The following is a 221,169-nucleotide window of genomic DNA, read 5'->3' on the forward strand; positions in this document are numbered from 1 at the left end:
ATTAAGGGGAAAACAACTCAGGAACTGATGTGTTTGATATATGGGATCAAATTAAGTTTTCTTCTTCAGTTTCTGTAATGTCATGCGTTAATAGAGTTCATATAGTAAAGCTGAAAGATCCCTAGCTACTTAGATATATGTAACTTAAATCCCCATAGCTGGTCCTGATACAAATCATGAGGGCCGAGGTTCACTAACTGTATTAACTATATAACTAGATAGATATGTAGTTTTCTTGCGAAATAAGGTAAGAAAATAGTGGTCACTGAAAATGCAGGCATGTACCACTTACTTTGTGGCCACTTACCATAGTGCTTGTAATCAATTTGTGACCACTTGCATTAATGCTTTGTGATCATGGCTCTTACATGGAATGGTACTTCAGACAATGTGTCTATTATGTTCACTTGAATTGAGTTGCATGTATGAGAAAACTATTTAGTGTATACAACCTTATTCTTGTCAAACAATATTCTTTTTCAAGAACAAGCATCAGTTGAATATGATGTGGTCCTCTGATAGTGATTGTGGTTTCAGGTAAACAATGTTCAGTTTAGATTGATTGAAAGTGAAATGGAACACATAAACTGAAGATAGCATTTTGTCAATATAAATGCTGATTATTGGTACATGTTCAGATCCTCTGCTTTCATATCTTTCCATGGAAAATTCAGTTCATGACCTTGAATGCTTGAAGATTCCATTTCATTCTTCTTTATTTTACACCTTTAAGTGTTGGCATCAGTTCCTTGTTTTGGGGCCATACTTTTCTTTTTTTTCTACTTTTTTTTTTGAAAAAAATCTGTTAATTATAATCCATATCATGAGAATTGCTTGCCTTGAAAGCTCCATGTCCTCAAAGAAAGCAACGCTTTGTGAATTAATGTATGTTAATTATTGGCATGTTCTTACTTGGATATATATGTTCTTCTTTTGATAATTTTATAGTAGTTGCCTTAACTGGTTATATGATTATTTTAAAAACAGTAGTTTGACTATTTCAATTCGCTTGGGTCTGAATATTTTTAGTCGATTGACAAATCTTTGTAGAGTCAACCTTCAACTGGATCAGGCTGTGGTTTCTTGTACCTTGTGGCCCAATACGGTAGTTAGCAATGCATGGATTTGATTTTGACTTTGGTAGATGTATGATCTAGCACAAGTTTTTTATCACGTGATTCAGATCAGACGGCTATAAATTTGGTCAAAATTGTTAAAGGACAAGCAAAGTTTAAGAATGACAAAGGAGATACTGATTCCAATTAACAAAATTATACGAGGACCAAAGCTCACAAACGGTGTTTCAATTTATATATCCTATGATTTCCCAAAGGACAAAGTAAAAAAAATAATCTAATGGAAAATCAAGATATAGAAAGCTAAAAGTCACAATTGGAGGAACAAATAATTTTAATCAATTAGCTATGAGCAGTGGCCTTCTTCTAAGTAGTTCCAACATCAATAAAAGACAGAAAAGGAATCACAGAATGTTATTTTGCAGAGAGAATTTAGTGAAGAAATTCCAACTATGATTGGATTCTTCATGGGCAACTTCTCAGTCTCTTTTGTCCTTCTCCTTCTATTGTTTATCCTCAGAGATCATATCTTCCTCGTGGCCCTACCATTTTTGGAGTCGAAGTCAATGTGTTAAAATGTTCAATCTATATGTAAGCTGTCAATGGAGACTAAGATACGAGGCAGAACTATTATTTAAATTTTGTTGTCCTCTGGCTTAATTATCAATAGAAAGTTAAGGCAGTTTTTATGACTTCATATGGTGAAAGTAGAATTTCACTGATGAAAAAATTTAGATTGTCTCAATGAACTAACCAACAGCGAACGATATTTTGAGTTGAAGAAAGAATCATTCATGGTTTCATCACATTGCAACAAGAACATATTTGGAGCTTAACATGAAGATATATCCAATTTACACATTTGTTGGGCATATACGTGAGAGATGCTTACTTCAACATATTGCATAACTATTATGAGGAAGACGAAATGTATCAAAATCTCTTTCTATTTCTGAATTTGCTAAAGTCAATCTGATGATCCAGTTTATTTTTGAACAGCAAAATGAACTGCATCAATGTTCTAGCAGTTATTTAATTTTATCTAGATAGAAAGTTGTTTATCATCCTAACCACCAGAAATGAAGTTGATGATCAACCTGATACATTGAAGAAAAATACTGTCAATCATAAATCCAAAATCGACAATAAGGATTTTGCAAAGCCACCTCATTATATAATTTTGTTATAATATACCTGAGTGATAATATGAGCAAGAGGAGGCAGATCAATGAGCCTTTTTTTTGTTTCATTTGCAAATTTTCATACTAATCAACAAAAGTAATTAAATTTTAGAGTATTTTTTCCCTGTTGGTGGCATGGTTACCAAATTTACCGCCATTGGTGTTCTTCTCACAAGGACCTTGTCCAGGGCCACATTGAGTGAGTTTTTGATTCTCTAACTGATGACTTTGTTGCACAATGTTGGATCCAAAAGCACATAGGTTCAACTCCTGCATTTGATTATGTCAGTTTTCTCTTACAAAAGATACAAAGTCAAGCAGTGTAAGGACTAAGAAACCGACCTGCGAACGAGGTTGAAGGTGATGAAAGCTGTGATACGAGGCCTGCAATTGTTGAGGATGGCCAGTTTGTATCAGGTTTCCCATATTTACTGCATGCATGGCTGGTGGATGGCCAAAGGCTGATTGGTTTGTGGCAGCAGGTGACCCTACAAATTGATGTTGAACTACTGGAAGAGTTGGCAGTTGAAATGGATGATGCATTGAAAGAACTGAAGCATGAGCCATTTCCATCCCCACGCCTGACATATATTGTTGAGCACCTGGAAACATCATCTGTGGCATTCCACTTCCCATCCACATCTTCTGTTGCATAGTAAGAAGTAGATTAGTCGATACAAGCATCAAGTATGAAATTAAAAGACACTCTATTGCCAGACCTGCACTTGCAGTTGAAGAGACTTCAAGTATTCAATTGCATCATCTAGCATTGATGCCTTGTCTGTCTGAGAAATGTGAATGATAAAGAAAAGAGCTTTCAGATCTTACATTCATAAGTATTTTAGAATATAGTTTTAATTTTGCACATTAATGATCATGGAAATAGGCTCATATACTTTATTGCTGTGAGGTATCAGTTCTTGAAGCGCCTTCATCCTCTCATTTATTCTATCTCTTCTTCTCTGCATGAAATCAAAACCTAATGCTGAGGAATGTATATGCAAAGCACAAAGTTAATACATTTCAGTGGTCCATCATCAATATTCAATGCTTACTCTCTCAGATAGGTTGTGGACTTCAGCTGCACGATTTCTGCGTTGCTTCTTCGCATCCAGCGAATCCTTTATATCCAGCAAACTTATAGTATTGGTTAGGTTGATATATAGTGCCAAACGTTTGAATTCCTCAGAAATCATGCAAGAAACTACAATGAAGGGTGAAATAAGAACGATCAAGCCAGTTAAGGTTTACCTTACATTGATCTTCCAAATAATCAACATATCGTTCCTTCCTCTTTTTACACTCGATCTTTTCATGCTGAACTTCTGTATCGCATTTAAGGCTAGAACCAGATGTTCCTGATGATGAAGGATAAGTAGTTTCATATGTATGTTTTTGCCCACTTTCTGATTGAAAACAACTCCTAGCAACATCCTTCGACCCCTCTGTAGAATCGACAACAACACTACTAAGACCGTCCTGTCTATGAATTTGACTACTTCCGTGTGTGTTGGATCCAATTCTCGTCATTGGAGTTGTAGACATCTGACTCCCTACCGTCGCCAGGCCAATGGATCCTTTCTCGCTCGACTTTTGTCTTACTAACTCTGGAAAATGGAAACAGTTTAGTCCACTATCATTTTTGCAACAGGACTGTTGTTTAGGAGGCAGCATTTTCCCCTCGTGCTGGGCGGAATGTTCAGGAGCAGATGATGCAAAAGCATTTCCCTCTCTAGCTGCTCCAAATTTTACACAACTAGCATCCCTGACAACCTCATTACTGTTTATCTTTTCCGGGCATACTGCGTTGGTATCTGCCATTTCAGAGAAAAACTCTGAACAGAATCCTTTTTCCGACAAATCTTCCATGGGATTTTGAAGCCATGACACAGTTTCTTCATCTTGAATCAAATTCATGGAGCCCTCATGTTCTTGTATTGGTTTAAACTCACTGCCACTCATGGAGATTTTGCGATTGTTATGGCTGTGCATGACCAAGTGCCCATCTTGCCATAGAAATTCTACAAGCTCGGTATTTTGCCTACGTGACCGCAATAGAAATACGAAGGGAAACTTATGGTTAATGCATGTCCACTATGCAACTTATAGCAGCATGAGAGAAGCATTAAGGAAAATAAACACTGACCCCAAAGGATTCTTTTGATTTGCTGTTGCGTGGATATCCAGATTATGTGTGAAGCCATCTTGTTCTAACTTCCATTCAGAAACAAATTGGCTCATTGCTTCCGGTTTATCTATATTTTCAAAGAAGAAATCAACAGAATTCTATAAGACACTGAAAAAAAATATAGTCATGTGAGAAGTCTGATAATTGAATCTGAATGGAGATTTCGACGAGCAGGAAGAGCGCATACTAGGAAGACACTCATCAAAGAAACATTAGAAACCAACAAAGTTGCACCAGCATGAAATGGAATTCAAACTATTTTTTTTTTCTCAGAGAACATCAATTTTATCACTCCAAAAGGCATCTCAGAGGAATCTATGAGAAGCAAATTAAGAATCTAAAAAGGGATTTTAAATGAAAACACTCACCTTGCTCTTTAAGTCTTCAAACTCTGAACAACACAACTGTTCTAGAAGAAGATTGTTGGGAAGCAACGATCCCTTTTATTGTGGTGATACTGTGGGGAAGAGCTGTGCATGTCTGTGATGGAGATGAGCAATGCGGCCATGTTACACTTATTGTGCTGTCATATGCAGAGCATGTGTCGTGTGTGAGTGGGTCTTACCTTTAAAACCAAGGGCGGACTACTGGACAAGATCCAAAATTATTATTTTGGGAGTTTAAACGTCAAAAACCTTTCAAAAAATGCCTACAACATATCAAGTTAATCGTCTAGAGATGACAATGGAGTGCGACAAAACCAAAGACAAGGTGGAGATTTAACTTTTCATCCTTTCCTCAAAGAATTTACTTTTTTATGGACTGATCACACTAATGAGTGAAGGTCTCCATATGAATTCATTTATGATGATTTATTCCTTTTCTAAACAAGAACAGAAGCCTTCTTCTGTAAAATAAAGAAAATGAAAACTTCTGACAGTTGAAGATGCTCTGCCTGCTAATCACAAACACGAAATCTGAAACAAGATTTAGGAAGAGTTTAAATCTATCAGCTTCAGTATCATAAATGTTTTTCATTGACTGAATTGCGTATCTTTTGATAGATTGAAAGGCATTTAAGATGGCAAGGTCAGATGCCTTGAATCATGTTTCATGATTACAAAACGTGTGCTTGTTATCAGATGAAGTAGACAAGAGCAAGTGAAAAGAAAAAAAATACAGAACGCATAAATAGATGGCTCCAAAATTTAATTGATGGATGGCAACTGGAAGATGTGTAGGTGTACGAAAACCAAAATAGAAGCCAAGACAAACAAATTTTTTATTAGATATTTCACTAAATTTTCTGCACTATTAATTTCGGACAAGTAAAGATGCACTCCCTCTTCCTTTATTCCTCTGAAGGCGTCGTTCATTTCACAAGTCCCAAAAATTTTGGCCTAACTATTAAAGCATAACAGTTTAGTACAGGTGCATAGTTCAACAGCTCCACAGTAGATGCATGTGTAAATGTACATATTCTTTGTTGCAATCTCTTGTTTTATCTCTAAATTAAATGTTTACCACAGTCAAGATTTTCTCAGTTTATTCACAAGAAAAATTATATTTTTATATTTCTTTTTTAAAAAATATTAATTTTTCTATATGTGATATATCGTTCTTAACTTATTCCTTCCAAACTAAAAAGATTTCACATTTCATTTGTACTCCACTCCAGTCAGTCATTGTCATTATTACTTAATTATGAATCCCACTGAATCAAAACTCAAAGAGAATTTGATTGCTCTTGGCCGACTAAAATGTCTTGACGTCGGCTATATCGACATATTAATTAAAAACATGCTGCTACATACCAAAACTCAAAGAGTTGACTAATTAAGTTGCATGCTTAGATTCAAAAAACTAAAATAAATTGCATGCTTAATTACGAACTCGATCGCTTGGTCAAAACGTACATGGATATAATTATTAAAGAGCTGGAAAATGGCAAACACATATCATTTATTTACCTGACTTCGAAATAATTAAGCAGCTGGAGCTACATAATTATCTTCGTCGTCATCCTCATCATCGTGGCGGACTCAATCAGCCGTATCACCAGCTAGCTGTCGTCACATCCTCCTAAAGCTCGCCGCCGGCGAAGTAGTACAGATCTTAAAAAAGAGCCTTTGCCGCCATGGAAGGAAGGAAGAAGAAGCACAGTTTGCAGGTGTTAGTATTGGTCGTACACGGAGCTACAAGTCAAAAAATCTAGTCAAAATTGAGTCCACGGTGGATTGACCGTTATGTATTCATCGTGTTCACTGGAAATACCTTTTTTAGCACAAAGTTGAGTGAGACTATCACATTTATCTCTCTCGTTTTCATTTTTTTTTCAGGTCTATAAGAGTAAACTATATGATTCCCCAAATTTGGCATATCCTTCTTTCAGAAATTATGAATTTTATTTTAAAACCATCTTGAATTAAACCTATATATAATTAATGGAGATGGAGTAATTAGGACTGAGTATTCGATTAAAATCAAATCAAATTAATCAAAATTAAATAGAACTAATTTTTTTTTTGAATTAACCGAACCGACTAAAATTTCAAATAAAAATCAAACAAATCGAACTGATAAAATATTAGTTAATTCAATTTTCAACCGAATTAATTGAAAATTAAAATTTTAAATATTATAAAAATTTTATTAATTATGTAGAGATTTATAAGTTTACTTACTTAAAAATTTATAAATTATTTTTTATTTTAATTAATTTGATTTATTTGATTTATTCGATTTAATCGAATAAATAATTTTAAAATTGAAATCGAACCGAATTAATTGAATTAACTGATTTTTTAAGAAAAAATAACTGAAATTCTGAAATAACTCAATTGAATCTTTAGTCGATTTATTCAGTTTAATCGAATTTTTGCTCACCCTTAAGAGCAACTTACAACCCGATAAATATTTGGGCCGGCCCAATTAATATATTCCTTTTAAAATTTTATGATGAAATATAAAGAGTTATAAATTTTTTTATACTTCTAATTCAGTCTATAATAAATATAATTAAAAATAAATATAACTTAATTAAGTTATTTAATTAAGCTACGTAGGAAACAATTGTTTAAATGGCTTCTCTTTCTTTCTATCCAAGTTACTTTCTATTTTCTTTATGAGTAATATATGAATATCTCAAGACAAGACTATCATTTTGATTTAAAAAAACCCAAAGTGAGTAATTGATTCATTCCATATTAGATCTTAGCAAAAAATTCATTTGATAACGCGAATTCACTTATATATGATATTTCACAATCGAAACAATTGTTTGAATTTTATTGTTTTGAAAAGGTCAATTCAAATTTTTTAATAAAATTATTTAATTTTATTAGAATGAATCATGCATGTTATTAATATATAAAAGAGTTATAATAGTTAATACAATTTTAATTTCATCATGATATTAAATCATCCTTAATTAATAAACAAATTTTTTATTTATAACTTTTTTTTAAAAAATATTTATTTAGAAAAAATCTTATTAAGATAATTAAAATTTTATTAGAAAGATCCGTTATTTTTTAAAGAATAGATTAACTAAAAATTCTATTAAAAAGATCAGTTATTTATGTAAACAAATAAATGAATTAAAAATTCTATTACAAAGATCCAATTTTTTTGGGTAAAGGATAGATTAATTAACAAACTCTATTAAAAAGATCCCGTTATTTTTGGTAACGAATAGATTAATTAAAAAAATCCATTAAAAAATCCCGTTATTTTTGTAAAGAATAGGTCATCCTGTAAACGGTTTAAAAGGATCCGGTGCCCTACTCCCTCTACCGCCCCCTTCTCTATTTCCCGGCCTTCTTTTCTCCGATCCCACTTCTGCTGCGCTTGCCTTCCCCTCGAAGCTGCTCCCGTTCCCCAATTCAATCGATTTCTGCCCTATTCCATCCGATCGCACCGTCTCCCTCCTCCGATTCGCCGTCCAGCCCCGCATGGCAGACGACGAGGACTACCTTTGGTCGAGCGATGTGGAGGATTGCGACCTCACCGATCAGGAAGACTCCATGGAGGAGAAAGTCCTCCAGGGCCTCGAAGACGAGAGCAAGGAAGAAGGCCACGAAGAAGGACACTGGTCCCGATCGTCGGTTATCACAAAAGAGTCCCTCCTGGCAGCGCAGAAAAAGGATTTGCGGAACGTGATGGAGCTGCTGGGGCTCAAAGAGCAGCATGCGAGGACCCTTCTCATTCATTACCGCTGGGATGCCGAGAGGATCTTTGAATTGCTCGATCAAAAGGGTATGGACCGATTGTTCTCAGAAGCGGGAGTGCCCACGGGTGGTGTCGATAACAAAGGTTTATCCACTGCAGCGAATCCACTCACCTGTAATGTCTGTTTTGAGACCATTCCCGCAGATGCAATCTTTGAGATGAACTGCGGGCATAGTTTCTGCAATGATTGTTGGACTGAGCATTTCATAGTGAAGATAAACGATGGGCAAAGCCGCCGCATCAGATGCATGGCACCCGAATGCAGCGCTGTATGCGACGAGGCAATCATACGGGATTTGGTCAGTGCAAGGTGCCCAGATATTGCCGATCGCTTCGACAGGTTCCTACTCGAATCATACATTGAAGACAATAATAAGGTTAAGTGGTGCCCTAGCGTTCCACACTGTGGGAATGCTATACGTGTTGATGGTGATATTTACTGCGAGGTTGAATGTGCATGTGGTCTACAGTTCTGTTTCAGTTGTTCGTCGGAAGCGCATTCACCTTGTTCATGCTCGATGTGGGAGCGATGGATCGAGAAATGCAGGGATGAATCAGAAACTGTTAATTGGATAACAGTAAACACAAAGCCTTGCCCAAAGTGTCACAAGCCCGTCGAAAAGAATGGCGGTTGCAATCTTGTTTCATGTATCTGCGGGCAGGCATTTTGTTGGTTGTGCGGTGGGGCTACGGGAAGAGAACATACGTGGTCTACCATCGCCGGCCACAGTTGTGGTCGCTTCGAAGAAGATCAGACGAAGAAGACTGAGCGTGCAAAGCATGACTTGCAGCGTTATGCGCACTATTATAGTAGGTACAAGACTCATACCGATTCTCTCAAGCAGGAGAGCAAACTCACGGAGACAATTCAGAGGAATATTTCCATTTTGGAGGAGAAGCAATCTAGAATCATAGACTTCAGTTGGTTGACGGATGGACTGAATAGGCTCTTCAGATCAAGACGGGTGCTTTCGTATTCGTATCCATTTGCATTCTACATGTTTGGGGATGAGCTCTTCAAGGATGAGATGACAACAGAGGAGCGAGAGCTGAAGCAGAATTTGTTCCAGGACCAGCAGCAACAGCTAGAATCGAATGTCGAGAAGCTATCTATGTTCCTGGAGAAGGATTTTCCAAGCTTTTCGAATGATGAGATCACGAGCATAATGCGGCACATGAAAAATCTTTCCAACGTCGTCGACAGACTTTGCAGACAAATGTACCAGTGCATTGAGAATGACTTGTTGTATTCCCTTCAGCGAGTAACTCACTGCATAGCTCCGTATAAACCCAATTTTTGATGTTAATGCAAAACATATGAAGATTGATTTTTGTTTTTTCTGAGAATTAACTCTTGTAGCGACTCATAAATATCAGTCTCTTTTATCTCTACGTAGAATTATTTTAATAGACTGACAATTAAATTTAGGGGGTGCTTGGTATAAATTCGGTAATGGGAATGGTAATGGGTTTATTGAGGGGTTAATGGTAATGGGAATGATTACTGGATTGATGGTGCTTATATCAAAATAAGTATAAGATTTTACGCCCTGGGAAACAGAGGAAGCGGCGCGTCGTTGATGGCGAAGGCAGCGATTCGATAGCATCCGTGGTCGCTGTACTCTCTGGCGATCATTCAGTTCAACGGAAGCGGCGGCTCCAAAAATGCCAAGGATCTCCGCGTCGACGTGGCGCTGAGCGCCCGCGCGACCTTCTTTGGCCAGCGTGGAAGAATGGGCCGCATCGCCGGGCGACAACGGAGGGAATCGCTGAGGAGACTGCTGCCGCCGCCGCCGAAGGAAGCCCCCTCCTCAGCGACTTTGGCTGGAACTTGCCCCCTCCGGAGCCGCACCCAGCCAACTGATTCCTCGTCGACTGGTCCCAATCCTCCCCAACGCGGCTTCTGGAGGACCTGCGCCTCTGCTCGCAGCGCAACTGCGGGTGGCCAGAGACCCGCCAACACGAATTCCGGCGGTGCTCGATCTGCGGCGTCGTCAGCTACTGCTCCGCGTGCCAGGCTCTCGATTGGCGGCTATCGCACAAGGCCGAGTGCGTGCCTCCTGCCATCTTTGTCACCGACGTCACCGCCGACACCGATTGAGAGAAGAAGAGGAGGAAGATGGGAGAGCTTAGATGAACGGGGGAGAAGACAAAGGGGGCGGCCAAGAGGGGGAGGGAAGAATCGCGGCGGGGCGCGGGGTATAATCGCAGTCCACGGGAACAAATGGGAATGAGTTTAGCGATAACCGGGGAGGGGTAGGTTATGAAATCATGGATATCATATTCTTATTTTGATTCCCATTCCCGTCTATCAAGCATTAAGAATGGAAATGAAATAAATTTTATTCTCATTCTCCTCTCCTAAACCCACCTACCAAGTGCCCCCTTAACATTCCAGATCTGTTGAATTTGTCAGAGAGTTAAAGAGAATTATCTTATGTGATTATGTGAACTTAAATTATTATTACTAGATTATTATGATCTACATAAAGTCCTAATTTATGGGAGAGAATGAAAAACCCTTGGCACACATGGAAAAACCTATTATACTTCAAAGTGCACACGTGGAAATCATACAATCGACTTCACGCATGTGAGAAGATAAAACGAGAATCTACAATTAACCACGATCAATTTGATTACAAATCTATAAAACCTATGTAACTGAGTACAAAATTGCACCTTCATCTTGATAAACTACTTATCTTTTTATTATAATTACACTTTTATATATCTACTAAACTAGTAAACTTAGTTAATACAGAACTGAACCAACAATCAGTCGAGAATTATTGCCTTATTAGTAGCATAGTCAATTTTAACATCACATGAAATATTCTTCCCTGACAAATTTTCAGATATTAAATTGGATAATAATACATGTGAAAAGAAAAACACAATCACTCTAGCAAATGCTCTTCTATCAGTGCCAAGTGCCAGACCAAAATAGATGTAAATACCTAAAAAGATCAATACTTTTCAAGCTGCTACAGAACTTCAGGTTGAAACCTATGAATAATTTGCTCAATCCAATTCAATACCCATCAAACTGTTCTACAGCTTCTTCTTACTCGATCTTTTTGAGGCATAATCTCTTAGCCTGCTAAGAATCAGCCTTTCACACTTCCGCAGCACAAGAGAATGGTACTCCTTCATCTCTTTCACCCGAAGGCATCTTTCAATCTTTTGGGTATCTTCCTCTACTGAGCTACTTCCATACAGACTTTCCCTCAGATCAGCAAGTGAACTTAGTGCAGAACAAACGTTGTCTGATACCAGTAGCTCCTTGATATCTCCAGGTGTTTTCTGATCCATTTTCATGCGTTTATTGCTTGTGGCCTTGACTAATTTGACAATGGCAGTGGACTCGTCAAGATTCACTAATGCATCGGATGTATATCCCAGTTTTTCATAATCCTCCTCTTGTAAAAAGATTATGTAAAGAAGGACGAGAAGCTCCAATTCTGGTTCTCCATCACATGAAATTTCAAAGTATTCACAGTGTTGGTTGGCAGAGCCTAAATAATTGAGCTTTCTCCAGCATGAAACCCTTGCTCTACAATAACGACTGGAGAAGGCCGAGGAGCACCATCTGACTACCAGTGCAAGATCAATGTTCACAATGTCATATTGGTTGTCGGGTTCGGTGAAACCATATCTGTAAAGAAGAGCTGCATTGCCAATGATGCCATAAGTGTTGAACACCTGAGGAAGACAGGTTATGCCAATTAGTTGGTCAATGAAATTGGTACATGTATTACCAACTAATTCTTAATAACAGGGGTTGAGACGAGAAAGACGGATGAAAAATCAAGGGTAAACTGAAGGTGTGGAAGACCTTATAACATATTCCAGCAATGATTGAACTGTTTTTTGTTTCCCTGCAAATTTTATTTTTGCATCTACACAGTATCCATGAACTAACAACATAGCCAACAAAATCTGCAGAACAATTTAAATTACCAAAGAAAATTCTCAAGCAGAAAGGGCAATTCCCATTTAGTATACAAGCATGAGCATAAAGCCATAGAAGCGGGGAATAAACAGATTCTAATTTTATCACTTAATTGGTTTATTTTCATATTGAAGGAATAAGCTGCAATGGTTTTTTTACTGTCAAAGAATGCAACTGTTTGCTCTTAAGTTGTATGGGCTAACTATTGAGGTGACATCTTCTTGACCAGAATCATAGGTAACAGAAAATCATAATAAAATAGATTCTGCCTAAATTGGCGGCATGCAGTGTTCAATTTCCACAACAGTAGCACTTAACTAAATCTAGCAGTCCATATGGTTGAAGGTACCAGAAACAAGAAATTTTTTTGTCAACAAAGTGATGGACACCAAATATGAATGAGGATGAAAACAGTGAAATATTGAAAGAAATCAGGGGTCCTATATCATGCCAACACTAGAACATTAAAATCGGAAATCTATATATTCACAATGTAATAACAAGTGAATTGGCTAATCTTGGATAAATGAGGATGAAAGTAATAAGGAAGTCATTGAATTAAAGTTGGAGATCTCATGGCGAAAAAATATTTTGAACAAAAAAAAATATGTAAATGATCAATTATAGGATACAGGACCACCTCTGATCCACCAATAAAGAACAAAATAACCTGGAATAACATCACAATGAATTTTACCAAGCTTCAAAATTGACCAAAGATAAATTGCTTTACCAAGCATAAGTTGCATGTATTCAGGAAAAAGAAAGAACAATTATAAACCAGAATGCCAACCTCACATCCTGCCTCAGCATATTTAACAATAATCATTTCGAGATTAGTATCATCTTCCCCTGAGCAAAAAAAAAAAAAAAACAATATCACTCAGTTAAATTCATAATAAAAAGGTTTCTTGTTTCATGTAAAAGCTGGAGTTAAAACTCATCAAAACCTGAAGATCTAGTATTTGAATTCGCGATTGATGATTCACCATCATGAGACTCATAACTGATATCACTATCTCCATCATCATCTGAGCTAGATGAAGAAGTTACTGAGGTAAAATGGACATGTTCAGCTCCTGTTTTGTGATTGAAGCTGAAATACATTTTAAAAACTCAGCCAAAGAATGATTTCAGGAAAATTGTATTTAAACAAAATGAAAATTGCTATTTGCATATACAGACAAAAGCATCAATTAAACATCTAGACACAATGAAAGTTACTCACAGATCAGCTAAAGGCACCATTCCAAATCCATAGCGACTATCAATTTGAAATGATCTTGATGAAACTAGACTCTTGGCTGAAAAATATTGCTCAACACCAAACCTATCTGGATCAATATTCCAAGTGCCAGATAAAACTAAGGGCTTAATAAATTCTCTCCAATCCTCATACACAAAACTCTTGTCTTCCTTTACTGTCTGCCTAGAAATTTACCAAAAGATAGCTAAACATTGAAAGATCACAATATAGAAGCAGTGACATATAATTCAAGTGCAGGGCATACAACATCTAAAACATTTAAGTGACGTGTGTAAAAAAAATAACACAATCTCCCAAAGTTTGTATGCACACATAGTGCACACTGAATGTGGAATACAACACCACCAGAATACAATACAATGTTCATGGACAATGAGACGGATAAACAAAATTTAAATTTCAGCGTAACTGGCCACCATCTTTTAAACATGATAGCGATAAAATTATAGCAAACCAACTGGTCTGACTTAAGAGACTGACAGGTATATAGGCCACAATGTAAAGGAGATCAAACATATTTGGTATTTCCATGAAATTGAAGAGAAGTTTTATTTTCCATGAGACTTGTATAGTGAAAAAATGACTTGAGTAATAAAACACAATAAGTTGGACTAACGAATCTTATATCAAGTGAAATAATATCAGATAGAAAAAGAAAGAGAGAACGGAGGCAACAGGAAAATAGGTGCCAATTTCTGAAACAGATCACTAAGGTATTGAAGACGGCAACTAAATGACTAGCTGATCGAGCCACTCTGGCTTTCTCAATCATTCTTTGCTTATCCTTTTTATCGGATATAAACTGATACACAAATTCTTGCTCAGTAGGGGCATTTTGACTTACTAACATTCAGCAGATTTCTGACGGAGTTTTCTCTCAATCTCAAGTTTCCCGCTTCCAATGAAGAATAATTGTTAGAGGAGAAAACAAATTATAGAGTTCTCACGCACAATAAATAATATATATCATAATCGTCCATAGCTTGATTTGACAAATTGCATCAAGGAAGTGATTCTTTTACCTTGTGGAGTTCCGTTCCTGAAAGAAATGCGTCGACTTCCTGCAAGCTCCATACGAGAGGCACGCATTCTCTATCCGGCAAAAGTTGAAGGTACCCATGCCACGGAGATGCGGGCCCTAAGCTCCTCTCGTACATTACGGCCACCGCCAAGCCAAGAGTTCCCGCCAAGTCAGCGCTTTCGATCATTTCGCGCGCACCCGAAGTCTGAATAGTGAGGCAAGCGCTCTTGGGAATGGTGGCTACAAGGTCCCCTTCCTTCAGGTCGCAAACAGCTCTAACTGATATGCCTTCTCCGAAACATCCATCGTCCACGATCTCCAGGGCATCGCTGCAGACGAGGCCGTGGGATTTCATCCATCGCTTGAAGGCTCTAATCCGCCTGCCGGAAAAGAGTAAGACAGGTCTACAAGTGTACGGTTTGTGAAAAGGAAGGCAAAGATTTGGTACCGAGTCATTGAGGAAAGCGTCGACGGTGACGAGCCCCGGTGGCGGAGTGGTGGTTGATGACGGAGGAGAAGAGCCCGCGCCTCCTCTCTGACTCACACGCAGGCAGAACTGGGGTAGGGTTTAGCTCCCGGGCGAAGTCATACACACCGGCCACCAGGCTCTAGGGCCACCTGTCAGGGCCGGCCCGACGTAAAGGAAAGTGTCTGGACCAAGAAGGGTACGGGTTGGGCCCGATCCACAGTCCGGCCCATGGGCCTGCCTACGACGTAAAAGATCTCTAACAGCGATGGATAATGTTTTTTATTTTTAATTAATAAAATTGGTCTATAACAAGTTGCGTCTGATCAATTAATTCATTAACAAGTCAATGAGGATATCAGATCTCATTAAATGTGAGGATATGATTTTTTTTCACTTTTATATATTTCTTCTTACGTTGTAATTGTCTTCTAAAATATAATGACTTTTGCTTCAAAATAATACTTTAAATTCCAAATTTTACAAAATCTCAAAGCCTTAACTCTTTAAAGAGAAGAAGAAGAGGAGACAACAAGAGTGAAAAAAAGTCACAACCTATGATTGAGTGATTTCATAGAGGAAATCTCTTTTATATAATGAATGATCGAATTAACATAATATTTTTATTAATGTGAGATAATTTTCTTCTCTCTCGACCAAGAAATATTTTCACAGAGTTTTCTTTGGCACAATTCTATAATTGAGCATCAAATTCCCACATAATTAAATATCAATTCAATTAATTGAGCAAACAAAACATCATGTTCCATGGATATAATATTTTTTCGGTTTAGAATGACAAAATTATATATCATTGAGCCATTTTTTTTGTACATAATTAAATATCATCTTAAAATTAATCTCTTGATTTTAAACTCATGCAAGCAAAACATTCACGCATTTGCATCGATCCATGGATCATATTTGTATATTCACACCCTCATTTGATCAAGTCAGACCAAACCGATAAGATGATCTAATCACAAAATATATAGTTGTTTATATCCCTATTTAAACTATAGCCATTGTTGGTTATGAAATTCCAACAATAAGTATCAAGTCAAGGAAGTTTGAAATCCATTCACTTCGACAGACTGTTAGTTTGAGATAAGTGACAGACTGTTAGTTTGAGATCATTCTCACTCTTTAAAAAAAAGGAAGACAAATCTCAGGTACATGGTCAAGATCAAATTAACTTGAACATGAAAGGTGTACAATCTCATCAACAATTATTAGATGGTAAATTAAGTCAAAGTCATGAACGATCGAGTGCTAGCTGTAAATCTTGTAAGATCAGAAGAAGATATGTATGAACTTGGAAATAGGACCTCTTATTTATGGTAGTGTACGACCTAATAATAAACTAAGCAGAAGTCATGAACGTGCATTGAAAATTTTGCTATGCCTATTAAAATCTAACATTTTTTTTCAACAATGGAGGACGAATATATCGTCTTTTCTATAGATCTATCCAAAAGTGGCCCTCACAATTCTTCTAATCTTCCACAAATCTATTTATCTTCCATACTGCCTTTGAATTTTTTATTCACATTTAATTTAGCATTTTAATTGTTCGACGACCCATGCAAGTCTTTCTCCAGTCAAGGCTTCTTTTTTTTCTATTAATTTCTTTAAATTTTATCCATTTCTTTATTAATTAATAAATATATTAATTGCCACTACTGTCTCTATAAATTCCCCACTTCCCCCGTGAATTCCCACAAGCTTGAGCATTGCGTACTCAGTCCGTTATGGCTGCTACATCAACCACGGCCGTGCTCTGTTTCTTCCTCTTCCTCCTCCCTCTCTCCATTAACGCCGCCACCTTCCAGATCGTCAACAGATGCTCCTTCACCGTCTGGGCCGCATGGGCCACCACCGGCCCCCGAGCAGGCGGCGGTAACCAGCTCAACTCCGGCCAGTCCTGGACCATCAACATCAACGCCGGCACCACCGGCGGCCGCATCTGGGCTCGCACTGGCTGCTCCTTCGACGGAAGCGGCCGCGGCAACTGCCAGACCGGCGACTGCGGCGGGGTGCTGCAGTGCCAGGGCTACGGCCGGCCGCCCAACACCCTCGCCGAATTCGCCCTCAACCAGTTCCAAAACCTCGACTTCTTCGACATCTCCAACGTGGACGGGTACAACGTGGGGATAGACTTCAGCCCCACCAGCGGCGGGTGCCGAGGGATCCGGTGCGCCGCCAACATCGTGGGGGAGTGCCCGGCGCAGCTGAGGGCGCCGGGGGGCTGCAACAACCCCTGCACCGTGTTCGGGACGCAGCAGTACTGCTGCACCAATGGACCGTGCCAGGCCACGGATTTTTCAAGGTTCTTCAAGACGCGGTGCCCCGACGCCTACAGCTACCCGCAGGACGACCAGACCAGCACGTTCACCTGCCCCGGCGGCACCAACTACAGAGTCACTTTCTGCCCTTGATCGACTTGAAGCATGAGATCGTATATATATAATTACTATAAGACAATAAGATTTGCAAGGATCTAATTCGACACGTTTCTATAATCATGGAGAATAAAACATGTGTGCTGAATTACTAGCGTGAGGTCTGCTGATCACGCCTGTATATATACAGATCGCCATCAATAAATATAATTATTAGATCGCCATCAATATGATAATAGCTTTTATCTTTATTTTCCTTCTCCTTTAATTTACTTTATTTTGTCTACTTCTGTTCATTTATTGATTTATGATGCTGTTTGTTTGCTGGGTTGAATCATGATATCAGGTTGATACTTCTGTTCTTGAAAGCTACTGCCATCCTAGTCCAAATTTAGTTTTCGCCAAAAGGTATAATTGTAGTTCATGTTTTTTTCTAGTGGATAAGGATTATGCATGTTGTCTTTGCATTTTTTAGTTGAGAGAACAAAAAAGAAAAGAAGAAAACGGAAAAGAAAGTTAAAAAAAAAGGGCGAGAGAGGAAATTAATTAATTTCTTGGCAGCTTTCAAGTCATCAATTTTTCCTCATCCATAGCATGCTAGACTTGAAAATTATGCCTTTTCACTTGGAATAAGACTTTTCCACTAATTTAAAATTCATTTTCGAAAGTAAACACAACATCAGGAGTTAAAGCCATGGGATATAGTTTCCCATGAATAAAGACTTTGAAAATGTCCCGAGCTAAAAACTCCAACAAAACAAACCCGTAAAATATTTGGCAACAAAAATAATTACTTCATAAGGTTTATTTATATAAATAGTCAAAGAAGTTAGGCATCCATTCACTTACACGTCCTCTTCATTTGGGATCCTAGCTATTACTCTAACTCTCAAAATAATCTTACTTATGGATGCCAATACCAATCTAAATCGAGCATAAAAGATATACTTTATAAACGATTCTTAGAATTAAAGGGCTTTTGATCAAAAAACAGATATTGCAATCCAATAGTAAATTTAGAAGATATGATAACTACTCTTTAATCTATATGTTATATTAATTAATAGGTAGTTTTTATACTTAACGTCTTGAAAATTACTATAGTCCTGGTTCAAAAATATATAGTCTTCGCTGAAAGGTCAATATTGTATAGCTCATGTACCTTTTTCGTGGATAAGGATTATGTGGCGTTTACTTTTATTTTATAGAGAGCAAAAAAATTAAATAAGTAAATTAAAGAAAGTAAAATAAAGGAGAGGAAATTCATTTCTTGTGTGGCTTTGTAGTCAGTAGTTTCTTCTGAGTTCCAGAAGCAGGAGAAGATAATTAGTATGAAAATCCTGCATGCTCTTTCATTTGGGATAAGACTTTGCCACTGATTTCAAATGCATCCACCGAAGTAAACACAACACAAAGAGTTAAGCCATTCGACATAGTTTTCCATAAATAAAGGCTTGAAAATATATATGCCCGAAATTAAAAACTCCAACAAATTAAAACAAAAATAAAACCGTAAAATATTTTATAACTAAAATAATTACATAATTAAGTATTCATATAATTAAATGTCGAAGAAGTTAGGCATCCATTCCCTTCCACATCCTCTTCACTTGGGTGATGGGTCCATTTATATAATTTCATTTGAGCATCGAAGATATAAAATTTAATTAACAATTGTCAAAACTAGAGGGCTTTCAACAAAAAATCATACATCGCAATCCAATAGTAAATTAAGTATAAAGTTTTTGCAGGAGAAAAAGTATAGAAGTTTGCATAGAATTGTCTTCATCCGCGAAAAATGTTATAAGTCCAAAATAAGATATATATTACGTGAAAGTCAAACTCTTGCCTCTTTTGGTTATTTTTCATGCATAGTTGAGTTGATGACGACGGAACAGATTTATAGAAGAGGGCAAAAGTTTAAATTTTAACAAAGCCGAGCAATACCTTTTCTCATCGTGACCAATTACAATTTCTCGATTTACCTTCTTACAAATGGTCGTTGGGCCGACGATCATGTAGAGCCCGCTAAGATGGCAGATGACGACCGTGTGGAGCCCGCTAAGATGGCAGATTTTTTTTTTTTTTTTTAAGATGAATATCTCATATCTTCCCATAAGTTTCTTCTAGGCTCTGGCCAGCTCTTGAAATCGGTTACATTTTCTACTATGTTTTTTTAATTATCCATTACTTGATTAATAAGTAATTAGATTAATTGCCTTTACCATCTCTATAAATTCCCTTGCTTCCCCCATGAATCCCCACAAGCTTGAATCATGGCTACATCAACCAACGCCGCGCTCTGTTTCTTCCTCTTCCTCCTCCCCCTCTCCATTAACGCCGCCACCTTCCAGATCGTCAACAGATGCTCCTTCACCGTCTGGGCCGCATGGGCCACCACCGGCCCCCGAGCAGGCGGCGGTAACCGGCTCAACTCCGACCAGTCCTGGACCATCAACATCAACGCCGGCACCACCGGCGGACGCATCTGGGCCCGCACCGGCTGCTCCTTCGACGGCAGCGGCCGCGGCAACTGCCAGACTGGAGACTGCGGCGGGGTACTGCAGTGTCAGGGCTACGGCCGGCCGCCCAACACCCTCGCCGAGTTCTCCCTCAACCAGTTTCAAAACCTCGACTTCTTCGACATCTCCAACGTGGACGGGTACAACGTGGGGATAGACTTCAGCCCCACCAGCGGCGGGTGCCGAGGGATCCGGTGCTCCGCCAACATCGTGGGGGAGTGCCCGGCGCAGCTGAGGGCGCCGGGGGGCTGCAACAACCCCTGCACAGTGTTCGGGACGCAGGAGTACTGCTGCACCAATGGACCCTGTGGGCCGACGCCTTTGTCAGAGTTCTTTAAGACGCGGTGCCCGGACGCCTATAGCTACCCGCAGGACGACGCGACCAGCACGTTCACCTGCCCCGGCGGCACCAACTACAGAGTCACCTTCTGCCCTTGATCGACGTGGTGCATGAGATCATATATATATTAAGTCCGTATATAATTACTATATATAAGACAATAAGATTTACAAGGATCTAATTCGATACGTACGTTTCTATAGTCATTGAGAATAAAACAAAGAGTGTGGTAAGATAATTTCACGCCTGTACCTGTTATCCATTAATAAATAATTATCAGATTTACATAAATATGATAAACACTTCTTCTGTTTCTCAAAACAATTAACGAGCTAGGGTTACGTTGGCAGTTAAACTATTATTTATTCCATTAATAGCACACAACAATTAGTCATTAACAATATATAGTCGCATAAATGTCTTTTTATCACCCCTGACCATTTTAATTAATTAATTTATTTTTAAATAGCCTTATCCAATCCTGGCCATTCAATCAACTTAATTTAACGACTCAACAAATTTCCTAGCTTTCATGCCTTGCAAGCAAGTAAGATCACTTATTTTAAAGCATCCGTATTGGTTTAAAAGTTAATATACATCATATCTTTAAAAATATATAAATCACGTGTCATATATCTATCATATTAAAAAAAATTTATTAATAGATACTTCTATTTATTTTAATATTGACATTCCTACAATTCACCCATTTATTTATTTTATATTAAATAAATTAATATATTCATCTATATTAACTGAGTTTAAAAAAAATCGAACACGTATCTACGTATAAGTGTTATAATACCTTTCAATATTTATTATAATGTTAACATATTAATATGTGGATGTCTGACTAACTTATTAATTTAGTTTAGTCTAGAAAATCAAAAAGTCGACAAACCATTGTTCATGGCGCTAAACTTCCCGTGTACGAAAATGTCTCAGTGAGGTCATAATGACATGCATTGAATGCATAGAAGAAAAAAGTCTTGCATGCGGATTAAGAGAACAAAATCACAAGAAAATTGCGATGAGGCTGATCTACATATGATGTGGCAATCCTATCATTTAACATTTGTTCACAGAGACAACAGGATGAATATTAATTATCTCTCCTTAGAAATTAAATTATATTGTATATATATCTTATCCCCGTGCATGTATTAAACAACGTTAGTGCGTATGGGATATATCCATGCAAGCCTTTCTTGACCAATTCAATTCTGATCCCTTGCTCGAATGGATTAATTCCCCACTTTACACAGATAATTAAGAGTACATATATACTCGCTGCATTAACCTTTCCACAATGCTCAATTTCTTCCTCTCCAATGCCACAAAAAAAAAAGATTTCTTTCATCCCAAATGGATAAGTATCGTCGACTCCATAATAAGATATAGACAGATACATTAGATACTGAACATACCTCTAAGTAAAAGGATATTTCATGACTATCAATCCATCATTAACCCTTCTTCCTCTTCAAGCTCTCCTTCTAGATGATCCATGCTTTCGCAATCGACTTTTTAAACTAAGAGATCCAATAGATATTGTAAATGAGTCAAGTGAAGATAATATTAAATATTGATCTTGTACCTATATATGCCACCACCGAGCTTAAAATGAATAAGTTAATGAAATATACATTATAAATTTAATTTAACTCTGACTTAAATTTAATTTATTCGAATAATATGGAAACTCTTAAATTAAATTTATTTAATTATTCAAAATTACCTTTATATTTTAAAATTTATTTAATTGGTTTAATTAACTTAATATCTTACGATTAAGCTTTTATTGATTTAATAAATGTTATTAATAAATATATTAAATAAATTTTGTTTATGAATAAATCATAATAATAAAATTTGAATATATATATATATATATATATATATATATATATATATATTCAATGAATTATATATTAATTGCTCACACAAATATTTGATTCATTTGAAATATAAATAATAAACAATCTGTTTTCAAAGTATATTATCATAAATTAAAATTTAAAATAAATAAACACTAATATTTGAAAACTATTTAAGTGATAGAAATTGTAATATTACGGGTTTGAACCGACATAATCGGACTCTGCATAAACTCATACATGAACATATCTTTTGCGGACAGAATATATGATACGCGGACACTAGCAAAACCTCTTGCTCCTCCTCTCCATGGCCCACCACCTTCCAGATCGTCAACAGCTAGTCCTTCACCGTCTGGCCCGCATGGACGACCACTACGGGACCCTGCGCAGGCGGTGGCATCCAGCTCTACCCGGGCCAGTCCAAGACAATCAACGTCAACGCCACTACTTCAACGTCAGTGGATCAGACAACTGTCAGACCGGCGACGACTGCGGCGTGGTGCAGCAATGCCATGACTACGACCGACCGTCCAACACCTCTCGCCGGATTCGCCCTCGACCAGTTCAACGACCTTGACTTCTTCGACATCTCCAACGTGGACGGCTACAAACGTGGGGATAGACTTCAGCCACGGCCCTCCATTGGCGGATGCCGTGGGATCCGGTGCTCCGCCAACATCGTGGGGGAGTGCCCGGTGGAATTGACAACACCGGGGGACTGCAACGACCCATGCACCGTGTTCGGGACGCCGCAGAACTATTTTCACTGTGGCTATTAAAAATATATCATTTGCTACAATAAAAGGATGAGTACTGTCATCCCTTATAAATATCTAGCCAAGCGTGGTCGTCACGGTTTCTCTTATTGTCCACAAATCTGTTTCTTTCCACAAGTCTCCAATCCATACGCCTTTGGAATTTCTATTTACACATTTAATTAAGCATTTTCGCAAGTAAATCTTGTTTGCCCGAGGTCTTTTCGTACTTTTTGTGTGTGAAGGTTATTGCATACTTATTTTTCTACACTAATTTCTTTAAATTTGATCCGTTACTTAATTAATAAATAATTAGATTAATTGACTGTATCATCCCAATTAAATTCCCACTTCCCCCATGATTTCCCACAAGCTTGAGCATTAATTAGAAAATTTAGTCCATCATGACTACATCGACCACCGCAGTGCTCTGTTTCTTCCTCTTCCTCCTCCCTCTCGCTATTAACGCCGCCATCTTCCAGATCGTCAACAACTGTTCCTTCACCGTCTGGGCCGCGTGGGCTTCCACCGGCCCCCGGACAGGCGGCGGTAACCAGCTCAACCCGAGCCAGTCCTGGACAATCAACGTCAACACAAGCACCACCAGCAGCCGCATCTGGGCCCGCACCGGCTGCTCCTTCGACGGCAGCGGCCGCGGCAACTGCCAGACCGGAGACTGCGGTGGGGTACTGCAGTGCCAGGGCTTCGGCCGGCCACCCAACACCCTCGCCGAGTTCTCCCTCAACCAGTTCCAAAACCTCGACTTCTTCGACATCTCCAACGTGGACGGGTACAACGTGGGGATAGACTTCAGCCCCTCCAGCGGCGGGTGCCGAGGGATCCGGTGCTCCGCCAACATCGTGGGGGAGTGCCCGGCGCAGCTGAGGGCGCCGGGGGGCTGCAACAACCCCTGCACCGTGTTCGAGACGGCGCAGTACTGCTGCACCACTACTGGGTCGTGCGGGCCCACGAATTATTCGAGGTTTTTTAAGACGCGGTGCGCGGACGCCTACAGCTACCCGCAGGACGACGCGACCAGCACGTTCACCTGCCCCGGCGGCACCAACTACAGAGTCACCTTCTGCCCTGGACTCGATCCTATAATCATGCATGGCAATGATAGCAATATTGGCAATGATGGCATCACTGCCAATATTGGCAATATTAAGCTCATAGTTACTATAAGATTAAGACGATAAGTTTTACAAGGATCTACTGGACACGTTTCTACAATCATGCATGGTGAATACAAAATAGTGTGCTGAATTCAACGTGAGGTCTCCTCACTCTTGTACGTGTTATGATCATTAATTAAATCACCATTGATATCATAGCTTCTCTTTATTTTCCTATTCTTCTCTCCTTTCTTTTTCCTACTCCTGTCCATTTATTCATAGATTAGCTAGGGGGTTTGTTTGTTGGGTTGACTTACTGGGGTGGGACCGAAAGACCGGTTTAATTGGACTGCCAAGTCAAGCATGACATTGTGATCATATACGACCTGTGATATCAGCTTTTGTGGCCTGGAATGTGCCCCGGCCTAATAGGCCATTAATGCCCAGGTCTAGTCCAGGTTTGGCCGGCCTTTTAATTTTTTTATAGTAAAAAGGGTCGACCTTTTAATTAAAAATAATAATAATAAAGTTTAAATAAATAGAAAAGAGATTATTTTTTAAAAATGTGATTCTTTTTAAAATTTTAGGAGAATTTGGAAAAAAATAAGAAATTTAAGGGTAAGACTGATCGAACAGGATAAACAGATAAATTATAACCTAGTAAAAGCATCTTTTTCACTTGATTTAAGTGTCCCAACTTCACCCTCTGATTTATCTACCAGATATAATTTATAAATACTTAGAAATTGATCTCTAAAATATTCATCCCATAAATAAACTCTAAACACATTCTTATTTCTATGACCGCTAGGGTAAAAGTTAGTGATTTTGATTCATGGAAATAATTGTTAGTTTCTTTTTTTTTCTGTGAATTTTGCATACTTTTATTTCATAGAAATAATAACTCTATTTCCTATAAATTTATATTTAATAATTATTCTAATTACGAAATTAATTACAAAATAATCATTAATTACTTGATAACTATTTATTATTTATTTCATTTACTAACAACACATTAAATTATTTTATCTTCGCTACTTAAATCAAGCATTTAAACAGGTCGATTAATCAGGTGACCCAACCAGTCCAACACAGGCCGACCAACAGATTGGATTGTAGTACTATTTGCATGGTTGGTCAAGTTGTTCTACTTGATTTAGATTATTTGGATCATCTAGGACAAATTAATTAGATAATGAATTAAAATAAATTAATTGTGCAATATTTTTTCTGTGAAAATTATTCCTTTTGTAAGGATATTAGGTCCCTACTTTCTTTTACAACTAGTGCTCGACTCAAAAGAGAGAAGAAAAGATCAAACCATGCATAAGAAGAAAGTCTAAGAAAAACCATAAATGATGATATTTGGATTATTTCTTGAGTGATCAATCTCTCGACCAACCAAACTCAATGCCAAGTACTTCTTAAGTACCTGTGACATACCCGAACACTAAACATGACAACATTCTCCTAGCACTGAAAGGGTCTAGTATCCTCAAGCACCAGATGAGGGTCAGCATCCCCAAGGACTAATTAAGTAAGATCCACAACTCCAAACACCTAATTTTCATGCAGATACAAGCCCCTTGGGCTTGAGAAAGTCATTAATTTGAATCTGTTCCTCGATCACTTAGTGCCTTTTAAGGACAACCCATCTGATCAGTTCGACAAACGCATCTTAGGTTTTCGCTCAAATCCATACTCAGCTTCAGCTCTAGACGATTAAGCAGATAAGCGCCATCCATGGAGATTTTTTTCAATGGCTATCACCTCTTCGTTCTCTTAATTATTTCTCCACAAATGGATAGTAGGTGAGTACATGGTAGTTAACTTGGAGATTCCCTCAATCTTTGTTTCCCATGCATTCATTGCCTTTTAAAAGGAGAGTAGACAGACGTGTGCTATCCCACAGGGGCATCCTCAAAGCTGCGGCTCCGAGGTTGTCGTCCCTCTGATGATATCCACGTGAAGATTCCTTTTTGATAGCAATATAACAATCGGCAAGGGTAAACAAGAGGTATGGTATTTTTCTTCTTGCACGCGAAGGCAACTCTTCTCCGTTAAGTTGTCTATTTGTTTTTGTCTTTTTTTCTCTCTCGTACTTCTGCTAGCTTTTCTTGCCTATATGTCTTGATTCTGATTTAAGTACCGGAGTGATCATAGTGACAGAGCCAGTCAACCCTATCATACTTTTTATCACAGGTAATCAGACTTCGGTTAACTAGCATTCCACTATAATCCTGATTTAAGGAGCGTTTAGAAGAGCCCGAACAAACTAAAAGGACACCATCGATGAGCAATTCAATTATAAATGTCTTTAATTTGTGCATGCGCATAAAAATATTAATGGTCGTCGGGAAGACTTGCGCATGCGCATACAAATAAGTCACACATTTTTCCACAAAGAGTGGACAAACTATTTCTCCTAGATATCTCATCATGCACATCACCATCCCTGATATATCCCTCTATAAATGCTCCCAACTCTTCCTCTTGAATCTCCACAACTAATTGAGTAAATATACTCATGGCTACATCAACCGGCTTAGTGCTCTGTTTCTTCCTCTTCTTCTTTCTCCTCCCTCTTTCCCTGAATGCTGCCACCTTCCAGATCGTCAACCGCTGCTCCTTCACTGTCTGGGCCGCGTGGGCCACCACCGGCCCCCGCGCCGGTGGCGGCAACCAGCTAAACCCTGGCCAGTCCTGGACCATCAACATCAACGGCGGTTCGACTGGCGGCCGCATCTGGGCCCGCACCGGCTGCTCCTTCGACGGCAGTGGCCGTGGCCGCTGCCAGACAGGCGACTGCGGCGGGGTGCTGCAGTGCCAGGGATACGGGTCGCCGCCCAACACGCTGGGTGAATTCTCGCTCAACCAATGGCAGAACCTCGACTTCTTCGACATCTCCAACATCGATGGTTACAACGTGGGGCTGGACTTCAGCCCCACCACCGGGGGGTGTGGGGGCGTCCGGTGCGCTGCCGACATCGTCGGGCAGTGCCCGGCGGAACTGAGGACGGCTGGGGGATGTAACAACGCATGCACCGTGTTCAGGACGGACCAGTACTGCTGCAACTCGGGCAACTGTGGGCCCACGGACTATTCGAGATTCTTTAAGGCACGTTGCCCGAAAGCGTATAGCTACCCGAAGGATGACACGACCAGCACTTTCACCTGCCCGGGGGGCTCCAACTACAGGGCTACCTTCTGCCCTTAATCATAGAAATATATATATAACTCTTTATTGAGGAAATTAAAAAAATGCGTATCAAATAATGAGCGAGCGTGAGGTCTTCTTACGCGCGTGCGTCTGTTATCTATCCCATATATGTATTAGATCCCCACTTAAAAATATCCCCACTTATATGATCTATATATAATAAATGATGTACGGCATCATCTTCTAGTCTCACTCCATTACAAAAATAAAGGGAAAAATTCTCGATCATATTGTTTGTTGGGGTAATAATGAAAGTTTTATATTGGAAATATATGAAAAAGATCATGATATTATAAGATGAAAAATATCTAATTGGTATGAAGCCTTTTAGGTATAATCCAAAAATAAAATCATGAAAGCGTGGACTCAAAGTGGACAATATCGTACCGTTGTGGAGATATATATGGATTCCATCGGACCTAACAGTGGTATCAGAACAGGTCCATATAGTGGGGGCTCCTAATAAGAGGTCAGTTGAGACCGTTAAGGGGTGGATCTGTACCAATAAGGGATCCGTTGGGACCGTAAAGGGGGCAGGTCCGTTGGAATCTATACCAATAATGGGTATGTTGAGACCGTTAAAGAGGGGCTCCCAGTGGTCCTTTGTTTGAGGAGTAGATTGTTGGGATAACAATTAAAGTCCCACATTGGAAATATATGGAAAAGATCCTGGGATTATAAGATGGAAAATATCTAATTGGTACGAGGCCTTTTTTGTATAACCCAAAAATAAAACCATAAGAGCGTGTGTCCAAAATGGACAATATCGTATTATTATGGAGATATATATGAATTTCATCGAATTTAACACATATATCATATAGATATCCCTGGTTAATTGGAAGGGGATCATGATGAGGAGGAGGATGTGGAGAAACTGAAGAAAATTCGCGATACCTCAGTCTCTTTGAAGAAAGTAATTATCTATCTAGATCTGTTGGATGCAGATGACAGATCAGGGGGAAAAAACATTAACCCAATTAAAACCAAAGTACAATTTAGACGAGTCGAAGCACAAGCTCGTAGAATTATTGGAGCTACCAGTATCTATATATCTACCTGTGCCCATTTTGAAGCAGTGCTTTATTTGCCTTTTGCTCACTGTTCTCCAAGAACCATAGTTTTTGTGAAGCAGCTGTAGATCTGATTAGGATTTGGATGGCAAATGAAATTATTGCGCCTCAAGAAAAATAGCAGGATGGATATAGGGAGACACTACCTCCATCAGTTAATCACTAGACCTTTCTTCCAACACATGCTGGTCTGTTATGAATGCCCTGATGTAACTTAATACGATAAAAATTATGAATCTATAAAAGGGGATGTAGCTCAGATGGTAGACCCACTTAGCATGCGAGAGGAAAGGAGATTGATACTTTGTATCTCCAATTTTTAAAAAATTATTTGTAATTAAATGGGCACACATATAGTCTTGGTCAAGAAATGAGGTGCACAAATAGATTGCATATTGAAATAATTAATTATTATATTTAATATATTATGTAATATGATTGATGTTAATTTTGTATTGTTATTTTATTATATTCAAGTATATTTCATATTCTGAGCACTTTCTTTGTCTGTTTGTAATCTACTCTATTAGTGATATTTTTAATTTTAAAGTTCAAATATCTTATTTAATTTAAGTGGTATTACGTTTTAAATAAGTTTATGTTATAATTATATATATTTATGTTTAGCTTTACACATTTAATAATATAATATTGTAATTTTTTTCTCATTAAGTTAATATGTATATGAATAAAACTTAGATGTACAATATATTAGAAAATAAATTTATTATTGAAGAATAGTTTGATGAAGTTGAAGAGTTTGTATAATTTATATATTAAGCATCATCCGAGTGTATGAATGGTGATTAATTACAGTATCCATATAATCATTATAAATGTAGAAATGTAGCTTTCTGTAATATATAAAGATACTGTGAAAGTGCATATATTTAAAAATGAATTTATTTCAAATTATTACAAGTAGTACTATTGTGGAGAACCTCATGTGTTTAAGTTAATTGGACATTCTAGTCATATTACTCATTTAAGGATAATACAATGCAATCAATTGTTTACGTTACAATGAAAACATTTAATCATAGAAATGTTGATAAAATATTAACACTTGAAATTCAAAAATTATATGTGAAAAAGAAGTGAAGGAAAACATTAATTCCTAGTCATTTCTAAATATAAGTTATTGCTATACTACTGAACATTAAAGTAGAATATCATTTCTTTAAATGATGTTACAATGACATTTAATTTGTTAATTAATGTCAGAATTGCTCCCTACGGATATACACAACGCCTGCTGGATCGCATGATTAATCAGCACTTAACGATGGTCAAATTAGTGATTAACAAATTAATTATCAGGCAATCATGGCATCCGGAGAGATTTGGATCGCCAGCTCTTTGCATTTGCAACACCTTCTGCTGAACAACAAAAAATAACTATTTAAACTCACAATGAAATTAATTATTTTTGGAGAAATTATCAACTCACCTTAACCATTGTTTGTAACACAACACGAGACAGAAGAAGAGAGAGTATATTGTTTCTAGATATTTTATTCTTATAGTCAAAAGATTTATTTATATAAGTCTAAATAATAAATGGAAAGATTAATCATTATAATAATAATACTAATGAATATGATAAATTTTAAAATATTATATTTTGTTATCGATTTATTTATGATGTTAAATATGATAAATCTTGATTAAAATCAATGCAAGAGTCTCTTTGCCATTATTAGTTTGTTCGTATGTAGTGTGGATCTAGATAACTGAAAGTATTTATATTGTGTATATTCAAGGTTAATTCAGTTTATGCTATCATAAAAGGAAAAGAAGAAACAATTTTAATCACACATGCCTCGAACAAATTAAACTCTTCGGAAAAGTAGTTTAATTTCAAGGAGCTTCAATCGCATACGATATGTTTGGCCGGCTATTTGACGGACACGATGGAAGACACGCGTGCGCGTTCACGTGCATGGCCCATGCAAGCGACAAACTAAGATACGCAAATAACGGAGGCAGACGATCCAATAGATCTCCACGACCGTTAAAAATTAAAGCATTTGTCTCGACGGCGCCTCGTCACGTCGCACCGGATTTACCGGAATCCGACACAAAAAAGACTTCATGTGCAGCACACGCAAGCCAAGGTTAAGTTACGCCCGTGATGCACAATAATTTTTTTAATTATATATATATATTTGTTATATATAAGATTATTTCTTCATTTTCAACGAGATAACAAAAAATATTAAAAATTTTAAGACGTGGACGGTGGAATGGATCGATGGGATGATTTCAGGTGATAAACACATCTATTTCAATGATTAGGTGTAATTAAAAATAACTAATTACCAATTATCGCTCGCCACGTAGTAGACAGCGCTTTCCACGTTTTTTTAATCGAATAACGCTGCATGTGGTGCTAATTTTCCGTACGTTTCCCACCACACCAAGCTGCCTACCACTTCGGTGGTTAGCGAGGCAGAGGGCCCACCACAGACTGAGAAAGCCTAACAAGTCCAGAAAAGTACCGTTCGGCTAATTCAGTGCCTGCCACTTAGTTTTTCGCTTTATTTTATTTTATTTTATATTTATTTGTTTTTGCAAAATAGTTTTTTTATATTTGAAATATTCGATTAATTCGGCTATAAATAAAGGTAGGACACGGGCGGAGTCGACGGGGCGTAGCGGTGGCCGATTCGAGCCGCGCGAGCCGCTGAGCGATCTGAACCGTCGAAGCGATACGATGAGGCCGTCGCTGTGGCGGCCGGCGCGGGTGGCCGACTTCTCCTCCTCCTCGAAGCAGTGCGAGGCGTCGGCGGGGGAAGAGGCGGCGGCGACGGAGGGGCACGTTCCGGTGTGCGTGGGGGAGGAGATGGAGCGGTTCGAGGTGCCGGCGGAGCTGCTGAGCCGCCCGGTCTTCGCGGCGCTGCTCCGCCGGTCGGCCAGGGAGTACGGCTACGAGCAGCGTGGCGTGCTCCGCATCCCCTGCCCCGTCCCGCTCTTCCGCCGCCTCCTCATAGCTGGCGGCGAGGCCGAGGCGGAGCTCCTCCGGGCCCTCCGCCACGAAGAGGAGTAAACCGTGAACGAATCGAATGGTCGCGTAGCGAAGTTTGTGAGCTTCCTTTTTTACCCCGCGTCGGCGTCCGACTTCTGGTGGGTTCGTCGTGTTAATTGCAGTGCGCAGTGAGGGACAGTGTGGAGTTTCAATCTTTTAAACTTTTAATTATTACAGCACGAGCAATAATCAGAATAAGAGTATTTTACTGAACTGCAGGAGGAGTATGTATCAATATTATTTATTCCGCGTACTTAACTTTTATAATTCAAAAAAAAATATATATATATATATATTATATTATTTCTTCTTTTCCGACATAATTATTTAATACATCTCTGAATTTTTATCCGATCCGTTCAAAAATTTATTACTTTCAAATTATAATATCGAATACGAAAGAAACGGGGACTTTTAGAAATATATTTATGTTAATTTAAATTAATTTAGAATAATTCATACACCTATATCATTTAAAAATTTAATTTTTTCAAAAAAGAAAGTCATAAAATATTATTATTCTAAATTTTATAATAAATTTGTAATAAAATTTTTTAAATTTAAAATATTTATTATTTTCAATTTATAGTATCACATCTAAAACATAAATATATAAAAAAATATATTAATTTAAATTTGAAATAATTTAGAATTCTCTATATCTATCCGTCAGTTTATAATATATTCAAATAAAATTGATTAATAGACTTAGCAAACTTTGAATCATTTTCAATCAAAATCAATGTATATTAATATTTTCATATTTGAATTCGATAGTATAAATTGAGAGTGATTAATTTTTAAATTTATATAGACTTGAGAAAATTTATCACAAACTCATTTAGGGCCTAAGAAAATGATACTTCCTAATCAATATCGAATTCTTAGGATCCTTTGATTCGAAAAATATCAAAATTTTGAATTTCCAAATAGTATAAATTCATCAGCTTATTTTGTCTAAAATTAAAATCAATATATTAATGCACACATATGAATTAGATAGTATAAATTAAAACAATAAATTTTTTAATTAAAAAAAAATAAAGACACGTGTAAATCTACAAAATAATTATATAGATAGAAGGGAAGGGTATAACAAAAATGTTATACATATTTTTGTTAATATTATGAAATTAAAAATAATTATATAGATAGAAGGGGAAGGGTATAACAAAAATGTGATACATATTTTTGTTAATATTATGAAATTAAACACGTGAAATAGATAACACTTAAAACTTTGGTTAAGTAAAATATATGCCGATGAAAATATCTAGACAAGAGTCATGTTTTGAGATGACATTTTAAGTGGGTAGAGGAAAAGGAAATTCCTGTCATAAATGCATTCGATAATAACTTTTTGTTTTGCGTCCTATTCTATTGGTAGTTTGTCATTGTCTTTGTCCATAATTTGTGCGTTTCTTTAAGGAAGCTCTCGTTGGCATCGCCATGCCGGTCTTATAACTGTCCCAAGGAAAGTGCAGGAAACATATGAGTGTGTTTAATTTTGTTGTTGTCCAAATTTGTTAGTGATTTTTTAATTGGATTTCCTTCATAGTTCTCTCTTATATTACAAAATTCCCCTTGTCATGATGCCTTCATTCTGAAGATCTTATTATGTACCAATTTAGTAAAATATTCTATGAACGAACGGTAAACTACAAGGCAGAGAATAGCTGCAAGAGAAGGCACAAAGATGACACCATCGCATAATGTAAACTTCTATCTGATGAAAAAGGAATGACCTACCTGTTTATGCTGACATTAGAACCACCTCCCTCAACATCATGTAATATAATTGATCAGACAGTTAGAAAAAAACTCAACTACGTCTATGTAGTAGGTAATACCCACCAGCAACTGTTGTTCCAGATGATTTAATCTCCCCGATTCTTAGTTTGTCAAGCCATGATGGCACAATCCTACGAGTTCACAAATCCTCTTCATCTTCTGGATTTTCGAGTGCGAGCAGATGCTTTCTGAAAGAAGATGCTGACTCTTCTCTCTCATCTAGTCTTCCAAGTTTGTCATATACGATGGCCATCAAATAGAAAGCCTCGGCAGCCATTTCGTGGTACTGCAAAACAATGCACTTGTAACAAGCACAAAATCAAATTTGAACTGGCAAAAGATAACATTTCTGAATTCTGACGTAGTGCAACAACGTGAGATATGATAGCAACTATACTAACATTAGTGAGATAGACATGCATCATACAACACACCTCCAGAATTTGCAGTTCTTCAGAAGCTTGGCTTAGAGGATCCAGCACTGAATCAGGGTCTTCCGAAACTGAATGAAGCAAAATGGAGAATATGAATGCGATCAGAAATCAGGACATAATTTCAAATTAGGTATGAAGGTTTAAATTTCAGAAGTCATGCATACAGGAAATCTGCCAATGATGCTGTCACAATATAACAATGCAGATGTATAGGATCATGCATACTCACTCGAGAAGCTTGGGTCAGACAGAAGACATTTTGCTAGTGCAATGTTGGCTCGTGCACGCAGCTCAAGCCCTCCATGACCTAGAATCATTGGAAGAGCAAGATGAACGAGGGACAATGCTTTCTTTGCATGACTTGATCCGAGAGCAAGCCATAATTCAGCAAGTATGATGGTGGCTGATGCTTTAAGTAGATCTAAATTAAATATTTTGCAGAATGATAAACTTGCTAATGCATAAGGCAGCCCAAGGACGGTGTCACCAGCTTTCTGACATAATCAAAAGGGGAGAAGATAAGTACACTATGGGGGAATTCAGAAAGAAATCAATTGGTCATGTGTCTTTTTACCTTATGAATTTCAGCAAGCAAAAGAAGAACAGTGGCATTCTCAACCTGCATGTTAAACTTGTAGCATGTGGAGAACAGATTGCTTGCAACTGCAGCTGCCTAATTAGAACTATTTATTAGATGTATATACATGGCGGATTTATTTATTTCAGCAATTCAAGCATAACTATCAAATGCGATTAAGTAAATTAATAACCAGAAATAATGATGGCACTATTTGTGTCCATGATCCACCAACAAACCTATAAGCCTATTAAATTGGACTAAACTAAATATGAATTGATTAACACATTTTCCTGTGTGTAAATATCTAAATATGAGCCTGTACTTCAGTATGGTATGCTAGTAAAGTAGAAAGTATCAATTGAAATTAATCCAAAGTTGCCTTGCGGCAATTAGAATTTGCACAAATTTCTTGCCTCAACCCTCAACCAAGAAACCAGATAAATATAAATAAAAGTAAAAATAGTGAGGATGAGATACTTGGCTAAACTGATTTGCTGCAAGTAAAGTTCGTGCATTTCGAAGACCAGCCTCTGTCTTAAGGTCCATATCCACTCCAGAAATAGATGAAGCTAGAACTCCAAACTTATCACAAATTTGCTGAGCAGCCTTCAAATTCCCCCTGGATCAGGTCCAATCAGAATGAGATATCTGGAATCTTACAGTACATGATCTTCCAATTAGCCAGCTGGAGGCAATGAAGAAAAATTCAACAACATACCTGTGTAAAGCTCGCTCATGAAGAAGCTGTAGCTTAAGAATCTGGATGTGTTGATTTGATGAAGAAGAAAATTTCTTTTCTGCAAGCTTCAGTGCATTAAATGCCTCTGAAAGGAAATGAGAGTAACTGATAAAATGTTTCATAATACAGAAATTAATGCAGATGAGGGAAAAAAATTGGTGCTGCATCAGAAATATCTCAAATACATCAATTTATCATATAATAGGAAGAAAGAAAATTAGTTCACTTAAAACATCTCAGTCAAGTAAATAAGAAAGACTGGAGAATACAGTCACATGACGTTTAGGGTGAGTAGATAATTACCAGTATATCCTTTGAATACACTCAAATGCTGTATAAGCTTTGCATACGCTAGTGATAACTCTGATGAACTAACAGCAAAATCAAGTATATAAGTTTAGATAATTCATCCGTTTACAATAAAAAAGATGTCACCAAGACATTCAGCCTAGTAAGATACCTTGCAGCATCAGCAAAGCACGTTGCATAAACCAAAGCATTCATCCGAACCAATGGAGAGCTTAAGAAAAAAAAAATAGAAATAAAATGAGCTACATAAAGTTAATGCTGCTATCAAGTTTAACTCCTAGTAGTAGTCATGTAGGATTACAGCTGCTAGATGACAGAAAATTCTCTTTAGTGTATAAATAAAGGTCGAGCATCATATTGCAGAAGATATATAGATTGACAATAGTGATAAGACTAACCAGAATTAAAAAGTTAATAGTACACCTCAATTGCAAAAAAGTAAGCAAACAACAACAGCAACAAAGTCTAATAGATTCACCATATTCGTGAGTCAATGACCAGCTAGCTCCATGGAAGGCTCAATTCTTTTTAATAGTAGATGGGGCCAGCAGTCAGCACAATGCTTTACACAATTTCCAATAATAGATTTTTTTTTATCATTATGACACATTAACTTAGTACAACCTTGATCACTATGGCCAGACCTTTTAAGATAAGTATTGCATTAACAAAATGCATATACGTTACTTGATTCATCAAGGTAAGAAACAGGCTTATTTGCTACATGACCATTCAACTGTTTAGAATTGGCTACATGGATCTTTGTGCATCCTTAAAAGAAAGTAATATTTGCAGCTAAATCATAAATAATGATAGTAAATCCTGGTCAAAAAACATGCAAAGGATGTACCGAAACACTCCATCTAAGTCCATTCATGAAGTACTAGAATTACCTGCCATAGTATTCCCATGCTGTGGACCTAAGCAAATAAGACGCACCAGCTAATTGCAAGACAGACCCAGGTATAGGACTGGGCTGTGCATGAAACTGAAACACATCAAAATCATTAGCTGATAAGCTCCTGGACATATGTGACTTAAGCCATGGAGTATCAACAGTTAGCAGGTTCTTAAGCCATGAAGTGCTAAAAGCACCAGTGTCATTTAGTTGCAAAATCCCATCTGCTCCAAATTCACTTAACACTTTGGAACTTAACCTTAGCTCCTGTAGAGATGACAGGCAGCAGGAATGTCAGTATCAGAGCTTCAATGGAGAAATCATATTTAAATTAGGAGAAAATAAGTGTAATGAATAAAGAATTGTTTCCTTACCTTGCAGACACTTATTGGGCATGTTTTAAGCTTCATAGAAGCTTTGGGACCAAAAGAGATCAATGGTTTCTTCACATGCTGAAAAAATAAAGATGCCAGAAATTTTCAGTCATTAGGGAACATACAGATTACAGACAAGATGATTCTTTTGTCCAGCATAAAGGACAAACATGGATAGTAACAACAAAATTCTGTATACTTGGCTGCTTGTACAACAATAAGAAGCCAAGTTAGTTCCAACTGTTTGCAGTCGGCTACATAAATCTTCCCTCCATTAACTTTATGCAAGGCTACTTCAAATTCCATGCCTCCCACAAGTGTTAATAGAGAAGAAAACAAATACAATTTATTCATGAACAAGATGAAGTTGCTGCAGTAAAGCTAGCTAAAGTTACTATATATTTGCATATAACAAATATAACCACATCATCTTCAGATACAGTGAGTTAAAGAACAAAACAAGTCAGTTAATGGAAGATATTGGGCTTCTTTACTCCCACCTCAACACTTGGGGTAAGTATGGGGATCCAAGTATTCCACACATGAAAGGTGGCCTAGGTGACTTCTTCACTTTATGGAAGACTATATAAATCTTTCCTCCAAGAACTTTATGCAAGGCTAGTTCAAATTCCATCTCTCACTAGTGTTAATAGAGAATAAAACAAAAGATGCTGCAGACAGCTAGTTAAAGTTACTATATATTCACATACGAACAGTATAACTACACCATCTTCAAATACAGCGTGTTAAGTAAATGCGATCCAAGTAATCCACCCATGAGAGATGGCCTAGGTGATTTCTACACTTTAACCATGAAGTCTTACTGGATACAGTGACATAATTAGAAGAGTTTAAGTTTAGCCTTTCTAAGGCAATTGTGATTAATTTTTAAATATTCAAAAAACATTTGGTCACGAACCCTCATCCTTAGCTGTTCTCAGATTTGATTTTGTTTTCTAAGCTTTCAGGAAACATAACATCTTCTGTAGAAATATGTATGCCCACAGTATTATCAACATTGATAGGATTTGTGGAATACAAAGAGGAAAATTAATAAAACTAACACTGACATAAATGCAGGCTGAACATCCATAAGGGCGTTCTTTATTTAATCTTAAACAGTATATCAAATCTAAAAGAAACTACCTTTTAATATTCTTTTGATAGCACATCCATAACACATTCCAGAAACACAAGAACAAGAAAGATCAGGAACAAAAATGGTTCTCAACATTGTTGGGGGTAGAACAAAATTTAAAAATCAGATTGCCATTCAATAAATGGAAATGGTTAAGAATGAACTCTCCAGGAATTCTAGGACCATTATGTTCTAAGAAGAAACATTCAATAATTGAAGAAATAAAAAAAATTTACAGTAACAAAGATTGACATTATTTTTAAAAATCGGGAGTGCAGAAATAACATGACTAAACTAACCTTAAGATCAAATTTTGCCATGGCGAGCCGATTGAAGGCTAACAGATTTGTGAGCTTTAGATGATTAGCCCTCCCAAGCGATCTCTTAAGAAGCACAAGCAATTGTTTCTGGGTGGATAATGGTGTAGCAAGACCAGTAGAAGTTCCCAGAAAATATGGGGAACCAATAATTCCAGTCATATTTGAAACTCCTACTTCAGATAATAGTTTGCATATAGCTGCCAATGTGTAAGCAAGGCATGCATCGTCATTGTTCTACAACATTTAGTACATTCAGAATCAGTTGAAATGTATAGGCACTCAAGCAAGGACTCACAAATAGACAGAAGGATAATATCTTATGAAAAGATTTTTTATAAGGATTTATTGCTAAAGGCTTGAAGCAGTGAAATCTTTTCAAACTATGCCACCATGGACCCCGTACAGTTGTTTTCATTTGTTATGCATATCAAACAGTCAACAAGTTTGCATCCAAACTCAGTGACAGATGCATGTCTCTGCAACAAGGGTTGTAGGCCAAATCATGATCTACACAATTATTACACAAATCTAGATTAATAATCATAAGGTGTGTCTACTTGAGTGAACAAAGCAGGGAAAGAAAGGAAAAGTGGCGGTGAAAAGAGGAGAAGGTTTGCCTACTTGAAAAAGGAAAGAAGAGAAAATGAGATAAAAATTGACAAAACAACCTCTTTCATTTTATCAACCCCAAGACGTGGAGAGTTAAATCCAGTGTTTTCAACTCTTTTCCACTCATCCTCCCTTCTTCCATCCACTTTTAGATGGAGCGAAAAGTGGGGAAAGAAGCTCCAAACGCTCCTTCCCTTGATTTTACTGTGTCTTCTTCTACCAGAGTAGATAAGATAACTGATGCTTTTCCCCTTTCCTTTCCCTCTACAGAGCTCCCTTCCCCTCAAGTAGACGTCTCCTTAAATATCACTACCAGTAATAACCCTTTTACCATTTTAACTCATTACAACAGTTTGGAATAGAAGCCAAGAAATCTAAAACGAATTCACCAAATCAACAATTTTTTAAGCTCACATACAAAATATATTTATCTTGAGCATAAAAAGAAGCTTATAGAGAAAAAAAAAATTGGATGCAAAATACCAATGTTGGGAAGTCGTTAAATAAACTGATCATTTGTTATAAGAAGAATGATGTCCAGTAAAAAAACAATGACATTAAGTTTAAATAAGATGTAACTCCTCAATTAAAGTAAATCAACCACAACATACCTGTTGTGAGACCCTTACTGCTTCAGTTAGAGCCTGACAAGAAGAGAAAACTAGAACTATTAGGAGTCAAACAAGCTGAACTAATTGCAGAATAGAGAACTTTTGAAGAATAGAGAACTTTTGAAATCACTATATGCTAAAGAAGGTACTATTAAGCCAAAATCACAGCGTAGCTAGTCAAATATGCCACATTGAACAGTTATCTGACATTTCGGAAACAATTTAAGACAAAAAATTGGGTGATTGAATATCCTTCCATACTCTAAAGTCCAAGAAAAAAAAGCTTCAATGCCATTAAATAGATGTAAAAATGAGACGACCAGCAGATACTCAGCAATGCTGCTCATGCATTATATCACAATTTAGTCAAACAATAGCTCAAAGAAAATAATCAATGGGGCTCTTCATGCAGCTGCAAAATATTAGAAAATATGTATCTAATGACAACAAACAATACTCAACCCATAAACTAATGGCGCCATCTAGAAATTTACAATCTCAATGGAGAGGAAAAAGAGAGAAGAAAAGGATGATGGTTTAAAAGAGATTACCTCCAAAGCTTTCTTAGGATGGCCAAAATGACTATGCAGCGAGCCCAGACATAGCAAAGCAGTTTCATATTTCCCAACCTCAAATTCAGAGGATGGAGCAGCTGATCTGTTAAAAAGTCCTTCCATCCCTGCACTTTAGGGGTTCAAGTATCCAGTCAGAAAACAGGGCCTCTTATTTTCAAAGTTACCATTGTAAAATATTGGTGAAGGGGAGCCTTGGCGCAACGGTAAGGTTGCTGCCATGTGACCTAGAGGTCACGGGTTCAAATCCTGGAAACAGCCTCTTGCCAAAGGCAAGGTAAGGCTGCGTACAATGGATCCTTTCCCCGGACCCCGCATGGCGGGAGCTTCGTGCACTGGGCTGCCCTTTTACCATTGTAAAATATTGGTTAATAGTAATACACATTAAGAATATAATTCATGAAACTTAACCAAAAGTGATTCCCATTACATGAAGAATTACTGAGAAGGAATTAATGAAGGGAAAATCTGTTGGACAAATTTGTAAAAACAGAATACACATGTTAAATTGATAAAATGAAGCATGCACATAAAGACAACATAAAATATTAAGAATACAAGGATGAGGGTTTAACAACTGCAAGAAAAATTGAGTTTAAAATATTATCTGTTTACTTAACTTTCAGAAGAAAATGGAAAATGAAAAATAAAAACTTGACAGTGGAAATAATTTGGCACTATGATGAGACAGTATCAATCAAAGATCCATTGTTAAGGGGAAATACTTCATTTGGTAAGAATAACTGAAACCAAGAAATAGCTTTTGATGGTTCTTGACTGTAGAAATATCTATATGGCACATTACACAAAAACAAAACAAAAATCAGGAGGCTTGAAAACGATATAATAATGTGCAGACGGTTAGTTTCTAAGTAAAAAAAAAATAGTATCTCATTCAATAGGACAAACAGGGATAGAGTTTGTCCCACTATTTAGCTATGCTATTCTTCTAGAAAACATGATACCAACAAAAGATCTGATCATGAACCTAATTCTTCAGTCGAATAAAACTTCAAAGATTTCCGACTTTCAGGTGGGAACAAATATCAAAATCTCAAATCTCTAAAGTGTATACGAAGCCTTTCCAGAGGAATGATAGAGCCTTGTGCACTATCCCGGCCTTTTCCATGCTTTCCTGTGTGCTAAGGTAAATCAACATCTACTCTCATGTAAACAAACATGAGGATGAATCATTAACATAATTTCAAATTATTATAACTACTCCATGAAGAATTTACTCCAACTCTAGATTCAACCAAAAGTCAAAACTCAAAAGGCACATATCCAATACAAATCTATACCTGTTGTCAAAGTAGCAGTGCAGGTTGTCTAAAGCAGCGACATAATCATCATGATAAAGAGCATTTAAGTATTGCAAGTAATGCACCTACAAATATTGAAGGGTTAAGAGTGTACTGATGCAAGAACCATCCAATCAATGCCTACTTACTATGAAAATTTGCATCCAATAGGCCCTCAACTTACACGATGAAGTTCTGGAGCAAGCTTTTGTAACTGCTTTAGAGTAGCCGCAAGTGAATTCAAGGGAAATGAGGTCGCATTCCTGGCAAGGAAAAGATGTAACAACAAACAACAGTTTTGCAAGACAAATTAATCAATACTCACTTCTCAAGCAAATCAGCTTGAACATTCAGGTAGCCTTCTATTTGCCACCTCGATCGAAGGATTCCTAAACTATCATCCCGTCTGAAATTATGCAACAAAGGAATAAGCCCACCACTTTGTGCAGTAACATCAACATGCTTCATCTTCAGATCAAAAGAAGTCTGGTTATCTGGAAATTACATTGATACGGTCTTTTACTGAGCCAAATTCAATTTAAATTGATGAGAGAAATCAGATCAAGACAGAAGTAACTTTTTATAAACAAACATAAGACATCATAAGTCAAATTATTATCCAAGAATAACTAGAAATAGCTTAAAAAGCTGACAAAACCCGAGAAAATAAGTCAAGATGGCACTGATAGGTTTAAAATGACCAATAGATTTTGTAGTTAGTCCAGTCAGCTAAAATGAGAAAGTTAGAATTTTGTTTAAACTACGAAAATAATATCCTCCCAGTTGCACATACCAAAATGCCGACTAAAAAATACCATAAAGGTGAAATGGAAATCAAAATGTGGCTATCCAGATGCAAATTACTCTTAGAATCAACCACCTTGTTAAAATTAAGTACTGCAAAATGTATGAAAACATCATACTGCTATATCACAGACCTTCAGGAAAACTAGAAAGTAACTTTGCCCTAACATTTAGCAAATTTTCTGAAGCTTGTGCAGTGTTTTCTAGGCTATATTCATCAAGCTCAGCAGGCTCACAATCAAGTTCTGGATACTCTTGCAGTTCATGGTTTTCTGATTCATCAAAATCGTTCTCTTCAGCCAATTCATCCATAGAACCATTTGAGTTACAGTATGCTGCTAAATTTGTCCAAAGATGGCAAACTCCCTAAAAACCATATAACAGAAGAACAATATGTGAGCATTTATTATATAACTTCCTATAATATAAATGAAGTAAATAAACTTTGACAAACAAGGAACTTCAGGGAAACAAGCTGAAAAATGGCAAGCATAACTTTGGGGTTGTAAAAAAGAAAGAAAAAAAACTGATCAATTTGTTAGGCATTTTCAGCCCACATCATCAGCTATGGTGGTGGAGGGATAAGTATAATGTAAATTGTATTCAAGATTCCTTGACAAGTTGATCCAGTAATTATTTAGTGACTCTTACTATATGACATTTTTGGCTTTGAAACTTGATAGCAGCCATACTTATTCAATGCAATTGAACTTATTACCCAATATTCTTAATATAGAAGTCTATTTAACTCTATTTTCCTTATTGTTTATCAATATTGTATGTACCTGTTTAGCATGCCCAAACACTCATTTTGCCCCACAATGTGAAGAATCAATATTGGTTGTTAGGATCAGTGGTGTAGCTAAAGGGCAGTGAATAGTGAGAAACTAGACACATCAAAATCAAATTTGTCACCTCAGTGTATGTTGAGCCACTACTAAACATGCAATTTGTCATCTCAATGTCTGTCGAACCATTACTAAACATGCAATTTTCTATCAAGTTACTACAACTGCTTAATTAAGAAACACATCGATATCATAAGATGACCTTTAAACTTTTTGTCACCCACATCAAAATAATCTGATTGGACTCGACCACTTGATGCAGATTGTGATACTGATAATTCATAGTGTGATGGTACCTTTACGATATTTGAGTTTCCATATAGACATGAGACATGCCAATTGTTAGGTTCATTGTGTGAACATGTGGCACACGCTGCAAGTGTATACACCACCCTGAGGGAGTGAGAGAATTTCTCCATAGGTCACTCAGTTATTGTGTATAAACCTGAACTCAACATGGGTCCTGAATATTAACGTAGGTTCTTTGAAGCTCTTGTTTGAGTAGGAGTGTCACTAGATAAAGCTATGAGATTGGTAGTATGGAATGCAGATTCAAGTGAATAATACCTCCAATGCGCATTCCTTATATTTTATGTAGTAATTTGCACTCTTATTTATACTATATACTGATCTTGATTCATTATGCACTTTCTCCCTTCAATATTTTTATGCCCCTTTAGTTGCTTCCTATACTCTTAAATTTGTGTCTATGCTTCGTCTTATTCTTGAGAAGATCCAGTTAGAATGTCACAAATATACTACAATTATTTACTTTTTAGCAAGAACTATTGTGAGAAGACCTATGCTCAACAAGTATTAGTGAAGCAACAAAGGATGCGAGAATTATAGATAGATAGATAGATAATTGATTTGACTTCTTTATTTGATGCAGAAAAGGGTTATGATGTAGCTCAAAATGATGAATTTTGTACAAATGATATGATTCTCATTGTTAGATTATATTGGGGCGTAACAAACACAACATAATGATAATGGCAATGATGCTCATCAGGTAAGATAGTAAGGAACAGCAGAAAGCCTCTATTCCTGCTTATTTAAACTTCACAAATCCTTGTAAAGAAAGTTGGAAAATGCTGACACAACAATAGGAGGGTTTATGCTGAATATAATTGGAATTCCTTCAGTTTCAGCTATTATTGCTAGGACTTACATAGACAGAAAATATATTCTTCTCACACACTAAAGAAAGCTCCAAAATACCAGCTTCAGAAGAAGGCAACTATACAACATGAATCCCAAAATAAATACAAAAAAGTTTGGCAGTAATTTTAACCAATCATTTTGTCATGTTACACACTAATCCATCAGGAAGACAATAAAAAAGGTTCATCCTCAATGAGCATGTTTAAAGGTTAAGTATATAGCAGAATAATAAAAATTTGAAGCACCTCAAAAGATAGCATATTAAAGGCCAGGATGCAACACCGCAGAAAGATCCCCAAGTGACCATTTGGATCCAAATAGATCTGTTCATCTTCCATGGAAGATCCTTCAGGACCGGAAAGTACACCTGATCAAATTTATAAGAGAAGTCATAATTTTTATTAGTATCCAACCTGAATACTCCAAGTCATGAATACAAACGTGAATAGATAAACCAGGTTATTTACCTCGCAGCTTATCAAAAAAATTAAATAGATCATCTGGTGAGGATAGTGCCGAAAGGTTGGCAATCAGATCCGTACTAAGCCAACCCATATGATCAACAGCCTTCAGCTGGTTCATAAATTCGTCCAGTGTAGGTTCAAAGAAACCCTCGCAAGACTTCAATAAAATAAGTACAGTATGAGTTAGCAGTCTATGGTTGCTAAGAACTAGAACTTCAGCATATCAAAGACGAGAGTAAAATAGCAGGCTAATCAAATGCTTCTGCAAGGTACTAGAAACAAGTAAATAGAGCATTACTACGTAAGAAAAGCATTGTTCAATATCAAATGCTTTGCTCATCCGCAAGAAGTGTGAAGGTGTAGAAATGCACCACAATGACAATAAAAGCGAGTACTTGGCAAAATTTAAATTCACTGGCGAACAAAAAAAAAACAGATTTTGGAAGTTCAACAAATATATGAAGTAAGAAAACAGCCCAACTGAAAGATTGATAAAACTAGGAGGGGCTTCGAACCAAAACCTATTGACTGAAAGGGTACCAGCAAAGATAAGTACCGCGCATTAAACGGAAGACACTGAAAAGAAGGGTGTTTGAGATCGAACCCTAGTGAGCGAAAAGAGGAAGAGACCGAGGCGCTGGTGTTCGGAGATGGACTGGCGAGTGCAGTGCAAAGGTGGCTGAGCGAAAAGTTGAACGAGGTGGCAGACGGCGATCTTATGGGGGGTGATGTCGAACACCTCGGAGCCGCCCTCCTTCGTGCTTCCTCCGCCACCCATAACCGGACTCATTTCCGGGAGACCTCAGAATCGCAGTGAGCGAACGGAGAAGCGACGAGGACCGAGGGTTTCTGCTGGCGGAAATTGCTCTCGTCGCCCTGCCGCACATCGAAATTCAACTTGAAAGCGCACCACTTTTCGCACCGATTAATATCTACCCGCATTTTGCACTCACCCATGCGCGCATATGTTGGTGGGCGCAGAAATAGTCCGTATAAATTTAAATTAATTAATATTTAATTATATATAATAATATTTTAATAAAAAATATAGAGCATAATGATAATAATAATAACATTCAACCATCCAATTAAAAAATTATAACAAAAATGTGCAAAATAATTTTTTAAACACCAATTGATTTCGTATAATAATAGAACATCCAAAAATTCATCGTTCTTGAAAAAAATAAATAATAAAATATTATTGATAAACAACTAAATAAATATTTAAATAGTCTCAAACTCTTAATCTTAACTTTGTAAAAGATAAAAAATAATTAAAAATCTTCCGGACCTCTAAAATGATTTTAAATGATATTTTTTTGAAAGTAATTAAGAGTAAATTTTATAACTAATTATAAATCAACGAGCTATTACATATATCATAGGTGGAAAAAGTGTCTTTTATGGGGTCAAACAAATGCCATGGTAATAATAAGAATCATCTTGGATTCTACTATCGTGCCTAGATGGTGGAAGGGAGGAGAGATCATATCCTTGTTACTATTGACTATCTTGAAGGGCCTAGTTGTGCCTTGGCATATGCTACGGGCAAGGTAGCAAACTTCTTCGCCTTCCCTACGTAGGCTCGTTTCGTGAAGTTGTTGTAGTCATTTGCTTCAATGGAATCAAGAATCTGACGATATAGCAACGACGAAGCCAAGACCTGAAAAAGGAAGAATATAACCATGATGCTATTGTTCAAAGACAGAGATTCTGTGATAATGTCCTAATGCGAAAAAACTGAAGTTATACCGGCCATCTACTAGCTGAATTCAACTCATAGATGCCCTTCTCAGCGACATCGAAGAACATTCTGGCTCTCTTAATTTGCCCCTTCATGAAGTTCCTCCATTTGTCGGTCACTTTTCCTTTGAAAATATCATCATCTGATAGACCAGCTCGAGCCAATTCGTCTTGCGGAAGGTACACTCTTCCCCTTCTGAAGCTGAATCAATGCAAGAACACAAAGTATGTGATTGATTAGCTAGAGAGTGCTCCTGTTAACTTTAGGAGATTGCAACTGGAAGGGAAACTTACTCCTCTCCGACATCCCTGAGTATGTTGGTTAACTGATTCGCGATGCCAAGAGCCAATGCTGCATTGTAGACACTCTCGGTTGAGGCTTTTGAATCTGGAGCAATTCCCATTACAGGAACACTCATTAGGCCCACGGTGCCAGCCACATAGTAGCAGTAGAGATAGAGCTCATCAAAGCTGTTGTATCTTGACTTCCGCAGATCCATTCTCATTCCTTCAATCATATCCTTGAATGGCTGTATCACCAAGAACGTAAGCAATCTAATTCAAACCTCAACATGGCACCTTTCATTTGTCAGTAGCTTAATTTAATTACCTGAATGTCTACTGGGTATTTTAATGCAGTGTCTGATAGAGCAGCATCATACATATCATAGGGACGACCATTGAATAGATCTTCCAATCGCTTCTGCCATCGATCCAGGGCAGCAGGTGTTATATGGGAAGCATTAGGACCGTCGACAAGTTCATCAGTTCTTCTGCACCATACTGAACATTAAAGCAAAAAAGAACCAAAATGATTACAGTCAAAAGAATAGTCATCTAAAATAAACGTAGATAATGAGCTTTTTTGAAGCTGTGAGGTTTCAAAAATGAAAAAGGTTAAAAGGCATACCGTAGATTGCCCAGATAGCCTTTCTCCTCTCTGGAGTCATGAGCAATGTTCCTGAAAACAATCGAAGTGCATTTAAAGGAGCATTCTTAACTGATATAATCGAACTTCTCGAGATATATAAAATTTTATCTTTGGCATTACATGTTCGAGAACAATTTGCGACGGGAGATCAGGATTTTCTTTTGGAATTTAGTCAAATATTTTGTTAACCTCTGAATTCTACAATCTGGGGTACTTATACGAGCAACAGCAACTCTATGGAAAATAACATACCAAGATCTGAACATTACCGAGATAAAAGGTTTTGGCATACTCGGCGCAGACCTCGCCGCAGCGCTCGTAGGCCTCGTCGAGTAAGTCCCCGCGTAGCGGGGCGGTAGGGACCTCGATGGCCGGTGGCGTCCTCCGCCGCGCCTCGCCCACCAACGCCGCCTGGCGGAGCACGACCCCGTAAACCAGCTGCTCGGAGCTGGGAGGCGGCACGGTGACCTGCAGGCTGGAGGACACGACCGAGCGACCGCTGCTTCTTCGGAAGCTCCTCCTCCTCCTCCCCATGAGGAAAGGCGATTCTTTGGGCGACACGACCCAGAGAAGTGAGCCAGAAGACATGAGAGAGCGAGAGAGAGAGAGAGAGAAAAGGGTCTATACTGCTGCTCCACCACGATATGCAGGATCGAGAGGACTCTCTGAATCTGTGGCGCCGCTGCTGACGGACGGTTTAAAGAAGGGATGTGGATTGAGGTGTACGTGGAGTCGAAGATACCGAGGCCGGGCGAGTGGAGGAACTGAGCTCTCTGCTCTTCTAACCACATGCTCTTGTCGTACCGCATGATGAAGGCTAGATCACTCGACGGTGATTCTCCACCGCAAATTCTTGTTATATTTTCGGGGTCTGAGTGCGCTGGCTCGGGCGCACACTAGCAACGAAGCGAGCAGCACAATCGAGTGAGGAGAGCCGCTGAGTCAACGAGTCAACTGACTGATGATGCAAATGTGAACCAGGAGTGTTGCATGCGCCGCGACAAATTGAATATAAAAAATGAACGAGTGAATTCCATCCTCTGATAGTGAAATCGACGTTACTCGAACAAGTAGAGGTTTTTTTTTTCATCAAATTGTAAATAGTATTATATGATAGAATCAGTAGAAGAAGATGCTCGTTGCATTGGCATGTCTTGTTGTGAGGGTATCAAAATTTCATTTTGTTTCTTTTTCTCTACGATTGATTCGATGTTTCAGTTTTTCCATCTCGAGCATATTCTAGAGTTCAAACTAAAATTATAATCATTTTTCAAAAACAAAAAATTATGATGGTATGGAAGGCCCAGTCATCTCAGACAAAAACTTGAGAGTTTTGGGGCACTTGTTGGAACAGAGACTCGAGGGGCAAATCAAAAAATAAACAAAACCTCGAAGAACAAGTTCTGTTGTCCACAAAAACTTTGGTAGCACGTCAAGTGCTCACATAGCCATTTTGCCATGAATCCTTTAAAGTAGAGGCTTCTTTCCTCAGATGCTTTTTCATTAAGCAAAATTTAACCAAATGAAAATCTGTATAGGCAGTAAGATGGTTGTGAGGATATTCACTTAAACTACTGTTCATGACCAACACCTGGTCTGCAAGTATCAAAAAATAGTATCATTCTGTTATTTGAATACACAGCTAGGCTCACTGTTCCAGCCAGTGTTTTCTTTGAAAAGTGGGTTCATAAATTGCAAAATTACAAAGAAGCTACATGTGCGTTACTACTTAGTACATACAACTTTTGGACCTTTCATCAGGGGCCCCAGGCAGGAAACCGCGAGGAAAAACCCTACTGCCTGGGTTTGGGTTTTCGGAGACCAGGATCATGGATAAAGATCAACTAGTACCACTTCTTGTTGAGAAGTTTAGCTACAGTTAAATCTGCTCCACCAAATGCATCCATGACGGCTTTTGCAGAGCGGAATTCTGCTCTCGCCGTCAAACTGAAAAAAAGAAATAATAGGCCAAGACCGTCTTATCAGGCACAAGGATGTAACTGAATGAGAACATCAAGATGATGATTTTCTATATAGTTCATAGATTTCATTCACAGAATGGGAATAGAGCTACAGAGGAATACTATAAGCTCTAAAAGCAAATAAAGTCTACATTGCATTTTCAAATAACTTATTTAGAAACCATCTATCGCTCCTCTGATCAAGATGACTCTATACTGATCTTACGGCAGCTAACACCAAATCTCTCTCATTCTCTCTAAACTTGTCGAAACCAGACTTAATTTGGACATAGATTCACATATTGAACAAAGTCCAGATGTTCAGAATAAAGAAAGATGGAAAACTTACCCGCTTCGCATAACAACGCATGGCATTCCTACTCGTTCAGAACCATAAACACCAGGTTGGCTTCCTGCTATAAGCACACAGTTTTGCACAGGTAAGCCTGCATATTCAGCTCCAGCTCGTAATGTAGCAATTATATTCTCAAAGCTGCATTGAGTTAACACATCACATTTAGCATTGCTAGTTTTTTTTAAAAAATACAAAAGAGCAATCAGTTAAAAGACCAAAGTAGCCATTGCCCTACATTTGCTCTAAATTTCTTATTTTAGAAACTGTAATGAGATGCAACAGATTGCAAGGCAGCACCGATCTGAACCATGTTTTAACTATTCTGGGGATTATAGTGACAATCAAACAATGAAAAAATGACCTATCAAGATCAGTTAAATCTGTTATTTCTATTTGGCGCAGGGGATTAGAAAGACTTAAAATCAAAATATTCTACTACTAACTATGCGTTCAAGTCCTACATTTCCGATTTCAGGTGGGCAAATTTAAATAGGACACATTCACGTACATATCTGGCTCTACTCAGCAATAAATAGAAATTTGGAAAGTTTTTATCCAATTCACTTTCAATGGTAAGCCAGCGCTTTGTTAGTGTAAAACAAATAACTAATGGCATGTTCCTCTAACGTGAAGAAAGGAGAAAAAATGAACATAATTTGCAAGGACAAAGGATTAAAAAAACTAGAATTCCAAGATACAAATTGAAATTGAAATATACACTTAATTCCATCATAAGATCTTTGAAATTGTGGAAAGAAAATGTCATTTAAATAGAAGATATGAAATTGCAGACCTTTCAGATGAACTGGTATCAATATCAACACTCAATTTCAAAATGGATGCAACATCGTGGGCAATCCTTTGCTTCTCCATTGAAGCTGCTTGATATAATAAGTGCAATTAGTATTTTTTTTTTCCTCCACAAAGACCTCCCGAAGTTCAAGATGAGCTTTTCACCTGCTTTTCGTACTTCTTTAGCAAGTAGCTCATCCAAGCTAGAGGATGCTCCTTTCCCCAATACAAGTTGTCCATATAAACTATTTTTTACTTCTTCCCTTCCAACTACTTTTACTTTTTGCAAACGTTCTTGACCCAGTTTGTCAATAGTAGACCTGAAATATAAACAAACATACAAAGTAATGCATACCACTTTATACATACCAGCGAAAGAAATTTAGAAGATAAAAAAACATATTTGTACAAAATGCGGAATCAATGATGTTAACCAACCAATACCAAGAAACCTTTGGATCATCATCATCGTCATGGTATGGTATAAGTCTGTCTACTGGTTGGCATATATTGTATCAGTACTTAACAATGGTTCGATCTAAGAGCACAACAAGTCGATACCATGGTACCTATTGATAAGCAGTAAATTAAAACTTCGATTTCATATACATCAATAGTGCAATATGACTGCGTGAGCAGGTTAGTTATTTAGTATACACTAGTAACATACTTGTTTGGTCGGAAGTTGACTCAAATTTTCATCAACATTTCATCCACAAACTGATTGGCAAGCTAAGGTGGTCAGTTCAAGTTTAGGAAAGAAATTTAGGTGCCTAATCGGTAGCATACCAAGAGTTTGATTGTTGAATTCACATATAACAATTTTATTAATAAATGTCCATTTGAAGTTGTTTATAGTTTTTGAAGCTATTCAGTTAATCTGTCAAACTGATTTGTTTTCCTTGCCTGTCTCTTTCCGTTAATTTGAGTTGGCTATGAGCTTTTCTCTGCATATACATATCGTTTTTTTAGGAGGAATATTGCACTAATTAACGAAAACTATAAAATACATGGTAATGTACATCCCAGATTATTGAGTAGAATATAGAAGATTGCCTTTACACAGATAGGCCCCGAGCACATCAGAATTCTTTTTCCAAGAATTCTATATCCATTACACTGTCCCATTTCGCAATGTGAGGAAAAAAATGCTAATTTGTTTTATTCCAACTAACTAAAACAAAAATCAATTTCCAATAAATTTGCTATCCTATCATCCACTGCTACATCTCCCCAAAGGATATCCCTTCATATAATTGTTTTGATTTGAAAGCCTATATAAAAGCTTTAATATATTATTTGATAAAATCTTCAAGTATCAAATAAACTTTTTCTGCTGCTTCCTCTTTCTCTTACAGCAAGATGGAGTATATGGCATGCGACCTTGTGCTATATCATCTCATCTTTCTAATGAACCTATGAGACACTATTTTAAATATGATAACATAACAAACATTTAATTCAGCTATCTAACAAATTCAAAAAGCAAGATTAAACAAAACAATAAAAAAAAGAACATTAATGCACTTGAGATTAACTACTAAATATAATATCCATTTAAGCTGAGGACCTGAAAGAATCACTAGGGAAATTCAAGCAAAATTTTAATTTTTTCAACTGATTTTGCATCTGAAATATTTGTATCATGTCATCTTGCAATCTCAAATGTCACAATAACAGATGAGCAAAAAACCTGCATGCTTTCTCCCCATATTTGCTGTAGGCTATTAGCAGCACAACAGGTACACCTTCATGAAGTGCATCATCAATAAAACTACCAGTCACAGCAACAGAAAATTAAGGTACATAACCAACGGTTAGACAATTACTGCAAGAATAGGCATGAAAAAGAAGAAATATTAATTCTTTTAAGTAACCAAATAAAGAAGCAATAGATCAAGAAACAAATAGCTCCATATGATTAGCAACAAGAATGTATTGAGGACAAAATACTAAGTTGTTAAAATGGCCTCCAAAATACTTGTTTCAGTGTCATTAGGATGTTATGTTCCATAGACATCTAAATTAAGAAGGATGAAATAGTAAATTCTCATGGATCCAATGTCAATTTCCCTTCCTAAAATAGAAGGAAAAAATGGTTCTGGAGATTGAAAATAAAGTTTTTATCTCTTATTTTTTATAGAAAGTCAACCAGGTGAATAGTTGACTAGATTCTCTGGTAGCCATCACCTAATCCATGCCAAGAAAAGAGCATGCTTGTGTATCCAACTATCCATGAAGAGTCTAGCAGTGTTATAGGTTGTTTAGAAAATCTCAAAGTCAGCATAAAAAGTTGGCATTCCTGGCCTGAAGGTACAGGTACGTTAGAACAAAAAACTGTATGAAAAAGACATCAGTGATCTAAAACCAAGCATGAGACCTATGATTGCACAGTGCCATCCCAGAAGAAAGACTAAAAAAATCACATAATTGTATGCCACCTAAAAATTATGTAATTTCCCAATATAAAAAAGCTCAAGAAATAATGCAAGACATGTTGCAGTTAAAATACTAACTAACAATGAACATAACTTACTTCCCAACACCAGGACGCAAAGTTAAGCTGCTTGAGGTAGCAAAATCTTCCAAAGCTTTTTTCTGCCAAAATATAGACATGGCCTATTAACAGGAAACATGGCATATCACAATAGTCAACCAAAATAGTTCAGAAATGGGTAACAATGATAATGAAGCCCAGATAGTAGCAACACTCTGGACTTTAAAAAGTTGTTACTTAGATGATACATAAAGAGGTTGAGTACAATATCATCTACAAAAAAAGCAAGTTCTTGACAATAACAATACAGGTATATTGAGATCTCCTCTTGAGAAATCCAACTACAATCAGCAGGTTTCTTTCCATTCTATAAGAGAATTACAATGGCATTCCATAAGAAGTAAAATTTGGGACTATAAAAAGAGGTTGTTAAATGATACATTAATACATTTTCAGTATCAACTGCAGAAAGTAAATTATTGACAATGAGAATCAAAGAATCATTTAGATCTCCTCCTGAGAAATCCAACTATAGATCAGCCGTTCTGCACCAATAAGAGCCAGTTTCTTGGTTTGGCATTGCAAGTAACTCCCAACTAAGTTAATAAATAAAAATCATAAAAGCTTTGTCCATTAAGACTAAAGACATTGAGACGCTTGTTTCTTGATTATATGTCTGTTTCAGGAATGGTTACTTATTCTAAAATGCTCACAGATAGAGAAAGTGCTGGTACAAACATTCACCTTTTCACGTAAAACATTTTTCATGAATATCTCTTTCTCATTTGTAGGCAATGAAGCAGGCCAGCCAATCTACAAAACAATAGGACATAGTGAGATAGAAGAACCACTGAGAATGCAAGTATATGAATTCATATGCTATCTTTGAAATTGGTTCATTCATATTTGGCATTGACAAACTCTATGCATATTGGTGTATCACTCTACACTCAAAAAAAAAAAAAAAAAGAAAGAAAAAAAAAAACACAAAAGGAACAAGCAAATGTTGATTAGGAGACTTGATGCATGGATCTTGGAAGACTTCATTTCTTGTTTACTTGGGAGCCAAGAAGGACAGGAGAGGAAGTAAAGCGAAAAGGCAAGATGGGAGGCAAGAATAGGAATGAAAGCCATACAATATTTTTCTCTAAATCATTAGGTTCAATATCAGTAAGACGAATCGAATTTTCAGCTTATTGACAATTGAGGATCAGTCAAGTGAATGATCATGCAATTATTCAAATATCTTCCTTAAGAGGATCAGTCAAGTGAATGATCATGTAATTATTCAAATCTCTTCCTTAACAGCCCATCTATATGGAAGGAAGGGGGATGAGAGGAAGGAGCCAAAGTTTATCTCCCTTCTGATGTTTACTTGGAAGGAATTGGTAAGGACTGATCCAGCAAGGGATCTGTGCGGATTTGATTTTGTCACAAATTTCTCTTCTACCAAATTTAGACAGAAAAGGAGAAGGATAATTTTTTATTGGCCAGATTACTATTTTATCTTTAGTGAGTTATCAAAATTACCCTAGTTATGAATACCGCTCAACCTACCTTTTGCCATTGCTCCTTTTTTGTCATCCATAATATGGAAGTCAAACCTGCCATCTTTCAGACAAACAAAGTCGTCAAAGCCTCCACTTCTTTGCAAGAACCTCACGTCATATAAGTTGCAAATATATGAATGGAGAAAACCATCTCTATGGCCAAACCTAAGTAAAATGAGCATTTTCCTTTCTTTCATTCCTCTCTATCCAAGAAGACAAAGGAATGGTTTAGATAGTGAGATTCTTTTCCTTCACATTTCTTCCTTCAAAATAGACATATTTTAGTACCACTTCTTTCCTCTCCCTTTCCCTCCAATTTCTACTCCTCATTTCCTCTCCTTCCTTTCCGTTTCCTTCCTTCCATCTAGATGGGTCCTAAAGTAAACAAAATAAAGAAATTTATTTCTCACTCCCCTCCCTCCCTCTAATTTCCTATCCTTCCTTCCATCTCTAGCCCTCCTCATATCTCCTATTGCAGATGTTAGTGAGATCATGGTGAGTGTTATTGCTGCACTTGCACTTGTCGAGATGTTTTTGTCTTGAGGATGTGTATATTAACACACATTGTTGCATTCATGACGGTTTGCAAATTGCAATTGTATGTGGATGACGCTAAGTTTTGGGGGTACATTTATATCTATAGTCGAACTTTTTAAATTCCTATCTAGTACATTTGTGCTTACTCCTTGCCTTGCCTCTAGCTTCAAGAATAGATGTCCAGTTGGTTGCGCAAGTTCTCAAGGGTTGTTTTGGTTTTTGAAAAGGTGGCAGAGGAATGGTTCATTTTGTTATGTACTGCTTGGCACTGCCAATGGTTAATTGTTCCATTTCAATGAAGTCTGTCTAGGAAATATCTATTTGGTAGATTGATCCTAGGCATGGAATAACATTAAAAAAAACATTGAAACAATGTGCTAAGTATGCAAGTCAAAGGCACCTCTCTTTATGGCTGGATATCTTGTCTATTGAAGTATAGCAACTTTAAAAACTTAGACGCTAATACATAAACCACAATGGCAACTAGCAAAATTTACCTTGTTAAAGAACAAGATCAACATCCGTTTTTCATCACCAGCAGCCTTCCTGGAAACAAAAGATGAATGAACTTCATGCCATTGACATGGATCGGTTATACACTACAAGTGTAATGAGACTCTAGAAAATACAACCAAAACAGGTATAAAAAAAAATACATGGTTTTACAGAGACCACATCAAAAAGTGGTTTTATAGAGACCACATCAAAAAGTCTGGAGAAAGAGAGACAATGAAAGAAAGTGCTACAAAGATCAAAATATCAAAAAGTTTTATCTTAAACTGTTATACAACCATGGATCAAGTTGTCATTACATACCTCATCAGATCAGTATATATTGGTTCTGTCCAATTGGCACAATCCAGCCCAAGTTTCTGAAATGCTGATTGTAATTAAAACAGAAGATTCATTGTTAACAACCTCAAATATTATGAGCATCACTAATATGTAGGCTGAATCTCAATCAGAGAAAGAATTCAATGACTAGCAATAAAAGAGTTATTTTTTCAAGAGAACATCGGTCAGAAGTAACAAGTTGAGTTAATAAGGGATGAGAATATTTGGGAAATATCACCTGTATTAAATGCTTGACGGTTGCCTAAACGAAATATGTCTGCAACAACACTGGGGCAAACAATAAAACATGTAGAGTCATTACAAATAATATAACATTTTTGTTAGATGTCAGCTTTTTTGATAACCTAAGCAGAATATGCCACCACAAAGAAGTCAAACTAAGAACTTTCTAATAGATGTTTATAACAATATGTCCTAACTTGAAGCAAGGAAGATGAAGCGCCAATATGGAGAAAATAATCAAAACATTGCATATCAAGAACACAAAGAAAAAGCAGATAGCGAACCCTGAACAAGCATTACTAGGATTGCAGCATTGCTCGGATACCAGTAGCTAGGCATGATGTACTTCTCTCACACTGGTTGGTAGAAACACAATAACCACATGAATAATTTGGAAGCAAGAATGATAGAAGAAAATAAAGATACATGAAAAAGATAAGTAACCAAAATTAACAAAAGATAGATTTAATGTGGTTTGAAAAGGTTGCCAGTACCCATTTGGAGAGAATTCCAACATTTCTCAAAACCTCACAAGACAACTTGAACATGGAACTGGGCATTCAATACTTGTGAGCATTTGACATCAATATGAAATGACAATGACACTGACAGAAATGTCACTTGAACGTAGAAGCTATACTGGTAGATGACTGTGGTTATGTTCATACCTTTTATACAGCACTTCCAGAAACATGAACTAACTAGCTAGGAAACATTTACTTCAGTTAAAGAATATGAGAACAGTTTGCTTTTCAAATAGGTCAAACAAGTACCACCACAAACATGATGAGACACAATCGGGAGAGTTAAATTTCAACAGAGAGAGCTAGCCTACGTAACCTTCATAGCTGGAAAATTTTACTATCTTCAGGCAAGTTAAGTTTTGACTCATAAGCTCCCTATCAAATAGTTTTCTGCCACCCTCTCAAGGAAGCATTTAAAGGGATTGTCAACACAAAAATCTCAACTATCAACTTAAACATTTCTATGCTTCAGTAGTATCTGATTCTACCATAAGTTAGTCTTATCCTAGCAGATAATAAGACCAATGTTTTCGAAATTCAAAGTAATGGGATTTACACTCTTGCATGTTATGCTTGGACAGGGTATTTCTGAACAAAATTAACAGCATGAAGTTAACGGAAGCGAAAACAATTTTGTAGAAAAAAAGGCGAGGCGTAGAGTCAAACCCTTCGACTTCGATAAGAAGAGCAAAACCCTGCCCAGGATTCGATTCATGGAGATCTGACGACGAACATCCAAGGGGAGCGTAGATTCCGGAATAGGTGAAGTTTTTGCAGGAGGGAAAACTGGAAGAATCAAAGAGGAACGACGCGGAGGCGTAGGTGGAGGGAAGCGGCGATGGGGCAGGATTCCTGGAGTTGTCGAGTCTAGGAACTAACGGCGAAAGGAGAGAGCGGCCGACGAGGAGGCATCGGGTGGAAGCCGCCGCCATCTTCCGGCGATTCGAGCCCGAAGAAGTGAGATAGCGAGAGAGAGACGGAGAAGCAATGCAGTTCATCCAACGATAAACCTAATTCGAATTATAGAGCTATGACAGAATCAAATCCGAATGAACAAAATGTTGAATTGAATCGTACCAGTCTATACTGGGGTTTATTACTCATTTTTGTACTTGCTGTTTTATTTTCCAATTATTTCTTCAATTGAGAGAAAGAGAATAGTAGGAATTCTCTTATCCCATTCGGAAAGATACCATCCTCATAATTATCAATGGCTGTTTTTGTCTATAGCATGACCATTTGAAAAAATGTGGAGGAAAGTAGGGGAAATGGCCGATACTACTGGAAGGATTCCTCTTTGGTTGGTGGGTACTGTAACTGGTATTCCTGTGATCGGTTTAATAGGTGTTTTCTTTTACGGTTCATATTCTGGGTTGGGTTCATCTCTCTAGTAATCGGATGAACCAGATTGTAGACATGAAAGAGTAAGAACTCAGCGGGACCTTACCACTCTAATCAGACAGACAAAGGAGGGTAAGGTCCCGCTGAGTTCTTACTCTTATAAGATATAAGAATATAAGAAGACTTTGATCTATTCCATAACATACAAATTCGGAAACATACAAATTCAAATTGGAAAGTTATACAGTCAACATAATAAAAATATTATATTTGTTTTGTAGAAAAAAAAAATGACAAAATGGATCTTTTGCTCTGATGTTTTAAACATTACTCTATTCTTTTGTTTCTTAATAATGTTTTTGAAGAATTGAAGCCATTGATTGATTCATAGTCTCTGTCCTTCCTCTAATTAACTCTTACGATACAAAGCAAGAAGAAAAGAGTAATCTCTGGATACTACAATATTCTATGGATTTCTACGCATGAGATATCATCCAAATTCTTTCTTTCTCTTTCTATAGTAAACTACTAATGGAACTTACTCTATAATATAATTTGAAATTTAAATTTGTTTGAATAATTTCTCTAAGTTATAAGTTTAAGTTAATAGAAGAAGTTCTATTTGCTCAATCAATTATTCCCCTATAATCTTTTCTCTCTTTTTGTTTGTCCACAACTTCCTATCAATCTAAACAAAAGAGTTCCGGTTTGCCATCCTTCCCTTGTATTCTCTTTGTTTGTATATCTATTACAAAGAATAGGATACAAGTAATGAATTCCAGGCATCCCGCAAAACGAAAAAAAAAGTATAAACAAAGCAACAAAAGGGGTTTGGAGATTTTTTGTTGATCCATATATATATATATGGATCAACAAAAATTTGGCACCTTTTACCAACTTGATGTTAAGAAATCCCCGCACCTAGAAATTCATTTCGTATAATTGAACCTTTTCAAACTGTTTCTTTTTAAGAACCAAAAAAACTTGTGCCAAAATAACAAATGCAAAGAAGAATAAAAGACCTTGGACCCGTAATGGGTCTTGAAGCACTACTTCTGCATCTCCCTGACCAAAGCCTCCCACATTGGGATTGCTTGTTAATGGTTGATCAAGCTTGATGGATTCACCCTCTGAAACAAGAAGTTCTGGTCCTGGAGGTACAATATCAACTACTTGATGTCCATCCGATGGATCAACAACGGTTATTTCATATCCACCCTTTTCTTTACGGACTATTCTACTTACTACACCTGCTGATGTAGCATTATAGACTGTATTGTTACTTTTGCTACCATCAGGATAAATCTGACCCCTTCCTCTGTTCCCACCTACATATATGGGATATTTTAAGAAATGAACATCTTTCTTCGTAGCAGGGTCGGGGGAAAGAATGGGAAAGATGATTTCACTATATTTCTGACCAGGAACAGGACCTATCACAATAATATTTCTTTTATTAGGACGATAACTCTGAAAAGACAAATTTCCAATCTTTTCTTTCAATTCGGGAGAAATACGATCAGGGGGGGCTAATTCGAATCCGTCGGGTAAAATGAGAACAGCCCCTACATTCAAACCCCCCTTTTTACCATTAGCAAGAACTTGTTTCAGTTGCTTATCATAAGGAATTCGGACAACTGCTTCAAATACAGTATCAGGGAGCACAGCTTGCGGAACTTCAATATCCACGGGTTTATTAGCTAAATGACAATTGGCACATACAATTCGTCCCGTTGCTTCTCGCGGGTTTTCATAACCCTGCTGCGCAAAAACGGGATATGCATTTGAAATGGATGACCGAGTTATTACATATATCATGATCGATACAGAAATGGATCGAGTCATCCCTTCCTTTACCCAAGAAAAAGCATTTTTTTTTTGCATGTCCAATCATTAATTTCGGAGTTTCTACAATAAATTAGATAGGTAACTAGTATAGTTACCTATACACGAGTCTGGCATTGTACTAGAATAATTGTACTGGAATATACGATGAATACCTTGAGCAGATGAAAGTATAAGGAATTAAGTAAAATTTTTAATTAAATGCTTCCTTTCTATTTATTTATAAAGGAAGAAGGATTCTAATTTTATTGATATGATGAGATCAAATGAGTTCTTTATTCATTCATTGAATGAAAAATTACTACAAGCGAAGGAGATACACGATTTAAATAATGAAAAATCCAATATTTAACAATTGCATCTAGAATAACTGGAAAAATGGAAACAAGACCAGATATAATCTGATTGTTATGATCCAATCCAAAATCGTTGTAAACCAAACCTATCATTAGTTCCCAACCACGGGTCGAGTGAAATCCGACCCATAAATCAGTAACTAAAAGAATCGAAAAAGCTTTTATTGTGTCACTTAAGTTATAGAGGAATTCCTGAACCCAAGAATTCAGAATAACGAGTTCTTCATTACTCAGAATAAAATAACCACTTAGAATAGTGAAACAGATTATATTTGTCGAGAAATGTAAAATGATACGGAGATCATATTCATTGCATGCTTTGACCAATTGTATTGTTTCCTTGTGTATTCCTATATGAAGTTTTTGTATATGTGTTTCCGGGTATTCCTTTATCATTTCATCCAATAGGAATAGTTCTTCTAATTCTATGAATCTTTTTAGAACGTTTTTCTCTTGAATATGATTTAAAAAAGTTTCGGATTGTCTGCTATTCCACCAATAAGTAACCCAAGGTTCCAGACATTTATTAAAAGAGAAAGAGACCCACCAGGGCAAAAATACCATAGATGCAAGATAGGGAAGGGAGGCCAATGCTTTCTTTTTTTTCATTTTGATCTGTGAATTTAATTTGAATTTTTAATGAACCTGCTTCATTCGTCGACTCTATCTGATATTTCTCTGAAGCACGAGTTGTATAACAAAGTAGTGACCTCTGGATCTATCCCTTTCCTTTTTATTTGTAATATATTTCAGATATCTCAATTGGGCAAATTCAAACCAATTTCATTTTCATTTGTTCCTTTCGATGAATACTCCAAAACCCACTTTAAGTAACGAATCAAGTTTCGAGACCAAAAAACTTACATTAATTCTTTCGAAACGAAATCTTTTACTGTATAATCAGAAAAAGGGTATCAATTAAAAATCATGGGCCTAAAAAGATGAATTATGTATTACGAAATATATGTTCGGATAGGTTTGATTAATTTATATCTATAAATTAATTATTAGATTAGTTAGTTAGATTAGACTTCTAGTATAAAAGAATCAGGAAACTTGCCTTTTATTAAAAAGGGGAATTAGCAAGTTCTTTTCCCCACCTTGAGAGGATATTTATTCTTTACTTTAGTTCGAGTTCGTTTTAAAGTACTTCCATTGGTATGCGCAAAAAATAGGCTAATTCAGCAGCTTTTTGTTCAATTTCTCGTGGAGTCAAATTCTCATCAGTACGAGTCAAGGGAATGGCTCCTTGGCCCCTGATTTCCATATAAAGGACACGACGAGTATAAAGACCCTCTTTAACCTCTATTCTGATTGATTGGATATCTCTCATAAGGAACCGAAGGAAGATGCGACGATTTATTCCAGGAAATCCCCAACGAAAAATACACACTCTTCCCTCTTTTCTATCGAATCGGTCATAACCGCTACCTACATTCCACGAAATAGTGCACCACAAATAGGAGCTAATGAACAGACCCGCGATCCCATAGAAAGACATCACAACCCCTTGAGGAAAAAAAACGATTTGCTGAGATGGAAATACAGAGATCAAATTCCTACCAAGATAACTGGAAGTTCCAACCACTAAGAATCCTAGTGAACCTAAAAAAAGGATACAGGCCCAGCAAAAATTACTCGTTTTTCGAGATTCCGTTATAAGTTCTATCCATATATGTTCTGATCGCCAATTCATACTATACTGCATTCAGTTACATTCGATTGGAATTGAGCGAATAACCCAAATAAATTTGACTTTACCTTTCTTGACCCCGAAGTCACTTTCACCAACTAGCACTATTGTTATGTGAAACATCGGGAGTAATTAGTTAGATACATTGACTTTCCTTTTTTTATATTCGCTAATTCATTTTGAACAAGCTATATCCACATATACATGCATTTATACAGATATTATATATCCGCATAAAAGTTCTTTCACTTGTGTGTTTGGCAAAAGCCACATATCATACCATATTACACGAAATAAATATCCGTATATATCATACAGTGTTGAAATCACTTGATAAGATTCATTACCATTGGGTCTAGACAATCTTATTTTTTTGGACATGAAGAAATAAAGAAACCATTGCAATTGCCGGAAATACTAGGCCCACTAAAGGTACAAAAATGGAGGGTAAGTTGAAATCTGTCATAGAATAGATGCCTCGATTTACTATTTCTATCTATTAATATTTCTATCTATTAATATTTCTATCTATTAAAAAGATATCCTCTTATGCTTATTTAGGATATATCTATCATAAGTAATATCAAGTTATTATTATATTGTAAATAATATTATTTTTAAGTGATAAATAATATCAACTATAATTCTATTAGCTATATGATTAGATAGAAACTATAATATTTAGAATATATATATATATTTAAATATTAAATAATAAGTAATATAATAATGAATATTATAATATAAGTTAAAATAATAATTAATATTATTTGAATTTTAATATATTAAATTAATATATTAAATAAATAATTATAAATAAAAAACAAAAGAAAAAATATAATTATCCGAAACCTCTGTCTATCTACAAGGAGAACTTATGTCAACAAGGAAAACAATATATATATTGTTTCTTTTAATTACGATTACGATGAATTAAATATTTATTTTTGTTCGCTACAAATAAAATAAACGAATCTAGTGCTATACTTTAATTTTTGGAACTGTGATTCAAAGGAAAGAAACCGTGGAGTTGAAATAACTCACTCAGAACACCTTTTAAAAGATTACGTGGTACTATTGGGTCGAATAAACCTTTTTCGAATAAATACTCAGATGTTTGTGAACCCTCGGGTACTGTCGTATTCAATGTTTGTTCAATTACTCTTTTACCCGCAAATGCAATGGTTGCATTAGGTTCAGCAATAATGATATCTCCTAACATAGCAAAACTGGCTGTTACTCCACCGGTTGTAGGATCTGTAAGAATTGCTACATAGAATAACTTTTTATCTAATTGATAATTATATAAAGCAGAAGAAATTTTAGCCATTTGCATCAAGCTCAAACTTCCTTCTTGCATGCGTGCTCCTCCAGAAGCACACACAATAATGACAGGTAGAGATCGATTAGTAGCATATTCGATCAAACGAGTAATTTTCTCGCCTACTACGGATCCCATACTACCCCCCATAAACTGAAAATCCATAACGCCAATAGCTACGGAAATACCATTTAGTTGACCTATGCCTGTTTGAACAGCTTCAGTTAAACCTGTCTTTCTTTGATAAGAATCGATACGATCTATATAAGAATCAGAATCCAGTTCTTCTTCTGAAAAATCGATATGATCTCTATCAGAATCCGGTTCTTCATCAAATTCAACGGGTGAATCAAATTCAATGGGGTCTACAGATACTATATCTTCATCCATGGGATCCCAAGTTCCGGGATCAATCGAAAGTTCAATTCTATCTGAACTACTCATTTTCAAATGATATCCACAAAATTCACAAATATACATTTTTACCAAAAAATTGTTTATAATGTGATTCATAACAATTTTCACATTGAACCCATAAATGTCTGAATTTATGGAAAGGATTATCATTATGATTGGATTCTACTCTAATATCCAAATCATCGATATTTTGACTAGTTCTTATACTAGAACGATCACTCTCACTACTATTTTTATTTTCAGTACAAATGAAATTATAAATGTAACTTTCACTGTAATTGTTGGTACTACTCGAAATAGAACTATTAATACTGACTTCAAAACGAAGATAACTATCAATGCTACTAATAATGTTCTTTTTCCAACTGGATTCAGTATCATTACATGTATGATTCTTTTTCTTAGACCCCCTATTCAAATAACTAGAAACAATAATTTCTAGTTCACTCATAAAGGAACTATCATTGTCAACCTCAAAAATATGATTTTCAATATCAAAAAATATAGAGTAACGATCACCATTACTATCCCTAACAAAAAAAGTGTCATCAGAGATCAAACTCCAAATATTCCTGATATCAAATAAATAATCAACATTATTGAAACTATAATTACTAATACGATTCCAACTAGGAACCTTTTTTTCCATATCGTTTAGAATAGGTTTTTACTTGGCCCACACCTATGTTCTACCTTCTCATTGGAAAATACAAAATTGCACCGCCATTTGAACATAGAAATACCTCCTATTTAATTAAAATACAAAAAATTTGATGAATAATCATTTGACCTTAACTATCAGAATTAAGCATACGAATCTAATCATTAGAATTGTTAACTAATGAGGAGTAAGTATTGAAAGAAAAAATTATCTTTTGTGGAAATTCGAAGTATTACTTCAATATATTCAAAACCTATGAGACACAATCGGGAGAGTTAAATTTCAACAGAGAGAGCTAGTCTACGTAACCTTCATAGCTGGAAAATTTTACTATCTTCAGGCAAGTTAAGTTTTGACTCATAAGCTCCCTATCAAATAGTTTTCTGCCACCCTCTCAAGGAAGCATTTAAAGGGGTTGTCAACACAAAAATCTCAACTATCAACTTAAACATTTCTATGCTTCAGTAGTATCTGATTCTACCATAAGTTAGTCTTATCCTAGCAGATAATAAGACCAATGTTTTTGAAATTCAAAGTAATGGGATTTACACTCTTGCATGTTATGCTTGGACAGGGTATTTCTGAACAAAATTAACAGCATGAAGTTAACGGAAGCGAAAACAATTTTGTAGAAAAAAAGGCGAGGCGTAGAGTCAAACCCTTCGACTTCGATAAGAAGAGCAAAACCCTGCCCAGGATTCGATTCATGGAGATCTGACGACGAACATCCAAGGGGAGCGTAGATTCCGGAATAGGTGAAGTTTTTGCAGGAGGGAAAACTGGAAGAATCAAAGAGGAACGACGCGGAGGCGTAGGTGGAGGGAAGCGGCGATGGGGCAGGATTCCTGGAGTTGTCGAGTCTAGGAACTAACGGCGAAAGGAGAGAGCGGCCGACGAGGAGGCATCGGGTGGAAGCCGCCGCCATCTTCCGGCGATTCGAGCCCGAAGAAGTGAGATAGCGAGAGAGAGACGGAGAAGCACCGGCAGCGCGCGTGGTGGAGCGACGCCGGCTTCTCGTCCCTTCACCTTGACCACCAATCCATCGCTCTTACACGACTTAAGATACGATACTTAAGATACGACTTGCCTGTCGTAACTAAATTTTGCTCTCGGATTTTTAAATAATTCAATGCGTGACGCAACACAATTTGAATATTAACTGGACATAAATCGAAAACGGAAAATCCAGTTGCTCTAATTTTCCGATAAAATAATATATCTTTGGAAAAAAAAAGGATTAAAAATTTAATAATTCTAAAAAAATATTAATTATGGAAAAACTCTTAAATGTTTCATTAATATCATAGTCTTATCTATTTTACTTTTCTACATAATTCTTTAAATCACTCATTTATTAAAAGAGAGACAGTATTTTAATAATAAAATGAAAAACTTAATGGGAGTATTTCAGTATTAATTAAACGTAGGACATTTTGAAATTATTATTAAATATTACAGAGTATTTTACAATTTTTTTTACTGTAAGATTCTTTAAATAAGTAAAACTTACATACAAATTCTTTCCTTTTCTTTCATTAGATGTTTTATCTAAATTTAAACTATAAATTAGATTTCTATTTGATGCCTTGTTCTCTTCTCATTATTCTTTTTTAAGTTTAATAAATTCATCAATTTAATTCTTCTAGAATAAGAGGATAAAGATAGGGAGCTGAAATTAAAAATAATATATTTATTGTAGACAAGGGTTCAACAACATCCATTGTCGTCTAGTCCGGTTAGGATACCTGGCTTTCACCCAGGCGACCCGGGTTCAAATCCCGGCAATGGAAAATTTTTTTATTGTGTTGGGAAAAATGCGGTCCTATTATTTTTCTTTAAATAAGAATCGTTGCTTTTATTACTGTCAATGTTTCCTTTTTGTTTATCGGCATAGGCTCCCAAACTGTGTGTGTATAAACATGCAATTAGACTTATCATTGAAATTATTTTTCCAAATAATACTGTAATTTATGAGTAGGAGTTTTTGGATAAAAGATGTTAACATGTCTTGTTCTCGAAAAAAAAAAAGTAGAATTCGCCACCTTATCGGTTTCACATGGTCGATCTTATGATCAACTGTGAAGAGATAAATCGAAAAATTACAGTTGATCACGATGCAAAAGGATATTATCTAATTTTATCAGGAATCGAATCCTTGTCCTTTTCTGTAAATTTGTTAAGTCGTAATCAACTCAGGCCCAAAGGCAACACGTCTAGAAACAAGAGGACAGCAGTCAAAACGCTGGATATCATTTGACTTTGACTTGATTTGACCCCCTAATAATTGATGGACATGGAAACCATCTGGTGTTCTTGCTCCCTATCCATTTTACACTTCAACGATTCACGTATTGCATCGTACACCATGAGCCTTACGCCGTCAACTTCTTGTTTAGATGTTTCACAGCTCCACCGTTCACGACCTCCTCCAGCATCTTCACCACCGTCCTCATCGACGGCCGCAGCGCCGGCAGCCTCGCCGTGCACAGCAGCGCCACCCGCAGGACCCTGACCGACTCTTCCTTAGCCCACTGCGGTCCTATTCTGCCGTCCACCACCGCCATCACGCTCTCCCTGCTGCGCATCTGCTGCGACACCCAGTGCACGATGTCTTTGCTCTCGCCGTACTCCGCCTCGATCGGCCGCCTTCCGGTCACCAACTCCAACAGCACCACCCCGAAGCTGTACACGTCGCTCTTCTCGTCCACCTTCCATGTGTACGCGTACTCTGCATTTCCAAACCACGTTAATTTAGAGGAACACGACCAATAACAAATCGATAAAACGGCGATGCCAATCGATGATTCTTTTCAACAACTTGAACAGGATGATTAATTAAATTTAATTACGACAAAGGTAAGAGATTTTGAGGAAACAGAGTGAAATACCTGGAGCGATGTAGCCGTGGGTGCCGGCGATAACAGGGGAAGAAGAAGCTTCCCGTGCACCACCTCCGGCTGCGGCGGCGCTGGTGGAATGCAGGATCTTGGCGAGGCCGAAGTCGGCTATACGAGGCTTGAGGCATTCATCAAGGAGGATGTTGCTGGACTTGACGTCCCGGTGAAGGATGGGGCGTTCACCGCCGTGGTGCAGGTACTCGAGACCTCTCGCCGCCCCTAGCGCCACTTGGTACCTCTCCTCCCAACTCAACTCCACCGCCTTCACCGGCGGCTCCTCCGCCGGACCGTGAAGCTTATCCCATAGGCTGCCGTTGGGAAGGTGCTCGTATACCAGGAGGCACCACTCCTCGCTCGTGATGCTGCAGTAGAGTTTCACCACGTTGACGTGGCGCACGGTGCTCAATGTTCCCACCTCTGCTTCGAACTGCCTCGTGGCCAGCCGCTTCGGCGGCCGCCTCTGCGCCGCTGCCAGAATCGCCGCAGTGCTCCGTTCCTTGGTTTCCTCCGCCGAATTGCGCCGTATCTGCTTCACCGCCACCACTTCTCCGTTCGCGAGATGCACCTGATACACCTCGCCGGAGCCGCCCTTTCCGATGAGATTTTCTGGTTTGATTCCTTCCACAATCTCCTGGTCGTCGAACGTCACGATCCTGAACGACTTCATGTCCCATGACGGATCTTTTGCGAAGGCCCCGACGTCGGCCTCAATCGATTCGTCGCGGCGCGTCTTTAGCACGATGTAAAGACCGAGACCGGCTAGGAAGACTGCTGCGCCGGCGAGAATGCATATGAGGAAGGTGCGCAACTTGAAGGTGGAACCCCTGCTGAAGACAAGGCATCGCTTGACGGAGCTAAGTTTGTCGGCGTCGCTGCCATCGACGCAGAGGTCAGGGTTCCCGGCGAAGCTACCACTGTAGGCCGAAATGGCAAGCCCCGACGGTATGGCTCCGGTGAGGCGGTTGTTGGAGAGATCAAGGAAGGAGAGCTTCAGTGCGGGGAAGCTTGCCGGGATCTCGCCGGAGAGCTTGTTATCCGACAAATCTAGCGAGTTGAGCCTCGTCAGCTGGCCGAGGCTTGCCGGGATGAAACCGGAGAGCAGGTTCTCCGCTAGGTTCATGGAGCTTAACTTGACGCACGAACCGATCTCTTCCGGGATCTCGCCGGAGAAGTCGTTGCTCTGCAGATAAAGGCTCACGAGGTTTTGTAAACGTCCGATGCTCGCCGGAATCTCACCTAAGAATTTGTTGTTATACATCTCTATGCCAGCAATACCTCCCGCGCCTCCAATCTCCTGCGGAATCTGACCGGAGAACAGGTTATCGGAAATAAAGAGCTGGTTCAAAGACCTGGCCCTCCCGATCCCAGCGCCAATGGAACCTTCAAATCGGTTGATGGCAAGATCAATAATGTTCAAGTTTGGCAAGCTCCACAGACCAGAGGGAACCTCGCCGGAGAGAGAGTTATTGCTGACCCTGAACCGAAGTAGCGAAGAGCAATTGGCGTAGTTCGCGGGGATCTCCCCGGTGAACTTGTTCTCCAGCATCAGAAGCTTTTTCATGGTACCCTTCGAGCACATATCCGGCGGGATCGGCCCCGTAAAGAAGTTAGTCGACACGTCGATGTAGTTGAACTCCGTCCAACTTCCGAGCTTCGCCGGCAACGTCCCGCTGAACCTATTTGAGTACAACGAGAGGTTGGTGAGGAATCGGAAATCCCCAAATTCCGGCGGCACCTCGCCGTAAAGGTCGTTCTGGAACAGCTGTAACGAAACGAGGTTCGTCAAGCTCCGGAGCTCCGATAGGTCGCCTTCTAAATTGTTCATCGACGCATCGAAGAAGGCCAATTTTGAAAGATTAGCGAACCCAGTTGGGATACGCCCGGTGAGCGAATTGTTGTAAAGCTCGAGCTGCCACAGATCGGAGAGCTTGGAGATCTCTGGGGGGATCACTCCGGTGAGAAAGCTGTTGGATATCTCAAGGTTGATGAGTTTTGTCAGGTTGCCGATTGCCGGCGGAATTTGTCCATGGATGTTGCAGTTGGAGAGGTAAAGCCAATTGAGCTCTGTCAAATTCGTCACCACATCAGGGAAAGGATTGGCATCGAAGGAGTTATCCCCGACGCTGAGCACCTCCATCGCAGTCTGCCCGGCGAGGGAGCTCCACGGGAAGGCGCCGGTGAAGTAATTGCTCGTCAAGTTGAGGATTTGTAGCTTGCCAAGAGGCGACAGGTCAGGGATTACCCCGCCGAGGGAGTTGGAGGCGAGGTCGAGCCGGCGAAGGCCGGTGCAGTTGTGGAGGTCATCGGAGATGTCACCAGAGAGATCATTAGATCCCAGGGAGAGCTCGGTCAGGGAAGATAGCCGACAGATAATATCAAAGCGGATTGCACCTGAGATGCCGGTGGCGGTGAGGTCGATTTCTGAAACAGAGCCACCAGAATCACACTTGACACCGGCGAAGCCGCCGCAAATTGGGTTGTCTGCGGTCCATGACTGGAAGGCGGTCGTATTTTCGGTCTCGAAGGACGCTTTGAGCTGGAGGAGGAGTTGTAGCTCCTCTGCTGGAGCTGCCTCGGCGGCGGCGGTGAAGCAGAGTAAGAGGAGGAGTAGAAGGTGGCGCATGGTCAGCGACCGTGATCGAGTTTGCAGGACGAGGAATTAAGAGAGCGATACGCGAGAATGCGAAGTGATGAGTTCGAGGGAGTTGAGAGACGACGATACCGTGCACGAGGGGACGTCCATTTCTCTTAAAGTTTCGCCGGGGTTTGTCGTCTGGCGACGCGTGGGCTTGTCACCCCCGTCGTCGCCGCTTTTGACTCCGGGGATTAACCGCCGCCGACGGCGGATTAGTCTGGACTCTGCTTTTATCCACTGACGAAACACCTGTGCTGCACGGGTTGATACCTAAAACCATACCCGGCTTCTCATTGGAGATAGAGTTGGTTCCGCCTGATACAACATTTAGTAAACGGCAAGTCAAGTGGAGGTTAGGAGATAAAGATTAGATCAAGTTGGCGGATTAGACGTGTAACCGGACGATATTAGCAAGCCAACAAACACAGGCAAACGTAATTTTAGATTTATTATGATGATCGGTTAGTTCTTTATGCTAAGGACTGGATAATTACGCCCTTAATTATGATTAATAACAAATATTCATTTAGGTCAACGTGAAATTGTCATCATCGTCGTTCTTATCATTTATGCTGATGTAAATCGTATCGCTCTGGTCAGATTCGGTTTATTTATTAAAAAAAAACAGATTGAAAATGGGTAGTTCCTGTTCTAGTGCAGTGAAACAGGCGCAAGTAACGGTGATAACCATTTTGTTGAATGCTGAAATTGACTTTGTGTTTGGAGAAGAAAGTTTAAGGGTTTTGTTTGTTTGCACAGAAGAGCCGGGTTCTTGTCTCGCTAGGCTTCTTTGTCATATTCAGCTTTAAGGTGGGACTATGTGTTCATGTTATTGCTTACAAGATCAGTCTGGATCGATCTGTCCAGTTGCTAAATGGATTGTATAAATCTACTCCAAGCTCAAAAGTATTGAATTCTTTTTCAAAGTATTAATAGTTAATACAAGTGCTTTCTACGTATGTATCCAGTAGGAAGAAAACTGAGTGCATATATCACAAGGACGGCAATAAGCCATACAGTGGAAGCATGCAATGCTTTTATTTGTTTTTTCTTCTTCTTGAGAACATGTAAAGACAATACTTTAATTTACACTTAATTGGTTCATGGAAAAGCAAAAGAGATGAAGGCTGATATATGCACCTAAAATCTCCCATATTTGTGGCTTTATTTCCTCTGTTTTTTTTTCTAAAGTAATTGCAAACAATTCAGTAAAATCTTGATATATTTTCCGTTACTAATAAATAATAATATGAATGATAAATTCCAAAGTGGAGATTGAAACTGAAGAATTTAAGATATCTGCTTTCTAGTGCTTGATGAAGAAAACACCAATTTGTTTTTAGAGAAAATCAATAAAATAAAAAGTGATACTAATGACCGTTTTAAATTATAGCAAAACAACGGAGCTGAACGTTACGAGTTGAGGCAAAGTTAAACGTAAAGATTAATATAGTTGAAAAATCTCTGTAAAATTTAACATTGCTGCCAAATTTATTAGATTTTTGTTCTGGTATGTTTAATGTGATTGTAATTTATGTTAAGTGTTGCAACGTCGTTATATATATATATTTTTTATGTTTTTTTTTTAATACTAGTTTTGTGTTGCCGTACGTCTCTTACCTTGAGCCTAAACCTCGGGAGTTAGGTCAAAACCGACATGGCCCGAGTCCATCCAACTGATTTTTATTATAATATATTTTTATAAAAAATAATATATATCTAATAAATTGACACGTGGATCCAAACTGAAAAAGGAAAAAAAAAACTTGCAAATTTTTGGCTCCAAATTCAAAAGAAACTGGAAACGCCGTGGCGGGGACTTTGCCGCGAAAACGAGCATAATTTTAGGGCCTCTCTCTTTCTATATATATCAGAAGCCGTGCCCCAGTTTCTCCACGTTTCCCCCTCCCATCCCTGTTCTCAAAGCCGTCTTCTACTTCGCATCAATGGCCTCCATCGCTGACTCCACCAACGGCGCATCAATGGCCTCCATCGCCGACTCCACCAACGGCGGCGACCTTCATGAGCCACATCCCAAGATCCCAAAGCTCTCCGAGAACGGCGGCGCCTTCGACGTTCATGAGCCACATCCCAAGATCCCAAAGCCATCCGAGAACGGCGGCCTCCACCGCGAGATCCATCTCCCTCTACTCCGTGTCAAGAAGCTTTCGGAAAAAGCCGTCCTGCCTTCGCGAGCCTCTCCTCTTGCTGCCGGCTACGATCTCTCCAGGTATTACCGGTTTCTCATATTTTTTTCTCCCATCATTTCGGTCGCCGAACGAATCATGCATCCGATCGCTTCACATTCTCGATGCAGTGCGGCGGGAGTGGTCGTTCCTGCACGAGGCAAAGCCCTAGTTCCAACCGATCTCGGCATCGCCATTCCCGACGGCACCTACGCCCGCATCGGTAATTTCATCCTTCCACACGTTCGATGAAATGCTAACGTGAAAGATTATTAAAACCCTACACTTGCAGCTCCGAGATCGGGCCTAACATGGAAGAACTCGATCGACGTGGGAGCCGGTGTGATCGATGCGGACTATCGGGGGCCGATCGGAGTCATCCTGTTCAACCACTCGGATTTAGACTTCGAGGTGAAAGCTGGTGACCGAATAGCACAGCTGATACTCGAGAGAATTGTGACGCCGGAGGTGATCGAAGTTGTGGATTTGGATGCGACTGCCAGGGGAGACGGTGGATTTGGATCCACAGGCATTTGACGCGTCACAAAATTTTGCTCCAACCTTCTCGGTCTGTGGAACTGGAGTGATTGAATTTAATGGTGGCTCGTGACTTCCTTGTTAAATCTTGTGATCTGCATTAATTGCTTTTTGTTGGCAAACTGATATTTTGTAGGCGAACTAGCAGTGCTCTTACTGCCTTCAGACATGGTTTCAGTTGCACATTCTGTCATGGTCAAAATTTAATTTTTTTTTGATGGGAATGAAAAAACTGATATCGATCCAACCTGACTTAGAGGTATCGAAGCTTAATTTGTCTTTGGATCTAATTAAATTAACCATTAAGAACTTGAATTTATGAAATTTAGAATAAATAAAGTTTGTAATGTGTGAAACGCTTGCTTGGCATTCTGATCACTGATCGAAGATTTCATGAGCTCATATCCTTCAGAGCTTATGAACATTAGAAAAGCTACTAAGATTCATTCAAAGTGGAATAATAAGACGACTAAGATCCAACAATCAACAAACCAAGGAGAGGAGATCCTTTCATGGATTAAATATCATGTTCCCGCACTTGCATTTCCACTTCAGAGGCTTGTAATTGGATCTTTCGTTCGCAGTCAGCTCATCAATGTCATCATGCATTGTAGTTGCAGGCATCTGAACTGCTTCGCAATGGCCTCTGCATCTCTTGCATCTCATTTCGCAGTTTGGTGGCCTTGATCCCATCAATGCTTCGCCCAACAACACCTCTCTTTCCTGCACCAAATGATCACGATCAGAGAATAATCAGAAGAAATTAATAATATTATCTCATTCACCAGCTGCATGCTGAATTGTCTGATCACCTTTTCATCGTAATTCTTCATCAGCTTGCCCACATGAACTTGCACGCAAGTGAAGAGGAGCAGCACTAACATGGAGAGGAGAGGAACTCTATGAATTTGACAGCGGCCGCGAAGCGGAGCGCTAGCCATTTCTCAAAAATGATCAAAAAGCTTCGCGGTTAAAATGAAACGAGGTGAGACGAAATATATAGCTGTCGTTTATTACTACTGTTGTAATTATTTGTTGAATTTAACCTGGCGATCGATGCAGTGATGATATGAAGAACGGCATGAATGGTAACGACACGAGGTAACGAGCAGGAGAAAAATTACAGCTGACACCATTAATGCTTGGTGTTTGAGGTCAGAAGGTACAGAGGAATATGACGGAAATGAGTTAATTGGGGGGTGCCCAGAGAGAAGGCCTGGGGAAGAAGAGCATGTGCAGGAGCTGGATCTTAGCTTCGCAGTTGTACTATTACCCTGCTCTTGTTTTTTACCTTTGTAAAAATGTTCACAAATCTTTTCAAATTCTCCTTGTCGTATCGCTGCAGAACTTCCTCTGGTAAGTGGTAAGAACCTTTGGATTCCTTTTGCTGTGTTTTATAGTCAAGAGAGCTCTACAATTTACTTTTGTCAAAGAATTCATTTAACGTTATTAACTCAAAAAAATAGGAGAATGAAAAAATATATATATATATTATGGCTGCTGTTTTTACGTAAAAAGATGGAATCTACTACATACGATCGTACGCGAGGAGATAAATCGAGAAACAACCAGGTAGAAAGAGAATATTGAACCCTGGCTGCTGTTCGATAGTTGATGTAAAAAGAGTCCGCATAGAAGTAATCCCCAAGCAGAGCCCATTTATTAGATTCGACGGCCTGCCTTCGCCAAAGGGCCGCTCCAACGGCTAGTTTTTTGTGACATGAAAAGCCGACCGCATTCCTTCTCTATCGTTCTTCGATCTCGCTCGATTGACCTCGATCTCGTTTGTTCGTCTCACGGTTACGATCTCAAGTTCTCTTGATCAACTCGTTCCGAGTTGGAATGGAGAAGCTCCGGTTGGATTTGGTTGAAGAATCAGAGGCCACGACCAGCGGAGTGGGCGACGAAGTGTACGAGGAGATCGAGGCCCCCAGATTCGTCGACTTCACCGTCCCAGACTGCTCTCGTCAGGACGACCGCTCCTGGTTCTGCTCCCGCGTTGGTGAGCTCTTGCCTCAACAATTTATATCAATAAGGGTTTTCGAGTTTGTTTACCTTGTCGAAAGATTCTTTTTTTTCCCGCTCGGATATCTTCCATTTCTCGTTGTAATTTTATTTAATTCTTACTTGTATTATGGTGATTGATGTTTAGGTTGTGATCAAACTCACGAAGAAGTAGATCCTGATGCTCTCCTCAGAAGCTTTCGGCTTAGGGTTTGACTGTGCCGTCCCCTTTCTGTCATTTTCCTCCTCTTTTATAGTTTTTGAGGTTATTACTTTTCAAATTTTTCGCTTAATAATGAATCGCAGGTCATGGCAGCAAGAACCCCCAATGCGCGTCGTGGAAAAGCATGGGATCGAGAAGCTCCAAGGTTTGGATTCTTCATATTTTGTGCTTGTTATAATACTTTTGTATGGAAAAATTATATTTAAAATTCTCAAGTGGGACCAAAATCTAAAGCGAACTAGAGGTTATAACAGTTTGATTCCAAAATGCCCAAAATCTGCTCCTGCAAAATCCTTAAAGTGTAGGATTGTGGGACTGAGCACTGTGACTTCATTGGCCAAAAATATGGCTAAAACCAAGCTAAAGGACCATCCCATCTTGAGATTGAGGTCAAACCCTGGTGAAGCTACGGCGAGAGCACATCATTCTGCGAGAAGAGGAACAATGACAACATCAAAAATCCAAAAACATTCGACCAATCAAGAGGGCTTTCGGAGCATGAGACATCCGGGGGAACCAGTTGGTGTAGTGATGAACAATTCCATGGCAAAGTCTTTGTTTGTTGAGACTGTTGCTGCTGCTTCAACTACTATTACTAACAAGGAAAAGCCGGAGAGTACTTCCACATCCAAATGTGAGACTTCTGTATCAGAGGTTTGTGTTACAATGAAGAATGTCAAAGTTGCCAAACACACGAAGAATGTGCCCAGCAGGTATCTCTGTATAACAAAAAATCCCAAGACCACAAAGAATGCTGGAGACTCTGCACAGAATTTGGTAAAGGCTCATGAAATTAAAAGGAAGATGAAGTTGAAAAGTGAAGCATCTTCAAAGTTATGCAATCCCTCGAATGAATCGGAAGTTGATAGAGAAATGGATTGTAATGTAGCTTCAAAGGTTGATAAGCAATTTCTTGCTATCAATGCAGATAAAGAGTGTCTGAAGTCAGGTGACATGCGCTCAGTAGGTGTAATAAAGTCAACAACAATGGGTAACTGTCAGAAAGATATAAAGCACAAAGCTTCTTGGATTCACTCTTCCTGCAAACCAGATAGTGGAGCTCAAAAAGTAGAAATGATGATTGAGGTAGATGATGATAAAGAAAATGCTCCTATCACCAACAAGGAAAGGTATTTGTAGTTTTGTTTTAACTGACTTTTACTTCTTTTCTCCTCAAATTGATTAAGGGAAGTTAACTTTATGTTGTTATTGACAGAGTTGTTAATTCAAACACCCGAAATCATGCAAGTAAGAGCATCATATCTGCAATTAGAGAAAATGTTCCCCAGAAGGCAGGTTACAGTTTTCGTCTGTATAAAATAGATATTTGTAATTTCAGTGAACAATTGTGTATTTGTACAGGCAGTTATACCTCAAATAAATTCCACCACTGAGACTTCTGATCGAGGGAAGCATAAAAGGACAATTACAAATCCAAGGCCTTTTAGACTAAGAGTTGATGTGAGTCCCTTTGTCATTGAAACTTTAAAATAAACTTTGATGGATATGGTTAGAATTTAGTCATTTTTTTGTCAGGAAAGGAGAATTCTTAAGGAAGCAAACCATGAAAGAAGGCTTCAGGTAGAAGTTATAGTTTTTGTCTGTATAAAATAGATATTTGTAATTTCAGTGAACAATTGTGTATTTGTACAGGCAGTTATACCTCAAATAAATTCCACCACTGAGACTTCCGACCGAGGGAAGCATAAACGGACAATTACAAATCCAAGGCCTTTTAGACTAAGAGTTGATGTGAGTCCCTTTGTCTTTGAAACTTTAAAATAAACTTTGATGGATATGGTTAGAATTTAGTCATTTTTTTGTCAGGAAAGGAGAATTCTTAAGGAAGCAAACCATGAAAGAAGGCTTCAGGTAGAAGCGCAAGCACAAAAGAAAAGGGAATCCAGTCTCATGCATGTAGAAATGATCAAGGTTAGTAGTTGGTTGTCCTTTTGTAAAAATTATTTTAGCTTCTTAGCATATGAGGGTGAGTGTACTTCACATATGAGGGTGAGTGTACTTCACTTGATTAGACCAAACTTAACGCATAAAGGGATGAGGTAATATTTGTTTGACACATGAATTAAATATTTATGTTTTTGATACTCCCCTTCATGTGTGGTGAGTAAAATTCATGTCCCAAACACAATACATCCATTGATGAGATAGTTCTTTTTTCTCAAACCTATAGGATTTAAACCTTGAACCTTTTGCTATGATATCATGTCAGAATTGATTGACTATCATTTATCCCTAAAACTTATGTGGCTAAAAAAGGGATTAATTACATATTTGTATCTTAATAGTAGACATGCCTAATTTTTAAACAACATAATGTTGGGCGCTATGATAATATTTGCACATTATCATTGCACATCCATATCATCTCCCCATTTTCAACGCATCACATTCCACTGCATGGTTTGTTAATGATCCGATTTGAGATTAAGGGATGGGTTAACTTCTGTCAAATCATCTCCTATCAAGTCGGCCTTTGACAGGTTGACTTCTAACAGGTCGGATTAGCGATCGACAAATTGGATAAAGCAGATTTCTAATGGGACGCCCCACAAAGGAGGGCAAGAGATCCGTGGAAGACCTCCAATACTCACTATTGAAAAACGGGGTGGAAAAGATTGTTGTCCTGTCATGCCTACACTCGATATTATCGTTCTTGCTTTGGAGATGACTCAGGAGGATATATTGGGGACTTAACCCCAAGTTGGGTTGAACTGAGAGGAACTAGTTTGACCCATTCTGACTTCATCGCGACCCGGATTGAACTTCATAATGGCGGTCGACAAGGAATGAGACACGACTGTTATAGGTGTGTCCCTGGTTACTGGTTCCTTCTTCTCTATCTAAGGTAGCGGTATCAACTAGGAAAAAAGGAGATGTAAGATTCTCAACTTTATTATGTCTTACTTTGTTATAATCTTTTCCACTCAATATTTCTCCAGAACTAACTTGAGTATCGGAGGGGCCATGTGCCTTGGCCCCTTCTAATCTCCTGTTAACTTCTTTCAACAGTGAGTATTAGATGTCTTCAACAGAACTCTCGTCCTCGTTTGTGGGGCATCTTGCTAGAAATCCGCCTTATCCGATTCGTTGATCGTTGATTTGCCTCGCGAGAAGCCAACCCGTCAAAGGCTGACTTGACAAGAGACAATTCGACAGGAGTTAACCCATCACTTGATCTTAGACTGGATCATTTTGGCGTCATCTGTAGGAACACTAAGTTGAAACGTTGAGATGAGATGCACAAGTAAGCCAAGGATCTCAAGGATCTACCTCAGGAGAAAGAGGTTAGGTTCCCCAACCTAACTCAAGGACTCCTACTCTAATAGTAGAGAACTTGAGCCGGATAATACAACCACGGTCTAAGAATTTACGACAACAGTCCGTACTAAATCCTTCCCATGTACTTGGGAGGATGTCAGCTTCTCAAGATAGCGATCTTGTGAGCCAACAGATTGGGAGCCCTCTCAAAGGGACTCTAAAGGTGGTAAGGCTGTTACAATTAAAGAAAAAAAGGAATCTCCTTGGAAATTTTGGCAGAAGAGTTACCAAGCCGGTTTCAACCACTACAAGTTGGTGAGTATACTGGATCTTTAAATCCAGAGGACTATTTGTGTTGATTTGAGAATGCTGTCTTTCTGCATTAATCTATGGACGAGGTGAAATGAAGAGTTTTTCTAACAACTCTAGCAGGGATGGTCCAACGATGGTTTAGCTGCTTGTCATTTGACTCTATACGATCCTTCGAGGAATTTAGCACTATGTTTCTACACTATTTTGCTAGTTGCAAACGCTATCAAAGACTTCTCTTAGTCTTTTCGCTACAAAGCAACGGAACTAGGAGACTTTGTGGGAACACATCTAGCTCTTTAATTGCATCGTTGTGGAGGTACTTTTTGCTACCTCTGAAATTTTGATCAGTGCCTTTTCCTAAGGACTATTGGAGAAACCTCCAACCAGACCTTTTAGAGAGAACTGAGAAGTATATCAACGTAAAGGAGGCATAAGACTCTCAACTTTATTATATCTTACTTCGTTACATTCTTTTCCACTCCATTTTTCTTTAGAATTGACTTGAGCATCGGAGGGGCATGCACCTGGGCCCCCTTTTAATCTCCTGTTAATCTTTTTCAACAGTGAGTATTGGAGATCTTCCACGGAGCTCTCATCCTCCTTTGTGGGGCATCCCGCTAAAAATCCGTCTTATCCAATTCGTCGATTGCTGACCTGACCCACCAGAAGTTGATCCAATCAGAGGCTGACTTGATAAGAGACGATCCGACAGGAGTTATACCCCATCTCTTGATCTCAGACCGGATTAATCAATAATATAGATTCTTTCTCACTTGGCGTTCCACTAGAAGTAAAACTGAGCACAACTTTAATCAGAACGACTTCCTTGGTCACTGCGGAGAGGGTGTGGTTATGAGTTTGGAAGGAGCGGACGTTAGCAACTCCAATGGCATCAATTTGAATACAAGTTGAGTCCAACTTGAGCCCAAACTAGCTCAAGCCTATTTTCGTATGGAGTCCACAAGTCCTAATTAGACCCAAAATGAGTGCCAAAAACAATGAATCAGCCTCATGATAACTTGGGTCCAGTCCAAGTTTTGAACAAAAACAACAATTAGACTAGACCCCTAGAATGACTGTATTTTTTTGGGTGTTAAAATGTAGTTTGATATTGAAGATATTACCTTAACAATGTAAGGGAAGTGATATAATAATACTGTTAGGAATTCTGATTTTGGTTTGCAGGTAGTAATAACCAAGGAGAAATCCACTAAAAAGATCCAGAGCAGGCCTCTCATGAGGGCACCATCACGGCAGACATCCAAAGACAAAAGGTTCACCTCCTCAAAATTGTTACTCTGTGTGGATAAATTGCATTATTAACATATTTCATTGCTGCAGTGTGACAACATTGAGGAAGCCACTGGATGCTAAACTAGGAAGAGATAACAGCAAAACTGAGAATCATGCTGTTACATCAAAAGGCAGAAAACCTGCAACAGTCCCCCGTGAACCAAACTTCAATACAATGCATCTACCAAGAGGTTGCTCTAAAAGGGCGGAATGGAAAAGTTGATGAATCTAGCTTCCATAGCTGCCTTGATTAATTTGTTCCACAAAATTCCTTTGTACTAGAGGCATCAAATCCTTTTCATTCAATGGTTCCATTGAATATTTCCCCCGTACTCTTCAAAAAACTCTTTCCACTGTAAATTGTTAAATGACTGTCTAATGTTGGATCATGTGTTAAACTACGGGAAGGAGATGACAAGTCATGTATTATCAGTCTGACAAATGGGCCTAGTTACATTAAAAATAAGAATATTATGTTTTATTTTGGTTAGTGATGCTGCACTTTTTTATTTAAATAATATTTGCCTTAAAATGGGTATTTGCTTACATTTTATACATTCAAATTTATTATTTTCATGGAATATGAATTGCTGAATGTGCAGATATGGTTAGATGCCCTTGAAACAAGTATGCAAATTTCTATGAAGTTAAAAAATTTCTATGAAATGGAACTCATCACTTTTAGAATTATAGATTCAAATAACTGGATAACTAATGTCAAGACCTACAACGTGGTTGGTGATATTTCCTCAGGCAATCATACAAGCAAGGAAATGGTTAAACAAAGTAGCAAGTAGGCAGTGGGGTTGGGTTGGGTTGGGTTGGTGAAGGTTTGACTAAGGCCACCAAACAGAAGATAAAACAGAGATTGGGTCCACTTAAATGATCATTCTGTGGAAACAACTCACAAAATACATATATACATATATAATCTCAACCATGCCAATCATAAAGGAAGAGCTCGGGTCATTCATTTGGATGATTCTGAAACATATTATTTTAAGTTTCAATTATAATTGAGATATCCTGGATTTAGACAAAGGTCAAAGTTTATTTACCAAACCAAAATTTGCCTATTGAGAAAATTGAGCAATTCGTCTGCAACTCCACAATAAAACACCATTATGCAATTCTGATTTGATGGATATCCCAATCTGGTTGGTGACTTTTTTTTTTTTTTACATAAACAACTAACATCAGGCATGGCAATTAGCTTCGATCTGCAAGTAGAGTAGCATCAGTTCAATTCAAGCATGGAAAGCCTCTTGTTCAAGTGCTGGCAAGAATCAAAGAAGACATGGCGCATAGCAGGGCCTGCTATTCTTGCATCCGTCTTCCAGTTCTCCATTGGCTTTGTAACCGCCGCCTTCGCCGGTCATCTGGGCTCCGTTCAACTTGCTGCAGTCTCGGTCTCTCAGAACGTCACCGAAGGCTTTGCTTATGGAATTCTGGTATTGATTAATATCAGTCATTTTACTGGCTACTTGTTCAAGTGTTCATCATGGCATTTTATCGAATGGAAACTTGTTATTTCTTGCAGTTGGGGATGGGAAGTGCCTTGGAAACCCTCTGTGGCCAAGCTGTGGGCGCAGGGCAACTTCGCATACTAGGAATCTACATGCAAAGATCATGGGTCATAACCCTTGCCACAGCCGTGGTCTTAACTCCTCTCTATGTGTTCACAGCACCAATCCTGAGACTGCTGCACCAACCCAGTGACATTTCAGAAGTAGCAGGCAAGTTCTGCATCTGGGTCATCCCGCAATTGTTTGCTTATGCTCTAAATTTTCCCCTTCAGAAATTTTTCCAATCTCAGAGGAAGGTGTGGGCCATTACTGCCATCTCTGGGACAGTTCTGGGCTTCCACATCCTCCTCAATTGGATATTTGTGGTGAAGCTTGACCATGGATTACTAGCAGCTGCCATGGTTGAGAATGCCTCGTGGTGGCTCATCGTCTTTGCACAGATGATATATCTGTTATCCGGATGTTTTCCAGACTCATGGACAGGTTTTTCTGCGTTGGCATTCCAAAACCTGTCTTCCTTCTTGAAACTTTCTCTTGCCTCGGCCATAATGCTGTGGTTGGTATCCTCAACTCGAAATCTTGATGAAATTTTAGAATTTTCTAAGTTTAACTTTAGCGTTTTGGTTGCAGCTTGGAGCTTTGGTATTACAGTGCAGTGATCATTCTTGTAGGTTACTTGAAGAATCCAGATACTGCAGTTAGTGCTATTTCGATTAGGTAAATTCTATTTTTTGGAAGAAAATCTACTAAATTTGATTCTTTGATTCAGCAACAGCTTAAGCCTCTCTTTTGACAGCATGAACTATCAAAGCTGGACAATTATGATTGCTCTTGGTTTCTATGTGGCAGTCAGGTAGGTAGGAAAATACTCAATCATTTGAAACTAGTGCCATAAGTCTATTGACTCATTGAAAAAGCTACATGTTTGTATTTCTGGTATCAGTGTGAGAGTATCTAATGAACTTGGGGCTAACCGACCAAAAGCTGCAAAGTTTTCAATAGTTATCATTGTCACCACATCGACCTTCTTCGGAGCCATTTTTATGGCAATAGCTTTCATTTTCAGACAGCAATTGCCAAAGTTTTTCACAGATGAACCAGATGTGATCAGAGAAGCATCCAAGTTAGGGTACTTTCTTGGTGTTCTAATACTTCTGAACAGCATTCAGCCTGTTCTCTCAGGTACTCTCCTACTCGGCACTGAACTCGAAAAAACAAGATCAAGAACTGATTTTCAATCTCAAATTTTGCAGGAGTGGCCATAGGAGCAGGTTGGCAAACCTCAGTTGCATTTCTGAACACAGCATGCTATTACCTCTTGGGATTGCCAATTGGAGCTGTTTTGGGTTTCACGCTTAAGCTCAATGAGCTCGTAAGATTAAAGGGGGAAAAAAAAAGAGTTTTTTCAGTTTTATTTTCACGATATTAACATCTAAATTTAATCTGTTTTCAAATTTTCCTACAGGGAATTTGGATTGGGATGTTATGTGGAACCTTGTTGCAGACTGCTATTTTGCTGCTGATTACATTCAGAACTGAATGGCATAAAGAGGTACCAAACGACCAATAGTTTATTCTGTATCAGTTAACTTTTTGATGAACAAAATGAAAAAATTGCAAGAAATTGGTAAATTCTATGCTTAATTCATTGATTAGATTTCCAAAATACTATTGCAGGCTACTAAAGCAGAAGAACGTGTGAGAGCATGGGAAGGAGGAATAGAATTGTCATCGGCTCAGCAGCACTGAAAAAATGACAAATGCCAGGAAGAAAGAAGTTGAAGAGATCTTCCAGAGCACTTAGGAAAAGTGTCATCTTATATTCTTTCTCACCCCAAGAAAATAGTGTATTATGCCAACCACCAATAAACTGTATACTATACAAAGAAATGAGTTATGCAATTATAAATTATTTTAATTAAAATTTTTAAAATTCAATTTATTTTCTCTTATTAATCTATTTGTGTTTCTTCTTTTCTTCCTTTCTTTCTCTATATTATCAAATTTTAACAAACTGATAATCTATCAAGAAATATGGAAACAAATCTTTATTGCTAGGTTTTTTATTTCATTACAAAATGGGGAAAATATTTGTAAATAGTTAAATCCCTATACAATTAGGAACTTGACAATTATAGCAACTCCTCCAAAAGTAGTATTTTTGAAGAAAAAAAAAAGAAATGTCCAAAACTCCCTGCTTTTTGCGAACTGCCCTGCCCGTCTGCTTGTAGGGCTGCCATCGCCGCGTCCGTCCCCGCTTTCCTGGTCTGGACTTTCACCTTTTGAGACCTCATCGATCAATGGACGTCTTGGTCTCCCCAAGAGCTTCCAGGGTTCGAGGCGCCTGTCCACTCCTCGCCGCCGGGAGTTCCGCGCGCTTAAGGCCGAGTTTTCGCCCTTTCAAGTTCGCTTCGCTGCCTCCTCTACGGTCGTCACTAAGAGTGTCTTCTCCGATTTCATTTGCTGGAGAGGTAACTTTCTCTCGTTTATCGATTAGGCCATTCTTCAAACAGAAAGTTTGCTCCTTTTGAGTGAAAGGTCGATTTTTTCCTTTTTTATAATCGGTTTGGACCATAGTTTTCAAGAATGATGCTGCTGGACTGCTTCTTTTTGTTAGTCGACGTAATTAGATTTATTTAGTTTACGTAGTCTGGATCCTTCTCTCTTCAGGTGGAGAAGAATGACGCGGCTGATCTTGCTAATTGGGATTTGACATCAAGTACAGTGGCATTGTCACCGTTGGATGGACGTTATATGCAAAAGGTGAAGGATTTGCGGCCATTTTTCAGTGAATATGGACTGATCAGGTACCGGGTTTTGGTTGAGGTTCGTATTCTCATTCAACAAGTTCCGTAGCCTCATCCTTTTGTGAAGAAAAAAAATTGGGGGCATATCAAAATCAGGATTACTGACAAAATTATAAACTTGAAATCATATAATCCCATCTATAAACGAAATGGTTTCAACTCAAATATATCTTTACTGTTCTTACTAAGACCAATAGTAGCAGTAAGAAAATATCAAGTGATCGAATGCTTGTCTCATTCACTAATGGAATAAACACACTTCCTAGGGGTCGTTTATCTGAAGTTAAAAATTGGTTCTTAATTTTAGATCAGGTTATGTCACAATATTATCAATTAGATTGTAGAATAAAACATAATCAAGCTTCAAAGGTAGTAGATGATCATCTTAAAAACTTACTGCTCACTGGATCACTAGGTTCCTACAGAACATAGATGGAGACAATGCAAAAACTCTTAAACTTGCCCAATACTTCTTAGAAAGTGTCAGATTTCTTTGTTAATAGTTTTTATACAATTTTTAGGATATATGTTAATGCAATGCACATTATAGAAATTTTATCTGACCCATAATCGGCTTAAATATTATATCCATTGATTAGATCAGTGACATAAAAACATGTATGTGAATTTTCTCTTCATCGTCATGGTGCATGCCAAATTACATTGTTGAAATTGTACTTTAGGAGACACTACTATAACAATTTCTCTCTCTATTATGCCATATTTTACTTCTACAAATATATGCCATATTTGTATCCTTCATGTCGATATCAGTTGTTATTACCAATGCTTCCTAGCGCTACTTGTATCCCCATTAACAAGCTTTAATTGGTTTGATAATCTTATAAAATTTTAGAATATCTGATTTGTATTCAATAAACATTCATTTTATGAAAGTTGTTTTTGTAGGAAAAAATGTTAACAGGCATGGTGCCTATGCTTAAATTAAATTATGTGAAGCTACACAAAAGGTAAGGCTAATAAAACGAAAGCAACCTAGATCAGTAGCCCTTAACATTATGAATATTAAGTCGTTTAATTGGGTAAGTGTTGAGCATTGTTTTATTTGGATACACAAATGATTGGTAGTAGCTATGGTTTAATTGCATAAAAATTATCTTTGAAGGATTTCTTTAGTTGATCTTATTTTGAAGTTATTCAGTTGGTTATCTGCAGGTGAAATGGCTACAAAAACTCTCTCAAATCCCTGAAGTTGTGGAGGTTCCACAGTTTAATCAAGATGCTCATCTTTTTCTGGAAAGTATTATTGATAATTTTGACATAAGTGATGCTATAGAAGTAAAAAAGATTGAGCAAATAACTAATCATGATGTGAAAGCAGTGGAATACTTTTTGAAGCAGAAATGTAAATCCCATTCCGAGATTGCAAAGGTTATTCATTTATTACCTTTTATTGTTTTTTATATTCTAACTCTTAGTTTATGACAATTCGTCTTATGGTTGCTGATTATTATTGTATACTTTTTTCAGGTGCTTGAGTTTTTCCATTTTGCATGCACATCTGAGGATATAAACAATTTGGCTCATGCTTTATCACTTAAAGAGGCTTTGAGTGATGTTGTTTTTCCAGTCATGGTTGATTTGTGTAAAGAAATATCTACTATGGCTAAGGAATATGCACACATTCCTATGTTGTCTCACACACATGGCCAGGTACCCTAGAGGACATTCTAGTTTCTTTGTCATTTTGTCGATAAGTTGCATTTGAAGTTCATATTTTTGTAGCCAGCTACTGTTGGTTCTTACTGTGCACAAGTTAGCTTGGATTCCATTGTCTCGCTATAAATTATAGTATAATTAACAAGTTAATAATCAACTATTCAAATATGATGCAATGTTGAGAAACTTGATGTCACACCTAATGTCACTTATGTACTGTCCAACTAAGACTTATTGGCCATCATAGTCGCTGAATTAGATTCTCTGTCTCTTGCAGTTTGCAATTACACAAGTGCCCCTAAAATTTTGAACTTCATTTTACCCTAGGTGAAGTTTCAAAAATAAGAACAATTTATATTCAGCCAAACTACTATCCTAGAAAAGTGCATACAAGTTTCATGGTTCATATAAATAATGTTTTAGAGCTATAATTTCCATTTATTTATATGTTTCACTACTTTTAAAAAAAATTAATAGGCCTAGAAATTAGTTGCTATAATCATGAAATAATATTCTTCTTTTTTTTTATATGACTAGTTAATCCTGTTGACATTACATCTTTTAAATGGTTTATTTACAGTTGAATGGATTTTAACCCTTTTTTTTTGTCAATTTTAGCCAGCATCACCTACTACTTTGGGAAAGGAAATGGCAAATTTTGCTGTTAGACTTAGTGAGAGAGGAAAGGCATTCTGTAAAATTCGGATTCTTGGGAAGTTTGCTGGTGCAGTTGGAAATTATAATGCTCATAAAGTTGCATATCCTGATATCAACTGGAAATGCATAGCTGCAGAGTTTGTACAGTCTCTGGGAGTAGATTTTAATGCTTATGTAACACAGGTATTTTTTTTACTACATAATCATGTTCTCATCTACTGCTAAGGATTGTGTTAATTTGTGTTCATTGATTTCTTCACCATGATATGATATCTTATTGCTGGAACACATTGATATAATTTGTGTCTTTCTGATTCTAGTCAAGGAAGCTTGTAATTAGCACCATAGTAAATTTATACTGAAGGTATACTTTTTTTTCTCTCTCCATGCAGATAGAGCCTCACGACTATATTGCTGAGCTTTTCAATAACATCATTCAGTTTAACAACATCTTAACTGATTTTGACAGAGATATCTGGAGCTACATATCTTTAGGTTACTTTAAACAGGTAACATGGCTCAAGAGTTCAGAGCTTGATTTCTTTTTTTCTAACAAAATGGATTGGTGAAGGATATCTCTAATACTGCTTGCAGATAACGAAGGCTGGAGAGATTGGATCTTCCACTATGCCTCACAAAGTAAATCCTATAGATTTTGAGAACAGCGAGGGTAATTTGTGCTTGGCAAATGCTATTTTATCAGCCTTAAGCATGAAACTTCCCATCTCACGGATGCAGGTACTAATCCATGTTCACATCTATTCTATGTACATGTTATATGCCATAAATTTTCTATTTGGCAACTAAGATGCATACTCATGTCAACATTGCTGTCAGTAAGATCCAAGCATTTACATGAACATTGAAAAGTTAACATCATTTAATATATATTCATCCAGTTATAATGATTATGGAGGTTGATCTTCATGCTATGCTTTTTGCTATGTATTGTGCTCAACAGCGTGACCTGACGGATTCAACTGTCTTGAGGAACTTAGGTGTTGGATTAGGGTACTCTCTTCTGGCTTATAAAAGTGCATTACAAGGAATCAAGAAGCTCCAGGTATATAACTTGCAATCATGACCTTTAAGAGTCACTGGACGACCTTGAAGGATTGCAAAAAGTTTTCATCTGATTCAGATTGCCTGTGAGGATCATGTGAAATTTAGTTAGTTTGTTCTGAATTGAAATTTGAAATGGTGCTTTGCAGGTGAATGAATCTCGTTTGAATGAAGACTTGGACCAGACTTGGGAAGTCCTTGCGGAGCCTATACAAACTGTAAGACATGTAAAATTAATCTCGTATTTCAACATTTGAATCAAATCATAGAATATCATATTTCAAACATGTTAAATGGTTGTTTTATGATGTTTAGGGAAGACACTATAACATAGACTTGGTTTTCTATTGAAACTAAAACAACCGGCAAGATTTTATCAACTCTTTTTTTAGCAGCATCACTACATTGTAACAATAAACCAATTGAAAGAGTTGATGTGTGTCTCTCTCCATTAGTTTACCTTTTGCAAAATTTAACTTCTATGAGTATCACTGATACTTAAATCAACTACAGAGAAATCAAGTAGAAAAGACTTACAAGTTCGAGCTTTAGGTTTTGTATCTGTTTAGCTCTCCATCATCACATCATTAAGCCATGTTCATCCCGACTGTTTGGTGTTGGCTATATAAATCTTCTGTCGATGTTTGTACAAGTCTATATCACCAATTATACTTAGATTGATTGCTCAAGCTCTTGTTATTGGAAAAACTTAAGCTGGTGTGCCATTTGACTACTTTTGTATCGTTAGGTGATGCGAAGACATGCTGTTCCTGAGGCATATGAGAAGCTGAAGGAATTAACTAGAGGAAGAGAAGTCTCCAAGCAAAGCATCAGAGAGTTCACTGAGTCCTTGGATTTACCTGAGGAAGCAAAAGCAATTCTCTTGAACTTGACTCCAAATTCCTACATTGGAGAAGCGGAAGAATTGGCCAAGTCTGTGGATAAGGCAGTGGATTTAGTAAATGGATTTAAGCTCCCTTGAACCATCATTCTCCAGTGTTTTAGTGTTCAACAGTTATAACTTCATATAATAAATGCGTATTGATCTTGTCCTTTTTCTTCTCTAATAACAGGCAAAATCTAACTTTTTGAGTGAAAATTCAGAGGACTTACTTAACTGAAGCTCATGATGTCATGTTTATGAAAATTTCAACTTTGGCAGAGTTCATCTGATACTTTCCGGAATTATTATATTTTCAGTGTCTTATTAAATTGCACCCTGTTCTGATGGCTTTGAAAGAAATCTTCGTAAAAATTTCTATGAAGGACCTTCTTCTAAGTTTTATTCCATAACCTTTCCCTCGGGCAATGTGGCATTGGTAAACAACTATTTTTTTTCGAGGTAATTATCGAAATTATTGAATATCCTAATAATTTGCCTTTCTATCAAAGTTAATAATGCAAAAGCCTGAATAAATGCGCTGTATAAATACGATATAAAAAAAGGGATAAATACTATGTTTAAAGGACCACTCTCAATTCCATTGTCGTCTAGTCCGGTTAGGATATCTGGCTTTCACCCAGACGACCCGGGTTCAAATCCCGGCAATGGAAATTTTTTTATTGTTTCCTGAGAACTGTTGAATCTTAGGAAAATTCATTCTCGGGCATTGACTATGGGATTGAATCCATTTACAATTATTCAATCATCTGGAATCACCCAAATGTACTGTTTTGCATGCATGCAAATAGAGAAAATTTTTCTATCTTAAAATAGTTTGATCATCTGTCGATATTTTATTAATTTTTTCTTCAGGTATCACACTTGTTAATTTAGAATGATATTTGAATATTTCCAAATGATATCTGTTACATTTTGATTAATTTTTTATCCAATGTATTGTAATTATTTAATAATTTAGAATGATATTTGAATATTTTAAAATGCATTTGGATAAAGATATGAAAAGATAATTAAAAACGAAATAAAATGCAAAACGAGAAGGTAAAGGGAGAATTTCGTTATATAATTTTTACGAAACATTATTGATCAAAATTTAATACCAAAGAGTTTAGCTGTTTACTCCATTTTACTGAAAACATTAATAGGAGATTAATATAAACAGGCATTTATATATTTACGAGAGGTTTACTTAAAAATGCTATATATACATGATCCAATTCAACTTAAAACATAAATCATAAAACAAAACATTTTGTTTTTTTAATTTAAAATCCATACTGTACATCTTCCTCCCTACCACTTCACATCCAATGTCAGAGCCTCAGGAGGTACAACAAGAGAAGGCAAATTTGTGAATGAAATGTTGGAGAGCAGGCTGCTCCAAGAAATAGAATCTGTAATAGTATAAGGCTTCTTCAGATTTTTGACAAGCACAGGCCGTAGTTTCCTTTCGCCTTCCACTTTGGCTGTAGTTTCCAACCACACTTGGTTAACCTTAGGTTTCTGTTTCCAGTTTGATTCCTTCTTTGAATTCCCGTTGTCGTTACTGACATTGTTTTCGAGCTGCAACTGGAACTTGATTACAATCTCAGAAGTAATCTTTGCTTTGGTGAAATGTATTGATGTGTTGTGGTAGAACATGCTGCCTAAAAAGCCTCTCAGGAGTTTGTCCAACAGACCCAACTTCGAACTGACGGCACAAAATGAACAAGATGAAATCTGTTGTGCATGGTCTTTTCTGTAACATCTTACGGGTAGCAAGTCAATAGTATCATTGGCCAGGAATGCAACTTCTATGTTTTCCAAAGAATTATCGGAGCTATAAGCCAATACAGATGCTGGTCCCATGACATTGACAGTCAGAAGCGGTGCACATGTGGAGTAGCCAAGTTCCCAAAACTCACTATGGTCTTCAACGTGAGAAGTTAACCTTCCATTAAGTGAAAGCCCAATATCATAAGGATGAGTCAGAGAGATTCCTTCAGCACCCTCTATTTTCACCCTGATGCCATGGCCAACATTTATGTGCCTTAAATCACTGTGAGTGACGTTTGACTGCAAAAGAATAACATGTACCAGATTCTTTCAGATGTACTAAACAAATTTCCTGACCAACTAGAATTTTTGTGCTCATACTGCATAGAGGGAGGAAGATCTCTCTCTGTAAATGCAAAAGAAGTACTGCAAGTTCTTCAGTCTACTATACTAAAGCGAACACAGGGTGAATAATGATCAGCATGCCAACAACTCCAGCTGGATGTCTTATTCTACTTAACTGGAATTAAATATGCCTTTATCTTACCCTCATTAGAGATTTCTAGGCCCAAGCCCAGTTTATTGATCAAGATAAATACATTGTCAAATCAAATCACACGATAATGTGGTTGACATTGGGGTGAGACTCAAGTTAATATAGTATGATGAAGTTAGTTGATGCAGCACAAGTGCATAGGGATCATGGCCCTCAGCCAAAAATTACACAGGTGTATATGCAATTGGATAAATCTGTCTTCATCAATTCATTGTTGCAAAAAGGTGATAACGCTCACTCTAGTCGCTCCTTCACTGTCCACCCCAAGACCTTGTGGAAGGGAGATAAATCACGGTACCAAATGCTCCTAGGTGGGAGGAAGTAATTCCCCTAGGGTATGCACCCATGGGAATTCGAACATTGCTCCTATTGTTGAGAGAGAGAGACATGGGGAGAGAGAGAGAGAGAGAGAGAGAGAGAGAGACTTCAAATACGTAATATCATTAGGCAGGTCACACGGTCTTGCTCATGTTGCATCTTTAGTCCATATAAAATAGTGAAAGTCATCTAGTTTAATAGTTAAAAGGGACATGCACTGAATGCTTGTATCATGGGATTACATCCAAGTTTCATGGGTATTTTTCTATATACAATAGGAATATGGAGAGGGAAAGACAAGCAAATATATCAAATGACACTGTTTTTTTATCATCTATAGATCTTGTGTTCTCTCCTCTTCAACAAAGACTAGCTAACCCACCAACAATATGACTCCAAGTAATGGGGGATGGATCCATGATCAATCTACTGATGTTATTCTAGCACAACTGTACTCATCATATTCCAAAAAAAACATTCTTTATTTTGGTAGCTTTTTAATTCTCATTTGTTCATATAATAATGCTGATCGAAGGACTCAAACTTCTTCAATTTCATCTTCCTACATTTTTCTTGTCAGCAAACACCAAATCATCTGGTAATTAACATTACATTACCATTCTATATTACATGACAAAGCACAAAATTGGCTACCACGATTCAATTTTTTGATTCAGCAAGCAGGCATAATGAATTGGTCTTCACCGGTATAAGCAATTCAAGTGGATTTAACAGAATCTACCAATCTACTGATTGACCTATATAGCAAGATAAAAAATCAAGTATCAAAGTACAGGGGATGAAGCTATAAAGCATTAAATACCATCGCGATAAACTGAATCAAATCAACGCAAACAAGATATCACTCAACTAAGAATGATAAATCTGAGAGCAAAATCAAATCTTGTAGAAAATCACAGATACAATAGGCCATTGAATCCGGATCTCATTAAACAAAAATGAAATTTGTAAGAATTTGAATCTGAAAAAAGGGGTTAATAACTTACCGATGCCAAATGAAGTGACATCCGATCATCACCGCCTACATCACGGCTGACTCTTAGTTCAAGCGGCCCAATCAATTCGAATCCCCTGACGGTCGGCCTGAGGCCGGCCACAGCATCTCCAGCGGCTACATCCGATCCCAACTCAACAACCGCTCCATCAACCTCGTTCCACTCAACGTCCTCATCATAGAACTTCAAGATCAGGGCTCTCTGGCCGACTCGGACGTGGAATTGATATTTCTGTCCCGAGCCGACCCTGGCGCCCCCTCCACCCAAATCGACAACCCTCACCTTCGCCTCCGGTTCCCACAAATCCCTATCCACGAGCGCTCGGACCACCTCCCTCAGGAAAGGGCCCGGGCTAGGGGGCGAATCGGGCGGCGGGCGAGGGAGGGTGGAGGAATTGTAGAGGACAAAGAAGGAAGAGTTGAAGGGAACAGAGAAGGCGTCGCAATCGAGAGAAGCGGCGGCGAAGAGGAGGAGGAAGACGGAGACGGGAGATAGCGGCGGTCGCGCGGCCATTTAATTTCCCCCAAATTGCGTTCGGTTTAGGTGGTGGCGACGGGATTAAAGACGGCGGCGGAGTCCCGGTCGGTAACCATACCATATCGCGGTATCATGACCTAATCATCCTCCGCCACTAGAGATCAGACGGCTAGGAATGTACTCGCAGCCGAGATCAAATGAATTCCCTTATAAATAATTTACGATATAGAATATTTAATCATACATCGACAAGAATAATAAACATCACTTACAATACGACTGCAATGACGTCACAAATTCTTAATTTAATCTTATTTGTCGAAATTTTTATAATACTGAATAGATCTCTTCAAAATTAATTGAATAAAAATACAACGAGAAAAGCGATGATGGTGAAATCTTATAACTTTTAAGTCAAACTTGAAACTCCACCCAGGTCAACGACCTTGATATTCTTCCAAGAGGGAGAGAAGGCTAACTTCTTCTATGTAAAAGATGAAATCCGCCATTTTAGCGGTTCCACATGATCGAAAAGAGATAAATCGAGAAACTACAGTCTGTAATTGATCATGACGTAGGAGGGTGTTGCCTGGTTTCAGGATTCGAAGTCTTGTCCTCTTCTACAACTTTGCTATGTCGTAATCAACTTTGCTATGCCCCAGAGACTAAAATTATATTAGATAAATTTTTTATAATGATCGATCTTACCGTCGAAAAGACTCCATATCAGAAAATTCTCTAAGAGATTTTTAGAGGTACTATTATATTGATAAAAATCTATTATCGAAACAGCATCTCAACTAATAAATATATGTTAACCATTATATTAGCTAACTTCTTGATTTATGCCTTGGTGCTCTATAAATAGCTTCCTAATCTTGCATTTGGTTCTTTAATATGAATCTTATTTAAAAATTATTATTATTTTTACAAATAAATGTTTATTTTTTTAATATGATGCTTATTTATAGTTATACGCAATATTATTATTATCTATCAGAAGCAAGTCTCCGACTCTCCGCCGACCCGCCGCCACTTTTTCCCCACCTTTATATTTTCCTCCTATTTCTGTTCTATTTGTGTTCTTATGACCTTTGGTCCTCTCCGTTCCTCCCGTTGCCTCCTTCCTCCTCGTCGCCTCGCAATCCAATCCTTCCTCCATCTGCCTCCCCTCCCTACCCTCGTCCCCAGCTTCATTCCTGACCCTCCGCCAGAGTCTTTCCCCTGTCTCTTCGCCGCCGCAGCCCTGGCGCAGAAGATCGGCAAATCCGTCCGCCGGCCAGGCGCCCCCTCCCTTGCCCGGGTCTATGCCGACGTCAACGTCCAACGCCCCAAAGATTACTGGGACTACGAATCGCTCACTGTCCAATGGGGGTAAGGGCACCCGCCTCATCTTCCTTCGCCAAGATTTGAGCTTTTTTTTTAACCTCTTTACACCCATCGAGGGTTTCTCGGTTCTGAGGATTCGAGGATTTGTCGATTGCTTTCCTAGGGAACAAGATGATTACGAGGTCGTTCGGAAGGTTGGGAGGGGAAAGTACAGCGAGGTTTTCGAAGGGGTGCACATCACGAACAATGAGAAATGCATTATTAAGATTCTAAAGCCAGTCAAAAAGAAAAAGGTATCGAATTTGTTGGGTTTCATGCTGCTTTATCTTTGAAAGAGCTTTTTTTCCCCCTTTCTTTTTAAAGAGCAAATTTGTGAGCCACAACTATGGTTATAAATTTAATTACATGTATAACTAATATTGTTTTACCGATGCGTTTTGTTATCAGTGGATATCCTTAAATTGTCTGATCAATTTTAGCTTTTATAGCATCACGATATATTGGACAACATAAAACGTAGCATTCAAATAATTTAGAGTTTCCTTGAGATTTATTCATAAGGCTAATGATGCATGTTCACTTTGCTTAGACTCACCAAATAATTCTAATTACTTTGTAAATGGCATTATCTGTTTCATTTTGTTGTTAGTGGATATTCTTAATCTCTTCTAATCAATTTTTAGCTTTCATAACACCAAATTTATTGAGAACCTGTTTCATTAAAAAATGCAGCATTCAAATAATTTAGAGATCCTTGAGATTTGTTTGAATTTCATTGATATTTTTCCATAGACTAACTTCCTAAATGATTTGATATTGAATAATTTTCTTATTATCAGATTAAGTTCATTCTTTGATTTTGGTGGACCAGTGTATGGAACTCGTGAGATTACATTTGCTTCAAACAAGATGATATTTTTCCTATTTAGTCAGCAGCAAGGACTCATGTTTGGCACCCTTTCATTATTAAAATTTGTCTATGAACAAACTTTCTAAAAGTCCAATTTATGCTTTGAAATAAGTAGGTTAGATAACACTAATTTGGATGATGCTACTGAGTTTAGTAGTGATTAATGCAGCTTCATTTTAGAATGTAGATTTATTGTAACCGGAGGCAATACATCCTGACCCTATGCCAGGAGTATCTTGATGGATACGTTTGCCTATTGCAGTTAGGGGTTGGATATGATCAAACAGATGGGCCTTCATATGAGCTTCTGCTAGCCATCCAACCACACTGTTTACTTGCACTAAATAATTTGATTGTTCATAAAGCACTAAATAATTTGATTGTTCATAAAGCAATTGTGATCACTTGCCTATCTACCTTCATGGAATATTGACCGAGCAATATTATTAATACCCACATCTGTGATTGAACATATCTATTACATGTTTGTGAACATTGCTTGGTTGTTAAGACTGGATGTCTATTTCTCTCTTCAAAATCTCTTCTCATTAACAATGGTTATCTCAATGATTTTTATGGTGTTTATATTTGCATTCTTTGTTAGATATGAAGGTAGATTTGCTCAATGCCATGAAACTTCTAGTTGCTATCTGTAATTCCTTTCTTTACAATGTTATGATATATGATTACTTTCTTGTAATGCAGATCAAGAGAGAAATAAAGATATTGCAAAACCTTTGTGGTGGACCCAACATTATCAAGTTACTTGATATTGTCAGAGATCAGCAATCAAAGACTCCTAGTCTGATTTTTGAATATGTCAACAACACTGACTTTAAAGTTCTCTATCCAACATTATCAGATTATGATATCCGATACTACATTTATGAATCACTAAAGGCAAGCTTATCCTTCTGTTTCACTGAGATAAATGATGGTATTTTTTCAGTTAAATGATGTTATTAATTATCACAAGGATATTAATTGTGATATTGGTATATTATAAGACAATTGAAGTGTTTAGTTCTATCAAGTTTCCAGGAAGTTGTACTTTCATATGGTATTTCCCCCTGCCTTTCCATGTTTATATATCTTTCAAGTAGGTTCTTGATTGATTAGCTGTTATACAATTGAGAATATAGAGTGAATTAATCAATTGGAGTAAACTAAGATTATATTTTGCATGAAAATCCAATGCCAAATAGTTGGGATATGCAGATTTTTGTTGTTAATTGTAGAGTTTGCTTCATATATTTCAAAGTGTTGACACAATTATTGACTTCTAATTACTACACATAAGGCCCAAAATTAGTTGTTTTTTATTCATGTTGATAGTAAAGCTAAACAAAAATTGTTCTTCGATCCTCTCAAGTATTCTTTCTTTTTGACATTTGACAATAGTGTTTTGTGCAACTATAGGAATTAAATTGCTAGCATATCCATACGCTTTTTAGATTAGCAGTCTGCTATTTTTTCCCCAATTTTTTGATTTGTTTTCATTTATAACTCACAACATCAGCCTTTTAATCTATAGGATTTCTGAAAACATTAGAATTGTGTCTACATGTGCATGTGGCTTTGTTGTGTTATAGTTGACACCTTTTAGTAAATTAGTTTACAACAAGTTTGTTTGACTTTAACTTTTCCAGGTTCTTGTGTAGGCTCTTGATTATTGCCACTCCCAAGGCATCATGCATCGGGATGTTAAACCTCATAACGTTATGATAGACCACCAACAAAGAAAGCTTCGTCTTATTGACTGGGGTTTGGCTGAGTTGTATCACCCAGGACAAGAATACAATGTGAGGGTTGCCTCAAGGTATGATGCTATTAATTGGTTCCTTATTATTAAGTTTGTATCATATCTTTTCTTGTTGCAACATGAAACCAATTTCATCATGTGTTGGCTTATCTGTAGGAACGCAAACCTTTGGTGCTAGCTCCATTGATTAATGAAAGTTAATATTGTGATTCATTGGTTGGGATTTGGAAAACACAATGAATGTGATCAATTCTTAGGGAAAATATTTTCTAAAGGAAAAAACAATGAATATGCCTTAGAATTCTACTTGTCTTCTTTTGTATGCATGTTATGATTGAATTTAGAAGAGCAATGAATATGAAACTGAAATCTTTGATATTTATTTCATCGCAATTAAAATTTCTCTCATTAAAAGTAAGGCACTCACAGGCAATACATATGGCTTTTAGATTTTGCTGAGCGATACTGAACTTCATGTTTATACTAAGCTTCATTAGAGCTCTTACTAAATATTTACAATTTAATTTTGACATTAATAAACGACAAACTAAAATGCAGTAATATAGATGGAAAAGAAAGTTTACAAGAACTACTGTTATCTTGTATTAGTTAATAAGGAGACTTTTCCTGCAGGTACTTCAAAGGCCCAGAACTCCTTGTTGACTTGCAAGATTATGATTATTCACTTGACATGTGGAGCCTTGGTTGTATGTTTGCTGGGATGGTATGTGATAACTGCCTTATCATTCTATTGTTATGGTATGTCTGTTTCCATCTGCTTAGCTAGACTCATGATGATGACAGATTTTCCGGAAGGAGCCATTTTTTTATGGACATGATAATTATGATCAGTTGGTCAAAATAGCTAAGGTATGCTTTTAGTTTTAAACTACATGTGGATGTTAATTACAGTCTTTACTTGTGGGTATATGGTGTGCATTTTATGTCATATATTGGCCTTCTTCAGAGTTTTCAGATATGTTTAACACTGATGCAATAACCAATCATCTAAGTTATCTTAGCTCTTTTATTCCATAGCACCACCAAAGAAGTTTTGTTTTAAAATAAACAAAAAATGTAGTTGCCTTTGTCATGTTATCTTCTTATCATACCACCATAAGAAGTTTTTTTACTCTTTGTTGGCTGACAGTTGTTTCGTGCTTTAAAGGTTTAAACTTTCTAAAAATGAATTGAACATCAGTATTTGAAGCTACACCTTATTTAATTCAGAAACTGTAACAAACAAACTAAGAAATTATTAGACACATGTCATATATGATGGGTCAGGTTTAGATTCATAGCTTCCATGAATATTGAATCATCATTTGCAAAGTGGCTTTGCAATATGGTGGAATAGATGTTTCATGTTGGCATAGTTGAATCAGCTTGTTCTTGATAGTGGATACAGTTTGCTTCCACCGGTTAGTCTGACTCGCTGCGCATGCAAAACCCAATGAAGATATGTACTGTGGTTCAGGTGCTTGGAACAGATGGATTAACAGTGTATCTCAACAAATACCACTTAGAGCTGGATCCACAATTCGAAGCACTTGTTGGAAGGTTCTCAATGCTATTTTTGTAACTAAGCTCCCTCTATTTCATGTTGTGTATTGTTCCTTAAGTCATATTTCCATTTTCACAGGCACAGCAGGAAGCCATGGGCAAAATTTATAAATCCTGACAACCAGCATCTTGCAGTCCCTGAGGTGTGACCTGTTAGATTCACAGGTTCAATTCAACATTTTCCTTACCTTTTCATTTCTTCCCTTCATAGGCCATTGACTTCGTGGACAAGCTGCTAAAATATGATCACCAGGAGAGGTTCACAGCAAAGGAAGCGATGGTAAATGCTCTTTCTTGTAAATTCTATTGCTCCATAATCCATAGATATGCTTTCTAATGCTACTGTTGCTTATCACTTCAGGACCATCCTTATTTCAATCCAGTTAGGAGTGCCGAAAGCTCCAGGACTCATTCTTAAACATTCAAGCCGAATAGTTTTGTGTGTCCGTTAAGTTTATTGTAATCACTGTTGTGCATTTTCGCAAATTCCGTCTGCTGTTGTCGAATCACATGGCATGAATACTGGCACATTTTTAGCCATTTTAGCTGTGTTGTTGAGTGATTTACTGTTTCATAAGTTTTCTTCAAGCCATAAGTTGAAGCAAGCAGTTCATCATTTTCATCTGAAATCACATTAGTAAACTCAGATAGTCTGACAAATTCGTCTTTAATTGAAATCATCATTTCTTAATTTGTAATGATCCTGCTTTCAATCGTTGTCTCTTTTTTTTTTTACCAACGCTCGGTATACAATTATATGCCAAAATACCACACTGTTATCGTTACTAAGTTATATAGTGGTCAGTTTACCCCCATGATGCCTCTGATAGAATAATGCTGCTTATTTCTTAAGTTACATTATCACTGTCAATGGCTTCTTAATTTAGCTAAAGGTGGTCTTTAAAGTTTGCATCACCACGTCATTCGTGCGTGTTATTGATCTCACAAGAACCTACCACTCGTCTTTAAAGTTTGCATCACCATCTTTATTTGCTTAAATTTTGCACCTGACGATCTTAATCTTATTGCGAAGACGATCTGGAAAGTTGTTTGGCACCACAAAAGGATCTATTATTTGACAATTATATAGACCATGCTGCTTTATGATCGCTTGCAAATTATAAAACACTACATAATAGACAAGCACAGGCACTTAGCTGATTGATTGTAGATGAGAGTAGGAATTTGAACTTCAAGATTTTTTCTTTATTATTTTTTATCATGAGTTAGATTCGAGCTTATTCTATGGATGGTGAATATACAGAAATTTCTGTATCCAATAGGTGTTGATCGTATGATATATCTATTATGTCTGACTTGGATCTCGAATCTTCATTAGAAGCATCAGAAATAACAAAATAACAGTTTTAATTTCCAAAGAAGTATATGCTCACTTTCAGAAATGGTTCACAACACAACAGACGGATGTTATTTCATAACGATGCAAGACACACGAATAGACCGAGCCAATAAAGATTGCACCTATGACATTTCCATGCAGCAGCGGCGATCACCATGACTAGGCTTTAAAAACTACACCGGATATGCTTCCTTTGTTTTGCCAACTACTTGAGGTGGGGGAAGCACTGATACAAATCAGACTTTGGATGCCTTGCTTCGGCATGTTCCTTGCACTTGACTTCCGATGTGGTGCACATGAATGTTTGCATGCAGACCTTGCACTGAATTCAAAAGTCAGGGAGAAAAAAGAGAGGCACAAAGTGAATCAAAGAGCTCAAAAGAAATGAATTGCGTCGGCAAAAGTTAATAAATCAAGATGCAAACGTGAAGCTAGTCGCCAAGGCCTCAACTGCCATATTTGACTGGAACTAGGAAATATATTTCAAAAATGAAGAGAATAAAACATAGAAGAGGCAAGATCAGAAGAGAAGCATATCATGCTTAGCTCAGAGAAGATTGCATACGTTCAGAATCACAGAGAGATCCACCACTCCATATAGAGATAATTTATCTTTAATTTTAGTTTTAGGAGTGTACAACATTCTTTCATACATATACACCTGATCACATTCGTACATAACTAGGACTGAGTCAACCTGACAAATGCCTAGTCCATAGGCCAAACATTAAGGTCAGTTTGACATATGAATGAAGGTCAGGCTAGGCCAAGAAAGCTATAACTGTTGTGATAGACGAACAAGGATTCATCGAGCCCAAACAACTTAAGTGAATACAAAGCAGATGTTTCTAGAACAAAATATTTAGGCCCAACTCGAGAGGAGCAGGGGCTCAGTCATAATGATCCTTTTGCAACAATCAATTCATCTGCTAAAGCATCAGAAGCAGAAAAATCTAATTGTGCTTTTCTCAAAAGGGATCCTTATGCGAAAGCTTGCCCACCTAGATCTTAGGATCTCCAACTCTAAACCCACCTCATCAAGATTGGATTGGGCTGAGCAATAGATCCCCAATATAGAATTGATGAATAGAGAAAGCAATCATGATAACAGGCACACAACTTAAGTTACCCACTCGACCCCACCTGCTCATTCATGCTAGCAAGAAAATTCTTAAGGTGAAGCAGAGTGGAGATAGAATAGGGAAGACATTAAAGTAAAATCTGAATGTGATAGCAACAGTATAGTTCTTGCCTAGTAAACAATTCCAAGGGAATTGGTAGAGGATTATACACCCCATCTAGTGATGCGGAGAAATGCCAAAATGTCCTGAAACAATTTCTACTAAGCTGGTTTGTGGCTTTACCTGGCAATATCTTCATTCATATTTCCAGCCCCTTTAGGTGTTATGTCATTCTAACCTAGTGTTTTGCCAACCTGATCTATTTATTTAATTAACATTATCCCTAATTTATGTGCCAATCTATTGGTTTGAGGGATTAACACTTGAGAATACATTTTTTCAGTTTCCTAACTATTGCAATTCTGCATTTGTGGAGTGTCTGTTTGTTACTCCCTTTGTTCCTCCCTAATGCCAATATACCAGGTTTCTCTTAACTACCAACCCCAATGCAATATCCATACTGAAGCCCTGGGAACAAACTCAAACTCACAAAAACTCAATATCATAAATTGAAGAATTATCCATTAGATGGGGGGATCTAAAACCCTCTTATAAATCAAACAATAAGACCAATTCTCTCACGAGAAAGTCTATCATACCCTAAAAGTATGACAAACTCAACAAAACTTAGACAACTTTTAAAATTTTAACAAACTGTAAATTCAACCCTAAAAATTTTAAAATAAACTCCAAGTTAACCCCAGAACTCATACCACAGCAATCCACTCATCAGGACAGCAAATCCCAAACCCTATCATGAAATCAGTGTTGATAATGTGAAATCACAATCCAAGAGCATCTTGGCTTCTATATCAGAGCCAAAGGTAAATCTGTAAAGGTGGATTGTCCTTCTGAAGTTCAACTGAACATGAAAATAAATCAAAAATGGTGTGGAACAGCTTTTACTTTGATAATGGAAAGCTATAACTTTTCTTAATCTCAAAACTATGCCAAATAAAATAATAAAGTAGGTTCTTGAAAGAAATTAGCACTCTCCCAAAGGAACCCTAACCCCAATCAACACAAGGCCGAAATAAATTGTTTTATCCTCTAACCGTCTCTAATCCACAAAAACCCTATTTAAGGAAGGATAAGGACAAATCGAAAACCCTAGAATCAATTGCGATGGCGATGCCATGAAATCCAGAAAACCGACCATATCCGCACCGATTCCATCTAATGCTAAAGTCTCCAGATTTCCAATCAGAGACCCAGCAGAAAATTTTGAAACAAATCAAAACACAAACAAAAAATCATGTCGAAGTAAAGAGGTAACCTGGATGCTCATGGCCTTCTTGTTCGTATCCAGTTGGCTCCCTGCACGATGAATCGAAAAGGAGCAAAAACTTGATCAATTAAGCGAGCGAGATAAGATCCATGAAATTCGATAACAATATTAGAACAAAATACGAATACCCTTGGAGGATTTGTTCTTCTCCATATTCTTCTCGCGTGCCATCTTGGATTTCTGGCCATTGCCGCCACCCATCTCCGCTCTCACCACACTTTTTTATCCCTCCGCCGCCGCCCCCTTCTTCTTCTCACGATGCGATGGAACGAGGCAAAGAACACGGCGTGAGGGAGAGGAAAGCGAGGGGCTTTAAAAACGTGGGACGGCCGACGGCGCCGAGGTGCGAGGTCTCGATAATTTAGAGAGACTAATAAATAATTCTAAAAATATTTGACCAACTGAAACTCGCGAATTTTTGACAAGACACTCCTCAAAAGTTTACAATTACAAAAATACCTCTAATATTTTTAAACTGTCTCCTTTCGACCTCGATTGTTAACATTATTAAACGTTATTACTTCTGCAATATATACTTTAACACAGTAAAAAAATGCATTGTTACTTTTACTTTGTTAATATTTAGGAATGATATTAGAACAATTTAAGAATATTGAAAGATAAATAATGTTAAAATTCTAAAAATATAGTTTAAAAAATATATATACCTCTAACATGAAATGAAAAACTTCCGTAAAAATTACCTTTTTAATAAGATTAATTCCAAACCACATGACAGTTTCTTTTCAAATAATGCGTGCTCTAAAAAACCAATTATCTACAATTAAATTAAAAGTTTCACAGTTTTAATACTATAAGAGGTTCAATTATATGAATTAAGATTTTAAAAAACCTTTGTCTATTTTCATTTAAGAATAAATATATCTCTGATTTTGGAGGGGGAAAAAGCTTACGGTAAAGTATAATATTTTTTTGTTTGGGACATATCATCCTTAACTAAATCATATTCTATTTACTTATTATTTCAGATATATTAATAATATTGACGAACTTATAATTATATATGCACCAGCTTAATCAATTTTTTTTTCTAACCAGCCTATTATTATATTGGCGAGGTCTAGATTTGAAGAATCTATATAAAGTAGAAGCAAATCTTATCATCCCAAATCTATTCCAATGACTTTTTGACTAGAGGACAGAATTAAGGGCTTCTGAAGTCAACGAAGCATCCCAATGTTATGGACATGAGTAGTTGGCAGACAGCGTTAACTTCTAGTGGCCAAAAGGCCAATGTGCCACAGACTGTAATCCATTAAAATCAATTAAAACCTTCATCTACCACCTGTTTTAGCAGTAGATGAGCAAAAGATGCAGACATTTCTGACCTCTCATTGTGTACCACTTCACTAGAAGAAGAAAAATAAAATAAAGATCACTGAATTTTCAATTTATGGTAGAGTTCATCCAGCATTTGTTATCATACGCGAAAATCAAAGCAGCAGCTTTTGTTTTTAGTAGAACACAAAGCTAACTTTGATATGGAGTCAACTAATTATCATAACAAAAGAATAATGAAATCAAATGTGATGAAATTTACCTCGAATCAACCTTGATATTTCGGCAACATTACAGTCGTTGCATCATTGCCTCAAAATACCTTTTAAATAGGCTTCCATATAAATGTAACTGTTCATCATCTGTGTAAAAATGATATAGTCCAACTTAAACTACAACAGAAAGCTTTATAGCGTACCAGTCTACAACAAGCTTGGTGTATACAACTACATGTTTTAGTATACAAGTTAACTAGTTTGTCTTAAAACAACAACGCTGCTCTCACTGAGCAAAACTCTTCAGTTACAACATCTATTCATCTGCTGAAATATAAGGTGAACAAGATGGTCTTACAATTTTCTCCATTGAGCAGATGAATATTTGAGGGGGCTCTTCTCTGTTAAACAAATAGCATTAATAAGATTCTTGATGTTACTTGAACTGTTTGCTATTTAGGACCTAAACCTTAGCTAGTTCCCAAATTAATGTAAATAAAGGGAACTTCTACCTTTGTCAACATACAAGAGAGATTAAATTAACAGAAGAGACGATTAGCAACCGAGCACATTTCTTTTGCAAGGACATCAATTCTCAGAGACAATCTGTAGCACAAGTTATTAAGGCAGTGATGCAAAACTTTCTATAAAAGGAACCTAATGGCCTTCTTTTAACTATCTGCAAATGTTCAACCTTCAAGTCATGGTGGTAAGTGAATGCGAGGTAGAAAATTCAGTGCCATGGAGGATGCAGAATAATAATCAAAGATGTTAAAGTGATAATATTAACTACTTCTTGCAAATTTTTAAGTTATTAGGAAAGGGCTATTATACAATTATGGTTCAGCATCTAGCATCCAAAAAGAAATGCTTGGATAGACTCAACTGGATGATATACCTGTATTGCCCAATGTAATATCTCTTTTCCTGAATGAATGCTTAGTTTTCTACATATGCAACATAAAGCTAACCATTTTGATTATCAGGCCTATTCAATCATATATCAGATAAACTTAGCATAAAAAAAAACCTCCTTGTAGTATAAACTATAAAATATTATCAAGCATATCTGGGACTGTTTTGACTGATCTATAATTCAGTACTTAAAAAATTGAAGCAAAATTAAGCTTTCAGATTTGCACTCCTTTACATGATTCAGGAAGATATTTAGAATACTACTGTTTGTAGGGATGGTAACTGAGTGTAGGGAACTAACACTTCATTTGCTTCCTGGTACGTGTAGCTGGATGAAATTGCTAAAATCTCACCGCTATGGTTGTATGATAAAGATGAGACACTGGAAGGATATCTTTGGAGCTGTAAGAAAGACAAAAGATTAGGAGATCTTACAATAATTGAAGAATAAACCTAGACTGAAATACAATAATTAGAAGGATGCTGTTTCCTTGTATGTCAAACCATAGTGTCTGAAAAAGAAACTATTTGATCATGAAGCTATTAAATGTCCCTTATGTGCAGTACAACAAATGATTGCACACTTTGTGCATAGGGACATTATCTTGTCAAACTCAGTAAGGGCCAGTCAATTTACACTACCACAGCTCCTATCAAAGAACAATTAAAATAATATAGTGTATACATTGTCAACATATGATGTCACTAAGAAGGCTAAAGCTAAAATTCAGTGTCCATCCAGGGAAATGACTATAGAAGAATTTTCATAAAGAAACTATTAATCTTTGCCAACCAGCTTGCAGAATATGAACTCGCATTACAAACCCACTGTACAATGCCATACCTCACAAAGTCTCTTCTTGCTTTGCAGATCCCAGATAATAGCATACCCTTCATTATCTCCTGTAACAAAGGTTTTAAAGCTGTAGAAGCAAAAAGTCATATCATGTTACCAAATTATACGAACTGGGAGAAATATGGATTTCAGCAAAGAACAAGTATGTGTACCATGGATGAAATGCTATGTCATTTATGGTAACCATGTTATATCTTCCACTTCTTGATTTTGGATGACATCTGAAGATACACCTACATATCCGACAAAAGTTAATGTAGCACAAAACAATGTAAATTCAACAACTGATGCTAGCTCTTCTATACTATATCATAAACTTAATTAAATCAAGAAAAAGCTGGCATTTAATAACTTTTTAACATTTTGAAATTCTAAATGTTGAGACCAAGACCTGATATGCTACTATAGTAAACACAAATACTGCAAGCAGAACAAAATTCACATAATTAGCAAATAAAATGTTAAGAATTGGAAGAAAAGATATAATAATGTGCTAAATAGCCAATTCACCAAGACAGAAAACTAACCTCATCTCAGATGACTTGGAAGGATCAAGATGCTCTAGTGCAACACAACCATCAACTGAACCAATTGCATATCCTGAAAATGTCTATCTTTGCTTAATATGTTCTTAAATGATTATACAATAATGAAGAATAGCAAGGCATTAATGCACTAGGATTAAGAATATGATATCTAGAAAAAACAAATTTATGCCAATTGCATGTTATGGCATAAACTTTAAGTTAAACAAATCAATAGCTTATTTTAGCATTCCACATGAGTAAAATGATGTTTCTCATTACTAGGAAAAATGTAGTTATTAGTTTTGTCATGAATAGGCAATTAAAGTAGCAGAAAATATGTTGTGTCATACAACCACTACATGAATACAATAAATAGAAAATGATGCATTCTTGTAGTTATCATCACATAATTTGTCAAAAAGAAGAGATAAAAGGAAAGCAGTACCTTCGTTGTCAGAAAATGAGCGAACACATGTTATTTGATAGTTCATTGGGGATTTTTTTGTTTGAACTGTCCCGCTTAAGTTTCTCAAGTCATAGGTGATAATCATGTTTCCAACAGCAGCTATTAGATAGAAATGGCAGAGTGTCAGAGACCATACATTTGAATCTATCTCTTTTGTGCATCTGGTATTCCCATTTTTCAAATGCATGTCCCAAAACATTAATTTCTTGTCTAAACCAGCTGATATAATTTGACCTGAAAGCCAGAAAAAAATCACAAATAGCTTACTGATTGTGAGGGATATAGTTATTTCAGCACTCTTAAAGAAAATTGTGGCAGAAACAGTAACAAAAATTTCAATTTGTAACCTTTCCATATCAGGAGGTTCAGAATGTCAAAATCATTGTCCTTAACCATAATATACTAGGTGCTAATCTGGAATACGCTCAGAAAATATCCCAATAAATCATGTACTCCCTAAAACACTTGAAATTTCAGAAATATAACAAATTTTGTTATTCGACTAACCTTTAGTTACCCTAATTATCTCTAAATTTGATGAACTAACATGGAAAATTATTCATTCTTACTACCTCAAAAGGCAACACGATAAGAAGCCACTTCTACTCCACAATCAAGGTTTAAGGAAATATGTCGATATCCAATAGGATTGCTAGTGTATTGCATTTGCTATTGTGTGATAGTAAGCATCCAAAAGTTAATTTTCATTTCTTTCTTTTGGTAGGACGTAGCATTTTTTTCTTTTATTATTAATTGAATAAATTGGACAGCCTGTAAAAAGTTATTACTACTTTCTTGTCCACTGTAAACTATCAAGAAATGAAATTTAAGTAGACAATATACTGGGGGAAAATTCGTAGCTTACCAGTTTCCTTAGAATGGCCAATGCAAGTGACTGAATCATCATGATTTCCCACTAAGTTTTGGGTCTCTGAAGAGAAGTCGTACCTGTTGTAAATATCATGCATCTAGTCAACATAACAGCATCATAAGATGTGGTCAAAATTTCAAAGTGAGTATAAGAAAATAGCAGCTCAATATTTCTCATTTCCAAAAAAAAGATCAATTATACATATACCATATCTCCATTTGTCTCAAAGTAGTCATCTTTCCCTTTAAGTGAAAAAGAAGAAGATGCCAAGGTTTTTTTTCAGCCCTTAGCATCCCTCAAAACAAATTGTCAACAATCAAAGCCAAAATGAAGCATATCCACGTCAAAGTAACCCTGTAAAAAAAAAACTCGGGCAAACAGCAAGCTTACCTCTGAATACAGCCGTCAGAACTTGCTGAAAGCGCAGCCCCTTCATCCTCAAAGCAGCAATCCAGAAGTGCTCCATCCGAAGATGCTTTAAATCTGAGGACGTCACGATCCACATCATACAGCCTAATAATCTGAACCACCACAACACTGGAAATCTACTTTGTGCCAAGCCAATAACAGTAAAAACCAAGAAACAAGGGGATCAAGCAGGGTACCGACTCCGTCCCAAGAGGCGACCAGGAGGTCATTGGTTTGCGGCGCGAATCGGATCCTAGAGATGGCGTCTAGGATCGATTCGCCTGGCGCCAAGGCAGACGCTTCCAACATTATCAGCAATATTCTCTTCTCAGACCTCCGAACAAAATTGATTCGTTCGTCGCGTTCTCAAGGTAGGTTAGAGAACGAAGAACGCAAGCATCACCCCGGGAACAGAAGAAACCCTAGGCTTGGGTTTGGGCCTTTGGGGCGGATGTCGTCGCCTCGTCGGTTTCATTTTCCCGCCAAAACAGTCTCAAACTGGTTCGATTAACAAGAGCCAGATAAAGACCGGTCCATCTGAAAGCCGGTTCAACGAGACACAGTGTCTCAAAAAACTGGGGCATTTTATCAGATTACTTCAGTTCATTTTTATCCAGCTCTATTATTACTATTATTGTAAATTATCTTTAATCAAATTACATCTCTGATATGCTTTTTTTACATGTATCCTTCGTTTTACAATTTCCTTAAGCACCAAAAACCAAATGATGAACACTGGAAAACAACCACACAATTCTTTGTTGCTGAATAAGCGTTAAAGAACTGTCTCAAATTCTCGATATGTTCCATCGATTTCTAAGCTAATGTTTGTATGAGTAAAACCAAAGTTTGCTAGTGGTAAGTATGCAAACTTACTAGATTCGTTGAAACATTCTGTTCTTCGTTCCTAGACACTGTCGATGCTTCAGAATTCCAAAAAAGTAATCCACAGCATAGTAGCCATCACCAAAAGAGAAATGGATTGATATCGAGTAACTATGGAATTCGAGATCCAATCACCACTCACCTCTAGCAAGCAAAATCTCCACAATCTCAGCATTCCCCATACTCGCAGCGGAGTGAATGGGTGGATTAACTCCAGTGGTCGATGGATCCACAGCCGACATCACATCCACAATCTATTCCAGCAATAATAACCCCAAAAATCTTCGGAATTATCAAACCCTAAGGGGGAACACAAACCAAAACCGCGATATTTTGGTAAGGGAGTTGAAATGGGGAGCTTACCTGAGAGCGTCCGGAGGAGGCGGCGACGTGTAGAAGGGATCGGCCATCTTCGTTCCTCAGTGACCGAGCAGTTTGGCATTTCCATTCTCCGCTGCTCGGAAGAATTCTTCTGGGGGTTGGGCAAGTCGATCTCCATCGCCATTGCTAGAGACCAGAAGGATCGCATGTTGCCTTGCGCAAGAAGTAGGCTACGACTGCGTGGAACATTGGCGACGAAGAGTTGCCCCACCAAAACAGCTTCATCATTTAAATGTCGACAAAAATATTAATCCAAAAGTTACAATTAATATCTATTTACGTAAAATTGAGATTGATCTTTTTTATTAATTTGAAATAATAAAAAATATATTCTAATTCTGCTACCAGAGTGATTAATAGTTTGCAAGTGAAAATTTTAATCAAATAAAAAAATTTAAATTGTTCGCTTTTGCTAGTATAAATTTTTTTTATCTGAACTAATAAAAGTCAAAAATCTTAATAAAGTATAATTTTTTAAAATAAAGAATATTCTTTCATTTCATTCTATTTTATTCCGGCTAACATAAAGAAACTAGCCGTTGCCAGCTGCGACGACTCCTTCCTTTTCCTTTGCTCCAACCCTCAACGTTCGAATTCCGAAAAGCCGCTATTTTCTCTCGCTTGATAACCTTGTTCTTCCCCTTCCTCTCCCATCCCCACTGCGCGCGATCGAATCGGCTTGATAGGAGCGCAGTAATGGCGGCCGCTGCACAGATATCTCGAGCCGTCATACGCCGACCCTCGGGATTCCCCAAGCTCTCCACTCCTCGCCGAAGACTCTCGTCGAGGTCCCCGGCAACAGATAAACCTGCGAAGCGGGTGGATTCGAAGAAGAAAAAGAGTTCTGAGACTCCTCCATTGACGAGAGAATTTGAAACAGGAGGTAGTGATTTGGAGGATAAGGATTTGGCGAAGCGCGTCGAGTTTTCCCCAAAACTCGATTCTTTTTTCACTCCGGAAAAGAAGAAGAAGAGTTCGGAGACGTCAAAGAAGGGGAAATTGGAAATGGTAGGCAGTGATTTGGAGGACAAGGGTTTGACGGGGAGTTCGAAAGTGTACGCTTTGAGGCGATCGATACTGGAGGAGGCGATGAACAACCTGCCAGCCCACGGGGCCGGGCGCGTCATGTACATGGTGAAGACCTTCGAGAGACTTCAGTCGATTGTCATGATGGCAGAGTATGTAGAAAGAGAGGAAACGAGAAAAGTGAAGAATTGGGCACTACCTGGGTTGGAGTGCCGTCCCAAGGCCAAGTTGAGCGAGTTTTCCCCTTCGCCTGTTTCATGTTCGGCAGAACGTCTAGCTGAAGAAGGAGCTTTGACTGAGCATTCGTCGGTGAAGAACAAGGATAGGAGGTTTGTAGAATGTTGATAAATCTAATCCAAACATTTCTCTCCACGAAGATTTGGTCAGATTACTGATAATTTCGAGAGGTTAAAATATCAAAAAATTAAAAATCTATACATAATTGCCTAATATTCACCAATCGAATAGATATAGAAGTGCAAAAGGAAGAAGAAAAAATAATCATCTAACAGAATTGTTTTTGCAGATTGACCAGCGGAAGCAATGAATCTTGTAAAGTGCAAAGGAACGACCAAAATGTATGAAGATAAAAGTCATAACCCTAGTTGATTTATACTTTTTTTTTATCTTCCAGTATTCCTTGAAAATAGTTCTGTCTCAAAGTGTCGATCTTTACATTACAGAGCAAAGGCCCATCAAAAACACGGAACGACAGACTTAAAGCTAAAAGCCCACTGCCTTTCAAGTTGAGTGCAAAGGTACAATGTTTGATTTGGTTTTGATATTCTATCAATAATGGTCTATAGAATAGAAAGAGAAACTGCTCTTCTATGTAAAAACGAATGAATGCTTGACTCTAAAAATGAGTTCCTCGACAAATGAATGCTTGTTTATTGCCATATTGTGGGAGACAACAAATTGCATGTCAGGGCAATAATACCAGACTGTGAACCTATTAAACAAACTGACATATTTATACACAAAAAACAGACAGAGTTTAGAGAAAATGAAATGGAAGCATGCTAGACACTGTCTTAAAGTAAATTGATCATGCAAGTTGGCCAAGAAAGTTTATTGCTCAAGAAACAACCATAGAGAATAAATCCAGGAAATAAAAGAAGAACTTGTAATGAATGGAATGATAGTAGAGAAGATATTAGTTAGAATTAACACAGAGCAAGAGACTAAAGCTCCTCCACATAAGAACCACAATTACAACGTTGAGAAATTTTAATATTAAGGGAAGGGGATTATTGTTAATCCACCCCGATTCACTATGATATATCGTTTATCCATTTATGCAATTATCATTATCACCATGTTATCATCTTTCTAATAAGGACTCATGTATTACTATCATAATATATTTGAAGGGAAATAATATTCTTCCGCCACAATTTCTACCTTGAACATTGAGGGTTTTTTATTGCCATTGATCTCAGGTCTAATGTTGCAAAAATCATTAAACAAACTTAATTCTTTGACGTTTACAGAAATTCTTTTTTAAATTATACACAAATACAAGAGTACTTAACTGTAACTATCTTAACGCTACAAGCTCTCTCTGTTGGTAGTATTGAAAACAAAATATCCATATATGTCACTGTACATATATGCATGAAGCTTAGTAAATTTGATTGTATAATTCATATATAGTGAAACCATGTGTTGTAAATTGCAAACACTCTGATCCTTATCGATTAGGCAATTGAATGTTCTACAATTGTCAAGTAAACCATGCGGCCAACAGCTGAATATTTAAGGGCTCCCTGCTTTTCTTTTTCCCACAAAAATCTATTTGAGTTTAGTGTTAAATACTAAAAGTGAAATGCTAATTACTTTGGCAGGTTTCCAAGCACATAAGCTTCCTTGAGCAAATCAAACAGGAGAGAGAAAGACTGCTGAAGGTTACATTATTTTTTATTATAATTTGTTTATATTTAAATCTCTTCGGTTTCACTGATAAAGTTAACGTTGTCTGTTTAAATTGAAAAAAAGAAAAGAAATAAGAAGACTTCCTGAAGTACTTGGACCAAGTGTCTTAAAACTTTGTAAGTACCTATTTGACGTTTTACTCCCCTCCTTTTTTATTTTCTATCATAAAAATTTTATTTGTTTGTATGAAGGAATCAATGAAGGTCTTCAACTATGTTGATCCCCCCTAGAGGAAGATTGAGAAACCCTTAAAGATTAAAATTACTATTCAAGATACAAATTGCTGGAAATGCGAAACAACACGATGTATATAGCTTTTCATCAACTGTTGGAAAGTCATGAAAAATGGCAATTTTCTTGGTGTGCATGTTCACGAAAAGATTATGCTAATATTATTTTGTTTATCAATTCTTATTTTAATTCAACCAATTGTCAATATATTTTATAAGCAAGCTTAGATTGAGTTTCTATGTGATGGTGAAGCCCATATAAATAATATGTTATAAACGAACAAGACAAAGACTAATAGAGAGCAAAGGAGAGAAATTCTTATTGCTTGTCTCAATGGTGCATCTCTACAAGGCTTCATACATGTCCTATTTATAGGACTAATACAAGAACAAAAATTAATGAGTATTAATATGAAATTAAATTTCTCATATTAATGCTAGAATATAATGCACCAAGAGTTACACATAATGGCATAATGGCATCCATTTACTATTACATTTATAATACTCCCCCTTGGATGCCATTTATATACTGTCTCATTAAAAACCTTACCAGGAAAACCCAGTGGGAAAAACCATGGTGAAGGAAAAAAGAGTGCAGTATGTAAACTCCCCCTCTTTGTAACATCACTTTAAACTTTCGAGTCTCCGCATGCCAATTTTATACACTAACCTTTTAAAGGTCGTAGTAGGCAATGCTTTTGTAAATAGATCTGCTAGATTATCTGATGAACGAATTTGATGAACATCAATATCACCTTTTTTCTGGAGATCATGAGTGAAAAAGAATTTTGGTGATATGTGTTTCGTTCTATCGCCTTTAATATATCCTCCCTTTAATTGTGCAATGCAAGCAGCATTATCCTCATATAAAATTGTTGGAGAATTCTTATTCACGGATAAACCACATGACTCTCGAATGTGATGTATAATTGATCTCAACCATACACATTCTCGACTTGCTTCATGAATTGCTATGATCTCGGAATGATTTGAAGATGTGGCGGTAATTGTTTGTTTCATAGATCTCCAAGATATAGCTGTACCACCATATGTGAATACATAACCCGTTTGAGATCTACCATTATGAGGATCAGATAAATATCCTGCATCTGCGTATCCAATCAATTTAGCTTCACGTACATATGGATAATATAATCCCATGTCCATAGTACCTTGAAGGTACCGAAAAATATGCTTAACTCCATTCCAATGTCTCTTTGTTGGTGAAGAACTATATCTCGCTAATAAATTTACTGCAAATGATATATCAGGTCTAGTATGACTAGCCAGATACATTAGCGCTCCAATAGCACTAAGATATGGTACTTCAGGACCAAGTAGTTCTTCATCATTCATACGAGGTCGAAATGGATCTTTATTTACATCAAGCGATCTCACGATCATTGGACAACTCAAGGGATGTGCTTTATCCATAAAAAATCTCTTTAACACTCTTGATATATAAGCAGATTGGTGGACAAAAATTCCATTCTCTAAATGCTCAATTTGCAAGCCAAGACATAATTTTGTTTTCCCGAGATCTTTCATCTCAAATTCTTTCTTGAGATAATCAACTGTTTCAGATAGTTCATCTGTTGATCCAATAATATTCAGATCGTCTACATAAATTGCAATTATTACAAATTGTGATCCAGATCTCTTAATAAACACACATGAACATATTGGATCATTTTGAAATCCATTCTTTAACAAATATTCACTGAGACGTTTATACCACATACGTCCAGATTGTTTCAATCCGTATAGAGATCTACATAATTTAACCGAGTAAAGGTCTCGACGATCTGAATTACATGCTTCTGGCATTTTAAATCCTTCAGGGAGTTTTATGTATATGTTGTTCTCAAGAGAGCCATATAAATATGCCGTAACGACATCCATCAATCTCATCTGCAATTTCTCGTGGATTGATAAACTTATCAGAAATCTAAATGTTGTTGCATCCACCACAGGAGAATATGTCTCCTCATAATCAATACCAGGTCTCTGCGAGAATCCCTGGGCTACAAGACGTGCCTTATATCTGACAATTTCATTTTTCTCATTTCTTTTTCTTACAAATACCCATTTATAACCGATCGGTTTAACACCTTCAGGGGTACGGACGACAGGTCCAAAAACTTTATGCTTTGCGAGCGATTTTAATTCAGCTTCAATCGCATCTTTCCATTTTGGCCAATCATTTCTCCGTCTGCATTCTTCTACAGACTTTGGTTCAAGATCCTCGTCTTCATTAACAATATCGCATGCTATAGCATATGCAAAATTTTCATCGACGTCGATTTCATCTCGATTCCATCTTTTCCCAGTCAAAACATAGTTTATAGAGATCTCTTCATTTTCAGGTACCTGTGATTCTTCTTTAATCATTTTCTCAATGACTGGATGCTCTTCTGGAGTAATTGTTTCCTCAATTTGAGCCTTTACTTCCTTTCTTTTTCGAGGATTTTTATCTTTGGAACCGACTGGTCTACCACGCTTCACTTGCACATTAGGCTCGTTAGCAATAATGGGTTGCCCTTCAGGAACATCAATTCTAATTGGAGCATTTGCAGCTGGAATATAAGACTTCGTAACTTTCTTAGGGTCAGTAAAAACATCTGGCAATTGATTTGCTAAATTTTGCAAGTGAATAATTTTCTGAACTTCGAGTTCAGATTGCTTTGTACGAGGATCATAATGAGCTAATGATAACTCACGCCAGTTTATTTCTTTTTCCAACTGCTTATTTTCCCCTTTTAATGTTGGAAATATCATTTCATCAAAATGACAATCGGCAAACCGTGCCGTGAATAAATCACCCGTCAATGGCTCAAGATATTTAATTATAGACGGTGATTCATATCCAACATATATCCCCAATCTCCTTTGGGGTCCCATCTTTGTGCGTTGTGGTGGAGCAATTGGCACATATACCGCACAGCCAAAAATTCTAAGATGGGAAATATTTGGTTCCTGACCATAAACCATTTCCAAAGGGGAGACCTCATTATAATGTGTAGGTCTGATACGAATTAATGCTGCCGCGTGTAAAATAGCATGTCCCCAAGCTTGTATCGGAAGTTTCGTTTTCATAAGCAACGGTCTTGCAATTAGTTGAAGACGTTTTATCAATGACTCTGCAAGACCATTTTGTGTGTGAACATGTGCTACTGGATGTTCAACACTTATCCCAATTGACATACAATAATTATTAAAAGCTTGGGAAGTAAATTCTCCAGCATTATCAAGACGAATAGATTTAATTGAATAATCCGGGAAGTGAGCTCGTAATTTGATAATTTGCGCAAGCAATCTTGCAAATGCTTGATTACGAGTTGATAATAAACACACATGTGACCATCTTGTTGATGCGTCAATTAAGACCATAAAATATCTGAATGGTCCACATGGTGGATGAATAGGCCCACATATATCACCTTGTATTCTTTCAAGAAATTTCAAGGGTTCAGCCCTGATTTTAGATGGTGATGGCCTTATTATTAACTTCCCTTGTGAACAAGCAGCACAAGAAAATTCATTGGGTAGAAAAATCTTCTGGTTTTTCAGTGAATGCCCACATGAATGATTAATTATTCTTCGCATCATAATAGCTCCAGGATGTCCCAATCTATCATGCCATGTAATAAAACTATGTTGATCGACAAACTTCTGGTTTGTAACGACATGTACTTCGCCAACACTTATGTTTGTGAAATATAGTCCAGAGGAAACTGCGGGTAATTTTTCTAAGAAACATTTTTTACCCAAGATGATACTTGTGATAGATAAAAATTCTTTATTGCCTTCATTTGAAGTCTCAATGTGATATCCATTTCTGCGGATATCTTTAAAACTCAATAAATTTCTTTGAGACTTGGACGAATACAATGCATTATCAATATAAATATTTGTTCCTCTGGGTAATATAATATTTGCTCTTCCGGAGCCTTCAATAATTTTGGAACTACCTGATATTGTATTCACGCATGTTTCATTCATCACCAAGAAGGTAAAAAATTTCTTGCTTTTCAAAATGGTATGTGTTGAGGCACTGTCTACGAGACAACTACATTTTTCATTCGTCGAGTATTCGCTTCCGGGAACCTCCATTTTCTTCATGAGATAAAATAAAATAAAATATTAAGATAAAAATAAACATGAACAATACAAACACAACATCAAACTAAATATCGAGTTGGTGGTTAAGGTACATCTTTCTTATCAAGAGGGAGTTCATGATATTATTAAAATTATTTTAAGTATTTGAATGAACTTGATTAATAAAATTAATTACTCAAAATATGCGAAAATATAAATAAGAACTATGTAATCATGGAATTTCATTAAACATTATAAAGAAAACATAAATATCAAATGACATCATTGTTATTTTCATGCTCGACAAGAAAATCGGCTTCATCAAATTGGGAGAAATCATCAATACCAAAAGTTATTTTATCATCACCGGAAGCCGAAGTCGAGTTGGTCTCCATTATCATTTTTCTGCCATTGGAAACAAAGTTGGTCTCGATGGTCCCTTTTCCTTTTAACGATGCTTGATAAAGATCGATAAAATGCTTTGGCGTACGACAGGTACGTGACCAATGACCCTTCATGCCGCAACGATAGCATTTGTTCTCTATGGTCTTATTGATTTGATCCTTTTTATCATCATACATCTCTTTGTTGTTCTTCCCTTTCTCCATATATTGGGGGGAATTGTTGCGAAAATAGTGTCGACCACCACCACCACGTCCACGACCATACCCACGTCCACGTCCATTTCCACGGGCACGACGGCCACGACCACGATGTTGTCCTTCATAATTAGATGATGTCACATTCACTTCAGGGAATGGAGTCGATCCGGTTGGACGAGCTTCATGATTCTTCAACAAAAGTTCATTATTTTGTTCGGCCAATAATAGACATGAAATCAATTCAGAATACTTCTCAAATCCTTTTGCACGATACTGCTGCTGCAGGAGCACATTCGATGCATGAAAAGTGGAGAATGTTTTCTCTAACATATCTCCATCAGTAATAGTTTCTCCACATAATTTGAGTTGAGAAGTAATCCGAAATAATGCCGAATTATATTCACTCACCGATTTGAAATCTTGAAGGCGCAAATGTAGCCATTCAAATTGAGCTTTTGGAAGAATGATCGTTTTCAAATGATCATACCTTTCTTTTAAATTGTTCCATAGGACCAATGGATCTTTCACGGTGAGATATTCAATTTTTAAACCTTCGTGAAGATGACGACGAAGGAAAATCATTGCTTTGGCCTTATCTTGGTCAGATGTGGTGTTTTGATTTTTGATGGTATTTCCAAGACCATTAGCGGCAAGATGAATTTCAGCATCTAGAATCCATGAAAGGTAATTCTTTCCAGTGATGTCAAGGGCCGTGAACTCCAATTTCGTGAGGTTCGACATGATGACTATAATAGAAACTAAATGATGAGATAAAAATGAACAAGATTGAAAGTTTTCAAGAATACCGTTGTCAACCTCGATGGACTTGACTTTCACAAATGAGGCATGAAACTTGGCTATCACGGACGAGGAGGGAGCCTTGACCTTTGCTTCGGAAACGAGAGCTTCGTGCTGATAACGTGTTATAAACGAACAAGACAAAGACTAATAGAGAGCAAAGGAGAGAAATTCTTATTGCTTGTCTCAATGGTGCATCTCTACAAGGCTTCATACATGTCCTATTTATAGGACTAATACAAGAACAAAAATTAATGAGTATTAATATGAAATTAAATTTCTCATATTAATGCTAGAATATAATGCACCAAGAGTTACACAAAATGGCATAATGGCATCCATTTACTATTACATTTATAATACTGCAAAATATCGCGAAGAAACAGGCATATTTGGCATGGCAGCCCTGCTTTGCCCGTTCGGATCTTGGTATCCTACTGCTGCTTGGGGGTCAATTGCTCGCTCAGAGATCCTCTGTTCAGTATGTGAAATGGTAGCATCTCCATCTCTAATAGGTATAGTGAGGTAGTCGCTCTGTGGCAGTGTATGTGTATCTGCCCTTGGAATCGTCTCCGGAACCAACCTATAAACAAGTCTGACATAGAAAATGAGGTTGATGAGCCCCAACATGTACCACAGAACAACTTAGTGAATGCTTAGGTTAATGATTTACTACAATGTCATTATACTCAAAGGAGTTGTGCAATAGGATAGACCAAAATGGACATTTGGTACTTTCTAGTTCTGCAATATGAAAAATGAACCCATACGCCTAGTTGTTTTGGTCAACAACCACTAAGTCGAAAGCCCAAATGAAAAAAAATTGATCAGTCTCACTTAACTAGCCTAGATCTATGATAATAAATATGCATATGATTCTTAAAAGGTATTTGGGGAGTGACTATCACAGAAAAATATGAAGTACCTTGCCACCGGAGTGGTCCAGTATGGCAAGGGCAGTAAAGAGGAAATCCAAAAAGACTTCATCACATTGCGTTTCATGCAAAATAATATAAGATGTTCATATTGTTGTTCACTTAAAGGTAAAACAATTTGACATTAGGTATAGGAATAAATTCGCAACTGAAATATTTCTAAGAGCATAACAAACTCCTAAAATTGTAATTATACATTATTTGTTAGTTTTGAGCTGTCTTCTCTTCATCTGCACTGAATGAATTTACCAATAATACTAAAGAATAAACAAAGGTCATATTAAAGATAAACTTCCTTAGTGTGTTTGATTTGCATATAATGTTATGCTAACTTAATTGAGTTTAGATATGGAAAGAGAGTTAGTAAATGTTTTAAACCAAATAAAATAAAAAAACTGACAACGACGACGACGACGACAAAATCTTTTCCCACTAAGTGGGATCGGCTACATGAACCCTTCTACGTTATTAGATCCTATCCTCTATTATATCATCATTTATATTTATATATATTTTAATTTATTTTATTATTACTAATCATTTTTTTTGTCTTCCTCTTCCTCGTTTGATATGTACATTTGTCATAATTTCATATTGTTTAACTGGAGCATTTATTGATTGTCTAAGTATATGTTCAAACCATCTTAAACGTGTCTCTCGAAATTTTCCCTCAAACGGGTACAACCCCGACTTTCTTTTTAATATTTTTATTTCTTATCCTGCCCATCCTTATATGTCCGCACATCAACTTTAACATCCTCATTTCTACAACTCTCATTTCTATTCATATCTTCGAGTCATAGTCCAACATTTAACTCCATATAATATAACGAGTCCAATCGCCGTTTTGTAAAACTTTTATTTAAATTTTAGAAGTACTTTACGATTACACAAAACTTCTGACGTTCTCCTCTATTTCAATCATCTCGCTTGTATTCTATGTAAGACATCTCTCTCAATCTCTTCATTCTTTTACAAAAAAGATTTTAAGTACTTAAACCTCTCAGTTAGAGATAATTCATCATCTCTCATCTTAACAATTATATTATTACGTCTAATATTACTAAACTTAAATTTCATATATTCAATCTTTACTCTACCTTTACTTTACTAAACCAAAAACCTTTCATTTTTAGTATTTCCTACCGAGATTTGAGTTTAGCATTTACTCCTTCATGTATTTCATCTACCAAAATAATATCATCTACAAAGAACATGCACTGCGGTACCATATATTGGATGTGTCCAATGAGTTCGTTCATAATTAGTATATAAATATAGGGACTTAACGTTGATCTTTGATGTAACCCTATTTTATGAGATGTTTTAGTTAATCCGCTTGAAATCTTCACTCTTATCACTACATCCTCGTACATATTCTTAATTAGTTCGATATACAAATTCTAACACCTCTCTTTTTTAAAAAATTCTCCATATAATTTTCCTTGAACTCTATCATAAACTTTTTTTAAATCGACAAATACCATATGCAAATTTTGTTTCTATTCTCGATACTTTTCAATTAATTGCTTGAGAAGATGTATAACTTTTATTATCAACCTTCCAGACATAAATCCAAATTGATTTTCGACCATTATGATCTCCTTCCTTACTCTTTTTACTATTACTCTTTCTCAAAATTTCATGATATGACTCATTAGTTTAATATCTTTATAGTTTGCACAATTTTGTACATCTCCTTTACTCTTATATAAAGGAACTATAATACTGTACCCTCCATTGATCGGACATTTTTTTAGTTTTCAATATTAGGTTGAATAACTTTGTAAGTCATTTAATACTTTATTTCCCTAAACACGTCCATGCTTCTATGCCCAACTACTTTTCCATTTTACATCCTATTTAAAGCTTGTTCTACTTTTGAAATTTTAATTCTACGATAAAAATTTAAATTTCTATACTCATTTAACCTACTTAAATTATAAGTTAAATTGGTCAAATAAACCTTCATTAAAAAATTGATGAGAATATTTCTTCCATTGCTCTTGTATTCCCTCATCATTTACTAGTACTCTATTACATTCACTTTTAATATATCTTATTAGAATAAAATCTCTTATCTTCCTCTTTTTCACTTTAGCTATTTTGTAAATATCTCTTTCCTCTTCTTTTGTATTCAATTTTTGATATAAATGTTCAAATATTTCATCCTTAACTTCATTCACTGCTTTCTTGACCTCTTTCTTGGCTACTATATATTTTTTAAAAAATTTCCTCATTCTTACACGTAGATAATATTGGTTTGTTTGTTTTTCTTCACTTTCTCTTGTACTTTCTCATTTCATAATTAAGATTCTTTACTCGGTGGTGTACACCCCTTCGACTTACCGAATACACTCTTGACTATTATTTTTAACTTTGATACCATTTTATCCCATATGTATTTGAATCACTATATATTTCTACTAATACTTGTACTCCTACCTTCTCCTTAAATATATTTTGTTTCTCATCCTTTAATTTTAAAAGTCATGTATATTTTTCTTCTATTGATACTATGCTTGAGGCATATATCCAACACTACCATAAAGAAAGTCAATTTGTGATTTATTATTCCCACTTTTGAGTGTAACTAAGTGTTATTCTCTTTTTTTAAAAAATATATTAGCTAATATAAGGTCATATGCTATCACAAAATCCAATATAATATTTCCTTCTTCATTTTTTATTCCAAACTCATAACCTTCATGCACCATATCATATTTCTCATTTTTCACTAATAAATATCCATTTAGATTTCCTCCTATTAAAATTATTTTGGTTGGCGAAATGTTTTGTAATATTGCATGAAGGTCGTCCCAAAATCTAAATTGGTGTGTTCATCTAATCCTACTTGATGTGCATATATAGGGATGCAAAAAATGAACCCAACCCATCAACCCGACCCAAGCGACCAGAAAAATATTGAGTTAGGGTTGAGGGTTTTAGAGTTTGAAACAAATAGGGTATAACACAAAATTAACCTAAAAAAAATTTTGAGTTCGGGTTAACTCGAGTTAGACCCAAATTAAAATTTTAGAGTATAGTTTAGACAATTAAACTCTTAAATTCAAATATTTAAACCATGAAATATAATTATCATATAATTTAAACGAGGTTTGTTATGATGTGTTAAATTAAAATATTATTATTATGTGTTTTGAATTTTTATTTAATTATTTTATTAAATCAAAATAGGTTGGTCAGGTTATCCGGGTTCGACTTCGAATTTATAGTTTTCGAGTTGATTTCGAGTTCGGATCGGATTTGGATTGGGAATTTTTTGTAATACCCTTGCTTCAACCCAATCCAAACCCACCCGACCTACTCGAATTGACACCTCTATGCATATATGCTAATTACATTAATAATTTCTTTCACCACCACTATCTTGAGAGTTATAATCCTATCCTCCTTTCTAACTACTTCTACTACTTCATCCTTTAATGAATTATCAACAACAATACCTACTCATTTTCTTATTTTACTCAGTCCTGTGTATTATAACTTAAAATCTGAATTATTTATCATCTTTGTCTTCGCTCCTACCTATTTCGTCTCTGGTACACATAAAATATTAATCCATCCTAATCATCATATCTACTACCTTCATTGCTTTACCTGTGAGTGTTCTTAAATTCTATACTCCAAATCTTAGACAATTATATTTCCTATAATATTATTCTCAACCTATGGTGTGAGAACTGTTACATATTTAACACTATACCCAAATTCGCATAAAGATATAGTGGTTCTTGCCAAGACGTTACAATCGGACCCTACAACATATTCCTTACGGGGAACATTCTAGCATTAGCATAGTTTAATAAATTCATTCATTCCAGCTGACTGACAACCTAACGCGCAATCCTCGCCCTTTATCAACCAGGCTTGGGACCGACTTTGACAAAGTTTTAAAATATATATATATATAATAATAATAATTTCAATAACAAATTGAGTAGTTAGTTGGTCAAAGCATTTAACGAAAAAACTAGATATACATAGACAAATTGATCTTGAAATGGAAAGCATATTAAAGAGGTGATAGGAAGAAGTTAGCAATTGCATACCGTTCACCTCGAGCAGGATTTTCAAAATAGTATGCTCGAGAAGTCTCCACTTGAAATGGATCAACCGCAGGTACGATAGAAGGGGGTTGTAACGAGTTAGCAAAGGGATCGTTAGAATGTGGTTGATGAATATATCTTACCTCCCCAGGTGTAACATTTGATAGACGATCGGACCCAAATGAATCAATAGGTGGCAAATGAGATGAGCCACGTGGCAGATGACTCGACCTATACGATTCTTCAAGTGGCAAATGACTTGGGCCACGTGGCAAATGACTTGACCTATATGATTCTTCAGGTGGCAAATAAGATGGGCCACGTGGCAAATGGCTCAACCTATATGATTCTTCAGGTGGTAAATGAGTTGTTACAAGTGGTCGATAACCCAACCTATATTGATCCTCAAGTGGAGGCAATGTGACATGTGACACATGAGCTGAACTATACGGATCATCAAGTGGCAAATGCGGTGGATAACGACGATCCTCAACATAGTTAATAGGTTGAGGTATCTGTGGCTTTGACTCATTTAAAGAGCGAAACAATGACATTAATTTGCGAACCTGCATTACAAGTGGCATAATATGAGATGAACAATCAAAGTATAGGCACTAGTAGTGGCATTACTATGCCGAGGCCAAGAGCTTGATGTACCTGTTTTGAGTTAAGCTCAGAAGTAAATTTGCCCTTTGAGTTATAGTTTTCTTGAATAGCATGTTTAAATGTAGTCTCTGGAAGTGGCAGGCAATCCATATGAACCTTGAATTTCACCTGTCAAAGAATAAGAAAGGAAGCAATAGGTATGCATGTATATGCCAAAGAATAAGCAAGGAAGCAATAGGAATGTACTGATCAGATATATGGTGAAGTATCAAACTGAATAGTTCCAAACGAGATCATAAAGCTTAGCTGATAACATTGTGATGCTTAGCTATTATCATACGAACATGGCTTGTTGACTATGAGGTCAAAGCTGGATATGCGATTTCCACATCCTTCACAATGTTTAGATACATAGGTTGCTAATCATTTTTTAGCAATATGGATTTGGACTATCTTAACAGGCAAATGTGAACAAACAATGTAGGCAACAATGCAAGTGACAAACTACCAATAACTATCAATATGGATCCGAACACAACTAAGAACTTCACTATCTCATATATAATCGACTGAAGGAATAATCCATTCAACCATGAATAAAATTAAAAAGTCAGTGTGTCTTGATAGTGAATACTTTTACTGACTGCTAAAGTGATTGCATCTCAGCAACAAGTCAGCTGAACAGATGAATCATTCATTTTGCTTACGGTCACTATTAATTCTGTCTGATATAGGGTAATGCAGAAGCAAAAGAAGCATTCAAGATTGTTGACAGCCAACAAATACAAATTAATTTGGCTCCTTTTAGCCTTTTATGGATATCTGGGAAGTTATTAGCTCTCGCCTACCTCTCCACTTCACAAGTCTTTGCTCTCGTCTCTCTTTCCACTGAAAATACTCATCCTTACCTGGATTCAAAATCACAAAATGATGGTGAAAGAACACAAATCATTCACAAGTTAACCAGATAGCGATGTGTCAAAATCAGCATGTGGATGGGAATCAGACTAAGTTGATGTGAGATTGTAATCCAAATTGTAAGTCCAATGGACTAAGGAAGACAATCGATGTGGATGTCATTCTCACTATTGCCTATGTTAGTTCACCTCCCATTGTCTCATCCTAACCTCATTTTATGACACTTATGTACCTTTATGGTATTGACCAAAATCTCATGGACATTCCATGCTGGTTGACATGAGCAAAACTTCTCGTTCGGCAAGCCGACTGGCATGTAGAATAGCTTGATATAACAGAATGACTGAGGCCAGCCTTTCCTCCATGGGCACACCTGTTTTCCTTTTCCAACATCAAATCAAACATGAGATGAGCCTTCTCTCCACAAAATCTCATGTATTTTCCTTCTTCAACATCAAATCAAACACGAGACAAGCCTTCCAATGTCAAATCAAACAAAGGAAGCCTTTCCTCTATGGAATCAAATTGTTTTCATTCTCCATAGTCAAATTAAACACAAGGTGAGTCTTCTGTCGTCAAATCAAACATGAGATGACATCAAATCAACAGGGGCAAGTTTTCAGCATCAAATTGAAGACGAGGCAAGCACTCCCATAGAATTGCAAGTGTTTACGTTCTCCGACAAACCTGACAGATCTTTCCCCTTATCCTCCACTCTTACCACTTCCTTTCCCATGATTCAGCACATTCACCAGCACTGGCACCTAACATACTTGGTATTTGTTGTTCCGGCTAAGGACCAAAACTCCAGCTTAGGAAGAGATTTCAGAATCATTTTCTGATGTCATAAGCTGCTTTCCATTAGTTTCAAATTGTCATGTTCATCATTGACTATGCAGTTAGCAAAGAATGTGATAGGAGGTAGGAGAAGGAACAACTGGATGAAGGCTGAAAAAGCTTCACCTCCCCAAGTAACTTTTTTTGATCCGAAATGGTCACTCTTATTAAAGAATTAAGCATATACATGTATAACAAGTGGTATATGCTGGTAGCAGAAGAGACATTGCTTATTTAACTAGTTAATATTCTTTGTTGGATATCTATCTATATATGTAAGTCTTTTAATTTTTTTATGAATATAATATAGTGATATTTTCTAGCACACATGCTTTATGCAGTGGGTTGATTGTCTATCGCTGGAGAACGCCTCTTACAACCATGATTATATTGAATACATTCTGAACTAACATGTACTAGTCATATGAATGACTAACAATATCACCCACACAGGATGCAACTTTTTTTTCATCTTTTGCACCGCTAACATACAGAAGAAAACAAATAGAAGTATGATTGTCATATGGTGAGTCTAACAAGCTAAATGACATCATAGCAGAAGCTTGGGATTTTAGTATATCGGACACTAATCCATTGTTTCAAGCTCCTAATTTTGCAATCTATCTTTTTTTGTAGCGCCATTATACATCAACAAATATAATGTGAACGATTAAAAATGTATAAGAAGCAAATGTGCTCATTTCCCAGCGAGTAAGTCTACATCCTTAGTTATCAGCTAATTAGAGCTGTAGACACATAAACACACACCTTCAGAAAATATATTTTAAGAAGCTAGAGAATTAATAGCAGCGAAAAAAATTGAAGTAAACAGATCAAAAATCTCATAGCATCAGTTACCTGAGCGGGGAAGGCACCTCTGAAGGCATTCCGTGAGAGATCCATCCCACCTTGGCAGGAAGCCATGTAAACCCCATATAGAAGCTTCAGATCAAAATCATATAGGAATAACTTGGTGCCTGGCTTGATCTTCTCGACGATGTCTTTCCTTCCTCTGGGAAGCCCAAATACGTGGAGACGGAAGCACTCGGGCTTCGTCTCCCCGCTGCACATGAAGATGAATCCAGCGCTCTTCTCTGATGGAGTGGCGGGCTCTTTTCCCTTCCCACTGTCCGCCGCCTTGCGGCTGTTGCCAGCAGAAGCCGCTGCTACGTACACAGGCAGGGTTGTCGGCTTACTCTCCTTAGTTTGTAGCCCATTCTTTCTAGCCTTCTTGATCTTCTTTGACGGGGTCAGGGATGGAATCTCTTTTTCCTTCCCACTGTCAGCCGCGCTGCTTGTGTTGGCTGCAGAGGTCGCTGCTTGGTCTGCAGGCTGCGTTTTGGGCTCGCTCTCCTCCGACTGCTCCTTATTCTCTTTTACCTTCTTATTTGAATGATCCAGGGAATTCGATCCCTGCTGCTTCTGCTTCTGCTTCTGCTTCTTCCTCTTCGTCTGTTTGGTCCTCGCCATCTGATACAAAGCAAAATCAGCAAAATGGAATACGAAACTACTATCGACTGAAGAGGGAACGGAACGGCCTACCGGAGAAAGAATGCAAGTCGAACCTCTGGAAGCCCCGGCGACCGGCGTTGAAAGGTAGGATGGAAGAGGAGATGGTGAGAAAAAAACCCTAACTGGATTCACTGCAGGAGCCGCAGCGGCGACAGATTATATAGCCGATAGAGCATGCTTCGCAACGGCTGAGATCAACAGAGTCCGGTGTGCCGTGGAACAGATGAATGCCACGCGTGCAGACGATGGCCATCGAGCATCAGGATCTCGACTATAGATTTTTTCTTGCTTTCTTGTCCTTGTCCAAACGGTTAAAAGAAATGGAAACACAATGCTCCAAAAGAAAAGTAAATCATTTTTTCATTTACAACATAAATTAAAGTTCATAAATCAGCTGGAAAATGATGGCTTAGTATTCACTAATACAGTTTTATATGATAAGATAAAAATTTTCCACATAATTTGTTAAATTATGTCTGAGTTCCTGTCGATTGATCTGTCTTTTTGTTTTGTTTTTTTTGTTTTTGCTGAGAGAAGCACCGTGAAGCCCAAAGAGACTAAAACAGTTAACGAATCTACTGCTAATAAAACCGTGGCTAATCACACGCTGTTATTTTTATTTGTGTGAGAAATTAAAATTATATAAAAAAGATAAATAAATTGGGATTCTTAATTTAAATATATTGTGTTTTAGTTTAGATCTATTGGTTTTCTTTATATAAAGAAAATTTGGACGTGAAACACTATTAATTCGATTTTCTTAGTTTTTATAAATTTAGGTAAGCTTTTGAGTTTTTATTTTCTTAACAATTTACTATAAGATTTAAATTTTTAACTATGATTATTATAAATAAATTATAGCTTTTTAAAATTATTTTTTCTTATTAGTTTTATTTTGTTAAAACATTGCATTAGCATCCAGGTACACTGATTATGATTTCTATATGCAAATTCACTAATTTTAACATCTATCATCAGTCATTAATTATACATACACGTTTCTTTTCATAAGAAGATAATCTTGTTCATACTTTTAAATTTATCGATCAAAAATTTCAAAATTTATGGATTATCAAAAAAACAAATTCAAGCATAGATTTTTACGGAAAGAATTACATAAATTATATGGATTTTTTTACAGACGCAATTTAGGTAGACGAAAGATTGCGTCTTTCATCTATTAAACCCTGAAAGAAGAATTGATCGACAGAGGAAAGTAAGTAGGAACTTCTGATAACACGACACAATAAATATGTTCTTGCAGCCCCAACTCAGAATATACGATCACAAATATCAAATCCTAAATTGCCAGAATCACAGACTTTACCATAAACCAATCGATTCAAATGCCCAAACGAATGCTTCTTCGTTAAGCGGCACGAGCCACGGCGTTGCGCCCCTCCGCCACATCATCGGGCCTGATCCTTATCCGCCCCAGACTCATCGACCTCGGCACGGTCACCGTCAGCACTCCGTCCTCGTACTTCGCTACGATGCCCTCGACGTCGACCATTTCCGGCAAGCGAAACTTCCTTATGAACTCTGGAATATGTTCGTCGTCGTCGACGGTAGGCCGCTCCGTCCTGATGATCATGTACTTAGAGTCCTCCACCTCCACTCTGATATCCTCCTTCCTCAACCCTGCAACTAAAAAAACTTAACCTTTTCATCGTTATTGAGAGAATTAAAGAAGCAGAGTTGAATTAGGACCTGCGAATTGTGCAGTGAAGTGGTGTGAGTCCTGCGTCTCATCCCATCGGATATAGTTTTGTTGGAGGATGGCGGCGGAGCGTTGCGAGAAGAGGAAGGGCCATGGCGATGACCGGAGCGGATAGTAGTAGCAATAGTAGTAGTAAGCTTCCATGAACCACGATTGCTGGAAAGTGAATGATTGGAACGGAAGAAGAAGAAGAAGAGAAGAAAAAAAACAGAGCAGCCTCTTTGATTTGATTAATTTAATTTGGGTGGCTGTGAGGTTCGTCTTCTTGTGCAGCTTTACCAAATATTTAGTTGAATTGAATATCGCCGTCACGGGGAATCCTAATGATGCATTGAATCTGTTGTTGCGTATCGAATCTTGGCCGCATAAATGAAATTTAACTGAATAATTTACGAAGGCGATAAGGAGATCTGAAATGGCAGCAGGGAGATATTTTCCTTACACCAACGGTGCGGATGACGAGTCGCGGCGGGTTGACTTGAATCGATCGAAAACCACAATGTATTATTACATCCCAATCTCCATGATTAAGAAAACTGAAAACTATGAAGAGAAACTTAGTAGAAAAACTTTTCCGGCATAAAAAATGTAGAAACCGTGAGCTCTATCGACAAGATCAGAGGGTGCGTGCAGTTAAATAGTTGTTTAGTGGAGGAACAATTGTGTCTTTCCAGGGCCCAATGCCCACTACGTACTTTCTAATATATTCAAAGTAGCTATCTGAAGTAATTTCCCAGTATGACTGCGACAGAGGTCGAAACATTAGCAGCTCGTTTCAAAAATATGATTGCAATACCACAGAAATAAACCTGATTTGTGTCTTGTGTTGGCATGCTGAAATCATCAATCAGCAATATTTTGGGAGAATCCATCTTGTTTGAAATGTATATTAGAGAAGTGGGAGCAAAAGACTGTATGAACTGTGAACACTGGTTTTTTCAGCCATTTAGCAGACATGTAAGCGCCTCCATATCCATACTTCTGAAGCAACTCGATGAACTTGTCCTCGAATCGCTCCCCCGTTGGGCCATTTGACCTGTGAAAAGGAAAGTCGATGAGACAAGGTAACTGTAGTTTGACGATACTGAATTCAAATGGAACTGATGAAGGAAGGAAATTGTTATTTACTTATTTATTCAGTTTTATTTAAATTTGTAGGTAATGAGAATATTGGCGTAATTATATGAAGGAGCCAGGTTTTCGGTGCGTGAACAATTTCCTACCAAATAAGTAACTTTAATGGCCATCCTTTGGTATTTTTCAAAAGATCTTTGTAATTTTGATTTTTTTTAACGTCTTTTAATGATATTGTCATAGAGATTCAATTGTTTAATTTATTTTTGGGAGTTCTTCGACTATATAACTTTGATTGTTTAATTTTCGGCTATTGTTGGCCTCTGACTAACTTACAATGATAGCAACTTTTTTTCATAACAACTTGATGATAAATAATGATATTTATAAGATTAATTTGGAAGTTTGAAGTCAACAAAATAATTTTTAAAGTCATCCTAATTTAATTATTTATTTAAAAAATTATAACAACCGCACGAAAATAGTGTTTTTAAAACCGAACAAAAATTGTTTATAATTTAAAGTAAAAATACTAATATAAATTGAAATATTAAAGAATATCCGATGGCATTGAATTTTTTTAATCATAAAAAAAAAGGAACAAATAATAATAATAATGCTTGTTAATTGAATGATTTGAACAATAAATAATAATAATAATAATAATAATAATATAGAAGTTTACGTGAACCAAATAATTTTTAATGTAAACACTATAAAAAAACAGTCAATTTACGATGAATTTTTGGGACGAAATATATTCGTCGTCAATTGACAACGAATTTTGGGACGAAATTTATTTTCGTCGCAAATCTGCAACAAAATTTGGGACGAAAAGAGTATTAGTTGCCGATTTAGCAACTAAAATAATTCGTCGCAAAAAATAATTCATCGCAAAATTTGCAACGAATAAATAATTCGTCGCAATTTGACGACGAAAAATGAAATCGTTGCAAAAAAAATAGTATCCTCAAATGGCGCTGAAATATTGCGACGAACACGTAATTCGTCGCCAATTTGGCGACGAACAGGCTGTTTCGTCGCCAAATTGGCGATGAAAAAGAAATTCGTCGCCAAATTGGCGACGAAGTTCTGGTTCGTCGCCAATTTGGCGATGAAAAACCTTGTTCGTCGCCAAATGGGCGACGAATTACGTGTTCGTCGCCAAATTTTAGCCAAAGATATTGTTCCGCGCCAAAATTCGGCGACGAACACCGAATTCGTCGCCAATTTGGCGACGAATGCTAATTTTTGTCGCCGAATCGGGGACGAAAGACCTTATTCGTCGCCAATTTGGCGACGAATTTTGCGACGAAAATGTTTCGTCGTAAATCACTTATTAAACCCTAGATCCAGTTCTTTTCCTTTATGCGCTCGCGATTTCTTTCCTCTCCTCTTCGCCGACTTCGCCGACTGCGCTCGGATCTCGTTGGATCTCGTCGGAAAACCCACGATTTGGCCTCTGGATCTCGCCGGAAACGACGGGTAAGCATCGTCCTCCCTTCTTCCTCGTTTATTTTTCGTTGTGGGTTCGGTTTCGCCGCCGGAGTGCACCTAGCCGGGCGCGGGCCGCCGCCGGTGCGCGGTCGGCTGGTGTCGGCCCCTGCTTGGCCCTGGCCGGGCGCGGGACGCCGCCGGTGCGCTGGCGGCCGCTGGCGGCCCCTGCTTGGCCGTGGCCGGGCGCGAGCCGCCGGCGATCGGCGCGGGGAGGTGGCGGCCGACTCTAGGTGGTGCTGGCCGGGCGCGGGGAGGCACCGGTCGGCGCGGGGACGTGCTGGTCGGCCGCGGGAGGCGCCGGTCGGCGCAGGGAGGTGGTGGCCGGCGCTGGGAGGTGCTGGCCGGCCGCGGGGAGGCGCTGGCGTGCGCGGGGAGGCGCCGGTCGGCGCGGGAAGGTGCTACCCGGCACGGGGAGGTGCTGGCCGGGCGCGGGTAGGCGCTGGTCGGCGCGGGGAGGTGCTGGCCGGCGCGGGGAGGTGTTGTCCGGGCGCGGGGAGGTGCTGGCCGGCGCGGGGAGGTGTTGTCCGGGCGCGGGGAGGTGCTGGCGGGGCCTGGCCGGTGCTTGCATTGGTGTATGATACATGATGTTAATTTAGTTTAGTGTGTTGTATAAATATTACATAATTTTTAAGATACATGATGTGAATTTAGTGTTGATTAATTTTTGAATATTGTTTTTGCAGGTTTACACGTTTCGTGAATTCCAGCATACTCCTGCTTTGAGGGCACGCGGTCCTACGTATACTTCTGCTTTCACCTGTTGTAAGTATAATTTTGTTATTGTTAATTGATATATAAACATGATTACTACATTTTCTATTTAACTATAGCGATAGGAGTTACATGATATTTTTTATTTTGCTAAGGAAAAAAATGTCATGTAATTTTCTATCGTTGTAGTTAAATAGATCAAGTAATGACCTGCCAAATCTGTAAGTTTAATTTTGTTATTGTTAAAAGCATTTACCATGATTGTCTTATATATTTTATGATTGTTATAGAGTTTAATTATGATATATTTTGTATGTCTTTTAATATGGTTTTTATCTCTTTAAATCCACAACTCTCAAATCATAAATCGTAAACCGTAAACTTTAAAATGTTAAACCCTTAAATTTGTTTAACTTTAAACCTGAAAACCTAAACCATAAACAATAGAGTTGCTGGTACCTCTTCTACCACCTCCCCTGTTGTCACATCACAGATTCATAGTTTGACTGAGGAGGTAACCCACTTGAAAGGGTTATTAGAACAAAGAGATCAAGAAATGATAAGAAGAGATCACGAAATGAAAAAAAGAGATAATGAAATTAATAAATTGCAAAGACAACAATCTCACATCTTGCAACATTTTCAGTTGCAATCTCTTCTTGGTGATGAGGACGTCGACGACGACGACGACCACGATGACGTCAGCGACGATGGTGGTGATACTTCATGAGTTTTTTATGTAGGAATTTTTTATAAACATTATTTTAGTTATTTGGTAGTTGATTAGACCTGTAAGTTAATAATTTTTATATTGTTACTAATACTATTTAATTTTTTTTAACAGGTGGTTTTTTTAAACAAATTCAAAAAAAAAGGTAATTCTTTACATATTTAATTTATAGGTTTTAGTTTTTATTGCATCTGAATGATATTACTTTATCTCTGTTTTTATTTTTGTATGCAGGCGAATAAAAGATAGTGACTAAGAATCCAGCAGAGTTTCTGGGGGACCACGATGATCTTCTTCCTATCTTTTATTCATATCTCATCTGATTTGTTTAGACTTTGTATGGATTTGTTGGATTTTGATGATGCGCGTTGTTACTTTGACTTTGTATGGATTTCTCGGTGGACCAGTACTTTGTATGGATTGTTTATGGATATTGTTTGACTTGTTGTGAAGTTTGTATCTGATGTTTGGATTGTTATGGAGTTTGTATATGATATTTGGATTGTTTATGATGTTTGGATTGTATGGATGGTTATGGATTTGATATACTTGTTTGAATGTTATGTGGATTGTTTGGATTGTTATAGATTTGATATGGTTGATTGTTACAGGTTAAATGTATTTGTAAATCGATCCGATTGGATCGATATTATATGTATTACAGGAATATTAAAAAAATAAATTGTTGTTGTTTATTTTTTTTTAATTTTGCAACGAAATTTGCGACGAAAATCAAATTCGTCGCCAATTGGCGACGAATTTTGCGACGAAACAATGATCGTCGCAATTACATCGTAACTTACTGTTTATCGATTATTTGCGACGAAAACTAAATTCGTCGCCGAATTCGTCGCCAATTGGCGATGAAATAGGTGTTCGTCGCCAAAATGCGACGAACAATGATTCGTCGCCAATTGGCGATGAAATTAGATTCGTCGCCAATTGGCGACGAACACATAATTCGTCGCCATTTGGCGACGAATCTAATTTCGTCGTCAATTGACGACGAATTTAGTTTTTCATCGCAAATATTTGTGACAAACATCAATTTTTCGTCGCAGAAGTTTGGCGACGATTTGATAGCAACGAAAATTTTTCGTCGCAACTTTTGTTGGAAATCTTTTTGCGATGAATTTTTTGACAAAATTCGTCACAAATTTCATCGCAGAATGCTGTTTTTTTTGTAGTGTAGATTTGATTACATTAATATTGAACAACTATAAATGCCTCTTGTGTTAATTAATCAAATTGATGTCATTGCATTTTTAGACTTCTCTAAATTTATTCATATTAATCTTTTTTTTTTTTAAGTAAACGTTGAGCCCCGATCAAACATACAAATAAAAAGTGTTTGATGACTATATAAATCTCAAATTCGCGCCAAACAATGACTAATCACTGATGGAACAGTGGTTGATAAATTTAAAAATACATTAATGTAATGCACCTCTTGAGTATTGGCTTTCTAGTTCATTTTGCAATGTAGTAAGGTGCATGGTTTACACTGCACATTTCCACCCTTGTGACTGGTGGCAGCTCCAAAATTTCAAAACTTATGCATGGGAATGTTTATAATTTCAGAGCAAGATTGAAATTCAATTTGAGGCAAAAGCAAAAAAATGGAAACTTTTGAAAGCAAGAAGCATTTTGGTTAGAATACAATCAAAATCTCAAATTGAAAATACATGGAAAAGATCCTAAAATTATAAGATGGAAAATATCTTATTGGTACGAGGCCTAGGTAATGCCCAAAATCAAAATCATGAGGGCGTGGACCCAAAGTGAACAATATCGTACCGTTGTGGAGATATATATGAATTCCATCGGATCTAACAGTGGTATCAGAGCAAGTCCATGTGATGGGGGCTTCTAATAAGGGGTTTGTTGGGACCGTTAAGGGGCGGATCCGATGGGATCCGTACCAATAAGGGGTACGTTGGGACCGTTAAAGAGGGGCTCCCAATGATCCTTTGTTTGAGGGGTAGCTAGATTGTTGGAATACAATCAAAATCCCACATTGAAAATATATGGAAAAGATCCTGGGGTTATAAGATGAAAAATATCTAATTGGTATGAGGCCTTTTGGATAATGCCCAAAATTAAAATCATGAGGGCGTGGGCCCAAAATAGACAATATCGTGGTTGTGGAGATATATATGGATTCCATCGGATTTAATAATTTTAGCTTAAATGGAGTGCATGCACGTACTCCATGTTCTTATCCTCAATCAATCCCCATAGTTCCTAGCTAGCCGTCTTCACTCTTCATCTTTGTGGTTTACAATCCCAAATATGGAGTTTGTCTTCTCAGATTTCCAGATTTGCAGTCGTTTCCTCTCGCGGTGATCCACAACGTACGACTTCGGACTTAGGGGAGCATGTCCTTGCGAGCAGCGCAACCACCGGGATCACGCGTTGAACGGCGAGAACCCTAGCTCCTTCGATTAGGAAGACACACAAAACTCTACCAAAGAACCCGTTTTTGTCTTGTTATTGCTGAAGATTAGTGCAACAAGCTCGCGGAAGAACACAAAGATTAGCTAACCATTAGAAGAAGGAAAAGAAGTAAGAAAAAAAATACAAATTTATCGCAGCAAGAAGATGAAGAGCGACACCTGGTAATCGAGCAAATCCGGCCGCCGCAAGCGAAAAACAATTCCTATTAACTGTGGTTGCAGCAAGAAGAGGTTACAGTCGAAAGTAGCTCTCTCTCTATTAAATAATCCATTTCTTATAATTTTTATCCTATTAAATAACTCATATCATTGAATTGTATTGTAATTAATTATATATTTACAGCTGCATACGTAATGACGGCAGCAAATCATTCAACTCTAATCAAAATTTTTTACTATTGAATGATGGCCAAGAAGTAGCGTTATTTTTAGACATCTCATGGTGCATGTCCTTTGTGGACCAGGAAATGGTTGGCTAATTAACGTCCTCATATATATATCAACGCTAACGAAAGCAACAAAATTCCCCAGCTTCAATCATTTCCATATGTTTGCTGCACGTACTAATCGAATGATGGGTCAAGAAATAACGTTCTTGTCAGACAACTCACTCACTACGTACTAATCAAATGAACGCAGTGAGTGAGTTGTATCATCTTTTTTAAACAATAAATTTATAGTGAAATTTATATCATTTACTCTCTAATCATTTTTAATTCAAATTTTATTAATATTTTGATATATTTTTAAAATTTATTATTAATATAATAATTTTGATTAAAAAGTTATATAAATGTTAGACCATTAAGCCATCGGTTAAGCGGATGAATGATATATAATAATAGCAAAATACTTTTAGGCGGTCTTTTGAAAACAAAATCCTTTTCACATTAAAAAAAACAATCTTCTAATTTATCAGCTGGCATATATGAGACATTTAAAAGACAGGCTAGCTTGATAAATGCCCAAGTAAACTCATCACTAACGGATTTTTTTCTCTAAATAATTGCATTGTTCATTTGATTTTATTTTTTGTTGCAATATTTTGTTTATATAGATTTCTTTTAGAAAAAAATTCAATCTCGTTTATCTCTTTTTGTCATTTTTTTCCAGTTTAGCGAAAAAACATTTAGCGAACAACATTTATGTATATTCTTCTTCTTGTGATTTTAATTTTTTTCATATATATATTTTTCTTTTTGTCATTTTCCATCCCCTCTCTCTTTCCTTCCAAGTAAATGCTTCTTAATTAAGGTTTATTCTCAATGAAGGGAGACGAGAGGGGGAAAAGGAAAGAAAGAGAAGGAAGTTAATTAATTATTTATTTGGATAAAAAGATGAGGAAAAGGGGATCTAAGGAATCAAAAATTCTTGGAACTACCCGTGAGGAAGTAGCTTCCAAAAATGGAGGTAATTGTGATCTTACAAATTTATTCAACTGATGATGTTTGGTGCTAATCAATATTATACTATTTGATCGCATCTAATTAAAATAAAAAGTGGAATCCGTAATCCAACAATCTCACACGATGAAAAAAAATATTTTTCTCGACTTTGCCATATTGAATTGTATCCAAGATTGCCGGTCCTGCAGTCTACCCGTTAATAAATCTTAATTGACAAGGATAAATTTTGGCATACATGCAGCTGAAAACTGAAACAACGACAAGAACAAGCAAGGAGGAAAAGAACACATCATAACAATATCTCTCACAACTAAACTAAATCTTAATTAACGAGGAAAAACACTAATAAATTGATGATCCAAGCTCCTTGAATGAAGTTTTCAAGAACGTTGGTGATGAGTTTAACAGAATATTCTACCGCAAGAGCGAACATAACTTTGTCCAGATTTGGCTGGCTTCGCTGACGCTGGTCCACCGGCATTGAGAGTTTTATAACTCAAATAATTAGGAGCGGCATCAGCATTGAAGAGTTGTAGAATGAGGAGAAGGAAGCAGAGGCAGCGATATATGCCCTGCAGCTTAAAATTTCCCACTGATTTCATCACTACTTGCGGAATATATTACACGCAGCATGAAGACCCTATTTATAGCACCTGCGCATATACATAATGAAAGCAACAGATTACCCAACTCCACTCATTTAATTATCAACTATTTCATGGTTCCATATATTTGCCTCACGTACTAATTATTGGATGATGGGCCAAGTCCCAAGAAATTAAAAAACTTTATTTTCAGACAACCCATATATCACTGCATGGGTCCTTTTGTGTATCAGGAAATATTAATTGGTTGGCTAGCGAGAACGTACGTCATGCCACAAAGCAATCACGTGTGCATGAAGAAAAAGAAATGGATGTGGGACACATTTTACATTTTATGGAGCTCCCTCCCAAATGATCTTTAGCGAAGGGAGATGACTCCATCAGTAAAATTTTGAAACAGTACTGGATTATACACTCATCCTAATGTAATTAGTTAAAGTGATAGAGTAGAATTGTAGAAGTGGACAAAGGTTCGAATTTTGATAAAGTCAAGATAATGTTTTTTCCATTGTGGTCAATTACAGTTTCTCGGTTTATCTTCTCACAGATGATCATGGAACCGACCGTATGAGACCGCTGGAGTGATAAATTCCACCTTTTACAGAAGTTAAAGTGACGCTATGTTCTTTGACACTGAAATATTGTGGGCAACCAAACCGTAATATTGACCTTTGTAGTAAAAGGGTCATCGAAACTGTAGTGTATAATTTTTAAAACCACCAAAACTGTGGTGTCTAGGTATTGTACGTGGATTCACAAACGCAATATATGATCTTAATTCCAAACCCTAGTTTTTTGAAAACTCACAGTAGTAGTATATGTTTCTGTAAATATATGATATTCTAAAATGTAGTATTTGATAATTCACAACCAACCATAGTATGGTTGGAGGGTCATTGCTTAAGATTATTGCACTGCATCAAGATTCGTGTTTTGTAGATGAATAGATCTATATCAGTGCAATTCACTGCTTCCAGTTTTGTATTTGATAGATGGAGAGGTGACTTCCATAGATTTTTGTGAGTAGATGATTATATATTTTGGATATATTTGTCCAAATTTATAAATAATTATGTAACTTTAAGAGGCTTATTATTGGTAATTTTATTTTTATCAATAAAAATCTATATAATATAATGGGGGCTACCTAGGGTTTCCAAGGATGACAAAATCTTAATTTTTGCCTTAATATGGTATCCAAGCCTCTATTCTTCCTCGTGTATGATTTCCTGCACTGATCATTCATGTCGATCGAGCTCCCATTCAACGCCTCTCATTCCTCTTCTATTCCTATAAAGGTCTTCACCTATGTGAGCTCCCCATTGCAGGGCTCCTTCTCTGCAATGAGTATCAGATCAGTTGCTGCCAAGTTCAACACTAGTGAATAAATAATGTGTCTCCTCGAGTTTTTCTCAGTGCCTATGCGACGTAAATTACCCTGTAAAGCAGTGAGGTTGAACCGAGAGCACAAATTCTTCAAACACTTGAGAGTACGCGTACCATTTCACCAACAATTATATATTATCACAAATAATGATGACTCCATTGGAATTGCACAATTAAAGGCCCTGTCTTAATTATAAAGAATTGCACAATTATCGATCGTCAATATTCTCCAATAATTATGATTAGGTTTGTTATGAGAAAAGACGATTGGAGGAAAAAGATAGGGAAGAGGAAAAAAAAATCGTGTTTGGACATTTTATATTACTTTTACTCTCATCCCCCGCTGCCTCATATTTTTCCTCCAACCCTGAGTAGGGTTAAAACTAATCTTAGCTAGCAACGTGAGTACTCCTCCCTATTAATATTAGATGTATTTATGATCGTAATAATCATGTATTACGGTGACAATTAGCACATTAAGAAGAGAATTCATGCATAAATATCGTTAATACAAGGATAAATATACCACGTACGTACGTACAGCGCTGTTTTGGCCTTTTGTTGGCATATGATTTTGATATATTTGGCTCACTTCATAGTCTAAATATTGATGCACATGCGCGCTTTGTTCATGTAGTGAACACTTCTTTTTTTTTAATTAGAAAAAAAATTCCCCCTTTTTGTCTTCCATCTAACCAGTCAAATTGTATTACAACTCTGTATAATCAAGTTAAGGTTCCTACCATTCAAGGTTTAACGTAAACAGTACAGAATTATACTCCTTAAAATTTCTCCATCTCTAACATCTCTATGTTTAGGTTAGTAAAGTGAATGAAAAAATTGACTCCAGTATGAATATGAATACTAGATTGTATTAAATCTTATTGACAACTGATTGAAACAATAATTGCTGAAGCAGCTCAACTAAAGTTTTGCCACTCGAACTTTTTTCCCTGTTATCTCAAACGGATGAAACAAATACATTAATATTCGAATCAAAATAGATAATAATCAATTCATTCATCAGCAAACAACTTCTCCATGCATGTTTCTTCTTTGCTCTCATCCTTTCTCTATGCATTGAATGTTGGACTGATTGAGACAACAATTGCTCAAGTAGCCCAACTAAAGTTTTGTCACTCGAATTTTTTTCCCTGTTGCCTCAAACTAATGAAACTAATACATTAATAGTCGAATCAAAACAGATAATAATCAATTCATTCATCAGCAAACAACTTCTCCATGTTCCTTCTTTGCTCACATCCTTTCTCAGCTTCTTTTCCGTGATAAAATTTGAGTACTATTCAGTTTGCCACATATAATCAATGATGGATTGTAAACATGGTTGAATCATTGTATCACGGGAAATAAAAGTCTTATGAAATCTCTAAGCACAATCAGAGAGGGGACAATCTGGTTTAGAAAAACTGTATTTAACACTGTTGGATTGCAAGGGTGCAAACATAGTCCCACATCTAAAGTACATGGAAAAGATCATGGAGTTAAAAGAATGAAAAGTATCTCCATTGGTATGAGGCTTTTTGGGGAGAGCCCAAGAACAAAGCCATGAGAACTTAGGTTCAAAGTGGACAATATCATACCATCTCATCATCATGACCTACTCAGTAATTCGGCTACTCGGTCACTCTGTCACTCTGTCACTCAACCTACTTGATATGCTTGACAACTTAGCAACTCAACCTACTCAGCCTGCTTGGTAGCTCTGTAACTCAGTCTGCTTGACAATTTGACAACTTGACAACTTAGTCTATTCGATAGCTCAATAACTCAGCCTACTTAGTTAGCTTGGCAACTTGACCACTCAGTGTACTCGACCTACTTGGCTAGCTCGACATCTTGGCTACTCAGTGTACTCAACCTACTTGATAGTTCAACAATTCAATTTGCTTATCAACTCGGTCAACTCAGTAACTCAGTCTGCTTGGCAGCTCAACAACTGTCTACTTGGTAGCTTTGCAATTCGACCTACTTGGCCAGTTCAACCTTCCTTGTCCAGATAGTCTTTTCAACTCTATTAGGACCTTGCAAGCTATAAAAGGAGGGGGGGGGGGGGGGGGGGGGGGGGGGAATTGAATAACTCAAATTGATTAGTCTTAAACTAGGACAGTCTAAACTTTGAAGGAACTCAACCACGACACACACACAATACTAACATGGATGATTTTACTTGGTATTCACCTTCTTGAGGCAACTAATCCAAGGATCTACTTCTTGCTCACCACTTCTATTTTCTCCTTCTCGAATAAAAATAGAAGCCGAAGAAACCTTCATATAGTAGGATTACAATAGACTTGCAAAATTTAGCAAATGAAGGAGCAATATGAGAAGAAATGAAGAGATTACAAGTTTGACTTGATTTTTCTTCTCTTGGTTGTTTGAAGATGTTGCAGATCAAAACTTGATGCTAATGTTGCATAGAAAGAATGCAATAGAACAGCGACATCTTTGGGTGGGAAACCCCCCTCCCCTTTTAAATTACTCAAAATCAAGTCATTTTTGCACCGCCACTAATCACCAATTGATTGTTGACCATTGATTATTCGTTAAACAATCACTAACTCTAGTTCGATGGCTGAGATTTTCTTACTTTTGAATTCCAATCGATTGGTGGGAATTATCAATTGATTGTTGATGTTAATTTAATCGATCTACCAAACAATTTAGTAAGTCTTTGTTCACTCGAGAAAATTATGTTAATCAATTAGCAATGTCCTATCAATTTGCAATCAATTTGGCAAACCTTTACTTGCTGTCTTGCTCGAGAAAACTCTACCAATAGATTGGCTGACAACTCTCAATCGAATAGACTAATCGATTCAAGCATCTTTTGTTTGTTCGAAATTGCTTACTAATAGATTAGATCAACTAAATTGCCAATCGATTGATGCAAAAATTGGGTAAACCTCAAATTCTGAATTTAACCCAATCGATTGTTGAGATTGCAAACCCAAAATTTTGATTTAGAGTTTAGTGTTTAACCCCAAAATAGGTTTTTATCCATAAACCCTCAATTCTAAGCTTAAATACTCTTGTTTCCCAATTATCTCATGCTATATGAATCTCTTGTTCCTTAGACTTTGATGAAATGGTGCAATTTGCCGCGAGAAATGTCTATACGCAAGGATGCTAGCCACTCCATGATAATATTTCCAAACGGTATATGAACAGTGTCATGCACCGATTTGATGAAATGAATGATACAGTGAAACATATTTAATGCCACATTAATGTTTAAGGGCATGGCGAAATGCATATATATAGCATAAAAGTGCATGAAGGTTGAATAGTAGCTAATGCACGAGTTACATTGAGAAGCATGCAATGCAATTGACAATAACTTAGTAGGGAGCATTGCCAACAACTAACATTTGAAGAGCAGAAATGAGGTAATAGAAGCATCAGGTCCATTTAGACGAGGTCTTTTATAGAAATGCTCATACATGAAAGATATGGAAACGTGCCTAAAATGAGGAGGCAATAAATCAGACAACACAGGATAAAAAATAAAGTCATTTGTAGAAAGAGAACACTAAAAAAAATTTGAGGATTTCAAGACTAAAGTTTAGATTGCGTTTAGCGATGTGGGTTCGGTATCATAAATCATTTTCCAGATGAATGTAATTGTTATAGAACTTAGATATTAACTCCTCATTTATGTCATGTTCACACTAAACAATTGACTCCAATTTATAATATTGAATGATTCTGATGTCATCCAAAAAATTATCATGAAAGAACTCTTGATCAATCAACTGAGTTAGAATAACTCCTGGTCAATCAACTGAGTTAGAATGAGTTTGAATTTATATAAGTGTTGAATGCATGTTGAAGAGATGCATTCAGAAAGAGAAAATAGGTTGACAATTAAGGTCGGGATGAATCTCATCAGATTCAACTTACTTTTGCTTCTTTCTAGAGGCAATGAATAATAATGCAACGATCAAGGGCAGCTCAAGTTTCCGGGAGGCCCTAGATGAATTTTTTAAAATAATTATTATTATTTTTAAAAAAATTATCTTTTTTTATTCGGATTTGAGATCGACAATGGTGGGTTTAAAATTTTTTTTAAATAAATTAAAATATTAATTTTAAAAATAATTTTTTTATATAAATTAATTTTTTTAGCTTTTTGAGATGTAAAATTATTAATTAAATTTTTATATTAATTTTATTTATAATTTCTTTAGCAGAAATCATAGCAGATATGAATCCATTTTCTCTATACTCATTCAAAAAAGAAATAAGAGCTTTTATTATTGATCTAATACAACAGTAATGCTCATAACTTTATATTGTAAAAATTTACTAACAATATTAACTATGAATAAAATGACAAGTTTATAACAGAAATCATTGATAAGAAAATAAGAAATTAACAGAAGCATAAATAAAGATTTGATAAAGAAATATAAGGAAGACAATACCTTTAGGTTTTAAGATTATCAAAAAATCTGTAATAAAAGATCTTAATTCTGATCGTTCCTCTTCTTACACCCTTTGTGATGATCTCGAAAATGTCTTGAGGAGAGAAAATAAGCTATCAAATAATTAAAATATTTGAAATTGAGCAAAATAGATTATTAGGTTAATAAGGAAGGAATGAGAGGAATATAAAGAAACTATTAAAATTAGAGTTTTAAGAATTGAGAAATATTAAATATATTGGAATCATGTCAAAATCTATATGAAATCCAATGACTATGCCAAATCTTTATAAAATCCAATGATCATACCAAATCTCTCTAAAATTTAATAAAGATATAAATAATTTTTTATTCTCTTAATATAAATATATATATATATATATATATATATATATATATATATATATATATATATATATATATATATATATATATATATATATAATTAATATTTTTAAAAAATGGGCCCTAATTTATTGGGGGCCCTAGGCATAGGTCATAGTGGCCTATGCCTAAAGCTGGCTCTGACAACGATAAGCTCAACAACCTTGAATTCACTGGGCCAATTCTATCTCGACAAACTAAATAAATCTAAATATTAAATTTAATTTTCTATTCATTCCTTTCTAAAAACGACAATCCCCCCTTCTATTGCCTATATATTATTTTTTCCCCAAGTTTTAGTTTTATATTATTTTGCGAAAACAATTTATATGTGAACTTTTATTTAAATTTTTTTACAATAATGATTTGTTTCGATCAGTAGGCAATAACAAATGGAAAATATTCTTCAGTTTCTTTCTATCTTATTCTATTATGGCTTGCAGAAATGACTAATGGGATGATAAACAGGCAGATAGGAGACAACTGATAGTTGACAAATTATTCTTAACGAGGTTGATTGCCGCCATTTGATTGATAAACAATGCTAATTAATGGTCGTCAATCCGTAAGTGACTAACTTGGACGATGAACAATCGATCATCAACTAACAGATGGTTGACAATTGATAATCAATCGAGCAATCAACAATTGATGATCAATTCAAAGATAGACTTGTAGGGATGATTAACAACAATAGATCAATTGACCTATGGACGATCAACAATCACACGACATGGTGATTGACAACGCACAACCAAAAGAGTTGGCAATGATGGTTAGTTGATTGGCATAAACAATGGCGGAGCTAATAATTTTATAGATCAAATGTTATAAGCCCCTGGGTTGATCCCTAGTATATTGATAAAAAAAAAACTCTGCGTTATCTTTTTCTTTCACACATGTTCTTTCTGACCACTTTAATATCACAAGGAGATTGCCCTCTTCAACGTTGTAGGCCCCTGACTAAAGCCCGGACAATACGTACTCCACCCTTGGGCTTAAAGATGGTTAGTCAACGCATTCTTGGTTCGAAGGGGATGAAAACAATATGGTGCTTGTAAATAGAGGTGCAAATTTATTTTCTATTATTTATTTATTTATTTATTATATATATTCAAGACCGTTGGACTCGGGCACCCATCTAGCACCAAGACAGCCTGTGCTAGGTCCAATCTACAACGATACGTATTTGGGCCGAGAGGGCCCAGACCCGGCCGGCCCGATCTGCCGGTTTGACACCATCGTCAACGTACGTGCATTGCTAACTACTGAATGTAGTTGACTATAGGAGAAAGCTCCTCTTGGTAACCGAAAGCAATATGGCGCCCACGATCTCGATCGATCCCAAGACTTGGCATCAGGTCGCCGCGATCTCCGGTACGGCAACATCATCGGCTTCGGCTTCGATCCTTTCTCTTTCTCTTATTCGTTGTTGATCTTTTCTTCTCCCTCTGAATCAGGAGCTGCTGCTATCGGCCTGGGGAGCTACGGATTTCACCTCTTCGACCCCAAAAATGCATCTTTCAAGGAGGTAAGCACCAATCGCTCAACGTTTAGGGTCTCCCTCCGTGGTTTCCCTGGCGTGTTCTCTATAGAAAAAAGATTGATTTGATCTTTACTGTCCTCGTTGGACGCCGAAAACGAAGGTTTGGAGGACTGCCTCTTTATACCACTTGGTCCACACGGCCGCCTTGATTGGAGCTCCTATCACCAAACGCCCCAACATCGTTAGTCTTCCTTCTCGCTTGTGAGGTTAATCGCTGAACAGGCGTCGATTATGTTTAACCTAACATTTATCTCTTATTGTGAGCAGTTCGGAGGGCTTCTCGTGGCCGGCATCTTGACGTTTTCAGGATCGTGAGTGAATCTTCTTCTTTTCATTTTTCATTCTTTAATTGGTACAAGATTCAGTAGGATAATTATAATCATTTTGTTTAGTTTATCATACTAATATTCTTTTATGTAAAAATACGTTACGATTTAAAAACTTATCTTTCTTGTAATTTTGTTGGTTTTTAGTTTTTTGGGTCAGATTTTTACAAAAAGTTGCTATAAGTTATAATCAATTTAGTGTTCTAGTGGAAGCAGTTGCAGAGTGAGAGTAAATATCTGAATATGTAATATTAAATACAATCATCCATAATTCTGTACAATGCTTTATTCTCCATTGATGAATGAGGAAAATGGAGTATAAGGATTAAAATTGGAACAATTGCTAAAAATCTTGATTTTACCTTTTTTTTCATTTTTTAGATTTTTGTATGTATGCCTTCACATGCCAGTCTTGTAGGCCAGCTCAATCCATTGCTGCAAGTAGAACTAGATAATGTAGTTCAGATGCTACTTTTCTTGTTTATCCAGTTTTGCAATTGCCAAACAAATTGTTTTTCTACTTTATACTTCATGATTGATTTAAATTGGGCTTCTTAAATAATTGTAGCACGAGGTCACTCTGCTTAAACAACTTCAAATCATGAACAATCACTAAGCTTGTTTTTGTTTCATGTTATTTGACATGCTCGTTGTCATACTGAATAGTTTGCATTGCAATTGCTGTCCATTGTGTCTAACAATAGTTATTTTCTAGTCCCTAAACCTACTGTATCTTGGGCGATTGTGCTGTTGGTGCTTTTGTTTTGTGAGGGAAAAACTGTTAATGTTTTTTTTTCTTGGTGGTCAAGCACATCAAAATGAAATTGTAAAAGTATCTCAATGCTAGTGCCTGTGGTTTCTTTAGGTGCTACATGGCAGCCTATGTTGAAGATAAGCAATACTCTATGCTTGCACCATTCGGTGGGCTTGCATTTATCGCTGCGTGGCTAAGTTTACTCTTCTGATTCTGATATGTAATGCAGTGTTATGTATATTATATGCAATATATTTGTGGTTCTTTGTTCTCCTACAGTTTGAGATCAACATTCTGTTGTTACCACAAGTTAATTCAGGTGGACAGAAACAAGGTCATCAACGAATAAGTGTCACCTGTTGTGTACAAACATCCATGTTGTAACTTAAATAGATACTCGGATGTTTTGAACAAACTGTCAAAGGTGTTCTTCTCAGTCTTTATGTGCCTTTTGTGTTTCAAATAATTAAGTAATATTGTTATCACATATTGTCAATGAAAACAAGTTGTGACTTATATGCACAATGCTAGACATGATTTTTGCCCAACAGATATGTGATTGTTATATGGATTTGTTAGAATCAGGTATACAGTGATATTGGAAAGAAAGGTGGAAGGACAATATATTGACAGAAAATTCTCGAATACAATTGTTAAATAATCAGGCCATCAGCCTAGTTAAAGCTAGTAAACTAAGCTTCATTCAGTTAACATATGAACTTGACATTAAGCATATGGAACACAAACAATAACATTTTTCATGCACTGATATTCAAGTACATTGGCAAATGCCAAAATCTGCTAAATATTATTATTAAGACAGAGATGGCTAATAATGATAAGCTATGAATGTTTGCCCTCTCATTTGTCTCAGGGGTGTGATTCGTACTGGCAAGCGCCTTTACCTGGAGGAACCAACGAGGTAAGTATGCATTTAGCAGTTATCATTTTGCTATAGCTAAAATCTCTAAAATAGTCAAGATTGCTTTTTCTGAACTTGCTTTTAGGACTGTTACTGAATGCTTAAGTTCATTTCATGTGCTGATGCATGCTTACGTAGCTTATCGACTTGGAGTTTGGATCATGCATTATGTTTTTAAGAATCTGTCGAATTAAGATACCAATTCTGTGAATCCTAAGTTCATCTAAGAAGATACTATCATACTTGGGTTTACGTCGGAAACCATAGCAGCAGCACTGAAGTAGCAAGAGCCTCCTTGATTTTTGTATTTCTGCCAGTAGCTGTTGAAAGCAAAAGATGCATGGTCCTTGATAGTGTTGGGAAGATAGCAAGGTTTGTTAGGTAAGATCATCTTGCAATCTGCACCCCCAGGGCCGCATGCCCAATCAAGGGCTGCTTGTAGAACATCATCTGGTGTTTGTTCATCTGCTATGCACCACTGCTTCGGCAGATCATCCCCATCTATATATTATGCCACATTTCCAAGAAATTTAGTAGTACATAAATGAAGGTAAATTGCATTATAAAAAAACTTAATATTCTATTCGAGAAAACTGAAAAAACTGGTAACTAGGCTTATCACCTGATCTTGGTATTAACAGCGCAAGGATTAGTACCAAGAAGTGTATCCATGTTAAGGCAGTGTTCATCTTGATCTTGCTTTGCTCCTTAACCTAAGCTGTTTCCTGCTATTTATCGTCACTTAAAGTTGGCCCATGTTAAAATATAGTTTCCTTGCCATCTTTCTTAAAGAAGGCTATAACCAGATTCTTTGCTTCAAGCTTGAGCCGTGGAGCTCTCTTTTTCTTTTTCCTTTTTTCATGTTGTTCCTTGAGCATGAAGTGTGGATCTATGGCAGCCAGAATAAGTGGCAGCTCAGCCACTGGACCCGTGGTGATCAGTAGGCCAAAGTGCAGACAATAGCTTTGATAACTTTATGTTTTTTGTCCTGAAGGCTTGTGATCATACCATAGTATTCACAAGCTTTCATTCTTTTCTTCTGCAAGTCTTCTTCGATCATTAGCCCACAATATCAGGTGTTAGCAGGCAAAAACTTCATGACAAAGTCTGAAAAAATTAAGCAATTCTGCAAATTGACCTTGATGGGAGAGACTGTAAAGATCTCATGCTCCAAAACCTTCAAGGTCATCGGGATGGCAGCTTTGTGCGGGAGGATCACAAGCTGCCCGTCAGTTTGCCGGAATGTGACACAGTCACCACTCCAATCACGATCGGAGGCCGCCTCGGAGATGAGATGCACGTCAGTGGCACTCACAGAACAAGTCAGAGCCTCCAAAGAGGTACTGTGGTAAATATTCTTCTTCTCTGTGGAGCTCCATGCTGCGCCTTGGCAATTGAAGACTCCGATAACGCCTGTGTATTTGTTCATGTTCCATGTCTTCAACAAGCTGATCAGAAGGGTAGTCAGCATCCGTACTGTTAAACCATCAATGCAGTGTTGAGCTTTGAGGATCATATATGGTGCTCACCCAGTGCCGTCACGAGTGGGATCAGAGATGAGGCAATCTCGAGTGGGTCTACCTGGTAGTCGATCACGAAGAATTGGCCCATCAGGCAAGACCAGTTTCTTCAGCAACTTGAAGTTGTGCTTTCCAGGAATATCACTGCAAGTTCAAATGATTGAACATCTAAATTACTAGTGATGAGGATGATAGAGTAAACATGGTTGAGCTCACCTGACATAAACTGGTCCTCCACTGATAGCACGAGCAGAGGCATGGTACTCTGCTGCCGGATGAAACATATCCCAATCAGGGAGCATGATCTCACCGAGGAAGTGACACCGACTCCCTGGGATAGCAATCGTCCGACGCCCTCATCACCGCCGTCTGCTTCAAGCTATCAGCCTCATCAAGTTCATGGATGAGTAGTCAAACAATGAAGCAAACGCAGAGCACGACTGACCAATACAGAGCATCAGTGTTGTGGTTCATGCAAGGGATGCATCCATTTTCAGGGAAATTCTCGGTGATGGAAGCGTCCAGAGCTCGGTGGTACTGTCTTGTGAGTTTCACCTCCCTCCGAGCTCGCCGCCGGGGGCCTACAAGATGCACTGCTCGTCGACCCCCTCTGCCGCCAAGTAGCTGTGAAGCTCGTTGTAGAACTTGCAGACGCTTGGGATCCACAAGGCCTAGTCCCTGCATCGTGAGGTTGTTCGTCTTCATCCCGGCTCGTGCTCCATCACTCTGGGAGACACTTTCGGGTACTTCATCTTGGAATTGTAGTCCGTCCCTGGTCGGATGCCACGCCAGTAGCCGGTGATGGCATGCCACACGTGGACGTATTTGACATAGTAGTGTTTGAATAAATTTAAACACAATAAAATTTGACTCGATTCGGTTGGTTTACCGCCGGGTTCAAAGGCTTCACGTAATTAAAAATAACCCTCAAAACTCTAAGAATTCACGTAGAAACTCAGATATCATTCAACAAACACATTTGATTATCCAAAACAACGGAAAATACAAGAGAGATGTTGTCACTTGCCACTACGGATAAGACGTTCTCTCTATTTTTCTCGTGGACCACTAAAAACAGACAAACTTAACTGCTCGGCGAATCATCAGTATCGTTCTTGCGCTAGAAAATGGAATAAAACAAATGCAAATTGTTGACCATTCAGGAATTACATGGACCTTGAATTAAGCCTCGTACAACGGCCATTGTCATAAAGCAATCAATCATAGAGGTTATAATATATACGACCATTACTAGCTTTATTCGCATTTGCGACCAAAAGAACAGATACTTAGTGCATTAGACATGCAAGAAATGTATTACATAAACTCTCAAATCAAGCAAACTCTTGACTTTAAGTGGTTGATAGTGACTTCTACGATCTAAATAGCTTGTTAAATTTAAATTGGAATGAACTCACTTTTCATAAATTGCACCCATCATAAAAAAAAATGCAACATTTTATGACGGATCAAATCACTATAAAAAATGCAAGCATTTTATGTGACGACATTTTTTTAAGTCTCCCAAAATAACAACTGATTAAAATTTCAAATTTTGATCATTCCACTAGCCACAATCAAGCAAGATATATCTACTAAATGCTTTTATATAATCTCTATCGAAATTAAAATGGTTCAAATAGCTTGTCCCTTGTATCTGGGATGACTCTACTCACAAATTGCCACAATCCCTAACTCAGAAAAATGAAAGAAAAGAAAAACGAAAAGTTCAATAGGCAAAACTGAGCCAAGGCCATGTGCCAAGGTTTGTCCTCGACATTATAAATCCCATCTAAGATTCATGTAAACAGATCACCTTCACTCAATAAGCAGTAGAAAAAGAAAAGAAGGAAAAGTAGCAGAAAATGAATAACACTATGTCGATAGAATAGCATAACAGTGTCAAAAACGCATGAGAAAATAGAAACCAATACAACCTTTGAATCACAAATTACAATCGCATATGTAAGAAACTCTACCTGATACAAGTTGGCAATGTAATGCCATGGCATAGACATGCAAGCACAACATATATAATAATCAGGATGAGTAGAATAAGTGCAATCCTGCAAGACACAACTTGTCAAAGTCAGAGAATGTTCTTATTTGAAGCAGAAAAGCTTAAACTTAGATAAAGTACAAACAAAGAACAACCCTAATAAAACACTGAAGTATCTTCAAGAGAATGCTCTGGCAATTGCCATATCATGATGAATGCTGAAAACAGGTATAAAATGAAAACCACAAAAAGTTGCCAATTAATTATCAATAGAAATAGCTTAGGGAAAAAACTGCTATACGATGAGAATTGCATTCATAATTTTATATGTGAACACAAAAACATCACAGATTCGTAAGTAGTAATAGTTAAACAACAAGGATAAGATTCACAGGAACATTGCAATCTAGCACAAGACAACATATAACCGAGTGCAACAGTACACTAATAAACAACTTTTACATATTTAAGAACTGACCAAATAGATACATCTTCATGCATAATTATCTGTGATGTGGAGGTTAATCTAAACAACACACTGCAAGACCTGCTTACTCAGGTACATAGTCATATTTTGATTGTCATTCATTACCATGCTACTGGCAGTAAGCTATCTTGCAAACTTTTTGATACTTGGGAACCTAAGGAGTGGTAAGATTTTAATCATCTACAATTTCATTACTTCACAACTTGCATCCTTATAGATACAGCTAATTTGGGTGTTTCCAATCTGCTTGACATGATTAACAACCTTATCTACATAAATGAGTTAAAATGAGTAGATGCTATGTGCTAAAGGAGGTCAGTAATTAAATTCCATACTCAAAATTTCTATTACATGAAATAATGAGAATAAGAATTTTAACCCAAGTGAGTCATGGAAGAATATTTTGTACAGAGCTTTCCACTTTACAGATCAGCTGACGAGAAACTGATTGGTCATCATGCACAACAATCCACATGAAGTTCAATTAGGTGAACTTGCCTACCAAGAGCCGAAATCACTAAGTTGCTACTGGAAGATCAGAAAACTAAAAGCATGGATTCTTTTAGTAATACACTTATTCCAAATTGGTATTTAATGTGTAACTTGGTTTTGGAATACATATTATGAAAGTATCTTATGTTTTTCCTAGAATAGAATATAGCATACAATTCGATGCATGAAAAACAAGAAGTTGAATAGTGCATATTGCATACGTTAGCTTAATATTTTGCCACCACAGAGTATTTCTAAATCGATGTGCTTGTTTCCTAAAGAGAATTGTATTCCCTTGCATGTTGGCAGTCTTGTCAACCAGGAATTCCAATCGATCACCTCTTTCCAGTACTTTATCAATATTCTCTATCATAACATTGCACACCTATGACATATCAAGAATCATTAAATTATTCAAATAGATAAAAAGGCAGACTGCACAATAGATACTAACAAGTCATGTTAAAAATTATTATATCCTGTCCAAACCAAAGTTCACTTACTCTCAAAAGTCCTGATTAATGATGATTTAGCTGAGATTCAGCATTTCTGAACCATGTAACACTTAGTTTTCATTTCGTTGTAGGTGTAAGCAGCCCACCATTGGGGATAGAGCAGAAAGAAATAATAGAAAAAGAGCTCTAGCATAAAGATTGACATTATCACATACAACTTACAGTGAAAGCAAGATATTTATTGTGTATTTTAGATATGAAGTATAAATGTTACATATATACTGTATAGGGGTGAGTGAATCTTCTTAACATAACTATATATTGTGAAATCTATAATTGATAAGGGTTTTCTACCAATTCGACACTATTGAATCAGTCAAATATATGAACAGATAAATATCGGCAACATACTTACATGAATTGAAATAATATATATCATGCTCAGTTGAATGATAATGTGTTTTTTGACAAATGCAAAAGAATTCAAAATTATGAAGCAAATTACTTTAATGGCCAAGAAAATGTCTTTTCTTGGTTTCTTCCCATGTATACACATGAAAGGAAGTCAAAAATGTCTTTTAAAAGTATTCATTTAAAATGTAATCTACCTGACTCATTTCACCCTTGATCCGATTCATCCGATCTGCATTAGGATCACTAGAATAGTAATCAATCTGTTGACTCAAGACCCTGGAGAACTCATCATTCATTCCATAAGCAGGTGATGTATGACAAGCACGGCCATATGTTTTGACAAACCTTCCATGAATATCCTCAAGAAAAGCAAAAGGAATTCTTCCTACATGGATCATTTATTACATCCACATGTTATTTGTCTTGAAAAAATGTCTTTAATGATGCAATAGGTCAGATAATAAATCATTTAACCACAGGAAAAGAGTAGCAATTTGGTGGACATTTCTACAGAATCCGTCAATCTTTCTACTTTAATCAAAAGGAAAATAGAACAAGAATTATGAAATTCATGTAAGTTTATGAGCAATATGACTCGATAATCTCCTTGACAGAACAGCAATTTGATATGCCTTGAAAGCCTGATGACTACTAGCTGTTGTTATAATTAAAATAAACATACAGCTCTTAATATTTATATTTCCTAGGAAAGATCAATGTGTAATAAAGTGAACACAAAAACAATCCATTATTTTCTTAACGTTGGTAATTTGGTATCAAGGAGAGCGCTAGCTAGAATGAAGTGACAGGCATTGCCATTAGTGTTAGGCAAATTTACAATGAAAATAGAGACAGATATTTACTTAAGGTTGGTAATTGGGTATCAAGGAGACAAGGAGATCATTAACTAGAATGAGGTAACAGACATTGCCTTTAGTGTTAGGCAAGTTTACCATGAAAAGAGAAAGACAAACAATTCATGGTTTAGTTTCTTGTTCAGAGAGATATGCTTCATAGAGTCCAAATCACCACTTGCATCTTTGGCATTAGACATGAACTTTTGGGCATAACATCTAGATCTGTGTGTGAGGCATCCCAGATCAAGGATGTTTTCTTGTGGGACATCCCTACCAAGCTTTGCTAAGTACCAAGTCCATACATACAGGAATTCTCTTGCTAACTTGACTGTGTAGAATGATGCACCCACCAACTGCTCAATGCTCCCACATTAGTTTCATCAAAAGTTGAGCATTTGAAGGCTGTGACTAGGTATACAACAATAAAGAAAAAAAGAACAAGACCATAAACAGTTACAAGGATATTGGCTGCATGAGTATAAGTAGCTAAGATATCAGAGCAATAAACAATAGGATGTAATGAATGCCTACAAGTTCAAAGTAGTAAGCAACCGTTTATGGATTCAAACAGTATTTGCGTGACACCTTCTACAATGTCACGTAAGTGTTCACTTGCATGCTTCACAAGCAAGCTGTGATATTGCTCAATTTCATACTAATAGAGTCATGGTTTCCAACCCAATCACGTACAAGGAAATCCTACCTGCCGTAACTATTGTGTTTCTATCACATTGGTATTGCATTGACATCTAATAACCATCAAGTATGCTGATGGAACTTAAATTTTACCTTCATCTTGATTACTGGAGCAAGAAATTAGAAGAATTTCACCGAAACACAACAATTTACAACTTGCAATATCACTAATATAATGGAGGACGTTAATTGCTGGTCCATTTACTAAAAATTTAGAAATGTGGAATTACATAAATGATGATTCCTTGAGGAAGAGCTAAAGCATCACAATTTTTTTTTTAAAACAAAATATAAGAGTGCAGAAAGAATTTCCATTACAACTAGGAACATATCCACATCACACTACAAAGCAACAAAAAAGTAATAAGTGTCAGCCAAAGCAAACGCTTCACAGTGAAAACACCAAAATGCTACTGTCAGGCAAGCATACTGACAAATAAGCCAAATTCAGCATCTTCCTTGTCATGATGTATGAGTTCAACTCTTAAATTATGAATCTACGACCTCTATGGTAATGTGGAATGATCTGGCGAATAATGTGACAACCACCTTTTGTACTACATACAATGACAGGTGACCTCTTTTAGCCAGTCCGTCTGGTAATATGGCACGAACAATCATTTTAGTAAAGGGGAACTAGTTTCTTTTCTCTCCCAATTGGCCCTTTTGGGCGGTGAAAATATGTTTAAACATTTCTTTCTAAGATAAATGAATCCAATTTGACAGGACGAGATTTTGTATACGGCTACTGGTATTGAAGAGATCAGAATAGTTTGACCCACCCTTTTACTTTCAAGAAAGCACAATAAACACGTCAAAGAATCAACAAGTAACCATCCACAGCGGGCACCGATGTAAGAGAAGAATGGCAGGGTAGGGAAAGGGAGAACTCACTGCCAGCGGTATCATCGGCGACGCAGAGGACGGTGAGGCCATCGGTACGCTTGACGTGGAAGATGTAGCGGTCCTGCGAGTAGGAAGCATGTGTGTCCTGTGAACCGGGGATCCGTTCCAGGATCTGCCGCGCCACCGCACTCGCGTTCATCGGCGACGCGCTGAACTCCACCAGCACCACCGATCCTCGCGCCACCAGCGAGTAGAGGATCGCCATCTGAGAAGCCACCCCACGAACTTTCCCCTCCGATCTCTTTCTCGACGACGAGATTGGCGAAGAGCGGAAGAGCCAAAAGGAAGAGAGAGAGAGAAGCAGGAGGATCCAATAACGGAGGAGCGGATGAAGTCATCATCATGCTTTGCTACTTCGGTGAGTATGCTTTGCTAGGTTGGCAGGACGACGAGGTACGATATACTGGCGGCGAAATATTCCCATCTTAAGCGGTACCGCCTAAAATTAAATTTTGCGTAGAATTAAAATTTTATGAAAAATCGAATATTTAAGTTATTATTAACTGACGGTATTTCCCTATTAAAAATGCCACTATTATACGATTTATTGTCACCATTAAAGAGAGTAAATGATGATCGAATTATTTTTTCATATGAAAAAATTTTTATTTCTCAATGGATTATTTTCATAAATATTTAATTTCTATTCTCATGTATCAATTTATCACTCGAGTATCGGACCTGATTATATATTTGGGAGCAAAAAAAAAAATCATATTTATATGTTCGTTTGTATGCAATAGTGATATAACGTGAGAGTATTTTGGTGGGGGATTAGAAAAAATCTACAATATCTTTTATTTTTTTATTTTCAATTTCAAAATGTCCTAGTATTCAAGGTACCACATTTAATATTTAAAATAAAAATAAAATAAAGAGAGATTTTATTCCCCCCCCCCCCCCCCCCCCCCCCCCCCCCCCCAATTTTTTATATTTAATGAAAATTTCACATTATTAATTTTGTTTTTAAAATATGAAGAAAAAACACTTTCATTTTCAACCCTTGGAAATAGTCAACGAGGCGATTAACGACTGTTCGTACAAGCCATCTCATCTCTCCTTCTCTCTCGATCTCCACGTTATTGTTCATTAATTTCTCCACCTCGCTCGCTCTCCCTCTTCCTCGCGTCCCTTCTTTATCCGAAATTCCAGTTTTCTCATTGGCAAAACCTTGCCAAAGTTGATTGGTTGAATTGAATCGTAAGCAAATCAAAGGAAAGAAAGATGTCGGAAGGAGAGGAAGAATTGTTCATCGGATCGATCGATCAGGGCACCACCACCACTCGCTTCATCATCTACGATCGCCACGCCAAGGCCGTCGCCTCTCACCAGGTCGAGTTCACTCAATTCTACCCCGAAGCCGGGTATGTGATTCATATTGTTCATGTTTTTTTTCCTTTTATGTTGTTGTTGTTTGATTCGATCATGGAGGTGCGAGAGGGATGGATGGTTGCAGATGGGTGGAGCACGATCCGATGGAGATCATGCAGAGCGTGCGAGTGTGCATGGCGAAGGCGCTCGACAAGGCCACGGCCGCCGGCTACAACGTCGACGCCGGCCTCCGAGCCATTGGCCTCACCAACCAGCGGGAGACCACGGTGGTGTGGAGCCGATCCACTGGCCTTCCGCTCTACAATGCAATCGTGTGGATGGACGTCCGCACCAGCGCCATCTGCCACCGCCTCATCAGGCAGCTCCCCGGCGGTCGCAACCACTTCGTCCCCTCCTGCGGCATCCCCATCAGCCCCTACTTCAGCGCCCTCAAGCTCCTCTGGCTCATCGAGAACTCGGACGTCGTCGGGGACGCCATCCGCTCCGGCGACGCCATGTTTGGTACCATCGACACTTGGATGATCTGGAATCTCACCGGCGGCTGCGGCGCCGTCAATCGCAATGAGAAGTCCGTGCTTGGTCTCCACGTCACCGATTGCTGCAACGCCTCCCGGACCATGCTGATGAACCTCCAAACCCTAGAATGGGACAGCGCCACCCTCGAAACCCTGGGCATCTCCCCCAACATCCTCCCCAAAATTATCAGCAACTCGGAGACCGTCGGCATGATCGCCAACGGGTGGCCGCTTTCTGGGATCCCCATTTCCGGCTGCCTCGGCGACCAGCACGCCGCGATGCTGGGCCATCTCTGCCGGAAGGGCGAGGCCAAGTGCACGTACGGCACTGGAGCTTTTATCCTGCTCAACACCGGCGAGGAAATCGTCAAATCCTCTCACGGCCTCCTCACCACCATCTCCTACAAGCTTGGCTCGGAGGCTCCCACCAACTACGCCCTGGAGGGCTCGATCGCCATCGCCGGCGCGGCCGTACAGTGGCTGAGGGACGGACTGGGGATCATCCAGACGGCAGCGGAGATCGAGGAGATGGCGGAGATGGTGGAGAATTCGGGAGGCGTGTACTTCGTGCCGGCGTTCAACGGGCTGTTCGCGCCGTGGTGGCGCGACGACGCGCGCGGGGTGTGCGTGGGGATGACGGGGTTCTCCACCAAATATCACATAGCACGGGCGGTGCTCGAAAGCATGTGCTTTCAGGTGAACGATGTGCTCTCTTCGATGCATAAAGATGCATGGGACGGCGGCGAGGTAAAAACTAAGGACGGCGAATTCTTGCTTCGCGTTGACGGCGGTGCTTCGGTTAACAATCTGCTGATGCAAATTCAGGTACAATATTTCACCTCATTTTCAAAAAATTTGGCATCTTTTATCTATCAAGCCTTAATAATAGCTACAAAAAAATGAAAATTAACTGTCATTTTTTCATCGTCGCTGTTCATCTGTACACAATTGTATACATATAGTTTGCAAATTTTGGATTAAAATAGGTGAATATTAGCAGTTCCTGAATTAAAGAAGTAAACTAACTTTACCCTGTTAATTATTTTGCAACCATTGACTTTGCCAACATGTTTTCGATAACCGGATATCTTTTGTATTGTAGGCTGATCTATTGGGCAGTCCAGTGGCCCGACCTGCAGATATCGAAGCTTCGGCTCTCGGAGCTGCTTATGCTGCTGGACTAGCTATTGGTGTCTGGACTGAAGAATGGATATTTGCCTCTGGACACGAAGAAAAACATACAATATTTCGTCCCGAATTATCTGAAGAAGTGAGAAAGAGAAAGACTGAATCTTGGCACAAGGCCGTATCTAGAACTTTTGATTTGGCTGACTTGTGAACACAGAGCTCACCTAGCTACTTCTGTAAATGATACATTTACTAGATCTTAAGTCTGAATAAGTATTTCTCAGGATTGTAGGTCCATTTAGTCTTTGTTTCCTCGTTGAGCTTTTGAAGGAGTTGGCTTGGAGTTGGTGGTCCAAGCTTTTTAATTCATCTGTTTAATTTAGTATCTTCAATTTTCTTTTGATTAGGTGCCTTTGTTTTTTGAATTTGATTGGAAATAAAATTGAATGAGGCTCTTTATATTTAATTTGTTCCTTTGGTTGTCATGCTGAAATGCTATAGATAGGAAATAGGTTATTCTATATCTGATCCGTTTTGTTCATTCAAATATTGATTTGTCTTGTTTCTTCTACTTTATTGTGCTTGCTTATTCAACAAATTTTACGTCTACTTTTATAATTCCTCAATCCCTTTGTCATATCTGTTTACGTCTACGGATTTATGAAGCGTTTCAAATTAATTAACGTAAGCTTGGTCTGTCCTGTTTCATTAAACTTTCATTATGAAGAAATTAAAGGATCAGACGATAGTTTCTTCAATAATTTTTCAGGAAGAGCCTCAGCCTGCCGACAAATACATGGAAATGGATGTTCTTGTTGCATTTGTAGTTTATTCAAGTGGTTGCAATATTGCTGCAGGCGTAGTTATGGACCGTGTCAACATCTGCAACAGCGTTATTAACCTTGGTGGGTTATCACATTCATGGTACCACACCACCATGCTAGCTCCATGCAGCCATGTTTGCTACCTTCAAAAGCACTGTCAGTGGCAATGAGCCGCCCTGACATGATCAGGTTGCTGATAGTAACACACAATGCCACATTTAATTGGTGCAGGACGAAAGACGTCGTCCCAATTGATAAGCCACACACACTTGAGACAAATCTCTCCCCATCTTTGTCTCTCCCAGCCCACTGCTCCTCCCTTGGCCTCACTCGACTTCATCTAACCCACTTTACAAATATGGGACCTCGTCCGAGAAAACTGCAGCATTTCCGGCAATGTTGTCCTTCAACAGTTCTACCTATATCTACCACTACTGACTGATACCCACTACTAAATTCCTAAGCTGCATCTATGCTACTTCAGTTGTGGATTGGAGGCTTTCTCTTTGCAGGAGAGTAGTCCATTCCTGCAATATCTAGGGCGTCAGGGTATTTCTGCATCGTCGTCGTCGTCGTCGTTGGAGGCTTCGTTTCCAGTGGCGGCGGCAACGAGCTGTAGACATGCGCTTCCCCTTGCTTGCTGTCGATTACTGCTCCATTCTTCTTCTCCTTACTCATGTCATGGCTCCTCAAACTGTCCTCCTGCCATCAACATCCAATATGACAGTATCAGCGAGCTGAGAGGAGCTAGCAAAGCAATAACAGCATCAAGCTATACATTTATATACTCACATGGAGAAGGTAGTCTTTGGATTTCGGTGACTGTTCTTCCATCAATAACCTGATTCCTGAACATGAGAGAAGAAAATCAAAACTGTATCTGAAATATTTTCACATGATATTTTTCAAAATAAGATATGATCTGAAGCTGTACGTACCTTTAGACCAGTTTGGTGAGAGTAACATGAGGAATAGAACAAGCATGGCTGATTTAAAATGCTTCATGGAGGAAAGTGTTTGACGAGAGGTATATGGTAGCTGGTATAAAGAAAGTTTGAAGTGGCTAAAGTTGAGAGTAGATGAAGCTTTCTGACTGACAGAGGTACTATATATAAGCCAAAGCCATGGGAGCTGATCATTTTAAAGTCCAAAAGACAAGATCTTCCATAAGAAAAATAAATTGAATGATTGAGAATTTTTTTATCATTTGGTTGGAATAACTGTCAGTGATTTAGGAAGGATGTTCCCCAAAATTTGGATCTTGTTCATGCATGTATATATTTGTTTAATATTCAAAATGGCCAATAGGAAGTCAGAGAGGTGGTAAAAAGCATTTGATAGCTCTAGGTCAACTGAACATGTAAAGATTGCTTGCATTCAACTTAATTAGCAACTCATTAAATGCACAATCTCTGGTCGCAGATCAATTAGCTAGTTATTTAGGAGGATTAGTTGAAAAAGAATTATACGGAACAAGGAAGGCGCCACGTGTTGGGAGACGGTTCACGTTGCATGCCTGTGCTTTGGGGGGCACGAAGACATCAAGGTGGCGACGCTGTTGGGGTTCGATTGTGGCAGCTCTCCATACAATATATCAATGTTTTTATATTCTAAATAATCTATTTAGTTGGCTAATTTTGTGAGGTATAGGAGATCACTCAAAATGGATTATATATATATATATATATAGAAGGCAATAAAATATCAAAATCAATTATACATTGTTCAATTATCAAATTATGTCACAATATCAGAACCCTCACTGATTTTTATCTAATTCTCTCAAAAACTCACACAGGTATATAGCTTCTCATTTCCTGTTATTTCTTTTTCTTTTGTTTCTTTCTCTTCATCAAGTTGCTCATTCTAACCTCCTAGCTAATTCCATAATTGTAGACATCATTTGTTGGTTGCTGCATCATTTTCTCCTTGACACCATCACTGCAATCTTAGGGACTTCCTTGCTTTCTTGACTGCCATAGTTTATTCTAATTACCATCATTACTTTTCCTAGCTAGAACATAAACACTCATGACTCAACTACGTATTATTTGATGATTCCTTTAGAAGTTATCCTGTAAAATACAGGATGATTATTTGTACACTATGTAGGTCATCCAATAGAAAACCTCTGTTAAAATAATATTATTCCTCCATGCATCTATTCTAATTCAATTAAATACAGAAGAAGAAGAAAAAACACACAAAAATAGGCTAGACTACAGAGGCAAGTGACTCTTGCTTGAATTAAGCTTTTAGCCGATGCAATACTGTATCATGTGTCAGGAAATCGACAAATCAGAAAACGCTATTACCTTGCTCACCTTTTGGCCATCGAGACATGTCCTCTTGCTCTTCAGTACTGAAAGGACTGCCGTGAAGTGACTTGCCTGTACCAGTTGGCCGGCATGGCATGCTTTTGAGGATGAAAAAGGGTGGTTCTGCTTCTGCAGTTGACCATCCACAATTACTACTGGGAGCTAAATCAAAGAGGCTAACTCCTTTTGAGATGATCCTTTCATCTCATCATTCTCTCTCTCCCCCCTTTCTCTCACTTCCACCGCACAGCAAAATTAAAGGAGCTAGCCATGCCAATGCCCATATGTCATGAAGGGCACACTACAAGTTCCAAAAAGTTTTCAGGTGCTCCTCCGCTCAAGTTCCGAGGACTAATTGATCGAGCTTCTAACTCTGTACGTGCATGGACTTCGGAGATGGCAATATTAAAATATGATTTTCAATGTCAGTACAGTACGCAACACTACGTTGCCGAGAAGAGTTCAGTTTGCGAATAAAACTTGTAACTGCTGAATAGGTAAGCAGTATTAATGCTGCAATGGCTTGGCACGGTTGAGTTTAGTTCGAGGGGCAATTAAAGGGAAGGATGGGAAGCAGAGTACGGGCAGAAGCTAAAGCTGTTCAGGAAATTTTGTAAATTTTAACTCATATCCAATCGTGAACATTAATATTCATATTAAATAAATAAATAATTCAAAAAATACATTAGATTCACATCAACAAGTATTATTTCTGTTCGGGAATCCAGGACTCTCAGAGAAGTTTGCTCGAAGGTGTTGGATTGCTGAAGGTTGAGTGAGGACGCTATAGCTGGGAGTCGATTGTTGAAGATGACTAGTGGGCTGAGAAAGACTGTTGATCAGATGTCTGAAGCTCGAGGAGGTTGAGACAGACTGTTGAGAGATGTCTGAAGCTCGAGGAAGAAGACGACACAGTAGTTGTGACTGACGAAGACATCGAACTGATCGATCTGTGTCAAAGAGGAAGACGCTGGGGCCTGGTGCAGTCATCTAGTCGAAGATCGTCGACATAAAGAGGTTGATTTTCATCAGAGAGCACCAAACAACTCCTTTGACACATCAAATTAAAGGTAACTTCAAACAAGAATAATGTTAATGCTCTTCAGTTTAGAACCGATCGACCACTTTAGCACATTATTTTAATTAATGCAAAAGATAACAGAACATTATAATTAAAAAAATATTTTAAAATTAATGTGAATTCAGTTTTTTATTTTTTATTCTTTTAGTAATTTTGAAATGATTTTTTTTAATTTAATAGACGTTGAAATTATTCGATAAAGTCCAGTAAAATTGGATTCTGAAGGCCTACTCCTTCATGTAAGATTGTTATAAAAAAACTATAAAATGCCATTATTCAAACAAAACAATAACGCGATGTAGCTTAATAGAAAAGAAATCTTTGTATTTCAAAAAGTAAGTCAGAATAAGAATAAGGTTTCATTTTTTTTTTAAAGAATAGGTAATTAATTAAGATTTCTTATCCGATAGACAGTTGAACAATAAATTGTCTTTAAAAAAATCTACGTTTGAAGACTACACAAGTAAAACCACCACTGAATTCACCGTAATATTAATTTTAAACTGCCACAGGAAAACCACCACTGGCAAACTTGGAACGAAGTCAAATTCATCAATTCCCACCAACCATGCCTACTCTTCTTCAAATTCTTCTTCTTCTTCTTTCGCTGCTCTGTTTTTCTCATGACTGCGATGCACAAGTTCCACTCTTTGCATGCGACGTGGGGTGCCAACCCATCCTTGTCTGCTTTACCATTCTGCAACGCCACCCTGGATCATTTCTCTCGCGCCGAGGACCTGGTGAGCCGCCTCACTCTGCCGGAAAAGATCAGTTTCTTGGGCCACAAAACCGTCGACACGCCTCACCTCGGAATCCCCGCCTAGAACTGGTGGAACGAGGCGCTGCACAGCGTGTCCTTTACCGGCGGCGGCTCGCGCTTCTCGGCCATAGTCGCTGGCGCAACCAGCTTCCCCCAAGTCCTCCCCACCGCCGCCTCATTCAACATCTCTCTGTTCGAATTAATTGGCGAATTAAGTGGTATCGACGGAGGCGAGAGCCATGCACAATGTGGGGCACGCGGGTCTCACGTTCTTCTGGAGTCCCAACATCAACATCTTCAGAGACCCGCGGTGGGGAAGAGGACAAGAGATGCCCGGCGAGGATCCCATCCTCGCCGGCAAGCAAGTACGCCGTGGCCTTCGTCGCCGGCTTGCAGCGTAACCGAGAAGACCCTCAGACGCTCAATGTAGACTTAATCCTTCATAGTATTCATCAATCAACTCGTAAAAATAATTAATTGTAAACGTTTTTTTAAATACTTTTGTTTGGACAAATTTTCCTGGTGCAAGCAGAACTGCAATTAGTATTACTTATTTTGATTTTGATAATGGCTTAAAAAGATTGTATGAACTAGTTCTCAATTATCTGCTTACGGTTTATTGACATCTTTTTCAAGATACAACAACAAAATTTTGAGTCATGATGAATTTTTGAAATCTTAAAATTCTTTTTGGAGATAAAAGGGAGAGAAGAAAACATAAGAAAAAAAAGTTAGCGTTGTTTGTTGTGTGTTTGATCTTGTTATTTTTTTAGTAGTAAGATGGAGATTATTTATAGGGTCTAAGGGTATATCAAAGGTTGAAAAGCATGTATTATATTTCAGCGTTGGGTAGCCATAATTAATTACAATAATTAATTAATTAATTACAATAATTAATTAATTAATTGATAATTAAGTTTCCCTGCCGCCGCCGTCTGCCGTACATAACTGATTGATTAAAATTAATTAGCGGCATTATCAATTAATCTTATAATTAATCAAGTGATTAATTAATTCTCAATGATTAATTATTATTTTTCTCAATTTATTTTATAGTAAAATCATTCACATATATTAAAATTAGCATTGGTGCATTTGCATGTGTGAATGTACGAACTAATACTTTCTTCATTAGGAAAATCAATTCATATATATCAGCATTGGTCCATATTCATATTCGATTTAATGATAATTAGGAAAATCAATTTAACACCTGTCATGTTTCCAATTTAATAATAATTATATGCATTTTGTTATAATAATTACATGTATATTTATTCCATTACAATGTATGTTTATCTTTATTATATTATTATAATACATGACTCCATTTAATTACCATTAAATGTATCTTTATCTTAATTATGATAATTGTATTCATTTTGTGATAGTATAGGTCTCCGTTACGTCTATCTTAATCTTTATTATATTATAATAAATGTATTCATTTTGTTATAATACATGACTCCATTTAATTACCATTAAATGTATCTTTATCCTTATTATAATAATTATATTCATTTTGTTATAAATTATAATACAGGTCTCCATTACATGTATCTTTATTATATTATAATGAATATATTCATTTTGTTATAATACACGCCTCCATTTAATTAAAACATACCTATAGTGATTAATTACCCGTAGTCATATCTTTTTAAATCACAACATGTGTGATTATATTATTTTCATAAAAAAAAAAAAATATATATATATATATATATATATATATATATATATAAGTATTTTGACTTAATTATTAATTATGATAGATAATTTTATTCAGTAATCTATATTTTATTTTGACAAAAAAAATATAAAAATATACTTTCTTAAATATATCAAATGTCTTTATCTACACTGAGGAAAATATGCACACTATACGAATGCCAAAAAGAAGGGTTTTTTAAAATAACTTTACAATAATAACTTAAATACATGTTATGGATAATTGCAACCAATTTACCTCGATAAATAATTTGTCATAAAAAAAATAAAGATCCTTAATTTCATATAATATAAGTTATGTTAAAATATTGAGGATCATTTTAATTTATTGCTGCCTAATTTTATATATGTAAATATAATCCACTAGCATTCCAAAAACAATTTGTTTTCTATTTTAAGCCGATTGCGTGCTTAGCCATTTTAATTAATCCTTTAGTTATCACCAAATTAATGACCTGAAATTTACTATAAAAGCACTAGCAAACTTGAAACGAAGTCGAATTCATCGATTCCCATTTCCATCGACCATGTCTCCTCTTCTTCTACTCCTCCTCCTTTCGCTCCTCTGTTTTTCTCATGACTGCGATGCACAAGCTCCAGTCTTTGCCTGCGACGTGGTTGCCGACTCCTCCTTGGCGGCTTTCCCATTCTGCAACACCACCCTGGATCCTCTCTCGCGCGCCCAGGATCTGGTGAGCCGCCTCACTCTGACGGAAAAGATCAATTTCTTGGGCCATCAAACCGTCGAAGTGCCCCACCTCCGCATCCCCGCCTACAACTGGTGGAGCGAGGCGCTGCACGGGGTGTCCTTTGTCGGCGGCGGCTCGCGCTTCTCAGCCTTAGTCCCTGGCGCCACCAGCTTCCCCCAAGTCCTCGTCACCGCCGCCTCTTTCAACGTCTCTCTGTTCGAATTAATTGGCGAAGTGGTATCGACGGAGGCGAGAGCCATGCACAATGTGGGGCATGCGGGACTCACCTTCTGGAGTCCCAACATCAACATCTTCAGAGATCCGCGGTGGGGAAGAGGGCAGGAGACGCCCGGCGAGGATCCCATCCTCACCAGCAAGTACGCCGTGGCCTTCGTCGCCGGCTTGCAGCGCAACCGAGAAGACCCTCAGAAGCTCAAGGTCGCAGCTTGCTGCAAGCACTACACAGCTTATGACGTAGACGAGTGGGAAGGGATCTCGCGCTTCACCTTCGATGCTATAGTACGTACTTCCTTACATGCCAATTTTATACCTTAAATAGTGGTGCGAGACAGATATGACATGGATGTGACGATGAATCAGGTGACGGATCAAGATATGGCGGACACGTACCAGCCGCCATTCAAGTACTGTGTGACCAAAGGTGCGGCAGCCTGTGCCATGTGCTCCTACAACAAAGTCAACGGCAAACCCACCTGCGCTGACCCGGACCTTCTCTCTGGAGTCATCCGAGGACAATGGAACCTTAATGGGTAAGTGAATTAATCAAACACCTCCTCTTATTTCTTGATTTCGAAAGAGTCAAATCTTTAATTAATATGATCTCTTCTACTTGATTATCGCAGTTATATTGTTTCCGATTGCGACTCGGTGGATGTTATCCACAACGCTCAACATTATACAGCAACTCCAGAGGACGCAGTTGCAATCTCCCTTAAATCAGGACTTGATCTTAACTGTGGATCTTTCGTGGCCCAACACGCTCAAAATGCGATCGTAGAAGGTAAGTTGTGGGAGACTGATGTGGACAAGGCCATCACCAACGGTTTCACGGTGCTGATGAGGCTCGGGTTCTTCGACGGCGATCCCCGGAACGCGGGCCCATACGCCGCCCTCGGACCCAACGACGTCTGCACGCCCGAGAACAAGCAGTTGGCTCTCGAAGCCGCTCGCCAAGGCATCGTCCTCCTCAAGAACCAGGATAACGTACTCCCCCTGAAGCCAGGGACCATCTCCATGGCCCTGATCGGCCCAAATGCTAACGCCACCTTAGCCATGCTAGGCAATTACAATGGCCTTCCATGCCATTATGTAAGCCCTCTGGATGGGCTATCGGCCAATGCCAAGACCATTTACGTACCAGGGTGCGCTGACGTGATTTGCAAAGACACGAGCCTTAACTTGGAGCCTGCAAAGTCTGCCGCCGCCCAGACCGACGTTACTGTTCTCGTCGTCGGCACTGACCTCAGTGTAGAAGCCGAGAGTTTGGACCGTGAAACCTTACTTTTTCCAGGACTGCAAGGGCAACTCATAGACGAGGTGACAGCAGCGTCGAAGGGCCCCGTGATCCTCGTCATGATGTCAGGAGGTCCCTTTGATATCAGCTCACAGGTGGCCAATCCCAAGATCAAAGGTATTCTCTGGATAGGCATCCCTGGTCAGTCTGGAGGACAGGCCCTAGCAGATGTAATCTATGGTCGATACAACCCTAGTAAGTATATATTTTTTAATACAATCTTTAAATTAAACATTCAGATGCTGATAACTCTTACTCTTTACACGTTCTCAGGTGGTAAGTCGCCATTCACATGGTACTATGAGAGCTACGTGCAGAACGTTCCCATGACAGACATGCGTATGAGGCCAGATCCAGCTACAAAATACCCAGGTCGAACTTTCCGTTTCTACACAGGAGAGACACTTTACAAGTTTGGTTATGGGCTCAGCTACACTAACTTTACCCACCTCCAAGTTCAAGCCCCTCAAACACTCTCCCTCGCCCTCGGAGAAGACCACCCATGCCATTCGGGAAATTGCAAGTCGATCAGTCTCGCCTCCGCTACTCAGCGTTGCAGTGAGATTAGCTTCGATGTGCAGTTGCAAGTTCATAACTCCGGCGGCATGGCCGGGAGCCACACGGTGCTGCTCTTCAACAAGCCGCCGCGTCTGCACAATGCGCCCAAGGAGCAGTTGGTGGCGTTCGAGAAGATCTTCTTGGAGCCTGGTCAAAGGAGCAGTGTGGTGTTCAGTTTGGATGTGTGCAAGGACCTGAGCGTGGCGGATGAGAAGGGGAACTGGAGGGTGCCCTTGGGGTCCCACTCCCTTAGTGTAGGTGACTTGAAGCATACGTTTACGTTGACTGTGTAAGCAAACGAGCCCAGCTTAATTTCCTGTATTTCTCACTAATTTAATGTATGCTTCAAAATAATGTTGCAGTAAATTACGTGTTAACAATAAAAATCCTCTTTATGTGTGTTTCGTATAGTAACGCTTATATAAAATGAAAGGGCCTTTATATAGAAAAATTTCATGAAGACCTTTCAGAGATTAATCCTAAGCATTGATTAACCAGGGATCTAATATAATTTGCAAAATAATTAGACGGGAGGGAAGCATTCTATAAGTAAATACAATTTATCATTTATCATGGGAGCTGATCAGCAACCCGGATCTAAACAACACATCATGATTGATGAGTTCCAGAGTATAAAAATTCCATCTTTTTTTATTCTGTTTCTTCCTCTTCTATATATAGTTATAGATCATACCTTACCAGTGGAGATCATCTCCAATTCTTAGCCATATATGACACTGTTCTATTCTACCAATCCAAATACTCACTTCTCATCTCGAACACTGGAATTGTATCATCGTCAACTACACCTCATCGGACCAATCGATGAGCTCGCTGTCACAGAACAGGGCTTCCACCACATTGTCGATGAGGGAGTCGACAAAGCTGTTGCATCCCAGCGTGATCATCTGCCGGATTCTTGTCCTGGCACTGGAGATCCAGGCAAGGGTGGCGGCGCAGGCGACGACTGCCACGCACACCCCGCCCGCCTCTGCTATCTGTTGCAAGTCCAGCTTCTTGAAGATGGAGTTGCCCGTCACCACTTCCACCGACACCGCCGCCGCAAACGCAACCTACCAAAGTCCGAGATTTCGTTCCTTCTTTTTGTTCGGAGATCAATTGATAAACATGATACGAAAAGAGGGGAAATCGATTTTTGGATTTGGGGGAGCAGGGCACAAACCATGGCGAGGCGACCGGAGATGATCTCGAACTGCTGGCTCTTGCGCGAGCTCTCGACGTACTCGACGAGGGAGGCGAAGAAAGGAGACGGGTCTCTCTCCGCCCTCCTCATCACTCCGGCGTCGCGTACCCCATACGACCGCAGCGTGCATAGCCTCGGCTGGAGCATGATCTTGCCGCCCTCAACCGGCGGCTCCGGCAATCGGACTCTCGTCCGCATCGCCGGATCCTTGTTCGACGGCAGCAGCTCCGGCTGCCTCAGCTCGCACACGATCGCCCTCGCGACTGTGGCGGTGGCCATCGGAAGCGATGGAACTGAAACCGAAGAGCGTGGAAGAAATTATTAGTTTAGTCGCTGCAGGCGATGCGGTCACTCGCGTGAGCTAACCTTCCATCACTAGGAAGCACTACTTTCTTCGCGGTGGACAGGTGGAGGGATGCGATAAGGGAGGGTGGAGAAGTTTGGGACACAGAAGGTGACGGGAACCCAGATTCCATTCTGTTGTCGCGTAGAGCCCACGTTGATATCGCGGGAGGCATTCGAAGAAAAGGTGCGAGTTTGAAGGCGTCGTGGTTCTTCCTCCACACGCAACCGTCGCTGTGACATAATAAGACACGATTACCGTGAGATCCTAATCGGACGGTTAAAATTGAAGGACAAGTTCTCTTATGGAATCTTGCACTTGGATCGTAAAATGCGACGTGTCCAATTTATAACTTTTATTGTGTGCAGGTTACTCAATAGACGAACGGATTTAAAAATTTATTCGTAAATATATTTTTTTTTAAATTTTTTTTCCGTCAGTCTAAATTGGATGGAAAGTAACTCTTTCCAACCTCTTATTTCTTTCACGAGATCGCCTTGCAAGGTCGCACACAACACGAACCTTCCAATTGTTGTCTTTTTCCTATTTTTTCTTTTTGTGTTTACTTTGAATTTCTTTTCTTCCTCGATCCATCCTTCCAAGTGACATTGTTAAGAGGTCAACTGGAAGAGATTAATGTGTTGTATAGATCAATATAAGTAGGACAAGATAATATAAATATTTCATAAAAATAAGTATTCTATATTCATTACTTATAGTATTTCTGTGTACCAAATATAAGAATTTTAATAAAGCATTGCTTTTATTAATTAAATTGAACCAAATATGTTTTTGTTCATTCCTTGGCAATTGCTTGACTCACCGATCAAGCGGGCAGTAGGATGTTAATTAGAGAATAACGACAAAAAGGAGGACTGCCCTGTATCTCCATGCACAATTAAGATTTGCCATTTTTTTAACACCAAAATTTAAGGCAACAAAATAATAATAAAAAAAAATTAAGAAGACGAAGTGCTACTATGTCTCTCAATCTGACAATATAATAATACCAAAATATCTCTTATTAATGCACTCTAGGTAATTCATCCATTTATTTCTCACAATTAAAGATAAACTTAGATAGCAAGTTGGAAAAACAAAGATGCATGCCATGGATGGATGACTGATATGTGTATATATATATTTATGCATAGACATCAGGATTCGCAAGCAAGTATCCTTCGACGGCTTTGAGTACTCCGATCGATCCTTCTTTAGAGGCTTTTAGTTCCTCTTCAGTGAGATCTTTGTCCCCAATTGTTTCATACTCAAACTTGATCTTTGCAACGCAGCTATCAGCACCGGTTGGAACGAAGACGGACTCATAAGTAAGTGATGTAACGAGCACGCCAAGGAGCCCTCCTTCGACGGTTGAATTCTTGAAAGTGAATGTTGCTTCGTCCAACACTTCTATCTTGTTCTTGTTGAGGCTTCCCGGTGGCAGATTTGCGGCTGTAGAGTAAACAAAAGAGTTCATTAAATTAGCATGTGAAATCTACCGTATCGAGCTAGTGCAACAAAACTCTTTAAACTGTCATACCCGGAGCGAAGTAGAAAACGGTAATAGCTCCGACTCCCTCTCCAATACGCTCGGCTTTAGAAAAAAAGTCAGGCAAGAGCTTGGGGTACAAGATATGGGGCTCAAGTATTGCTCCTTTCCAGAGCCTTGCGGCTGAGACATTGAGAGCGACCTCGTCGGTGCTGGAACCGGAAACCATTCTGTCGCCGGGGATATACACTAAAAGGTTAGTGACAGAAGAGCTGAAATGGGAAGCAGTGGATGACGCAGAAGTGGAAGAGAAGACTGCTTATATAGATAGAGAAGGCAGCAGCTGTGGCGCCGGGTCAATTTGGGCGTCTGAGTCAACAAGTAGAATTTTCATCAGTCTGGAGGTGGATTATTAGGCACAGTTTTAATTAATCCATTATTTTAATCTATTATTGGCCGATGCTTTCAACTTGTCATTGTTAGAACAGTTCAATACAGTCAACTTTTACGATTTTTAAAAGTTTTTTCCATCAAAATATTGGTGCTCTGATAACGAAAGATGGGCCATTCATTTAAACTTGTCTAGTAGATTATTGAGCAAGGCCATGCCTTATCCTCTACGTCATCGACATTTTACCAGCCAAAAATTTTCTTCATTAAATGCACAACACCAACGAACACAATAATTCAGAAATAATTGTGCTTATTTAGCATTGGATTATCTTCTGGAATAAGCCTCAGTCAAAATCTTGCTGAAATAAATAAATATTAATGAACCGTGCAGGATTTTTCGATTTTTCTTTTTTTCTTTTCTAAAAAAAATCTACTAATTAAGCAAATCTATCTCCAGCCAAAAAAAATCTGCTGCGTCATACTTAAACAAAGATCAAGATGTTGATGTGCAACGGATGTCGGTAAAATATTTATGACGATAAAAATTTTATTTTAATTTAAATTTCAATATAAATAAATATTTTAAAGATGAACTTCTAGACTGTGGTTTAAATGTATCTGTCTGCCTTCTGCTTCTTCCATTTCAAAGTCGACGCCCAAATTGACCCAATGCTGCGATGGACCCGCAGAACACACGGCGCCTACGAAATCTATATAAACAATTGACTCTTTCACTTCTTCCTCACCCACTACTGCTGATCTTAGCTCTCCCTCCCGTTACTAACCTTTCAGTGCATATCATCGGCGACGAAATGGTTTCCGGTTCCTGCACCGACGAGGTCGCATTCAATGTCTCAGCTGCAAAGCTCTGGAAAGGAGCAGTAGTTGAGCCCCATATCTTGTACCCCAAGCTCATGCCTGACTTTTTTTCTAAAGCCGAGCGTATTGGAGAGGGAGTCGGAGCTATTACCGTTTTCTACTTCGCTCCGGGTATCACATTTTAAAGATTTTTGCTGCACTCGATACGGTAGATTTTACATGCTAATGAATTACTCTTTCGTTTACTCTACAGCCGCAAATCTGCCACCGGGAAGCCTCAACAAGAACAAGATAGAAGTGTTGGACGAAGCCACATTCACTTTCAAGAATTCAACCGTCGAAGGAGGGCTCCTTGGCGTGCTTGTTTCATCGCTTACTTATGAGTCCGTCTTCGTTCCAACCGGTGCTGATAGCTGCGTTGCAAAGATCAAGTTTGAGTATGAAACAATTGGGGACAAAGATCTCACTGAAGAGGAACTAAAAGCCACTAAAGAAGGATCGATCGGAGTACTCAAGGCCGTCGAAGGATATTTGCTTGCCAATCCTGATGTCTATGCATAAATATATATACATATCAGTCATCCAACCGTAGCAATTTTCTTTTCAACTGTGTTCCACTTTGAATCGTATTTAATAAATGTGATCAATAAATGGATGAATTATAGTGATCTAGAGTGCATTAATAAATGTTTTTTGCTCTGTTATATTTTGAGGGGAAAAAGGAAAAATAAGATGAACATCTGTTCACTCAAATGCGTCAATTATGATAGTAGTCCAGTTACAAATACATACTAAAGTGAGAGTCAGTGAACTCTCAGAAATTTATAAGACTATCAAATTAGAGATGCTGAACAAAACCAAAACAAAATAGAGGAAGAATTCTGTCTATCAAACCAGACACTGAAATGATTATTGATAACTGCTCACCGAGTTGAATTATTTTCAGATGATCGAATTCTGTAAAAAGAAAGAAGAACAATAAACATTATAAACTAAAATTCCAGGACAAGCTGATTCCTGTGTTGAGATCCAATACTGCATGTTATAGATTTGCAACCAATAACAGCTTACTTTCTGAAACAAGCAAGGATTCTTTAGATCTCTAGTAAAAGTAGCTACAATCTTCAGCAAGTATTTTTCTGTTCGCGTCACTCTTTTTTCTGAATCTTCTGGAACTACAAATTTCCGGCAGTCAACTTCCATAAGTTATTTTTCTCGAACCGAAGAAATTAGTTTTAAAAAAATTTTCTCCAGCATGCAAACGTGGAATGACCAAAGGCTTAATTTTCTCCCTCAGCCACACCACAATTTGTCTCCATTAAATCAACGAGACTTGATTCAATAAATTAAGAAATCATCATGCTTAACAGTTGCATAAATTCCACCGTTATATGCTGTGCAGAATGCTTTGACATGATGGGGAAACAAACAAGTGTACCAAAGAAACAAATCCATCTTCAGCCAATAATTGACTTATCCTGTCGCACATGAAGACAAATCTAGATGGCGAAGTTTGAACGTGTTCACGTAGACGCCCCAATTGACACGCCATTCCATGACTGACCCGGCACCGGACCTTCAAGATCTATATAATTAAGACTGTCCTCTTCCCCTTGCTTCTTCATCCACTGGTAGTTCGAGCTCTTCTAATCACTTGCTCTGCATCCTCAGCAACGAGATGATCTCTGGTTCCTGCACCGACGAGTCACGAGTTCACCTCAATGTCTCTTCCGCGAGGCTCTGGAAAGGAGCAGTGTGCGAACCCAATCTTGTTGTTAAGAAAATAATAAAAGCATTCTGTACAAAACCATAACTTGAAGGTCAAAGATAGACTCAATGCATTAGGTTGATAAACAAATAGCTAATACATAACTTACTTACTAATCTACTAACTCTTCAACATTAACCACTAATTCTACAATACAACTATTATCTCATTACCTCTCTACCTGACTTAACTACATATAGATAATTTCTATAATCATTAACCTTCACCACTAAATAAAATATGATAATTGTCTTTGCCCAACTCATCAACCCACTAACTCATTAACATTTACATTAATTTTTATCAGCAATTCCTTCCTTAAGCTGATGTTTCAATGCAACAATTAATATAATAATAGTTCAAACTTTGACTCTCCTCAAACTTTTGAAAGTCATCACGACTCTCCTCAAACTTCATCTCCGATACCACTGTTAAGAAAATAATAAAAGAGACGTACAACGATAGTAAAAAGTCGAGGATAGAGGATAAAATAAATTTTCTCAATGCATTTTGTTGATAAACAAAATGTCTATTTATAGACTAATACATAACTTAGTCACTTTCACACTAACCCCTTAATTATACTTCACTAACTCCTCAATATTAATCACTAACTCGATAATCATTATCTCATTGCCTCTTATAAATTAACTCAATTATATGTCCACTACTTTAAATGCATTCAACATGGACAATTTCTATAACCACTAATTAACCCACTAACTCACTAACATTTATATTAAATTTTATCAACACTTGTACCGTAAGCTCTTGCCTGATTTTTTTCTCTAAAGCTGAGCGTATTGGAGAGGGAGCTGGAGCCGTCAATGTTTTCTACTTTGCTCCAGGTATATTTAATTATACTTTTTAATTAAGTAAATAAAAGGCTCTACAAGAATCTACATGCTGATTATATATATATGTTCTTTTGCAATTCATTAGCAAAATGCAGCTTCTAATATGCCACTGGGAAGCTTCAACAAGAACAAAATAGAAGCGTTTGGATGAGGCAACATACACTTTTAAGAATACAGCCACCGAAGGAGGTCTTATTGGCGCACTGCTTAAGTCACTTATTTATGAGACAGAGTTTGTGCCTTCGGGTGCTGATAGTTGCATTGCAAAGATCAAGATGGAGTATGAAACACTCGGGGACAAGGATCTTAGTGAGGAAGAGCTAAAACCCATTAGAGATGGATCGATCGGAGTCCTCAAATCTGTCGAAGGTTAACTTGCTCGCTAATCCTCGATGTCTATGCATAAATTCATATGAGTCCATTAGAACTTGCTTTCTGTCCTTGCTATCTAAGAATAAGTTCAAGTTTATCATGAATTCAGTAGTGTAAAACTTTTGCCGCAAATAAAAGTTATATATGTTACTTTCAAATCATGCTTTGTTATATATAGTAGAAGAAACAAAATGCTATGAATATGGACTGATATGTGTGTGTGTCTATATATATATATATATTTATGCATAGACATCAGGATTCGCAAGCAATTATCCTTCGACGGCCTTGAGTACTACGATCGATCTTTCTCTAGTGGCTTTTAGTTCCTCTTCACTGAGACCTTTGTTCCCAATTGTTTCATACTCAAATTTGATCTTTGCAACGCAACTATTAGCACCGGATGGAACGAAGACGGACTCATAAGTAAGTGATTTAACAAGCACGCCAAGCAGCCCTCCTTCAACGGCTGAATTCTTAAAAGTGTATGTCCCTTCATCGAGCACTTCTACCTTATTCTTTGAGAGGCTTACCAGTTGTGGCTGTACAATAAATAAAAGAATTCATTTGCACGTAAAATCTTTAATTTTTTTTTTAACAAACCACTTCAATAACATCTTAATTTGCTTAAAAATTTATGATACCCGGAGCGAAGTAGACAACGTTACTAGCTCCAACTCCCTCTCCAATGAGCTCAGCTTAATTTAAGAAAAAAAAGTCAGGCAAGAGCTTAGGGTACAAGATATATATGGGGCTCCTTGATCGCTCCTTTCCAGAACCTTGCGGCTGAGATATTGAGAGCGACCTCGTCGGTACGCTGGAACCGGAAACCATTTTGTCGCCGGGGATATACACTAAAAGGTTAGTGACAGAAGAGCTGAAATTGGAGATAGTGGAGGAAGCAGAAGCGGAAGAGAAGACTGCTTATATAGATAGAGAAGGCAGCAGCTGTGGCGCCGGGTCAATTTGGGCGTCTCCGGGAACAAATAGAAATTTCATCGTTTGGAGGTATTTCACGTGTTAATGTATGGATGATTGTTATAATAATTACACACATATCAACGTTTAATTTTTTAAATGCAGTTAATAAGTAAAATTTAAAAACTAAAATTGAAAATGTATTTATTTATTTAATATAAAATAAAAATAAAGAAAAATCAATGGATAATAAAACTAATAAATAATGAGTATTAATATTAAAATCAATATAAATGTATTAATAAAAATGAGATGTTAATATAATAAGTATGTGATAGGTATATTTTATATATTTTTAAAAAATGATATATATAAACATTGAAATCAATATTGGTGCTCCGATAAAGAAAGATAGGTCATTCACATAGATTAATGAGCAAGGCCTTATCCTCTACGTGATCGACCAGCCAAAAATTTTCTTCATTAAATGTACAACACCAACGAACACAATAATTCAGAAATAATTGTGCTTATTTGGCATTGGATTCTCTGATCTGGAATAATCCTCAGTCAAAATCTTGCTGAAATAAATAAATATTAATGAATTGTGCAGGATATTTCGATTGTTCTTTATCTATCTCCAGCTAAAAAAATATGCTCTGTCGTGCTTAAACAAAGATCAAGATACATAATGCAGTGGTTAGAAATAAAATATTTTTCTTAAATAATTAAGATTTAAAATTTATATAGTGTATGCGTAGCGTTCAAACAATTGATGATATTAAAATGTAAAATTAAGAGTAATCTTATTTTCTAACTTTATGTAGTGGTTGGAACATAGAATAGAATAATCCATCCAAAATTAATAGGGGTAAATATTTAATATAAAATAAAATAAAATAATTGCTGATGTTCCCTTTCAAAGTCGACGCCCAAATTGACCCGTCGCCCTCAAGGTCGATATAAACAATCGACTCTTCCACTTCTTCCTCACCCACTACTGCTAATCTTAGCTCTCCCTCCCGTTACTAACCTTTCAGTGCATATCCTCGGCGACGAAATGGTTTCCGGTTCCTGCACCGACGAGGTCGCATTCAATGTCTCAGCTGCAAAGCTCTGGAAAGGAGCAGTAGTTGAGCCTCATATCTTGTACCCCAAGCTCCTGCCTGACTTTTTTTCCAAAGCCGAGCGTATTGGAGAGGGAGTCGGAGCTATTACCGTTTTCTACTTCGCTCCGGGTATCACATTTTAAAGATTTTTGCTGCACTTGATACGGTAGATTTTACATGCTAATTTAATGAACTCTTTTGTTTACTCTACAGCCGCAAATCTGCCACCGGGAAGCCTCAACAAGAACAAGATAGAAGTGTTGGACGAAGCCACATTCACTTTCAAGAATTCAGCCGTTGAAGGAGGGCTTCTTGGCGTGCTTGTTTCATCGCTTACTTATGAGTCCGTCTTCGTTCCAACCGGTGCTGATAGTTGCGTTGCGAAGATCAAGTTTGAGTATGAAACAATTGGGGACAAAGATCTCGGTGAAGAGGAACTAAAAGCCACCAGAGATGGATCGATCGGAGTACTCAAGGCCGTCGAGGGATATCTACTTGCCAATCCTGATGTCTACGCTTAAATTCATATACATATCGATCATTCAACCTTGGCAAATTTCTTTTCGACTATGTTCCACTTTGAATCGTATTTAATAAATGTGATCGATAAATGGATGAATTATTATTATCTAGAGTGCATTAATAAATGTTATTTGCTGGTTTTGTCACTTGCTCTGTTATCTTTTGAGGAGGAAAAACAAAGATGAACATCTGAAATGATAACTGAAATAGAAGAAGAATTCTGTCTATGAAACCAGATACTGCAATGATAACTGCTCTCGATAAGTTTGCCTCAGCGAATCTGAAACACAGCAAGCCAAGCCATCTCTTACTAGCGGATCGAACGTAGCTGGCTTCGCTGAGATGAATTATTTTTAGATGTCTGAATTCTGTAAAAAAGAAAAAAAAAACATTGTAAACTAATATTCCAGTACAAGCTGATTCCTGTGTTGAGCTCCAATGCTGCATGTTATAGATTTGACACCAATAACAGCTTACTTGCTGAAACATGAAATGATTGTTGTGATCGCTAGTAAAAGTAGCTACAATCTTCAGCAATTATCTTCGACGGGGAAACTGTATAATTTAATTCAGTCAAAATTATAAAATTATCACTAAAATATTATTGATTTAATCATCAGGAGAGCCAAGTGAACCAAACAAGATGAGAGAATTTGGATGGGATGAGTGAGTCGGGCGATTAACTCAAGCAGACTAACACAAATCAAACAGCTTAAATAGGTCAGATAAACTAATTAATGCGATCAAATCGCACGAATAAAATATTTTCCAGTATTTTTACAAATAAAATATTAAGGAATTTATGTTGATATTTTATTCACTATTATTATATTCCATTCCTTGCTAAGAATTCTGTTTCAATTCTTTTCCAGCACCTAAACCGATATACTTGATCATCTGGTTAGATATCAATTCTATACACAGATGCTCTACAGAATTTTCTCTTCGCGTCACTTTTTTTTCTTAATCTTCTCGAATTACAAGTTTCTAACAGTCAACCTCCATAAATTCTTTATTCTCGAGCAAAAGAAATTACTTAATTTTATTTTCTCCAGCAAGCAAACGTTGAATGAGCAAAGGCTTAATAATTCTCCCTCAACCACACCACAATCATACTTAACCGTTGCATAAATTCCATCTCTATGGAACCATCTTAGAGTCAAAATCTTGTTGAAAAGTAAGTCGATCTGGCTAGATACAAATGAGCTGTGCAGAATATATACTTTGAAATAATGAGGAAACAAACAAGCGTACCAAAGAAACAAATCCATCTTCAGCCTATAATTGACTTATCTGTCGCACATGAAGACAAATCTAGATGACCAAGTTTGAACGTGTTCACGTAGACGCCCAAATTGACCCGCCACTCCATGACTGACCCGGCACCGTACCTTCAAGATCTAGCTATATAATTAAGACGACTGTCCTCTTCCCCCTGCTTCTTCATCCAGTGGTAGTTCCAGCTCTTCTAATCACTTGAACATGAATAATTTCTATAACCACTAACTTCCACCACTAATTAAAATATAATAAGTTTCCAACTCATCAATCCACTAACTCACTAATATTTATATTAAATTATGAGTAATCCTTCCCTTAAATTGATATTTCAAATGTAATAATAAATTTAATAAGAGTTCAAATTTTAGAGAACTTGTTATACTACTCTTACAAAGTATAAGCATTTGGATAACTTAATTTAGAGAAGTATAAGCTTTACGGTATTAAATAGTATATTATTATTTGATATAATAATACATCTCAACGATATAATAAGTGTACAATTCACAAATGTATATATTCAGAATTGTTTAAAAATGAAAAAAATATAAATATGTCTAATTACTCAAATAAAAGATGGAGAGAACAATCCTTAAAAAAAATTGAGGAAATAAAAATAATGAAATGGGACAACAATAAAAAAAATCACGCTCTCCGTCCTCAACTCATCATCATCTGCAAAGCACGGAAAACAAATAAATAAAAAATACATGTACAAAATGACAAATATCAATACAATCTCTAGAAAATGAAGATTATAGCGAGATCAAATCAACCATTATCATTTTATTAATAATTAAATATGCCTTATCAGAAACAGATCAAAAGAAAAAATAAATCATATTTTATCACCTAAACCAGAACAATTGTAAATGATGGAATGAAGACAAAGGAAAAATCAAAAAAATTATGACCTTAAATACATCTAAATAAAAAGTTAAACTTGATGTCTATAAAAAAAACTGAAATGATAATTATATAACTCGCTATTGTTCAAAAATAATAAAATTCTTCATTTTGATCGGACACAATATGGATGAATGCATCATGAACTTAATCAAATAAGAAACATAGTAGTACCAACTGGATCAGCATGACAATGTTAGGTGAGATTTCTCTTCTCTAATCTCAACGAGCAAGAGAAGCACAAAGAGGGGGAGTTGGAAAATAGAAAGAGAGAGGGGGGGGGGGGGGGGGGGGGGATTAATATTTTTATTTTACATTATATGAATAAAAAAATTCTAATTTATGTTCTTATTGATCAGAGGAAGTGTCTCGAATGAAGGAGAAATATAACAAAGGTTAGGATTGAGAGATATTAAAGAGGAATACATTAAATCTTATAAAATAATAAAAATATTTAAAAATAAATTTAAAATGTAAAAAAAAAAGTTCCTTTTACGACTCTATCTATTGGAACTATAACGAGATATTTGTGAAATCTAAAGTTTTGATAAAAAATGAGATTGATCATGTAAATCTTTTATCACTTATTCTTTTCCATTCTCTAAAAAAAATATATTAAAAATAATGAATGCCAACAAAAATTAAGGTCCTAGGCATAAGCCTATGCCTAAAGCGGGCGCACCTTGCAACGAACACAATAATTCAGAACTAACTAATTGTGCTTATTTAGCATTAGATTCTCTTATGAAATAATCATGGGTCAAAATCTTGCTGAAATAAATAAATATTAATGAACCGTGCAGGATATTTCGATTTTTCCGTTTTCTTTTCTAAAAAATCTATTAATGAAACAAATCTATATATTTCCAGACAAAAAATCTGCTTTAATTGTCATACTTAAACAAAGATCAAGATGCTGACGTTATGTCTTTGGGGATAAGATGGCTATTCTTAAATAGGATATTATGGTACGCCCACCGTTTTCAAATCATCCGTGATACTGTATTATTTTCAAGGATCCATCTTCTTCTAAGATTTACCAACTACCAAGTTGAGTGATCCGTGGGATAGACGCCGTCTATCTCAAAGATAAGATGATCAACTGTGAATCAGCTGGATACCCGACGAAAAAACATACTGACGTTGCATTTCAAAGTCGACGCCCAAATTGACCCGTCGCAAGCGGCAGTAGACCTGCAGAACACGGTGCCTACGAGATCTATCTATATAAACAATCGACTCTTCCACTTCTTCCTCACCCACTACTGCTAATCTTAGCTCTCCCTCCCGTTACTAACCTTTCAGTGCATATATATCATCGGCGGCGAAATGGTTTCCGGTTCCTGCACTGACGAGGTCGCATTCAATGTCTCAGCTGCAAAGCTCTGGAAAGGAGCAGTAGTTGAGCCCCATATCTTGTACCCCAAGCTCCTGCCTGACTTTTTTTCTAAAGCCGAGCGTATTGGAGAGGGAGTCGGAGCTATTACCGTTTTCTACTTCGCTCCGGGTATCACATTTTAAAGATTTTTGCTGCACTCGCGGATACGGTAGATTTTACATGCTAATTTAATGAACTCTTTTGTTTACTCTACAGCCGCAAATCTGCCACCGGGAAGCCTCAACAAGAACAAGATAGAAGTGTTGGACGAAGCCACATTCACTTTCAAGAATTCAACCGTCGAAGGAGGGCTCCTCGGCGTGCTTGTTTCATCGCTTACTTATGAGTCCGTCTTCGTTCCAACCGGTGCTGATAGTTGCGTTGCGAAGATCAAGTTTGAGTATGAAACAATTGGGGACAAAGATCTCGGCGAAGAGGAACTGAAAGCCACCAGAGATGGATCGATCGGAGTACTCAAGGCCGTCGAAGGATATCTACTTGCCAATCCTGATGTCTACGCTTAAAGTCATATACATATCGCTCATCCAACCTTAGCAACTTCCTTTTCAACTATGTTCCACTTTGAATCGTATTTAATAAATGTGATCAATAAATGGATGAATTATAATTAGCTAGAGAGCATTAATGAATGTTATTTGCTGTCTTTGTCACCTGCTCTGTATCTTTTGAGGAGAAAAAAAATATATGAGATAACTGAAATAGAAGAAGAATTCTGTCTATGAAACCAGATACTGCAATGATAACTGTTCTCGATATGTTTGCCTCAGCGAATCTGAAACACAGCAAGCCAAGCCATCTCTTACTAGTGGATCGAACGTAGCTGGCTTCACTGAGTTGAATTATTTTCAGATGTCTGAATTCTGTAAAAAGAAAGAAGAAGAAAAAAACACTGTAAACTAAAATTCCAGGACAAGCTGCTTCCTGTGTTGAACTCCAATACTGCATGTTATAGATTTGCAACCAACAACAGCTTACTTGCAGAAACAAGCAATGGTTGTTTAGATCGCTAGTAAAAGTATCTACAATCTTCAGCAAGTATCTTCAACGGGGACTCTGTATAATTTAATTCAGTCAAAATTATAAAATTATCACTAAAATATATTGATTTAATCATCAGGAGAGCCAAGTGAACCAAACGACATGAGAGATCTGGATAGGATGAGTGGGTCGGGCGATTAACTCAAGCAGACCAACACAAATCAAACAGCTTAAATAGGTCAGATAAACTACTTAATGTGATCAAACCGCGCGAAAAAAAATATTTTTCCAGTAATTTTACAAATCAAATATTAAGGAATTTATGTTGATATTTTATTTACTATTTATTTCATTCCTTGCTAAGAATTCTCTTTCAATTCTTTTCCAGAACCTAAACGGATACTTCATCATCTGGTTAGATATCAATTCTATAAGCAGATGCTCTACAGATTTTTCTCTTCGCGTCACTCTTTTTTTTCTTGATCTTCTCGAACTACAAGTTTCCAACAGTCAACCTCCATAAATTCTTTATTCTCGAACCAAAGAGATTACTTAATTTTATTTTCTCCAGCAAGCAAACGTTGAATGACTGAAGGCTTAATTTTCTCCCTCAACCACGCCACAATTTGTCTTCATCAAATCAACGAGACCATGATTCAATAAATTAAGAAATCATCATACTTAACAGTTGCATAAATTCCATCGTTATGGAACCATCATCGAGTCAAAATATTGTTGAACACTAAGTCTGTGGGGAAATAAACAAGTGCACTAAAGAAACAAATTAAATCCACCTCCAGCTATAATTGACTGATCCTGTCGCACATGAAGACAAATCTAGATGATCACGTAGACGCCCAAATTGACCCGCCAGTCCACGATTGACCCGGCACCGTACCTTCGAGGTCTATATAAAGACTATCCTCTTCCCACTGCTTCTTCATCCACTGGCAGTTCGAGCTCTTCTAATCACTTGCTTTCTAGTCTGCATCCTCAACAACAAAATGGTCTCTGGTTCCTGCACCGACGAGGTCGCCCTCAATGTCTCTGCCGCAAGGCTCTGGAAAGGAGCAGTGTGCGAACCCCACATCCTGTACCCTAAGCTCTTGCCTGATTTTTTCTCTAAAGCTGAGCGTATTGGAGAGGGAGTTGGAGCCATCAATGTTTTCTACTTTGCTCCAGGTATATTTATACATTTCAAGTAAATCAAATGCTCTACAAGATTCTACATGCTGATTATATGTATATGTTCTTTTGTTTCATTGGCAAAATGCAGCTTCTAATATGCCACTGGGAAGCTTCAACAAGAACAAAATAGAAGTGTTGGATGAGGCAACATACACTTTTAAGAATACAGCCACCGAAGGAGGTCTCATTGGCGTACTGCTTAAGTCACTTATTTATGAGTCGGTGTTTGTGCCTTCGGGTGCTGACAGTTGCATTGCAAAGATCAAGATGGAGTATGAAACACTCGGGGACAAGGATCTTAGTGAGGAAGAGTTAAAACCCATTAGAGATGGATCGATCGGAGTCCTCAAAGCTGTTGAAGGATACTTACTAGCTAATCCTGATGTCTATGCATAAATTCATATGAGTCCATTAGAACTTGCTTTCTGTCCTGCTATCTAAGCATAAGTTCGAGTTTATCATGAACTCAGTAGTTAAAATGTCTTCAATAATGGGACTCGTTTCTAGAGTGCTTGGAAACTTTGGTGTAAAACTTTTGCTGCAAATAAAAGCCATGTTACTTTCAAATCATGCTTTGTTATAGAAGAAGAAACTGAAGATGATTGAACAGTGTTGACCAGCTTACACAGACAAATATGCAGGATAAGAAGGGATGCTGAATGGATTCTTCAAACGCTTCACTTCCTGCCAAAAAAAAAAAAAACTCAAAATGCATGTTGAATCACCATCCAATCTTTCCACAAAATAATACACTTCACATTGAGTATTATTGCTAGCAATGTATAACAAAATCTGGACTTTCTTCGCATCAAAAGAAACAAACACATCTTCAGAGTAGTGTTTGAAGCACCTCGAAAGCATAAGCACTAACAAATGTAACAAGTGATGGGGGACGACAGTTACCCGCAATAGGCATGCAAGTAAGCCCAGAAGACGCTAAAAATTAACAAGTCAATTTATGTTGTCAAAAGAGATTACACCCAACCCAAACAAGTTTACAGATGACCCAATGTGGGAGCAAAATGATAGATAGTTCTACTGGAGGAAAACCAAAGTAAACGTTGTTCACCAATGCATGCCGACCCCCAAGTGATGGGAGGAATGGGAGCAAGCGATAGATAACTAACAGATGCAAACCAAAATAAGAACATTGTTCACCAATTCATGCTGACCCCCAAGTGATGGGGTCTACCTTTGCCAAGGTTTTGAATTTGCAGCAACTTTACTAATTTTGCTCTCCCAATACGAATGATTGAGCCTAGAGATACCAAGCTGAAATCTCAAATAAGATAGAGGCAAGTTCTTATAAGAGCACCTGAAAATGTTTTCCAACATAATGCTAAAACTGGACCTCCCCCCAAGGTATTGAAAGGCAGTTATTATAGCAGTACTGATGCATAATACAATTTTGATACATAAACACAAATTTGAGAAAATGTTTCTCGGCATAGGTTTTTGACAGAATTGAAAGAGAAAGTGCTCTATAACTGTAGGAAATATTTGAGAAACAGAAACCCAATCTGGTTTTCCTTTTCAGCAGCCACCCTAAGCAAAACTTATCTTCTTGAGGCAGGTTTTACATTTCTGGAGCTTGAAGCAGAATTACATTGTTGAAAATTCTGCTTTCCAGACTGAACCACGCTGCAAAACAATAAACGTGTTGATGATTAGAAGAACAGAAGATAGATACAAATTAAACATTGGTAATTATCAAAAGAAACTATATGTGATAGCTCTAATGAACATTGGTAATCCACCTTTGCTGTGCAAAGCTGTTTCGCTGCAAAATATTTCTCTTCATCTGAGCATGTACCTTTAGCTCATGGCTGAGGAACACAAGCAAAGCTCACATAATCAATTTCATAAAAACATAAGAGCTTGATTCTGAAAGCAAAAATATTCAAATCTACCTATTAAGATACTCTAATTTTGCCTTTTTCATCAAATTCCCCTTCACGTTTGACAAGTTAATGCCAGGTCCACTTTCTACAAGCACACATATCATGTTAACTCATCACGGCTACAGATTTATCCTTTATGACAGACATCCAGAATAAATATGGAATTTCAGTTGTCTGCTTTGTCTGCTCAATTTACATTGTGTATAGGAATAATAGTTTACCTCCCCAATAACTCCTTTTATTACTTGGAGGAATTTTAGAGCAAATTTGGATTTGGCGACTTTGTTTCTCTACATAGATTGCAAATAATTTCAATGTCAAAAAGATTGAGAAAAATTAACTAAATGGACAAGTTGTAGCTATGAACTTCATGCTTAATTGGTAGAACAATTTTATGGAGAAAGAAACAGTTTATACTCCTAACAAATACATTGCAAAACAGATCTTTAGATAAAAGCAAGCAGGCAGATGAAGTATTAATTCTCTTCTTGTTATGGAATCATTATACAAATAATACATTTATACCAGTTGAAAAGCACTAGCAACAAAAGCTTGAAATACAAGTTCCACAAGAGACAGAATAGTACCTGCCATGGACTTGGTAGAGCAGCAAATCCTATATTTTTTGTTTAAGAAACATTTACATTTTAGCCACTTTCAATTTTCATAAAGCTAATATAAAGAGCCCACAGGTAAACTCAGCTTTGAAAATCATTTGAATGATTCTTTAAGTGTAAGTGAACACAATGCTAAATTGGTAAAATAGATTAGTGACCCTGAGTTGGAAAGAAGAGAAACCATCCTAGAGAATGGATGGCATCTATCAAAGTATCCGGATGTCCTGGAATGTGTAGTTTAACAGAATGGTAACCTCGTAGACAAGCGATCTGAAGTTGGGAAAGGGAAAATCAATCTCAACATGGGTATATTGGTCAAAATGTATATGTTCTTAGTTGCTGTTTTGGAAGTTATTTCATAAACATTGAATAAAGGGTTGTCCGGTGCATGAAGCTCCTGTCAATGCGGGGTCCCAGGGAAGGGTCTATTGTACTCAACCTTATCCATTGCAAAAGGTTGTTTCTGCAACTCGAACCCATGACCTCCACATCACACGGAGGCAATTTTACCATTGTGCCAAGGGCTCCCCTCCTTCATAAGCATTGAATATGAAAAAGAAATGTGAATGGTTAAAGGCTAGATGATGCAGAAACATAAAATGTAGTTGATTTAGCTTTCTCTTGGTATGGCATCAACAAGATCATTTCTATCAAGTCCTAGTAGTTTAAAAGAATACAAGAGAAAATCAGAGATAAGCAATTAAAGTTACCAAAAAAATTTGAAGAGTGATTATCACCCTAACAAAGTGATATGATGGAAAACCATAACCGTCATAACTATATATTTTCATTTGGTTTTAGCAATCAATTTACAGAAGCTAAATTGCTCAAGTATTGACACTACCAGATAGTCAAAGCAGCTGAAGTCCTTTGGGCAACTTTCAATAATTCAATTGAGAAATATGATATATGATATGATCAAACAATATAATAAGGATGTTAGAATATTTCATGAATGATTTTTTAGGGGCTATGCTCACTAAGTGATGGGTCAGTTGTGTTTTACCAGCAACAAAATGGGGAAACGATTGGTTGACAAACTGTTAGCAGACTGATCCGTCTATATTAACAATTCTAGGAGTTGGTTGAAAGATGTTTCTCCTTTTGCTGAACTTGAATGAACAAGTGAAAATGAGATACCATACCACATCATGTGATGTCATGTGACTCCTTATTCATCAGCATTTGGTAAGTTTCTGAAACAAACATGGTAAAAACTCCAACAATAAAAAGCACAAACAACTTCTGGCGAAAGTTTTTTGTTTTATCCTAACAAATTTCATCTGAATACAATTCAAGAATCCCTAAAATGCAAACCCCAGCACTTTAAGGACCCTCCATAGTCTACAACCCTCCTATGGTTGGATCAAGTAGGAAGAAAATTCCAAGACCAATTCTATATGCAAATTATTACACTTAAATCCATCTTAAACCTCTAATTTCCTATGACTTGTATTTCACACCCACATTGTCATTCACGATGAGCTACCTCCTTTTGTTAGCCCAGTTCAAATGATACCATATCAACTAATGAGAGACAACTTTTAAATATAAGGGTGGATGATGACTCACTTGCTTGAGTTTCTGCATATCTCTGCTTAAGTTTCTCTCCTATTCTATTTTGAGCTTCTTCTCTCTCCTTCAACTTTGCCTGCAAGCAAACAATAGAAGACAGCATGAGTGACATTTTACTTAATGTTGATCTACTACTGTTTTATGTCATCTCAAATTTTTTTAAAAGATTTTATATGGCAGAATGTGGTTTTTGACTAGTGATTATCTCCTTTTTTTTCAACTACAAAAGAAAATAACTCAAAATATAAACACAAACAAATCCTAAAGAAATGGCACAAAACCTGATAGAGAAGTCTCCATTTAAATACCATCTTCTTCTGCTTCATCCTCTTGATCACGGTATTTGCACTCTCCACTCCAAATTGTAGCTCATAAAATCTTTTCCACAAATCATCTGTTGCAGGACTGAGGTCTCTTCCCTATTGTCACAGCAAATCTGAGAATGAATGGCAGAAGCCAAAATGAACAAGAACCCTAAAACAAATTTGCTTACTTTTGTCGAATTTTCAATGTGGGTCAATTGATCGATGTTGCAGTGAGTCAAGATATCCTTTAATAGGTGTAAATCCACCTCTCCTACATCGCCGATGTACCTAATGTTAGCGATTGCAGTCTGCGTACATAGATCCACCAAGGTCGGAACTTTCCTGGAAAATCCCATCTACCTCCTACAAATTTCGATCTACCGCAGACCAAAATCTCTTAGGAAATTAACCCTGCATCGGAAACGCGAACATAGTTATTCACGAACAACAACAAAAAAAAACTATTTGAAAGCAATCAATAAAGAATTCTAAGCTAGAGATCAAATCAATAAGCAAATCAAAAAGATTCTCTCTTTTTTTTTTTCAAAAGAATCATTGAGCTGAGGAAATTTGAGAGAACGATATAAGAACAGTTCATCATCCCAAAACTCAAATCTGCAGAGGGCATGAGATCGGGGGAAAAGGATCGCACCTTGATTATCGGAGTGGATAGCAGACGAGAAGGAGTGAAATTTTTGGATCCAGAGAATCCCAAATATATCTATATTTGCATAAGCCGAGTTGGGAAAAGAAACTGAGAACGATCAACGATCAATGGCGTTGCCTTTTGGAACCTGAAATGGGGATGGGTTTGGGGAGTTTTTTTGGATATGAGTTCGGGTTCGGGATTTTTTTCGGGTATGGGTTCGGGTTCGGGGCGGATAAATATATCTCCCGATAAAAAACATTTGCATAAGCCGAGGCTTGTTTCACAAAACACTTGTTGTTGGAAGTCGGGGAAGAAACTGAGAACGATCAATTCGGGGGCGATGGGAATGGCGTTGCCTATTGCCTAAAAAACATAATGCGAGATGCCGGCATATTCCCAAATCAATTTAGAACCATATTTTTAAATTAAAATTTTATTTATATATGTAAGTTAATTCTAATAAAATTAAAAATTGATTTACAAAATATTTATTTCTTGTACAATTGTAAATTAATATTTCAATACTATTACTCTAAAATACTTTATAAATAATACGCAAAATCCCATCTATTTGACTTATTTTCAATATTTTATTTATATTTTTATATTTCAAGCTGGAGCCATAATTAAATTTTTAAACAAGTATTTTATATGTCGTATTTTATTTTTGTAAAACTAATACCTACTAAATTCTACGCTTAGTTGTTCAGGTATTTTTGGGAGATAAAATATATGAAAAAATGAAAAATAAGATGGTAAAATTTTCACGTATTAAATTGTCAATTAATATCAGGTACATGGATTGCCCAAGCCTTCTTCAAGGCCAGCACAAACTATTCACAATGCGCCGGGGCAATGTCGGAGACAAAGTACTTTGTCTCCGACGAGGCAGGGATGAGGTGGATCAAAGATGACAACTGTCAACTGGGAGGGTTTGATGAAAGAACTCAAGGATGCTGATGCTGATGATCAAGATGAGCTCCAATACCATGTCCTGGAGAAGGAGAAGATTGACCGCAAAGAAGTTCCCAAGAATAAGATAAGTAAATTTAGTTAAAATTTGTAAGATATCAAAAATAAAAACAGAAGTAGTATAGACATGATACAATTTTTTGAATAAAAGTAATATATGTGTTTGCCTCTCATTCATCTAAAGTTGTATATTAAACGAATATAAACAACCTCATATTGTGTTGAATATCAAAATATTGTATTCATTTGCAACTGAAAAGAGAATCATCTGGTAAAGAATAACAGCACTTTTGGTACATAAACATAAAAAAGCAAGCAGAATCAATGTTTCGACAAGCTGACTCCATCAAGATATTTTTTTGTTAGGCCGGGCCATAGTTCATGTTTCAGTTCCTATTTCAATCAGTCGACCAACTGGTCCAATCTTTTAAAATATTACAACAATGACTAGTTCTCCAACACACTATGTTTCACGCATGCATTGTTAATTTTTTGGCTGCTGTCTTTAAGCATGCAACATATATATCCGCCCCTCTGGTAAAAGAACATTCCTATTCTCTCCTATATTGCTTTAATTCAAAGCGAAAAACATGTACATGCTGTATTAAGAATTTCTTCATAATGGATCATAAATTTATAAGTTGCATGAAGCAGCATATTTCTTTGCAATTTGCATTGTGAGCCGTGAAAGCAACCACTTCCATTGTTGCTCTTTTGCTTTAGTGCAGAAGTTTAAACGCTAAGTGGTATTGTTTTGGGGTGCATGGATAACAATGCTTCTTTGAATCATTGCTTTTGACGGGAATTTATAAAGCTCAAGATGATCAGAGAAAAGGTAAAGAGATCCTTTCTTTAGTGATTGCTTAGTAAGGGAGGAATTGATAGGGGACTAGGGAACCAATCGAAAGACACTTAGCAGGGAGTATGTTGAAACCGACTTTATACATGCCTGACAGAACCTTCTAAAACAGCCTTAAATCAGGTTCGGTGGCAGACATGATTGAGGGTGAATCTGACTTATCTAGTTGTTTTGTGGCCCTTGTGCTTTTAATTTTGTTTTTTCTTTTAGACCAAAATCCATATATAGCGTATATGGGACAGGAACATACCTACAGGAATGCAGCACATGAAGGATAGAACTTGGCTATAGTTCCAACCAAGAAGTGTCTCTCATCTCCTATTTCCTTGGCATCAATGGACTTTAGCTCTCAGAGGCTTCTCATGCTACTTTGTTTTGGGTTGCTATTAACCTGCATACCAGAGAAGGTGTATGGCATCAGGAACGTAGAGCTTGTCCTCAGATGGAAGGAAGAACCTCAGACAAAAAAGATTGTGAGGGCACGTTACCTCAGAAACACTAGTATCTCCTCTGAGAAACTAAATGCAAGGGAGGATTCAGCTGCTGGGCCATCACCGTTTGATCCAAACACAATGAGTGAGAGGAGAGCACAAAAAGGATCTGATCCCATCCACAATCGTTGCTGATGCTCTCATAGATTGTTCTATCATATCAGGATGGAAGAACAATGATCCTGCTGTAATCAACAATAGAAGGTCACATGGAGATCTGAGGATGGTTTTGTTGTCTGTAAGGATTTGTTTCTCAGTTATCTAAGTTACCATCTTATTTAAATAAACAATTATCTTGAATATTTATTTGTATTGTACATGGTTGTTGAAGGCAAAAATGGATTGTAGTGAGACAACTAATGTGCTTTGTATAATTTGGTTCTTACAATTCCCCTGATCAAGTAGTAGAAGCAGGGGTAAAGCTTGAGATATGAAGTGCATTTATCATTTGAGAGTATTCCTTGATTGTATTAGAAAATTATATTTTATTGAAACAAGTTTCAAAGCAATGCATGGAGCCAAAGAGTTCATTTACTGTCCTTTATCCATCACCATTCTACTCCTTCAAATGCATGGTTTGCATTTGGTTCACGTACAATTGTATATGGTAAATAATGATGCTGATTTAAAAAATAAAAGGCAAAACAGTGGTATGGATTTCATTGTTGAAGAAGTGAAGAGCAGTTATATTAAGATTATCACAAAATTAAGGCAAAAATACACAATGAAATTTAAGTCATAAGATTATCATAAAGAAAAGTTGTAACTAAACCATGCCATTCTGATTTCAATGATTAAATAAAGTACATGAACAAGAGATTCCAAGAAATTAATCATTGTGATTTTGTTTTGCCTATTTCCGACAACAATTTCTGGTACCACAACAAAATCAGGACGGTGAAGTGAATGTAGATCAAGATATCGAACACTAATCTCTATGAAAAGATTCATATTTTCATGCAAATACCGCAATGTTGATAGTTTGCTTTTCATTGAAATTCTTTAGTTCAAGTTAATGGCAGTCTACCTTTCCATCATCTAATTCAGTCATAATAGTAGGTAAAAAAGGATTGAAACTTGTTGAGAAAAGGAATCATTTGTCTGACCAACAATTTAAGACGAAATGCAAAAAATAATTCAGCACAGTAGGCAATACGGTGTCAAATAGGTTCCATGTGCCCGATCGATCATCCTTGAACCGGAAACCAGAAGAACGAAGAACTTTCTGCAATGATCCCTGTTCGCCGCCGCAGCATCAAGCAACCTCAAGCCTTAATCGGTACCTGCTCACACTATGAGTGGAACTACATTTTCGAAATTGCAGAAGTTCCACGTGAGACAGACCATCTCCCTCCGGATTGTCGAATAAATACTTTCATATATGCCAAAAGGGCGAGATCTATGGTTTGCATGAGATGAAAGAAGGTTCATTAACGAAAGGAGAAGGGAGGGGAAGGGAGGGAAAGAACGGGAAAGAGAAGTATTTACGTTCATTTTGTTTGGGAGGAAGGGAAGGTTCATTAACGTAATATGTATTACTTTGTTTGAGAAGAAAGGAAAGGGAATGAAGGTCAAATGTATAAAATTATAAAAATATCCTTACTTCTTAAAATAACTCTACATGTGAAAACAAATATGTAGAATTCATTAAATCAATATAAGATTTTTCTTATCAAAACTATTATCAACTAAAATAAATATTTATGATTTAAATAAATAAAAAAATTTAAAAAATAATGAATAGACATACAATAAACATGCGAAATATAAAATTTGTATATTTTAATATGACAAAAGATAAATCAATATTTTTATGTATATTTTTATAAAAATTTATTGATATAAGAAATGAGTGAAAAGATCATGTTCAATTAGAGAAATTTAAAAATTTTAAGTTAAATAAATTATTTGAGAATTAATATGTTAAAACAGGGATAAAATTTGAACAAATAATATTTAGAGATACTTCCCCTTCCTTATATCCCAAATTGGAGTGTAAGTAAATTTTCTTTTTCATGAGTAAGAAAGGTTAAAACTTACCCTTCCTTACCCTTCCCTACTCTTCTCTCACTCCTTTACAAACAAGGTTTAAAGTTCCTCTCCCCTCCCCTCCTCCCAAACAAAGCACTAGGGTTGGCATCGTTCCCCATCCAGTCTTGTAAGAGAACGCGTGGGTGCGAGACTTAGTGCTAGCTTCTGTTCCTCCATCCACAAAGATCGAATATTTTGGCCACTGAGGCTTATTCAAACGATGAAGAGGCAGAGGAGCACGGCGGCGAGGGTGGACCCGAGTAGGGATGTGTGGAGGCGGCCGGCTGCTTCAGCCAGTTCGATTTGGTTCATTTGATTTTTCAATTTGATTAATTTTAAAAAATTTGATTCAGTTTAATTTTAATTAATTTGATTTGATTTGATTTGATTTTAATTGAATATTAAATCCTATTAAACACGTGTCATGTGATAAATCATATGACATAAAATTAATTAACCCACGAGTCTTTCAACTATGAGGATCAGTATAATTAAAATTAACCAATTGAAGACATAGGCGCGGGGCCACCATGCACGCATTAACTCCAACATACATCATAATCAAATCTCGCGAAGATTTGAAATGCGCAACCAACAAATTAACAACTGTATGCAATAGGAAACAGGCAGTAGTTCATACGCACCGATAGCCATCGCCATCTGCTTTTGCCATGTTAATCCATAAAAAGTGGCATCGCGTCAGCAAATAATTGAAGAATGTATGTTTACTCTGAATTTTAAAATAGATTCATGAGCAAATGTAAATAGATTCATTTTTATTGGACAGCATTAAAAATATATTTCGTAATGTGTACGTCACAACTCTCATAAGCATGATACTCGTTAAGCGGTCCGTACTTCCCTACAGGATAATACGGTGGGAAAAATCTGCGTGACATCGTCAAGCTAAAAACTCGAGTAACATTGAATCAAAAGTTGAGGTCAAATCAAGTTGAATTCGGATCTGATTAAAGTGCACGGGTCTGGTCTATTTGACTTCGAATGCTCGAGTCTAGTTGAACCGACTTTGGGTAAGTAGATTCCTGATATACGACCTAAAGTATTCTGTCTGAGTTGTATTCATATTTGATCCGTTCAAATAAAAATTCTGATTGGACTTGATAACTATTGAAGTGTTTATCTTCTGTAAAAAGGTGGAATCTGTCATTTTAGTTGTTCCATACGATTGCCCCACGATCATTTATGAGGAGGTAAATCAGGAAATTGTAGTTGATCCGTCAAAAAAGAATTCTGATTGGACAGGAAGATATTAAAATGTTTATCACAAAAGGATGTAGTATTGAAGCACCAATTATTTAAAGAAATGTCTCTTAGTAATGAAAAAAAGATATGTGTATTTTGAGAATTAAAATCATTCTTTCATTTTTTTAATTTAAAAATAACTGATCATAGCACATAAATAAATAATTTATTTTATTTTCTATTCTTTACTATTTACACTCTTCATTTTTAGATTTGATTTGAGCATTATCAATTCATCTTGATCTCTGACACCGAACGAGATAGTGATTATCCCGGGGGCAATATTGAATCCGTGGGTTCGACTGCGAACGCTGGAAACAATCTTCTAAAACCTGTTAATTCAGAAGAATAACAAGAGATAGGGAAATAAACGGCATTGCCGAAAATTATTATTAAACCAAAACTTCTTCTTCTAAACATCAACTCATAACATGTTTATATAAACTCAAACTCTAAGAAAGATTCCTAAAAAAAAATTTTTTTTTAACAAATTTGAAAAGAAAGATTCCTAATAAAAAAAAATTTCTTAACAAACTCGAAAAGAAAAATTCCTAATAAAAAGAAAAATTTCTTAACCGACTCAATTCCTAAAAATCCTAAACGGATTTAAAAAATTCTAAAATAAAAAAAATAAAACTTTTCAAAACTACTCTAAATACCAAAAATCAAAAATTACTAAAAATAAAAATTATCAAAATTAATAATAAAAATCTTTGGATGCTCCTGCATCAGTCGCCCCAGATTGAAAGAAACTCGTCCTCGAGTTTAGAGTAATGTCAGGTGGTCGCCCAGGAAGAAGATCGTCTTACACCAAATCAATAAAATTCATTAGTAGTTGCTGGGCTTTAGAAATTCTCGTCGATCCACTGACGAATATAACATCAGGAGGCCACGGGTTGATCATCTTCCTTGTTGGTAGCCTCAATTGTCCTTTTTCAAGGCCCAAAAGGGAAGTTGATAGCCTCGATTTCTTCTCATCACAGCTCGGAGGGGAATATAATTGTATCAGAAGACATAAATTAATCGTGTTGCTAGATGCTCCTGCATCAGACGACCCAGGTTGAAAAGAACTCATCCTCGAGTTCAGGATAGTATCTTCAAAATAAAAAATCTTTAAGTGCTGATGAATCAAAAGTCGTTGCATAAGTGGTGGAATGGGAGGAAGATCCTCTGATATTAACTCTGTCAAATCTTTAGGCAGTTGTTGTACTTCTAATAGAAAATAAACTGCATTCTCAGATAATCTGTCATCTAGAATTTCACAATCATCACCATGAAATACCTTGTCATACACGGGCTCACTAATTGACTCGATCTCGTCTTCATCATAAATTGGATTACTGACTATTTCGATCTTGTCGTCCATATCTTTCTCAAGAAAAATTGTATCCAAGTAAAAAGAAAAGAACTTATGACCTTTAAGATTTCGGGCACTACCATCATAGTGTAAGACTTCCTCATCTGGAACCTGCCTATCATGATCTTGACCACGTACCTCACGATCTTCAAGATCTTGCGTCGTTAGACACTGGAACTCGGTCTCGTTTTCTTCATGCTGAATGAATTGGGATGTCAAATCAATGTAAGGTGAGACGATGGAGATTTGGACTTCATCGATAGATGAACCATGCTGTTGATTGCCGTCGGACAAAGTGGGCTTCTGGTCTTCGATCAACGCTTCGTCTAGGTCTATCTCCTCTTCATTAACATCGTCATAAACTGGATCACCAAATATTTCAATTTTGTTATCATCTTCGCCGCCTCCTATAATTGGACGATCAGAAGAGTAGGACTGATCATAGTCGATGTTGTCGAGTTCTGCATCTTCATGGTTGTCCTCACCGCTGTAGGAGGAAGGTGGTGCGTAGAGGTGCTGCGGTGGCGTTCTCTTGAAGTTGTAGTTGGTGGGGCGATTGATTCCGAATCTCTCGAAACCAAACTTGTGTTTCGACATCTCTCCTCGATTGGAAATTAATGAATTTTCAAAAGAAGAATAAAGGAACCTACGACTTTTATGATTTTGCACCTCTAGACGCTGGAATAACTTTGTGACTTGTCTCTGTAGATCTTGAAGTATCTCGTCTCGAGTGCTACGATCAGTGGATCATAGTATGAAGCTTCTTCAATCGAAACCTGCCTATCACGATCACAACCTCGACGACGATCCATCGGATCTGAGAGCTTACTTCTACGATCTTGTGCTGCTAGACGTTGGGATAACTTGGTAACTTACCTCTGTAGATCAAGAATCTCGTCTTGCGTGTAACGTTCACGGTGTGAGACTTCCTCTGTCGGAACTTGTCTGTCACGACCATAATAACCACCATGACAACGATCCATCGGATCTGAAAGCTCTGATACCAACTGACGTCGGGCGGGATAACGATTATCCCGGGAGCAATATTAAATCCGTGGGTTCGACTGCGAACGCCGGAAACAATCTTCTAAAACTTGTTAATTCAGAAGAATAACAAGAGATAGGAAAATAAACGGCATTGCCGAAAATATTATTAAACCAAAATTTCTTCTTCTAAACATCAACTCATAACATGTTTATATAAATTCAAACTTTAAACTTTAAGAAAGATTTCTAAAAAAAAAATTCTTAACAAATTTGAAAAGAAAGATTCCTAAAAAAAAAAATCTTAACCGACTCAATTCCTAAAAATCCTAAACGGATTTAAAAAATTCTAAAATAAAAAAATATAACTTTTCAAAAATACTTTAAATATCAAAAATTTTAAAAATTACTAAAAATAAAAATTATTAAAAATTAATAATAAAAATCTTTGGATGCTCCTGCATCAATTTCCATTCGAATTTCCTTTTTAAATTTTTTCAAACCTTTGTTAAAAAGATTTTCTTATTAGTTATGTTCGAAAGCTGACTTAAAAAAAAAAATCTATTAAAGTTGAAATCGATCTATTAAAATCCGATCTAAAAGGAGTCGAACTACTCAAGTTCGATCTAAGCGAAATCCCAAAAAGAAAATCTATTAAAGAAAATCCCACGTGAAAAAAATCCGTCTATTAAAAACCAATTCCACGTGTATCTAATTGATTGGAATTATTTGACATGTATCTAACTGATTGAAATTAATTATTTGATTATGATTACTTTTTTTCTTCTGCACAGTCATCTCGTACGTCGATTTTAGACCGGATATGAATGCATGTTAATCATTTATCGTCTTTTAAATAAGCACGTGCCAGTTCGCCAGATTCTCACACGAGCGTGGATTGCGTGCAATGCCAGCCACGCGAGTTGAACCGGCCGGCCAGATTTTTTTGTCATGGTACTTGTGTCGTTGAACTGTCTTTCTGCGGGAAATAGCAGGCTCAGCTTAGGCACTACTTCCCTTTCAGTTTATAGGACGGTACTGTAGCTCAAAATAAGAAATTAAAAAAAAATGTTAAAAATCATTGTCATGCACGTGTTTCATATGGAGTTAATTAAACTATGAGTAGATCAATCGTGTGCGTTCAGCCCTTTCTCTTTTTTTTTCTGCTATAAAATCCCTGCAGCCCTCCCTCATTTTGCATCATCGCTTGCTTCCATTCCACCTGTTCTAGCTAGAAGAGATATAGGCGTAATGGCAGGCATCAGGCACCTGGTTATGGCCAAGTTCAAGGAAGGAGCACCAGTGGAGCAGCTGGTTCTGGACATGAAGAAACTCGCCTTAGAGTTGGATATCATCAAATCCTTCGAATGGTACGTACGTACTACAATACACTTCTTAATTTGGTTATATATATATATACTTCGAGTAATATGTTAAAAATTACTGTGCAGGGGAGAGGACGTGATGAAGAACGAGAAGTATAGCCATGGATTCACGCATGTGTTCATCCTCACGTTTGACAGCGCTGAGGACGTGGCGGCGTACATAAACCACCCTCTACATGTTGAATACGCTAAGAAGTTTCGTGCAGGGATCGAGAAGATCTTAGCGGTGGATTTTCCGACTGCTATTGATAAGATTAATTAATTACAAGTAGTACTACTGCTTGACTCAATTAAGAAGAAGTTTTTATAATATATATGCATTTCAAGACCTAGATTTTATAAAGAGGCAACTACACATTCCTTATATTATAAGTGATATTGAATATAAATTCACACACACTATAAAAGATAATTAAGTTTATAAATCTCTTTTAATAATATTGGCATGAGTCTTTGGATCTGGTTCATTTATAACTAAACAAGACAAAGCATATATAATATTGAGCTATAAGTTTCAAAGGATTTAATTTTTATGAACACCTTAATTCAGACTAAAGGGTGAATTGTGAAATCAATTAGTTCATGCGAGTACATTAACCTTTTTATTTGTTTTGTCCAAAACACTCAAAACTAATTCCATGACAAAAATAATAAATAAATAAATAAATAAAAGGAGGATTCACGTGATAAATGAAGCCATTCGGTTGGCCCCCTCTATTATTTATTTTATCCTAAATGAGGCGGACAATTTTGTCCTGGTCACTTGATTTTGTCTGGACCACTCTTCACGCTAGCTATGGCTCCCACTCGGACTATTAATGTTGGCAGTGGCACTAGCCCATCAACTTAATAAAATCAAGTATCATCCTCATGCCTACGTTATTATTATTATTATTATTATTATTATTATTATTTATTATTATTATTATTATTATTATTATTATGTATGTGAATTCAATTCATGTTAAATATTGCAAGAGAACCCTCGTGTTTCTTAAATCTCAAGTCGCGACGCATGCCTCGCGAAACTTCCAAAACAGAAATTACGGATCAGAATTTACCATCTATTTCTTCTTCCTCTTCCGCCAACCTCATGCTCTTTGCTCGCGCTCGGTGGCGGTGCCTTTTACGGCACCTCCTCTCCGGCGAACCCTGCTTCTCCTCCTCCTTCTCCTTCCTTTGATCGCGTTCCGTTGGAGTTCGTTCTCTCCGGCCGCCTTCGCCACAGGATTCCCTGTGCCGGACTCGCTGAAGGCCATCCTTTCGGAGCCCCAAATCTTCCTTGTTGCACTGAGATTCCTCCGTCCCCGCCCCCGCTTCGCCCTCTGTTTCTTTTGCTGGGCGGATCAGCAGCTCGGCTTCCCCCACTCCGAGGCTGCCTTCTACACTCTCCTCCAAATCCTCACCGAAGGCGGCCTCATGCGTGCTGCTCACTCGGTCGCCCAGCAGGTTCTCCGCCTCCACGGTATTATTGACCTTCCAATTGATGGCGGTCCCTAGTTTGCTCGGCCCCTCCTTAGTCTGTTCATCTGGTTGCACACCAAGTGTTCGATGGTGGAGCTAACCGTGTCGATCTTCTACAAGATGGCGAACCACGGTTTCCTGCCCGATGTCAAAAATTGCAATAGGATCCTGAGGTCATTGAGGGACACACGCCGATGGTCGGAGGTGCAGGCCATCTACAAAGAAATGGTGAATGGGGTACAATCTACCATTGTTACTTACAACACCATACTCGACTCCTTCTGCAAGGAAGGGAAGATCAACGAAGCTCTTAGGGTGCGTTTGGTTGGGGGTTTTTGTTGATAACCTTGATCAGTTATCAATAAAAATCTTGTTTGGTTTAGGTTATAATCGATTACCTGGTAATCGCTCATTACCAAGTAATTGATCATAACCTTTTTACCAGGAATCGAAAAACCTTGGAAAACTAAGGTTTTTGTTGATTCCGGAGGTTATGGAATTTTTTTCCCAATATTACCCCTAACGATTTATTAAATGATAATTTGTCAATCTGATAAACTGTTGCCGCCAGCCATCACTACAACCACCCAACACCACCACCATCGACCAACCCCACCGCCGTCCATCGGCCGCCACCGGCCATCGCCACTGGCCGACCCCACCGCCGGCCATCGCCGACCACTACCACCGACCGATCCCACCGCCGTCGGCCCGCCGCCACCACCGACCATCGCCGTCGGCCGACCCCACCGCCGGCCGACCCCACCGTCGGCCACCACCACCGCCGGCCGACCGCCACCGCCGACCACCGCCACCGGCCAACCCCACCGCCAACCATCGCCGACCACTGCCGCCGGCCGCCACCACCGGCCACCGTCAACCGACCGCCACCCACCGCCGCCGTCGCCCGTCGTCGCCACTGCCGCCGCCGTTGGCCGACCGTCGTCGGCCATCACTGCTGTGGAATTTAATGGGTAAAAGATAAAGGATAATTTAGTAAAATGTTAAACTAAGTTATACTTTAAAACCTCCAACCAAACAAGATTTTGATCGAAGGTTATATTATATTCCAAGGTTATGTTTTATTCCTTGGTAATCACATAACCAAGGTTATGTACAATTACTTGAATCAAACGCACCCTTAGGGTTTTGGGTGAAATGGAGAGCCAGGACTTTGCGTGCTTGCCCAATGATGTTACTTATAATGTGATCATCAATGGCCTATCCAAGAAAGGTCTAAGCTTTTAGTTACAACCCTTTTATTAGTGGATTACTCAACCAAGGCTATCTCAAAGCGGCACTGGGATTTAGGAATCAAATAGTAAGAAATGGCACAACGCCTTCACTAGTGATTAACAATGCTCTGATCTATGGGTTTACCAGTAGTCGGATGGAGGAAGCCCGAGATAAGTTTGTTGAAATGCGAGAGATGAATCTCTTATACATGGATTATGCAGAAAGCAGAAGATCGAATTGACTTATAAGCTCTTTTGTAGGATGCAAGGGAGTGGTCTTTCCCCGAACAAGTATACATGCATACTTTACTCACAGATGGAAATTGCAATCTGGGTAACTGGAAAGAAGCACATAGGCTTTATGCTGAAATGCTCGTGAAGGAAGTTCTTCCTGATTCATGCACTCGAAATGTATTGTTTAAAATTTTTGGTGAGGACCACAAACATCATTTTCTTAATTTTTTGATTGGCGCATTGATAAACCTAAAAGCCAAATGATGGGTCACCAAAACCCACATGGGCTTGGTAGGCCCAAATAGTAGATGACAAGTCATGCCCATTTCAAGTCACTATATACACTTTGTTTCATTTATTCATGTGCAAATTCAATTATTATTTCTGTACTATTGTTGAATTTTATTTGTATAACTAAAAAAAAGAAAAAGAAAAAACAGCTTATGTGTGAGTCTACGGTTGAGATGCGAAGCTAGGTCTGATGAACGACGTCGATCACTCCGGTTCAGGCGGACCGGGACTAATCCGACGGTTGCTACCTCACGACGGCGAAGGCTAAGAGCGCCATGAACGCCACGGCGCCCACGGCAGCGAAGGCCAGATCCACCAACCTCTCCATCCTCGCCGCCGTCTCCTTCCTCTTCTGTCGGTGCCCTTCGAATTCCTCCCACCTCCTCCTCGCCTCCTCCTCTTCCTCTTTCCGTCTCCGGCCACCCTCCATCACCGACCGGAGCACCGCCAAGCCCTCCCTCCCGCTCAAGCACGCTCCTTCCACGCCTTCCGCCACGAGGTTGATCTCCCGCACTTCCCCTGATTCCTCCCCGCATTTAACCACCGCCCCGACGGCCCACTCCTCGCTAAGCACCAACGCGAACCGCACCACCATCTCGCCGGTGATCCAGTGCCGGTTGACCGCCACCGGCCGCTGGCTCGTCGCACTAACCGCCCTTTTACTCTGCGGGTCGATGACGATCCAGCTCAGCGTCAGCTCCTCCGGCGAGAAAAATAAGGAACCCCCGTCGTCCTTCTTCTCCACGTCGGCGTCGAGGCGAAACGGCGCGGCCCTGAACCACGACGTCGACGTGTCGGTCTCCACGACCAGGGATAAAATAACAGAGTCGCGATAGCGGAGGTCAACAGCAGAGATGAGCTCCGACGGAAGGCTGGCTTCCTCATCGCTGTCGCAGGGGAAGCTTTCGAGCATACAAACAGGGGAAGCAAACACGTCGGCGAAGAAGGAGCGGTGCGAGGATGCCAGAAGCCGGAGGAGGCGCGGGTGCCGGAGGGAGGGCCAGGAGGAGAGGCAGAGGTCGCGCCAGAGGTCGGGTTCTCCGGCGAGGGACCGAAAGCGAGAGGTGGCGCAGCTAAGGGAGGCGAGGGCAGGCCCGTCGAGAAGACGGAGAGCGCCGGCGAGCATGTCCGGGTGGAGGTCTTCGATGGTAGCGGTCGCCATTAATTCCAAAACACCCTCTGAATTTCGGGCTCAAATCGATGGGCGAAGTCGAACTAGCTAAGAGGAGGAAGAAGGAGTGGCTCTTTTATATCAAATCAATCGGCCATTGCTGAGGAAGGAGAAGCACCACCATATCGACCTTTTCAAATGAATTCAAAGAACAAAAATCAAAGCTCGAAGACATCAAATCACGTACGTTATCGGCAGCTAGTAATGAAATTTCGCCGACTGCGGGATGCCTCAGCTTTCGCCTTCGACAATCAACAACGACATAAAAAAAATGTGGTTTTATCGATTAAATTAATTCCAGAGCAGTTGAAATGGAAATTTTTTTAATGCAAGAATCTGTTCTAGAAACTCTAATTATATCGCAGCGGATCATTGACGACGCTAATTAGATATGTTGGCCTATATCATTAATTTTTCTATTGGCAAATTTGCAAAATATGAAGGGTAAATAATTTAGAGAGAAAGCTGGAAGGAAAATCGAAGTTTGTAGCGATAGGGTACGATCTTCTGTTTAGCCGCCGCCATGTTCCATGCCAAAATCAAAATCACGTTGGAAATTTCAAGATAATTTTATTTAATTAATTTGTTTGTATGAAGGAATAAAAAATAATAAAAGGAATTGAATGATCCATACATTTGGCCTGTTTTGCTTGTTCATCTCAATTTGAACACTTCTATTCTGCTTAGTCTGAACATTATCTTTGTTCAGTTTGAATAATCCAATTTGCTCAGCCTATTCAATCTCGACAGTTTGATTGGTTCAATTTTTCTCCCTCATTAAATCGGCTCAATCAACTCCATTAGCTCGTGTAGCCTACTTTGTGTGGCCAATAAGTTAGCACAACTAACTCACTTTGACCTTCCAACTGCTCAGGATGACTAGCTAGATTCTGTTTCTATTACCTTTTTCAAATCAATCAACTCAATCACCACTCAAACCAAATAAAATTGGCCTTACTACCTAACCGAGGCACTCAATTCTCTTTTATATATATATATATATATATATATATATATATATATATATATATATATATATATATTTTGATGAGTTAGATATCTGATTTTTTGAATAGATTAATAATCAATTTAATCTTATAAAAAAATTTTTTTATCGACCATCAAAATATGGAGAAGTACATGATTATCTTATCAGCATCTTAAATTTATCATCTCATTAGAAAAAAAAAATCTTACAATACATTGTAATTGAAAATAGAACGATGGATTCTTGAGTAACTATCGAAGTGCTAACCGCTACATCAAAACCCCAAGAACGAGACACTCAATTCATAGCAAAACACAAATGTATAAAATTTTATTTATTTTATATCATCAGCAAAGGTGAAATCTGCCACCCTAACGGCCTCAAACGGTCAACTCAATTACCATCTGTGAGGAAGTAAATTGAAAAACTGCAGTTGGCTACGACAGAGGAAAGCATTATCTCAGCTTCGCCAAGATTCAACTCTTGTCCACTTCAACAACTCTATTTTATTGTAACTAACTCAACTATAACCCATACTAAGATGTATCAATAATGATTAGTTGACTCACACTAAGTGAATTTTAGTAGGCTAAAATGATATTAAGAGAGTCAAGGTGATACAAGGTTGTATTATGAACTTATGCAATTTTCTTCTAGAATTAATCACTGATAAAAAAAATAAGTAAAAGTGATCAAACAGATTGAGATGGAGTGAAACCAATATATTGTACGGGAGATGGTTAAATAAGTTGGGTGGTAGGATGATTCTATCAAGTTGGCCATCAAGTTAATTTAATTAGGCCAAGTGTCATGACGATACACAATTAGTGCTTAGGATAAGGACCATTCTATCGAGTTGACTAAGGATGAATGAATGAATAGTTGGATAGGACAAGCGTAAACAAGTTGAACAGATTATACAAGGCAATTAGAATGGAACAGACAAGCTGAACTTACAGGGAGTTTAAAGTCAAATGTAGGCAAGGAGACCAAGTTGATTCAGCAAGTTGCTTGTTTATTCGCCACATATTTTTGTTTATAAAAGTTTGGCAAACTTGAACCACTCTATCAATAATACTGTCACATGAATTATTTCTTGAATTATGAGAGATTTTGTTGTGGATCTTCTGGTAGTTGTCATAATGGCGATGCTATTGTTTATTTATTCCTGCATAAGCTAAAAACAATGCATGCAAATTATTAAACATCCCTATCACAAATCATCCTCATCATCATCATGTGAAAATAATAGAAGTAAAAAATGATTAAAAAAAGTGAATTTAATGCAAACATCAGATTCTTGTGGCAAACACTTAAATAGCAACTCTGTGGGTAATTTGAACTATATGAAAAGCACGAGTTCTTTTTTGTGTGTCAATATTTCTTTAAAATGAAGATAGTGAAAAACAGGGGGGGGGGGGGGGGGGGGGGGGGAAAGTTAGAGCTATTCATGAGCATGCTAATCTTGGTTCATGGCTTCATTCACTTATCTGAATGTGAAAGATAAAGGGACAACAAATATGCGAACGCGATTAATACGAAATCATATCAAATCAAAATACACGAGGCAATCTTCCACGAACAAGAGAATTCATTTGTTTTTTGGTCAAAATAAAAAATTCTGTAACAATAAATTCAAAGGCTGTGAACGATGCCAAACTTAACAACTTGCAATAAGAAAAATCTAAATGCAAAATATAATGACAATTAAATACATACCAAAGTATTTCATATTAATTGTCAACCAGAATCCCATAAATGATGAGTATCCATCTAGACTTTCTCCTCCTTTGTTGGTAGTGATTTCTTCTCCGAACTCCTAATGGGTACAGATATCCATTATTCATGGTTACAGAATTATAATCAGAATAAATGGAAATAAATAATCATTCACAACCTTCCGGTGTAAAATTGGAGTAGATGAGATTGATCATGATATTAACTAACCATCCCATGCCGATGACCCTCCCATTCCCACCTGTAAAGCAGAGGACAAGAGCCGTAATGCTAAAGCACCTGATGTGCCTCTTGACCTTTACTTCTTTTAGCATGACCCACAACCACTGCTACCACTTCTCCATCTTCCACTTCTCTCAATTGTTTGTTTCCTTCAGAATGTAGAACTGTAAGGTCCACAAATGGTGTTTCTACGTCAACAGTACCCTCAGGTTTCACAAAGAATCCTTCACAGGATCGTCATCCATCACTATTTGAGTCTCAGATTTTTACTTTAATCTCAAATTTTTCGACTCAATTATCTTTTCCACCTCAACATCCTTTGAACCTTGAACTGCAACATTTTTCTGGATTTGTTACAGTTGATGGGGGAGGCGTTTGCATCTAGTTTCATCTTTTTATTGGTGACTTTATTCGGTGCCCCGATTACCGGATTAAAAAGTTTTGTCAATAAGAAAAATACAATGGTGGAGGATCGTCACCTTCTTGGTTCATTTGTCTTTCTCAGCAACAGGATTTCCTTCCAGATTGAGGTTCTTTAAGTTAATGCAGAAAGGACTTGTCAAAAAGAAAAAAGAAAAGAAAAGTTAACCTAGGTTATTAATTGAACATATCAACAAACAAAGAACAACAGATCCACATTACTTCCTAACAATTATGTCGACCAATTGTTGATTAAGTTGTTTCCTACATCCAAATTTTGGAGCCTTGAGTTCCTAGCTAACTCAACAGGAAGAGTCCTTAAATTTGTCTAAGACGTTAACATGGAAATTCTAGTTTACTTAATAGATAACACACTTACATAATCACTTGTAATAGTTACCAAATAGTAATGGAATCAAGACAAAAACAGGTGTGCGAAAATTTGATACTATTGTACAACTAAAACATGCAATTGACTGGTTGCAGCTTTTTCAATGCAACAATTGTGTGCCTTAATTAAAGATACTAATTTGCACTTGATCACAAGCAAGTTTGCCAACAATAACTAAGGTAACTGATTAATTGAAAAGGTCCGTTTTATCTCTCCTTAGTCATGCTCCTAAAATCCTTAATCTTGTACACCTTCAATATGTCTTTCATATTTTGAAGGCTAAGATTTACAAGATGAAATACAATCTAGAAAAAATTTTGCCTCATATGGATGATGATGTCAATGGTAAGACTTCAACTCCCAAAGAACACGATGAAGAGACTTCATACTTAACTTTGGTTATTTTCTCATTAATCATTTGACTCCAAGATTAACCCAGTTCTCAACATATCCTGATACTTCTGGAATTATCCCCATTTTTCAGCAAGTAATGAGCTATGCAGCATAAACTCTTTTACCTACAATAATAAGCCCTATTTCTATGACAAGTTTGGTTCTACCACCACCGCATTCTCGCAACAACTTTGGTTAAAAGGCACACCTATTCATATTTCTGATATATAACAAGGACAAGAGCAGGCATAATGTAGATGATTAAAGGCGAACTGTAGAGTTTCCATTGAGAACCTATAGTCTGGGGAGACAACTATCACTTTCAACAACAATGTATGGAACACCTTATGATGTTATGTGCAGTCACTTAGCAACCTCCACACAAACATGACAAACAAATCATTTCACACTAAGACAGCTGCTCAGCAACTTTATACTATTGTAAACTATGGAACAGAATTGTGGTTCAATATGGAACTCGATGAAAGGTCATGCTGTGCACTTGCTGCAGCCAATGAAAACTAACTGATTAAAATTATTATGGTGGTAATTTCTTCGCTTCAATACTTTCGTCACTTTATGTTTGTATTAGTTCCGCATTAGTTAGATAGGGAAAAAAAAAGATATAAATGGTAGAGGGAGTATTGATGCAACATTTTTTTGGACAATGCATTGGAATACAAGCACCCCCAGCAGCCACATAACCATTTAAAATAGTACAAGCCAAGAACTAGCTGATAGATTTCTTGTGGCATCAGTCTGATTGAAGCAACATAAACCACCCTGCTGTTTATATAGGAAAAAATAAGCACGATTTGTCCTTAATTGATCATATCTCATGATAACACACTACATTATGCTATCTACCGTCAGACTAAAGAGACCTTCAACTACTTCCAGTGTTTCGAGTTTATTTTCCACCACAGACTGCCATTTCAAGTCGACACAATATGAAAGATTAAGTTCAATACTTGAACTCTCACCTTTTGCGTAAACAATAAACTTGCCTGGAAAAAAACTACACCTCGAGAGACGAGAGGCAGTCGCGACTCAGATCAAGTTTCTCCAAGTTCCAGAAATTGCTCAAACAAGACAAAAGTCACTCGATTCGTTTGATCAAAAGGTTTGCAAAAGCTCTTGAGCGAGTGGTAGAATTAGAAAGGGCGAATCAGCTCCCATCGGCAAGAGAGTTCGAGAGAGAGGCGGTAGCGGCGGCGTCAGTTTTTTTTTCTTCACTCTCTCTCTCGGCATGCTTGTTCTAGAGTGAGGCGCCACCGCCTTCGTAGAAGTAAAATCAAAGAATAACTCTGTATTGGGTCGACCTGGAGACGGGCTCATGTTTTGGGCCGACTGGGCCTTCCACTATGGCCTTGTAAATTCGAAATAAAAAATCAAAAAAATAATCAGAACGAATTAAATTCATGTTTAATAAGCTAAATTATTAATTGTATTTGTTGCGCGCCAATTATTTAATGCTGAAGTCTTTCATTTATACAACAAATTAGAAACTGAAAATTTATCATGATTTTCTTTTGGCGTAGATCAAACAGTGCGACCTAGCCACGTAACAATTAATTACACACACATATATATATATATATATATATATATATATATATATATAACCAACATATGAACAGAAGCTGCATCAATCAAAATAAAAAACTAAGAAACTGGCCTGGAGAGTGGAGAGGACTACGAAGTCAAATGATGTATCAATGTAAAACACACTGCAAATTAATGGCGTAATGTGTTGATAATTGATCCAAAATTAATCGTGGAGTTAATGGGTTGATGACGTGGCAATTAGTGGTAGTAATGGTGAGAAGAAAAGTGTCTAGGTTCAATGTATTTTCATTAGTTGAGTTAGTGGGAGATATTTATGGAGTTAATGAGTTTAATGTATTATGTAAGTAGCTTATAAATATGCTACGTATCATGAATGAATTAATTAGAGAAAAAATATTATTGTGTAATCTCCGTGTTTATTTTCTACCTCCTATTTTCTTCCTCCAATTTTCTAACCGTCGTATCAGAGCAAGGTTCGACGTGTCCTAGTTGCTTGCAATGGCGATTAATGGAGTTTCTCAACCCCTCATCCCCATTTTCAAAGGAGAGTACTATGAATTTTGGAGTATCAAAATGAAGACTCTATTTAGATCTCAAGATCTTTGGGATTTAGTAGAGAAAGATTTTGACGACGAGGATGCCGATGAAAGTCGATTAAAGGAAAATAGAAAAAAGGATTCAAAGGCATTGTTCATCCTTCAACAAGCAGTACATGAGACGATTTTCTCCTGAATTGCAACTGCCTCATTTTCCAAAGAAGCATAGGAAATACTGCAGAAAGAATTTCAAGGCTCCTCTCGAGTGATAGCAGTCAAACTCCAGACTCTCAGAAGTGAATTTGAAGCCTTACTTATGAAGGGTAATGAAACTTTACAAGATTTTTTATCTAGAGTAATTTCGATCGTTAGTCAAATGAGATCGTATGGAGAAAATATTACTGATGCAATTATTGTTTCGAAAGTTTTGCGAAGTTTGACTCCGAAATATGATTACATAGTAACTGCGATTGAGGAGGCTAAAGATCTTTCAATTTTATCTTTTGATGAACTAATATAACGGGTTCTTTGCAAGCTCATGAGGCAAGGCGAAATCGATCAGTTGAGAAGAATGATGAAAAGACATTTCAAGTGAAGGGGGAGATAGAAAAAAAAGAAGACTTCGCTGGCAGAGGTCGTGGAAGAGGAGGCTTTCGTGGTAGAGGACATGGCAGAGGAAGAAGTAATTTTGATAGACAAGTTAACGGAGATCAGAAATGGAACAAAAATTCTGTTCAGTGTTATGGTTGTAAAAGATTTGGGCATATAAAGGCAAATTGCAGAAATAGCTCACAAGCAAATTATGTACATGAAGGAAACGAAGAAAGTAAGTTATTTATGATTCATTCTAATTCTAATGAAGTTCGAAACGATATTTGGTTTTTGGATAGTGGATGCTCGAATCACATGACTGGCAATAAGTCTTTATTTAAAGAGCTTGATGAATCACAGAAGATGCTAGTAAGACTTGGAGATAATAAGCAAATACAAGTCGAAGGCAAAGGCACTATTGCCGTAGAGACTAGCAATGGTAAACTGAAAATACTTTACAATGTTTATTTTGTTCCTAATTTGGCACATAGTTTGTTAAGTGTTGGACAATTGATGATGGGTGGATATGCAATTTTATTTGATAATGGAGTTTGTGTTATTATGACAAAGATTCAGGGTAGTCTATTGTCAATGTGCAAATGACAGAAAATAAGATGTTTCCACTGAAAATCTCTAATGTGGGAAACCAAGCTCTTATTGCCAGTGAAGACAATGAATCCAAGATGTGGCATCTGAGATATGAGCATCTCAACATTAAAGGAATGCAGTTGTTAAATCAGAAAGGTATGGTTTTTGGATTACCGCAAATTAGTACTCTTGGTTTATGTGAAGGATGTGTTTATGGAAAACAAACAAGCTAAGGAAGTCTTTTCCAATTGGGCAATCATGGAGAGCTTCTGAATGTCTTGAATTAATTCATACTGATTTATGCGGGCCAATGAAAACTACATCACTTGATGGGAGTAAATATTTTTTGATGTTTATTGATGTTTTTGGATTACCGAGGAGGTGAGTTTCTTTTTTGTGAAGAGCATGGTATCCACAGGGAATTGACGGCATCTTATACACCAGAGCAAAATGGTGTCGCTGACCGAAAAAATCGAACAGTTGTAGAAATGGCTAGAAGTTTGCTGAATATCAGAGGGCTTCCAAATCTTTTCTGGGCTGAAGCAATGGCCACATCAGTTTATTTGCTAAATATTTCTCCAACAAAGGCTGTCTTAAATCAAACACCATATGAAGCATGGCGAGGTAGAAAACCATCGGTAAATCATTTAAGAATTTTTGGATGTATTGCATATGCTTTGGTAAATTCTCAATTTCGTCATAAACTTGAGAATAAATCTGAAAAATGCATTTTTGTTGGATATTGCAATCAATCCAAAGCATATCGATTATATAATCCTGTTAGTGGCAAATTAATTATAAGAAGAGATGTAGATTTTGATGAAGATTCAGGTTGGAAGTGGAATACCGAAGGTGAAGAGACTCAAGTTCATATCCCAATAGAGAACAGAACTCCAACAACTGAAGGTGTTGAATCATCTCCTTTGGGATCACCAGCTTCCTCACCATCAAATTCAAGGAGTAGTAGTTCATCATCTCTACAAGATTCTTCTGATGAAACACCTCCAACAAAGTTCAGATCATTAAGAGAAATTTATGAATTGGATCAATTTGCTATGTTTGTTACAGATCCTACAACTTTTGAAGAAGCAGTAACAAAGGAAGAATGGCGAAATGCAATGAAAGAAGAGTTATTGGCAATTAATAAAAATGAAACATGGGAGATGGTGGATCTACCTGAAGGCAAGAATGCAATTGGCCTCAAATGGGTATTTAAAACAAAATATCATGCCGATGGAACCATTCAGAAATACAAGGCTAGACTTGTTGCAAAAGGGTATTCGCAACAGCAAGGTATTGATTTCGAAGAAACTTTTTCTCCGGTTGCTAGATTTGAAACTGTGAGAATTATCTTAGCATTAGCTGCACAATTACATTGGTCTGTTTATCAATTTGATGTTAAATCTGCATTTCTGAATGGAGACTTGCAAGAAGAAGTTTATGTTGTTCAACCTGAAGGTTTTATAATTGAAGGCAAAGAGGCAAAGGTGTACAAGTTGAGAAAGGCACTCTATGGATTAAAACAGGCTCCAAGGGCATGGTATAGCAAGATTGATAGTTATTTTCGACAAAATGGTTTCACAAGAAGTGAAAGTGAGCCAACCCTTTATGTGAAGAAACAAGGTAGCGATGATTATATTATTGTTTGTCTTTATGTTGATGACATAATATATATGAGCTCCTCTGATTATCTTATAACTGAATTTAAGTCTAACATGATGGAGAAATTTGAGATGTCAGATATGGGATTGTTGCATTATTTTCTTGGTCTTGAAGTGAAGCAAGGAGTTGATGGAATTTTTATTTCACAAAGAAAATATGCAACAGATCTTCTTAAAAGATTCAGTTTGTTCAACTGTAATCCAGCTACTACACCCATGAATACAAATGAGAAGTTGCAACTAGAAGATGGTTCAGAGAAAGCTAATGCAAAATATTTCAGAAGCTTGGTAGGAGGTTTAATTTATTTAACTCACACTAGACCAGATATTGCTTTCTCTGTTGGTGTAATTTCCAGGTTCATGCAAAATCCTACAAAGCATCATCTTGGAGCAGCTAAAAGGATTTTACGTTATATTGCTGGAACCGTGGATTATGGAATTTGGTATACTAAAGTTCTAAAATTTGATCTTTGCGGATTCACTGATAGTGATTGGGCAAATTCAGTGGATGATCGAAAGAGTACTTCGGCTAGTGTTTTCAATCTTGGGTCAGGAGCAATTTCATGGAGTTCAAAGAAGCAAGCTACTACAGCTCTATCCTCTTCAGAAGCAGAGTATGTAGCAGCAACTTCAGCAGCATGTCAAGCAGTTTGGGTTAGAAGAGTTCTTGCAGATCTTCACCAACAACAAAAAGGCGCAACAAATATTTTTTGTGATAACAAGGCAACAATTGCAATGACAAAAAATCCAGCCTTTCATGCGAGGACTAAACATATTGACATCCGTCTACACTTCATTCGAGACTTAGTTGCAAATCAAGAAATTGAGATGGAGTACTGCAGCACACATGAACAAGTGGCGGATATCTTGACGAAATCACTTCCAAGAGATAAGTTTATTTATTTTAGATTACTTTTGGGTGTTTGTAATTTTGAATCAAGGGGGAGTGTTGATAATTGATCCAAAAGTCTATATTCAATGTATCCATTTTCATTAGTTGAGTTAGTGGGGTATATATTATAGAGTTAGTGGTTTAATTGTAAATCATAGTTATGTAAGTAGCTTATAAATATACGTATCATGAATGAATTATTGAGAAAAAAATATATTATTTGTGTATGTCGATCTCGACAAACTATGATTATTCGAATATAATTTTACAACATTATTATCATAATTGATCCTTAATTACCTATCTAATGATTTGTAACCATGTGATAAATTCTACCATGGTCGGAAGCTTCGTAGTATACTATAAATTCTACCTCCATAGTGGAATGACTATTAACATATGTTTGACGTTTTTTCATGATATAGCTTCGTCGATCAACATGAAGGCATGACTTAAGGTGAGCCTCCAGCTATCTGAGTAACTAGCAAAATCAGAGTATGAATATCCAATAATTTTCAAATAACCTGATCTCTAATATGTGAGCATGTAATCAATCGTTGTTTGCAAATACAATAACCCTCTTTACAACTTTCTAATGCTCTAGTTCAGTATTACTCAAATATCTACCTAGCATCCTTATAATTTATACAAGCTTCGGAAATGTACATTCTTGAATATACATGAAACTCTCTACTGTCAATGCATAAGAAATTACTACATTTCCTTAATCTTAAGTTCATGACATGAATATTGTTGCAAGCTAAATCTATCACCCTTTAACACAGGCGTGTCACCAGGAGAATAATTCTACATACCATACCGAATGAACACATTTTCTACATAGATTTTTTGTGAAAATCTAAGTATGTACCTCAAATGATCATGAATAATCTGCATGTCTAAGATAAAGGATGTAGTACTAAGATCCTTCATTCTAAAATAAACTTGTTGTCACTAAACTTGATTTATAAATATTAATCAATTGGATTCTTCTTGAAATCTCATGAAAAATCACTTGATCAAACTTTTGATATCATTGACGAGATACTTTAACTCATATGAACTTTACTAATCTATGTATTAGGTAATTTGAATCTCCTGACTTAAAGTTCTCCAACTACACCAATACACCATGTATATAAATTTCCTCAATGTTTTCATTGAGAAATGTAATTTTTTATGTTTATTTAATGAAGCTCTAAGTCATAATGAGCTACAAGTGTATGATTATCCTAAGGAAGTATTTCATCGAGATCATTGAAAAAATTTCCTTATAATTAATGCACTCTTTTTGAATGAATCTCTTAACAACACGAGTCTTATACTTTTCGGCATAACGGCATTGTAATGTGAATCTCGTTTAATTTTAAATATTCATTTGCAACAACAATGTATGGAACACCTTATGAAGTTATGTGCACTAACTTAGCAACCTCCACACAAACATGACAAACAAATCAATTCACACTAAGAGAGCTGCTCAGCAACTTTATACATTTAATTTGTAAACTATGGAACAGAATTGTGGTTCAATATGGAACTCGATGAAAGGTCATGCTGTGCACTTGCTGCTGCCAAAGAAAACTAACTGATTAAAATTATTATGGTGGTAATTTCTTCGCTTCAATACTTTCGTCACTTTATGTTAGTATTAGTTCCGCATTAGTTAGATGAAGAAAAAAGATATAAATGGTAGAGGGAGTATTGATGCAACATTTTTTTGGACAATGCATTGGAATACAAGCACCCCCAGCAGCCACATAACCATTTAAAATAGCACAAACCAAGAACTAGCTGATAGATTACTTGTGGCATCAGTCTGATTAAGCAACATAAACCACCCTGCTATTTATATACGAAAAAATAAGCACGATTTATACTTAATTGATCATATCTCATGATAACACACTACATTATGCTATCTACCGTCAGTGTTTCGAGTTTATTTTCCACCTCAGACTGCCATTTCAAGTCGACACAATATGAAAGATTAAGTTCAATACTTGAACTCTCCCCTTTTGCGTAAACCATAAACTTGCCTGGAAAAAAAAAATACACCTCGAGAGACGAGATCGCAGTCTTCACTCAGATCAAGTTTCTCGAAGTTACAGAAATTGCTCAAACAAGACAAAAGTCACTCGATTCGTTTGATCAAAAACTTTGCAAAAGCTCTTGAGCGAGTGGTAGAAAGGGCGAATCAGCTCACATCGGCAAGAAAGTTTGAGGGAGGCGGTAGCGGCGGCGTCAGTTTTTTTTTTTCTCTCTCTCCATGGTTGCTCCAGAGTGAGGCGCACACCACGGCCTTCGTAGTAGTCAAATCCAGCTATTTTGAAATTGGATCACAACCAATCCAAGAATAACTCCGTATTGGGCCGACCTGGAGACGGGATCATGTTTTGGGCCGACGTGGGCCTTCCACTATGGCCTTGTAAATTCGAAATAAAAAATCAACAAAATAATCAGAACGAATTAAATTCATGTTTAACAAGTAGGCCTCAGAGTGTTGGAGTAGGCCGTGAAACGAGGATAGTAGGATTCAATGTTCGTCGCCAACTTGGTTAAATCTCTGCGCTTGAAAGAGTAAACGTGACGTCGAGTCCGACGCTGAACACCAACAGCATCCCTTTCTCCTTCCCGCCGTTGCAGACCAACATCGTCCCCACGGACTCTGGGTTCCCCGAGTAGACGAACTCGTTCGACTTCGCCCACGAATGTGATTCCTCCGACCATCTCCACAGCGTGAACGCGCCGGAGCGTCGGCTGCAATGCACCAAGCACAACCATGAATCCTCCCAGAGTGCCACGCTGATGTTGTCGTCTGACTCCACGTCAGTGCCGTCGGGCATCGCGAGGAACTCGATGGCCCCCGTGGCGATTTCGTATGACATAACGTAGGGGTCGGCCGTGGTATATCTGATGCAGTCAGAGGCCCAGAAGACGACCCCTTGGCGCATCACCGAGTTGTGAAACTTCAGGTCGCGGCTGCCGTGGTGAATCATCTCGTCCCTTGTCCAAACTCCGGCTGCCGAGTCGTAAACGCGGCACTGGTACAAGTTGGACCAGGGCTTGTCCGGTGTGAGGTAGACGAGCCTGTAGTCGCTCGTGATGCCGTCACCGTCGTTGGTGAACTCGACGGCCAAGCTGGTGCGCCGTGCATTGTCGCCGGGGGGGATAGGAATGAGCGAGCATTTGCAGCGGGCGGGGTTATAGGCGCATATGCTGTGGGGAATACAGTATGTTTTCACGTAGAAGACGAGACCGCCGGCGGAGCAGAGGACCCTGCAGGAGCTGTAGTAGGAGGAGAGGGCATCCAACTCCAAGGAGGCCGGGGGGAGGCCGGCGTTGGGTTCAAGAAAGAATAACTGCTGGCTAAAATAGCTAGCGGCGAAGATGGCGACTGCGCCAGTGTTGTGGTAGGATTGCATGAGGTGGAAGAGGGGATCCGAGGTGATCATGTTCAGGATCGACTTGGAAACGAGTTGGAGGCGGAAGAGATTCTTGGCCGGGAGGTAGGAGAACACCTCAGCCAATGTATCGTAGTTGAGGGTCTTCTGGTCGACGGCGATGGCAGCGGCAATGTTGCTTCCGAGGTCGGCCATGGATCGTGTGTAGAGATGAATTGATTCGATGATGATACATGTGCAGGCGTCTATAAATAGTTCATCGTTGGATTAAAATTTCTGTTACTAAAAATTTTGAGAGAAATTCTCTATTCAATTCTGTTGAGAGATTTTTTAGAAAAAAAATTCTCTTCAGTTTTTTTATTACTTTGAAATTCACAAACTAATTTTCAATCCACTGATTTTTTAGATAAACTAAAAAATTATGATTGGATAGATTTTATTTTAATTACTATCATTCTTTCAAATTCATTTGGAATAGTACCTTAACTTTACTAAATTAATTTGCAACTTTAAAAAAATCTAATCAACATATTAATTCTGTTTCTACAAAATAGGAAAGCTATAATTAATTCTGTTTAGTTAATTTTGAATAGTTAAATTAGAAGAATCTAAACTTTATATATATACTTCTAGAGGATGGATTTCTTCTTAAATCAAATGTAGGAAAAAAAGAAGATAAGCATTAAAACCAATTAGACAATATAAAGCATTGTTTAATTTAACAAAAGTTGGGGTTTATATTTAACATTATAAAAATAATAATCATACCGAAATCAAGGTCAATAATTTGCATGGACGAGGCTGTCAATAAAAAGCGCATGTGCCGAAACTAATGTGATTGCTGCTTTGCCTAGAGAGCAAAAATTTTATTAAATTGAATAAATGGAAAGTTCTAGCTTTGTCTGATCCAACTAATGCCCTAGCAGATGATGGAGGAAATAGATTTGAGCTTAGGAATCATAAGAGGAGTCATCTTTGATACTAAAGTGGAGAAACAGGAAGCACCTGAAATATATGATATATCGAACTTAATCTAGGATGTATCTACAATAGGATTTAATTTATCATCATCAATAAGGTAATACGAAAATTGAATACTACAACAACCGAAGAACTAATTTGAATCGAGAGTCAATGTTATTGCGTTTTATTTGTCGTCGAAGATTCTTACAATGCATCATAAATCTTCTACAAGAATGGACAACAACCAAAGTCCTTCTCAATGGAGAAGACAGGAGGAAAAAGAAATATCAAGCATTTATCGAGATGCCCAAATTAAATGTTGACCTCTCCCTTTTATCCTTAGTTAATTCTGCAGGAATCCTCCACCATAAAAGTTCATACTCACTAATAGTTAATTAATGTTAACAAAATGGATTATTGGATTTACGCATTGAATCCATATCCATTTAACTTAAACCTCTCCTCCATGCTATAAGCATTAAATCACTTAATTGAGATTTAATTCCTTTATAACAATTATTATTGGTATTAATTTAAATATAAGCTCATCAAAAGATGACTTAATCTCCTAACATAGATTTAATCCTTTCAATCTTCCACTTGCACTATATTTGATATCGTATACATCACAAAACACCTTAGTTGAGTTTAACATGTCAAAATTTTATTAGTTAAATACTCTCCTTAAATAATCTGGTCCATTAATTCAATTAGTACAAAACTAAAGAACTCATAATTACTATAACGATAACTGAAACAAAATCCAACAGTAATTACAGATCTAATTTAATTAATTACATAAATAAAATATGAATATATAGTATGAAATTATACGAAATGTGATATGCATATATCTATTTTTAAAAGTCCTTCTTATGACCTAAATTGGGTCCAAATCATATATATTTACTTAACCTTATGGAAAGCTATAAAAATAACCATACTTTAACCTTACAACTCAAAATAGAGTCTCACATCATATTTACTATGTAAAATCATAATAGTAAATCATGATGTTCTTATATTCAGATAGTTGTCAACAAATCACGTACACATGTAAAACGCAGCTAAAAATACATGTGTTCATTAATATAGAGTATTACATCAAATTCAACTTTGGTCTATGAAAGGCACACCTAAAAGGCACACCTATTCATATTTCTGATATATAACAAGGACAAGAGCAGGCATAATGTAGATGATTAAAGGCGAACTGTAGAGTTTCCATTGAGAACCTATAGTCTGGGGAGACAACTATCACTTTCAACAACAATGTATGGAACACCTTATGAAGTTATGTGCACTCACTTAGCAACCTCCACACAAACATGACAAACAAATCATTTCACACTAAGACAGCTGCTCAGCAACTTTATACAATTGTAAACTATGGAACAGAATTGTGGTTCAATATGGAACTCGATGAAAGGTCATGCTGTGCACTTGCTGCAGCCAATGAAAACTAACTGATTAAAATTATTATGGTGGTAATTTCTTCGCTTCAATACTTTCGTCACTTTATGTTTGTATTAGTTCTGCATTAGTTAGATGAAGAAAAAAGATATAAATGGTAGAGGGAGTATTGATGCAACATTTTTTTGGACAATGCATTGGAATACAAGCACCCCCAGCAGCCACATAACCATTTAAAATAGTACAAACCAAGAACTAGCTGATAGATTACTTGTGGCATCAGTCTGATTGAAGCAACATAAACCACCCTGCTGTTTATATAGGAAAAAATAAGCACGAGTTGTACTTAATTGATCATATCTCATGATAACACACTACATTATGCTATCTACCGTCAGACTAGAGAGAGACCTTCAACTACTTCCAATGTTTCGAGTTTATTTTCCACCACAGACTGCCATTTCAAGTCGACACAATATGAAAGATTAAGTTCACAACTTGAACTCTCACATTTTGCGTAAACCATAAACTTGTCTGGAAAAAAAATACACCTTGAGAGACGAGAGGCAGTCGCCACTCAGATCAAGTTTCTCCAAGTTCCAGAAATTGCTCAAACAAGACAAAAGTCACTCGATTCGTTTGATCAAAAGCTTTGCAAAAGCTCTTGAGCGAGTGGTAGAAAGGGCGAATCAGCTTTGAGAGAGGCGGTAGCGGCGGCGTCAGTTTTTTTTTTTTTTCTCTCTCTCTCTCTCTCGGCATGCTTGTTCCAGAGTGAGGCGCCACCGCCTTCGTAGAAGTAAAATCCAAGAATAACTCTGTATTGGGCCGACCTGGAGACGGGCTCATGTTTTGGGCCGACTGGGCCTTCCACTATGGCCTTGTAAATTCGAAATAAAAATATCAAAAAAATAAATTATTTAATTCTGAAGTCTTTCATTTATACAACAAATTAGAAACTGAAAATTTATTATGATTTTTTTGCCGTACATCAAACAGTGCGACCTAGCCACGTAACAATTAATTACACATATATATAACCAACATATGAACAAAAGCTGCATCAATCAAAATCAAAAACTAAGAAACTGGCCTGGAGAGCGGAGAGGACTACGAAGTCAAATGATGTATCAATGTAAAACACACTGCAAATTAATGGCGTAATGCAACCTAATCAATTGGCTTCCTGTCCGCCGCAAGTAGGCCTCAGAGTGTTGGAGTAGGCCGTGAAAATAGGAAACTTGCAGGCCATGTTCGTCGCCAACTTGGTTAAATCTCTGCGCTTGAAGGAGTAAACGTAGGCTTCGAGTTCGACGCTGAACACCAACAGCATCCCTTTCTCCTTACCGCCGTTGCAGACCAGCATCGACCCCACGGCTTCTGGGTTCCCCGAGTAGACGAACTCGTTCGACTTCGCCCACGAATGTGATTCCTCCGACCATCTCCACAGCGTGAACGCGCCGGAGCGTTGGCTGTAATGCACCAAGCACAACCATGATTCCTCCCAGAGTGCCACGCTGATATTGTCTCCTAACTCCACGTCACTGCCGTCGGGCATCGCAAGGAACTCGATGGCCCCCGTGGCGATTTCGTATGACATAACGTAGGGGTCGGCCGTGGGATATCTGAAGGAGTTGGAGGCCCAGAAGGCGACCCCTTGGTGCATCACCGAGTTGTAAAAATTCAGGTCGCGGCTTCCGTGGCGAATCATCTCGTCCCTTGTCCAAACTCCGGCTGCCGAGTCGTAAACGCGGCACTGGTACAAGTTGGACCAGTGCTTATCCGGTGTGAGGTAGACGAGCTTGTAGTCGCCCGTGACGCCGTCACCGTCGTTGGTGAACTCGACGGCCAAGCTGGCGCGCCGTGCATTGCCGCCGGGGGGGATAGGAATGAGCGAGCATTTGCAGCGGGCAGGGTTATAGGCGCATATGCTGTGGGGAATACAGTCTGTTTTCACGTAGAAGACGAGACCGCCGGCGGAGCAGAGGACCTTGCAGGAGGTGTCGAAGAAGGTGAGGGCATGCAAGGAGGCCGGGGGAGGCCGGCGTTGGGTTCAAGAAAGAATAACTGCCGACTACAATAGCTAGCGGCGAAGATGACGGCTGCGCCAGTGTTGCGGTAGGATTGCTTGAGGTGGAAGAGGGGATCCGAGGCGATCATGTTCAGGATGGACTTGGAAACGATTTGGAGGCGGAAGAGATTCTTGGCCGGGAGGTAAGAGAACACCTCAGCCAATATATCGTAGTTGAGGGTCTTCTGGTCGACGGCGGTGGCAGCGGCAATGTTGCTTCCGAGGTCGGCCATGGATCGTGTGTAGATGATGATGCATGTGCAGGCGTCTATAAATAGGTAGATGTTCATCGTTGGATTTAAATTTCTGTTACTAAAAACTTTGAGAGAAATTCTCTATTCAATTTTAAATTCTGTTGAAGAGATTTTTTAGAAAAAAATTTCTCTTCAGTTTTTTTATTACTTTGAAATTCACCAAACTAATTTTCAATCCCACTGATTTTTTTAGATAAACTAAAAAAATTATGATTGGATAGATTTTATTTTAATTACTATCATTCTTTCAAATTCATTTGGAATAGACCTTAACTTTACTAAATTAACTTGCAACTTGAAAAAAATCTAATCAACATATTAATTCTGTTTCTACAAAATAGGAAAGCTATAATTAATTAATTCTGTTTAGTTAATTTTGAATAGTTAAATTAGAAGAATCTAAACTTTATATATATACTTCTAGAGGATGGATTTCTTCTTAAATCAAATGTAGGGAAAAAAGAAGATAAGCATTAAAACCAATTAGACAATATAACGTATTGTTTAATTTAACGAAAGTTGGATTTTATATTTAACAATATACAAAAAATAATTATACCGAAATCAAGGTCAATAATTTGTATGGACTAGGTCGTTAATAAAAAGCGCATCTGCCGAAACTAATGTGATTGCTGCTTTGCCTATACAGCAAAAATTGTAGTAAATAGAATAAATTGATCAAATTTAAAAATTTGATTAGGTTATTTTAAAATTTTGATTATTTTAAAAAAAATCAGTTAATTTAATTCGATTTCAATTTCAAAATTTTTTATTCAGTTACATCAAATTAATCAAAATAAAAAAAATTTATAAATTATTAAGTATGTAAATTTATAAATCTTTAACTAATTGATAAATTTTTTATAATATTTAAATAATTTAATTATTTCGATTAATTCGGTCGAAAATATAATTAATAAATTTTTTATTGGTTCAGTTTGTTTGATTTTTATTTAAAAATTTGGTCGGTTTGATTAGTTTAAAAAAATTTAATTCGGTTCGATTTTGATTAATTCAATTCAACTTGATTCGATTTTAATCAAAAACTCAGCTCTAACTTTGCTTGATTCAACTGATGCCCCAGCAGATGATGGAGGAAATAGATTTGAGCTTAGGAATGATAAGGGAGTCATTTTTGATACTGAAGTGGAGAAACAGAGGAAGCACCAGAAATATATAATATATCGAACTTAATCTACGATGTATCTACAATAGGATTTAATTTATCGACAACCGAAGAACTAATTTGAATCGAGAGTCAATATTATTGCATTTTATTTGTCGTCGAAGATTTTTACAATGCACCGGAAATCTTCTACACGAATGGACAAGAACCAAAGTCCTTCTCAATGGAGAAGAGAGGAGGAAAAAGAAATATCAAGCATTCATTGAGATGCCCAAACTAAATGTTGATTTCTCCTTTTTATACTTAGTTAATTCTGCAGGAATCCTCCACCATAAAAGCTCATACTCGCTAATAGTTTATTAATGTTAACGAAATGGATTATTGGATTTACGCATTGAATCCATATCCATTTAACTTAAACCTCTCCTTCATGCTATAAGCATTAAATCACTTAATTGAGATTTAATTCCTTTATAACAATTATTATTGGTATTAATTCAAATGTAAGCTCATCAAATGATGACTTAATCTCCTAATAGAGACTTAATCCTTTCAATCTTCCACTTGAGCTATATTTGATATCATATACATCACAAAATACCTTAGTTGAGTTCAACATATCAAAATTTTATTAGTTAAATACTCTCCTTAAACAATCTAATCCATTAATTCAATTAGTACAAAACTAAAGAACTCAAAATTACTATAAGGGTAACTGAAACAAAATCGAATAGTAATCACAGATCTAATTTAATTAATTACATAAATAAAATGTGGATATATAGTATGAAATTATACGAAATATGATATGCACATATCCATTTTTAAAAGTCCTTCTTATGACCTAAATTGGGTCCAAATCATATATATTTACCTAACCTTATGGAAAACTGTAATAATAAACCATACTTCAACCTTACAACTCAAAATAGAGTCTCACATCATATTTACAAAATTATATGTAAAATCATAATAGTAAATCATGATGTTCTTATATTCAGATAGTCAACAAATCATATACACATATAAAACTTTAGTATGCACAATAAGCTAAAAATACATGTGCTCATTAATATAGAGCATTACATCAAATTCAAATTCCTACCGAATGGGTACTTCGTTAACATGAAGGACCCCATATTCTGCACATACTGATGAAATACTTTGGGTGACAAGTCCTTGGTGAGCATATCTGCTAACATTGAATTTATCTTATATGCTCTATCATAA

The 221,169-nt window shown here is 37.4% G+C and overlaps 38 protein-coding genes, 2 non-coding genes and 4 pseudogenes across 48 annotated transcripts; 23 read left to right on the forward strand and 21 right to left on the reverse strand.

Annotated features, from left to right (window-relative positions):
- Nucleotides 1–2,287: 2,287 nt before the first annotated feature.
- Nucleotides 2,288–4,954, reverse strand: LOC141833535 (transcription factor PIF4-like). Its single transcript, XM_074721010.1, has 8 exons — nucleotides 4,814–4,954; nucleotides 4,404–4,512; nucleotides 3,509–4,298; nucleotides 3,313–3,378; nucleotides 3,154–3,219; nucleotides 2,977–3,042; nucleotides 2,600–2,902; nucleotides 2,288–2,527 (listed from the first exon to the last, which is right to left on the reverse strand). Exons 2-8 carry the CDS (start codon nucleotides 4,496–4,498, stop codon nucleotides 2,366–2,368), a joined length of 1,548 nt encoding a protein of 515 aa, XP_074577111.1. The 5' UTR covers nucleotides 4,499–4,512; nucleotides 4,814–4,954; the 3' UTR covers nucleotides 2,288–2,365.
- Nucleotides 4,955–8,199: 3,245 nt separating this feature from the next.
- LOC141833721 (putative E3 ubiquitin-protein ligase ARI2) lies at nucleotides 8,200–9,916 on the forward strand. The gene has a single exon (XM_074721215.1). It carries the CDS (start codon nucleotides 8,339–8,341, stop codon nucleotides 9,914–9,916), a length of 1,578 nt encoding a protein of 525 aa, XP_074577316.1. The 5' UTR covers nucleotides 8,200–8,338.
- Nucleotides 9,917–9,932: 16 nt separating this feature from the next.
- On the forward strand, nucleotides 9,933–10,716 carry LOC141833977 (F-box protein At1g67340-like; annotated as a pseudogene).
- A 715-nt stretch (nucleotides 10,717–11,431) lies between these two features.
- On the reverse strand, nucleotides 11,432–15,396 carry LOC141833437 (uncharacterized). 2 transcript variants are annotated; one of them, XM_074720883.1, is made up of 6 exons: nucleotides 15,307–15,396; nucleotides 14,860–15,238; nucleotides 13,799–13,995; nucleotides 13,521–13,666; nucleotides 13,364–13,422; nucleotides 11,432–12,320 (listed from the first exon to the last, which is right to left on the reverse strand). In XM_074720883.1, exons 1-6 carry the CDS (start codon nucleotides 15,312–15,314, stop codon nucleotides 11,670–11,672), a joined length of 1,440 nt encoding a protein of 479 aa, XP_074576984.1. In that variant the 5' UTR covers nucleotides 15,315–15,396; the 3' UTR covers nucleotides 11,432–11,669. The 2 variants fall into 2 exon arrangements, with proteins under 2 accessions (XP_074576984.1, XP_074576985.1); XM_074720884.1 differs by lacking the exon at nucleotides 15,307–15,396 and having other exon boundaries at nucleotides 13,799–13,999; nucleotides 14,860–15,045.
- Nucleotides 15,397–17,060: 1,664 nt separating this feature from the next.
- LOC141833184 (protein P21-like) lies at nucleotides 17,061–17,944 on the forward strand. The gene has a single exon (XM_074720570.1). The coding sequence runs from the start codon at nucleotides 17,076–17,078 to the stop codon at nucleotides 17,760–17,762; it is 687 nt and encodes a 228-aa protein (XP_074576671.1). The 5' UTR covers nucleotides 17,061–17,075; the 3' UTR covers nucleotides 17,763–17,944.
- A 2,058-nt stretch (nucleotides 17,945–20,002) lies between these two features.
- Nucleotides 20,003–20,837, forward strand: LOC141833302 (protein P21-like). Its single transcript, XM_074720706.1, has one exon. The coding sequence runs from the start codon at nucleotides 20,003–20,005 to the stop codon at nucleotides 20,684–20,686; it is 684 nt and encodes a 227-aa protein (XP_074576807.1). The 3' UTR covers nucleotides 20,687–20,837.
- A 2,760-nt stretch (nucleotides 20,838–23,597) lies between these two features.
- On the forward strand, nucleotides 23,598–24,554 carry LOC141833222 (protein P21-like). The gene has a single exon (XM_074720608.1). The coding sequence runs from the start codon at nucleotides 23,628–23,630 to the stop codon at nucleotides 24,420–24,422; it is 795 nt and encodes a 264-aa protein (XP_074576709.1). The 5' UTR covers nucleotides 23,598–23,627; the 3' UTR covers nucleotides 24,423–24,554.
- A 2,314-nt stretch (nucleotides 24,555–26,868) lies between these two features.
- On the forward strand, nucleotides 26,869–27,728 carry LOC141833249 (protein P21-like). Its single transcript, XM_074720646.1, has one exon. The coding sequence runs from the start codon at nucleotides 26,869–26,871 to the stop codon at nucleotides 27,556–27,558; it is 690 nt and encodes a 229-aa protein (XP_074576747.1). The 3' UTR covers nucleotides 27,559–27,728.
- Nucleotides 27,729–31,297: 3,569 nt separating this feature from the next.
- On the forward strand, nucleotides 31,298–31,875 carry LOC141834177 (auxin-responsive protein SAUR72-like). The gene has a single exon (XM_074721627.1). It carries the CDS (start codon nucleotides 31,351–31,353, stop codon nucleotides 31,681–31,683), a length of 333 nt encoding a protein of 110 aa, XP_074577728.1. The 5' UTR covers nucleotides 31,298–31,350; the 3' UTR covers nucleotides 31,684–31,875.
- A 1,441-nt stretch (nucleotides 31,876–33,316) lies between these two features.
- Nucleotides 33,317–45,485, reverse strand: LOC141833242 (anaphase-promoting complex subunit 5). 3 transcript variants are annotated; one of them, XM_074720641.1, is made up of 20 exons: nucleotides 45,223–45,485; nucleotides 44,622–44,775; nucleotides 44,400–44,521; nucleotides 42,379–42,508; nucleotides 41,664–41,832; nucleotides 41,523–41,601; nucleotides 41,339–41,424; nucleotides 40,017–40,149; nucleotides 39,466–39,498; nucleotides 38,225–38,479; nucleotides 36,788–36,865; nucleotides 36,409–36,680; nucleotides 35,667–35,726; nucleotides 35,510–35,577; nucleotides 35,186–35,291; nucleotides 34,945–35,086; nucleotides 34,462–34,560; nucleotides 34,117–34,381; nucleotides 33,855–33,955; nucleotides 33,317–33,739 (listed from the first exon to the last, which is right to left on the reverse strand). In XM_074720641.1, the coding sequence occupies exons 1-20, from the start codon at nucleotides 45,406–45,408 to the stop codon at nucleotides 33,593–33,595; spliced, it is 2,685 nt and encodes an 894-aa protein (XP_074576742.1). In that variant the 5' UTR covers nucleotides 45,409–45,485; the 3' UTR covers nucleotides 33,317–33,592. The 3 variants fall into 3 exon arrangements, with proteins under 3 accessions (XP_074576742.1, XP_074576741.1, XP_074576740.1); XM_074720640.1 differs by having other exon boundaries at nucleotides 33,888–33,955; nucleotides 42,277–42,508; XM_074720639.1 differs by having other exon boundaries at nucleotides 42,277–42,508.
- Nucleotides 45,486–45,950: 465 nt separating this feature from the next.
- On the reverse strand, nucleotides 45,951–47,992 carry LOC141833075 (phytoene synthase 2, chloroplastic-like). Its single transcript, XM_074720472.1, has 6 exons — nucleotides 47,565–47,992; nucleotides 47,275–47,325; nucleotides 46,975–47,147; nucleotides 46,659–46,894; nucleotides 46,374–46,566; nucleotides 45,951–46,284 (listed from the first exon to the last, which is right to left on the reverse strand). The coding sequence occupies exons 1-6, from the start codon at nucleotides 47,881–47,883 to the stop codon at nucleotides 46,129–46,131; spliced, it is 1,128 nt and encodes a 375-aa protein (XP_074576573.1). The 5' UTR covers nucleotides 47,884–47,992; the 3' UTR covers nucleotides 45,951–46,128.
- Nucleotides 47,993–48,832: 840 nt separating this feature from the next.
- On the reverse strand, nucleotides 48,833–57,569 carry LOC141833215 (CBBY-like protein). The gene is made up of 11 exons (XM_074720601.1): nucleotides 57,255–57,569; nucleotides 56,060–56,109; nucleotides 55,804–55,867; nucleotides 55,485–55,533; nucleotides 53,645–53,713; nucleotides 52,940–53,001; nucleotides 52,097–52,177; nucleotides 50,569–50,723; nucleotides 50,405–50,489; nucleotides 49,606–49,749; nucleotides 48,833–49,242 (listed from the first exon to the last, which is right to left on the reverse strand). The coding sequence occupies exons 1-11, from the start codon at nucleotides 57,518–57,520 to the stop codon at nucleotides 49,140–49,142; spliced, it is 1,128 nt and encodes a 375-aa protein (XP_074576702.1). The 5' UTR covers nucleotides 57,521–57,569; the 3' UTR covers nucleotides 48,833–49,139.
- Nucleotides 57,570–62,168: 4,599 nt separating this feature from the next.
- LOC141833216 (acetyl-coenzyme A carboxylase carboxyl transferase subunit beta, chloroplastic-like) lies at nucleotides 62,169–64,398 on the reverse strand (annotated as a pseudogene).
- A 362-nt stretch (nucleotides 64,399–64,760) lies between these two features.
- On the forward strand, nucleotides 64,761–72,609 carry LOC141833978 (deoxyuridine 5'-triphosphate nucleotidohydrolase). Its single transcript, XM_074721453.1, has 6 exons — nucleotides 64,761–64,797; nucleotides 64,855–64,924; nucleotides 71,589–71,732; nucleotides 71,820–71,984; nucleotides 72,072–72,163; nucleotides 72,233–72,609. The coding sequence occupies exons 1-6, from the start codon at nucleotides 64,761–64,763 to the stop codon at nucleotides 72,475–72,477; spliced, it is 753 nt and encodes a 250-aa protein (XP_074577554.1). The 3' UTR covers nucleotides 72,478–72,609.
- On the forward strand, nucleotides 65,939–66,012 carry TRNAE-UUC (transfer RNA glutamic acid (anticodon UUC)). The gene has a single exon. It is a non-coding gene; the product is annotated as a tRNA-Glu (tRNA).
- LOC141833684 (receptor-like protein kinase 7) lies at nucleotides 66,465–69,777 on the reverse strand. The gene is made up of 2 exons (XM_074721170.1): nucleotides 67,111–69,777; nucleotides 66,465–66,950 (listed from the first exon to the last, which is right to left on the reverse strand). The coding sequence occupies exons 1-2, from the start codon at nucleotides 69,740–69,742 to the stop codon at nucleotides 66,595–66,597; spliced, it is 2,988 nt and encodes a 995-aa protein (XP_074577271.1). The 5' UTR covers nucleotides 69,743–69,777; the 3' UTR covers nucleotides 66,465–66,594.
- Nucleotides 72,610–74,244: 1,635 nt separating the features above from the next.
- Nucleotides 74,245–80,043, forward strand: LOC141833837 (uncharacterized). 3 transcript variants are annotated; one of them, XM_074721335.1, is made up of 11 exons: nucleotides 74,245–74,479; nucleotides 74,630–74,691; nucleotides 74,788–74,849; nucleotides 74,947–75,834; nucleotides 75,921–76,000; nucleotides 76,071–76,165; nucleotides 76,241–76,285; nucleotides 76,358–76,456; nucleotides 76,532–76,636; nucleotides 79,481–79,569; nucleotides 79,637–80,043. In XM_074721335.1, exons 1-11 carry the CDS (start codon nucleotides 74,320–74,322, stop codon nucleotides 79,809–79,811), a joined length of 1,860 nt encoding a protein of 619 aa, XP_074577436.1. In that variant the 5' UTR covers nucleotides 74,245–74,319; the 3' UTR covers nucleotides 79,812–80,043. The 3 variants fall into 3 exon arrangements, with proteins under 3 accessions (XP_074577436.1, XP_074577437.1, XP_074577438.1); XM_074721336.1 differs by having other exon boundaries at nucleotides 74,959–75,834; XM_074721337.1 differs by lacking the exon at nucleotides 74,245–74,479 and having other exon boundaries at nucleotides 74,646–74,699.
- Nucleotides 80,044–80,807: 764 nt separating this feature from the next.
- On the forward strand, nucleotides 80,808–82,976 carry LOC141833791 (protein DETOXIFICATION 33-like). Its single transcript, XM_074721288.1, has 8 exons — nucleotides 80,808–81,039; nucleotides 81,129–81,670; nucleotides 81,745–81,831; nucleotides 81,911–81,967; nucleotides 82,058–82,296; nucleotides 82,368–82,486; nucleotides 82,580–82,666; nucleotides 82,792–82,976. Exons 1-8 carry the CDS (start codon nucleotides 80,842–80,844, stop codon nucleotides 82,861–82,863), a joined length of 1,401 nt encoding a protein of 466 aa, XP_074577389.1. The 5' UTR covers nucleotides 80,808–80,841; the 3' UTR covers nucleotides 82,864–82,976.
- Nucleotides 82,977–83,319: 343 nt separating this feature from the next.
- LOC141833491 (uncharacterized) lies at nucleotides 83,320–88,448 on the forward strand. Its single transcript, XM_074720950.1, has 10 exons — nucleotides 83,320–83,585; nucleotides 83,785–83,940; nucleotides 85,098–85,313; nucleotides 85,413–85,595; nucleotides 86,220–86,441; nucleotides 86,651–86,767; nucleotides 86,853–86,996; nucleotides 87,220–87,321; nucleotides 87,470–87,538; nucleotides 88,069–88,448. Exons 1-10 carry the CDS (start codon nucleotides 83,415–83,417, stop codon nucleotides 88,300–88,302), a joined length of 1,614 nt encoding a protein of 537 aa, XP_074577051.1. The 5' UTR covers nucleotides 83,320–83,414; the 3' UTR covers nucleotides 88,303–88,448.
- A 352-nt stretch (nucleotides 88,449–88,800) lies between these two features.
- Nucleotides 88,801–88,874, forward strand: TRNAE-UUC (transfer RNA glutamic acid (anticodon UUC)). The gene has a single exon. It is a non-coding gene; the product is annotated as a tRNA-Glu (tRNA).
- Nucleotides 88,875–89,462: 588 nt separating this feature from the next.
- LOC141833614 (protein TUNICAMYCIN INDUCED 1-like) lies at nucleotides 89,463–92,386 on the reverse strand. The gene is made up of 2 exons (XM_074721098.1): nucleotides 91,861–92,386; nucleotides 89,463–90,279 (listed from the first exon to the last, which is right to left on the reverse strand). The coding sequence occupies exons 1-2, from the start codon at nucleotides 92,380–92,382 to the stop codon at nucleotides 89,518–89,520; spliced, it is 1,284 nt and encodes a 427-aa protein (XP_074577199.1). The 5' UTR covers nucleotides 92,383–92,386; the 3' UTR covers nucleotides 89,463–89,517.
- A 1,047-nt stretch (nucleotides 92,387–93,433) lies between these two features.
- On the forward strand, nucleotides 93,434–98,460 carry LOC141833026 (casein kinase II subunit alpha-like). The gene is made up of 10 exons (XM_074720407.1): nucleotides 93,434–93,720; nucleotides 93,839–93,968; nucleotides 95,291–95,485; nucleotides 96,247–96,404; nucleotides 96,981–97,071; nucleotides 97,152–97,217; nucleotides 97,825–97,907; nucleotides 97,990–98,053; nucleotides 98,122–98,190; nucleotides 98,272–98,460. The coding sequence occupies exons 1-10, from the start codon at nucleotides 93,434–93,436 to the stop codon at nucleotides 98,326–98,328; spliced, it is 1,200 nt and encodes a 399-aa protein (XP_074576508.1). The 3' UTR covers nucleotides 98,329–98,460.
- An 801-nt stretch (nucleotides 98,461–99,261) lies between these two features.
- Nucleotides 99,262–102,087, reverse strand: LOC141834125 (uncharacterized protein At2g23090-like). Its single transcript, XM_074721576.1, has 3 exons — nucleotides 101,868–102,087; nucleotides 101,728–101,768; nucleotides 99,262–99,592 (listed from the first exon to the last, which is right to left on the reverse strand). Exons 1-3 carry the CDS (start codon nucleotides 101,938–101,940, stop codon nucleotides 99,476–99,478), a joined length of 231 nt encoding a protein of 76 aa, XP_074577677.1. The 5' UTR covers nucleotides 101,941–102,087; the 3' UTR covers nucleotides 99,262–99,475.
- Nucleotides 102,088–103,426: 1,339 nt separating this feature from the next.
- On the reverse strand, nucleotides 103,427–107,686 carry LOC141834146 (mitotic checkpoint protein BUB3.3). 2 transcript variants are annotated; one of them, XM_074721599.1, is made up of 9 exons: nucleotides 107,498–107,686; nucleotides 107,279–107,409; nucleotides 106,883–106,965; nucleotides 105,997–106,251; nucleotides 105,552–105,624; nucleotides 105,177–105,257; nucleotides 105,013–105,091; nucleotides 104,470–104,570; nucleotides 103,427–103,654 (listed from the first exon to the last, which is right to left on the reverse strand). In XM_074721599.1, the coding sequence occupies exons 1-9, from the start codon at nucleotides 107,603–107,605 to the stop codon at nucleotides 103,570–103,572; spliced, it is 996 nt and encodes a 331-aa protein (XP_074577700.1). In that variant the 5' UTR covers nucleotides 107,606–107,686; the 3' UTR covers nucleotides 103,427–103,569. The 2 variants fall into 2 exon arrangements, with proteins under 2 accessions (XP_074577700.1, XP_074577701.1); XM_074721600.1 differs by having other exon boundaries at nucleotides 107,494–107,598.
- Nucleotides 107,687–109,258: 1,572 nt separating this feature from the next.
- LOC141832846 (uncharacterized) lies at nucleotides 109,259–111,610 on the forward strand. The gene is made up of 6 exons (XM_074720215.1): nucleotides 109,259–109,381; nucleotides 109,478–109,917; nucleotides 110,115–110,166; nucleotides 110,272–110,346; nucleotides 111,436–111,495; nucleotides 111,587–111,610. The coding sequence occupies exons 1-6, from the start codon at nucleotides 109,259–109,261 to the stop codon at nucleotides 111,608–111,610; spliced, it is 774 nt and encodes a 257-aa protein (XP_074576316.1).
- Nucleotides 111,611–116,129: 4,519 nt separating this feature from the next.
- Nucleotides 116,130–126,246, reverse strand: LOC141833980 (uncharacterized). Its single transcript, XM_074721454.1, has 7 exons — nucleotides 126,189–126,246; nucleotides 125,482–126,093; nucleotides 122,920–123,036; nucleotides 122,266–122,828; nucleotides 117,621–117,852; nucleotides 117,266–117,371; nucleotides 116,130–117,205 (listed from the first exon to the last, which is right to left on the reverse strand). The coding sequence occupies exons 2-7, from the start codon at nucleotides 126,091–126,093 to the stop codon at nucleotides 116,130–116,132; spliced, it is 2,706 nt and encodes a 901-aa protein (XP_074577555.1). The 5' UTR covers nucleotides 126,189–126,246.
- A 986-nt stretch (nucleotides 126,247–127,232) lies between these two features.
- On the reverse strand, nucleotides 127,233–128,126 carry LOC141833763 (15.4 kDa class V heat shock protein-like). Of its 2 annotated transcripts, none has more exons than XM_074721259.1 (2): nucleotides 127,846–128,126; nucleotides 127,233–127,782 (listed from the first exon to the last, which is right to left on the reverse strand). In XM_074721259.1, the coding sequence occupies exons 1-2, from the start codon at nucleotides 127,997–127,999 to the stop codon at nucleotides 127,505–127,507; spliced, it is 432 nt and encodes a 143-aa protein (XP_074577360.1). In that variant the 5' UTR covers nucleotides 128,000–128,126; the 3' UTR covers nucleotides 127,233–127,504. The 2 variants fall into 2 exon arrangements, with proteins under 2 accessions (XP_074577360.1, XP_074577361.1); XM_074721260.1 differs by having other exon boundaries at nucleotides 127,353–127,776; nucleotides 127,846–128,123.
- A 15,713-nt stretch (nucleotides 128,127–143,839) lies between these two features.
- On the forward strand, nucleotides 143,840–145,723 carry LOC141833012 (uncharacterized). The gene is made up of 5 exons (XM_074720391.1): nucleotides 143,840–143,926; nucleotides 144,010–144,080; nucleotides 144,196–144,276; nucleotides 144,363–144,406; nucleotides 145,287–145,723. Exons 1-5 carry the CDS (start codon nucleotides 143,869–143,871, stop codon nucleotides 145,384–145,386), a joined length of 354 nt encoding a protein of 117 aa, XP_074576492.1. The 5' UTR covers nucleotides 143,840–143,868; the 3' UTR covers nucleotides 145,387–145,723.
- Nucleotides 145,724–145,946: 223 nt separating this feature from the next.
- LOC141833010 (glucan endo-1,3-beta-glucosidase 1-like) lies at nucleotides 145,947–147,188 on the reverse strand. Its single transcript, XM_074720390.1, has 3 exons — nucleotides 146,720–147,188; nucleotides 146,341–146,598; nucleotides 145,947–146,080 (listed from the first exon to the last, which is right to left on the reverse strand). Exons 1-3 carry the CDS (start codon nucleotides 146,784–146,786, stop codon nucleotides 146,046–146,048), a joined length of 360 nt encoding a protein of 119 aa, XP_074576491.1. The 5' UTR covers nucleotides 146,787–147,188; the 3' UTR covers nucleotides 145,947–146,045.
- On the reverse strand, nucleotides 147,170–148,322 carry LOC141833981 (putative galactinol--sucrose galactosyltransferase 6; annotated as a pseudogene).
- Nucleotides 148,323–149,494: 1,172 nt separating this feature from the next.
- On the reverse strand, nucleotides 149,495–154,227 carry LOC141833009 (vesicle-associated membrane protein 711-like). The gene is made up of 4 exons (XM_074720389.1): nucleotides 153,912–154,227; nucleotides 151,659–151,849; nucleotides 150,817–150,980; nucleotides 149,495–149,683 (listed from the first exon to the last, which is right to left on the reverse strand). Exons 1-4 carry the CDS (start codon nucleotides 154,126–154,128, stop codon nucleotides 149,593–149,595), a joined length of 663 nt encoding a protein of 220 aa, XP_074576490.1. The 5' UTR covers nucleotides 154,129–154,227; the 3' UTR covers nucleotides 149,495–149,592.
- A 916-nt stretch (nucleotides 154,228–155,143) lies between these two features.
- Nucleotides 155,144–157,345, forward strand: LOC141833008 (glycerol kinase-like). Of its 2 annotated transcripts, none has more exons than XM_074720387.1 (3): nucleotides 155,144–155,287; nucleotides 155,380–156,595; nucleotides 156,873–157,345. In XM_074720387.1, the coding sequence occupies exons 1-3, from the start codon at nucleotides 155,148–155,150 to the stop codon at nucleotides 157,107–157,109; spliced, it is 1,593 nt and encodes a 530-aa protein (XP_074576488.1). In that variant the 5' UTR covers nucleotides 155,144–155,147; the 3' UTR covers nucleotides 157,110–157,345. The 2 variants fall into 2 exon arrangements, with proteins under 2 accessions (XP_074576488.1, XP_074576489.1); XM_074720388.1 differs by having other exon boundaries at nucleotides 155,380–156,557; nucleotides 156,955–157,345.
- Nucleotides 157,346–157,939: 594 nt separating this feature from the next.
- Nucleotides 157,940–158,834, reverse strand: LOC141833013 (uncharacterized). The gene is made up of 3 exons (XM_074720392.1): nucleotides 158,661–158,834; nucleotides 158,515–158,570; nucleotides 157,940–158,424 (listed from the first exon to the last, which is right to left on the reverse strand). Exons 1-3 carry the CDS (start codon nucleotides 158,725–158,727, stop codon nucleotides 158,203–158,205), a joined length of 345 nt encoding a protein of 114 aa, XP_074576493.1. The 5' UTR covers nucleotides 158,728–158,834; the 3' UTR covers nucleotides 157,940–158,202.
- Nucleotides 158,835–164,115: 5,281 nt separating this feature from the next.
- Nucleotides 164,116–166,686, forward strand: LOC141833197 (beta-xylosidase/alpha-L-arabinofuranosidase 1-like). The gene is made up of 4 exons (XM_074720582.1): nucleotides 164,116–164,820; nucleotides 164,902–165,071; nucleotides 165,165–166,030; nucleotides 166,109–166,686. Exons 1-4 carry the CDS (start codon nucleotides 164,140–164,142, stop codon nucleotides 166,684–166,686), a joined length of 2,295 nt encoding a protein of 764 aa, XP_074576683.1. The 5' UTR covers nucleotides 164,116–164,139.
- A 210-nt stretch (nucleotides 166,687–166,896) lies between these two features.
- Nucleotides 166,897–167,904, reverse strand: LOC141833198 (stress enhanced protein 2, chloroplastic-like). The gene is made up of 2 exons (XM_074720583.1): nucleotides 167,577–167,904; nucleotides 166,897–167,466 (listed from the first exon to the last, which is right to left on the reverse strand). Exons 1-2 carry the CDS (start codon nucleotides 167,874–167,876, stop codon nucleotides 167,197–167,199), a joined length of 570 nt encoding a protein of 189 aa, XP_074576684.1. The 5' UTR covers nucleotides 167,877–167,904; the 3' UTR covers nucleotides 166,897–167,196.
- Nucleotides 167,905–168,933: 1,029 nt separating this feature from the next.
- Nucleotides 168,934–169,726, reverse strand: LOC141833690 (pathogenesis-related protein 1-like). The gene is made up of 2 exons (XM_074721178.1): nucleotides 169,481–169,726; nucleotides 168,934–169,392 (listed from the first exon to the last, which is right to left on the reverse strand). Exons 1-2 carry the CDS (start codon nucleotides 169,656–169,658, stop codon nucleotides 169,085–169,087), a joined length of 486 nt encoding a protein of 161 aa, XP_074577279.1. The 5' UTR covers nucleotides 169,659–169,726; the 3' UTR covers nucleotides 168,934–169,084.
- An 841-nt stretch (nucleotides 169,727–170,567) lies between these two features.
- On the forward strand, nucleotides 170,568–171,309 carry LOC141833528 (pathogenesis-related protein B-like). The gene is made up of 2 exons (XM_074721002.1): nucleotides 170,568–170,812; nucleotides 170,895–171,309. The coding sequence occupies exons 1-2, from the start codon at nucleotides 170,635–170,637 to the stop codon at nucleotides 171,200–171,202; spliced, it is 486 nt and encodes a 161-aa protein (XP_074577103.1). The 5' UTR covers nucleotides 170,568–170,634; the 3' UTR covers nucleotides 171,203–171,309.
- Nucleotides 171,310–173,599: 2,290 nt separating this feature from the next.
- LOC141833219 (pathogenesis-related protein STH-2-like) lies at nucleotides 173,600–174,472 on the reverse strand (annotated as a pseudogene).
- Nucleotides 174,473–175,554: 1,082 nt separating this feature from the next.
- On the forward strand, nucleotides 175,555–176,333 carry LOC141833432 (pathogenesis-related protein B-like). The gene is made up of 2 exons (XM_074720880.1): nucleotides 175,555–175,794; nucleotides 175,879–176,333. Exons 1-2 carry the CDS (start codon nucleotides 175,617–175,619, stop codon nucleotides 176,184–176,186), a joined length of 486 nt encoding a protein of 161 aa, XP_074576981.1. The 5' UTR covers nucleotides 175,555–175,616; the 3' UTR covers nucleotides 176,187–176,333.
- A 3,304-nt stretch (nucleotides 176,334–179,637) lies between these two features.
- Nucleotides 179,638–180,383, forward strand: LOC141833406 (pathogenesis-related protein B-like). The gene is made up of 2 exons (XM_074720836.1): nucleotides 179,638–179,881; nucleotides 179,969–180,383. Exons 1-2 carry the CDS (start codon nucleotides 179,704–179,706, stop codon nucleotides 180,274–180,276), a joined length of 486 nt encoding a protein of 161 aa, XP_074576937.1. The 5' UTR covers nucleotides 179,638–179,703; the 3' UTR covers nucleotides 180,277–180,383.
- A 1,305-nt stretch (nucleotides 180,384–181,688) lies between these two features.
- LOC141833415 (pathogenesis-related protein 1-like) lies at nucleotides 181,689–182,506 on the forward strand. The gene is made up of 2 exons (XM_074720846.1): nucleotides 181,689–181,933; nucleotides 182,028–182,506. Exons 1-2 carry the CDS (start codon nucleotides 181,756–181,758, stop codon nucleotides 182,333–182,335), a joined length of 486 nt encoding a protein of 161 aa, XP_074576947.1. The 5' UTR covers nucleotides 181,689–181,755; the 3' UTR covers nucleotides 182,336–182,506.
- A 713-nt stretch (nucleotides 182,507–183,219) lies between these two features.
- On the reverse strand, nucleotides 183,220–187,117 carry LOC141833395 (uncharacterized). Its single transcript, XM_074720825.1, has 8 exons — nucleotides 186,990–187,117; nucleotides 186,526–186,748; nucleotides 186,314–186,451; nucleotides 186,030–186,108; nucleotides 184,062–184,130; nucleotides 183,850–183,925; nucleotides 183,697–183,765; nucleotides 183,220–183,580 (listed from the first exon to the last, which is right to left on the reverse strand). Exons 2-8 carry the CDS (start codon nucleotides 186,691–186,693, stop codon nucleotides 183,496–183,498), a joined length of 684 nt encoding a protein of 227 aa, XP_074576926.1. The 5' UTR covers nucleotides 186,694–186,748; nucleotides 186,990–187,117; the 3' UTR covers nucleotides 183,220–183,495.
- A 9,031-nt stretch (nucleotides 187,118–196,148) lies between these two features.
- On the forward strand, nucleotides 196,149–196,654 carry LOC141834180 (stress-response A/B barrel domain-containing protein At5g22580-like). Its single transcript, XM_074721630.1, has 2 exons — nucleotides 196,149–196,313; nucleotides 196,395–196,654. Exons 1-2 carry the CDS (start codon nucleotides 196,195–196,197, stop codon nucleotides 196,588–196,590), a joined length of 315 nt encoding a protein of 104 aa, XP_074577731.1. The 5' UTR covers nucleotides 196,149–196,194; the 3' UTR covers nucleotides 196,591–196,654.
- Nucleotides 196,655–199,586: 2,932 nt separating this feature from the next.
- LOC141833383 (putative F-box protein At2g36090) lies at nucleotides 199,587–200,960 on the reverse strand. Its single transcript, XM_074720806.1, has 2 exons — nucleotides 200,911–200,960; nucleotides 199,587–200,823 (listed from the first exon to the last, which is right to left on the reverse strand). The coding sequence occupies exon 2, from the start codon at nucleotides 200,712–200,714 to the stop codon at nucleotides 199,797–199,799; it is 918 nt and encodes a 305-aa protein (XP_074576907.1). The 5' UTR covers nucleotides 200,715–200,823; nucleotides 200,911–200,960; the 3' UTR covers nucleotides 199,587–199,796.
- Between the last annotated feature and the right edge of the window lie 20,209 nt (nucleotides 200,961–221,169).

The sequence above is a fragment of the Curcuma longa genome, chromosome 8, assembly GCF_044706935.1.
Source record: "Curcuma longa cultivar G26 ecotype Majalengka, Jawa Barat chromosome 8, ITB_CL_G26_1.1, whole genome shotgun sequence".
In the NCBI taxonomy this organism is placed as follows: Eukaryota; Viridiplantae; Streptophyta; class Magnoliopsida; order Zingiberales; family Zingiberaceae; genus Curcuma; species Curcuma longa.

Excerpts from the sequence above, each read along its gene's own strand:
- LOC141833535 (XM_074721010.1), bottom strand. The coding sequence starts at position 4,498 with ATGAGCCAATTTGTTTCTGAATGGAAGTTAGAACAAGATGGCTTCACA. Across the intron at positions 4,299-4,403 it reads AATCAAAAGAATCCTTTGGG|GCAAAATACCGAGCTTGTAG; the intron begins GTCAGTGTTTAT and ends GCGGTCACGTAG. Across the intron at positions 2,528-2,599 it reads ACCTTCAACCTCGTTCGCAG|GAGTTGAACCTATGTGCTTT; the intron begins GTCGGTTTCTTA and ends AATCAAATGCAG.
- LOC141833721 (XM_074721215.1), top strand. The coding sequence starts at position 8,339 with ATGGCAGACGACGAGGACTACCTTTGGTCGAGCGATGTGGAGGATTGC.
- LOC141833437 (XM_074720883.1), bottom strand. Across the intron at positions 13,996-14,859 it reads CAGGAACGGAACTCCACAAG|ACAGTAAAGGAAGACAAGAG; the intron begins GTAAAAGAATCA and ends ATTTCTAGGCAG. Across the intron at positions 12,321-13,363 it reads ATGCTGAGGCAGGATGTGAG|GTGTTCAACACTTATGGCAT; the intron begins GTTGGCATTCTG and ends TGTCTTCCTCAG.
- LOC141833184 (XM_074720570.1), top strand. The coding sequence starts at position 17,076 with ATGGCTGCTACATCAACCACGGCCGTGCTCTGTTTCTTCCTCTTCCTC.
- LOC141833302 (XM_074720706.1), top strand. The coding sequence starts at position 20,003 with ATGGCTACATCAACCAACGCCGCGCTCTGTTTCTTCCTCTTCCTCCTC.
- LOC141833222 (XM_074720608.1), top strand. The coding sequence starts at position 23,628 with ATGACTACATCGACCACCGCAGTGCTCTGTTTCTTCCTCTTCCTCCTC.
- LOC141833249 (XM_074720646.1), top strand. The coding sequence starts at position 26,869 with ATGGCTACATCAACCGGCTTAGTGCTCTGTTTCTTCCTCTTCTTCTTT.
- LOC141834177 (XM_074721627.1), top strand. The coding sequence starts at position 31,351 with ATGAGGCCGTCGCTGTGGCGGCCGGCGCGGGTGGCCGACTTCTCCTCC.
- LOC141833242 (XM_074720639.1), bottom strand. The coding sequence starts at position 45,408 with ATGAGTCCGGTTATGGGTGGCGGAGGAAGCACGAAGGAGGGCGGCTCC. Across the intron at positions 41,602-41,663 it reads CAAGCTGATTTGCTTGAGAA|GAATGCGACCTCATTTCCCT; the intron begins GTGAGTATTGAT and ends TTTCCTTGCCAG. Across the intron at positions 38,480-39,465 it reads CAGTAAGGGTCTCACAACAG|AACAATGACGATGCATGCCT; the intron begins GTATGTTGTGGT and ends TAAATGTTGTAG.
- LOC141833075 (XM_074720472.1), bottom strand. The coding sequence starts at position 47,883 with ATGTCTTCTGGCTCACTTCTCTGGGTCGTGTCGCCCAAAGAATCGCCT. Across the intron at positions 46,895-46,974 it reads AATACCCAGTAGACATTCAG|CCATTCAAGGATATGATTGA; the intron begins GTAATTAAATTA and ends TTGGTGATACAG. Across the intron at positions 46,567-46,658 it reads CTCAGGGATGTCGGAGAGGA|CTTCAGAAGGGGAAGAGTGT; the intron begins GTAAGTTTCCCT and ends GCATTGATTCAG.
- LOC141833215 (XM_074720601.1), bottom strand. The coding sequence starts at position 57,520 with ATGGCGGCGGCTTCCACCCGATGCCTCCTCGTCGGCCGCTCTCTCCTT. Across the intron at positions 53,002-53,644 it reads AAAATGTTTTACGTGAAAAG|AAAAAAGCTTTGGAAGATTT; the intron begins GTGAATGTTTGT and ends ATATTTTGGCAG. Across the intron at positions 52,178-52,939 it reads TTGCGTCCTGGTGTTGGGAA|TTTTATTGATGATGCACTTC; the intron begins GTAAGTTATGTT and ends TGTGACTGGTAG.
- LOC141833978 (XM_074721453.1), top strand. The coding sequence starts at position 64,761 with ATGGGATTTACACTCTTGCATGTTATGCTTGGACAGG. Across the intron at positions 64,798-64,854 it reads GCATGTTATGCTTGGACAGG|AAAAAAAGGCGAGGCGTAGA; the intron begins GTATTTCTGAAC and ends ACAATTTTGTAG. Across the intron at positions 71,733-71,819 it reads GCTGACTCCACCAACGGCGC|CGCCTTCGACGTTCATGAGC; the intron begins ATCAATGGCCTC and ends CGAGAACGGCGG.
- LOC141833684 (XM_074721170.1), bottom strand. The coding sequence starts at position 69,742 with ATGCGCCACCTTCTACTCCTCCTCTTACTCTGCTTCACCGCCGCCGCC. Across the intron at positions 66,951-67,110 it reads CCACGGCTACATCGCTCCAG|AGTACGCGTACACATGGAAG; the intron begins GTATTTCACTCT and ends TTGGAAATGCAG.
- LOC141833837 (XM_074721335.1), top strand. The coding sequence starts at position 74,320 with ATGGAGAAGCTCCGGTTGGATTTGGTTGAAGAATCAGAGGCCACGACC. Across the intron at positions 74,850-74,946 it reads TGGGATCGAGAAGCTCCAAG|AGGTTATAACAGTTTGATTC; the intron begins GTTTGGATTCTT and ends AAAGCGAACTAG. Across the intron at positions 76,166-76,240 it reads CTTTTAGACTAAGAGTTGAT|GAAAGGAGAATTCTTAAGGA; the intron begins GTGAGTCCCTTT and ends TTTTTTTGTCAG.
- LOC141833791 (XM_074721288.1), top strand. The coding sequence starts at position 80,842 with ATGGAAAGCCTCTTGTTCAAGTGCTGGCAAGAATCAAAGAAGACATGG. Across the intron at positions 81,832-81,910 it reads GTTAGTGCTATTTCGATTAG|CATGAACTATCAAAGCTGGA; the intron begins GTAAATTCTATT and ends CTCTTTTGACAG. Across the intron at positions 81,968-82,057 it reads GGTTTCTATGTGGCAGTCAG|TGTGAGAGTATCTAATGAAC; the intron begins GTAGGTAGGAAA and ends TTCTGGTATCAG.
- LOC141833491 (XM_074720950.1), top strand. The coding sequence starts at position 83,415 with ATGGACGTCTTGGTCTCCCCAAGAGCTTCCAGGGTTCGAGGCGCCTGT. Across the intron at positions 83,586-83,784 it reads CGATTTCATTTGCTGGAGAG|GTGGAGAAGAATGACGCGGC; the intron begins GTAACTTTCTCT and ends TTCTCTCTTCAG. Across the intron at positions 83,941-85,097 it reads GGTACCGGGTTTTGGTTGAG|GTGAAATGGCTACAAAAACT; the intron begins GTTCGTATTCTC and ends GGTTATCTGCAG.
- LOC141833614 (XM_074721098.1), bottom strand. The coding sequence starts at position 92,382 with ATGGCCGCGCGACCGCCGCTATCTCCCGTCTCCGTCTTCCTCCTCCTC. Across the intron at positions 90,280-91,860 it reads TGTCACTTCATTTGGCATCG|TCAAACGTCACTCACAGTGA; the intron begins GTAAGTTATTAA and ends ATTCTTTTGCAG.
- LOC141833026 (XM_074720407.1), top strand. The coding sequence starts at position 93,434 with ATGACCTTTGGTCCTCTCCGTTCCTCCCGTTGCCTCCTTCCTCCTCGT. Across the intron at positions 93,721-93,838 it reads TCGCTCACTGTCCAATGGGG|GGAACAAGATGATTACGAGG; the intron begins GTAAGGGCACCC and ends TTGCTTTCCTAG. Across the intron at positions 98,054-98,121 it reads AGCATCTTGCAGTCCCTGAG|GCCATTGACTTCGTGGACAA; the intron begins GTGTGACCTGTT and ends TTCCCTTCATAG.
- LOC141834125 (XM_074721576.1), bottom strand. The coding sequence starts at position 101,940 with ATGGGTGGCGGCAATGGCCAGAAATCCAAGATGGCACGCGAGAAGAAT. Across the intron at positions 101,769-101,867 it reads GAAGAACAAATCCTCCAAGG|GGAGCCAACTGGATACGAAC; the intron begins GTATTCGTATTT and ends TTCATCGTGCAG. Across the intron at positions 99,593-101,727 it reads AGAAGGCCATGAGCATCCAG|TGCAAGGTCTGCATGCAAAC; the intron begins GTTACCTCTTTA and ends TTTTGAATTCAG.
- LOC141834146 (XM_074721599.1), bottom strand. The coding sequence starts at position 107,605 with ATGTTGGAAGCGTCTGCCTTGGCGCCAGGCGAATCGATCCTAGACGCC. Across the intron at positions 107,410-107,497 it reads TGGTCGCCTCTTGGGACGGA|ATTATTAGGCTGTATGATGT; the intron begins GTCGGTACCCTG and ends GTGGTGGTTCAG. Across the intron at positions 106,966-107,278 it reads TCTGACGGCTGTATTCAGAG|GTACGACTTCTCTTCAGAGA; the intron begins GTAAGCTTGCTG and ends TATTTACAACAG.
- LOC141832846 (XM_074720215.1), top strand. The coding sequence starts at position 109,259 with ATGGCGGCCGCTGCACAGATATCTCGAGCCGTCATACGCCGACCCTCG. Across the intron at positions 109,918-110,114 it reads GTGAAGAACAAGGATAGGAG|ATTGACCAGCGGAAGCAATG; the intron begins GTTTGTAGAATG and ends TTGTTTTTGCAG. Across the intron at positions 111,496-111,586 it reads AGAGAGAAAGACTGCTGAAG|AAAAGAAATAAGAAGACTTC; the intron begins GTTACATTATTT and ends ATTGAAAAAAAG.
- LOC141833980 (XM_074721454.1), bottom strand. The coding sequence starts at position 126,093 with ATGGCGAGGACCAAACAGACGAAGAGGAAGAAGCAGAAGCAGAAGCAG. Across the intron at positions 117,853-122,265 it reads AATCCTGCTCGAGGTGAACG|ACTTGTTTATAGGTTGGTTC; the intron begins GTATGCAATTGC and ends TTTCTATGTCAG. Across the intron at positions 117,372-117,620 it reads TTTCTTCGCGATATTTTGCA|CACGAAGCTCTCGTTTCCGA; the intron begins GTATTATAAATG and ends ACACGTTATCAG.
- LOC141833763 (XM_074721259.1), bottom strand. The coding sequence starts at position 127,999 with ATGGAAGCTTACTACTACTATTGCTACTACTATCCGCTCCGGTCATCG. Across the intron at positions 127,783-127,845 it reads CTTCACTGCACAATTCGCAG|TTGCAGGGTTGAGGAAGGAG; the intron begins GTCCTAATTCAA and ends AAGTTTTTTTAG.
- LOC141833012 (XM_074720391.1), top strand. The coding sequence starts at position 143,869 with ATGGCGCCCACGATCTCGATCGATCCCAAGACTTGGCATCAGGTCGCC. Across the intron at positions 143,927-144,009 it reads TCAGGTCGCCGCGATCTCCG|GAGCTGCTGCTATCGGCCTG; the intron begins GTACGGCAACAT and ends CCTCTGAATCAG. Across the intron at positions 144,407-145,286 it reads ATCTTGACGTTTTCAGGATC|GTGCTACATGGCAGCCTATG; the intron begins GTGAGTGAATCT and ends TGGTTTCTTTAG.
- LOC141833010 (XM_074720390.1), bottom strand. The coding sequence starts at position 146,786 with ATGAACACTGCCTTAACATGGATACACTTCTTGGTACTAATCCTTGCG. Across the intron at positions 146,599-146,719 it reads GCTGTTAATACCAAGATCAG|ATGGGGATGATCTGCCGAAG; the intron begins GTGATAAGCCTA and ends CATAATATATAG. Across the intron at positions 146,081-146,340 it reads GGTTTCCGACGTAAACCCAA|GTAAAGGCGCTTGCCAGTAC; the intron begins GTATGATAGTAT and ends TGGTTCCTCCAG.
- LOC141833009 (XM_074720389.1), bottom strand. The coding sequence starts at position 154,128 with ATGGCGATCCTCTACTCGCTGGTGGCGCGAGGATCGGTGGTGCTGGTG. Across the intron at positions 150,981-151,658 it reads TCAAGGGTGAAATGAGTCAG|GTGTGCAATGTTATGATAGA; the intron begins GTAGATTACATT and ends GATATGTCATAG. Across the intron at positions 149,684-150,816 it reads TGGCAAAATATTAAGCTAAC|GATTGCACTTATTCTACTCA; the intron begins GTATGCAATATG and ends TGTGTCTTGCAG.
- LOC141833008 (XM_074720387.1), top strand. The coding sequence starts at position 155,148 with ATGTCGGAAGGAGAGGAAGAATTGTTCATCGGATCGATCGATCAGGGC. Across the intron at positions 155,288-155,379 it reads CAATTCTACCCCGAAGCCGG|ATGGGTGGAGCACGATCCGA; the intron begins GTATGTGATTCA and ends GGATGGTTGCAG. Across the intron at positions 156,596-156,872 it reads ATCTGCTGATGCAAATTCAG|GCTGATCTATTGGGCAGTCC; the intron begins GTACAATATTTC and ends TTTGTATTGTAG.
- LOC141833013 (XM_074720392.1), bottom strand. The coding sequence starts at position 158,727 with ATGAAGCATTTTAAATCAGCCATGCTTGTTCTATTCCTCATGTTACTC. Across the intron at positions 158,571-158,660 it reads CTCACCAAACTGGTCTAAAG|GAATCAGGTTATTGATGGAA; the intron begins GTACGTACAGCT and ends TCTCATGTTCAG. Across the intron at positions 158,425-158,514 it reads CCAAAGACTACCTTCTCCAT|GAGGACAGTTTGAGGAGCCA; the intron begins GTGAGTATATAA and ends TGTTGATGGCAG.
- LOC141833197 (XM_074720582.1), top strand. The coding sequence starts at position 164,140 with ATGTCTCCTCTTCTTCTACTCCTCCTCCTTTCGCTCCTCTGTTTTTCT. Across the intron at positions 165,072-165,164 it reads GGACAATGGAACCTTAATGG|TTATATTGTTTCCGATTGCG; the intron begins GTAAGTGAATTA and ends TGATTATCGCAG. Across the intron at positions 166,031-166,108 it reads CTATGGTCGATACAACCCTA|GTGGTAAGTCGCCATTCACA; the intron begins GTAAGTATATAT and ends ACACGTTCTCAG.
- LOC141833198 (XM_074720583.1), bottom strand. The coding sequence starts at position 167,876 with ATGGCCACCGCCACAGTCGCGAGGGCGATCGTGTGCGAGCTGAGGCAG. Across the intron at positions 167,467-167,576 it reads TCTCCGGTCGCCTCGCCATG|GTTGCGTTTGCGGCGGCGGT; the intron begins GTTTGTGCCCTG and ends GGACTTTGGTAG.
- LOC141833690 (XM_074721178.1), bottom strand. The coding sequence starts at position 169,658 with ATGGTTTCCGGTTCCAGCACCGACGAGGTCGCTCTCAATGTCTCAGCC. Across the intron at positions 169,393-169,480 it reads CGTTTTCTACTTCGCTCCGG|CCGCAAATCTGCCACCGGGA; the intron begins GTATGACAGTTT and ends TTTACTCTACAG.
- LOC141833528 (XM_074721002.1), top strand. The coding sequence starts at position 170,635 with ATGGTTTCCGGTTCCTGCACCGACGAGGTCGCATTCAATGTCTCAGCT. Across the intron at positions 170,813-170,894 it reads CGTTTTCTACTTCGCTCCGG|CCGCAAATCTGCCACCGGGA; the intron begins GTATCACATTTT and ends TTTACTCTACAG.
- LOC141833432 (XM_074720880.1), top strand. The coding sequence starts at position 175,617 with ATGGTTTCCGGTTCCTGCACCGACGAGGTCGCATTCAATGTCTCAGCT. Across the intron at positions 175,795-175,878 it reads CGTTTTCTACTTCGCTCCGG|CCGCAAATCTGCCACCGGGA; the intron begins GTATCACATTTT and ends TTTACTCTACAG.
- LOC141833406 (XM_074720836.1), top strand. The coding sequence starts at position 179,704 with ATGGTTTCCGGTTCCTGCACTGACGAGGTCGCATTCAATGTCTCAGCT. Across the intron at positions 179,882-179,968 it reads CGTTTTCTACTTCGCTCCGG|CCGCAAATCTGCCACCGGGA; the intron begins GTATCACATTTT and ends TTTACTCTACAG.
- LOC141833415 (XM_074720846.1), top strand. The coding sequence starts at position 181,756 with ATGGTCTCTGGTTCCTGCACCGACGAGGTCGCCCTCAATGTCTCTGCC. Across the intron at positions 181,934-182,027 it reads TGTTTTCTACTTTGCTCCAG|CTTCTAATATGCCACTGGGA; the intron begins GTATATTTATAC and ends GGCAAAATGCAG.
- LOC141833395 (XM_074720825.1), bottom strand. The coding sequence starts at position 186,693 with ATGGGATTTTCCAGGAAAGTTCCGACCTTGGTGGATCTATGTACGCAG. Across the intron at positions 186,452-186,525 it reads ACATTGAAAATTCGACAAAA|GGAAGAGACCTCAGTCCTGC; the intron begins GTAAGCAAATTT and ends CTGTGACAATAG. Across the intron at positions 183,766-183,849 it reads AAATTAGAGTATCTTAATAG|CCATGAGCTAAAGGTACATG; the intron begins GTAGATTTGAAT and ends TGTGTTCCTCAG.
- LOC141834180 (XM_074721630.1), top strand. The coding sequence starts at position 196,195 with ATGGCAGGCATCAGGCACCTGGTTATGGCCAAGTTCAAGGAAGGAGCA. Across the intron at positions 196,314-196,394 it reads ATCATCAAATCCTTCGAATG|GGGAGAGGACGTGATGAAGA; the intron begins GTACGTACGTAC and ends ATTACTGTGCAG.
- LOC141833383 (XM_074720806.1), bottom strand. The coding sequence starts at position 200,714 with ATGGCGACCGCTACCATCGAAGACCTCCACCCGGACATGCTCGCCGGC.